Here is a 288,358-nt window from a genome sequence, read left to right on the forward strand (position 1 = left end):
GCAAGTTCTTGAATGGGCTATTTGATTTGTCACTGTTTGTATTAAAGCATTAGATTGAGAAGATAGTTGTGTTATTTTTTAATCTACTTTATACTGTATCCAATTAGTTATTTTCAGAAATAACATTTATCAGTAAATGGCCAAGGCCTTCATTAATTTTGTTTAACTTAACTAGAAAGTTACAATAGCTTATCTCCGTTCAAATGGGCACTGGTAGGAAAGAACGGAGAAGAAAACCTCCAGTCTAGCCCGAGAAAAAAATTATTTATTTTACAGGGTTTATGTTTTACAGAATTACATAGGAGTTAAACTTGAGTAACCATTGACATTGTAGTTCATGAGGCTTGCAAGCATTCTGTAGCAGAGATTCCTTTCATATTGTTGGCTGCACTTTATTCATTCTTCTTTAGCCTGCAATTTCACCCACAAAATAATGTTACATAGTTGTTGTTGACATATGAAACATATCTCTACTAATTCCTATTTGTGATTTTCTTAAAATGTATTTGTTAACTTACTTTATGACTTGCCTGTGTGTTCTGGTTCCGGTTGACATGCATAATTGCATTGGCCTGGGTCAAGGTGAAAGTGCCTTCAATGCAAAGCTCTTTAAGCATGAAGATGACATTGGATTTCTGTTGCATATATTCGTCATACTTGATGCTGTGGAGTCGCGGGATTAACTGTTCAATTAATGTGTCGTCAATGAAGCATTGGATTGGTTGTTTATTTTCAGTAAGAAGCAATGTCTTCAAGTGTAACTTGTGCAGATAGTTGACATCTTTCTTGCATCTAATGCAGTGTGCAGTTTCTTCATCAAGGATTCCATATCCTTCAAATTTGTGGTTGCAGTGTGGACAAAATGCAGCAAATGGGTTAGAGAATGGATTTGCAATTTTCAATTTTCCATGTTCCTGTTGCAAAGTGCAGTGTGTAAGTGTTGGTCACATTTAATAGAGACAATTGTTAGATTTTCATATTGCTTATATGTTACCTCTCTGTTTTTTTGCATTATGTCTTGTAACATTTCCAATGTCATTTTGTCATTTAGCTTGCAAATAAATGTGGAGAGCCCTGTACGAAGTGTATGCTTTTTGTCTGTCCTTGTTACAATATTTCTAAAAAGCAATGTTGGTGTTTCATTTTGAGCAAGATGTTCTTCTGCTGCGGTGTAGTGCTGAAGAAAATTTGGATGGATTTCTAGCTGCATAAAATATACGTATACGGAGTTTAAATGATTATGTGGATTATTTGCATATTGAATGCTTTACTGATTAGACTAAGTGCAGTCTGAGAAATAATTGCCATTAATTCTTACCTGTGCTTTGTCTTCCTCAGATTGACCATCCTTTATTTCTAGAATGTTGAGATTGCCTTGCTTTTTTGTTGCAAAGACCAACGCACCTATTGTTCCAATTGGGTAGTTGCTTGTGCTATTCAGTAGGTTGCTTATTGTAGTGTTAGGGATGAAATTGTAGTCATTGCATATGCGATTGATTGTTTCCACTGTGCTTGTTTCCTTTAGTAGAATAATGCAGTCGCAATCACCTCTATCAAAGTCTGATTTTGGTTGGATGTCAAATCCGGTAATGCAAACACCCATGCCTGGGATTATTTTGTCTTCAAATTGTTGTACTAAGTTTGGATTGACAGTGACTGTTATTGTCATTTCTGCTTTATGATCTGTCAGATCTGCTCGTAGCACTTCTCGTGTTTTGTTGACTTTGTCCAAGTTGACTTTGTAGACAACCAACACGTCTCCTTCAAATATGCTGCCTCCTTTTCTTGCATTCAAATCTTCTATTGTAATGGAGCCAATAGTTTTCACTTTTGTCCTACATTGACATGTATGTTAGTGCATTTTCCATGTGCATATAGAATTATTAAATTCATGAAAGCAAGTAGATGTTACCTTTTTGTAGACTGGTCTTGCCTCATTTGTGTAGCCTTTCCTGCTCTTTTGTTTGCATCCATTGATTTCTGTGCATAAATTGTGGAAATGAGACGTTGCTTTAGTGCATCAGATTTTTTGTTACTCTAGACATTTTCCATAATTTTTAGAATGCAGTTATTGAGATTTGAAGTTTATTGTTCATATAGTGGTTAATAAAATTTGTTATGTGGAATTGTTTTGAATGTAGAAAATGAATCTTGCAAGTAAATTTGTATTTAAAGTTTTATGAGCAAATGACGGAAATGTCATTTTTTTATAGTCATTATGTCAGGTAAATGTATTTTAAGAAATGTAGAGAAATGATCTGACCAATATGCCTCTGTTTTATGGATAAAGCATACATTTGATGTTTTATTTGACCAAATGTGATCTATGAGTGGCTTATTCATGCTATGTCTATGTTGAAGTAGAAATGTGTATTTCATTTGTTGCATATGATTATTTATCTCTTTTGTATTTTTTGTATTAGCTAACATGTCAATGTTAAAATCTCCTAGAATATAAGTGAGTGCAGTTGGGTGCATTTTGGAAGTTAGAGTGTCTAACACATTTTTAATATCTATGAAGGGAGTATTTGGCCTTGAATAGATATTGCAAATATTCAATATATTGGTAGAATTTGTTATGGTTAATGTGATCGCTTCTACATGTTTTGTTGTGTTAGTTGATGATGTTGTTACATTGATATTGTTTCTTACTAATGTCATAATGCCATGTATTCCATGGTTGACATGAATAGTGAAGTCTTTTAGAACTGAATTTTGCTTTATTGAATTTGTGTGAGTTTCTTGTAAACATATAATGTCTGAAGACATAATTTCAATATCATTGAATAAATCATTGTCATGAGCATGTAGACTTCGTGTGTTTAATGTGCACAAAAGCAAATGTTCAGTATTATTTGTGCATGAAGCCTCATTTTCAAGTTTCCAACAAGCACTTGTTTGTAGGCGTTCCATTTGCATGTTTATTTTTGGTTTTACATGAAAATGTTTTTGAGCGAGTGGTTTCACAAGATATAGGTTTTGTATCGTTTTTGTACGTGATAGTGCAGTATATGTTATTCCATGGTGTCTTATACTTGTTGGATCAAAAGCTAATCTTTCCATTGTCAATCCTTGAGATCTATGAATTGTGCGTGCAGATGCTAGTTGTATTGGAAATTGTTTTCTAATAGTAATTTTTTTGCTTGTTGAGATTTTTTGGATTGGTCTTGAAATTTGTACAATAGGGACCCATGCTTTCTCAATACTTTGGTTGTAGTATTGTGCATATTTTATTTTTTGGAGATTTCCAATATTAGAATCATTAAATTTGATCCAAAAAATTTCTAAATTGTTGTGGTTTGTGTAATCTTTGAATATTCCATCTGAACCATTGACTAGTCCATCAGTTGTATTGTAGTTTCCTGAGTATAACTCTATCAACATGTTTCGTTTTAGTTGTATTTCAATTGGGAGGGTTGCTGTATGGTTGTAAAGTCTTATGCCATTTATGTTGTCCTCGTATTCATCTATGGCCCTTAGAACAATAACTTCTCCAGACATATTTGCTAACATTTTTTGGTTGTGTACATATACGTCATTTTTTCTATAGAAAAGGAAAGGAAGTGTTGGGTCATTTGGTATTGGCCGCAAGCATTCTTTGTTCAGATATGTTATATCATCTATTGTTTGTTTTGCCAATCGAATTCTATTAAGTATTTGTATAAAATTTTCATCCTTTTGACGCATTGTGGTGTGCAATGTGTAACATTTGATGTTATCATTCCAAAAGTTGTAAGGCATTAAGTCTTTGTCTGTAGTTTTATTTTCAAATACTGAAGAGTCAAGAACTGGTTGGGCTTGATATAAGTCACCACAAAAAATTGTGTCCAAATTGCCGAAATAAGAGGTTGGTGTGCGCATTATTTCTCTTAGTCGTTTGTCTATATAGCGTAGGAATGTTGAACCTACTAAAGATATTTCGTCAATCAATATAACTTTGAGTTGTTCATAATGTTTGGACATTTTGTCTAGCGTGTCACTATTTAGTGGAAGGAATTCTGATTTATTGAACGGAATATGAAATGCAGAGTGTATAGTCATGCCACCGATGTTGTAAGCTGCTTTTCCTGTATAAGCTACAACTATTCCCTTTGGTTTATCTGGGTTGTTGTTAATTGTGTTGTTATATATACGCAACAGTGCTTGATAGATCATTTTTGCCGTAAAGGTCTTACCAGTGCCTGCTCCGCCAGTAAGGAATAAGTGAAGTGGTGTTTTATTTGTGACTTTTTTGCAGACAATATCTTTTACTATTGCCTGTTGTTCTGTATTTAGCATTTGTCGAATTTTGAAGTATTCATCATTGTCAATTATTTCTGGGTGTTTTCCTATTTCGAAACCTACATATTTTGTATTTGTAATTTTGTTATATCTTCCAATTTGAATATCATCATGAATGTCATATGTGTCATCTATGATAGTTGTTTTGTTTGTTTTATTATTGTCATTGTTTTCTAATAATCGATTATTGATTTCTGTAGCTTCTTTATCAATGTCACCCCATGCTTGATTTAATTTGTAGTAGAATTTTGAACTATTTTGTCTTATTATATTTTCATGAAAAGTATATGCACTTTCCCAAGTTTTGAAATTTTCTTTTAGTTGGGATTCGTTATTTGTAAATGGTACAAAAAGAAGTAGTTGTTCTCTGCAATAGTTTTCTAAGTCACTGTGTTTATTGTAACTAATAAAGCGTATAATATTTTCTTTTTGTTTTCTTTTTTTATTTTTTCCTTTAACGTTATAGTTAGAGATGTACTCGGCTAGGCATATGTTTTGTACACTGTCATGGCGATTTTTATAATGGTCTATTAATGATTTTGCTGTTACATTTTCTGAGTTATCTGGTTCCTGGTTTAATTCTGAGGCAGACTTGAGTACAAATACTCGCTCATTGTCTGATCTTGTATCAATGAAAACACATTTTCGTGAACTCTTATTAAGGGGAAGGGATAGAACTAAATGTGCTGCTTGTTGTGCTGACATTTGTTGCAAATTTAGTAAAGCATTTCCTAATTTTGTTATCATTTTAACCGCATCTATATTTTCACTTTGGTGATCATCTCTTATTCTTTTGAATGCACGTGTCATAGACTTGTCAACCTTTACCATATATGAACTACAATACATGGCAGCAGCATATGCGTTTAACATGAATTGGGCATCTGTGTTAGCTCTCCATAGTTGTGGCATTTGTTTGCAGAAACTGTTGTTCCATATTTGGGAAGGATTTCTTTGAAGGAATATAGTTGGCTTGTCTATTGTTGATCGTAGTAGAATGATGTAGTCATTTTTTGTTATTTGCAATTCATCAATGAACATTTCAAATGTGAAGGAGGTATTGAAGTCTCTTTTTTCCAAAGATTGAAATATTTGGTTGGCAGTTGTATTCATAATAGCATCTTTATCGCACAAAGGGTCCAAAATCATTGTATTTGGCATAGGTGGAATGGGGAAATTATATCTACATTTTTTGTATGACGTTCTTTTGCATTGTCTAGTATGGTGATGTTTATGCAATTTGGCATATTCTGCTTCCAAGTTATCAGTATTGCATGTGATGTGCATGTTCACAAACTCTACTATTTCATCATTTGTTTGCTTTCCATAGATAGGTGCATTTTCAACCCAAATTAACATGTGCTCATGTTCATTTCCCCTATTTTGAAATTCAGTGACCGAAAAATAGTCAACAACTTTTCCAAATAGTGATTTTTCTTGAAATAGTAGTTTCCTTAAAGCATTAATCCTATGTCGATAGTACCTTGCACATGTTATTGGGTCTTTTTTCACAAGTATTATTTTGTTGGTGTCGTTGCATTCAAATGTGTCATTTGTTTTTGTTTTTTGTTGACGTAATTTTTGTAAATATTGGAGAGTCGACATTAGGGGCTCCCAATTCTCTTCCGCACTTGTAAAAGTGAGGAAAAATGTAGGTGGCCCAAGTTGTCGAATCATAGCAAATATGTTTTTTTTCAATTGATGCATGTAGTCTGGGGATATTCGAATTCTTTTGAAATCTACATATCCAATGTCTGATCGTAAAATTTTTTCCAAATTTGGTTTTTGCTTTACATCTTTTGCGAGTAACTTGCGTCCTTTTAATTGTCCTTTTCTAATTCGTATCCATAGTGTCGATAAGACCTGATGTATAATTATTTTTATGGCTTTGAAGAAAAGGTTTGTTGTATGAAGTGAAAAATCTTGCTCATAATGAAGTAATTCCCACTGTGATAATTTTTGATAACTAAATTTGTCCATTATGTCATTATTGCGTGGCTCACCAAAGAAGAGGGTTGGAAAATTCATTTCTTCTGCATACTTGTCTTTGAAAATACCAATAGGATAACAGTTCTCAGCAGGTGCAATTTGAATTATTTTGTCATCCATATTGTGGATGCATGTAGAGTCTGTGTATCCATGTATTAAAGAATCAGTTGGATTGTCATATTCAAGATCACTTTCAGTTTCACTTTCAGAACAACTTTTGTTTTCACAACCATTGTCTTCATTGTTGATATCTAATGTTTCTATCCACTTTTCATTTATTTGTACATTTTGCATTTGGTAAAGGGTTGTTTTGCTTAAATCGAATAGAGCCTGCATTATTATATATGGTCGTACCATGCCTTTTTGAAATGCATTTTTATATTGCAATTGTCTTTTAAGAGCCACTGCAATTGTTGTTGTGTTTGATAGTGATAGTGGTAGAGCATTTTGAATATTGTATATGTTTACAGGGACGTTTATGATGGAACCAGTTAGTCCAAGTTGAGACTTTTTATATCCTAATTCCCAAATTTGTGCAAATGCAATTCTTAGTGAAACTAGACGTTCCTCTAGTTGTGTTATTTTTTGTACACTTGGTAATGGCTTATTTTTGCGTATGTTGTGAGGAACTGCATATTTAGGTTTTTTTTTTTTTTTGAGAGAATCGTTACATATTTTACATATGTACTCGGTAAGCAGTGGTGTGTAAGATTTTGTCAAATTGTGGTATAGAACTGTGTGTTCCTCTTTGTATTGTTTTATATCTTTCTTGAAATGGAGCATTTGACAAATTGTGCAAGTATATTTTGGTGTGTCTTTTACTGTGGTAAAAAATTTATCAATTGGTGTCAAAGTTGTCTTAGTTGATTTCCTTTTCCTATTTATTGTTGTTCTGGATTGAGTTTGTGGTTTTATATTATTTTGGTTATCAGTCGAGAAAATATTAGTGTTTTCGGTTGTAATTGTTTGTTGATTAATGTTGCAAGCTTTATTTCTAATTAATCTTTTGACTGCACACAATGTTATATTGTGTTGATTTTTTGCAATATTATGCTTATCATTGGTAGACAGATTGTAGTTCTTTAATGTTTCTTTCTTTTGCTTTTTTTGTCTGAGTGGTGTGTTGCCATTGTTTCTTATCATTTTTTTTAATCTGTGCAATTTGATATTATGTTTTTTTTGTTGTAAGATTCCATTGGTTAGCAGTGGTTCAAAGTGCCCTGACAAAGGATTTGCATCATGAAAGAGGATATTGAATGGAGTAGAATTGAGGTGGTTGTTAAAATCTAAATATCGTTTTCCATAAGATGCAGACCAAACACATATACGAATATTGAGCCACTTTGATATCCAATGTATGCAAAATATATCCCCCCACAAACCATTTTGCTTTGTCTTAGTTGATGGTTTTGCGGATAAACGCATTCTTTGCAAATAAGTTGAAATATCTTCTACATTGTGAAGCTCTCTCAGGCTTTGAGGGTGGAGTTCATGGTTATAGGAATTGATAGCTTCCTCATCTCCATTTTGGAGGCAAGCAATGAAGAAATCTATTGTTCCATTACGAATTTCATTTGATGTATGTTGAAATTTTAGTAGATATTCAAATGTATCAAATAAACAATCACCGATATTGTATTTGAAGTCATGAGGCCTATATAAGCCATGCTTTAGAAGAGTTTTGTCAATGTCAGTTGAATGTACATTACAATTACATTTGTTTTGGTCTTGCTGCATGATTTGTAGATGTTTGATTGTTCAATTTTTTCATACAATGAAGTCTTCCACTAATGAGTTTGATTCTTATTTTTTTTTATTGTTAAATTGCAAGTTGTAGTTTTTTGTTTGTTTCAAATGTAGTATGTTGACAGTTATGTGCTACATTCTGATTCTGCACCATATGCTATAGGTTGGCAGCCTGCATTTATTACGAATCAATGTTTACATTAATGTTTCATTTATATTGGGTCACTTTATATATAGAATATTTTACGTACAAAATTTTGTTAGTTTACTCAAAAACGGCTATCATCTAAACATTGCTATTATACTATTTCAACCAATAGTACTAGATATATAAAATGTTTCGAATTATTTTCCAAGAAAGATTTCTTTAAATGTTGGAAAATAGTGACTACTTATAAGATTGGCTAATAATTGAGTAAACTTAATAATCTAAGTAACAAAGTAATTACATTTCTAAATAAATTTTATTTGAAAGCCATTGTAATAGTATTTTTTTGCACACTTTTACACAAACATTTATACTTTTTATGAATATTGATTTCTGGACTCTCTTAATAATTGTTGTTTAAGCTTTAAATTGTTCAATAACAAGACCCTTCATATAAATGGGTAAAGACCTTTCATAGTGGTTGGCTATTACCGTTGAGAGCATTAAATAGACAGTGTTCAATATTAGTTACAATGCTCTCAATTTTCGATACCTTGCACTTTATGACATTCATTTCCAAATTAATTTTGTCATACAATGCAAGGTGTTTATTGTCAAGATTGTTTGAGGCATGCAAATCACCAAATGTTGAGCTAATTCTTTGTTTGTTTGCTGCATAGGTAGACCCGCTTCTATGCTGCATACTGTCTTCAATGTTCATTGAACTCAAGTCACAATTGTATGTATTTTTCTGGATGACTGGGCTAGTTGGGTTCCATGGTAGTCTTTCTTCTGTTGCAGGCCTTGCCATAGTATCATTTCCTACATTAGATTGTGGAATGATATAGTTAGATAAAGTACTTAGCAGAAATGAGGATATGTATAGAGGCAATATTTTGATTGTAGTAACTGTTTTTTTCCATTTACAAATGCTAATCAATTAATCTATTAATGTAAAATGTAGCAACAGGTTTGAGGACATACCAATGCTACCATGTACTTTCATCCATTCTAAGTCTGTAGATTTGAGAATTCCGATAGCTGCCTGGTCAAAATTTGTATCTCCAACATTGGAACTATATGTTAATGTTGGCTTTGTGGTAACAACTTTTTGCATATTTGAAGTATTGTATGGCTGGCATATGCTTTCTTGTTTTTCTATTTGTTGTGCATTCTGGGTATCTATGGTGTATAATGGTTGTTGTTGAGGATAGCTATATTGTGTGCAATAGTTGGGTTCATATGAGGTAGATAATTTTGTTGGACATTGTAAATGTTCAAAATTTCTTGATTGACAGTGATTCATATCTTTAGATGTCAGTAAATATTTTGCATCAGAAGCCAGTATATTCTCAAATGCAATATCATCAAGGCATGGTGAGTGGAATTTTTTTCCTTGAGAGATATCAGTCAAGTCTCCACAGACATGACTTTCCATGTTTTTTGAGATATGGTTGCTTTGACAAAGAGATTCTGTCATTGTCATTATATCAGCACTATGAATTGCTTCACTATTTGCTCCCAACAAATTTATATGACAATCTATACAATCTGTTGCACCTTTCATGGAGAGAGCTGCTTCTCTATATGCATTTGCAGCTTCCTCAGGAGTTTGAAATGTTCCAAGCCATTTTCGATCTTTAGTCTTTGGATTTCTTATTTCTGCACCATAGCTGCCCCAAGGTCGTCTCCTCACACCCTTGTACACTTTATGCTTGGAACATTTCCTTCTTTTGCAAAAGGTTTGCTTGATTTTTTCAAAAGTTGATGTTTCTTCATTATCTAAATCAACAATTGGTATTTGCATGAAAGTAGTCATGGTTTTCATTGCTTCTGTGAAGAGAAAAAAAAATTTCCATAAACATGATTATTTGAACGGATGAAACAAGTAGAAGTCATTATATTTGACAATTTTCAATTACTTTAATTACAAGATATACTTATTCATTACATTGGGTGATGCAGTCGTGTCATCATATCATCAACATTAACTACATTTGAATGCAATAATATTTACTTTATTGTCTATGAAATTCTTGTTCGCAATGGACATTACATATATTTCTCAAATAGATAGAGAATTACATAGAAGAGTACTACATTCAAAGTCAACAAATAAATGAAAGTAGGTGTTTCATTCACAGTGAAAAATAGAACCAAGAGAGAGACAAATTCAACTCCCAATACTATTTCAAGAAGTTCCATTGTTTCCTGACAGTTTCCAACAGCGACTTTTGAACAACTTCAATGGCTCTTGATGTGAAATTCAAATTTATAGAAAATAGATGTGTCCCTGAAATCTGTCAATCCTGCCACATGAATATATTTTAAAAAGATGACAACCTTCCAAGCTAAAGAGATTATTATCCTTCCATGTTAAGTGCAATTCATGAAATTGCTATAACTTTGTACTAGTGAAAGAGATAGTTTGGTAAACTTAGATATGCAGACATTATTGACATGCCAATGAGCAGATACATATTGCTCTAGATTTTTTCAACTTTTCAGAAATCGAGGCTAATCTTATACATCAGAAGTATTTGCTTCTGTCAATCGTCATGATATAATACTTAATTCATCCATTTGGGATATGCCACCTTCCAATATCTGCTACAAGATGAATGCCAGGTGACATGTCACTATTTGAAAATTCATACAAATAATGGTATGAGTAATGATGCTTTATGGTTTTAGTTGCTAGATGTCCTCTATCATCATCATACCATTGTCCTACAAGCTCTATATTATCATATCTTATAATCCATTCAAGTGAAAGAGTTCGATATGAGACGATAAGGTTTATTATGTGCATAAGTGTGTCGTTTTCAGTACTTGCCCTAAATGGTGATAGCTGACATAATAGCATTTTAGTTGCTGGATTGAAAATGGTAGTTAATTCCTGAACACTATGATTTCCGTGAGGGAAATGAATTAAAATATCTTGACAACGAATTATTATATGAGCTTCCCTATATATCCGCACCAGATGTTTTAGGTAAATTAATTCTCCATTTGTCATGAATGGAGACAAAACATGAATTTCATTGGTCTCTTCTATCGGCTCAATGTTTCCCCATCCATGATATCGAAACATTGGAGCATGGTTGTCATAAAAATAGCTTTCCAATATTTTTCTTTGGCATTCACTTGGAAGTTCTTGGATTCTTTCAAGGATACAAAGTTGTCGAAATTCAGACAATTCATCTGTTCGAGGATATGTTATAGTAGATGCATTTATAGTATTCATACTGATGCAATGTGGACAGAGGAAAACCTGTTGAAAACGACCAACATTTCTTAGTTTTTTCTACGAATAATTGAATTCTAAGATATAGCTTAAGTTCATTGTTCTCCATTTTTTTAGAGATATTGTTGGTGGGAAATTCATATGCATGTAATTAATATGTAGGTTTCTATAGATAGATAGCACAAAAATTTCAGATATGTACGATAAAGAGTAGGATGATGTAGTAGGACCGTATACATTGTTACTATTTATAGACAAGTATGCATTTTGAGGCATATGAATGCATCGTAAATATTTGAGAAACGACAAATTATAAATGCAGTTTAATTCAATGACATATGATAGTACAATTTTCAACTTGTAAAATAAATTCTACCCATGTACTGTTATTTATTGACTAATTAAGTTCCCGTTTTTAAGACTAAATCTAAATTATATGTTTTTCGTAATACTTGCGTTATTTTGCAAGTAAATAAGGATGGAAGCATACCAGTTAGTTATCAGTTGTTTTTGAGACGTTCTTGTTCTTTCACAACCTTCACTGTCTTTTTTACGACCTTTGCACCTGAAAAACAATTAGAGGAGAACAATTAATTACATGATTCACATTATGATTCGTTACAAATCTACTATATTTATTTTGATAAAGATTACTGAACGAAATAATTGTACAAAATATCAATATTTGAATCATAGAATGCATTGTAGAATATTTCAAAATAAAGAGGAATGTGTACTAACAATAGTACAAATATGGCTTATATCACCTATTCAGTATTCATTCTCATAATCTAAATAAAAATAAATAGAATGCATCCAAAACAAAACTAGGTTGTGGATCGGGAAAAGCAAGACAAGGAAAAGGACAAGGATGGTAAAAAGGATCAAGCTGTGGATAAAGATAACTGAGAGAAGGAAAAGGACAAGGATGCTAAAAAGGGAAAACACAAAGAACAAGGAAAACCAAGACAAGATTAAGGAGAAAGACCAAAAAAAAAGGAAAACATTAAGAAGGGTAAACATAATGGTAAAGAAAAGAACTATGAGAAGAAAAAGAGAAATACTGACCAAGCAAAGATGGAAAAGAGAAAAGATGGGGAAAATAATGATGAGGGCAAGAACAAATATGATAAAAGAAAACGAGAAAATGTACATTAAATTGATCAAGTTTTGGTTTAATTCAAGGAATATAAATGCATTGCAAATATTTGAGAAACTACAAAAAATAAATGCATTTTAATTCACTGACATGTGATAGTACAATTTTGTGAGCAAAAAAGGATGGAAACATACTAGTTAATTATCAATTGTTTCTGAGATGTTCTTCCAGTTTGACAACCTTCAATGTATCTTTCACGACCTGTGCAGTTGACAAAGAGAAAGAGAAGAACAATTAATTACATAGTTCAGAAAATCATTTGTTACAAATGTATGATATTTATTTTCATAAAGATTACTAAACCAGAAATTGTACAATATATGTAAAAAAACTATAGTACAAATATGTCTCATATCACTTTTTCAATATTTGATTAACTTCATTCATGACTTATACATTGTGATAATCTAAATCAAAATAAATATGATGCATTGATAACAAGATAATTATATGTATTTTTATTGCAAAAGTTAAGAAACATTTACATTTATCCATTGCATATGTTGTTTGCTATGTACATATATGGATAACATGCTCATCTACTACAATTCCATATGGATGAATGTGTAATAGGTTATATAACATCCCCAGGAGGTTGAGGTTTTGTTGAGCAAATGGTGCTTACATAAGGTGAAATTACAGGAGGAGAAATATGTAGTTGCAAAAGTATCATTGCATTGCAAACATCTGAGATTCTTGATGCACTAGGCTCACAGAAATGAGTTTGATGAGCAAGCAATGCATGGTCCACTAGAGGCTTGTACTTACTACTTATTGCAATTTTCAGGGAATAATAAACACAAGTCGTAACATCACAAGAGCTCAAAGATTCAAGAGAGAACAAGCCACCTATGAGGCTAGTACTCATCTCTATAACATATGCATTGATGTATGCATCATAGTCTTCAAGAGGTTTGAAACAAGGCTTCACATACGCATTTGCCATTTTCTTTACAATTTCAGAATTTTCTAAAAGATCCATGCAATTGGTGAGGAATTTAGAAATAATATCTGCATAAGTTGTTCTCCCAGATTTATTTTCCAAGAATTCTTCACCAAGCACATTGCGTAATGCTTTCTCAACATTTCTGCATTCTATGACAAATACATGCTCCAAAGTTGTAGACTGAATTGCACCAATGATTGGACAATCCCACTGAGGACCCGGACTTGGAATATAAATTCGTTCAGACATTTTGATAACACAATATCTGTCACATATTCAAAATGAATAAACACTTTCAAGAGAAGTGACATGGTTGACCTAAAATTTCAAAATTCAAACAAAATTATAAAATGCACGTTGCAAACTCGAGTAGTTTTGGAAAATACTAAATAAATCCATGTGTTGTTTACTCAATAAATCCATGTCTGATGTTATTTGAAAAAGTCACAATTTAAGCTGTCATTTATAATTTATTGTCTTTTAATCTTTTCATAGATTATAATCATCAATTATATGTGTTTTTTAATAAATTTTTTATTTTCCCTTATTCTTTATAATTGAAATAGTAGCATTTTTTTACAAATTACATAAATTATTTTTAAATCATTGTAATTGAAATAATTAATTTCAAAATTTACTGATTAAAAAGTAGCAATTACTATTCTACTTACAGATATTTTTCAACACAAATAAATCGAATTTTTTCTCTCTAATTAATATAATCTTTTATTTAATACATTATTTTACAACTTCAAAAAATATTACATAAATTAAATCATTTTTTTATTTTCCTCTATTCTTTATAATTGAAATAGTAGCATTTTTTTTACGAATTAAATAAATTATTTTTAAATCATTGTAATTGAAATAATTAATTTCAAAATTTACTGATTTAGAAATAAAAATTACTATTCTACTTACATATATTTTTCAAAACAAATCAATCCATTTCGTCTTTTCGTCCACTTCCAGATGAATTAAGATCAATATAAATATCACATAGTCAAAAGAAGATCTAGAAAAGCCCAACTATTATTTTTCATGACTAATTATTAAAATGTGTATAATAATGGCCCAATTTATAGGAAAGACTTTTCATGAAAAGATTCCACAACACAACATAATCTCATTTATAAAACTGTTGAAGGGCCCAATCACAATAATAATGGTCATCAATTTACAGAAAATTTTATATGAACAAACATAGAAAGATACATTGAATACATGCAGGAAGTCGAAGTTTACCCTCATTTCACTTGGGTTTGAACCCATGATGTGGGGTTACCAACGTAGTATTATCCATATAATATCTAAAGTTTGTAGAATAATGGAAGATCGTCCAATCCACTTCTCTTTGGGAAGGAGAGTTAGTCGCAACTATTATTAATTTAGTCCGAATTTCGACCAACAAAAAACCAAACACAAATGTTTTCCACTAAAACGTTATTAAGAAAAACTTAAATGGAGAAATTCAATATATTATTATTGGTAAAATATAATAGTAAAATCTTTGCAACACCCTCCAATTTAGAGAAAATCATAAACAAGAAAACGTCAACTGGTACGTCCATAACCATGAGCCATGAAATTTTGTTTTTAGCACCCGTATGTGCATGATCAAGCATCTTGGAAAAGTATGTAAAACCTCTTGCATCCTACACATAACGTGCATGTCATAAATATTGGCATGATAATTGATTGAGCCATATATTTCCTTCAATTAATGAATTAAGAGATAAGCATTAAAAAGCTTCAAGTTTTTCTAGTCACATAAATACCATTGAATATTGAACCTAACGAGATCATGTCTAGATAAATTCATTTCGCTACATTTTGAAATGCGCCCAGCGGACGCGACGCGGGATTCCGATTTGCTTTAGAGGGCGACCGGGAACCGAGCCAACAGGTGGACTGGGGAGCCAAAATAAATGTACGGGACGTGCTTTCCAGCGGATATGCCGGTCCACGTTTCTGAGTGGCATTTAATTTCGCTGAACTTCTTTTCGTTTCGTGGCGCTGGGGGCTTTCACTACGCGTCCTTTGGTTCGATTTCATGGCATTTGGCGTCATTTGCGTTATTTTCGAGTTCGTGTCATTTAATTTCGACGGTGTAGGAACGTTATGAAGCATCTGATCGGTGTGTATTCCCAGGCATTCATTCAAGGTAGTTGGGTGGGGGACGTCTGAAAAGGAAGGAACAAGGCTTCGGATTTCATCGCGCTGATCGCCGGGATTCAAACGCAATGAAATTTGCTGTATACCCTTTTTGGTTGTTTGCATAATGGTGTTTTCTGCACAGAGAACAGTGGTTTTTCTGTAAGCTTCTGGTGTCTTTTTACTGATCAAGGGTTCGATTCACGGGAAGTGTTTTCAGGTGAGTTGTTGGATTCATTTTCACCGTGTTTTGATGTGGATTGTGTACGAGGTGTGGACGATCTGTTTTGGGGCTAACAGCTTAATATCTCTCCCAAAGCACGGATGGAAGCGTTGGGGACGGATCTCATGAAGCAGAGCGAGCATTCATCTACATGAACATGCACAGTGACAGCGCATTGCCGAGGAAGGAAGATGTTGAGAAGCTCTTACCCAAGTCCTGCAAAAGGCTCACGATTCTCCTCACTACTCGAGATGAGATGGCTGCGGAGGTGATCTCAGGCTGTGAGCGTGGGATCCGTACTAAAGTCTACCCTGTTAGACCCCTGCATTCCCGGGATGCCATGAAGCTCTTGTCCAACAAACTGGGTGTAAAAACCGAGATACCCCAACATCAGATGAACGAGATCGTGGAGGTCTGCGACGGCGTCCCGGTTGTTGTAGAACGGGTAGGAGCGTATATCTGCCAAAGCCCCGACAAGGACGAAGCTTTCAGGCGATTGATTGAGTGGATCAAAGGCGGAAAGGCTTTTGGCTCCGCAGAAGATCAGTATAGTATAGAAAAGAAAGGCCTTCTTTCGACCTGGAGGATCTTCCTCCCACTGCAAGAGAGTTATTTCTGGAGATCTGCTCCTTCTTTGGCTCGTAGACGAGAACAAGGATTCATTCTACACAGATTTCAAAGATAAAAACCCAGATGAGCCCACAGATTACACAGAGAACCGTCTTTTTGTTATCATTTCCTCGCTCATTTAGATAGTCATGGGCAACTTTTGCTTCTGTTGAGGAGTCTTTAAGTTTTGAATACGCTTTTAAGTTTTTGCCCAGTAAGGATAGGAGCGTAGGCATCTTACCGCGCAAGGAGCGAAGCCGCTTGTCCGCCGCGGGTGCGCTTTAAGGCTGGGAGAGGAGCCAATAAGTAACTTCGGGATTTATTGCTTGCTCTTCAGGATTGTCTAACAATTTTTTTTCCCCAGAGCACCATCTTCATGGCTTCAAGCATTAACCCATTAGACGGCTTCAACTAAGCTGCTGATTTGGGTTCCGTTATGGGTACAGGGTTCAGGTACACAGGTATGACAATTTGTTTCCTTGGCAATGGGTGGGTTTGCCTGTGTATGTGTGTGTGTATTATAATTTATACTACAGCAGTTCTGGGGCTAACAGCTTAATATCTCTCCCAAGCAGTGATAGCCCAAAAGCTGGCCCACCAGGCACACTAGCGACCAGTAGAAGGAGAGAATTGAGTGTACTAGGAGAAGTCGTCTGCACAAAGGTTACAGAAGATGTTGTAAGCAGAAGGGGAAAGGCACTAACAACGTCAACATTCGATCTGAACCCCCGTACCGCTCAGAGTAGGGGAAGACATTTTTGAGATATCTCAAAGATCTTGCAATACTTCGGTTTAAATCTGGACTCCCCGTCCTTCTGTCAGGCTAAAATTCAGCACTTTGTGGCCGGTTTTATTGCACCTACTTTTATTGCAACAGGAAGGTATGAAAGACCAGGTATGGAAGGACCTCATGGCTGCCGACAAAAATGTCACTTTTGCAGCTTTTGATCAATAATTTTTTGATTTCAGAAGAACACAAAGACTAAATAGAAATGAATAATGTATATACCTAGATTCGCTTCTTTATTGATCGATTTGTTGTTGTTCTTGGGTACAGATTTTGCAGAACAAATTTTGCTCTTAGCAAAGAACTTTTGCCTAAATACAGCGACTCAACAGAGCTTGCTAGAATACAGGCCTCTATCAGGCACGCTCAAATCCTCACAAATATGACAAGACGAGCTACCAGAAGGCGAAACAAATATTGAAGAGTAAATAGAAAAATAAGCCATCTATACACACAGAACACAGAACGCATATCAAACCTGAAACAATTTTCTACAAAAAGTAGTACAGAACACAGAACGCATATCAAACCTGAAACAATTTTTTACAAAAAGTAGTACAGGAAGCAGTATCAACAAATGAAAAACATACCTAGAACCAGTATCAACAAATGAAAAACATACTTATTCTCTGCAACAAAATCTTAAGCAAAATACATCACAGAAAGACAAAAACATACCTGTTTTCTGCAACAAAACCTACTTCTCAGAAGCATACAGAAGGGAGTGTCCAATTTTCCCGATGCCTCCGAAATCAACAATTACTAATAAATAAGAATTTTAGATGACCAGAATTGAAGAACCCAATTAAATGCAGTCGACAGACAGCCGGAAAACATTCCCCAAGACAATGAGTAAAAGACAGACCAAAGAATTGTGACCACATTTTCTCCCAAAACTGACATCTTTGCTGACAATATGACAACTATACAGTGCATAGTATAAATCCAAATCAGAATACGGTGGATTTCCTTGGATTTCCTCATGATTTAGATTTGGGAATTGGCTAAGCATAGTGGTTCAGATAAGACAATTGACGAAACATAAAGCCAAGCAATAAAGAAAATCACTATTGCTATGTTCCATCCATCCGTCAGCATTGCCACAAATTCATTTTTTAATACAATGGAAAAAGCTCAATACCCTACTGTTCACAACAACAGCCAATGGGAAATTTGAATTTAAAATAAAAATAATGGCATGAATTCAAAAACATTATGAAACTAAGTTGGAATGCATATATAAAACATTTCAATTGGTCAAAACTTATTGAAAATTTGCATCCACTTGGATGCTATAGTATCCTGCCATACGGCAGGAACTAATAAAAGCACAAACACCATATTAAAAGTGCAGGAGTATGGAGTTCTTAAGATATTTCTGGAATCAGAACCATGACACAGTTGAATAAAAAACGAAACAGATATTGAAGATGTAATCGTCCAACATGAGTTGGCATAGAAGCCACCAAACATATATTGAAGATGTATGCGGTATTGGAAAACTACAGTGGCTATCAGAATATGAAGATTCCATCTTCAACAATGAGAAAAGTCAGAGTTTGTCCTATGCGATGAACATGAAGAGTCATCATATAGATCTAGAGATTCGTTTTGCACCAGACGATATCAAAGATGGGAGTAGGCTAATCTCCAGACAAAATATAAGTCAAATTTATTTTTCCAGATTCATCAAAACGTAGTGATTTTTTTTCTAATTTTTTATTGTTTTTGACTATAAACTATGCATAAACTATGCAGATCATGAAGATCAAATAGTAAAACTTTTGCAAAAATTTATAATATTTTTAATTTTTTGAAAAGTGGTCAACTGTACAGTTTGTAGAGAGGATAACCACATCCCCAAAAATATCATATATTCAGCAATTAACAATTATATAAAAAAAGCATGTTAAATTGAATACTGGAACAGAGACAAACCATATAACATAAATCCCATCAGATGCAAACAAAAATACTCATTTTTTGACGATTGAAAGATCGAGCTTTTGACGACAGGTTTAAAGAGTATTAATTAATTTAATAAATAGCGATATTAAAGAGACAATATCCAACATTAGGAATTGATCTATGAAGCAATAAGTTATTTAGCAAAATATATATGTGTGTGTGTGTGGAGGCTTCAGCTACAACATATTCAAGTCAAAGAATGATTAAGCAGCAACTATTACATGATGGCAATGTGATTTAATAATTCTAGCAACGAGGATAAATGAATAGTGAAATTAAGGATGCCCGGTCACTAGTAACTAAGATATTAAAGGAATAGATCATGTGGCAGCCAAGTCAGCTTAATGTGCCATTTAGAAAAGCCAATAATTATCGCATGAATAGAAGTGTTATAAATAAGTAAACAAAATGAAAAGCAGATAAATAGTTAGGTGCTATTAGAGGTGTGAGTTTTAGAGAGAGGTGCCTTTTCAGAATAAAATAAGTATATAAAGAAGAATTAGAGATAAATGTGAAGTGTGTGGAATAGAAACTTGATTGGTGAAGTGTAGCATAATGGAGAAAGAGAATATATATATATATATATATATATAAGAATGAAAATATAATGAGATGAAATAGTACATAAAAAGAAAAAATAAGAGGAAGGAAAGTACATATATTCAATTTTTTGATATATATATAGCTTAGTGAAAGATGAAATGAAAGATATTTATAGATTGGAATGAAAATATAAAGAAGTGTATTTCCATAGATGAGTAAAGAGTTTGAAGAGAAGATATTGTGCTATGAAAGTACCTATAATTAGTTGAGTAAGTAATAGTGCAAAGGTGGAATAGGAGTTTGTATGCAGTGGGTTGGTGTTCACGAAGACAAAAGTGGGAGTAGGAGCTTCCAGTAGGTCAGAGCTTGCGAAGTGTAGGAGTTGGAGGTTTCAGTGGGTCGGTGCTCATAAACATAGGGGTTGTAGCCTCTAGTAGGTTTAAGCCTGCAAATCATTGTAAAAGAACAATTTATATATAAAGCGATTTATTTGTTGTTGTTTACTCCTGCATTGGGCTTCCACATAAATCTCGTATTATTGTGTTCATGTGCATAATTGTTAGTTTCAATATTAAAAGTTATTAAAGCAACTGTGTGGATAAAAAGTTAAAAATTGGCAAAGTCTATCTTTGTCCCACCTCAATCCATTAGTTCCTTATATATTATTTTATTAATTGATAAATTCACTTACACATTTATTAGCGTGTTTAAGCTATAATTAAACTTGCACGTGTCCACAGAAGACACTATATGCACTTTTTTTTATAATGAAAGCCACCAAAACACAGGGGGGCTGATTCCTTAGATAACTAAGGCCCAACAATGGATTAATATGCCATCAAAGTGTAAGGCCATGGTAATGGTTCCCACCTTTTGGCCAAGTTCGACACTAAAGTAGATATTTTTAACAAAAACTTGATTTTTAAATGCATATTGCTACAAAATCGTAAAGAATTCAATGATGTAAACTAGTGATTTTTAGAATTTTCTATCTAGTTTCTAAAAGTATTTTTAAAAAATAAAAATAAAAATTCAGTTGAAGTCCATTTTTCCATTTCTTTTGAGAAGTGGTTTATATGAAAATTGACATTTTCAAAGAGTGACGAGTCGTTTGATCAAGATAATCTTTTTTTTTTTCAATTGATAATGACAATTATTTCAAGGATAGAATGGTAACATCAACATCTAGCAAGCTTAGTTGATTTCATTCAATTTTATTAATAAACATAGATTTTATTTAGTGGCAAAGTGACGCTAACAATAACTTAGACATACATTTTTTTTATCGATATAGTTTGAGTTGTATTTATCAAAATAATTTTTTTCTTGATTTTCTAGAAAGGTGACACACATGCCTTTGATGAACATATTTTTGAAATTTTTTATTTTCTCATTTTCTATTTTTCTTGAAGCTCAAAATCCAGATTTGTGAAATGACCAGATGACCTATATTTAATAAAACTAAAAATTAAGCATCATGATAAACACAATAAATACTAAAAACATAGTCATTGAAAAGCTTATTCAGAGTACAAAAATTTTCTATATTTAGTTTTAGAATATGGACCTATTTAGCCCTTGTCTATGCCTTCAAAAAGGAAAACATAGATATAAATTTGAGTAAGTTTGTAAAATTTCTAATTTTGGGACCTTCGAATGAAGCCCTTAGAGAGGCTTCGAATGAAGGAGCTTCATTTGAAGCTGATGCAGGAGCATCCTGGGTTGCCTTGTTATCCTGCTCATTTTTGTTCATTCTACAAGTTGGTGCTGAGTTACTATAGCAATTCCTTCATGTGCCTAGTTACTATAGCAATTCCTTCATGTGCCTAGTTACTGTAGTAATTCCTTCATGTGCCTAGTTACTGTAGCAATTCCTTCATGTGCCTAGCAATTTCTTCATGTGCTTAGTTACTGTAGCAATTCCCTCATGTGTCGAGTTACTGTAGCAATTCCTTCATGTGCCGAGTTACCCAGTGTATGCCTAGTGACTCTTCATGTGTTGAGTTACCCAGTGTATGCTGAGTGTCTGCATTTGTATGTGATTTCTGCGAGCCGACTTGCAGGAATTATTTCAATCGTGACATTTATGTTAAGATATTTTCTTGGGATGTGTCCAAACTATTGTTTCGTCAACCTTCCTCTTATGTAATATTCTAGAATAATCTGTAAGCCATTTTGGCAAGTATATATAAAGTGTTTAGACTTAGAGTTAGGCAAGTTTTGGGAAGAGGATTGGAGAGCAGAACTGGAAAGTGCGAATTTGTTGTTGGATCTTTGAATGTGAATGTATTTGTATTTGGTTGTAACCCATAAGGCTTTACAGCTGGGCATGTATGAAGATATTTTGATGAATCAATAAAAGTATTTTCACTCTTCTTCCTCCTTTGGTTGTTTCTTATGTTTGCTTCCGTTGTGTTAACTCTTGCAAGGTGGTTTGCATAGCTGGGTGAGCCTTTGGCCCTAGTTATTCATCCTTCTTCCTTGTATCAAGTAGTATTAGAGCTTGAGGTTCATCCTTGCGGAGATTGGATCATTTAGAACCCTAATTTGGACATGGTTGTAGGGTGGCAGATCTACGGATTTGACCTATAACTTGCAGAGGGTTACGATCTTATAAGAACCTGATTTGTAAAGATGGTTTGTGCTAGAGGAAATAATGATGATAATGTCATATTGGATCAGTTGAGACAAATTGTAGCCAAATTAGATGTTGTGGAGACAGCTCAGAGGAGAGGAGCACATCTTGATGATGTAAGTGATGATGAAGCAACAACACCAAACCATAATCCAGAACTTGAAGAAGATCAAGATGAGGAAAGATTGTTGCGAGTGTTGTCTAGGAAAAATTCAAAGCCTATTGTAGAAGTTGTTCCTTGTGATGGAAAAATGGATACCAATGCTGTGTTGGATTGGATCTCTGATATGGAGAAGTTCTTTGAGTATGAAAACACTCCTCATAATAGGAAGCTAAAGATTCCAGTTACTAGGCTGAAAAGTCATGCATCACTATGGTGGGAACATTTGCAAACTAATAGACAAAAGAGAGGAAAGTAGAAGATCAAAACTTGGCCAAAGATGGTGAACAAGGTAAAGAACAAATTCCTTCCTGTTGATTACCAAGTTAGCTTTTTGAGAAAGATGCAAAATTTGAAACAAAAAGACATGACTGTGAAAGAGTATACCGAAGAATTCTATAGATTGGACATCAAATCTCGACATGTGGATGATGATGTTGAGAAAATTGCAAGGTACATAAATAGATTGAGATCTAGAATTCAAGATGAAATAAGTTTCGTGAAGTTGGAAAGTGTTGAAGAAGCATATCAATATGCCTTGAAAGCTGAGAAGATCTTGACAAAGAAGCATGAACAAAGACAAAGAGGTAGAGGTGATAGATTCCAGAGAGGCAGAGGTAGATCTTATGGTGAAGGTGGTAGATCTAAAAGTTTTGTGCAGAATAAAGGCAAATATGAACAGAAGAATGATGATAAAGGAAAGATTGAATGGAAAAGTGGTAATTCTTACTGAGGAAGAGGTAATTGTTTCAAATGTGGTAAATAGGGAAATAGATCTTCTGAATGTAGATCCTCTAAAAGTGGGCAAGGTAATAGAAATGTGATTCAAGGAGATGATGAGGGTTCACCAAGTGGATATGAGGCTGGAGAAAATCTGATGATGAGAAGAACCTTATGTAATAAGGGAATTGATGAGGAGCCTATTTTAAGGAGAAGTCTTTTCAAGACAAGATGTAAGATGGCTGGAAAATGCTGCAAAGTGATCATTGACAGTGGATGTTCTACAAATTTGGCATCAGAAGAATTGGTTACAAAATTGCAATTGCAGAGGCTAAAGCATCCTAAACCCTATCATGTTTCATGTATCAAATATGAGCATAAGATATTGGTGAGCAATTCCTTGTGAAGTTCAAGATTGGACATTACTTTGATGAAGTTTTGTGTGGCAATATGATAGATATGTTATGCATGATGGAAGATTGAATCAATATACTCTTTGGGTAAATGGGAAGAAACAAATATTGTTGCCTTTGATTGAAAGTCCAGATGAGGTTAGTTGTACTGTAAGAAAAGTTTGCATAGTTAATGGAAAAAAAAAATGAAAAGGAAGTGAAGAAGAATCAAGTTTTGTTTTTCCATAGTTCCTAGAGGACCAAGTGTTCATAATAATGACCGAGTTGTACAAGTTGGTAATGATCGAGTGATAGTAGATAGTGATAGTTGAGTACGAGTAGAAATTACATAATTGTTGAATGAGTATAAGGATATTGTTACTGAGGATATTCCTAATGGTTTACCACCAACGAGAAGTATAATTCATTGTAGGAATCTAATTCCAAGAGCTAATTTGCTAGACAAAGCACCATATAAATTGACACCTACAGAGAATGAAGAACTTAATAGACAAGTGCATGAGTTATTGCAGAAAGGTTTGATCAAAGAAAGCTTGAGTCCATGTGTTGTACCTATTGTATTAGCACCTAAAAAGAATAGAGAATGGAGAATATGTACTGATTCCAGAGCTATTAACAAGATAATAGTGAAATATAGGTTTCCTATGCCGAGGATGGATGACATAATAGACTGTTTGAGTGGAGCAAAATATTTTACCAAGATTGAGTTGAAGAGTGGCTATCATCAAATCAAAATTAGGGAAGGTGATGAACGGAAGACTGCTTTCAAGACAAAAGATGGTTTGTATGAATGGTTAGTTATGCCTTTTGGTTTGACTAATGTAACTAGTACTTTCATGAGGTTGGTGAATGAAGTTCTAAAGAGATTTTTGGGTAAGTTTGTGATTTTTTATTTGGATGATATTTTGATATTCGGTAAGACTAAGGAAGAACATCTTGAGCATATTAGACAAGTATTACAGAGGTTGAAAGAGGAAAAGTTGTTGATTAATCTGAAAAAGTGTTCTTTTATGTAAGAGGACATTGTGTATTTTGGATTTTTGATTTTAGCTGATGGATTAAAGATGGATCCTGAGAAGGTTAAAGCAATTTTAGAATGGCCTACACATAAGAATGTGGGTGAGGTAATATCATTTCATAGTTTGACTAGTTTTTACAGAAAGTTTATAAAGAATTTCAGTGTTGTTTGTAATGCTATGACTGAAACAATGAGGGGAGATAAAAAGGAATTCAAGTGGACACGTGGAGCTGATAAGAGTTTTGAGACTTTGAAACAAAAGGTTGTTGAATTACCTATATTGACTTTGTCTGATTTCAACAAAGTATTTCAAGTTGAATGTAATGCAAGTGGTAATGCAATAGGAGTTGTATTAAGTCAAAAAGGTAAACCTTTTCTTTCTTTAATGAAAAGTTGAATGATGTTAAAAGGAAGTATTTTGTGCATGATCAAGAGTTTTATGCTATTGTTCAAGCATTCAAGAAGTGGAGACATTATTTGATTCCTAAGGAGTTTGTGTTGTATACTGATCATAAAGCTTTACAATACCTGGGAAGTCAACATAAATTAAATCAGAGACATATAAAGTGGGTTGAGTACTTGCAGAGTCCCACTTTTGTTATTAAGCATAAGAGTGGAGTTACTAACAAATTTGTTGATGCATTGAGTAGAAGACATTCTTTGTTGATTGAAATGAAGGTTGAAGTTCTTGGTTTTGATGAAATGAAAGAGTTGTATAATGTTGATCTTGATTTTTTTTAGGCGTGGAAAGAGTGCAAAGCACCAAATCTAATAGATCACATAAGCAAGTATAATGAGTATTTCATTCAAGAAGGTATGTTGTTCAAAGGCATTCAGTTGTGTCTTCCTAGAAGTTCTATGAGGTTGAATCTGATTAAAGAAAAACACAATGGTGGATTGGGTGGACAGTTTGGAATTGATAAGACAATGAGTTTGTTGAAAGAGAAATATTATAGGCCACAAATGTATAAGGATGTTTAGAAATTTGTAAAGAATTGTGGAGTTTGTCAAATTGCAAAAGGAGTAAGTCAAAATACTGGTTTGTATACACCTATTACAATTTCTAAGAAACCTTGGAGTGACATTAGTATGGATCTTTTTCTTGGATTACCTAAGATAGTGAAGGGGTATGATTTCATATTTGTTGTAGTGGATAGATTTTTTAAAATGGCTCATTTCATACCTTATAAGAAGACATCAGATGTAGAGCATGTTGCTGAAATTTTCTTCAAAGAAATTGTGAGATTGCGTGGATTACCGAGAAGCATTATTTCTGACAGAGACAATAAGTTTGTTGGTTTTTTTGGAACACTTTGTGGAAGAAGATGATTACTGAATTAAAGTTTAGTTCTACATTCCATCCACAAATAGATGGACAAATAGAGGTTGTGAATAGAAGCTTAGGCAATTTGCTAAGATATCTAGTTGGGAATAAGCCAAGTAATTGGGAGATGGTATTGGCACAAGCTGAATTTTCACATAATAATTATGTGAATAGGAGTACATGGAAGACACTTTTTGAGATTGTTACTAGAATGAAGCCTACATGAGTATCAGATTTGAGAGATGTTGTTGATAAAGAAAAGAGAAGCACTGTAGGGGAAGAATTTGCTAATTTTATGGAGTCTTTGTAGAAGGAAGTGAAGTTGAGGTTGGAACAAAGTAATCAAAAGTATAAGGAGAATGATGATAAGTCTAGAAGACATCATGATTTTAAAGTTGGTGATGAGGTGATGGTTCATTTAAAGAAAGGAAGATTTCCTATTGAAACATACAGTAAGCTGAAGATGAAGAAATTTGGACCTTGTAAGATCTTGAAGAAGTTTGATAGTGGTAATGCTTATGAAGTTGAGTTACCTGATGACATGGATATATCTCCTATATTCAATATTTGCAATTTGTATAAGTATCATGAGTCAGATGATAAAGATTTTGTATCAAATGATTATCCTAAGAAGAAAATTGAAGAAGTTGAACAGATATTGGATCAAAGAGTTGGCAAGAGCACAAGAGGAAAAGATTACTATGAATATTTGGTGAAGTGGAAGAACAGACCTATTGAAGATGCTTCATCAATTTCTTAATTTGAGTTGGATTCAGCTTAGGTTGTGACATTTCTATGATTTAGGAGAATCATTTCTTTCAACCTCAGTTGTCTGATGCAGGAGCATCCTGGGTTGCCTTATTATCCTGCTCATTTTTGTTTATTCTGCAAGTTGGTGCTGAGTTATTGTAGCAATTCCTTCATGTGTCTAGTTACTGTAGCAATTCCTTCATGTGTCGAGTTACTATAGCAATTTCTTCATGTGTTGAGTTACCCAATGTATGCCGAGTGACTCTTCATGTGCCGAGTCACCCAGTGTATGATGAGTGTCTACATTTGGACATGATTTCTACAAGCCGACTTGCGGGAATTATTTCGACCCTGACATTTATGTTAAGATCTTTTCTTGGGATGTGTCCAGACCATTGTTGGGTCGGCCTTCCTCCTATGTAATGTTCTAGAATAATCTATAAGTTGTTTTGGCAAGTATATATAGAGTGTTTAGACTTAGAGTTAGGCAAGTTTTGGGAAGAGGATTGGAGAGAAAAATTGAAAATTGTGAATTTGTTGTTGGATCTTTGAATATGAATGTATTTGTATTTGGCTATAACCTAGAAGGCCTTATAGCTAGGCATGTATGAAGATACTTTGATGAATCAATAAAAGTATTTCACTCTTCTTCCTCCTTTGGTTGTTGTTCTTTGTGTTTTCTTCCGTTGTGTTAACTCTTGCAAGGTGGTTTGGATAGCTAGGTGAGCCTTTGGCCCTAGTTATTCATCCCTCCGCCTTTTGTTAGAGGCTCCCTAAGGGGTTATTTGGGTGGCCCTAGGGGGTTCGAACGAAGCCCCCTGGCCCACTTTTTGGCCACCTAGTGACCCTAGGGGGTTCGAACAAAGCCACCTATCCCACTTTTAGGGCACCTATTGGCCCAAAGGGGGTTCAAACAAAGCCCCCTGGCCCACTTTTTAGCCACCTATTTCCCCTAGGGGCTTTACTCGAAGCCCCTATGGTAGTTGGCACAAGGGGCTTCGAATGAAGCCCTTAGGGTGATGACCTCGAATGAGGCCCTAGGGAGGGTTCATTCAAAGCCCCTAGAAGATTATTTTCTCACTTTTCATCTGATTTCTTCGTGATGAAAAGTAGGAACCATTATTGTGGCCTTATCCCAAAAGCACTTGGGCAACTCAATAGGTGTTGACTAAAATAACAAAAAAAGCCTAACAAAAATCACAAAGGATTTAGCCCAAAACTAAAAGGCAAAACTCACACCGCAAGAGAAGGCAGAGAGTTATTCCTATGTCGTTAGACAACTGTTTAGGCATTACTATCCTTAGTTTCCCCCAAAAGGGAGACTCTACTAGGGTAATTGTCAGCGTAAAACTCAAGAGTGCTAGAGAAATTAAGCAACATCAGTAGGAGTTGTATGTAGAAAACAAAATGTATAGGGATACGAGAGGTTATCCTAGCTAGAGGGGATTACACAATCATAATTGGGGGCAACAAAAAGGATTGCAGAAAGAACAAGACTTGGAAAAACAACAAAAGCATGGCCTCAATCTATAGTGTTGGGTGGATATTTTGCAACTGACGGTTTTATTAAAATCCACTCACAAAAGATACTGACCAATCACAACATACAAGACAGAGTCTCTCCTACCTTAAAGGGAAGGCTCCCCCTTCTCACCATTTCCTGGATCAACTCAAGGTAAGAAAGAAGTTGAGAGATATTTGAAATAGTATTACCAATATTCTTTCCTTTTAACTTTTACGAAAGAAACCACTTACTAGCAGAGCGAGTAAGGGACAAGATGAAATCTCTAACTACAGTTCTATCAAAAGTTGGAAAAAAATGATACCGATAAATCAACACTAACTCAGAGTCTAGTTGAAAGCGTAGCAGTTTGCCTCTAAGTTTGGTTTTAATATATTCTATAAGAATAACCTTTACTATTGGGGCTTAAGACTTCCAAAAGTAAAAAAATCTTAAATTTTTTTGTGACTTGAGAAGGTAATACAAGTCACAGTCAAAGCTCATAGTTTATGTATTGTCATAATGGATTATAGTCAAATCTTTGAATCCGATTATTTGTTAACTCTTTATGCTCAAATATTTGAACCATACAAAAATAACATGGATCAAAGAAGAAAAACACATTACAATCAAAGCTTCCAATTTGCACTTATAACAATTACGCTTAGTTAAAGTTCAACTCGAATTGTTTCTTTGTATTCAATTTTCATCGAAAATAGTACTACATAATCAAAGTTATGCTTGCACAATTTCTTCAGAGTTTTTTTGCATACAATAAAAAAGATGATTTTTACAATGACACTCCTTTTATAGGAAAAGAAGTGAGAAAAAATAAAGGAAAAGTGGGAGCAACCCAACCAACTTTGACCCGGTCAAACTAGGTGAGAGGAATTATTGTATTACATGTCATAAGGACATGCAATCGAATTACATGTAATTAGATCTCATGTAATTTATCCTCTCTAACTACAAACATGAAAACTAAAGAAAGAAAAATACAAAAGAAATGGGAACAATCCAAAGGATTATTCTGAAGGGCTTTAAATTTGGTGATGTAGTCATGTACTGTAGGAAGATCTGAGATTTCCATTATCTTTGATATAGCTTTAATTCTAAGGGCATCAACAAATCTCGATTTCACAACTTTGTAATTTGGTGAAAGAGAGTCTAATAGAAACTTTTATACTAATTTGTATGCAACAAACATGCTCATTGTGTGCGATCCAAAATCTTTAAAATCAAGATCAACATTAACTTTGACTGCATACTTCGAGGTTATTTCTTCCTTTGTGACCAAGTTGTCATGTTTAGTAATGACATTGCATCCCATTTGGTCTAGATTGCACATGATTTCTATTTCAATTGATTAACAATCTTCTAAGGTTTCTTGCAACTTTGTTAGAAGTTTTCCCAATGTCTCTTCTTATTGACCCATGAGTCCTTGACATCTGTAGAACATTTTTGAAGATGGAATGACTTCACATGCAATCATGCCATCTAGATCAACATAAGTCATTTGATCTCAATCATGCAAAATCTTTTTCAATGTATTGGCTTCTTGATTCAAAGATGCAATTAGGTCATGTAACATATCTTCAAAACCTTTGATACGTTCAAGAAGTTTGACCAAATCTTTGATGGCATGAACTTCTTTAAAGGCAACCTCTCCAACCAAAGTCTTTGTTGCTTCAATTATCCATTCTTTCCCAAGGTGTTTGAGATGTGGCAATTGCATGTTGTAAAGACTACTAGCGAATGACCTCATTTAGACAATAAACTTAGGATTTCTTAAGCTGATTCTTCTTCTCCCATGGCTAATGTTTTCTTTTTGACACATTGGCAAGTGCATCTTGAGCACCTTGAAAACACACTAGCTCTGATTATTTACCAAGTTTAATTTTGGTGAACTTGTAATTTGAACAATTTAGTTCTTCAACTAGTTTATCTACCAAAGGTTCTACAATTTTTGCAAACTTAGTCTTTTCAAAACCCACCAAAATCCTTGAAACAATCTTGTATTTCAAAGATTTTGACTTATTTTTCTTAATAGGAAGATTATCTAGTGGTACGACAACATATCTTGTCTTTATAGAGATTTCAACCAACCATGCAAGCAAGCTAAAACATTCATTTGTTGAAACAGGGTCAGTGGCTACCACATACATTGATCCTGATTGTATTTCTGTTGTGACTATGCATGCTTCAATTAGCACAATTGAATTCATGGGTGCCTAATGAGAAGATTCTTTCATGAAAAATTCAAAGCCAACCATTGAGGTATCAAGTTGGGAAACCTAATCTTCCGTGAGAGTTGCAACATCTTCAAAAAAGTTTCCTAAATTCTCGCATTGCTCAAGTGTGAGAATAAGAGGGGTTGTCAAAGAGATAGGGAGTGATGACATGTTCACTTCTGAAGCAGGGATGATAGATGTAAAAACTATGGAGAATGAATCTACATCGTTGTCTATATTAACCAAGAAAGGTATTTCCTGAATGGATGGACCTTGAGTGTTTGTCAGCCACAAAGAAGATATGTTCATAATCTCTCCTTCTTCCTCTTCATCTTCCTCATTAGACACTTTTGCATAGTCCTCCTCACATTCTTGAGCCTGTATAAGCACTTGACAAGATTCTTGGAGTGAATTTGATCCCTTTCCTCCTTTCAGCTTAAACTTGAGAGATTTATATGGAATCGAGGAAGATGCACCATCTTTTCTTGTAATCTACACCATAGATGTCCTTCCATATGGTCCAAAATAACCACAATCTACCTAGAGATTAGGATATACTCACTTAAGATTATTGATCTTCAACCACTTGTTAGTATTTTCTAAGATGGATTAGAATCTACCAAAGATAGAAGCAATTTCTTTCTATTGCCAATGCATGGGAAAAGGACATTGCTTGTCAAAGTCATCCAATGATATTCTAACTCAAGAATGTTGCCATCGTCTTTAATCTGAAAATTGGTGGGATCTCAACCATGTTAATATCAATAATTTTTTGCAGTGTGAACCTGCAATAATCCATCTTCATGATATCCAACTTTGTGTGTAAGTCAATCCTTATGTCCTCTATGCGGGATAAAAGCACAAATCTCTGTCACACTTTTGTAAAGAAAAAGGCTAACAAAAGTATAATTGTTCACCTTGAATGACATAAAATTGATATTATTATTTTGAATTTGAAAATGAAGTAAACTAATGAAATGTGTAGAAATGGATAAAATTTAGGATTATAAATTTTAAAAATTATTTAGAATAAGAATTCATAAATATTCCTAATTTTTAAAGAAAACTTTTGAGCTATTGTAAAACACTGAAAATTGGGGGTCTAGTTGACACCACAAAACTATACGAAATTTAACTTATTTCCCTTTGATTTTAGACTATGTTATAGATAACATATATAGCTAGAACAATCAAAAATAAAAATCAGCTTTATACCTATATTTTATCTTTTATAATGATTCAAATTTCATCTCACCTCAAATCGATTGCTTTCATCTCCCACCACATTTTTCAAAAAAAAATCTATTCGAACAAGGAGAAAATTTATGCGTTCTAGAAGAGGACTCTCTCCTTTAGAACATCATGTAATTTTTAAATTTTTTTATATGATTTAATATTTTTTTCTTTCTCAAAACCATCATCTTTTCGAGTGTTAAAATATGTAATTGTAGAATTTGTTAATTACAATAAACTATATCTAAATAAAATACTATAAATCCTATATGAATATATTCTTAACTCTGAGCTCTACAAAATGATGTATATATGTTATTAAAAAATAATAATAAAATATAGTAATAGTTATTAAAATGCAACTTTTCTGAAATAATTTTATTTCTTTAGTAATTGGATACAAACTAGTATAAAACATGCATTTATTAGACATTTCCAATTGGAAAAGTGTGAGGCCATACATAACTTAGCTAGAATGAATTTATCTAGATAATATGTTTGAAAAAAATTAATTTTTAGATAGAAATATTTAAATTCAGTTGTTCTGATAAGTCAACCTGAAAGGTGACACAACTTTGTACTTTTACCCTGTGATGAACATGAGTTAATGCTCTTTTTAATTTTTGAAAGCATTATTTTGTAATCAAAATCACCCCTAGCTTTGAACTTCTTCAATAAGATAAGATGAAGTTATGCTTCCATATCTTTTGCCTTGTAGATTGAATTAATCAAATACTGACCAATCACCAAGGGATTGGCTGTAGGGATGCCAAATCCTATCCTATGTTGAGTATTTTCATAAGTTTGCACCTCTATGAGCAGTTTGGTCAACTCCATCAAAATGATTTTATCAGTCACATATCTTGGCAAGGTATATGGTTCTCCTTTGAAATAACCAACACTTAAATAAGTTTAAGTTGGAAACTATATAAAGATGGCACCAAATTGATTTACCCTATTCGAAGCTTCATCTGATACCCTCTTGATTACCAACTGTTTATCAAACTAACACTTGAAATGTCAAAAAAATGCATCTTCGACTCTCCTATAGTGATATTTTCTATGTGCCAATGTGATTTGATCATAATAATTCCAAATGGGAACTTGAAGCCAATCCTCTTTGGCTGAAAGTCCTAAGAAGGATCCCATGAATGCAACAATGTAAACCAAGTATGAGTTCATGTGAAATGGTGTTGACATCCCCACATTAAGCAATTGTTTGCATAATGTTATACTAATAAGCTCTCTCTTGAATATGGGGTCTTCAATATCAAAGACCTAAAAGATGAAATTATACATCCATGGTTCAAAGTCACTATATTCTTTGAGGCCACATATTCTACTAAGGAGAGTAATCAAATCCTTACATTCTAGCTTGATATCAAATCTGTGAATTCTCTTGGGCCATCTTGAAAAGTTAGTCCTTCTTACATCTAACGATTATGCATTCATATACGTACCTTTGATAATCTAACTTCCTCTCATTCCATAAGTCCAGAGATGTTTCTTTTGACAGTTCTACACACTCGACACTATGAGGAACCTGGAAGATCTATTTAATAACCTCTAGATCTAGACCCATGATAACCTTATCATCTACATCCTTGGTTTTATTGGTCTTAGAACTAAAGTGTTGAGCACATCCTAAGATGAATTATGGTTCCAGGGCAATCATAAGGAAAATAGACACCAAATGAATACATCTCATCTCTCTGTTGGAAGGAGCTTGGACCCTTTGTAAGAAATCAGCCATGTTAGTGTGTCCAATATCTATGTCAGATATTTGATCCAGAGGAGATCAGACATGAGATGTAGATGCATGAGATAACTCCTTATCAAACTAGTACTTCATCTTTCCTTTAGACTTCATAGACACTGGCATGTGTTGAGCTGCAAAATTGAAATTCCAAAGGGTGAATATATCATTAGAAGGTATTGATTCCATGAAGAAGTTGATTTTTCATCGACAATATGTTCAAGGTATTGATTAGATACTCATGGAACATATGTAATGACTTGGATAGGAAATGGGTAACACGTGTAGAGGGCCAAAATGGGACTTAGGAGGATAAAATACACGTGGATAAGGATGGGTTTCATGTAAATGCTTTAGGAATGTAAGTTAGGTGTATGAGGATGCATGCAACTGATGACTTTGATATTTAAAGAGTGACCTTTTACCAAAATTGGGGTCTCTAGATGTAATTGCAAGAAAAGTGATTTACAAGTAATTGATGCTTGATGTAAGCATGTAATTAGGTTCAAAGGATGTAATTTCATGTAAGTGAGTATGGACAATGGAAGTGCATGTAAATGAAAATGCATGCAATTGCATATATTTGAAAATGGATGAGATATGCTTTGACATGTGTTGGTGAAAAGATGTGACGTACTTGCATGGAGAGGTGAAATGTGAAATGGCGTGAATTGCTCTTGTATTCTTGGGAAAGAATCCTTAGCCTTTTTGAAAAATGGAAAACAAAATAGCAAGCCCACAACAAACAAAACTATGCACAAAACAAAAAAACACCTTTGTTTTTTAACTCAAACATGACAAAATATCAAGTTGCTCTCCTATTTGCAATTTTTAAAATTGAAATTTGGGGAAATTACATGCATTTGAGAATAGAAGTTTTCATTTTATTTAAAGGAATACAAGTGTACAATGATAATTCAAAATATGCAACAAAATAGTAAAGGTTTGAAAACTTTAACTTACTTGGTGATCAAAGAGCCAAATGTGGAAGATTTATAGGTTTAAATGATTGACTTTCCTCCAAATCTGAATTTCCAAACAACTCCTTGACATTTTCAATGCTTGAAAATAATGGGTTTGTATGATCAATGCATGAGGCATTTTTGTATGCAAATGCCAAAAATGTGATCTTCAAACCCTGAAATGCAAAACATTCTTAGAAATCGCCATGTTTTTGGATGTTTTTGGGCAACAATTTGGTCTCTAAATGTAATAAATGGATCATTTTTTGCAAGGAAAGGTAAAAACATGGTCTACAAATGCATGAATATGCATCATAACTCAAAAGCGCCCCTTCTTTGATGAATTTTTTGGCTTGGTAGGAAGAAATTTGGCCATTGTTGGCAAAATGTGCCCTCCTTTTCAATGAATATGAGTCCTTTTTGGCCTCAAGAAGCAAACCTGTGGACTTAAATAGTATTTACATGCATCCAAAAGCCCAAACACACTCTATGGGAGAGTTTGCATATTTAAAATGCATGTACATTTGCAAGTCAAGAAGACAAATCACACTCTCTAGGCCCTTTTTCGTGTATAAAAAAGCATGTAAATGGAGTCAAGAAGCAAATCACGCTCTATGCGAGGTTTTACATGTTTTAAAATGCAAGTCCTTTGGTTATCAATGCAAATTGCACTCTCCATGTGCTTTTGCATGTTTTAAAATGCCTAAATGTAGCAAATAATGCAAATCACAATCTCTAGACTTCATTATATATTTTAAAAACATGTAACATGTAATATGCATTGGGCATTTTAAGCCTTGGAAGGCCAAATCGTGGTCTTAAGATGCTATTACATGTTTTAGAATGCTAAATCATACTCTCTCAAGGGAATTACATGTAACATTTAAACATGTAAATGACCTCTTTCATGCAAATCACACTCTACAATGACCATTGCATATTTTAAAAACTTGGCTTTTTCTTGTTTTAACTATTTTATAAATGCCTTTCTAGTCCAAATCCCACTTTCTCAAGGAAATTACATGGAAATGAGTTGAAAGTTGAAATTGCACAACTTAAGCGATCAAGTAAGCACATGTTTAATTGGATTTTTAGGAAATATCACTTAATTGGGTCAAAAATAATATTTAACACTCTATAGTTAATATATCACGCGGAAAAATTATTCAAAACGTAATAGTTTAATTAGATATTTTGAAATAAAACATAAAGTAAATAAAAAATAAATCAAACTATATTGTTAATAAAGTTAAGTGAAAAATTAAAAAGCAACTCAACATCAAAATATAACATAAAGTGCTCTATAGACACTTAAGTGATAAAGTAACTTAAAAACACAACATAAAGTGAATTTATGTTATAATTCTCTAAAATTGAATGTCGACATTAAAATATAACATAATATTTTAAATATGCAATTGCATTTGGAGAGTTCACCTTTTGGTCGCTTAAATGATCATATCTTTTGACTGCCAAGTCCGATTAAACTATAAAATATACCAAATCAAAGAGAAAATTGAAAGAAAGAGATTGAATAAAACCAAAAGACCAAGAGCAAACCAACACACACTCAAAAATGCAAAAAAGGACATTGGAGGCTTCAAAAATCTAGCATAGGCTTAATAAAAATGAAAAATGAACAGGACTTGACGAAAGCCTTTAGTAAGAGGATTCATTATACTAATTGGGGTTGATTGATTGGTCAATGTTAGCCAATTAAATAATTAACTAACTTGGAGAAACAAGAAACTAATTTGAAAAAGCTTCATACTATTACCTACATCTTGTGGTGATACAATGCAAGACAACAACTGGCTCTGTCTCAAGAATGTTACTCTTTTGTTCGTGGAAACAAAGTGTGACATAGAGTCCAATTTTTTAAGTGCCTTCATCTATTCCATTGGGTTATAGAGTTAGGTGAAAAACAAAACAAAGCTAAAAATAAAGACCCTTTGACTCTCTCTCTCTCTCTCTCTATATATATATATATATATACAAGGGGTGCTTATCTAATAATCACTAGAAGTAATATTTCAGATGTTGACCAAGGTAAGGTAGTGGCATTGGTGTTCCATCATGATATGCAAGCCATAAACTATTTTTGCCTATAATCCAATGAATTGTGAAAGGTCATCACCAAAGAGAATCAAAATTTCCATACATTCCTTTTGGTTCTCATCTTTTGTCCCAGAGTGGAACAAGATTGTCAATTTGAAATTCTCTATATTTGACCTTTTTGTCAATTTTTTTTTTGACTTGTTGCTAGTGAGAAACAAGTTTATCAACCACTTACTTTATTTTCTCCTCCAATTGCTGAGGAAACATAATTCTCTTATCCATGACATCTGAATAAGTTTAATCTTCGATAGCTTGTATAAACTTAAGAGCGAGAAGCTCTAAAGTTATTGAAATCTCAAAATTGATCCCATTTAGCAACTAAAAAGGTGACATTCCAATTGCCCACTTTGGAGTAATTCTCTTAGCCCACAAAGAATCAAACAACGCCTTCTACTAGGCTCTTTGATTTGATTCAATCAACTCCCTCATGATAGTGACTATATTCTTGTTGCCTAATTCTTATGGACAATTACCTTGTGGGTTATAGTCTGATGCATGTGCCAGAGTTATCCCATGTATGAAACAAAAATCAATCACTTCCTTGGAAGAGAAAGAAACTTCATTATCCACAACAACTATATTTGGAACATCAAAACATGAAATGATGTTCTGTTTCAAGAAATCAAAAATTAATTCTAACATAGAGTCTTTCACATGAATTGCTTTTGCCCACTTCGTGAAGTAATTTTTTGCTGCTAGGATGTGAGTATGACCCTTCTGGGTGGATTGATGGTACCAATAAAATTGATTCCCCACTACTGAAAAAGTTTTTCAATCACTACTGCCTTTGATGGAAAAGCAACAATATTTCATTTACCTATGAATTGCTTACACAATTAACATTTTCTTACCCATAATAAGCATCCTAATTAGTGTAGGCCAATAGAATTGTGCTCTCATAATTTTATGTTTAGTGAAAGGTGCTGAGAAATCTCTACCATAGGCTTGATTATGGAAAGATTCCAAAATCCACACTTGTTGGCTTTTGTCCACACATCAGAGAAAAGTTCTATCTATTGCAGGCTTGTAGAGACCATTCTCCCACAAGATGAGGCTAAAAGATTTCAAATTGAGAGTACTCTGTTCTTTGTATGTCAAATGCGAGGGGAACTCTCCATAACTTAGATAATATGCCATATCAGAGTACCAATCATCTGTAGTGCCGACGAATTGAACAATAGGAAGAGAAGAGGAATTCTCATCTTCCACTTGGAAAAGTTCATTTTCAGCCATAAGTTGATAGAGTCCTTTGTCGTGAACTAGCTTGGTTGGTTTTATCTCCATACCATATTCTTGAATATTGGCAATCCATTTTCCTCTCTTCGTACCAAACTCTTCTTGTGTCAAGATGGTCTTGCCAATAATATTCAAAACTAAAGTATTATGTGAGAGTTTACTATGTAGAATCTGAAATGATTCATTTCTTTGACAACACTATAAGCATGTTTCTCCATCTGATTGTATTTCAACTCATGAGCCTTTAGAGGGAAACTCATCAAAGAAATAGGTGATTCAATGCGTTCATCATTTTTTTTGTATTAGGATAATAGATAGAGTATGCTGGGAAGCATAACTATACATGACATATTTTTCGTGTAATCAGGACATACTAGCATGGGTGTCTGTGTTATTGCATCTTTAATTTATGCAAATGTTGTCCTCCCTCAATGATTCCAATGGAAGGCATCTTTCCCTTTCATCATATCAACAATGTGATTTTCAACAAAGTTTGGTAGAAACCTTCTCAAGGAATTCACCTTTCCAAAGAAAGAATGAACTATTGTTTTGTTTGATGGTAAACACAAGCTTTGAATTGCTTGCACCCTCTTTGAATCAATTTTAATACCTTCCTTGGATAAAATGTGTCCCAACAACTTGCCTTTCATCAGACCAAAAACTAATTTCTTGGTATTCAGTGATACGTCATGTTGTCTACATCTCGCCAAGACTTGTCAAAGATGAAATAAATTATCTTAACGTGCTTTGGAGAAAATAGTCAAGTCATCCAAGTATATGACAATCATTTCATTGATGAGACAATCAAAGGCAAGGTCCATTGCTTGTTGAAAAGTTGCCTTTGATGTTGATGAGACAAAAAGGTATCCATCCATGTGCAAATGTTCCCCATGGGGTAGTGAACATCGTCTTATACTGATCATCCTCATGAACTTCAATTTGATTGTAGTCTAAGAAAACATCTATCATAGATAACATCTCTAAACTAGTACCATCTTGTAACAATTGGTCCATGATCGGCAATGGATAGTTATCCTTTAGAGATAATTATCGAGATTTTGGAAATCTACATATATGAAAATTTCTTCATTCCTTTGTCTCTCAAGAACTATGTTAGCTACCCATGATGAATGGTGAATAGGAAAGATAATACCCACTTCTAACATCTTTTAAATTTCTAGTAGGATTGTACCTGAAATCTGCGCCAAACTTAAGGGGAATATCATGTTGGACTTCCTTAAGATGAGAAGACTTCAAATCTTCATAAGAGTAAGCCAGAACATCCTTGTATTCATGAAGTGATGTGATGAAATTTTCCTTTTCTTCATTCGTACACTAGTTACCAATGTTAACTAGTTTCGGATCATCTTCAATTCCAATGTTGTATTTCTCATATCATCCTAAGGAAATTTTCCTTGTCTTTTTGTTGCTATTTTGCATACATATCATGGTTGTCAAACATCTTTCCCAAAGAAATCATACCCTTGTGGATGTTATTTCCTTTCAACTGAATAACTTCCTAACTAGTGTCGCGATCTTTATTAGAAGTAACATTGGGCACATTACCGCTTCCTTCAAAGTACATAACATCAAAACCTTCTTTAGATTCAAGGAAATTGATGATCTGAGTACCACTATTGAATACTTGCCAATGCTCACAATTATTTGAGATACTTGGTCGAATAACCAATGATGTCTCATATATGACATTTTCAAATCTTGGTGAGGAATGAGCAGAGTAACTAAAACAACAAGCAAATCATCCCTATCATGCACCTCCCCAGGAATTACCAAAATATTGAAAGCATTAAATGTCTTGATGAAATTCCAAAATAAATCATGGTAATGTGGTCGTTTTTGACTTGATTCTAAGCTTTGACTTGACATACTAATTCAACATCTCCTTTGATATGTTGATTTTGGATTCATTTGATCTACACCATATTCAAACCCAATATCAAGAGCACATATTCAACCATGTTATTTGGTATTAGGAATTTGCAACTTGTAAGAATAAGGGAAAAACTCCCCTTCTGGTGAAATCAACACAACTCCCACACTAGGTCCCATAGATGCACAAATTCCATGATCCAAACATCATACTACTTGACCTTGCTTAACAGTCCATAGGAATAATTTTTCCTTCAAGGGAGGTAGTAGAATCCCCTACATAAACATTTTCTTGAGTCATCTTTAGGAACAATTTTTTCTTCAACCGTAACTGGAGGTTGATCTGGAATGAAAACCTCCTCTTGATCTTTAGTAACATCAAAAAATATTTTAATGTCTAAAAGCCAGGAGGAATTTTTAAAAAGCGTCTCCAGTCCTTTGCAAATTTTGATACTTTGTCAGCATGTAGGTAATAATTACCAATTCGAGTTGATTCAAAAAGAATCTTAGCACGTGGATCATTAGATTTGACCACCACATAATTTGTTTCTCTCTCAAGATGCAACTTCTACATAACACCTTTAACAAGTATTATGGCTTTAGTCATGTCCATATTGAGTTCACCATCCACATATTTACAAAAATTATGACCAAGTAACATGTCAGAAGAAGCAAGCACATCTACAACCAAGACGATCATCTTGATTTTTTTGTCCGGGAAGGATGCAAAGACAAACTAAGCATCTTTGATTTGTCCTTTTATGGGTACTTGCTTATTATCCATGGAATAACAATTTCCAAAGAACTTGGTTAAGGTCGATCCTAAAGAATTTGCAACCTTAGCTAACATAACATTGTCAATATGCAATTACTTATCTTGAAAACATTAGTCAGTAGGCAAAGGTAGAAAGGTTAAATCTTTCCTAAAACTAAGGATGTAATATTGATTAGGTTATTGAGCATACATTTAGATTCAGGGGTAGCTAAATGGGATTAAGTAGGTTGAGATTCCTTGACAAATTTGGCGAGCCCACCCAACTATTTTGGATATTCTTAGAGGTATTCTACCTTAAACATTTGAATTCTTGCTCTCTTAGCATGATCTATAATATCAAAAACTTGAAAAGAACTTTCTAGAGAAGAATTGAAATTTTTAGCCTAGGGCTTAATATTAGCATTAGGCATACTAGTTGGCATTGAAACACTATGTGAAGGAATAGGTTGATCAACACTCACTTGGTTTTTAGCTGAGTCATTAGGAAAACTTGGCAGAGTTGTTTCCCTCTTTGCAATGGTGACATGCATTTGAGGAGCATCATACTTCTTCTCAACCTCTTCTTGTTGTCAAGCCAGCTTTGTTTGTGAATGCATCATGACTGCATAAGCTTGTACAAAATCAATCTCATGATCCTCATCATTGTATTGGATGTACCCGATGGAAGAGTCTCCAACTGCTTGATCATCTTCATGATATTGAGCAATAATATCATCAGAAGGATATTCTTCTTAACTATCACCAATAGGACTAACTTCATAGTAACCAAGGGCTAAGGTACTTGGTGGTGCTTCAAGTGCAAGCCTCTCCAAAGGACGGAGATTGATTTGGTTTTTAGCTGCGTAGTTATTTTTAGCATTAGGATATGGCATATCTTTCTATGGAGTAGCCAATGACCCTTGAGATATTTACTTCTTAACAGAAAGTTCATTTGCCAGTTTTCGAACCAATAGATCAATTGAACCCAATTGATGTAGAAGCATCATGGGTGTAAGGGAAATCTTGCATCACCCAAATATATTTCTATTTCCAGTTTTCCAAATTTTCTGTATTTAATAAGGGTTATTCATGTACAAAGTTTTTATTTAATGGATCTTGCTAATTTTAGTAAGTTGGTATTATTTTCTTAGATTGTTCTACTCTCATATGTGGAGGCTCATCTTAGACATATCAGCCTACCAGTTGAGTTTTATTATCATATCATATGTATTGGTCCAGTCATTGCAGATTTTTAGTATGAATTTTGGCCATCCAAACTTCAGGTCCAGCGAAGAATGCCTATCTGGCTCGAAAATGAGATGAAACCTCATGTAATAAATGCTTGTGCAATTAGCAATTATAGATCGCAAGCCAAGGATTCTGGAATGGGGTTATAATAGCCTATCGGGTCAACAATTTGTTAGTTATGGCCTCTAGAAAGGGACCCATCCAAAAATATAATTTGTAAATTGTCTTGAGTCGATCATATGCAATAAAGTGTAATGGAATAATATAATATGAGATTGGTTGGCCTCAAAGGTTAGGGCTTAGTGTCTAGAACCTTCCCGCGTGGGTAAAAGTGCACATATAAGAAAGACCCATAGATTATCTAGGGCAATTTTAGGTGATAGTCGCAGCTCTGTCTTGCAAACTATTGTAAGGAAGGTGCCCATGTGGGTTTGCACATTGTAATTCTATAATTCTGTATTTGCAATAGTAATAAGAAGCCCAAACTTTGTTGTCTAAATTTGTGTTGTTCTCTATTTTTTTGTTTCTTTTGGTATTAAGGGGTGCACCCTTCATCAAGTGGTATTTGAGCAATAGTTCCTAAGTGTAAACAGATTGTCGATTGGGAGACAATTTGCATTAGGACCATGGTTTGGGGTGAGTGTGTGGATAGATCGCTGATTGTGAAGCAGTTTGCACTAGGGTTTCAGTGGAAGCACGAAAATGCCTCCATGAAGAGAGTGGTGGAAAAGTTGTAGGTGTGATGCTTGATGTTTTTAGAGACTTCTAGAGACAGATGCAAGTAAATGTTTATTGTGAGGTAGTTTGTACTAGGGTTTTAGCGGAAGCACAAAAATGTGGTGGAAGAGCTGTAGGTGTTATGCTTGAGGTTTTTAGAGCCCTCTAGAGATAAATGTAAGTATTGGAAGAACAAATGCACAGAGGAATAAATCTTGTTGTAAGAGATGAAAATGAGTATAAAGATGAATAAGCAATTGTTGAAGAAGAGGTCAGTTTGAACCCAGATAAAGAGAGGTTTTTTAGGGCCATTTCAATGATTGAGAAAAGAACTAAAGTTGAGGTTCCCACATTTTTGGAAAATCTTAACTTGGAAGAATTGATTGATTGGATAAATGAATTGGAGGATTACCTTGATTATGAAGATATTAAAGATCTGGATAGGGTTAAATTTGCAAGGGCCAAACTAAAGGGTCATGTAAAGATCTAGTGCCAGGAGGTTCAGTTGGAGCAAAATAGAAGAGGCAAAGATGAAATCACAAAACGAGACTAGATGATAGCTAATTTGAAGCAACAATTCAATCTTGTGGATTATGAGCTTAATCTACTAAAGAAAACGCAAGGGTTGAAGCAAGTGAGAAGATCTTTTCAACAGTATATCAAAGAGTTCTACTAAGTTCTCATCAGAACAAGTCATGGAGAAGCTGACAAGGAGAAAGTTGTCCATTATCTTAATGGGTCGAGGCCAAACATTCATGAGGAATTGTGTCTAGTCTAAATGAACAATATTGAAGAGGCATACCGGTTTTCCCTAAGAATTGAGCAAAAGTTGAACAAGTTTGACAACAAAAATAGTGGAAGAGGTCGTAGTGGAAGATCTGGTGCAGAGTCTTATGGAGGCCATAATGATGATCAAAAGAATAATGATGAGGCCAACAGTAGTAGCCACAACCAGAGAGGAAACAATTCCAATAGTTTCCATGACTAGAACAATAGAGATCCAAGAGGAAGAGGAAGAGGAAGAGGAAGAGGGCAAGGCTCTAGAAGAGGAGGCTTCTATGGAAAATGTCTTCACGATAGAGAAGAAAGGCATAAAGTATTTGAGTGTTCCCAATGCCAAGGAAGGAATGATACAAGAATTGGATGCTAGGTTAGAGTTGTGCATGATGATGATGATGTCAAATCATAACATTCTGAAGATGTTGAAAGAGAAGTCATAGTTAATAGAAGAGTCCTCTTGAGTAGTGAGAATGAAACTGATCAAAGGAGGAGTTTTTTTCCGCACAAGGTGCAAATGTGAAGATAAGTGTTGTGATGTGATCATTGATGGTAGAAGTACTGAAAATCTAGTCTGAGAAAAGATGGTCACAAAGTTAATGTTGAATAGGCACAAACACCCACATCCATATCATATTGCTTGGGTGAAGGATGACCACAAAGTCATGGTCAATGAGCAATGCCTAGTGAAGTTCAAGATTGGAAGCTAAGGATGAGGTGCCAAGTGATATCATACCTATGGATATATGTCATATATTGTTGGTTAGGCCATGGCAGTTTGATAGGAATGTTGTACATGATGGGCATGCAAATACCTACACTTTGACAAAGGATGGAATGAAACATAAGCTAAACCCAATGAAGGAGAAAAAAGAAAAGGTATGTAATGATGCTCGAATATGTTTTGTTGATGGAAAGAAGTTTCTCAAGGATATGAGGCATGAGCATATGCATTTTACTCTAATTCCAAAAGATGGTAAAGGTGAAGTAGATGAGGTACCTACAAAAGTGGTAGACTTGTTAGAGTTTCTAGATATTGTGTTAGATAATGTACTTCATGGATGACCCCTAGTGAGGAAGATCAATCACTAGATGGGATTCTAGGAGCCAATTTTCCAAATAAGGTAACACATAGAATGACACCAACAAAAAGTGATGAGTTAAATAGACAAGTGCATGAGTTGTTACAGAAGGGTTTGATTCGAGAGTGTATGAGTCTATATGTTGTACCAACATTATTAGCACATAAAAAGAATGAAGAATGAAGGATGTGTATAGATTCTCAAGCTATCAAAAAGATCACAATAAAGCACAAATTTTCATTCACATATATGGATAATATTATGGACTATTTGAGTGGAGCTATGTATTTCACAAACATAGATTTGAAGAAGAATATGACTGGAAAATTGCTTTCAAGACAAGGGAAGGATTGTATGAGTGGTTAGTCATGTATTTTGGGTTAATTAAAGCATCAAGCACTTTCATGAGGCTCATGAATGAGGTACTAAAGGAGTTTCTTGATAAATTTGTCATTGTTCACCTAGATGATATTTTGATCTTTAGTAAAATATTGGAGGAGCATTTGATGCACATTCGTAAGGTGTTTGACAAGTTGAGAGAGTAAAATTTGTTTATAAATTTGAAGAAGTGTAGTTTTGTGAAGGAGTTGTTGTACTTGGAATTTGTAGTATTAGCAGAAGGTCTAGAAATGGACCCTGGGAAAATGAAGACTATCCTTGAATGACCTACTCCAAGGAGTGCAACAAAGGTAATATATTTTCATGGACAAAAGTTTATCAGAGGTTTTAGTAGTATTTGTGAACCTTTGATTGAAACAATGAGAGGAGATAGAAAAAAAATTAAATGGACTATAGGAGCATATTTAAGAGTTTCAATTTGTTGAAACAAAAAGTTAAAGAGCAACTTGTTTTAGCACTTCCAAATTTTAATAAGGTGTTCCAAGTAGTCTGTGATGCTAGTGGTATTGCAATAGGAGCTATTTTGAGCCAAGAAGGTAGACCTATTTCTTATTTCAATGAGAAATTGAATGATACCAAAAGAAAATATTATGTTTATGATGAGGTATTTTATGCTATATTTTAAGGAGTGAAGAAGTGGAGACACTATATTCTTCCTAAAGAGTTTTTCTTGTATACTGATCATCAATATTTGCAATATTTGAATAGTTAAGAAAAATTGAATCAAAGACATTTGAGATGGGTTGAGTTTTTGCAAATCTATACTTTTTTTTGAAACACGGGAGTGTGAAGTCCAACAAAGTTGCAAACACTCCTAGTAGAAGACAAATTTTGCTAGCATAAATGCAGATTGAGGTGGTTGGGCTCAAGGAACTAAAGAATTTCTATCCAGAGGATCTTGATCTTGGTGAGGCTTGGAAAGCTTGTACAAAACCTATTATGCTTGACAAAACAAAGTGGTTGGATTTCATGATCCAAGATGGTATGTTGTTTAAGGGAAGTCAATTGTGCATTCCCAAAAGTTCCATGAGAGAGAATCTTATCAAGGAGAAGCATAATGGAGGATTGGTTGGACACTTTGGCAGAGATAAGACCATTTCTTTGATTGTTGAGAATTATTATTGGTCACAGTTCCGCAAAGATGTGAAGAAGTTTGTGTAATGTTGCAATGTATGTCAGATGGTGAAAGGAGTGAGACAAAATATTGGGTTATATTAGTCGTTACCTATACCTAAGAAGCCATGGGAAGATGTTAACATGGGCTTTGTTCTTGGTTTACCAAGGACACAATGAGGGCATGATTCAATATTTGTGGTGGTTGACAGATTTTCAAAAATGGTACATTTTATTTATTGTAAGAAGACAAGTGATTCTCTTCATGTGGTAGAGTTATTTCTCAAAGAAGTAATGAGACTACATGGTCTGCCAAAGAGAAGTGATGAGACTACATGATCTAATTTTACCAGAGGCATAATTTGCATAGAATAATTCTATCAACAGGAGTATTGGTAAATCACCATTCCAGACTGTACAAGGCAACAATCCCAGAAATCCTTCTCAATTGAGCCAGTTGGATAAAGGAGAAATAAGTAGTAATGAAGTAGAAGATTTTGTTGAACATTTGAAGAACATCCAAGAGGAGGTGAGGAAGCATATTACAAAGATGAATACACACTATAAGGCTAAGGAAGATGTGAAAAGGAGGTATACAGAATTTTAGATTGGTGATGAATTCATGATTCTCTTGAGAAATGAGAGATTTCCAGTGGGTACAAATAATAAGCTGAAAATGAAGAACTTTCGACCATGCAAGATAATGAAACGACAGGATTCCATAATTGCCTATGAAGTAGAGTTGCCAGTTGATCAAAATATTTCACCAGTATTTAACATTCTAGATTTGATAGAATATTATGAAGGAGGTGACAAATATGAAGTTGCAAAAACTACAAAGGAGATTGACGAGATATTGGACACTTGTGTGGAAAGAAGCACAAGGAATAAAACATACGAGCAGTATCTGGTCAAACAAAAAGGGAGGGTAGTGGAAGATTCATCATGGCTAGCACACGAGGATGTTGACTATCTTGGTTTTCCTCTAACTTCTTAAGGCATGACAGTGTCACTTCTCAAATTACCTTGCATGTCTGATGCAAGAACAACCTGGGGGTAATGGAAATATTGCATCACCCAAAAATATTTCTATTTCTAGTTTTCTAGTTTTTCTGTTTTTAATAAGGGTTGTTCCTATATAAAGTTGTTATTTGAGGGAGCTTACTGATTTTAGTAAGTTGGTATTTTGTGCCCAAATTGTTCTAATCTCATATGTGGAGGTTCATCTTAGACATATCATCCTACTAATTGACTTTTATTATCATATCATATGTATTGGTGCAATCATTGCAGATTTTTGGTATGAATTTAGGCTATTCAAACTTCGGGTCCAATAATGAAGTCCTAAATGACTCCAAAATGAGGTGAAACCTTAGCTTATGGATGCTTACACAATTGGCCGTTGTAGGTTGCTAGTTAAGGATTCTGATATAGGATTATAATAGTCCACCAAGTTGACAGTTTGCTAGTTATGGTCTCCAAAAGTGGACCCATCGAAAAATGTAATTTGTAAATTGTCTTGAGTTGATCATATGTAATAAAATGTAATGGAATAATATAATATGAGGTTGGTCGACCTCAAGGGGTAGGGTTTAGTGTCTAGAACCTTCCCAGGTGGTTAAAAGTGCCTATATAAGGAAGGCTCGTAGGTTATCGAGGGCAGTTCTAGGTGATAGTCACAACTCTATCTTGAAAATTGTTGTAAGGATGGCACCCATGTGGGTTTGCACATTGTAATTATGCAATTCAACATTTGCGGCGATAATGAGAAATCCATTTTTTTTCTCTCAATTTATGTTGTTCTGTGTTTATACTGATGAAGAAGTTTCCAAATAGGAATTGTTCTTGAACTAGTTAGAATCTTTACAGATTTTTTCTAGCAAGCATCAAATCATATTCAATCTCTGTTGCCAGAGTTTGTGCAAGAGCCAAAGTTGCGTGAGCAATCCTTCTCAAAAAGAAACTGACTTCTGGAAATTGAGTGTTAATGAAGAAACACTTCAAATTTGCAACATTAGGTTGAGAAGCAGTGGGAACCCGGTTGGTGAATTTATTGAATTTAGCAATAAACTCATGCATTCCATCTTGTGCATCCTTCTTGATTTGCATGAGTTGTTCTAGGAGAGCATGCTCATCTTCTGCAGGCTTGAATATATCAATCAATCAAGGAACTTGGTTTGCAAAGAGGCCCAATCAGTGATGGAATTAGCTTCCAATATATCAAGCCAATCAATTGCTATACCTTATAAAGTCTCTATAAACAACCTTATAGATATCTCTCCATGTTCCACACCAAAAAATCCTACAATAATGTAGAAAGCCTTAATGTGTTCATCTAGGTATTGTTTTATGTCCCTATAGGACTTGGGAAAATTCTTACGAGTACCTTGGGGTAATGCATGCAACGATGATGCAAGGTTCAGTCGACCAATAGTTGCTCCCCATGGATTGGTAGCCATATTAGGAATATGAGTGTGGGAGATATAAGTAGTAAAAATTAGTTGTGCCGCAAGAATAAGGTGTCTAAGGAAAAATGAGGAAATCTCACTGGGTATAGTTGTCCCTCGTTTTGGAAGGTGGGTAACTTTTAACTCGAGAAAGAGAAGGGATTTTAGTAAGTAAATCAAAACGAGCTTGTTGAGCCCAAAATGATCTAACGAAACTTGAGCAACTATTGGCATTCTTTCTCCTCGAATATAATTGCTAAAAACTTTCCAATGTGTTAACTTGTTATTTTCCAAACACCAATTAGAACAAGGATGTAAAACTTCATGTGAAAGCAAGAGGCTTCTCAATGTGTTTGTATCCTCAATAGAGTCATCAAAAACTGTTGGGTGGATATTTTGCAACTAATAATTTTGTTAAAATCAAATCACAAAATAAGATGACCAACCACAACGTATGAGACATAATCTCTCCTACCTTAAAGGGAAGGCTCTCCCTTTTCACCATTCCTCGGATCAACTCAAGGGTTTGTAGGAAGTTGAGAGATCTTTGAAAGGATATTACCAATATTCTTTCCTCTTAACTTTTAGGAAAGAAACCACTTACCTGTAGAGCATGTAATGGGCAAGATGAAATCTCTAACTACAATTCTATCTAAAGCTGGAAATAGTGATATCGATAAACCACCACTAACTCAATGGCTAGTAGAAAGCGTATCGGTTTGGCTCCAAGCTTGGTTTTAATCTATTCTATAAAAATAAAATTTACTATTGGGCTCAAAGACTTCTAGAAGTAAACAATTCAAACTATTTTTGTGAATCAACAAGGGTAAACGATTCTAACTATTTTTGTGAATCGAGAAGGTAATACAAGCTACAGGCAAAGCTCTTAGTCTATGTATCACCACAATTTCTTCTAGTCAAAGCTTTGAATCCGATTGTTTCTAAACTCTTTATGCTCAATCATTTAAACCATACAACAATAACATGGATCAAAGAACACAAACACAAATCATAATCAAAGCTTCCAATTTACACTTATCACAACTGCACTCAATCAAAGCTCAGCTCCAATTGTTTCGTTGTATTCACTTTTCATTCAAAATAATACTACAAAAACCCAAAGTTATGCTTGCACAATTTCTTCAGAGCTTTCTTGCATACAATACAAAAGATGGATTTTACAATGAGAGGGAAACTTTCTTTCTAGGAAAAGAAGTGAGAAAAAGAGGAAAATTTTGAAGCAACTCAACCAACTTTGACTTGGTAAAACTAGGTGAGAGAAATTATCAGATTACATGTCATTAAGACATGCAATCAAATTACATGTAATTCATCTTCTCTAATTACAAACATGAAAACTAAGGAAAGAATTCGTTAGAATTGGAACAATCCCAAGGACTATTTTTGAAGGGCTTTATATTTGGTGATGCAGTCACACATTGTAGGAAGATCCAAGATTTCCATTGTCTTTTTTATAGCTTCAATTATGACTGCATCAATGTATGCTGATTTCACAACCCTATTATTTGGTGAATGAGAATCACATATGCACTTTGCTACTGATTTGAACACATCAAACATGTTCATCGTATGTGATTCAAACTCTTCATAATCAAGATCAACATTAACAATGGCTATATACTTTGATGTTATTTCTTCCTTGGTGACCAAGTTGTAATGTTCACTAAGTACATTGCATCCCATTTGTTTTAGATTGCACATGAATCCTGTTAGTCTTCTAATGTTTTTTGCAACTTTGTTAGAATTTTCCCCATGTCTATTCTTTGTGACCCATGAGTCCTTGACATCTATAGAACATTTCTAAAGATGGAATGACTTCACCTGCAATCATGTTCTCTAGATTAGCATTAGCCATTTGATCGCAATCACAAAAAATCACTTTCAAGGTATTGGCTTCTTGATTCAAAAATGTGATTAGGTCATGTAACACCTCTTCACCACCTCTAATGTATTCAAGAACTTCGATTGCATCTTTGATGGCATGAACTCCTCCAAATACAACCTTTCCAGACCAAGTCTTTGCTACTTCAATTATCTATTTTTCCTGAGGTTTCTGAGATGTAGTGACTATATACTATGAAGACTATTGGTGAATGACCTCATTTAGATGACCAACTTCTTGCTAAAGATGATTCTTATTCTCCCACAACTAATTATTTCTTTTTGACACATTGGCAAGTGCATCTTGAGCATCCTGCAAACACCTCAACTGTGATTGTTTATCGAGTTCAATTTTGGTGAACTTGTAATCTGAACAATTAAGTGCTTAAACTGGTTTATCTACCAAAGGTTCTGCAATTTTTGCAAACTTAGTCTTATCAGAATCCACCACAATCCTTGGAACAATCTTGTCTTTCAAATATTTGACTTATTTTTCTTAATAAGAAAATTATCTGGAGGTGTATCGACTTTTCTTCACTTCATAGTGATTTTATCCAATGATGCAAGCAAGATAAAACCCCCATATGTTGAAACAAGGTTAGTAGCTACCAAAGACATTGATCTTGATTCTATTTTTGTTGAGACTGTGCATGCTTCAGTTTGCACAACTGAATTCATGGGTGGCTGATGAGAAGATTATGTCATGAACAATTCAAAGCCAACCATTGAGGTATCAAGTTGGGAAACCTAACCTTTCATGAGAGTTGGGAATCTTCAAAAACATTTCCCAAATTCTCACACTTCTCAAGTGTGAGAATAGGAGGGGTCATCAAAGAGATAGGGAGTGATGAGATGTTCACTTGTGAAGCAGGGATTATCAATGTGAAAACCATGGAGAATCAGTCCATATCATTGTCTATATTATCCAAGAAAGATGTTTCCTGAATGGATGGACCATGAGTGTTTGTCAGCCATAGAGCATAGAAGCACTTTCTTTCCGTTGTTGATGCATGGGAAAAGGATACTACTTGTCAAAACCAACCTAACAATACTCTAGATCAAGCATGTTCCTATCATCTTTAATATGAAAATTGGGTGGGATCTCAAACATGTTAAGATAAATGATTTGTTGCAACGTGAGCCTGCAGTAATCCATCTTCATAATATCCAGCTCTGTGTGTAAGTCAATCCATGTGTCCTCTACTTGATGAACTTGAGTGAATGCTCTTTTGATTTTTGAATGCATTCCTTTGTAATCAAAATCAAACCTAGCTTTGAACTTCATCAATGTGATAAGCAAAAAAAATTCTTCCATCATTTTTGCCCTGTAGACTGTCTTGATCAAACACTTAACCAATCAGCAAGGGCTTGGTTCTAGTGATACCAAATCCTTGCCTATGTTCAATATTTTGATATGCTTCCAACTCTATGAGATGTCTAGCCAATTCCATCAGAATGATTTTATTAGTAGCATATCTCAGCAAGGTATGTGGTTCTCCTTTGAAATAACCAACTCTCAAAGAAGTGAAAGTTGGAAATTGCAAAAAGATGGAACCAAATTGATTTTCCCTATTCCAAGCTTCATCTAACACTCTCATGATTATCAATTGTTTATCAAACTAACACCTCAAATGTCCAAAAAATTCATCTTGGACTCTCCTATAGTGATATTTTCTCTATGTCCATGTGATTTGATCATATTAATTCCAAATGGCAACTCGAAGCCGATCCCCTTTGGTTGAAAGTCCCAAGAAGGATCCTATGGATGCAACAATGTAAACTGAGTATAAGTTCATGTGAAATGGTGCTGACGTTCACACATTAAACAATGGTCTGCATAGTGTTAACTGATAAGCTCTCCTCAGAAGATGGGTTCTTCATTATCAAAGATCTCAAAGATAAACTTGTACATCCATGGTTCAAAGCCACTAGGTTTTTTGAGGCCACATATTCTACTAAGGAGAGTAATCAAATCCTTACATTTTGGCTTGAAATCAATTTTGTGAATTGTCTTGGGTCATCTTGAAAAGTTACTCCTAATATCCAACCAATGTGTATTCATATAGCTTTTTATAATTTGTCTTCCTCTCTTTCAATAACTCCATAAATGTTTCTTTTGACAAGTCTACAAACTCTGCACTTGGAGGAACTCAAAAGATCTCATCAATAGCTTCTAGATCTAAACTGATGATAACCTTACCATCAACATCCTTATTGTTTTGGTCTTAGGATTGAAATGTCGAGCACATCCTAAGACAAATTCTAGTTCTAGGTAAGTTGTAGGGAAACTAGACACCAAATGAATGTTACTTCTATTGATGTGTCTCTCCTTTCTGTCGAAAGGAGCTTCGACCCTTTGTAAGAAATCATCCATGTCAACATCTCCAATCTCTATGTCAAATCCTTGGTCCAAAGGAGATGAGGCATGAGATGCTAATGCGTGAGATAACTCTTTATTATACTGGTATTTCATCTTTCCTTTGGACTTTGTAGATGCAAGCATGTCTTTTGTTGCAACATGAAAATTCCAAAGGGTGGATACATCATCGGAAGGTATTGATTCCATGAAGATGTTGATTTTTTATTAGCCAATAAGTTCAAAGTATTGATTAGATACTCATGGAACATATGCAATGACTTGGATAGGAAATGGAAAGCACATGCAGAGAGATGAAATGGGACTTAGGTGGATGGAATGCATGTAAGGATTAGTTTCATGTAAATTCTTGAGGAATGTAAGCTAGGTGTATGAGGATGCACACAAATGATGACCTTCATATTTAAAGAGTGACCTTTTACCAAAATCAAGGTCTCTAGATATAATTACATGTAAAGTGATTTGCATGTAATCAATACTCGATGTAAGCATGTAATTAGGTTCGTAGGATGTAATTACATGTGAGTATATAGAATTTCATGTAAATCAAAATGGATGTAATTGCATATATTGGAAAATGGATGAGATATGATTTCACATACATTGGTGAAAAGATGTGATGTACTTGCATGAAGAGGTGGAATGTGAAATGGTGTGAAATAATCTTATATTCTTGGTCAAGAATCCTTAGCCTTTACAAAAAAAATAAAACATGTTGGCATGGCCCCGCCCTATGGTCGTGGCAAAACAACAAACAAAACTATGCACAAAACAAATACATAACTTTGGTTGTTAACTCAAACATGACGGAATATCAAGTTGCTCTCCTATATGCAATTTCAAAATTGGAATTTGGGGGAATTCGAAGCACTCAAAAATAGAAGTTTTCGTCTTATTTAAAGGAAACTTTGAAATTACATGGCATATCTTTGAACAATTGTACAATGATAAGCCAAAATAACCAACAAATTAGTAAAAGTTTGAAAACTTCAACTTACTTGGAGATTAAAGAGCCAAATGTGGAAGATTGATAGGTTTGAATCATTGACTTTCCCCCAAAATTCTAATTTCCAAACAACTCCTTAACCTTTTCAATGCTTGCAAATGATGGCTTAATATTATCAATGGATGAGGTGTTTTTATATGCAAATTCCAAAAATTTGATCTTCAAGCCATGAAATGCATAATGTTTCTAGAAATCACTATGTATTTGGATATTTTTGGGCAAAAATGTGGTCTCTAAATGGAATAACATGGATCATTTTTTGCAAGGTAAAAACATGACCTCTAAATGCATGAATATGCATCAAAACTAATAAAATGTTGCTTCTTTGATGAATTTTGTGGCTTGAAATGAAGAAATTTGGCTGTTGGCAAAAACTTGCCCTCCTCTTGCATGAATATGAGTGATTTTTTGCCTCAAGAAGCAAGGGGACTTATAACATTTACACGCATCAAAATGTCCAAACACGCTCTATGGGAGAGTTTACATATTCAAAATGCATGTGTTTGGAGGTCAAGAAGACAAATCACACTCTCTAGGCCCTTTTGCATGTATTAAAAAGCAGGTATATGGAGTCAAGAAGCAAATGACACTCTATGGGAGGTTTTGCATGTTTTAAAATGCAAGTCCTTTGGTTATCAATGCAAATCACACTCTCCATGTGCTTTTGCATGTTTTAAAATGCCTAAAAGTAGCAAACAATGCAAATCAAACTCTCAAGGGTTCCTTACATGTTTTCAAAATATGTAACATGTAATATGCACTGGGCGTTTTTAGCCTTGAAAGGTAAAATTGTGGTCTTAAGATGTTATTACATGTTTTAGAGTGCCAAATCACACTCCCTCAAGGGCATTACATGTAACATTTAAACATGTAAAATCCCTCTTACATGTAAATCACACACTGGGATGACCACTACATATTTTAAAAACTTGGCTTTTACTTTTTTTAAGTGTTTTTAAAATGCCTTTCTAGTCCAAGTCGCACTTTCTCAAGGAAATTAAATGTAAATGGGTTGAAAGTTGAATTTGCAAAACTTAAGTGATCAATTAAGCACATGTTTAATTGATTTTTGAGGAAATGTTACTTAATTGGGTTTAAAATAATATTTAACACTATATAGATAATATATCATGTGCAAATCACCTCTTTATCCATTGTTGTTTTAGTCAAGAAATGTGGAAAATCCTTCTGGAATATTGAAATATCTCTTCGGTCCATGCAGAGAACTTGATTGACTATTTTGAGAGTTGGAAGCACCCTATCAAAATCCTCGAAATCAATATTCTTTGGAAGTTCTCTCTACCCCACTTGTGTTGGGGTATATGGAAAGAAAGCAATAATTGGATTTTTAGGGCTAAAGAATCCCCATCTTGGGTGGTTGGTCCCAAAATCATAAGGGCAATTAAGGAGAATTTTCTTTCCCAAAATGTGGTAAAAGGGATTTTAATATTTTGGACCCTCTAATGAACACTACTATGAAGAATAAGTCAAAAAGAGATGGTGTTGTCAAGTTGGTCCCTCCTATAGGCTGGCTAAAAGCTAATTTTGATGGGTCTACTAAAGGTAATCGAGGTGAGGCAAGATGTGGACGAGTTTTAAGGGATTTCTATGTTAGGGTTCTGGATGCTATTGCAATTTCTATTGGTATTTCCACTAGTCACATAGCAGAGGCTACTGTTGTGATGTTTGTGGTTATAAGGGTAGTGGAAATTGGATATCGCAACCTGTGGCTAGCAGGTGACTCTGTAAACATAATCAATACTATAAATAATCAAAAATCTATTGCTTGGACTATTGAAGCGACTATGGTGGAAATTAAGAGACTCTTGAATAATTTTGGTAAGGTCCATATATCTCATAGCTACTAGGAGACTAATAAGGTAGCTAACTAGATTCCAAACATAACCGTTAGCACAAGGAGTCAACTAACATGGACAGATGACCTAAGCAACAACTTGGAGCTAAAAGGGCTAATAAATTTTGATGTGACTAATGTTGTTGTGGGAGGGACTAATTAATTTGTTTTATATGACTTGTGGGAGCTTGGGTAATAATGAAGGGTTTTATCAGACCTTGAGTGAGTATTGTTTCATTATTGCCCTCTTAATATGACACATATTTTGGGTGTTCTCGAAGTCCTATTTTAAAAACTATTTTGTTATGTTCATTAATGCCATTGTTTATCAACAAAAATTAGCTATGAATTCAGTTTGCAAGATGGGAAGGGGACCGAGGAAGCATGAGCCCTCAAGGTGCATGCATTGGAAGGAGAATGCCTTTGTTTGGAAGTTTCTTTAAAAAGGTAAGGTCAATGCTTATCTTGAGAAGCTACGTGGTTTTAAGTCATACATAATAGAGGAATTTTCTAAAAATTGGTCTGGGGAGAGTGACAATGTATGGGGTCTTTGTGTCAATTACAAAGGATTTTCTTGTCGAGATAACTAGGCTTCCCAAAATAGGGATAAAATTCAAAAAAGAAATGAAAATATCTAATGCAACGTTGAACAAATTTCCTAAAACCCTAGAGGAGGAGAAAAAACTGGTGAGAGTTGGGGATTTTTTGGATTTAGATGAGATAAATGAAATTTGGCAGGATGTGTTATCTTGTGTTAGGGAGTATTTTATACTAAATGGTCAATCTAAAAGGGTTCACAATTATCATTTTTTTTTTAAAAATCATTTTAGGTATAAAGATAGGATCTCGTTTCCTTTTTATTTGAGAAACTCACCACTTTAGGCACTTAGGCCTCATCATAAAAATGAGATAACACTCGTCCTCCATGAGGGCTTAATTCTTCTTATTGCAAAATATTGTAGGGATAGCGCCCTGGGGGTGTCTTTGTCTCGAGCTAAGAAAAAATGAAAATTAATTAAGGGCTCTGCGGACAAGGTTGATGTCAAGAAAGGGAAGGCGGGTCATGGTGAGAATAAGGTTGTGGAGGCTCAAGATATGGAGACAGAGTTAGAGAGTGTTCCAAAAGCCAGAGAGGAGGTGACGACTCATAAGAGAAAGAGGAAGAAGGATTCTAGGACAGAAAACAGAACAACTAAGAAGATGAACTCAGAAGACAACACAAAGGCTAAGGAGGAGGAAACGAAAGAAATTGTTAGTGGTCGTGAAGATGAGGTTGAGACTGATAATGAGGGATGCAATTCTAACAATTAAGGTAACTCTGGTAGCCAAGGGGAGACTTCAAGGAAAACTATGAGAATGGGGAGTGATTCGAAGAGGGTCTTTGACAACAAGGGCAATGTAGTCGAAACCGCAAAATTGGAGAAAAAGGTGAGGACTGAGGTTTAGGATGTTATGCCTCTAGAGACTTTAGAGACTCCTGTGAAGGATAACTTTTCCAGACATGAGACTAGGGAGGAAAGTGAGCAACTTGAGGAAATGAAGGAGTGGTTGCCACAAGCTCCGGATAGTCAGTTGTGAAATCCCATGGAGACTGAGCTTACAAACCAAAATGTGGACGACTCAGGTGAGAAAAAAGTTGTAGTGAATGAGAAGACCATGCTGGAAGGAATGGTTGATGCTATGCCTAAAGATTTTAAAAGTGTTCAATGTTTTCTTAAGGGTAAATTGGCTATTGGGGAACCTGGTGTGATGGATGAGGAGTGTAGTGGTAACCTGAAATTTCTTCATAAGCCAAAGATGAAGGACGACATCTCCCTTGTGGCAAACACTTGAATATGTAATGAGATAAACTCTTTGAAGAAGATGGTGCGGGAACTACAGACCAACCTGGAAGCAGAAAAAACAAAAGGATCTAGTTGGAATTGAAGGTTGAAAATATCCTTGGTAAGTTGTTAGATTATGAGGCTAACCTGGGCCAACTAGTCAAGGACAATGGGCAACATATGGATATGGTCACTTCGAGTTTATGGGATGTTGCTGCTAGCTTAAGAAGGAGAAGCACGTAGGAGATAGTTAACCCTATGGATGCTTTACCGAGTGGGGTCCCAGTAAGCGTACGAGGCTGAGTACCAAGAAGGTTATTAAAGTGGCTCTGGATATGACTGTGAAAGATTCAATTGAAGAAGTTGTTATTATTGGAAAGAATCTAGCCAAAGCTGCTAAGGAGTTGGTTTAGTTGGTTGCTTTCTTTTTTGTCTTTTTTTCTTTGACCTCGAGGTTTGTGGTCCTAATCTCTAGTTTTGGTTTTTGGTCCTAGGATCGTGTATTGGTAACTGGTAGCTTTTCTCCTTTGCAGATTTTGATTTGTTCATAATTGTATCCATTTTCAAGTTTCAAGTCCTTGTAAAACATGGTTGTTATTTTGGTACTATGGACACATCTGTTATGAATGCTTCATCTATATGGGGTTTTCGGTCCCCTCAAAACCTATTTTTACTTAATCCAAGAATAAAAATATCATGTGCAAATATTATTCAAAAAGAAATGTTTAACTTTGACATTTCTAAATAAAACATAAAGTAACTAAAAAATAAATCAAATTGTATAGTTAATAACGTCACTTACCTGAAAAATTTAAAAAACAACTCAACATCTAGGGCCAGGGGGGGCGGGGTTTTCTGGTTTGGCCTCTTATGCAGATGTTGATGCTTTTGAGGCGGACCTTCATCAGTCTGCCCCTTCCGTTGGTCTCTTTTCAGGCTCCTCAAAGCTTCGGGAGGCTACTCTTGTGAATGTGATCAAACCCTTACAGGTTTTGTTACATTCTAATACAATTGATGAGATCTACAAAACTGTAGAGGCTTTTCCCTCTCATGTTGTTGTTTTCATATTTTGAGATTTTTGGCCCTCTTTTCCCACCCTCCATGATTGGATTGCCAGGTTTCGGAGGCACATTTTATCTGCAGATATTCAGATTTTCCCTATTGCTAAGGGTTTATTTATTGTTAAGTTTGATAATGCTGAAGATAGGAGGACTATCTTGTGTGATTATAGCTTCTCTTGGGAGGATCGTTTCCCCCTGATGGCCAAACCTTGGCATAAGGATTTTGACCCACTTACAAAATCTTTCTCAAAGATCCCTGTTTGGGTTAGGCTTCCAAATCTCCCCATGCATCTTTGGTTGGACTCGGTTTTGGAGACTATTGGGGCAACTCTTGGAGACTTTCAGATTGTGGATACGACGACTTCTGATGTTCTTCATTCGACGTTTTCTCGCATCCTTGTTGAGTTGGATGTCTCTAAGGGTTTCCCTGACCAGATTTGTTTGGGTTCTCCGCGGGGCACCTGGACTCAAACTATGGATTATGAAGGTCTTCCCTTTCGATGCAGGAAATCTCACATGACTTGCCATGTGGCGGTTTGTTGTTCTTCTAACAAGGCTAGATCAAAGCGTAAGCCTTCCTGGTGGGTGGGTGTCTCTGATAAGCATTACACGGTTACAAAATCTTCATCTGACCACGAGCAAGCTGATACGAGGTCTCTTGCTTCTGTTGGTGTTGGGGACACTACTCTTAATGCTTTGGTTTAGCCTTTTTTGGAGGAGGCTCTTGCTTCCTAGACTGTTGGGCCTGATGTCTCGATTGTTGAACCTTCTTTGGTTGTTGTTTTTGGACCTGCTACTCAGAATGTTTTAGATCTGGGTCCGCCCATTTTGGCCTCTCCTAGGGAGAGTGTTTTGTTGGATGTTCCTTCTCATGTCTGCCATGTGGTTTCCTTTGTTTCTTCTAGGGATTGGCAGAATGATGCAGCTAAGCTTGAGGATGGATGGACAGCAGTAAAAGGAAAGAAATCTAAGTTCCCCATCCCTCCCCTAGATAAGAATTTGCGATCTCACAAGGGAGATTCTAAACTTAAACCTAAATCTTAAGTTCCCTTGTTGTGGTTGTCTGGTGTGGTGGGAGTTAGTCATTTGCTCCCTATCTTTGTTTGCTAACTCTCACTATTGTATTTGGGCTTTATATTGTTGTATCTTTAGATTTGTTGTACAAGGTTTCGGGACCTTTCAAAACCTGTTTTTACTTAATCAAAACATTAAGTTCTCTACAGTTGCCTAAGTGATAAAGTAACTTAAAAACATAACATAAGATGAATTTATGCTATAGTTTTCAAAAAGTAAATGTCAACATTAAAATATTACATGATATATTTTTTATGTAATTGCATTTGGAGAGTCCACCTTTTGCGCACTTAAATGATCATATCTCTTAACTGCCAAGTCTGATTAAGCCCTAAGATATATGTAATATTCCCGTCATAAAATAAATAAATAATCAAAGCTTTATTTATGGGCCGATCGATTTAGCATATCTCAGATCCATTTTTATTTTTATTTTTTCTGTAGGTGTTGTCGTCAGTTATCTTTTTAAACCCTTGGGAGTTCCTCCAAAGGGTATTTAAGCACAACATTTAAGTAGTAGTTGGTATGTGATTTGGATTATTTTCTTTGTATTATGAATTCCTGATGGAGTTTAATATTGTTTGTGATTTTCGAAGTGAAAGATCTTCCCTATTTGGCTTTCCAATTTCAGTGGGATTCAACCCTCACCCTATTTTGTCTGCGTATTACTTGACTCAAATCTTGCAAGTCGGAGCACCACCTTTGTCTACAAATATTATTTATAATTTTTTTTGAGATAAGTACTATTTCATGTTTGGCGTACCTTCTCTATTTATCTTTGTGTGTTAGCATGTTGATATTTTATTTAGCATTGATTCCCCCCTCAGCATACATCTTCACTATCATGCATTTCACTTCCTCTCTCCTCTGTATGACCTACCACTCACCATTAACCGTACGGCCTAGAGAAACACCTATTCAAATATTTGGCATCACCATGCAAACCCAATCTACATCACACAGTTAATTCCCACACTGTACGGAAAACTCCTACCTATCGTACATACCCCACTCTAAACTCACAGCACAAACTATCATGTGCTCCCACCGTATGACTATTACCCCACACCATACACTCCCGCAACTCGACATGCTGCCCATACTACGACCATACGGACATCACATGTCACCATACAAACGTTTCTAATTGAAGTTTGGGTCGTGTTGCTCCCAAACAAACTTAGGATACCTTCCTCCAAATACATTCTGATCATTTACATGCTAATTTCCTTCAAGAAAATATGAAGACTAAGGAATTCTTCCTCCTGAGGCATTGGGAACATTTGGGTGGTATCAGAGCTCAAGATCCTACCAGCCCGTGGACAATGAATGAAAGTTTATAGCCATAAAAGAAGGAGGTCCCACTGAGTTGATAGAATCACAGAACAAGAACCCACGCCTGTGAAACTCATGGCACTTTTGAGGGATCCTTCAAGGAATCGGGCACATATCAACGACACTCAACGAATTATGGAAGAAACTCTCAAAAACTAGTAGACAATAAGATATCTAGGGAACAAAATGGTTAGAGTTCCAACTTGGTTTCGAGAAAGGTGAACCCTCATCTGACATGCTCTTGACCTTCCATGCCAACCTTTCCTACATGAGCAGAGGTACCACATGGACGAAAGCAACCAACCTTTGAATAAATTCAAGACCAGTTGAAAGAAGACTGGAAGAACGCAAACTTCAATGAGGATATATCCTACAAAAATTAAACAATTGAGAATGTGATATTCCAGAGGCGGAAACCAGGGATATTTTAATGATGATCTCAGAAGAAAATAGAGTAAAGTAAATCTGTCACCATTTCACAGATCCAGATCCATATTTGCACAAGCATGGATAATGAAGGACGATACTTACTTCCAACTTAATCCAATGCCAAAAGAAGCAATTAATTTTGCAACACTGGAGTGACACATGAATCGTGACATCATGGCACTATTACACTGGGGCATGACCAAGTAAATACTTATACAAAATTCCCTGAAAGACTGATATATCAGTTTCATGGTAAAGATTCAAAGCTTAATTTCAAAGAGTTGACACAATTAAGACAAACTGGATCGGTTGACCAGTACATCACAAAATTTTAGAAACTCTTTGTTTTGGTTACAGACATTTTTGAAAGGAAACAAATAGTGCTCTTCTTGGACAAACTGACGAAGTCGTTAGAGGGTTGGATAAAAGGTTTCAATCCTGCCACCCTTTCAGAGGCTATAAAAACGGCGTGAAGCATTCATCATCATCAATATCATCCTCTCAAGGTTACTCCCGCTCCAAACCATCAATATTTCCATGGGACAAAGATTAAAAAAACCTCTGTCGAAGAAACCTTCGTTGGAAGAAGCTATGAGATAGGAGCTCAAAAGTTAGAAATTATGTTTTAATTGTAAGGAACCCTAGCAACTTGGGCATAAATGCCTCGATAAAGGGAAAATACACTTTATCGAAGTCTTGTTTGATGACGAGGACAATCAAAAGAATCTATCCACAAAGGATGGTCACCCCTACAAAGACTCCTAAATGGTAAATTTGTATTGTACAGAGAGGATCGTTGCATTGGTATGGTGTGGAGGAACCATCGCCCTGGCTGGGAGTCTAAGATGTACGGTATTTCGAGTACGAGAAACCCTTCAAGGATAGAGGGTCATTGTAATGCTCGATAGCGAAGCCACTCTAAAGTTCATAAACTCATCCTTGGTGAAAAGAAGAGGTCTACCTACAATGAAAAAAAGAAGTCTACCTTGTTCCCCAACTAAGCATCACCATGGCTAATCACACAATGATAGAAGATTTCTTTATAGTGGACTTGGATGACATGGAGGTTATTCTGGGCATACCGTGGATGAAGACACTAGATGAATACACACAAAGTTTATTCAAACACACTTTATTTGTTGGGATATTGCATCCTTTGCCAATACCAGAACAAAAGTGGGAAAGTATCTCTATGGACTTCATCACCAAGCTTCTTACGGTACATGGAAGTGATTGTATCTTTGTGGTAGTTGACAAATTAACAAAGTATGCACACTTCTTCGCCATCTCCATAGATTTCCATGTTGCACAAGTAACTAACTTATTTTTCAGAGAAGATTTTCATCTGCAAGGTTTACCATGAAACATTGTTTGTGAAAGGGATGACCAGTTTCTCAGTATTTTCAAGACATAATTGTTTCAATTGAAAAGAACATAATCGTTGCCAAGTACTAGCTACCACCCTTAGACAGACAAAGATTGTGAACAAGTGGTTGGAAGGCTACTCTAGAACTATATTTTGGCACAACAATAGGCATGTGTCAAATGGATGCATCTGGGAGAATATGGTTACAATACAACCTAGCACATGTCTATTGGGATGGCACCCTTCAAAGCATTATACAAGTATGAATCCCTTTCATTTATCGACATGGGATTAGGTGACAGTCGCGCACCAAGGGTGAGGGACTAGCTTCAGGAAGGGCAAGACATCCTGAGATTCTTGAAGGAGAACTTACAAAGGGCGTAAAATCAACAAAAGATCTATGTCGACACATCGAATTGAGAGAAGTTTTGAAGTGGGAGACTTGGTCTATCTCAGGCTCCAATGGTACATGCAATCCTCATTGAAGGCAAAAGGGAAAGAAAAATTGAACACACATTTGTATGGTCCTTATCATGTAACTCATTGTATCGGTGAAGTTGCCTATGAACTTGAACTTCCAAAAGGCAACCACATTCGTAATGTCTTTCATGTCTCTTGCCTGGACAAAGTTGTGGAACTAAACATTGCAGTAACCACAGACATTCTCCCACTCAATGAAAAAGGGAACCTCGTGTTAGAACTGACCGAGATCATTGATGTACAAGAGAAGATTCTCTAGAACTACACCTTGAGGGAGAGGTTTGTATGATGGAAACACTTGTTGTTGGATGACGCGACTTGGGAAGGTGCAAACATTCTTCGACATCTAGCATTGCATTTGCTTAAGGACAAGCAATTTTTGGTACGGGAGAGCTGTAATATTCCCATCATAAAATAAATAATTAATCAATGCTTCCTTTATGGGCCGAGTGATTTAGTATATCTCGGACCCATTTTTAAAAAAAATAAAAATTATGTAGGTGTTGTTGTCGACTATCTATGTAAACCCTTGGGAGTTCCTCTGAAGGGTATTTAAGCATGACATGTAGGTTTTAGTTGGTATGTGATTTGGATTATTTTCTTTGTATTGTGGTTCATGTTGGAGTTCAGTATTGTTCACCATTTCAGAAGTGAAAGATCTTCCCTATTTGGCTTACCAGTTTCAATGGGATTCAATCCTCACCCTATTATTTTTGTGTAGTTCTTGGCTTAAATCTAGCAAGTCAGAGCACCACCTTTTTCTGTAAATACAATTTATAATTCACTTTGAGATAAGTATTGTTTCATTTTTGGTGCACCTTCTCTATATTATCTCTATGCATTAGCGTTTGGAGATTTAATTCAACATTGTTTCCCCCCTTGGCATACATCTTCAATACCGTGCACTTCACTTCCTCTCTCCTCTGTATGACCTGCCACTCACCATTAACCATATGACTTGGAGGAACACCTAGTCAAATATTTGGTGCCACCGTGCAAACCCAATATACACCGTACGGTATTCCTACATGGACCCTCACTGTACATCTTCCATTCTCTCCACCGTATGACAAACTGCTAGCTACCATACAAACCCCCCCTGAAACTCATTGTATAAACTATCATGTGCTCCCATCGTATGACCATTACTGCACACTGTACACTCCTGCAACTCGACATACTACCCATACTACCACAATACAGACATCACATGTCACCGTACAAACATTTGTGATCGAAGTTCAACTCTTGTTGCTCCCAAACAAACTTAGGACACCTTCCTCCAAATACATTTTGGCCATATACATGTTGATTTCCTTCAAAAAAATACGAAGATAAAGGAATTCTTCTTCATAAGGCCTTGGAAACATTACAATATACTGAATTAAAGGGAAAACCAAAAGCAAGAGTTTGAATAAAACCAAAAGACCAAAATCAAACCAACACACACTCAAAAATGCAAAAAAGGATGTTAAAGACTTCAAATACCAAGCATAGGTTTAATAAAATGAAAAACAAAAAGGACTTACAAAAGCCTTCAATAAAAGCATTCATTATAGTAATTGGGGTTGATTGTTTGATCAATGTTAGCCAATTAAATAATGAACTAACTCAAGAAATTTGAAACTAATTTGAAAAAGTTTTAATTGTTACCTAGAATTTGTGGTGACAAAATGCAAGACAACATATAATAGAGGCATCGTCAAGATTTTCCATAGGGTTTCTTCTTTGTCAAGAGCCACTAAATCCTCAGAGTACACATAAAGAGAGTCAACAACACAAACTATCAAACGATCATTGCTTGTAACCTTCCACCAAGTAGAAACACTTTTGTTACACAAGAGAGTGCAGTCAATAGCCATGTGACCAATATATAATCAATGCCTACAATGTAAGCGAAGGCCCTCATATAATCCAATGCTTGATTTCATGGTGTTTCCCCAACCATGAGTACCACATCCCTTTAAAATGGTTGGGAGATATCCATATCAACCTAAATAAGGGCAAAAGTAGAGTGGCCCATAATAGTTGTAGATTCATCAACCTTTACAAACTGACCCAACGAGATCCCAATAGCCTCAAATCAAGACATATCTTAGAAGTGGAGTGAGATATTTGGAAGGCAAACCTGCACTAACCACACATTGAAAGGTTCAGTAAGAGGGTTAAATGAATTTGCCTAGGGTTTGGCAGAAAGGTTGTATGTCCCCAAAACCCATAATTTGTTCAAACCCACATCATGTTAATGTTTAGAAAAAGAAAACGACGCAATAAAAAGCCCCTTGGCAAAAGAGTAAAGCTCAATCTCACTTGGGACTAAAGGTCTCTCGGAGTTGGTAACCCAACAATGCAAAATCTAGAACATGGGGGCAAAATCCTGTAAATCTACCAACCCAAAATTTTGATAGAAATCTACACTGCCCACTAGTTCAAGGCCATAAACCACCATAGATGAGGTCTTCAAACAAGTAATGGGACGATCTTTCACCTTAGAAGGATGGCAGCAACAAGTTTGGTAGCATGAACACAACTACTTCCACCAACAATAATAGACTTTTGGGTGGAACCTTTCCCCTATCACCAACACCAGTAGCCAAAATAATTGTCTCCAAAGGAACTAGGGGGACAAAAGAATGTTTCCCGACAAGTAGAGTAGAGGTTGCCCCCAACCCAAGGCCAACATCGAAAATAGAAGAAGCATTAGCAATAGCCACATGAGTACCAACACATGACAACATAAAAGTGGACAGAGGAGCACAAGAAGTACCATCGAGGCATAAATGCAACCCATTGGTAGGAAAGAGGGCACCATAGCACAAAGAAACCCAAAACTAGAGCAAGAGAGATTCCAATCCCAATAGAAGTGTATGTGGGAGAGGCAGAAACAAGGTGCTCCACAATGGGAATAGGAACCTTGAAAAGAGGCACAACCACAAATGGCTCAACATGAGAGTAACCAACAGTGCCACTAGCTGACAAATAACCCAACATAGGGTAAAAGAGAGAGTCATCACAAAAAAGCCATTGTTTGAAATGCACTAAGGAGAGTAAGAGTTGTTGCTTGGAGTCATTCTATTTTTTAATTTCTTTTGCACAAATAATAAGTTCATTACAAGCACTTGTTTTATCTATTTGACTTCTTCAAAATCCTCCCATCAAATCTTATTCGTCCATTTCTTGAAGAAATATCAAATTTCTCATGTTTAAGAAAAACTTCTTCACCCTTTGACATTTCTCAAAACAATTTTGATCATTCAAATTCTTGCAATCTTGGTTCCCCTTAAGCGCACACACACAATAACTGGAGGCTTCTCATTCCCTCAATCTTCTCAACCATTGCCTATAATAGATCTCTTCAATTAGCCTAAAATCTTGATCAATCATCCCTCGAACATTACCATCCAATACAATTACCTCTTAGACAAACATCTATTGGAACACAATCACAAATTTTGTGTACACAAGTTGTGGGTGAAGTACTGCTTGTTTCATTTCATCCTTTGTTCAATTGATTTTCTTAAATGAGGTGCAAATTAGGCATGAAATATGGCTTGAATTTCATTGAGCACGTCCTTGTTTAGAGTTTTGCATCTTGATTCGTCAGAATTTATGTGGAAAGGTTTTTTAAGTTTCATGGATGCATATGTTAAAAAAAAACATTATTTGAGTGATATATGGACTTTTTCATTATTTTTCAATAAGATTTCAAGAAATTTGGGGAAGCTTACCCTAGTAGTTCCTATTTTAATGTTTGTAGTTGGAAAGTCTTACAATCCAAATAGAATATTTAGGATTAGTTTTCTTACATTTTGACAGAAAAACTAAATTAATGTACGTTCCCCAACCATTATTTTTTTCCAACATTAAGAAAGCAGTAGATAAATCTCTTCACAATAACTAGAGGTGAGCCCTACTTAATAATAAATATGCTTTAAAACCAATCTCTTTTTATTCTACAATGTTGTATTGATTAAACAAACACTTTCGAATCTTTGTATTGTTGTGACATTTGAGAATGTTATAAATATGTTATTAAGTTTTTGTTTTATTAAGTGACAAAACACTACAAGAGTCATTTAATGTACATTGGAGCATTTGGTTGTATGCAAATATCTAAGAAACAATAATTTGTAGTTATTTAAAAATATTCCCAAAGCTCGAAATAAAGGGAATTGAAACTTGTTATGTAAAAATGAGAGCAATTTGCAAACCTAGATTTTCATGAAACCTTATTATTCGCATTTTGAAGTTGATTAGAATTCTTCAATAATACTCAAAACCTATCCATATATTCACAACACCTACATTGAATATTAAATATTATTAAAAAAATAATTTAACAAGGTTGCAATTCATACAAAATAATGTAAAAACATAAAGAATAATAAACTTTCACAATGATATACAAAATGCTAAATTTATTTTATAGTTTTACAAAATACTATTTCTAACCAATTTATGCTAAACAATTTCTTCTTATCTCTTATTTTACAATGTAAACTTCATTTAAATTTACATTTCATTGATGTTAAGGATAAGAATGTTTGCACAAGATTTTAATGATGTTTTGTGTTCTATTCCTAATTACTTTAATACATAATTATGTTTATACACTCTATCCTAAAAAATATAATACTTTGATATATCAAACAAGACACTGTGTTGTATTGATTATATCAATATCATGCTTGAGATATTATCAAGTTCTATTGATTACCCCATTGCGAACAAGGAATTTTTTTATGCCTCTTTCTTTCATAGGTAAAAGTGAATGATATACCAACTCGATGTTCATCTTGCGAGTTAGAATAAATGAACATTTATATTGTAATAATAACCACTTAAATTATGTGGTTATTTAATTCACCAATACCTTCAATTTTCATACAAATAGAATCTCCTGGAACAAGATGTCGTGGTGGGTTGAATCCAGATCCAACACCTAAATAAAATAGTTGTTATTTTAATGTACAAATCATTCTAATGGACACTTGTTAATCAATCTTTCAAAAGAAATACAAATTTCCTCCCAAAAATTATTTAAAACAAGCTTCTTTTATAATTAAATGGTGAATACACCACAATTGGCATAAAGTATTTTAAGAAATGAGCAACACCATTACTATATAATATGACGTGAATTGATATTCTTCTCTTAAAACCACATGGCTCCTTTTAAAAATGTGTATTGTTTTACTAAACAAAGGAGACAAAATGGAAATAATATGGTTACACCGAAAGAATATTGTCACTTATTTGAAGACACTAGATTGTGCAAAGATTTAAAAAGTATACAAAAATGTTTTAAAATACCTCTTGAAGAGTTTCTAAAATGTTATATATGAATGTAGTAGTATCCAACAAGATGTTTATTCATCAAGGAGTTCTATCTAGATTGGAACTTACATGGTTATTGTTCAAATGATAACTTTATCTATTTCAAACACAACTACAAACTTTGGTGAATGCACTTGAAATTCCATATAAAATCTTTTAAGAACCCCATCCCATATTGAAAGAACTAATGAAAAAGCATTGTTAAAGGTATAAACTAATCAGAACTGAAATATACTCATGATATAAACATCAGGGTATTAAGTATACTAAGCTTTTGAAGATTCATACAATACTTTCAAGGAATTGATCCAACACATCAACAAGTTGGTAACCTTAAATATAAATGGTCCAATCTATCAATTTATACCATATATTGGGACTTGGGAAGTTTAACATGCTATATTTTTTCTTGGATTTGAACTCAACAGAGAAGTTTGACGAAGACTCATTTTTAAAAAACTTTTTAGATTTAGAAAATTGATTTCAACATTTATTTATTTATTAATATTTTTCCACTTTTCTAGTTTTTCCGCACTCAACTATTTGAAATATTCTCTGACATTGCCTTATCTCACAACTCAAGAAATATTGATGTTCCAAACATTATGGTTTGTAGCATGAGGAATACACCTAGCATTAGCTACTACATTGACCCCTTCGCAAATGAGCTTAGGTCCTATGTATTGTTGATGACCAAATAATCTGTTGTTGGACCTTTCTTTTGCAATGGGTTAGCCTCCTTATTTCTCGGATGTTATTAATATATAAAACATGCTCAATATTCTTGAGCGACAGTGCTTTCGACACCACTTCCAGGACACCACAACTAAGCAGTCCCTTCTTGACTCCCTGGTCAAGCTGACTATCCTCTATGGCTCTACTATTTGGGGCCCCTCCCTTTTGGAGTCTAACTGGGCCTCTGTTGAGAGTCCAAACTCTATTCCTTCTGCGCATTATCAGATATCACTGGTCCAGACTGCACAACATCGTTCTGGCAGGGTTTGGTGCTCACCATTTCATATTGGGGACCATCTTTGATTTAGTTTGGCTTCTTCACCAGCTTCGTAGCTTCGTTGACTCCTCTAACGGTCGTCACAGAGATTCCTACTTGGCTTAATATTCTTCAATGGAGGTTGCGAGTTCGAACTCTGGTCACAAGTCTCATTGTTGGTACACTCAAGCCTCTGTCCTCTTGGGCTCGATTGGTATTAGTTTGGATCGTCTTCCCTGCCTTTCAGTTTTCTCTAAGGGCCTGTTTGGTGAGCGGAATAGGAATACGTATTCTGGAATACGTATTCCAAAAATTGTGAATTCCTTGTTTGGATGCACCAAAACAGGATTGGAATACGAAGCAAAAATGGAATACGTATTCCATTTTTGGCCCAAAAATGGGGTTTTGCAATTCCACCAAAATAGGTGGTATTGGAATACGTATTCCTATTCCATTTTTATTTATTTTAGAAAACATAAATTTTCAGGTCCGCGAATTCCCATCAAATATTGGCTGAACCAAACGGAGAACAGGAATACGTTCTATTCCAGAATACGTATTCCAGAATATGTATTCCAGAATACGTATTCCTATTCCACTCACCAAACGGACCCTAAATGCTCAAGCCCATCCTCTTCCACCTCAGCGGGATTTGAATGAGCATGTTAGACTTGACATCTATAGACAGTATATTATCACGACTTGGAGGAATCCCCCAGGTGGGCTCCATCCATGTATGGCCTTTTATGTTCAGCACTTCCTTGAAATCCAAGACAGGATCATCTTACGCCTCTGGTACCTCCTCGTTGGACTCACGCTCTTCACATCTCGTTGGGATTCTTTAGAGTGGGATCTCACCGGCTACGTATTCAGGCTAATCACTAGATCGGCAGGGAGAACAAGATTTGTTGGCTTTGTCACCTCGAGGAAGTTGAGACCGAGTCTCACTTTATTTTTCATTGTCCCATTTACTATGACATTTGAGGGAGATTCCATTGTTTGTTCAGAGAGTGTCGATCTCTTCCGTCATTTTTTAGATATATTGACCAACACTACGTTGCACTCTACCTTCAGGAGACCATGTGGCTTCACGAGCACACTAAACAACTCCAGCTTTGCTCAACATCGACTCCTATGTAGCTCATCACCTCTTTCTTCTATCCTACGATTCTTACCCAAGGATTGAAGTGGCATCTTTGCACTATCTTGGTTCACACCAGATCTATGAGACCCTGCAGAGACTGCACTTGGCAACGTCCCTCTAGTAGACCTCAGACGCAACCTTCCAAAGTACCTGATTGCTCTAATGTCCACCTTTCCATTATGGACTACTTCTCACATGTGAGGAGTTCTTAGTTGTTGTTATTCCTTTTCATGGTTCTTTTGTTGTTTTGCTTTCACGTTCTTTCTACGAAAACCGTTTGGTGCTTCCCTTTGCTGGTGTTTGCCCTTTGTATTGTTTCTAGTCCCTTACACCCTCGTTGGTCTCCTGGTGGACATTAATAAATTTATCTTATCTTATCAACATAATTATGACTAATAACATCAATAGTCTTATCACGTTAAAAGATGAAAAACTATGCTTCATGACCATAATATAATAGGTTCAAATGTTATTACATATTTACATCCTACAACAATAGAAACAATTATAGAACTTAATACATGCAACATTCACCAAAGGCATCTATCCTTGCTTTGGCTCTCTGCTTGGACCAAAGATTTTGATTCATGTTAATAATCTTCTACAAATCACTAGCAGTTAATCGCACCACATTTGAATACTCCCACCTTCAATCTTTGAAATGACCAATACTTCATCATTCAATCTACCAAACCTACACTTCTATTACATTGTTCATGTTCTTGTTGGATTGGCTAACCACATCAACGTTGAAACATTCAATTTTATGCTCTCTTTGTTAGGATGGTGAATTGTTGTTGATAGTTCCACAAACTTCACCATTCACTGTCATCTCATATGCTAGCCTATATTTCACCTTCTATTGTCGATCTTTTGTCATTTGTCAAAGACCTTAGCTCAAGTCCATCATCATTTCCTCGCTAAATGTGTCCTTAGACCTGTCAAGGGCCAAGAGATTAAGACTCTTTTAACTTGGAATTCATTGAGTGAACACTTCTCTAAATTCCAACAACATAATTGAGGTTGGGTGTCAACCATCCACCTTGGCTTGTACCTCTAACCTTTCTCCATTATATCTAATAAACATTGTTGTGAAACCTTAAAATACTAAAGCCAAGTCCTTGAGTGTTAGGAATTGAATGAGTATCAACTACTAGTACCAACTTCTGTATCCAACCTTATGTGTAAGTACAAGTCTGCCAAATTGCTACATCCATTGTGTCAGAGTTCTCATGCCTCGTGTCTTTGACGACATAAAAGTATGAGTTTGTCTACCTCCCAAAACTCATATTGCATTTATTAGGGTTTGCCCAAATCCCTTACTTCTAGACATCTTCAAATGACTTAAATTCTTCCCAAAAGACAATTAAGATCCTTAGCAAAAAGTGAAGTCATAAAGAAAATGGAAAAACTTTTTTCTTGCAAAATATTGATACTCGCAACATGACAAGCAACAAAACTAAAAACCAAAAATATTTTTAGTTGTAGGCTTTACTCTTAATTGAGATGCTCCTCTCAAACACGTTCGATAAGTGAAATGTTCCACAAGTTTCACTTATGAATCATTTCACAAGTCTAGAAATGAGATCGCATTAGCTAATTTTGAATCTTTCAGTTAAGGTTTTCATCTACAATCCTAACCTTTCAACATACCAAACACTCCATGGATTATTTTCCTCTTTACCTCTTTGTCAATAGAAATCAATAACCATGTTGGTTCTCATGTTTCTTTTCATCCATTTGACCTACCAATCTTGATGTGTCCTACAAATTGAATGCATGTCTCCTTGTACACTTTTCTCTCATTCATGATAATTGTAAATATCAACAATATGGGACAAATATCTATACCTCTTCTAAGGACAATCTTATAAGCATTGGCTGGAAATTTCCCCAATAGCCTACAAAAGTTTATTTTCTTCCATTTTAGTTTGTAGATGTTATGAGTGGGAACCTCTCCTTTCTCATATGTTCCACACACATATCTTTAACCTGCAATTATTCCTCTTTCATGTGTATCAACATAACACTATGTTTGGTAGCACTTATCTCAATACTAACTCTGGGTGCTACCCAAAACAACTGCACAAAACCATTGTTTTTGTGGGAAATACTGCCATAGTTGTCCAATGATTTTTTTACAAAACAAAACCCTAAGACGAAGAACACCAATCATGATTTTTTTCAGAAAAAAAAAATCAAAAGACCTAGAAATGAGTTTTAAGGATAAAAATTTAAAATTTAAAAAAAAAAACATGATTTTTGAGGAGAACAATTGATCAAAAACCAAACACAAAATCCAAGACAAATCAAAATACAAAATTCATTTTTTAGGAAATACGTTAAAACCCTTGTACAAAATGATTTTCCAAGGCAAAAAATGGCACAAAATGCATAGTAACATTTTTTTATCTACAAAAATAATAGAAGCCTCCCACAATAGTTTGAAGGAATTTTTTGTAGAAACCGACAATATAATTTTCTAGAACAAAAGTACTAAAACCCACCCACTAATTTTTTAGGAAAAAAAATAGAAAACCCAAAGTAATTTTTTTTATAGGCAACCTTATAAACTCTGAAAAAACAAAATCCTATGCAAACAAGCAATTTCACGAATTGCACAGGATTATAAAACCCAATAGAATGTGATTTTTAGGACAAAAACCTGTAGAAACTTCGCACTACAAAAAATAGGTCGTTGCAAAAATTGAAACAACCCATCACAAAAAGCTTCACGTGACCAAACACCAAACTTTACATATTAAAATACCTATAAAATAACTAAACTTTATCGTACAATGAAGGAAGTGAACACTTTGAACAAAAAACATGTGAAAGCAACATAATAGCACATGCAACCCACATAACCCTTAGACCTAGACTTGCTTTCCTACCATGTTATAAAACTTGATAGTTTGATATTAAACAATGGAGACAACACTCCATACATAGAAAAGTACAAGACGTTGTTTACAAATGAATCAATTGTTAACTAAATACAAAGATGAAAATGAGAAACATTACAACAAGTATGTGATAGATTCGCCCTTTTGACACATCAAGACTCTATTGGTTTTCCCACTTGCATTGTAGACTATAGTTACCTTGAAAAAAATTTCCAAAATGTAGAAGTGCCAATGTTGACAATTCAACCACTTTTTCCTTCAACATCCGTAACTCCCTTCTGATGCAATTATCCAAACAAAATCTCTTCTACTTCTTTTTGTCATGTTTATGTTTGAAAGCTTGCACTTCCTATAGAAGCTTGCGAAGCTATGAAAATTTCTAGCTTGAAAATATACTTTGGCGAAGCCCAATCCATAATATTCTTAAGCTTCTTGAGGTCCATTTTCAAGCCTTCTAAGACAACAAAACCAAAATATACTCTCATTTTATATAACTACATTTTTTCATATTTGCCATTATTTTTCCTTCTTTTATCCTCTATAATACTTATGGAAAGTGTAGAAAATTCTCTTCCTTTATCATACAAAAAATCAAAATATCAACTAGATGTAGTATTACAAACTTTCCAAAAACACTTTTTGTAAATATTTCATCAACCACAAGAAGGTTCTTTGGGAATTCATTAACTCAAATGGCATCACCAACCACTTGCACAAACCATCATCTGTTTTAAACAATGTCTTCCGTTTATCTCCCCTCAAAATTCTTATCTGATGGTAAATATTCTTCAAATCGATCTTTGTAATGTACTTCACTCAAATAGTCCATCATATCATCAATTCATGGTTAGCACAAATCTATACTTGATTGCAATATTTTTTATGGCTCTAGAGTTGGAACATATTTGCAATATCTGTCTTTCTTTCATGTGACTATCAATGGTAAAACTGTTAGTGTAATAACATTGAGCAACGTAACTGTCTATCAGTTACAGCTGGTTATAATTATGGAGTTACCAAACTGCAATACCAATACCTCATGTATAAAAATGAAGCACATTGATCGAATAGAAATCAAGCTTTTATCTCCTTTATTTGGTATCAAGCCTAAAAATGAATCAAACGCCTTTTATGTGCTGGATCAGATTCTTGAAACCATTTTGGTATCTGCAACGAGATGTTGCTTTGGCGGTTGGTGTATTGATCAGCCTACTGTTCTGTATTTGTGCATTGATCATGAGTAATAGTTTGTTTGAACAATGAAGTGAGGTGAATGCAGAAACTGTGATAATGGCAGTAGCAAAATATTCATAATAAAATGCAAGCCAAACGTACTCTCCCTATCAACAAATGTTTTGTCAATATCTCTATCATTTGGTATATAAGTTACCACCTAACCACTGCACGAAGTGTTACTGTTTGAGAACGCAGCTTGCATGTAAAAGCCAGTCTTGGAAATCTGAGTGAATTGATTGTGAAGAGAGACGGTTGTTGCAGAAAAGAATTCAGCTGAAGTCAGTAAAATGGAGTGAAGCCTCTGTGGAAGCCTGTGAAACTGTACAAGGAGATCTGCAGAAGCTAGTGAAGGTCCGCATAATCAAACATTGAGCAACCTGTGTGAGGAGTGAAACAAAACTATTCCCAGTTTGGTTTGCATTGCAGAGTTTTTTTTCTGTTAAGTGGTCTGATTATATTATATTGAGAATAAGTCAAGTCATCCCAAAGGTAAAGTAGTCTATTTTGGTGTTCAAATTTGTGTGCCCAATAAGTCTGAAGAGAAATGACATAATAGAATCCATGTGAGTTTGAAATTGGTTAAGGAATCAATATGGTTAGTTGGATGGTCTTTTAGAGCAGGGAAAACCATTTTTTATAGGTTTTTGAATTTCTTTTTAAGCCAATGATGAAGCTACTTAATGGTTGAGTATTTGACATGATATTCTTTTCGAGAATTTTACAGATTTGATATTCACTTGACATTTCATTATTTTGAAGGGATGGAGATTCCATTAGGAAAATATCCAGGTTTCAATTTTCATACATGGAAAATAAGAGCACAAATGCAACTGATGAATAAGAATATACGGGGAATGGTAGGCGGAAAAGAAAAATCATCTACAGATACAAATAAATTATTGGAGTGGAATAGCAGGGATGATAAAGCAAAGACCATTATTGGTCTTGCTCTTGTAGATTCAACGGTTCATCATGTAGATTTAGATAAATCGTCTACAGACATTTGGGATAATTTATATTGGATCTTTGGAACCAAAGCTGTCAATGCAAAGTTTTCCTACTTCAATTGTCTAGATTCAAAATGGAAAATGGAATCACAATGTCAAACCATATAAGTAATTTGAGGTCTCTCATTAGACAACTTGCAGCAGTTAAGGCTCTCATTGATGATGATGATGCTAAGGCCATCTTGCTAAATAGCTTATCTTCAAAATATAGTAATGTTGTCTTTACACTTAGCCAAATCACTTCACAGAATTTAGAGGACATGATTTCAGTCCTTCTGACAGAAGAAAAGAGGATAAAGAAAGTTATAGAAGAAGACCATATAATAGACAAGGCATTTAGCTCACAAAGTACTAAAAAATGGTCAAACAAAAACAAGAGAGACAATAAATGCTTTTCTTGTAAGAAAAAGAGTCACACAACACTGATTTGCATAGCTAGAGCTAGTGATGTTCTTAAAGGAAAACTGAAAGAACAATCTGACGAAGAGGGAAATGTTGCTTGCATTGAAGATGCAGATACATCAGATGATGGGAAAATTGTTAATAATTCTCCTATCAATCCCAATTTTGCCCTTTGAACCTTCATATATGGAGGTTGGCGGCATAGGAGGATGGAGGAATTTCCATCATCTCAAGTCAGCTTGTTGCTTTGGAGAGTGCTTTGCATGAGAAACATTTTTGCCATTTTTGGTTTTATGCATTGTTTTGCTTTCCGATGCTGACAAATGTAAAGAATACATGTTTTGTAAAGCTTCATTTTGAAGACAGTTTTGGGACTTGATATTGTGCTCAGTATGGATTGTTGTGCTTCAGAGTAGATAATCGAGAAATATACCCTTTCACAGTCACTAGACAATGATAGAGATCTGTCGCATCCTTTCAGGATCATTGTAGAACAATTCACGACTTTGTGGTTTAAGAACACAGCTCGAAGCTACACCTTTCTAAGGGTCACTAGACAACTGGATGGAACCTTTCTTGTTTCAGGGTGTACTACTTCATAAAATCATTTTCTCAAAATATGTATTCACATTATGTACTCAACATGTTTTTCTACATAGCCCTTAAGGGGGGGTCCCTAAGGTGATTTTTTGATGTTTTTAGGATCAATGTATTAGGGGGGAGGGGGGGGGGCGCAGGGGGCGAATGATGTAATTGTCTATCAATTACAACTGGTTATAATTATACAGTTTACTAAACTGCAATACGAATACCCCATTTATAAAAATGAAGCACATTGATCGAATAGAAATCAAGCTTTTATCTCCTTTAAAAATGCATGTACTTAACTTTCTTTGATTAAACTTTTATATATCAACTTCTGCACTTGTCTATTCTCCATTGGAATCATCTTGTATGGAGACTTGTTTGGAAAACTAGCCCCTAGGATTAAGCCCATAAAATGATTGATGCTTCTTATTGTTGGTAATTCATCGAGCAACTCAATTCAATATTTTTTTTGAAATCTCATAGAAAATCTCTTACACTTCCATTCTAATTGCTTTCTTCTCTATTGTCTTGATCTATATAGGCTTAGGAATAAAGAAATTACATGCTTTGTCTTTCTTCAAGTCCTTCAAGAATCATTTTCCAATCACAAATTTTTTTTTTTTGGATTCTTCGCCACTTCTTTTGTATCTTTCAATTGACTTAAGGTGGACACTTTCCACCTTCCTTTATTTCATAACAATTGGTTTCGCCATCAACAATGACTTCTTGATCATATTGCCAAGATCTGCCAAATATAATTGGATAAGATTACATGGTACTCACTTATAATTTCTCTATGAAAATTCACAAGACATTGCCCTCTTGCTAATAATTGGTGTTGTTTTTGCAACAATGACACTTTGTTGGGACTTGAATGCTTCATTTTCTTCAATTATAACTTTTCTACCATCTCCTCTAACACAAATTTATTCACACGACAACAGTCTATGATGATCTAGCAACTTTTACCTCCAAACTTACATTTGCTCTATACCAAATTTCTTCTTTGTATCGATTCTTCCTTCTCTTGCTCTAGTTTAAACAATGTTCTTCTTATCATTAAAGACACTCCATCTTCTAAATTTTCTCCATGCTTGGGTGAAGCCACCTTTCCTCTTCACCTCGGGCAATGTAAACTCCTACCATTTTTCCTTTATTACCACAATATTGTATTTGTGGATATTAAAATGCCATGCACACCACTTCCCCAAATTGGTAATACGCATCAATGAAACCTTTGGGCCTTCTCATTTTTAAGTTTCCTCTCTCTACAATAGTCAGCCAGACTTTTAGAATAAATTCCCCTTCCTCTAGTTCCTTGTGTGTATGAAATTATTAAAGAGGTACCAATCTCTTTTTGTTTCATGGATTGCCTCTCCCACCACTTGATTCTCCTCTACCACCAGAATTCATTTGTCCTCTTGCATTGCATGGTTGTTTTTATTTTACTTTTCTTCTACCTCTAAGGCATATTGGCAGTTTGTAATACACCCTCTAATAATGAGTTTAATAATTGATATCTCTATTTGTGATAAGCATTTAATAAAATAATTAAGTGATTGTTCAAGGTATATATATATAACTGAAATGAATAACTGATTTTACTAATTAATCAATAAATCACCATGTTTTGATTAGAAACTAATCAAGTAATTAAATAATATTATTAATAATGACAAAATTAGCATTATTAATATTTGAATAACAAAATATAATGAGGATATCTAAGTTAAACTAATTAATAAAGTTACGAATAAAGTCATGAACTAAGTAAATCAATAATAATAATGCTGAACATGTCAATCATCACATATCAAACAACACGGCCCTTTGCACAAGAGTACATAAGATATAAAGAACAAAAAGATAAAACAATAACCAAAAAACAAGAAGAATAAAATGGGACGATGTTTAAACAGCACAAACTTGAAGTTAGAAGTAATTTCTGCCATTGTGTTAGTAAATTTCAGCACACATACATAGTATTTAAAATGGTCAAGACATTAAGGAAATAACGTGGGAAGTGGAGCAACATGTAAAATAAAGGAATGGATCTTCTTTCTCATACAAAGGTACGTAACTTCATATTTATTTGGCTTTACGCAATTATAAGATTCTTTTTTATGAATAAGAGTATTTTGATTATAATAATTTATTTAATGTATTAATGTTGTGTTGGCTAAAAGTTTTGTAAGCCACTGTGACCACAACTTACAAAATGGGAACTTTAGGCAACAGTGGAGTGAGATAAATCTCTCCACTCAGCAATAGGGGAGGCTCCCTTCTTACCGTAGGTGGCTACAACAAAGACCTAACTGGAATTGATAAAGGGATGGTTCACTGAATCAATTCCTCTATTTTTAAGAATGATTTACTATTACAAACTACTACTTGCAATTAAACAAAAGGAATGTATTGCTACAATAATACTGATGGCTTAAGTATCAACGTAAGAACGACCTTAAGACAACAGTTATAATTGACTTATGTGGTTGATAGCAAAGACCCAAAGTCTCCTACAAGCAATCTTCTTGAAACAAATGGGCAAACAACTAACAAAGCTCAAAGTCTTTGTTCAACTATCCAAATATGAAATAATATACTAAGGAATCAAGCTCAAAGTCTTCAAATCTTCGTACTTGCTGCCATTAATAAACTAGATTAATCTCGTTCAAGAAAGCTCAAAGTCTTCCAAAAACACCAAACATTCAAATGCCTTAAAAAGATAAGTAAAAAAGATGAATGAATCAAAGTAACACAAGAAACAATGATCAATTCCAAGAATCTCAACACAAAGTTTGGGAAAAACTTGCTTCTTTATTCACTTTAGAGATTTGCAACAAGAAATACAAAGCCTTCAAGTTACAAGCCCAACCTTCTACAATAAAGCAAAAGATGATTATTTACAATGAACTCTCTCCTTTATATAGGAAAAATGAAGAGAGAAAGGTGGAGGAAAAAGTGGAACAACCTCAACCACCAATACTTATCCTAACTAACTACTTTGACTTTATTCAAAGTTGCATACCTAATGTAATTGCAACTTAACTACATGAGTTGATTGCACAGGTATATGTTATCTTGTGCTTACAACAAAGATGCTCTTTACGTGTAGCTTTCCAATCACTAATCTACTCAAAGCATGTAAAATTTGATTTGGAGTTTTCACATGGTATCAACCAACTCTCCAAACTTTCATAGGGACTCTCATACAACTGCAACATCTGGTTCACCAATGTGTTGTAAAATCATGATAACTTTCCTAAGTGTGCTTGCGGCCCCAGATGTTCCCTTGTTAGAATCCTCCACTTGATTATGTAAATTCTTCAATAAAAACTTACAATTTACAAATGTCTCAAGCACACTGATGTTGAAGTCATCCAACTCAAGTTATAGGCTAATAGCTTGTGCAAACTCTGTGAGTATTTCTTGTTCACTTCTTACTCTATTGTCCTCATTGATGATTTCACATGGCAACTCTCTCAAAGCTCCATTGATCTTATCTTCTTCAGTAGATACCATGAGTAATACTGCCTTTATCTCTTCAATGAGCTTTTGGAGAACTTGTTTCTTGTTTTCCATCACATGCATGAAATCATGGTACATTTCAATGGATGTAATGATATTATACTCACATAAGAAGTCTAAATCAACTTCCATCATGTTGTTCTAAGCACCAAGATCCCCGTCTAGTAACTCAAATTGTCAGTTAAGTGATTTCAACATGTCAACGAGTTTAGCAAAGATTTCACTTTCTTTCCTCAACTCCCGATACACTTCTAGAATCACTTGGATTCCCTGTTTTTCAATATTGCTACCCCATTCATCAATAGTATGTGCCTTCTGCTTCTCCCTTTCTGTGCATGCAATTGAAACAGGTTCACTGCATGCAAAAGACCTCTTCATCTCTTCAATGATTCCCAAAAAACAAGCATTCTCTTCTTTGAGTTTCACTTTCTTTGCCCACAATTCATCATTCTTTTAGGAAAGAAAGTTTAACACCTCATGTGCATCTTGTTGATAACTTCGCCTTGTTTGCTTACCAAATTCAACCCTTGTGATTTTGTAATCAGCAAGCTGCATGTCTTCGGTAGATTTCTCCACAATTGGTTCAGCTATATCAACATATTTGATGTGATCATCATCAACCACCACTCGAGAAACTGTTTTAGCTTTGTTATTCTTTGAAACCCTTGGTTTGCTACTTGTCTGTCATCTTCTTCGAGATGAATTTCTTCTTTCTTTCTTTTCTGTGTAACAACGCTCAACCATGGAGGAAGACTAAAAGAAGATGCACTAGTTGAAGCAATAGTTACCATAGTCAACTTAGGATTACCTTGCATTACAGTAGTAACTATAGCTTGCATCTCAATTTGAATAACCACAGGAGGAGTGTTATGTGTGACCTCAGTCATAAATCGTTCAAACTGAGCTGAAGTTACATCGAGCAATGTTGTAGACCGAACAGTGGCAAAAGGAATAGAAAAAGAATACGTATCAAAAACATTTTCAAAATATTATTGATTTTCTTGTGCTTCTAATGTAGGAGCAACTGAGGATACAAGCAATAATAGTGTAATAGTCACAGAATCTTCAAAAGACAAATGCTTAATGGAGAATGCACCCATAACAACAACTAAAGGTGAATCATGAGATTCATCTGATACTGGAGCCAAATCTGGAAGAGAGGTTGCTGCGAGAACTTTCAAAGGATATGATGCAAGAGGTGACGACTCCTTTGATTTCCTCGCTTCATCATCACTTGAGTCAACTTGAATTGATTGAGATTCAATCTATTTTACCTCAAGTAATCTTGAATATTTTCCTCCTTTCATAGACAGCTTAGGAAAAATTTGAAAAGGAGGTTTAAATGTAGATAAGGATGTGGCATCTTTAGCTTTACGCTTTATTTCTGACCTCAAACCAATTGGACTAGAAGGATCAAGATCTTTCCCAAGCTTTATCTTTATGCATTCAAGACCCCTTCTTTTCATCCATCTGTTGGTAGTAGCAAGAATAGACTGGAATCTATCCCAAATGGACATGTTTTCTTTGCATGACCATGTAGGAGGAAGAATGGGTAACTTCTCCACATCATGCTAACAATATTCACAATCCAAAATTTGGTCATCTTCAAAACTAGGAGGAATTGAAGCCAAGTTGAAATCTACAATCTGCTCCACAGTTAACTAGGTATAATCCATACATCGTAGATCCACCGTAGTGCATACATCAATCCAGAGATCTTCTAGACAATGTTTGGGCAAGAACTGCTTCCTCATCTTGTCATGCAATCCCCTCGAATCAAAACAACTCTTGGCTGCAAACTTTTTCAGCATGATCCTTTGGAGTTCAAACTCCATATTTTTGGTCTTAAGCATGTTAATGTTTAGTAGAAGTAATGATGTTATAAACATTTTGTTTATTAAGACATGCAAATCTATAACAGGTTCTTCCAATAATATCTATTGATGTTACTTACATACATACATACATACATACATACATATACATATACATATACATATGTACGTTTGAATGGTTGTCTTAACATATATTATCGGCAAGTAGTATTACCTTCAGATTATCGGTGGATGTCTTAATATGTTTAGATTATTTGCCATCGGGTGTCATGTAGTTTAAACTAACTATCAGTTAGTTGTGCCTCCATACAGCCATGACCCTACGCGGTCAAAGGCCACGTAGAGTCATGACTCTACGGGGCATACCCTTTGCATATCTATATAAACCAAATGCAAATCGATGGGAATGTCATCTATCTACGGCATCAACGATATGCATATTAAACATTGCAGAATACTTTCCAAAATTCTTCTCTGCAATCTAGTTTGGAAGACCATTATTATAATCATTCTACTGTCTATATTATCAGCACTATACAGAGAAGGAGATTCTACATCTAAGCAATTCAAGATCACCATTATTTGAAGAACAACTCTGCACTACAGTTATTTAAGTAAGAGTATTTATTATTATCCATATTTGTTGTAGTAGTTTTATCTATCAGAATCACTAAAGCAAACATGGTATCAGAGCCATTCTGATAAGAAAAGCTATTACTCAAAATTAAAATCTAAAGTCTCAGATTTACAAAAGCTAAATTATATTATTAAATCAAAATGGTGAATCATGTAAGACTAGAAGATAGGCTTGAGGGTGCATCAAATTTTTCATCATGGAAAATTAGAGTCATGATAATATTAAGAGATGGAATTAGAGGAGTATAGTGTAACAAACATATCCATGCCTGAAAAATGATTCAAAGAAAGTAGCATGGAAAAGACACAATAACAAAGCAATAAAAATTATAATAGATTCCGTAAAAGATCATATTCTTCCATCCATATCAAGTCTCAAGACTGCATTTGAGATGTTCTTCACTATAAGAGATACATCTGAAATCAACAACACTAGTAGATTATTAACCCTAAAACAAGATCTACTATATATAAAAATGAAAAATGGAGAATCTATTACATCCTACCTTCTAAGGATTTCTGAATTAAAAGATCAACTTGCAATAATGGAAAATCGAGTTGATGACAAAGAACTCGGCATGATAGCACTAAGAGGTTTTCCTCTATCTTGGGAAACATTTATTCGAGATTTAAGCTCTTGACCCTAACTCCCTAAATTTGACTTACTAAAGAATGAATGCACATAAAAAGAATCAAGACTAGTCTCAAGAGGACTAAGTACAAATCAAGAGGGAGACATTCAAGCACTTCATGTAAATTCAAACAAGAAAAGAAAATTTAAACATAATAGAAGGGAATCTAACAAACCATATAAGCAACATGATTGGTCCAAAGCTAGATGTTTTAAATGTGATAAAATTTGGTCACTCCCATAACTTTTTTCCTGAAAAGAAGAGAATACAAGCAGCCATAGCAAAAATCAAAGGAGAGGAAGTACAGAAAGAAGAAAGAGAAAACTATGCTTTTTACTTAGCACTTTCAAGTGGATTAAACTCAAACCACAACACTTGGATCATTGATAGTGGAGCATCTCGGCACATCACTGGTTTTAAAAACAAATTTGAAACTTTCTCAAAACAATCCTCATAAGAAGTTACCATTGGAGATAACTCTACCCATCCTATCAAAGGCATTGGTTCCTGTTCAATTTACCTAAATTCAAGGATTACTCTCCAACTCAAAAATGTTTTATATGTACCAGGAATAAAGAGAAACCTAGTTTTTATTTCTGGTCTTGTTGATCAAGCAATCAAAATCACTTTCCAAGAGGACAAAGTTCTATCTTGGCCAAAGAACTCTAATATCAAGAAAGCCATTTCCATCGGATTTAGAGATGGAAGTCTATATAAACTTTGTAATAACCAAAACCTAGTAGTCATGAAACTTCAAATTCCACCGAAATTTGGCATAGGAGGCTAGGTCACCTTCACTATCATGCATTATTATCCATAAGAAAAATTGTAAAAGCTTTACCTAGTCTCAGAACTGATCACTTAAGTATTTGCGAAGGATGTGCTTTAGGCAAAAATACTAAGCAATCATTTCCTAAATATGTTCACAAAACAAAATCCATTCTTGAACTAATTCACACTGACCTTTGCGGTCCTATGTTTGTACCTTCTCTTAACGGGTGCTTCTTTTATGTAATTTTTATTGATGATTACTCTAGAAGAACTTGGATCTACTTTCTGAAACAAAAAAATCAGCTAAAGTTTTATCAAAATTCAAAGAGTTCAAAGCCCTAGTTGAAAATCAATTAGGATAGAAAACAAAAGTTCTAAGATCAGACAATGGAGGCGAATACATCTCTGATATTTTAAAAAAAATTTGCATTTTTGTTGGGATTAAGAGGGAGTTTTCTATACCATATAATCCTCAACAGAATGGAGTTGTTGAACGTAAAAACAAATCAGTTGTTGAATCAACTAGAGCAATGATGCACAATCAAAACCTTCATACTTCCTTCTGAGCAAAAGCATCTAACATTGCAGTCTACATTCAAAACAGATGTCCACACTCAGTATTAGAAAACACTGCTCCTGAAGAAGTATTTACAGGCATTAAACCAGATCTAAGTCATTTATGAATATTTGGATGTCCTATTCATATTCACATTCCTAAAGAGAAAAGAACAAAACTAGAACCATCCGGAAAGAAGGGGATACTTATTGGATACAGTGAAACAAGAAAAGGATACAAGGTCTTCATTCTAGGTCAAAGAACAATTGAGATTAGCAGAGATGTGAAATTTGACAAAGATATCACCTTTAAATATTTCTAGAAACAGTGATGAATCCATTACTAAATCTATTCCTGAAGTAGATGAAAATCACCAAGCAAAAATTGAGAGGGAGAATGATATTGAACCATCCTCTTCCACTATGTCTAATCATAAAGATTCTAAAAATGTCAACAATAAAAAGAGGCCACTTTGGGCTAGAAAAATGATAGAAGAAAATCAGGTTGAACCTAATGAGGTGATTCGAGAAAGTAAAAGAACAAGAAATCAATCATGTTATGTTGCACTATTAACTTAACTTATAAAAATTGAACCTTCAAATGTTAAAAAAGCACTTTCAAAACAGTCTTGGAAAGAAACAATGATTGAAGAATATAACTCCATACTAAAAAATGATGTATGGGATGTTGTACCAAAACCTAAAAACAAATCAGTTGTTTCTTCAAAATGGTTGTTTAAAATTAAGCATGCATCTGATGGCAGCATTGAAAAGTACAAAGCTAGGTTTATAGCATGAGGTTTCTCACAGAAAGAAGGCATTGATTATGAAGAAACTTTTGCACCAGTTGCTAAATATACTTCAGTTAGAACCATTTTGGCTATCACAGCATCCAAGGGATAGAAGGTTCATCAAATGGATGTCAAAACAGCATTCCTAAATGGAAAAATTGAAGACGAAGTTTATATTGAGCAACCAAAAGGATTTAGCACTCATGACAGCAAAACTCACGTTTGTAAATTAAAGAAAGCTCTATATGGTCTCAAACAAACTCCTAGAGCATGGTATGAAAGGATAGACAACTATCTAATGAAGTTAGGATATTCTAAAATTGAAGTTGATCCTAACTTATACTTAGATGGTGATGATATGATTATTCTTGTGTTATATGTTGATGATTTGTTAATAACAGGTGAAGAACATCTCACAAAGAAATGCAAACAAGAACTCACAACAGAGTTTGAAATGAAAGATTTAGGTCTTCTTCACTACTTTCTTGGATTGGAAGTCTGGCAACAGGATAAATATATCTTCTTGAATCAAGGAAAATATATAGTCAACATTTTAACAAAATTTGAAATGATGGAATGTAAACCAGCTTCTACTCCTATGGAAGTAAATCTACACAAGTTGAAGGATGATATGATCAAATCAGAACCTACCGATTCTACTTACTACAGACAGATCATTGGGTCTTTAATGTATTTGATGAATACTCGTCTTGACATATGCTATGCTACTAACACCTTGAGCCAGTTTATGTGTGCACCAAAAAAGCTACATCTACATGTAGCTAAATACATTTTGAGATATCTAAAGGGCACTATTGGCATGGGATTCAAATATGATAAAGTCAACATTGAACTTCATGGATATTCTAATTTCGATTGGGCAGGCAGTTCTACTAAATGCAAGAGTACTTCTAGATGTTGCTTCAATTTAGGATCTGGAATGGATTCTTGGTTCAGCAAAAAACAGTCTACAGTTGCATTAAGTTCTACCGAAGCAGAATACATTGCATCTTCCTTGGGTGCTAGAGAAGCAGTATGGCTACCGAAGTTGTTAGCCGATTTGTTCAAAAGACCTTTGAAGCCCACTGTGATTCATTGTGATAATCAAAGTTGCATCAAGCTTTCAACTAATCTGATTTTCCACAATCGTTCCAAACATATTGAAATTGCTTACCACTATATTAGAGATATGGTGAATCGAGGAATCATTCAACTAGAGTACATCAGTACTAATGAGCAAACAACAAATATCTTTACTAAGCCTCTTGCTAAAGGCTAGTTGAAATACTTCAGAGAAAAACTTGGTGTGATTAATTTGTAATATTGACTATTAAACTTAAGTTTTCAATTCATATGAGTTTATGCTTCTATTGTTGTTTAGTCGCATCAAATATGTAATGAAAGGTGACGATCTTTCATGGACATATATATTCAAAAGGTAATCATTTGTAAGGTGACGATCTTGCAAATGATAGGCCTATTATCATGGATGTCTCTAGATATTGTTCCGGACAATTACAGATCATAGAAAACAAACCAATTATGTTACCATGGACATCTCTAGATATTGTTTCGCACAATTACAAATCATAGATAACAAACCAATTATGTTACCATGGACATCTCTAGATATTGTTTCAGACAATTAGAGATCATAGATAACATATCCATTATGATTACTCTAGATATTGTTTCGGACAAATAGAGATTACAATATATGCTATGATAGTGTTTATAGCATCGTGATTTTAATTAGTGTTAGAATCATATAAAGAGTTCAGATATTCTATTATGAAATCTAAAGGTATATTGCTTCTCACTTGCTAAGAGGGAGTGTCAATGTTTAACATCAGTAGAAGTAATGATGTTATAAACATTTTGTTTATTAAAATATATGCAAATATGTAACAGGCTCTTCCAATAATATTTACTAATGTTACAAAAAACAGTCTTCAGTTGCATTAAGTTCTACCGAAGCAGAATAAATTGCATCTGCCTTGGGTGCTAGAGAAGCAGTATGGCTACGGAAGTTGTTAGCAGATTTGTTCAAAAGACCTTTGAAGCCCACTGCGATTCATTGTGATAATCAAAGTTGCATCAAGCTTTCAACTAATCTGGTTTTCCACAATCGTTCCAAACATATTGAAATTGCTTACCACTATATTAGAGATATGGTGAATTGAGGAATCATTCAACTGGGGTACATCAATACTAATGAGCAAACAGCAGATATCTTTGCTAAGCCTCTTGCTAAAGTGCAATAGATATACTTCAAAGAAAAACTTGGTATGATTAATTTGTAATATTGAATATTGAATTTAAGTTTTCAATTCATGTGAGTTTATGCCTCTATTGTTGTTTAGTCGCATTAGATATGTAATGAAAGGTGACAATCTTTCACGGACATATATATTCAGAAGGTAATCATTTGTAAGGTGACGATCTTGCAAATGATAGGCCTGTTATCATGGACGTCTCTAGATATTGTTTTGAACAATTAGAGATCATAGATAATGAACCCATTATGTTACCATGGACATCTCTAGATATTGTTTTGGACAATTAGAGATCATGGGTAACAAACCCATTATGTTATCATGGACATTTCTAGTTATTGTTTCGGACAATTTGAGATCATAGATAACATATCCATTATGATTACTCTAGATATTGTTTCGGACAATTAGAGATCATAATATATGTTATGATAGTGTTCATAGCATGGTGATTTTAATTATTTGACTAGTCACTGTTTCGAAGTCTTAAGATCAGATAAAGAGTTCAGATATTCTATTTTGAAATCTAAAGGTGTATTGCTTCTCCCTTGCTAAGAGGGAGTGTTGATGTTTAGCATCAGTAGAAGTAATGATGTTTCAAACATTTTGTTTATTAAGACATGCAAATCTGTAACAAGTTCTTCCAATAATATTTACCAATGTTACTTACATATGTGTGTGTGTGTGTGTGTGTGTGAGTGTGTGTGTATGAATGGTTGTCTTAACATATATTATCGGCAGGCAGTATTACCTTCAGATTATCGACAGATGTCTTAATATGTTTAGATTATTTGCCATCAAGTGTCATGTAGTTTAAACTAACTATTAGTTAGTTGTGCCTCTGTAGAGGCATGACCCTACGTGGTCAAAGGCAATGTAGAGTCATGACTCTATGGGGCAATACCCTTTGCATATCTATATAAACCAAATGCAGATTGATGGGAATGTCATCTATCTATGGCATCACAGACCCAACAATCTGCATATTAAACATTGCAGAATACTTTCCAGAATTCTTCTCTATGATCTTATTTGGAAGACCATTATTATATTCATTCTACTGTCTATATTATCAGCAATATATAGAGAAGCAAAATCTAAGCAATTCGAGATCACCATTATTTGAAGACGAACTCTACACTACAATTATTCAAGTAAGAGTATCTGTTGTTATCCATATTTATGTAATAGTTTTATCTATTAGAGATCACTAAAACTAACAAAGCACAGTGTCTATTGAGTATCCTCCAATCTTCAATGGGATTCAAGATGAGATCCCCACTCCAAGCCGGTGCAAACTAGACTAATAAGTCTAGACTTCCATAAGCTGTCTTGCTAACTCCATTAGTATAATTCTATCAACGAGATACCTTGATAATGTGTATGGCTCTCCTTTGAAGCACCCAACTCGCAAATATGTAAAGCTGGGAAATTGTAAAAACATGCAACCATACTCATTAACCTTGCTCCATGCCTCATCAGATACTCACTTATTAGGAAGCTCTTTATCAAACAAGCACATAAGATGCCCAAAGAAGGCACCCTGAACTCTTTTGAAGTGTATCCGACTTTGTTTCAAAGACAATTGTTCATAATATTTCCACACATGAACTATAGACCTGTCATGCCTGGTTGATAAACCCAAAAAGGTGCCCAGAGAAGCAACAATGTAGACCATGTCGGAGTTCATATTGAACACACCAATTGAGAGAATCTTCACCAATTGTTCACATATTGAGTAACTCACTAATTGAGCCCAAAACACGTTTTTTTTTTACCGTATTATGAGTGAGATGTACTTATACATCCAAGGTTCGAAGGTGTTTGAATCCTCAAGACCTACCAAGTGGCTAAGAAGTACGATGAGGTCACTAATTTCTTCTTTGAAATCACATCTGCGAACTCCCTTAACTAGCCATTTGACAAGATTTAGTCTCTTAGTAATCAGCCAGTTATCATTTACAAACTTGGTACAAGATGGAGTATATTCATTCCACTACTTCATTGCCTTCTTCCTTGTGATATTCGTAACAATTGGGGTATGAGCGACATGAAATATACGATCAATAATCTTGGGATCAAGACTAATGATAGTATTGCCATCTTGATCTTTGATGGTCCATGAAGCCGCATCAAAATGTCTTGCACATGCAAGGATGGATTCCGGTTCATGAGCTGCCAAGGGGAAGGCGGACAAATGATGAGTATGATTCCCCTTGATACACACCATATCTTCAGTAGTTGCAACCTCAAATCTTGCAAGGAAGTCTTCATTGTTCATATGAGAAATATTAGTATCTTGTACTTCATCACAGTATGAGGTTATTTGTGATGAAGGGATGGAGTTTTGATATTGATCATACTGGTACTTCATATTCCTTTTGTCTTTTCCCTTTCCTAGAGTAGATTCTCTTGACATTGCAAAATAGTACGCTGGCACAACTGTTACATGAAAATTCCATAAAATGACATCTTCATGCAAAGGATCCATAGCAAGATTTTGATAGATTTTGAACAAGGTATAGATGGGGAAAATGGATGGAATGAATGAGGATAGATAATGAACAAATGGGTCAAGCTCAAAAAGGCTAAATTACGAGTGAAATAGCCTAAAATGTTTTTTTTAGGGTGAATTACATATGTGACCAGCAAGCTTGGATCTAAGCGAGCAAGGAGAAAAATGAATAACACATTGAGCACGCCATGTTTAAATAAGTGCAAAATGTGAGATTCTATCCGGCAAGCATTTGGGAAAGACTTCAACCATAGGGCAGCCATATGGAGGTACATGAACTGCATAATGGTGGGGTTTTAACTTGTATTTGCATATAAGGGAAAAACAAACTTATCTTTCTTTTTACAAGGGGATTTTACACCTAACTGCATATGCAACTTGGAGAAAAAGACGAAAGATAGAAAGAACAACTTTAAAAAAGAAAATCATGCAAATTTGAAAATGGAAATCTCAATGACTTGTATGATCATTCAAACAAATACATACAAATGTCTTACAGAAAGTAACAAAGGAAATCTTACCTCAACTCCACCAAAAATGAGAAAGACAAAAACCTTGTCCAAATCTTGAGCAAATCTAGAAAAAAAAAACCAAGAGATGTTCGAATTTTAGATTTGCCCAAACCAAGACTTAATCAAATTTTGAAATCCTCATAACATGGTTCGAGTTTAGACAAGTGCACATGGTTAGAGAAATTCAATACCCAAAATGTGGAACAAATTTTGACTTAGCAACTCCAAATGCAAAGACACATAAAAAGGACATCTAGGGCAAGAAAATAGCTTGCAAAATGATGGAAAACAAGCTTGAATCCAAAAACCCTAGAAATTCAATACCCAAAATGTGGAACAAATTTTGACTTAGCAACTCCAAATGCAAAGACACATAAAAAGGACGTCTAGGGCAAGAAGATAGCTTGCAAAGTGATGGAAAACAAGCTTGAATCCAAAAACCCTTACCTTAGAGCTTTCCTTGAAAAGATTCAATGCCAAAACACATAGGAATGAGCCATTAATAATGGAGAATATGCCATAGACGGGCTGTTTTATACAAAACGCATATGCAATAACATATGCAAACCTTCCAAAAATTGTCAGCTAGCTATGAATAGGAAAAACACAGACATAAACGTCTTTTGGAGAGGCATTTTCATGTTACAAGATGCATGCATTTCCTCTAAAATTTGCCGCTCCAAGAGATTGAAGCATTTTGAATCCAAAAAGCACATTTTAAAAACCATAACATGCATTTAAAAATATATGCAATCTCTTTATAAATCACCACTTAGAGTCTTGAGAGGAAAACCGCTTTATGAAATGTCAAAAACATGTTATTTTGGCACATGCCAAAGCACCGAAAATTGCCACCCCTGACTTGGTAAAGGAAAATGCATTTTTTAGAGGCAAAGATGTGTATTTAAAAACATGTAAAACCACAAAAAGATCGCCACCATAAGAAATGGAAGAGCAAGTTAGTGGAGAACGCGTTTTAAGAAGGTATATGCATATATTTTTTAAAACATAAGCAATAGGGTAGAAAATTGCCACCCTTGACTCTTTCCTCTATGACAAAAAGCATAACACATTTTTGAGATGCATTGACATATGTTTATATGCAATTGGCTTTAAAATCGCCACTTTTGCCTTAAGCTTTAAAGGAAAACATATTTTTTCTAATTAAAAACATATGTATTTGGGTCCAAAATCACCACTTTGAATGAAAATGAATGGAAAACTCATTCCAACTTAACATTTACATGTAAATGGGTTTCAAAAACCCACTTAAAAAGATGATTAAAAACACATGCATTTAATTATTAAAAATGAACTTCAAACACAACCACATATGCAATTGCATTGAAAAAGCACACTTTTAATAATGCTTAGTAAAGAACTTATTGAAAATGGATTTACATGAAGTAATTTGCATATCGATATATGCAATATGAATTAAGAATCCCACTTATGTACTTTCTAATGTAATTATATTTAATATTTAACTATAGTTTTTAATAAAATAACATAAAAAATAATCTTAAAAAGGGCTATTTTCATAAAACATAAAAAACTATGGTCAAATCAACTCAGAATGAGCTGAAATCTTAAAATGGACCACAAAATCCACTTTAAATATCAAATATAACTTTATATTGTGCAATTGCCAATAAAAAGCCCACTTTAATGAGTTTTTTTAATAAAGATATGCAGTTGTCCTAAAAATCCCCACTTTTTCCCTTATAACTTGAGCTAGGCAACTTTGATTTCAATTGAAGTTAGCTCAAATCAAGCAGAATTCCAAGGGCTATTCATCTAAGGCAAAAATAAAAACAAAAGCTATTTAAAACACAAAGAAAAACAAAGAAAAGACGTGAAAGTTTTAGATAAATGGGTGATTAATATATGCATATATATTCATAATTTCCTTTCAGTTTTAGATAAATTTCTATGTAATTATAATAAAAATAATAAAAAATAATATATTTGGATACGAGTTATATATATGTATGGACTTATATCTTACTCTCTCTCTCTATATATATATAGCAATTATATATTTCTATGAATAGAAATTTGAAATTATATATATTTATATACAAAATATATGTTAATCCCACGTTGTATATATATAAATATAATACAAATATATATTATTTATAATGTGAAGGAAATTAGAGTGTTTATAGTCAAACCCCTTATTCTCTTGCTATAACCTCGGGAGTTTATAGTTGGTGTTGTCTAGGGAAAGGCAAAGTAAATCCAGAGAACATATTGGTGTCAAGCACTCTATGACAAGTAAATCCATGCTCTCCTTAGGATGAGTTTAGGAGGGAAGTAGGGAATCAACACTTAAACATACTAACTCAAAATATACATCACTAATTATATTCTTTCCTTAAATCCAACTAGTTGATTACAAAGTAATGAGTGTTAAACATTGGCTACTGACATCCTTTGAGGAGGAGTCATTACAAGTGGTATCCAGAGGAATGATCTTGCCATCCTATAAGGTTAAGATGAATTGATCAATATTTCTAATCAAAGAAAATATAAATGAGTTTGAGAATATCAAAATATTAGAACAAGTTATAAAAACGAAATTGAACATAGTTGTGCAACAAAAGCCAAGGTTTGGTTATGATTTAATATATAGAATAAATATCGTAATTGCTTGAGGATAAGCAATTTTGGGAGGGTAGTACTGCAATACTCCCTCTGATAATGAATTTAATAATTGATATCCCTATTTGTGATAACCATTTAATAAAATAATTAAGTGATTGTTCAAGATATATATAAATGCAACAAATAACCAATTATTACTCATTAATCAATAAATCACCATGTTTTGATTAAAAACTAATTAAGTAATTAAATAATATTATTAATAATTACATAGATAGCATTAGTAATATTTAATAAACCAAATATAATAAGGGGGAAATCTAATTTAAACTAATTAACAAAGTTACGAAGAAAGCCGTGAACTATGTGAATCAATAACAATAATAATGCTCAACATGTCAATAATCCTTACACATAGTCCTTGGATATTTCTCATGTTCTTCCTTGCAAATAAGAATTTAGACAAGCTAATAAAGAGAATTCTGATAGTGATACATCTACGAGGCTTGTATTTCTCCTTGTACCTAGCAGTATTGTGGATTTCTCCTTGTACCTAGCAGCTAAGGTCCTACATGTTAAATTTTGTGATCAGATTCGTATTTTAAAATTCAATTAAATTCCAAGTATTATACAATATATGCAGATGTTCTTTTTTCTCCTTTAGACAGAATTATAGATGAATATATGTAAATGTATATTCAGTATAATATTGTTCTTCTCATAAACAATATAATTATAATATAAATATTTCTGATCAACTTTATTCAATTTTCTCTGTACGGTAATCTCCAATCATAACAATTGCAGACATTGCCTTCTTGACACAGTGTTAAGCCACAAAGTTCCTTATCACACAAGAGCGGGAACAACCTTCACACCAGGCACTGCCTAATCGTGGGGTTAAAGAATAACTATGGTATTTATGCGTTCTGTTCTATTGTCACTTTGAAAGTTCCTTAAACCACATATATGGTGACTGATAGTCACAAATGGGACGTGACTCATATTGCCAAGTCACGAACCTTTGTGGTAGTGATTGCCACGATGAGTCATGTACCATCGTAACAGTCAAAGTCTTAAGTAATGCAGTTGGTAATCATGACCAAGACAGTCAGTAATGCCTTCAGATATAACTTGATTTAATATTTATTTATTTACAATGACAATCATATCTATATATATCATATAAAATATATATTTATATATTCGGTAATTTTATCTGACTGAAACTACAATGCATTAACACTACATATTTAGCTTACTATTAATGTGGCTAAAAGATAACTATATTGAATAGGGTAGTCATTTTTCTTGAAAGTTTTATTTTGCCTACCACTTATTCGGGCAGTGGTCCATCATTACCGTTACACAATAGATTCTGTATACAATTTGTCATTCATCTAACACAGCAAAATACAAGCAACTACTGATTTTGCAAATATTATTTAACATGCGACAGTAATGATGATGGAAATGTGATAATATATCAACATCACAGGATTATTTCAAACCTAAATCATTATGAAATCTGTTCACTTATGGTTCTGCTGCCAAATCCAATTGCGCCTGAACCATTTCTGGGAAGTGGCAAACACCGGTAAGCCTGCTGATTTTTTATTTTAAATTAAATCAAACAACACTTTTTTTAAGCAGTATAATCCAGAGCAAACCATCCCTTAGCCTGTCTCTAATCCCTTCATTGAGGAAATGAGAAAGAGGAACAATCAATTTTCAAGACCTTTTAGACATTTTAAAATATCCAAGGGACTCCTTATTTGCACGCTTCTGTTACCCTGACCATTGACGTTTGGCTTGGTTTCTCAAGTTAGGGAGGCTTGCAAATGGTAGTCCTTATAAAGTTCTTATATATTTCCCTTCAAGTTGCTATCACTTAGTAGAAAAGTCGTGTCTTGTTACAGCAGATGTCATGCTGAAAACAGCAGAACTGTCAGGCTGTGCTCCAACACCAGGGCTTTCCGAAAAACTGGCCTCACATCATTAGATCTATTATGGAGTATCACGTATTTAATATTTTTCACCATCCGAATCCAGAAACCATGAGCAGAGATGGAAATCACTTATTCACTTCTTCAGACAATCTAATATATTTGAAGCTAGGAGAATATCTTCTCATATATGTCCAATCTAATTGACTTTCTCAGTCATAAATCACTCTTCCACTAGACATTTGATGCCACAAAGACTGCCACCAAGACAGACATTACTACTTTAACATACAGTTTAAGTAGGTAACAGAGCTCTTGATGTCCAATAGCTAATACACAGTGACCCACAGAACTGCATCTACTTGCAAATGTGAAAAACACATAATCATTTGGATTTTTAATCCCTGACAAAAACTGAAGAATGCAACTATTATTATTCCCTTCCATAATTGCATAAGATTTACAAGACTTCTCATCCCATAATACGGTATATGATAACATTGTCACACTAGGAGAAATAACCGCTTCAAAACAGAGTGACCTTCCTTAGGTTGGATCATGGTTCAGCTAAAAGTTTAAATAGATCAAAACAAACCTAGGGTTTTCATTAAAACACACAGGGAAAAGAAATTTGCTAATATTATCTCTGTTAATATATTTTTCTTTAGAACACCACTGTGAAATCAAAACCATTTGGATCAACTTGAACTGAATTGTCTTCCAAGTACTACTTTAGAGGGATAATTGTAACATTCCTAACTTGAGCAAAACCATATTGCTAAACCAAAAAAATACAGAGAGCACAATGAAAACATAATATTTACCTGATGGAGTACCAGTTGCTATAATATCCCCTGGTTGAAGGGTGATACCAGAGGAGATGGTCTCAATCAACTCCGGTATTGAGAAAATCATATCAGACGTCCTGCCATTCTGCTTGCACAGATAATCATTGCAGAGTCAGTGCCACCCACAACATGGTTCTCTATTTTGTATTAGCTATGTATCCTCGATGCATGAATGATTGTTCTTTTTTCCATATTAATATTTACTGAAAGAGTACAACATATTCAAGGCACTTATTAGAAAAAATAAAATAAAATAAAAGACAAAATTGGTTTTACTTTCAACTCCAAGGAGAAGACCATCCCCACAACCATATTCATATCATCTGATGACTCTAGCATGAATATATAAATCAAAATCAAACATCAATATACAGAATGCACGATCTTTTGAAAAATATAGAATCATATGAAATGATAACAGCTAGGTTTCTTGAATCTCAAAAGCAGGTATCATGAGTGCAATATATAAAACCAATGTAGAACAGTGTTCCACGAGGACGTCCCCTTAGAAAAGTGTTACTTTTAGAAATGGGGACATGCACAAGAGTTAGGGAAAGCTAGGGAAAATCCTGCCATCTGTCCCCCCACCAAGTAGAACACATCCCCAAAATGTCTCCCTCCAAGAAACTCCCAGAAGTCTTTCAAAAGTTGATTAATACCAGTCCAATCAGAATTTAGTCTTTTGTGTATCATGTGCTTTTGAACTTCATGCAACCTAAACTACAAAAGCCAAAAAGGAAATCCTTTTGTCTTCAGCCTGCACCTAGTGAAATATGTACAATTTAAAATTTGAACCAGAAATTTCATTGCTTGTAATGTCACTATGAGTTCCGATAGCATGTGTATGACGAGGATCAACAAGAGCATGTGGGGGAAAATTTTGAGACTGAACAAAATTGGGAGGTCAAGAGTGGCCAACGAGGTAACCACTACTTGGGATTGAACATTGAAATTGTCCTTCCAAGTTATTACAATGATTTGCTAACGATCCCTATGACAAGAAATCCGCTTAAAGAAAACTTGCAACAAAACTACAAGCAAAACCAAAGACAGCAGAGTCACTAGGTTGCAGAGATGTCATTTGTATCAACATGAATTGCAAGCAACATTACAAGAGATAAAGTACACATCTGTAATATCCCTGTCATAAAATAGATTATTAATCAAACTATTGTCAATGGGCCGATTGATTTAATATATCTCGGACCCATTTTTGTTTTGTTTCCATAGTTTCTGTTGCCGTTGGCTATCTTTGTACACCCTCAAAAAGTTTTCCCCGACAAGTATTTAAGCACGGCTTGTAGGTATTCATTAAGTATGCAATTTGGATTATTTTCTCTGTACTGTGAAACCCTGTTGGAGTTCTCTGTTGTTCGCCATTTCGGAAGTGAAAGACCTTCCCTATTTGGTTTATCTGGTCTCGGTGGGATTTAACTCTCACCCTATTCTGTCGCCAGTAACACTTCACTCAGATCTGGCAAATCGAAGCATCATCTTTCGGCATATAATTATTGAAGGGATATTCATGTTCAAATCTTCATTCTTGTTTGGTTTTCGCATGATAAAATTTAGGCTTAGTAGTTTAGGGTGCATAACTATCTTCCATCCATACTTCATCCATGACTGGCAACCTTCATTAAACTCTGTACTGCAACTCTACCACTGTACGGCCTCCTAGTTTCCCATACTACCTTCCTAGCTCACCATACTGCATTCATTGTTCACCATACTACATCCATAGCCTACCGTACAGCCTACATAGCCTACCATATGGTCTCCATAGCCTATCGTATGGCCCTCCATATTCCTACTGTACGAATGTCCCACAATCACTGTATGGCCTTCAGTGCTTAGTCACTACACCTCCACCATACGACCATCTTGGCCTACCATACGGCTGCCACATACCCTACCGTAGGGACCTATTGTCTACTCCTGCTCACCATACCATCTTCCTAGGCTTTGTACGGCTTTCCTTCAGCCTTGTCATATGATCGTTCAAGGTGTGTAACTGGTCATCTAGCAAATGGGATGAATGGAACATAACAGTGGTATTAGAGCTTCGATCTTGCTAACCTATGGACAGTGAATGAAAGTTTATAGCCAGAAGAGAAGAAAAACCCATTCTGTTGATAGAATGGCTACAAAACCGAAACCCACAACTGCCAAAGTCGTGGCACTACTGAGAGAACTTGCGAGGAATCAGGCGCAAATCAATGATACTTAGCTTCTCATGGAAGAAACTCTCAAGATGTTAGCAGACAATAAATTATCTAGTGAACAAAATGGTCACAATGGGGACTCGATGTCAGGTAAAACAAACCCTCATCCAGCACACTCTCAACCTTCCATGCTGTCTTTTCCCACACGAACGAAGGCACCACATTGAGGGAAGCAGCCGCCCTTTGAAGAAATACAAGAACAACTGAGAGAAGACTGGAAGAATGTGAATTTTGAGGAAGATATATCCTACAAAGATTACACAGATCTGAGAATGAGATACTCAGGAGGTAGAAACATAGGATATTTTAACAATGATCTCAGAAGGAAGTTGAGTAAAGTAAATTTGTCTCCATTTGACGGATCCAGATCCATATCTGCGCAAGCATGGGTAATGAAGGTCGATACTTCTAGCTTAATCCTATGCCAAAAGAGGAAGCAATTAAATTTGCGACATTACACTTAGAGGGAGTTGCGCATGAATGGTGGCATCACGACACCATCACACTGGGGCACGATCAAATAAATACCTATGCAAAATTCACTGAGAGATTGATAGATCGGATTGACGATAGAGATCCAAACTCAATTTCAAAGATTTGGCACAGCTGAGGCAAATTAGATTGGTTGACCAATACATTGCAAAATTTCAAAGACTTTGTTTTGGTCACGGACATTTCTGAAAGAAGATAGATAGTGCTTTTCATGGACGGATTGATAGAACCACTGAAGGGTTGGATAAAAGGGTTCAATCTTGCCACCCTGTCAGAGGCCATTAAGAAGGCAAGGTGTATGGCATCATCAATGATGTCATCCTCACGAAGTTACTCACATTCCAAACAACTGGTGTTTCCGATGGATAAAGATAACAACCCTCCACCGAGAAAGCCATATGAGGACGAAGCTACCAAAGAGGACACCCGAAGGAAGAAACTATGTTTCAATTGCAAAGGACCATGGGAACTTGCGCACAAATGCCTTGGGAAAGGAAAAATCCGCTACATTGAGGTCATGTCCAATGATGAGGACAAACAAGAAGACATACCCTCCGAAGACAACCAACCCCACGAGAACACCAAAATGGTTACTTTCAACTGTACAGAAATAATTGCAGCATTGGTACGGTGCAAAGGAACTATCGCCCTTGCCGGTATCTCGGTATCTCGAGGTGCACGGTGTTTCATGTACGGGGAACCCTTCAAGGACAATTGGTTCTAGTGATGCACAATAGTGGGGCTATTCTAAACTTCATATAATCATCTCTAACGAAGCAAAGACGTCTACCTACAGAGATACGGGCAGGATTCCAGGTCAAGGTTGCCGGAGGGACTCCTCTGCCCTCCACACACCTTGTTTCTCAGCTAACTATCACAATGGCGAATCACACGGTGACCGAGGATTTCTTCATAGTGGACCTTGATGACATGATGTTATTTTGGGCATACAATGGATGGAGACACTTGATGTACACTAAGACTTTCAAACGGATGGACTTCATTTTTTTTGTCGATGGAAATAAGGTTGTTCTATGTGGAATAGCAAATGAGGGTCCGAAGGAAGTTTTTGGACATCGGATGGAGGCAATTTTCGGCATGATGACATTGCTTAGGCTGCACATTGTTTTGTCTCGACAGCACATATAAAAGGGCAATGGACACCTCCCTGAGATGATCTCTAGAATGTTTTGAGTGAACATGATAAAGTTTCTATACACATTCCTCTTGGCATACCACCTCATCGAGGGTTTGAACAAACTATTGAGTTGGAAGCAGGAGTCAAGCCGGTCATAACCACACCCTATTGTCATCCCAAGAAATTCAAAGATGAGATCAAAAAGACAATTCAGGAAATGCTAGAGAAAGGATGGATTCGTCCCAATTCTAGCCCTTTCGCGTCATCAATGGTATTGGTCAAAAAGGACGGGACGATGCACATGTGTGTGGACTACCATGCGTTGAACAGAAAAAAATAAAGAATAGATATCCCATTCCAAGAATAGATGAGTTGTTGGATGAATTACATGGCGCAGTCTATTTTTCGAAAATAGATCTTTGTTTCGGATACCATTAGATCCGCATGAGGGAGGAAGATGTCCAAATGACTATTTTTTGTTGTCACTATGGGCATTATGAGTTCCTGGTCATGTCGTTTGGATTAACAAATGCACCTGCTACATTCCAATCATGCATCAATCGCATCTTCAACAAACATCTTCAACAAACAATAGCGTAAGTACTTACTGGTATTTTTTGATGATATTCTTATTTATAGCAGGACATGGGAAGAGCACCTAAAGCTTTCTAAATGAAGTCCTAAGGATCAGTCTTTGTTCGCCAAGAAATCGAAGTGTGAATTCGATATGACAAAAATATTGTACCTAGGGCATGTTGTCAATAAATATGGAGTTCAAGTTTATCAAGAGAAGATTCAAGCTATCCTGGATTGGCCTCCTCGAAAATCACTCACGGAATTGCAAGGGTTTTTCGAACTATGCAATTATTACCGGAGGTTCGTCAAAGGATTCTCTCAGCTCAGCACACCCTTAAAAGATCTAACAAGGCTTCTTTCCAGTGGGATGAAAAGGCACAACTCACTTTTGATAAGCTGAAAGAGGCAATGAGCACTTGTCCCGTACTTGTATTACCTGATTTCACTCGATTGTTCATTCTGGAGAGCGACACATCCGAAGAAGGCATTGGCACGGTATTGATGCAAGATAGACACCCTATAGCCTATGAGAGTAGGAAACTTACGCAAACTGAACGCTTATATTCCATCTACGACAAAGAGATGTTGGCCATCATACATGCACTAACCAAGTTCCGACAGTATTTGGTGGGTGCCAAATTTGTCGTTCGTATGGATCACAATAGTTTGAGATATTTTCTAGAACAATAGGACTTGAATGAGAGGCAACAAAAATGGGTAAACAAAGTTTAGGCTTTTGATTTTGACATTGAATATGTGAAAGGAAAGAACAATGTGGTTGCAGGTGCTTTGTCTAGGAAACTCGCCATCTGCTTGTGAGCTAATGGATAGCAACACTTAGGATGATCAGTACAAAGTGGTGGATGACATCATCTACTATAAGAATCAGATATTTTTAGTGTCGGAATCCAAATTGAAGAAGAAAATCTTCAAGGAGGTACACGACTCACCTTTGGCAGGACACTCAGGCTTCCTCAAAACTTACAGACGTCTCACGGAGAGGTTTTCATGGAAAGGACTTAAAGGAGACATATTGCAGTATGTAAGAGAGTGTGCGGTCCACTAGCAAAACAAATCCGAACATACTCTACCTACCAAGTTACTACAACCTCTGTCAATTCTAGAACATAAGTGGGAAAGTATCTCGATGGATTTCATAACTGGACTTCCCAAAGTGAATAGAAAGGATACACTTAGGGGAATATTGTTACAATACCACGTACCACATGTCCATCGGGATGGCACCATTCAAAGCTCTATACGAGTACGAACCCCTTTCCTTCATCGACACAATTCTGGGAGACAACCATGCACCAAGGGAGAGGGACTAGCTTCAGAAGGGGCATGACATCCTAAGATACCTGAAGGAAAACTCACGACGGGCACAAAATTGACAAAAGATGTACGTTGACAGACACCGAATAGAGAGGAGTTTCAAAATAAGAGACTTGGTCTACCTTAGGCTCCATCCATACTGACAATCCTCATTGATAGAAAAGGGGAAAGAAATACTAAAGCCACGATTTTATGGCCCTTGTCGTGTAGTGCACCGCATCGGTGAAGTCGCCTACGAACTGGAAGTTCCGGAGGGGAGCTGTATTCATAACGTTTTTAGGTTTCCTGCCTGAAGAAAGCTGTGGGACAAAATGTCATGGTAGGTAATAGGCCTTCCGTTGCTCAATGAAGAAGGAAAGCTCATATTGGAACCATCAGAGATTATTGAAGTACGCGAGAAGACCCTGCCGAACCGAATAGTGAAGGAATATTTGGTACGCTAGAAACACTTGTTGTTGGATGACACAACCTAGGAAGGTGAGCACATTCTACAGCATCCAACGTTGCGTTTGCTTGAGGACAAGCAAATTTTGGGACGGGAGGACTGTAATATCCCCATCATAAAATAGATTATTAAATAAACTATTGTCAATGGGCCGATTGATTTAATATATCTAGGACCCATTTTTGTTTTATTTTTGTAGTTTCTGTTGCCATCGGCTATCTTTTTACACCCTCGAAAAGTTTTCCCCGACGGGTATTTAAGCACGGCTTGTAAGTAGTCTTTAGGTATACAATTTGGATTATTTTCTCTATACTGCGAATTCTTGTTGGAGTTCTCCGTTGTTCGCCATTTCGGAAGTGAAAGACCTTCCCTATTTGGTTTATCCGATTTTGGTGGGATTTAACGCTCACCCTATTCTGTCCCCTATAACACTTCGCTCAGATTTGGCAAATCGGAGCATCATCTTTCAGCATATAATTATTGAAGGGGTATTCATGTTCAAATCTTCATTATTGTTTGGTTTTCGTATGATGAAATTCGGGCTTAGTAGTTTAGGGTGCATAACTATCTTCCATCCATTCTTCATCTGCGATTAGCAACCTTCATTATAACTCCGTACTACAACTCTACCACCGTACAACCTCCTAGTTTCCTGTCCTTCCTTCCTAGCTCACCGTACTGCAGTCATTGTTCATCGTAATGCATCCATAGCCTACCATACGACCTACATAGCCTACCATATGGCCTACATAAGTATACTGTACAACCCTCCATATTCCTACCATACGAGTGTCCTACAATCACCGTACGGCCTTCAATGCTTAGTCACTACACCTCCACCATACGGCCATCTTGGCCTATCGTACAACTGCCACATACTCTACCGTACGGACATGTTGTCTACTCCTACTCACCGTACCATCTTCCTAGGCTTTGTACGGCTTTCCTTCAGCCTTGTCGTATGGCTGTTCAAGGTGTGTAACTAGTCATCTAGCAACTACAATGAACAGAACATTACAAAATCCCTCACATCTAAGGAAAAGGTGTGTAGGTATGAGACAAATTTTCACCGAAAGGGCTAAAATAAATCGAAGTTGCCAAATTGCTACCTTCAAGGCTTCGTACCTGGGTACGAATCGATTTGGAAACAAAAACTATTCTAAATTGATTGTGGGTTCATACAGGGTACCAATTTTCTAACCAAAAATAATTCAAGCTTTTTTGTTTTGTTTCGATCTAATTCATGTGTTGATGTGGTGATTCCACGTTGACTCCCATTGCCCGTTTGGCTTTGACCTGAAAAAAACCTAATATTTGGGCTTTTTCATAGACGCAAGCTGTTATTTCATTGACACGAGTTTCTTTTTCTTTTCCTTCCGACAACGGCTTTAGTTTTCCTTACACCAACTACTCTAGTTTTCCTTAACACAATAGCTTTGGTTTCGCTTAACAGGACGGCACAAACAACTCTATTTATAGTGGTTTGTAGTGGCTCTGGGAGACGATTTTGGGTGGCTTCATTGAGACTTCATCTTCTTCTTGTTGTTCACTAGCTTCCTTCCTCGCTACCTTCGCACTTGTCATTCACTTCCTTCGACAAAGCACCCAAAGTAGGAGGATTTCTTTTAAAGTAAGTTTTAAAATTACAAAATGATATTATTTATTTTATTAGTTTTAAATTTAAAAAATTAAAAGTTAAAAACCAAGCTAATGTTATAGTTAAAATTAATAATTTAGAACATTAAAAAATTTCATTAATTTTAAATAAATTTTTTTTAATTTTAGCAAATTACATTGCATTTTAATTTACAATTAAAGAAAATTGAACTCTTCCTCGTTTTTATTTTTGAATATATTCTTATTTCTAATAAAGTTTCCTTTAAACAATTAATTTTATATTCATTATTAATATTAATTTATTAAATATTTTTATTTCATACTCTTATAGATATAATTTTAAATTGATAAATGAAACAAGTGGATAATAATAATAAAAATAAATTTAAATAGTAAACCTAGAATTGTTTTTTGTGTCAATTTAAGAGTAAAAAATATAATATTTGACTATCACATTTAATCTACAATTGTCTAGTAATCTCCCAATACCCTGCCGAGACAGAATATTTACAAGGTACCACCCCAAGCCAAAACATTTGGTCCCACAAGAGAGCAACATTCCCTAGAGGCCAAAAGCCGAGACAGCACTTGACGGTCCACCTCCAAGCCCCTAGGAGGCCAATTTGAAGAGTGCTTCCATATATAGCCAACAACAAAGCCCAATTGATAAGGAGTCTTATAGTGAACCACTTTATCCCATCTGTTAACAAGAAAAGACTCACATAGAGTCTGAAGATGAGCGTGCACGTATAAGCTGGGAGGATAACCATCCCAAGCATCGCTCCAAAACAAAGCCTCCCTCGCATATCTAGAAAAGGCCCCTCTTAAAAAAATAAGAACCAGTTTTGAGAGTATGCCACGCCATAGAACCGTGACCATCAAGAGGAAGCGCACAAATAGAACAAAGATCAACACCTCTAAAATACTTACGAGTAATTATACGAGACCAAAGATGATTTTGTCCAGAGCACCATCGCCAATAAGACTAAGCACCTAACGCTTGGCTACTCAAGATAGCAAATCAAAGACCAAGACTGCCCTTCTTCTTAGGCCTACAAACAGTCTCCAAAAGATCAAACTCCATTTAGAGTTATGCTGATTACCATACCAAAGGAATTGCCGAGAAAGATCATCAAACTCCTTGAGAAAGTAAACAACAGCAGCCTAAAGCATGCTTCAATAAATAGGGAGCGCCTGAATAACAGATTAAAGAAGGGTAACAGGAGTAGCAGTAGAGAGCCATCTATGAGTTCAATTATTTACCTTTTCCCGAAGCTTGTTAGTCAAATTCTACCAGAAGAGTCAAGGCTGCCTAGAAACAGTGAAAGGGATGCTGAGATAAGTCAAAGGGAGCAATCCAATCTGAAACCGCATGATATTAGCAATCCTCCGCTGAATAGGTTCAGTAGTGTTAAAAATATATATAAAATATTTATGTTCATTAACTTTTTGGCCTAACGCCAACAAATAAATATCCAAAGTATATCAAAAGGCTTTAGCTTCCTTGACTCAAGCAACTCTAGCAAGAGTAGAATCATCAACAAATCGAAGGTGAGAGAGAGAAGGTGAGCAACTCCATGGCATGAAATCCATTCCACAAGGGGCGTTTTGGCATTTCCATCCCTTTCCATGGTTAAAACATTGAATCTCCTTACAGAAATATTGTTTCTCTATACATTTGAAGGGCACATCTTGGTTAAAAATACCCAGATTTGGGCATTTCCAGCTTGCATTTCCCATTAATGGATGCTTGTTTTCATGTTTGGAGACACTCTATGGTTATTAGAAGTCACGTTTTTTCATTCTAAGAGAAAATTGATTCGTGTAATGACCCTTTGAGACCACCTTTTTTATAAAAACGGGTTTTTCTTGAAGGCTTTTGCAAAAAGAATTTGCATTCAAGCAATCTTTGACCACATTTTGGATTTTTCAAATGCAAAACATTCATTCAATGCTCATTTTGGATTCATCATTTGCAAGGTTGAAATAGTCAAGTTAGTTACTTGAGGATTCGAATTTGGAGGAGAATTTGTCTTCAAACCTATCAATTTTCCTATTTTGGCTCTTTGATCTATAAGTGGACATTTTCAACTTTGCTCATCAATTCATGCTTATCTTTCTATTTCCATGCTCATTATGGCTTCTTGTTGCACATTTGTCCAAATGTGGCTTGAAGGAATTGAGCGAGTTTGAACCATGGATGTTCAAATTCATTTTCCAAATATATGATAATGAAGAACCCATCTTCTGGGGAGAGCTCATCAGTACAGCTTTGAGTGAACAGTTGCTCAATATGCAAACTAGCACCCTTCTTTATGAATTCATACTTGGTTTAGATCGCTACGGCTATGGGAGCTTTTTAAGATTATCCAGCAAGGGAGATCATGCTTTGGTTCCCATTTGGAATCACTATGAACAAATCACATTGACATAGAGTAAGGTAAATTATAGGAACTTTGCCTGCATGGTTGGGAAACATTACTATGAATAGGAGAAAAGTAGTGCTACTTCCAAATAAGTTGTCTGTTAAGAAGACAAAATCCAAACCTTTGAAAGACAAGATTGTTTCGAAAATTGTGGTTGGGTCTAACAAGACCAAATATGTTGAAGTTGCAAAACCCTTAGTGGATAAACCAATTGAGGAACTTAATTGCTCAGATTATAAGATCACAAGGATTGATCTTGGTAAATAAACACGGCCAGGATGTTTGCAACATGCTCAAGATGCACTTGCTAATGTGTCTTGAAGCAATCATGAGCTTTGGTAAAAGAATAATAAACTTAAGGAAGAACTCACTCGCCTTAATGAGGTTATCCCACAGCAATCATCCTAGCTTGTGGCTACCACTTCTCATACAGCTAATGAGAAAAACTGATTAAAGTAGCCAAAACTTGGTTTGGAGAAGTTGACTCAGAAGGATTGCAGGACATCAAAGATGCAGTTAGAGGTTAGAGTTCTTGAACGCATTAGAGAAATTAAAGAAACTATACACGAATTGATTTTTTATATGAATCAAGAAGTTGACACTCTAAAAGGACTTTTGGTAGATTCGGATGAAATAGCTAATACTGATTTGGATGGCATGGTGGCATGTGAAGTCATTTTGTTTTCAAAGATGTTTTACAGATACCAAGGTCTCATGGAACACTAGGAAAACTATTGACTAAATTGCAGACAACCTTGGAAGACTGTCAGACATTTGAAACAAATCTTATATGCAATTTGGAACAAATAGGGTGTATTGTTTTCACCAAGCATGATAATTTGGTCTCAACAGAAGAAAAGACTTCTAAATACACAGAGTCAACGTTGAACTTGATTCTAAGGAATTTGGCTCACAACTAATGAATAGATTTGTAGCATATAATTTAGTGGCAAAGCATCTACAGGATTCATGATGAAGGGTGCTCCCCTTAAAACCATAAACTCATAACAGAAACAAAGAAACAATAGCAAATGCAAAAACAAAATATGGACTTCTTAGTTGCGGCGCAAATGCAGAATTACAAAATTCTCGAGTACAATATGCTAATCCACATAGGCACCTTCATTACAATAATCTGCAAGACAAGTTGCGAACTATCCCCCGAGCTATCCTAAACAATGTTCGGGCCTTTCTTGAATAGGCAATTTTATGCCGCTCGGGAAGGTTCTAGACATTGAAACTTAATACCTAGGGCCGATAGACCCTAACAATACATATAGAGTCGGCCAAATACATCTTTGACAATTATTTTAGATATTTCGAATAGCCCAACTTTGTAAGGCCATAACTCACAAACCGTTGCTCCGATTGGCTATTATAACCACTTTTCGAAAATGCTAGCTCCTTATCTACAAGCTCGAAACCGCGCTAGTGCCCTTTCGTCGAGTTTTCGGACCTCATCCGAGCACTCTAAGCCTCTAACAGTGAGCCTGAAGATTTTTTTGCAAATTTTTCCACCGAAAATCCGCAATAACTTCTCTGATACTTATGCTTGAGCAATGAGATTCTTATGGTAGGCTTACAACTCCAAAATGAACCTTCCTATAGAAAACGAGAACATTTCGAGCTCATATGCCAAACTTACTAAAAATAGCAAGTTCCCATAAATAGTAACCACCCTATCTACTAGTCCTTATTAAAATAGAAAAGACAGAAATACAAATATTTTTGGGGTGATGCAAGATTGCTCTTACACCCAGGATGCTCTTGCATCAATTCGATTGCAACAAACTACAAGATTGTAAGATCAACATACACTGATATAGTCAATACAATCAGGATTGAGACCATATCGAAATCAATGTAGATCTCAAATCATCCTACAATGCGTGACTACATCACCAGATACTAGGCACTTCAGAATAATCCTTAAGATTATTTCGTCTATTTTCGTCTTCTTTTTTCTTTTCATGCATTTAGTTAGAGAGGATGTATTGCATGAAATTGTGTAATTGCATGTAATATGATTTGCATGTCCTTATGACATGTAATCCTATAATTTCTCTCTTTAGAACGGGTCAATGTTGGTTGAGATGCTCCCATTTTTTCCTCCTTTTTATCAACTCCTTTGCCTATATAAAGGAGTGCCCCAACATTGTAAAAAATCATCTTTTATTTGTATGCAAAAGAGCTCTGGAGGAATTGTGCAAACATAACTTTGATTGTGTAATACTATTTTGAAAGAAAATTGAATACAAAGAAACAATTGAAGCTGAACTTTGATTGAGTGTGATTTTGATGGAAGCTTTGACTGTAATTTGTATTTGTTATCTTTGATTCATGTGTTTTTGCTTTCTTGATAATTGAATCTAAAGAGTTAGGAAGCAATCAAAGCCGAAGCTTTGACTAGGAACAATAGTGGAGATATATAGACTAAGAGCTTTGATTGTAGCTTGTATCTTTTTCTTAATTCACAAAAATAGTTAGAATTCTTTACTTCTGAAACTCTTTGTGCCCCAATAGTAAAGGTCATTTATATAACATAGATTAATACTAGATGTAGAGCCAAACTGGTATGCTTTCAGCTAGCCTTTGAGTTAATATTAGTTTATCAATATCACTGTTTACAACTTTAGATAGAAGTGTAGTTCAATGTTTCATCTTACCCATTACTCACTCTACAAGTAAGTGGATTATTTTATCAAAGCTAAGAGGAAAGAATGTTGGTAATACCCTTTCAAATCTCTCAACTTCTTCCTTACCTTGAGTTGATCCAAGAAATGGTGAGAAGGGAGAACCTTCCCTTTAAGGTAGGAGAGACTCTATCTCACACCATGTAGCTGGTCTACCTATTTTGCGACTAGATTTTACCCAAAGCTGTCGGTTGCCAAATATCCACCCAACAAACATGCCTTATCCAACACAAGGTTGGGCCATTCTCAGTAGAGAATGAGTGGGGATTACACTAGCTCCATGGTTGGTAAGTTAAGCATCTTTTAGTGCTTCTCTCCTCCAATGCCTACTTGCATAGAACAGACCAATTCCTACTTCTCTTGACATGGTGTGATCTAAACCTTGATAGTATTCTGTTATTTCCATTCAGTTCAGCATTATATCTCGTGCAGTTACTTTCCTATTCATATGAGATGGTAGTTAGAATTGTGAAGTTAGATTTTATTTTACTTGGCATGCATAATATGATTAGTAAACCTATTCAAGGCAAGAGCCTACAACATATCAGTAAATTGTGAGCCTCTTATCCAAGAGGTCTTGGGTTCGAATCTACTCGAGACTAACACATAATAATAATTAATCTTAACAGTAATAATAAATAATCTAGGCTTCGGCTGATTACCTATCAAAAAAAAAAAATTAATTAGTTAACCTATTCTGATCATTCTTTCTAATTTATCAAAAAAAAGTTACTTTTTTCAATTGGTAGTTAAGATCTTATCATGAGAGTGCACTTAATCAGTTATTTTCTGCTATTCCTTCATGCAAATGAGAAGCTAGCCCACTTTGGTTCAATAAAAGTTAGAATATTTCAAGGTTTTTAGTTTTTTTGATAATTTGCTTGTTACAAACAGTTCCATTTCTGAAACCAGAAAGATGCTTAAAGTAAATTAGGAAAATGGTAGACAGGGAGACATTGATGTAGAACAATTAGCCAATCTTTATTTATGTGGATTTCCTCTAATCTATTTGTTGAGGCCAAAAGTGAGCCAAATTTAAATGACCTGAAGGATGTCAGCTATTTCAAGGTGATGCTAAGATGATATAAACTGACAAATATTTCATGGTTGATGTTTTGAATATTTTCCAACAATATTCCTTACCTTAAATAAATACTAACTTACAAGAAAAATGAATGATAAGTTCAACTATATTTCAGCAGACCACTTATTATAAAGCTTAACTCCACTAACAATGTTATTAACACACCAATGTAGACCGTGGTTAAATCATTCTAAAATTAACTGTAGAATTATGCAAGCAGCCTATAAATACCCACAAACTTAAATATTAATTAGCCATACTTTGAAATATTCAAAGGACTTCCATGCCAAAAAATATGATGGAAAAAAGTCAAAACCAATGTGAAGTTTATAAGAAGGAAACACAGCACCTGTCTCAGCTCGCCATTAACCCAACACTGAATTTGAAGACCCTCACCATTTATTTCAGTTGCTGGAACAATCCATGGGCCCATTGGACAGAACGTGTCACAGCTCTTCCCCATAAACCACTGAAACAGGCCAACATAAAAGATAGAAGGGACTGTAATCCCAATTTAATAAGGTTGTGACCAACGTGAATGTAAAAAAGTAAGCATGAACTTGTGCATATATATCCAAGAAGCCATTAAAATAAGCAGCATTAATTTACCTGTTGGTGTTTCTTTTGCAGGTCTCTTGCGGTTACATCATTCAGTATGGTATACCTATTATCAATATCATTCCATCAATGGTGTACTCTAATAGATATGTAATTACAAAAGAAAAAGACTCCAATGATAAAAAAAATAAAATTACACCTATGGAGAAATCCATTCATATTTGTTCTCACCTACTTTTTTCTTTGAATTCGATACAATTCTTCCTACCTTACATTCAGATTCAATTTATCCCTTGTCCATGTGTTCTAAAACCTCTCAATAAGCATCAATGTTGTAGTACACAAAGACCTTCTATCAGTCACAGAAGATGTTAATATGTATCAGATAACATAAGCCAATTCTTGATACAGAAAAACCCAAAGTTTGCAGCCATTTAAATGTGCTACAGAAGCAGTTAAGCACAGTGTCTATAGGATAATAACAGTTGCAGGAGATGAACGATTTAACAAATTTGTTGTTGGTTCTTGGCCCATTGGAAAGTACCAATACATAAGCTCAAAGAATACTTGATAATAAATTGTCCTCAAACTTTAGATGATGCCATCAATCTTATAATATTGGAGGACTATATTGGCTGTCTGACAAGTACATTAAAAACTTTTCAGAGTCATCATTGTATTACAGAGTTCAATATAACCAAGACATTGAGAGAAACATCACTCGGTGTAGAAATTGCAACTCCAAATTATATCAAAGTGTCGCAGCACAAGCTAATTAGATCACAAGGAGGATCTAGGGATTACAATTTTTTTCAGGGATCCTGGTATTGGCAAAAATGATACAGTTAAACAGACTAGAATCAGCATGAACAATCTTGAGAAGAGCGGACAGTCATGCCCCTCCAAACTGCTACCAATTGCAGCATTACATAGCTACCCATTTCCAACAACTAGGGAGTTAAAAAGAGACAAAAAATAATATACTAGAAAGTAGCAATAGCAAAATAACAAATTAGAACTAAATTATGTTTTCAACAACAAAGATGGACTAAGATAAGAGAGGATAAATTTATTAATGTCCAACAAGAGACCACAAAGAGGGTAAAAAGGATTGTCTGAACACAACAAGAAAGGCAAGCCAATAACAAGAACACCAAACTGTGCTTGAGGAAAAGCCAACAAACAACTACCAACAAGAACCAAGGACCAGGGGTAGCCATCAACCACAACTAGACCTGCCCCACTGCGGATAAGAAATTTACAACCAAGGGATACTGCCCAAGGCAAGAGAAAGTCGAGTCTGCCGCTTAGAACTGCTGGAAGTGGAGAGTTCTTAGTGAGAGTAAATTTGACAAGGTCTCATAGACCTACTGTGCTCAGGGGTAGGGAGGCCAAGCGATTGCTTAGTACCCTGAGCTGGAAAGACCACCCAGAAGGAGGTGATGAGCTGATTTATGGTCAGTCTTGATGGAGACTGAATCTGTCCTGAAGCCTTGTGGTCTCCTAAAGGTTAAGAATGGCATCGCTGATAGGTATACTTGAAGGAGGAGAGAAACTAACACCCCCTGAAAAGGCAGTAAAACCTCCCTTTAATCAAATAGTAAAAGGAGCAGCAGATGATGAAATGCATCTTTGTCTTAGGCTCCCCCATGTCACAAACCTGACAGATCCTATCCTCCCTATCAATCCGGTGATCCATCTAGATACGAAATAAGTGACAACACGCCCTACAAGACCTCAAGGAGATGCACAATGCGTGTGTCCAATGTCAAGAGAGGTATGAAGGCCGCACAACCATCCCATCATATAGATCAAGAAATTGCTCAAGGTAGAAAACCATCTTTGATCACAACACCCACGGAGGGTCGACCCAAGTAATACAGATATACTGCCTGTAAATGTGCATCTTGACATGCCAACGCAACTCTTGCTAGGAAGAGAGGTGAGTGAGTGCATCCAGGGAGTACTAAAAAGGAGGAAGGTGGTCCATCTCTATCCCTACGGACCAAAGTAAAGGAAAAACCTAAGAAAACCGACAGTGGTCCCGACCAGTGGAATCAACACTTGCAACCACCTCCAAGGAGCAATAGGTCAAGTAAGAGTGCTTATGCCATGCGCAATCTACAAAGAACCGAAGTCGATGAAGGAACAAAACAAGGTCGAAGATAGCACTGAGTATGAGAGAGTGTGTTAGATAACTCAGAAGGGGGAGATGTTAATCTATTCTAACTAGTTCTCCTACAGACCTTGTAAACACTTTTCCCAAACTTAAACATGTTAATCTTTCAAATCACTAGCTTGGTAACCAGATCTAAAATCATAACATAAACTAATATAAGCTTTGCATTAATCTGTCAATTTCATTTACCGAGTATCATAGTAAACTTCCAACTTATATTGAGATGCAACGAAAAACCATAAACATGCAAAACAATAAGCATCCACACAATTTTGACACAAGCATTTAATGTGGAAACTCTGTTAAGGGAAAAACCACCTAGAAAACGACAAACCAAAAATTTTACTATTCTATTAGATGCCAACCTTGTTAAAGATTATAAACACATTTGACTTTGTTAGAGGATTTTTACCAAAGATCATCTAGAACTTATCACTCCTCGAAACATCTAAAGAGTGGCCTTCTCTAAAGGACTTATAAAACATTCAACAGAATATCACCATACGATGGATTGACAAATAAGACTAATAGGTCCACTAAAGAGATTTTCACCTACAAAAGTTAAAAGAGTAACAGTTAAAAAATTCGTTAGGTTTCAGCATGATCTTGCTTGTTCAGAACTCTGTGTCGCTCAAACTCTTTTCTCTTTCTACCATTTGATCCCTTTTGGCTGATTCACTCAACAACTCATCCTCTTAGCACTTCTCTTGCTTGATCTTTACAATGCAACTCTTCTTGGTTATCCCTTTGGCTATCAATCTCCTTCAACTTTGATCAACAACACTAAATATTGTGTTCATCTCTTCCAAGTTTTTCCACTAAATCAGAATCGTTAGATCTTCATCAAGTTTGGATTCATTGAATCAAGATGCTCAGGAAATATATTTCCACCTTGAACTTTGTGCTCCAATTCAAATTGTCAAAGCTCCTTCATCAGATCTTCTTTGAATTTCTCTAGTCATTGATCTCATAACTAACTTCATCTTTATCCTCGAAACTTCTCGAACAATCTTTGTTTTCACCAAGTGTCAGGCTTAGATTAAATCTTCTCTAAATTGTTTCTTCCTTTCCATGCTTGGTTAACATGACATCTCGCTCAGTTAATACTAGACTAGATTAACATTATAATTACTTGGTTAACACTACACATACTTTGCTTCTTAATTGGGTGCTCGGTGACAACTGTTGTAGCTTAGTTAATAATAGAATTCTTCTTTCACCAACCAAACTATCTTGCTTATACATGATCTCCACACTTAATCAAATCATGCAAAACAATCAAACCAACATTAAATTGTCAAAGTCTAACTCATTCAAGTGCACATCGAATGACATACACTTATCAACACTTTCATCATCATTATACTTTCTTCAAATCATATTCATCAATCAAATGATATGGCCCTCTACTAAATTAGCATGATGTCTAACCAATTAAGGTTTGACATCAATAACAACATAACAAATGATATGACTCTTTCACATAAATCAACAACATTATCAGTTCAGACTAACAATCTCCCCCTTTGGCATTGATGGAAACACAAAAGACATTAAATTATGAAACATTCCATCGAATACCAACACATTTTCAGCTCTCTAATTTCGTTCAGCTTCTTTGCAACTTCATGATCTCTTCATCAGCTTCTCTATTCAACATCAGCTCTTTTGCTCACTCTGCAACATCACATCATATGCTCCCCCTTTTGACAATTGCTCCCCCTTTGGATATACTTTGTTGTTTAGCAGCATCAATGTCATATCAACTTGTGGAACTCCCCCTCTGACTTATACATCTACTCCTTGATTTCCCTTAGATAGCAATACATCTTAGCCTTCTTCTCCATTGACAACAATCTTGGCTTGTTTCATCTTACATATTCTCTCCTCTGAGTAACAACCATTCTCCCCCTTTATACATTCTCTCCCCCTTTGACAACAATGCCAAAGGTAACTAGAAGGTTCAAAGAGAAACTTATAAAACCTTGTAATTATACCTTGTATCTTGCATGTATTGATTACATCTAATTCATTACAATCACATTCACAACTTAAGGAAACAGTCCCTAAAGAGTGAACTCTTGCATCAACTCCATACAGATATTCTAATCTTCCATGAATTGATGCAACATGCATCCTTGCCTAGTGAATCTTGGAAAGGGGAAGGACCCCTAACTAACCTCTCAGATACTCAAAAGCATCCTTAGACAATGGCTTTGTGAATATATCTACAATTCGCTCCTTAGACTTCACATACTCCGTCACTTTTTCTCTTGCACTTGCTCCCCAGAGTAGTGATACTTGATAGATATGTGTTTGGTTTTTGCATGCATCAAAGGACTCTTATAAATATTAATAACACTTGTGTCGTCACAATAGATAGTAATAGGTTCAGCGACTTCCTCTTGCATACCTTCCAATAGTTGCTTATTCCAAATAATATTTGAACAATTAATAGCATCAACAACATACTCAGCTTCAGCAGTAGACTGTGATATACAACTTTGCTTCTTGCTTAACCATGTAATCAACCTTTCTCTTAGAAAAAAAACTCAACCAATAGTATTTTTTCTATCATCAACAGTCCCTGCCCAATCAGCATCAGTATAAACTCCAAGCTCAAAATCACCTTTCTTATGCCATAGTTCATAGTCTTTTGTTCATTTCAAATATATGAATATCCTCGTAACTGCAGTCATGCGTGTCTCCATAGGATTAAATGAAAATCTTGCAACTATACCAACCAACTGCATGTGCAATATCAGGTCTGTTGTATACTACATATTGCAACTTTCCATCATTGATCTGTATTGTGTCTCATTCACTTCAGCAATGTTGTCTTCGTTAGATAACTTGCATCTAGTGACCATACGGATGCCAAGTGGCCTTGACTCATCCATATCAAATGTCTTCAATATCTCTTTGATGTACTTAGACTGAGTTACATATATACCACCTTGTGGTTGATGAACTTGTAAACCTATGAAAAGCTTAATCTCACCAAACATAGACATCTCAATTCTTTTTGCTCATCTAATCAGCAAATGATTTGCAAAACAAATCATTACCACCAAATATTTCAGCAATTAGGATCGTATCTTCAGCTTCTTTTTTCAAGTACAGGTTATAGTTATCACTTGTTTTGGCAAATCCAAGTCTGATCACATATGAATGCAATCTTTCATACCATGCTCTCGGTGCTTGCTTCAATCCATTCAGCGTTTTGTTCAATTTACAATCCAGGTGCTTCTTATTTGGCTCCACAAATCCTTCAGGTTGTTCAATGTATACTTCTTCGAAAATTCCATTCAGAAATACAAACTTAACATCCATTTGATAGACCTTGAATCTCTTGTCAGTTGCATAAGCTAACAGTATTCTAACTACTTCCAATCTAGCTACAGATGCGAAGGTCTCTCCATAGTCAATTTCTTCTTCTTGGGTATAACCTTTACAAACAAGTACAGCTTTGTTCCTCACAACTTCTCCTTTCTCATTTGGTTTGTTCCTAAATATCCACTCGGTACCAATCACATTTTTGTCTTTGGATCTCAGTACCAATGTCCATGTGTTGTTCTTTTCAATCTGATCTATTTCCTGATTCATAGTATTGATCCAGTCATCATTTTCAAGTGCATCTTTCAATGTTCTAGGCTCAAATTCAACAATCAAACATGTATTTTCCTTTAACTTACTTCTTGTCATGAGTCCAACACTCTTGTTTCCAATGATTTGATCTTGTGAATGATTCTGTCTTACATACTTTGTTGAGGCAGGGCCCGTTCCGTGATCTCCAACATTATCATTGCTCAGTTGGGGCTCAGCATTCTACTCAGGTTGTTCTGTCTGTGGCTCGGGTAATGCAGGTTGTTGCTTGGTAGCTTTTTGGTTTTGCTTGGTGTGATGAAGCCCTTAATTTTTGGTAAAAATCATAACCTCCATTTTTTATATTGTAGACTTGAAAAAACATAATCATTGATGTCAAGGGTACAATGAATGACATCCTAATGCGTTTAATGATAAGATATTTATATACAGAAATATTATATAAATGTTTGACAAAGGTGAAATCAGAAAAGATAAAGTACTAAACATATTATCATTGAACAAGCTATGACATGGAAGTCCTGAATCCATATTACAAGCGAACTGGTTCATATTTGTGTACAATTCAGCACTATACAAGTACCTGATATTAAACATGTCATGTGAATCTTCCAAATCATTATCCAGGATGCAAAAGAATATTTCAGAACAGGAGGACGTACATTCATGAATAAATTTGTTTGAACAGTTCAGGTCTTATGGAGGTCTCTATTTCTTGGATGCAGATGGATTCAAACTTCTATGAGGTTGAATGACAAAGCAATTCCCTATGAATGAAAATATCCCAAAATTTAAATACTCTCCAGTCTGCATGAGTTAGATTGACTGGGAAATATTTATATCAAAGCTTTCAAGTTGTAGACTGGGCAGGAGACGAAACATCAAGAAATATAACAAGTGGATTTCAAAACTTGACAAAGACTATTATTCATTTTGCATTTTGCCTGAAGCAATCGTTTGTTGAATAAAGCTACTGGAGATTGTTCTTGAAAGGGAGTCTGCATATAAATCCAGATTATATCAATTGAATCTGAAAAAATTCAACAACCAAATCAAATTAATATAAGCAGTGAACATTATCATTAGACAATAATTTGGTTTCTCAGGATAAATGTACAGAAACACCAAATTAAATGAGTTAAGCATACCAATAATAAGCGAAGGCAACCACGATGTAAATAAAATTCAGCATTTATTCCAGTGAATAGAATATTGAAGGGAGTCTTTCTTAGAGTTTTTCAAGGCAAATATATATATATATAGCAGTTATAAAATAATATGATTGATTCTCATTGATAGTGTATAGAAATATCCAGTCATCTTATCTCAAGGAAAATTTAACAATTACCAAAGAAATGGATGAATTTTGGTAAGAGTGAGATTAGCACATTTTACTCCTCAAAATGTCTATGTTTCAGGAGATGCCTGCCTGGTTACTATTGCCACAGATGCAGTGATGGATGTAATTAAAGACATTTGGAGAATACACAGCGTTTGAATATCCGACATGACTCTGGGAAATATTTGTTTCTACCTTAGTCATGGCACATATTACTTGACACACAGATGACCAATGGTTGTTGCATGTGCCTATGCTCAAAAATTTGCAGCCTGTATTAGGGACTCCGCATATCCAGTTATTCAGAGCATCAATATCAACTTTTAATGGTATACAGAAAGCAACGGCAATGAGTTTTTGCCTTTTGCATCACGTTGATGGGAGCAGAACATGGAACCATTGTTTTGAAAATGAAAAAAGTATCAAGATTTCAGAATGAATTATATGATGCATCGGGAGAAGTTAAACTATTTTACAGACATTAAAATAATTAAAAGTAAGAACGGGTACAATTTAGAATGTTGTAGCCGACAGAGATGATGTTTAAAGTATCAATTAAAATTAGGATAATTAAGGAACATGCAATATAAGAATGAAAGGTAATCACTTTTTATCTTAAAAGGCCGCATGCTTTTATGAGTAAACTATAAATAAAAGACAAGGCAGATTTGAAAAAAGACACATCTTGGGAAGAGAAATAAAAGATACATAGATACTGTACGGAGGAATAGAGATGTAAAAGTGTAACTTTAATATAAATTCCAATAAATTGTTCTTTTAATGAAAAATATAAAAAAATTGTTTGAAATTATTCAAGGCAGAGAGTACAAATTATAATTTTGATTCGTCCTTTATAATTAATAAATTTTACTAAATTACTCCAGACAAGCTTATGCATTGGATTCTTCATGCATTCTTTGTTCAACAATCAGGATAGTGCGAAATATATGTGTTTCCTTATCTCTATCTAACCGGACTTCCAGCTAGAGAAGTTAAAAACCCTTTTGGACTAACAAAGAATTGCATATAAGATTTGTCGTTTGCAGAGCTCAAGAATAATTGATGATATTTTAAACAAATATTGTCTCATAAAGTTGTATGTAATAATCCTTGTTGTAGTTGACCTTGTTGCCCGGATAAGCAGAAGCACTAGTCTTCTAAAATCATTGAACTAATAGTTATTGAATTTATAATTGAAGTCAGAAATCTATATCTTCCTTGTTGCAAGCATCAAATCAATTATTGAAAACCTTACACAAACATTCAATCAATTCAAACTTTCAATATTCAACTTTATTTTGATCAAGGTTGAGGACCTTGCCAACCGGAGAACTTGTAAAGTTTAAATTCACTCTATAAAAGCTTTGAGAAAGGTGATGTTTCAGATTCAATCAATTCAAACAAGAAACAAATGATGTTTCAGATGCAGGTATAGAAGACTTTTTGAACAGTCTGAGGAAAGATCTTTCCATGATGATACTTCTGTGACATCAAATATTAATGAATGTGAAAATGGGAAGAGGATTCTCTCAATCTAGAAGAGATTTCAGCTTTGTTAAACATGGAAAACATGTTGAGACGAGTAGTCAAATGTTTTTCTCAATCCACCATGATAAACAAGTTGACGGATCACCACATATTCAAAGGGTACTAGATAAAGGAGATGATAATTCTCAGGAATCAAATAGTGAAGATGAAATAGAACTGCATACGGTGTATGAACAGGAGGGAGTTTTAGGAGACAACATCAATGAAGATATTAGTCTTGTTGATGAGACACTTGATGATTCAAATGAAAGCTCTCATGGAGGCATGTAAAAATTCTCCATATTCCTAAATCTGTTGTTTGAAGATCAAACATATGAAGATGTGTTTGGGTTCTCTATGTGCTTGAATCCATTATTTGAAAAAGATTTTCTATGCAATCAATTCCATCAGCATCATGATGAAGATAGCACTTCTAATGACAATTTTGAAGATGACAAAACTTATGATATGCATGTAGAAGGTGAGACATCTTTCATTTCATCGTATGAGCAAAAGTTGTATCAAACCAAATAGGGAAGGTCTTTCACTTCCGAAATCTTCCGATAGACCTTAGACCCCAAATCTTTCAAATTAAGTTCTGGATCTTTACCATCAAAGCAATCTATCAATCTCTCAGTGAATTCAGCATAAGTATTTATTTGATCATGCCCCAGTGTGATGGTGTCGTAATGCCACCATTCATGCGCAACTCCCTCCAAGTGCAATGCCGCAAATTTAATTGCTTCTTCCTCTGGCATGGGATTCAGCTAGAAGTATCGGCCTTCATTACCCACAATTGCGTAGATATGGAACCGGATCCATCAAATGGAGACATATTTACTTAACTTTCTTCTGAGATCATCGTTAAAATATCCTCGGTTTCTGCCTCCCAAATATCTTATTCTCAGAGCCGCATAATCTTTGTAGGATATAGCTTCCTCAAAATTCGCATTCTTCCAGTCTTCTCTCAGTTGTTCTTGCATCTCTTCAAAGGTTGGTTGTTTCCCTCCGTGGGGTGCCTCCGTCTGTGGGGGAAAAAAATGGAAGGTCGAGAGCGTGCTAGAAGAGGGTTTGATTTACTCGACACCAAGTCCGCGTTGTGACCATTTTGTTCTCCGAATATTTTATTGTCTGCCAACTTCTTGAGAGTCTCTCTCCATAAGTCGCTGAGTATTAGTGATCTGTGTTTGATTCTTCGCAAGTTCTCTCAGTAGTGCCACAAGTTTGGCAGTTGTTGGTTCCGATTTGGCAGTCATTCTATCGACAGAATGGGTTCTTTGTCTCTTCCAGCTATAAACTCTCATTCACTATTCACAAGCTGGCAGGATTGAAGCTCTGATACCACTGTGATGTTCTCAAGTGCAGAGGCTTGGTGATGACCGAATTGATGGTCGTACAAAAGCCTAGGGTGGGAGTCGTACAGTGTGTACATCATAGTAGTGGCTATACGGAAGTTGATTAGTAGCTGTACGAAAGTTGTATTATGGTCGTACGGTGGAAAGATGGGCAAGTTGTATGGTTCAAAAGTTCATACAATGATCAAATGGGTCGTACAGTGGTCAAGGATGACCGTATGGTGATCTATGTTGGCATATGGTGGAAGGGGAGGGATGGTCGTACAGTAAGCCATACGGTGGATTAGTAGAAGACGGCAATGATGTATGGAGGTGTGGGTGGAGGGTGAAGGCCTTACGGCCAAGGAGGAAGCAGTTATGGAAATGATAGGAGTTCGCATGGTTATATATTTGAACCCAACTGTGAATACACTCTTGTTCATACACAAACACAAAGATAGATGAAATCCAAACATAATGATAGAGGTTCGAATACATATAATTCCTTCAAGTAATATATATGCCGAAAGATGATGCTCCAATTTGCCAGATCCAAGCTAAGTGTTACAGGCGACGGAATAGGGTGAGGGTTAAATCCCACCAAAACCGAACAAACCAAATTGGATGTGAGGGATGTTGTAATGTTTCATTCGTCGTAATTGCTAGATGACTAGTTACACACCCTGAACGGCCATACGAAAAGGCTGAAGGAAAGTCGTACAAAGCTTAGGATGAGCAAGAGTAGACAACAAGTCCGTACGATAGAGTATGTGGCAGCCGTACGGTGGGCCAAGATGGTCGTACGGTGGAGGTGTAGCGACTAAGCACTAAAGTTTGTACGGTGATTGTAGGACACCTGTACGGTAGGAATATGGAGGGTCATACTGTATACTTATGCAAGTCGTACAATAGGCTATGTAGGTCGTACGGTTGGCTATAGATGCAGTACAATGAGCTAGGAAGGGAGTACGGGAAACCAAGAGGTCATACGGTGGTAGAGTTGCAGTGCAGAGTTATAATGAATTGCCAGTCGCGGATGAAGTATGGATGGAAGATAGTTATGCACCCTAAACTACTAAGCCCAAATTTTATCATACGAAAACCAAACAAGAATGAAGATTTGAACATGAATATCCCTTCAATAATTATATGCCGAAAGATGATGCTCCGATTTGCCAGATCCGAGCAAAGTGTTACAGGGGACAGAATAGGTGAGGGTTAAATCCCACCGAAACCGGACAAACCAAATAAGGAAGGTCTTTCACTTCTGAAATGGCAAACAACAGAGAACTCCAACTGGAATTCGCAGTGCAAAGAAAATAATCCAAATTGAATACCTAAAGACTACCTACAAGCCGAGCTTGAACACCCGTTAGGAAACTTTCTGAGGGTGTACAAAGATAGCCGACGGCGACACAAACTACGGAAACAAAAATAAAAATGGGTCCGAGATATATTAAATCAATCAGCCCATTAACAAAAGTTTGATAAATGATTTATTTTATAACGGGAACATTACATAGAATTTCTCCCTCATAGAGAAGATATCATTCACAAGAGATTGCAGCTCACAATTCTCCCTCTAAGTACTGATCTTGGGAATTCAGGTCTGTTAGAAATTTGTTCAGTGCTCCCCTCGAGATTTGTGGCAAGGGCTTAATCACCTCCTATGCACTATAAATTGAGTGGTTGTATCAGGTATTGATAGATCGGTCTTTTGGTGCAACAACAATCACAGTCTAACAAGTGGTATCAAAGCTTGGTAACAAGTTTGAATCCTCAGTCCCTCAACTAATGCTGAGGGGGAGATTGTTAGAAATTTGGTCAGAGCTCCCCTCGGGATTCGTGACAAGGGCTTAACCACCTCCTGTGTACTATAAATTGAGTGGTTGTATCGAGCATTTATAGATCGGTCTATTTGGTGCAATGACAACCCCACTCTAACAAGCTCCTATAGTTACTCCCTTAGAGGCTTTCTTCATCCAAGGATGCCTATCAGACTCCCTCTGAATCTAATATTGATCTTCCGATTTTCTAGCAATAAGTCATTGCTTCCTCATGATGTACACAAGAGTAGGCCCATCAAAATCATGCAATCACACATATGTATTTCTAGACTCCCTCTGAGCATCAATCTTCTAAGCTCATGTGTTGCCTTTGAAGAAGTGTCATACTCCCTCTTAATGCAAAAGGATACTAATAATCTCAATCATCAAAGAAGCTGTTTTCTTCAAGAGCCTGACTTTATCCAACCTGATAGCAACTTCTTTGAAGCTATTGTCATAAGCTGCCTAATGTATCATTCTTCTTTTCCTACAAGATCAACTTCAAATACAAAGGAAAAGATCAAGGAAAATTAGTCATATAGTACATATAAAAATGCAAATGACAGAGAGACTATCATGAGTAGATAAATGTAATACTTAAGACTAATAAATACTTATCTTGTACATCAACATCCTTCATATTAATGAATCCAGTAAAGGCTCATCACATCAATAACTACTTCCCATGGGAATGAAACATTGGTTAAGGTAATCATCCACCCCCTACAATGTAAAATTCCTCCTTTTATATATTGTTGCTTCTCAACTAATTTCCAGCATATGAAGTCGACCATCGTTTGTTTTAGTAACCATCACAAGATCACTTTAAACATTGGATTATGCAACTTCTTATTCTTGTTGTCTTTTGCTCAAAATATGCTCCCCAATTTGTTAGACTTTATTGTTATTCTAAATGATTTGTAGTAGTCAGCCAACCTTTTGACTTGTATGATATTCATGAATTGTATTGATGTAATAAATTTGGCCAGGTCGAGTATATCTAACTATCTTTTATAGACTAATGGTCAACCTTGGCCAAATCCCACAAGTTTATGAGTTCTTTTTTTCAACTCATTATTGGATGTTGGCTTCATGCCAAATATCATCAATATTATATCTTGTATCTGTTGAAGTATAGCAACAACCGAAGTGATATACTCATTACATTGAGTATTTGTATTCATGATTTATATGAACATTGTTTTATGTCTTATATTATTGATAAGAATAATATATATTATATATGTAATATAATATACATTATATATATTATACATTATATAATAATCTATTAATATATGGTTAATATATATTAATATTACGTATATGCTTAAAGGTGAGTTATACATATAGTTAACTAAAGATGATTAACTATAGGAACATGTCTCTTGAAGAGACATGTCTCCTCTTCTCATATTTATATGAGATCCAAATCTGCATTTGAAAATCATCAATTACAATGGCCACGTTAGTACATTTGCATAAAAGATCCAAGTTACTCATCATAAGCCAAACTGCAAATACATAAATGAAGAAATCATTGAATAAGGAATTTGTTTCCGTAATAATAGAATATGAGGACGGAGAGTCTGGAAAATTAAACGTAGAGCCTGGCTACTTCACATTGAATCTCGGTGGGCATTGAAATGGTGGCCATTATCAAAGATCTACTTCCAAATATAACATGTGCGCATACTCACATCCGCAAACTAAGGTAGGAGAGAAGGAAACGTATTCAATACATAATCCAAGGAAGGAGAAATATCTGATACAGAAGTCATAGCTAGAGAATAGGTGAACTCAAGCAATTTACGAGAGTTGTTCCCATATTAAACCATCAATTTGTGTGAGGACAACAATCATAGAATATACAAGCAATCATAATATGAATACCAAATAGCAATCACAGAGGGCATGGGATGTGTAATAACCCCAACAGGTTATAACTTCTTCAAACACCAAAGTTCTTTATACTTTAGTTGTTTGGCATTTCGTTAAACGCTTTGCAAGCAAGCTCTAATACCACTGTAATGACCCTTACTCAAAGGTCACTAAAAACTACTAACACTGAACTATGCAATTACGTCAAACACTTGGCATGTAGTCTGAACTGTGCAATGTAACATACTGAATACGTGCTAAGCAATTTCATCAAACACTTGGCAAGCAATCAACTACACTGCTGAGATATAAAATGCTGAAAGAAATATTTGTTAAATTATAATTCCACCCTACTCCATGATACCCAAACAGTGCCAATATATATATATATATATATATACACACGCATTCAATTAAGATGTTGCTGCTCTTACAATCAATTACAACTTCAGATTACCAGTAATTTATGGTCTTCTACTAAATTAACAGTGCACTGTCATGACTGATTACAAAGGATTAAACATGCTTTTTGTGTTACTATCCAAGATATACCAATGTCCTATGCAGCTGGGTACAAACAGAGACAAAATTCATAGTCTTTCTTGTCACATGAACAACAATTGACATTTAGAAATGCATCTCGCATATACAGCAGTGACTTTATCCATTAAACTCTCATATACAACATATATTCAGATTAAAAGAAGAACCTGGGAATGATGCAACAATGTTGTCTATATGCTGAAGACATAGTGATCAAGCTGCAACCTTAATCTGTCCCAAATCCAGCAACTGTATGGTCTGCAAGTACAGCCGTACCTGTACGGCCCTATTTGATTTTAGTATAAATTGTTTCCTTCTCCAAATGATGCTAAATCAAGCATAGTCTGAATCGCCCAGGTCTTAGGAATGCAAAGAAATTCGCAACTTGAATTTCAAACCAGGTATGATGAATTTACGACTTCAAATATGCTCCCAATCTAATCTTTGAAAATGACCAGTTCTGCATCAGATTTGTGCATAAATATTGTCCCAGACTTTACAAAACCCTTCTAACAAATATGATGCAATCTTTTCACCAAAATGACTCCAGAGATGTTCACTTTCAACCCTAGTCTGAAAACTCTATGAAGCTCAACTTGAAATGCTTTTTCGAATTGCTTTTTTGGATCTGCTTTTTCGAGCTGCTTTTTCAGACCTGCTTTTTCGAGCTACTTTTTCAGACCTGCTTTTTTGGACTGCTTTTTCGATTCTGTGCTTTTCTACTTGCTTTTTTTTCGGATTTGCTTTTTCGGTCTGCTTTTTTTTTGGTTCTGTTTTTTCGAAGAAATCAAACCCTCAAGTAGTCTGAGTATACAAATTAAGCTCAACTTGAAATGGTTGAATACCACTTCCAAAGTGCAACCCTTCAGAAGGTCTTTCACTTCCTCAGTTATGCAATCTCTTGAGAGGTATCGTTCTCAAGGATTATGTTGAATATTTGCAGACCTGGATGGTGCCACAAATGCTCAAAGAGAATGTAGTTAAATTATCAAATCCCGTCCATGCAAATGAGAGGCCAAGCCCTCTATTTATTCACTTTTCTAAGAAGTTACTAAGACCTTCTAGAAGCATCCATTATAAAAACTCATTATAATGCACTTTTATAATTAAATAACTTTATAAAATAAAAAGTGCAACTCAACTTAAAATTATAACATGTAGGCCCCGTATAAAAAAGTAATGATAAAATAATATCTCCAAGAGCATAATAAGCCATCCAATCCTCAAATAAACGCCAGAATGGCCCTCTCATCACAACCACCAGTCTACGAGAGTCCGTGATAGACTGATTTGACACGCAAAACAATGTCAACCAAAACGGGGACATTACAGGATGTCACATATAAACTTGGAGTTCAACCTTGCCAGTAACAATACTTTCCAATTGGACTGAACGTATAATAAAACAAGAGAAAATTACGATGAGATGTATCAGACAAAAATTAATATCTCAAGTTTTACATCTACAAGTCATCAAATTTATTGAAAACCACCACATAGGAAGTAGGTCCACATCATCAACAGGGATATCACTCTTTATGCCCACCCTTGGAGCGCACGTGTTTGGAAGAAAATGCCTCGTGACATAGAGAAATTGACCCTGGTTTTAATAATGTGTTTTCCATTTATTGGAGGTCGGAAACAGTTAAAACATCACACAATGGAATGGGCACTTCCACGTGGATTTCAATAGCGATCAAAGTTGGTGTCTTTGCTTTTTCCTTGGAAGGGAATGACCTACGATAGGCTCCTAGCTGAACCCCAACAATTCTAGTTAAGAAAGAAGATGAACTCCTCTTCCTCCTACGTTCCAGCACATACTTCACCTTATATGGGATAGAATCATTTCATGGTCCCACTCCTTCAGCTAATGCCACTATTGTTTTTAGCCCACTAGCTATCGAATTATTCAGTTACGAACACTCTATATTCATATGGTGATGGAATAGTAGGGCCATAGCCCTTATAATAGTAGGCGGCAAGGCCCTCCCCTGCACTTGCATAAGGAGGATTATTAGGATGTTATGTTGCGCCCGAGGGTCCCTCGATGGATGAGCATTTGCAGAATCTCCCTTCGGCCTTGATAAGGGTGCAGCAAATGTGAACGAACCCTATCTACCCCTCCCCCTGTATATATAGGCCATAGGCGGCTGCGCTCAAGTCTCCAAGCAATAGCATCTACTATCAAATTTTGGAGTATAAGGAAGACGATCGAAAAGTCAAGACTTGCATAAGAAAAGGGTATAGATCTACAATTATAACATGGAACAAGGAACACCAATAATTGTTCATGGCATTAGGTAAAACATGGGTCCATCAAGGTAAGTGGACTGATATATTTCTATTGTTATAAATATTTTTGATAGATTATATGTTCCAATGTTATAACAGGGAGGAAGTAAGAAATAAAGAAAGAGTGGTAATGGGTACAATCACCAACAAAGAGAAAATAGCTTTCTTTTACATTTTTTCTTCTTTTCTCTTTTTTTTTTGTTTTTAAATTTATAAAGTAGTGGCCCATACTATAAATTGGAAAGGTAAGTAGAAATAAGGCAAGGATGTATGTTATTTTAATGTTAGCATGTTTATCTATTAAAATTGATCTACTATCATATTTTGTTATTATAAATTGTGAACATTCATATACCTATGACTCATGGTTATGAAATTAATATCTAATGATATGAAATAAAAAGATATTGATGTAAAGATGAGTATTTATTGTTCCTGAGTATTTTATTTATCTAATCATTGTAGCCTCTCTCTTATTTCTATACATGCTATATAAATTAGTTTGCCTTGATTTTTCCTCCAAGAATGTTCTTGCAAGAAAAGGAGGATTAATATCAGATTCAGAGAGAGTCTAACACTCTGTTAAAGGGAAGTTTATTTTAGAAGCTTATAAGATTTATGTTCACAGGGATTCTGACACATCCGTCAGAGGGTGCAGATAGAGGATATGTTTTCGTCAACCGTCTATAATATCGATCATATTGATTCAGAGGGAGTAAACCAATGTTGTGATGGAATCTTCAGTGATCGATAAATTGTAACAGTCAAGAGGACTGTAATTCATGCAACTATGTGAATATCATAAGAAAGTTGTGACTTTTAATTAAACTATCTACGGGTCTCTCTTTGATAAATGAAACTTGATGTATGAGTTGTAGAGTCATTCAAGTGGCACAATCATACTCAATCAAGATATTGGCGTATTGTGGATGAATTTGTGTTAGCTTCTACTATTAAGCCTAATAAATGTTTGAAGCTTCATTGGATGAAAAGAGCAAGTTGGAACTTAGAAAGAAGTCCTTAAATTTAATGTAATGTAAAAGTGTTCAACGATATAAGAGTGGGAATTTTACATTGTGGGGGGAAATAATAGGCAATGTTTCATTCCCACTCGAACCATCCTTAGAAAAGGAGATAGTCCATGACCCTGATGGGCAGATAAGTACTTATATCTTTTACATTTATCTATTCATTTATTTGTAGTTCTATAAATACTATAAGGGTTATTTGCTTTGAACTTTTCCTTTATGTTTGAGGATATTCTTACAAGAAAAGAAGGTTGGTACTTTACATATGCTACCAAATATTGTGCAAACTAAATCTAATGATAGTAGCTCCAAAGACCCTGATGATCAATATAGATAAACTGAGGCTCTTGAAGCAAACATCCTTAATGATTGAGATTATGAGATTTTTCTACATTAAGAGGGAGTATGACACTTCTTCTAAGACAATGCAAGAGCTTAGAAGATTTGATACTCAGAGGGAGTCTAGAAATACATGTGGGTGACTGCATGATGTGTTGGGCCTACTCCTATGTATATTCTAAGGAAGTGATGAATTATCACCAGAAAATCAAACAATTGATTCAGAGTGAGTTCGACAGGCATCCTTGGGTAAAGAGAATTTCTGAGGAAGTAACTAGAGGACCTAACTTCCCAAGATCGATGTTCAAAGGGAGAAATTTTGAGATGCAATCCTTTGTGAATGATATCTAGTGAAATTCCTTGAGATGCATTCTTCTCTGTGAGAGAGAATTGAGGTGAAAGTCTTTGTACCACCCTCTAATTGGGTTCATGGTGGTTACTATTTCACATATGATATGTAATGAAAGGTGACAATCTTGCATTGACATATATAAACAGAAGGTAACCATTATAAGATGACGATCTTATAAATGGTAGACCTATTATCATGACAGACTTCATTAAGTTGTTGTCACAGAGTGCTGGAAATCATGATAATGAACAAACAAAAGGTAATCTTTGAAAGATGATGATCTTGCAAATGATAGGCCTATTATTATGACAATTTTGTTCCGGATACACCGGAAGTCATTGATAACAAAAGCATTATGATCACTCTAGATATTGTTTCAAACAATTAGAGATCATAATATATGTTATGATATTGTTCATAACATTGTGATTGTAGTTATTTGACAAGTCACTATTTCAAACTGTTATAGTCAGATAATATGTTGTGTATAGATATCCTTGATACTGATATTTCATAAAATGTTTTTGTCACTTCTCCCCGGCTAAGAGGGAGTTTTGAAGTATAGCATCAGTCGAAGTAATATACTCATTACATTGAGTATTTGTATTCATGATTTATATGAACATTGTTTTATGTCTTATAGTATTGATAAGAACAATATATATTATATATGTAATATGATATATATCATAGATATTATACATTGTATAATAATATATTCCATATATGGTTAATATATTAATATTACATATATGTTTAAAGGTGAGTTATACATATAGTTAACTAAAGATGATTAACAATAGGAACATGTCTCTTGAAGAGACGTGTCTCCTCTTCTCATATTTATATGAGATCCAAATCTGCATTTGAAAAGCATCAATTTCAATGACCATGTTAGTACATTTGCAGAAAAGAACCAAGTTTCTCAACAGTCTCTATCAAAAATTCCTTGAACTTCCTAAAGAAACACTTCATACTCTACAATATTAAAGGAGCTTCTACATTTGAACCACCTCTAGCTCACGAATCTGTATATGTTCCAAATGATTCACATGATGCCTATATAACATTGGCATTAATACATTTATGCTGACATGATTCTCCAAATTAAATAAATATACGTGTGTGTGTGTGTGTGCGCCGATGGCTATTATAAACTCCATCTAACTGATATCTTCACATACTTGCTGACATATCGATTCTTTTATGAGTAACTATTTCTCTTGTTGACTAGTGATGTCTTTTATTTATTAGCTGATCTTTAATCGATTGTTGACCAGATTGTGACTGGTGAGATTATGTTTGTCTTTACTTCCATTGATCCTTGTCATTTGGTATCCACCAATGATGGATTATTGTTGTCTTTGAACAACTTTGGCTATTATATGAATGATAGTTCTGAAGATAAAAGATTAAGCTTATATTTCTTTTACTTCTTTTCATTATTTCTTTATCTATATTTAATACATTTGATATCTCCCTCAACACTAACTCTATGAGTTTACATGTTTTGACCGCCAACTGAAATGGTCTATGCATCCAAGATGGACAAAATCAATCCTTCTAATAATATTCATCAATTCTAGGTTCACTGTTGTATCCTACATACTTTCATCAAACCATGTTTTTTATCAATTCTGACTGCTATTTTTCATGATGCTATAACTTCGATTCCTTAATTATTTGTTGCCATCAATGTGTGGATTCCTTCTTGTGAATTATTTGTGGTCTATGGTATTATCACTAATGAATGACCATTTTATTAATAATGTAAGGGCTTGCGATTGTTATTATCTACATTGATAATGATTAAGAGTTGATTCGTTTGGTCACTACCTGCATTAGAACTTGGGTAAGAGAAAAGGATTCCTAATTTATAAAAATCTATATTACTTTTCTCCTTAGTTCCAAGTTCTTCATTCGATCTTTTACAAAAATCCTCTTGTTCGAATGATATATGTCCTAGTGGTCGATGGTATACCCTTGTGATGAATTGGTACTTAGTTGCTGACTTTGTTCTTTCTCTATACTATTTATTGGGATGTTCTCCTTAGCTCTATAAACACATTCGATAATTACAACCAATTAGATGAGATATAGAGCCATCCATTTATGCAATCTACATGCACTAGTGCTCGCATCAGAAAGAAAGGAAGTGAATTGTTCGATATGAATTCCCAAAGCATCCATCCATAAGGGCAACTCGGGCTATGTATTCTCCTTGAATTTTCATAGGAACCTCCTCGCATTCTCTAAACTTTGCCCTAAATGCAATTTGATAGCAAAGAAGACCACATTAAAAAATAGAATTTGTTGAGTCTCCAAAAATCTCTAATTAATAACTTCTCTGTTATTTATCATTTTCTCATTTTCCAGTCCTTCAAAAATGTGTATTACTATGTTGTCTCCAATTTATCCGTTCAATGAATGGGTTCGTTATCTTTCTTATCTTTTTGTTCTCTGTCAGTTAGGCTCTGATACCATGTAAAGAGATAGAGGATCTCTAATAGAGAACATAAAGAATGATATTACTGTTGCTCAACTAAAAAATCTGATATAAAGAATTTATATGTTCAGATCTGTTATTGATAGTTACTGATCAGAACTCAACCAAACTAGATGTGATTATCTTCAGATAACTGTGTGACTGTAGTATGTGATATATCTTTGATCAACTATAGAAATGATATGATATATACATTCATTGTTGTATAAACTATGCATCTCGTCTATTGATAATAGTTCAACAGCAGCGACGGTATTATGATATATAGAGGCACGAAGAGTCATGCCCACGTAGAGACATGACTCTATAAGCCACAAGTGCCACGGAGGGTTATGTCCCTATGTGGACATGAGATTAGTTAATATAAACAAAGTGTCAATTCAAGCAAGTCCACAATAATGTAATACTCGATTTGAATATGACCTTCGATAATAATATATGGCCCAATGCTAATGATGGCCAATTCAACGAAATTCAATCTTAAGTTTAGTGAATCTCAATTCATATATATATGCAGATAACATGCAGAGATACATATATTAGCTATACATATTATATTGAATTACTTACATGCTTCAATTCGACTGAAGCTATAACTTTAACAAGGTGCATTACCATAAGCATACACAAATTTGTTCTAATCTTCAAGTTCCTTCTTGCTCTCCTCATTGTTCTTATCTGAGAACTCATCAATTCTAACATCTACATTTTCAATCATTGGGTCAATCACCAAGTATAGACATTTGTAATCCTTGCTCCTGGCAGAGTGAGCTAGGAATATACCTTCATCAATCAAACTTCCCATTCCTTGCATCTTAATGCATATAACACCTACTTCCAAATATTTTGAAATAACTTATATTCAGTGTATGACCATACCAGAGTTCATATGGTGTCTTGTTTGTTACCTTCTTCAATTGAACTCGGTTGAAGGTGTAAATAGCAGTGCTTATAGCTTCTCTCTAGAACATTTTTGTAAGACCTTTTTCAATCAGCAACATTCTAGCATAATCAACAATGGATTTATTCCTTCTCTCTGCAATCCCATTTTGTTGGGTTGTTTTCGATGCAAATCACTATCTCTTAATTCCATGTTCAACAAAATAATAAATTGATCAGACACTCACCATCTCTATCAGATCTCAAACATTTCAGTTATTTACCAATTACTTTTCAACTCTAGTTGTAGACCACTTAAACATTGGAAAGCATCTGATTTCAACTTCAAAAACATAACTGTCATCAGGCTAGAATAATCATCAACAAATAGAATGAAATATCTATCTCCATAGTAGCTTTTAGCTTTCATAGGTCCACACAAATCAGTACGTACCAATTCCAGAGTATCATTGCATGAATGTGACTTACTTGAAAAACTAGACTTAGTCATCTTATCGAGTTGACATTGCCTACACGTAGCATTATCAAGTTCCTGCAGGTTTAGTAAGCCTCTCACTTTCTTCTTTCTACTCACTTTGACCATATTCTCAAAGTTTACATGACACAGCCCCTTATATGACAACCATACATCTTCAACTTTATCAAATAGGCATCTACTAACAGTAGGATCTAGGTAAAATAAGTTACCTCTTGTTTGCTCTCTTGTACTAATCAAGTTTCCATCATCATCATCATAGATCTTCTTTACTGAAATCCAATCTGTAACTTGCATTATTTAGTTGTGCAACACTCAACAAATTGTACTTTAGGCCTTGAACCCAATAAGCATCATCACATTTGATCTTATCATTTAGCATCAATTAACCTCTACCTTTTGTAGGACATGGAACATCATTTCTAAGTTTAACAGTTCCTCCATCATATTCCTCTAGCTTATCAAACTTATTAATATCACCAGTCATGTGATGTGAACATCCACTATCAATAATCCATGTATCATTTTTATAACATGAGAAATAGGGGATTTTCCCTCTTCATACCTTTCATCATCCGAGTCTTCTTTAACAACAATATGTACCACTTCCTCAACCTCATTCTCATCATCAGAATCTAACTCAGTGTGTTCCTCCTCGACAATATAACATGACTTGTTTCCTTCATCCTTGTAGTCCCAATAATCTTTGTTCATTTTGTATTTATTTCTCTTGTCTTTCTTGCCACTCTTGTTCTTGTTAGGACATCTAGCACCAAAATGACCAACTTCATTGCATTTAAAAAATATCAAAGGCAATTAACCTTTGAATCTTCCTTTACCGCACCGTAGCCTCCAAGTTAATAATGCTCCAATCTCATTCATCCCTTTGTCATATGAATTTGAATCACTCTCATCATTGTTGCTCTTCTCTTTATTTGAACTTCCAATGATTGGCAATCTTAAAAGACTTCTCAATCTCAGCGACATTGTTATCAAAGTTACTTAACTCAAATGCAGTCAATCTACCAACCAAGGTATCAAGAGTAAGAACATTATCGAGCATAGCTCTGAGTCCCTTATTAGCAGATACTCTAATAGCACATATAGGCAGTAAGATTCTCAGTACTTTATACACAGCTTCTTTATCACTAATGATTCCTCCAGCAACTTTGATGGTGCTCACTACTTCTTTGATTCGGTTACTGTATTGAACAATGTTTTCTCTTTCTTTCATCCTCCTTTCATCATACTTTCCTCTTCAACTTTTTGTTTTAGCTCTTAATACATTTTGATCTTCACCCTGCACTAGCATCATCTTGTCCCACGTCTCTTTAACAATATTGCATTTCTTGACATCATCAAATTCAGCATCATTCAATGCAGAAGCAATCCCAATCATCAAATTATTGTGTTCTTTCTTCCAGTTCATCTCCTCATCTATCATAGGAGGGTTTGGAGGGGTGTACTAGTTGTCCAGATAATATAATGTATTGTCTCCAATCCCTGAAAAGTGCAACCTCATCCTGCTTTTCCATGAAGGCAAGTTCTCCTTGTTCAGCTTCAGTACCTCTCTCTTATTCATCTTTGGATCTTTAGCTTAAGTCCCTTCAAACTTTTTCTTTCAAGCACTGAGCACTAATACCAATTGTTACATAACTAAGAGGGGGGGTGAATCAATTATAACCAATTATGGTACAGACCTTGATAAATTTTCACAAACTTAAAAATGTTAATCTTTCAAATCACTCGCTCGGTAACTAGATCTAACATCATAACATAGACTAATATAAACTTTGCAATAATTGGTCAACTTCATTTACCAAGTATCAAAGTAAACTTCCATCTTATACCCAGATGTAGCAATAAAAAGTAAACATGAAATAAACATAGCATCTACACAATTTTGAAACAAGTATTTAACGTGGAAACCTTATTAAGGTAAAAACCACTTCAAAACTGGCAACCCCAAAATTTTGGTCCTCAAATGAGCTCTTTTAGGAGTAAACATTGTTAAAGGTTACAAACACATTGTTAATGTGACCTTCATAAAGGATTTTTACCAAAAATCATTTAGACCTTATCACTCCTTGAAACATCTAAAGAGTAGCCTACTCTAAATGACTTATAAAATATTTAGCAAAATGGCATTATACAATGGATTGACAAATAAGAATGTTAGGTTCACTTGGTTTAAGATTTTTTCTGCTACAATGGTTAGAGAGTAACAATGAAATGATCTATTAAGTTTTAGGACTACCTTGCTTGTTCAGATCTCTGTGTCACTCAAACTCTTTCCTCTTTCTACCTTTTGATATCTTCTAGCTGATCCACTCTACAATTCATACTCTTAGCACTTTTCTTTCTTGATCTTCACAATACAGTTATGCTTGATTATCCTTCTAGCTACTAATCTCCTTCAACTTTGATGAGCAACAATGAACATTGTGTTCATACCTTAAATAGAAAACTTTTGCCACTCCTCTAGAATCTTCAAGGTTTTGCCGCTTAATCACAATAGTCAAACCTTCATCAAGTTCAGATTTATTGAATCTAGACACTCGGGAAACATATTTTCACCTTGAACTTTGTGCTCCAATTCAAATTGTCAAATCTCCTTCATCTAATCTTTGAATTTCTCCAATCATTGATCTCATAACTAACTTCATCCTTATACTCGAAATTTCTCAAACAATTTGTATTTTGATCAAATGTCGGCCTCAAATTAAATCTTTTCTAAACGGTTTCTTCCTTTCCATGCTTGAAGAACATTACAGCTTGCTTGTCAATACTAGTCTCGGTTAACACTATAATTACTCGATTAACACTACACATGATTCACTTCTTCATCAAGTGCTCGATGACAACTACAGTAGCTCATTAACACTAGGTTGCTTCTTTCGCTGACAAAATTGTCTTGCTTATACATGATCTCAACACTTAATCAAATCATGCAAAACAATCAAACCAACATTATACTGTTAAAGCCTAACTCATTCAAGTGCCCATTGAATACCATACACTTATCAACACTTACATCATCATCATACTTTCTTCAAATCCTCTTCATCAATCAAATAATATGCCACTCTACTGAATTAGCATAATGTCTAACCAATTAAAGCTTGACATCAATGACAACATAACAACTGATATGACTCTTTCACATACATTAACAGCATTATCAGTTGGGGCTAACAAGGTGTACCCCAAACTCGACCAAAATATTATTGTGAGGAGTAGCCTAGTGGCATCTGATGATACGTTTGAGAAGGGTCCAAACCCTCTCCATTGAAGCCCAATCCGACTCCAAGAGAGAGGACCCCTAGACTATGGAAACGTAGAGCACCAACAGTTTGATAAAAGTGTCAGAGATAGTTATCTTGGACGTGGTGTTCTAAAAATGATGTTGAAAGCACTCTCAAGTAAAGCGAGAAACATAATCTATGTTGATGCGGGGTTGTATGGAAAGTCTTGTGTTGAAAAGGGGTCTAGTTTTTATATGTGTAGGAAAAAGACATGTCAACATGATCGAAGTAGAGATGATAGATCTTCAAGAAATTGAAAACCATCACCTAGGTCTTGTTGAGGTTAACCACCAGCTACCATGTGTTACAAAAGGAGGCCAATCATCAAGAAGTTGTTGTATACCCTTTAGGGAAGAAGTTCGAAGAACCACGTCGTTCATGAAGAGCAAAATGGAGATCAAGGTCTAATATAAGAAGCAACCATCCTCCGGGAGAAAGTGCTCCCATAAGAAAGCCTCCAACTTGTCAATATACTTGCCAAATAAGGTAGGGGAGAAGGGACAACTCTTCTTCACCCCAAATTAGTGCTTTACATGAGATCTGAGAGGCCCTATCAGGTCCATAATTTTTCTACCACGCTCTCATACAACCTCATGATGGTCGTTAACAACATTTGTGGAATCCTCATGTCCTCGAGTCTCTAAAACAAGGCCCCTTTAGGAGTAGAGTCAAATTCTTTACAAAAGTAAACAAAGTAGCACTAAAATTTCACAAAGTAGTGTCTAACTTCCTCAATGATAGCTAGCAGAGTTAGGATTTAGTCCATAGTCTGAAAGTCTTCTCTGAAACATGCTCGCCCCCTTGCCCTAAGATTGATTAGATCTAGCTCCCTAGAAAGCATAGTGTGCAAAGTTGTAGCATAGAAAATGTGTGCCCAACCATAATGGTCTTGTAGTTGTTGGGGTCTAAGGTCGACCCGCCCTTGTAAATTGGATGAATGATGTGTTATGACCAAGAAGGCGGAAAACTAGAACATACACCCTGCTGAAGAGTGTAGAGAGGAAAGAGGCCAAAACTAGATGTTGGGCTTCAAGATTTCCACTTGGAACCCTTCCTCATCCACAACTTTGCTTATGTTCATAGATCTAACAGACTAACTTATGATGGAGATAGTGAGGAGATGGCAGTGGGGCATAGGTTGAGGAGGATGGGGGTTAGTCGAGAATGTCATACAAGGTGGAAGCATGCACGGCCTAGGAGTCAGAGTCCAACGTGGAAGGGTTGGGGGGGAGGAAGAAAGGTTGTGACTTTTCAAAAAGGAAGAGGTGGGTGTGTGTGTCTAGACGGTGTGGGGGGGAGATACTTCCATGAAAAGAAGCCATCAATTGGAAGAAAATATGAAGCGACTTTGGAAGTTAGTAATTGCAGAACGAGGATGAAAACCCTTAATTCCTCCTATTAAGGAATTGGATTAAAACCCATAACTTGTCTAAATATCAAAGACAAACATTTAAGGAAATCACAACAAATTGGAAGAATAAAAATAATAGCAAATTGTTAGGAATAGCAATGCACAATATACAACTGGGGGGGGGTGGCAGGGTGAATCACTACTATTAATCTCAAAACCTTAAACCATTCACCATAGCATAGATCTAAGTAATTAAGTGCAATGAACAAGACATAACAACATAACACATAATGCAACATTTGTTGAAGTGGAAATCCTGTTAGGGGAATAACCATAGTGGGGATCAAACCGACTACATAATGTACTACCACATATAAACCCTTGTTTAAATGTTGATGGGGAATGCACATGCATTCAAGCACTCGCCTAAAGCTCACTACTCAAATACGACATGGGAAACAACCCTGATTTGGACAACAATCCAATTCAATGAGGGAAACAACACAAAAGATGACTATAATCCATTGTGGACAACAATCCACTGTAAGAGTGAACAGACTAATAGCATCAACAATGCCAATATAGTTTTAATGAAGTCCAACATCTCTTAATTAGATTCCACTCACACCTCTCTTCAAATTCTCTGACATAAGATCACTAACTTACCTCTATATCTCAATCTTTCATCAAATCCACATTCGTAATCACATCTTCACATCATAACCATAGCACACACAACTCATCAAAGAATTCCCTTCTTAAATATAAGTTCATAACTCTCCATTAGGTCGGCCTAATAAGAGTTCTTAATTCAAAATAAATCACATCGTTCAATACAATTATCATTATGTCAATTAGGACACATCTATAACATTGTCAATATGCTACCACAAAAAGAATCTGTCTCATTAGTCAAGGCAACACGTTTCCTGATTGAGTCAGCCAAGAAACACTCAACAGTCTTTTGTCCAAAGAAAAATATGACTTCCTTGTCTTCAATCCATGAACAAATCCAGTAGTGAATGCATATCCATGTCTGAATTACATCACTAGCATCGCATACCAAGATTCGACTCCACCAAGACTTTCCTAAGAAAATGCCATACCATTTTCCATAACAATTTACAGATGAACTATCTATAACTAGTCTCCAATAAATTCACTGTAAAATCTATAAATGAGAACATCAATAGATGTGGTAGCATACTTATCATCTCAACACATCCAAGAACATAATCCGATCAGTGCATGTCCTAATCCTAAACACTATGTCTTTACCGAAACAATCTAGAGCGAAGATCAACTTAGGAATACTATTTGTCTAACACGTGTTGACATCAATGGTAAAACGTTAATGCCAAACTATTAACTGAAGTAACCAGCAACAATTCCATCAGGAATCTTTCCCAATATCCAACAGTCTAGTTATCAAGGACAAACAGTTAAGGAACTAGCAGCGAATTGGAAGAATAAAAATAGCAGAAAATCAAGAATTTTTCCTTTGTAGTGTAATATTGAATAAAATTCATGATTTTGATGTAAGTTATATTTATAAATATAAACACAATTATCATTTTAGAATTTTAAATATTGTTAAGGAAAAAATAAGATATGTTCTAAAAAGGGAGATTATAATGGTACCCAAATGCATGTGTCCAAATTTCAATGCCTCTATTCAATCTTGGTCCTCCGGGCTATTATTGGCATATTCCTTACAACATATGTTACAAACTTCTGAACTAACATGTTTGATCACCCAAACGTGACCCTCCCAATTTGTCTTCATTCAACCCAATGAAAAATGTTCCATGAGAAGTGCTCAAGCCTATCATAATGTAAGTTGAGATCATAATTAACCTCCTCCTTAAATGCTCTTACCAGTCATAACAATTATTCTTAGTAACTCTTATTATGACTACCTCTCACACTCTCCAAGCTTCTAACACATGGTAAAAAGAGCCACCTCCAATGTGGAATGCCTACATTCTCATTGGCCACCCCCAAAAGTGATACTGAGTTTCCATTTGAAGAAAAATAAACAAAAGATGAAATAAGGATGCATATGAAAGTAATTAAAATGAACATTAAGAATCCAAGGTCGAGACAACTTTTATCAACAATAGGAAGCAAACATCATTGCAACTCTACTCTCTATAAACTTATCAATACAAATAACTTCGTCTAGCTGAGTAAATTTTTGCTGATCTGATTTTGATTGAAAGGTGGCATCTCATTGATGGTTTGAATAAGGTTCCAGTATATTCTCAATAATATTTGACACTTGCGTAGTTTATGTATCCTCTAGCTGATGGATGGGAGTCAAAACCAGTGGTTGGGCTTTCACCTTGTTTCTATCAAACACACTATTTATTTTGCAAATTTCAACCAGTGCATTTTATTAATACTGTTCCATTAGATGCAATAATGTACTCACCAAGTTCATATTTGAATGCTATGTTCAATCTCACTGCTTTCCCTACCATTATCAGTCTTGGGTTATTTTAAGGTAATTCTAGATGATGAAGTGAATAAACACTGCATACACTACCCACTGCTCTAGATAAGATAAGATAACTTTATTAATGTCCAACAAAAAGCCACCCAAGGGTCTATGGGACTGAGAGTGTACAAACAAAGAAACAGCAGGCTGCAAGAGCACCAAACAGTGTCTGGGAAAGACCAAACAGGAAATAAAAGAAACAAGGAGCAAACACGTTTTTTATTTCTCAAACATATCAGTTGATAACTTGTTTTCAATGTTATGGAGTATTTAAATGCAAGTACTAAAGAAGGATCTGTGAAATCACTAAATGTGATGTAAAAATTCTCATATAGAATTGACAACAATAATCTAAGATATAATGAAAATAAAAAATATCATTAAACACTCAAAAGATTCCCAAATGATATATAACAGAAAGGAACGCTAGGCTTATAAGAAACAGAAAGTTTTGTTGAAAAACCCTTTTTACCCAAAAACATGAGAAATTGCATCTTCCCTCTTTATGCAGCGTCCAGATTTTCCAATGATCACAGCAAGCTCTGCAGTAAACATAGCACCTTAGAATATTGCGAGAAGTCATGATTCTATCCTATTTAGTAATAAAAAAAAATTATCTAGAAACTAGATGCCGTGAAATACTATCCTAATTTTTTTTCCCTTTGTTTAGAGAAATACCTTGCATATTTGTCTACACGGTAATATTTATTGTTTTCAATTTAATTTTTAATCTTTTAGAACTTAAAATCCAAAAAGATGGTTTCCCATAGTTTTGCAGATTCATGCAGGATTTCTGAATTTTGCATCATTATACAGCATTTATTACAACTGAAATTTAGGTGATGTGCTTCCATCGATAGTACAATCACAGAAAATCCTGCTTTCCCAAAATGAGTACTGCATTCTATCATGCAATAAACAAAATTAAACCTTCTTGGTTAATTTCCCATAGAAAATCTAATATGATGTGCTCAGAAGACCAATTTATTATAGTATTTCAAAATACAAACCAAAACAGATATGACCCAAAAGCATCCATAAGGAAGGTGAATGGTCAGCCCCATGAAATGACTTGTCATTTGAACCAGTCAAAATTAACCATCCCTCATTTACATCCAAACTGCCCTTATGTAATGCTAAATGGGGTACAATCAATTGTACAAAACCAAGTTCAATTCCACACTCCATGTTAAGGCAGTCTACAACACACAAGAAATTCAAGCACATGTTAAATTGCTAAAGTTAGCCATGTTATTGTGACATTGAGTACAGGCTTTAGAGGCCCTGCCTGCATCCCCAATCAGTCTGGCCCCATTGATGTCCTGAGTAAAGTTCCGAATTTTTTAAAGAAATTGAGAACTTCTTTTCTGTTTAAGGAAGTAAGAGAAATAATCTCCAGTGATGACAGCCACATCAACACTAACTAATATTGACTAAACAAGCTGTCAATTTGGATATTCTAAAATCCTAATCGTCAAATGGAACATCTGGCCATCCCCCTTTGTGATTATCTGGGCTGTATCCTGTTTGGAAACAATTAAGTTATTAGATTCCTATTTTCTGAGGTAAGACTTTGCGTTACTGATTTCACTTATAAGCATTGCTTTTATTAGATATGATCCAATATTTCAATTCATCCTTTTGTAGACATTAATCTTAGAATAGTTTGCTTTTGAGCAATTCAATTCAATCTTCACTGATCAGCAACCTTGAATGTCTGCATCAATATCTTAAGCCTGCCTGTTTTAATGTAATACCCCATCTGGATGTTCTCCTAATTTTCGCTCACAAATATTGCAGAAATATAATAGAGAATTTATGCAATATTACCCAGCAAATTGCTCATATAAAGATCCTCAGATATGTTACCGCATTATAAGCCAGCAATAATGTAATATTCCCTGCTGGAATTGAGTTAAAATATTGAACAAAACTGACGAGAATTTTGTCAAACAGTTGGACTGTAACCAGCGACTGGAGATTATGTATTGCTGTTCAACTTTTTACTATTCATGAAGTTGTTGCCCAGAATATATCACAAGAAAAAATAATGCCAATACATTCAAACTAATTGGTATTGGTAGCTGAACAGACCCTCACCACAATATTTTATTCATACCATAATATTGATGGATTTAAAACTACAATCTGAAACTGGAATTCAATCATATACTTTATTATAAATCCATGACAATAGAGAGTGAGAAAAGAGTGGACAGACCGATTCTGATGAATAACATTAGATGTTTTAGAACCCATAGCAACCACTGAAATCCGCCAAAGATATCAGTTTCACCTCTGACTGTCAACTGGTACCAAATGCTGAAGAGAACCGACTCCTATTGTGGTGTTGACGATGCCATGTCTACGGAGTTATCATCTGGTGTGAACTGACCCGTGAATGGATGAATGCAATGCGGCTTAGACTGCAGTAACACCACCGACTCCAACAGCCCATGTCTTCCCTGCTGGATGTGCGAGTTGAGTTGTGTTCGACTGGTGAAGGCCTGGCCCATAACTCCTATTGTAACCAGCAACTTCCATATACCGTCAGTCCATGACCTGTAGATAAATCTACTCCCCTGTGCGTCTGTTGCTGGAAAGAGGATGATGCCGGAAGATTATGACAGCTGCTAACGGCTCAGACTGTAATAGTGATGTACAGAACTCTACGTGGCAGGAGATTGCTTCTAAACCACTGGGTAAGATTCACGTATACTATCTTCTTGAAATCTTCAAATCTACAATGTTGACCACCCAACTTTGAAAGATAATTTTTATTAATCTACAGCTCAGAATATCATTGTAGTCCCACACAATGACAATCTCTTGAATTGCCAAATTCTTCATCAAGCAATAGCTTCTCATCCACAGTAGAAACAATACAAGTAGTCACAACAATCTTCAAAAACCTCAAATTAATCCCAATGAATTTGAATGGATCTACCTTCAAGCGGTTAAGCTTCCCATGAAGGAACTAAGCTCTGATACCATGTTAAATTCATTGATCTTGGTCAACTGTTTACACTCCTATAGATGATCCTATTTGGGCAGATTGCTAGAAGAGCAGACTTATTGATTTTGGTGTGTCTTCTAATCTGCAATCTAGCCCTCCCTCATACCTAACTCAAGGGGCATGTTCATTGAATGGACATGTCCCTCTCTAGGTTGGCCTATTTAACGACATAATTGTTTCCTCAAGATTGATGCCCATTCCAAGAGTAACTAATAGTTAGTAACTAACTAACCACATTAGTAAATAAGAAGGCTTACAAAAGCCACAAGGAAAATGCCGATCTAACTAGAGGGGAAAATATGTTCTAGTGACCAATACTTAAGGGAACTCGTGCATCCGGATCAGACTGATCTGAAAATCAGAACACTTGTCTTGTTAAAGTTACAAGGAATTAACAACAATCCTCTCCCTTTTAGCTATTTTGAGCTATGTTCCCCCCGATTTCCAGGACGGGGATAGTAGGGGACAGCGGGACGGGTTTCTGGGATGGCAAAAAAAATTGTCAATTTTGGGGATGGAGGGGACAGCAAATGGGGACGGCTATATAACAATAGGGGAAATTGAAATATATAGAGAAGTCTAAAATATTTATATAAAAAAATGGATAAAACATGTACTTATATGAAATAGAACCTTATAAGAATCAGCAGAATTCATATGCCAAATTTGTGGAACTTTGAGAGTCAAAGTCTAATTTGCTCTAGAAGTCAAAGTCAAAGTCCCCTAGATGTCCCCAAGTCTCCGAGACGTTTCTAGGAAGAGTACGGCTAAAAATATACCGGGGACACATCCCGGGTAACACTGATTTCGAGGGCTTTAGCATTCATTTCGTCTTAAACGCTTATTGTTTTTGTTTTTTATGCTTTAAATGGGTCCAGGCAGTTCAGTCATCAAAAATATATCCCGTCCAAGTCCATAAGTTCCAAAGATGTCTAGTGCATTACTCGAACTTTAGGATTGCATCTATGTGGAACACTAGGGCTATGTGTGTATGTGTGATTATATACAATAAAAAAATGTATAGGCATAGGGATACATGTCCATAATTATGAGTATCACTGACAGTAAACTCATGGATAGTGGTTTATGTGTCATCATCAATATTTCAAAACAATTTTTAGTTAACTAATTCCTTTCTTTCGATAAACGATCATTGAGATTTAAAACCAACAATACAATTTTTGTATCCTAAGTAGAAGGAACAATATTCCTTGGAATAAGACACGCAAGACTTCAATTTTTACCATCTAATATGCTGTACTTTGTAAACAGAAGCTACCCCCTCTATTGTAACTCCAAAGGGATTTAGATTGCTTATGTCTCTCTGAATATGTAAAGATGATTCATGGAAATTGATATAGCTTGTAAACATGAACAGAACCTACCAGTTTCATAGTCCACTTGACTTGTTATTGCTTGTGGGTATATTATTGCAGCTCCCGGTCCAATTACAGACTGTGGTGCCTTTGTGAATACAATAGGATGCTGGATTAAAAAGCAATGACCATTAGCATGGAAGCCTCAAAAGGATTCATTTCCATATAAATTCATTGATAATTATTAATCTGTCTGCCTGGTTATGCATCCAACCTGTCCTTTAAAAAATTGCAAAAAAGGAATCCCATAGAAACAAATATATATGATGGCATGGAAGATGGTCTAGTTTGCTCCATAAATGGTACAGAAAGGTACCACAAAGAAAATGAAAGAGCACTTGCTTGCAAAAAATAGACAAGTATACATGCCAATAACTTGAAAGTTGTTCATGAAAATGCAAGGGATTTCAGGCAAAGCAGAAAACAACAGGTCGAAGAGGATACCATAACATAAATATAAATTGAAACTAAATATTATACTATACTATGTGGAGTGATCGCTTTTGATTGTGATATGAACACACAAGTTAATTTCTTGTTCTATTAGCACTGATACTAAAAACTCATTGCCAAATGCTTAGTACCTGTCTTTAGGGGGCAATCTCTTTCTGGAAACCTGAGAAACCTGTGGGCAATTCCTCTCCCAGCATCCCATTTCCTCACCCTCTACCTAAAAGGAGGGGATTCCAGAGAGGCTTCTCATGCTCCGATTTCAAGGAGACATGTTATCCCCAAACTTGTGGGACCTGTCTCCCTTTCAAAGATTAATTGAAATAGACTAAAAGCCTGAGAAAATTGTAAATATAAGGGTGATAATATTAAATAGATTTTTCTGTGTTTTGAAGATAAAGACTATATCATCCTAGTATATTTAAAAGAAAGATAAAGATACATATAATGTGCAAACATTACTATACTGCCAACAGAGGTAAAAAAATGAAATGACTATCTCACCTAAAAGTAGTTAAGGTCTTCTTGTTTAGCCAATTTCAAAAAGATTATTAAATTTTGAAAGGGGAAAACCAATCCTTTCTTCAATGGGCTACCAAGCCACCCTACCATCTAGCAAGAAGAGGAAAAAAAAAACATAAGTGAGACATGGAAGTGCAATATTTGTAAGCACCCATAGAAGTGAAGATAAAGCAAGTTCGATTGCCATTTCACAGGCAACACTGCAGGAGCAACGACAACTTGTAGAAGCACATCTAATAACCAGCATAATGGAATAATTAGCAAAATGCAGCGAAATTGAAGGTAGAATTTTCTAGCTGATATGTCAGAAACCTTGAATGTCGTAAAGCAGAAACAATAGATGGCATTGCATCTCAAGGAAGTACTACTACAGCTCTAACTAATAGTTCATAGACGAAGGTTCCACTGAGAATCACTAAAAAGGACGCATAACATAAAGGATAAGGTGTAAACTGATGATTGTCTTTCCCAGATCCTTTTTTTTTCAAATGGATGATATTGTCTACTCTTCTTACTGTAAAGAGAAGGTGAATCATATTACAAGTCAAGAATAAGCTATATTCTGCCAAGTATTCAGAAGTTGAAAGTAAAGCTTGTTCAAATAGAACTTATGATTCAATAAACCAATCAAAGGAGATGAAAGAAATGTAGATTAGGACAGGATATTCTATTGGTATGGATGAGTGAACAGATATTGCCATGTGACCACTCATAATGTCATTGTGACATGTCCAAAGGGGTCCTTAATTCTTAAGGTAGTTAACTACTCATGGAAGCACCGAGACTCGTATTTATTATTTGTGCTTATTAGGAATGCTAATAAGAAGTTTGGAACTTCCGATGTGGTTCAAGTTGAGACTGATGAATATGTCGTATCTAAATCAGCTAGGTAATACAACGTTGGACATGACAACTAGAGATATGCAGATGTGTATCTATAAGTTATAACTACAATACACACTTAACAATTTATAGGTCCCACAACAAAGGTATTTCTCACGCTCAGGCCTCAGCAATGCTGAGTATACCGGCTATCTCATCTTAATGAAAAGAATGCTTGAGGTGCAACAGCCTTTGCTAATTGTAGTCTCAAGAGGTGAGTGGTTCAGGTGTGCAGAATTTGAGTCCAAATATGAGAAAAGGCAAAAGGTCAAATGTTGAAAATTGATTGCTGGAAAGTCTGGAAATAAAATCCCATTTATTGACCCCATAGACTACATATCCTGTTATATAGACACAATACACTTCCACTCTTGGAGATAAATTTGATAAATTGTTATCAGATTAGGCCAAGAGGGCTCAGGGATCCCATTAAGCAGAGGTTTTGACCAATCATTAAATGTAGTCATTATTTTAAGAACATGCCCTTGTATACAGAACCCTTTGCATTGAACCCAAAATGGTTTATGACAGGCCTTGGCAAGTGGTTCCATTGATGACAAAGCGGTAAATCAAGGTCTCTGTGCTACCATCCAGAAGTTGTGCATTAGGAAGGCCATAAAGCTTCAAGGTCAATTTCTTTAATTCATAGAAGTTAATTTCCCTTTAAAGCACATGGAAGTTGGGGATAAAACATGGGTGGGGGAAGAACACAAATGAGCCACTAGCCAAGGCTTACTTAACATTACTCTATTATTTGTGTAACTTTACTTTTTTCTACACGTATATGAAGCACTAGCCAACCTTAACTAACTTTATATTTGTTATTTGTTCAACTTCTACCTTTTTCTATTTAGTGTGTAGCAGAAAATACTATAATTTTCAAGTCTCGATTTAGATTTTCAGACTTGTCACCTTCATTTGAATATATTATTTTAAGTACCATTTTAGGCTTGTGAATGTCATTTTTAGTTACAATCAGACAATGCATTCTGTTTCATTAATTGTAACTTTGAATTATCAATTAACGTCAAATAATGAGATTGGGAAAGTTAACAATAGAATTCATTGTAGTAAGACTATTTTAATTAATCGATAATGCATAATGATTCTTTTATCTTGAATTTATTTTATTGTGTTGCTACTTGTTAGTCATTTACATCTGGCTATACCATAAAGAATCTTATATGTATCGAAAGTTTAAACTACAATGGCAACTATAAAACTAGATTTGCAGTACATATCAGTAAGACAAATTCCTGGATTCAACTACATAGTAAATTTACCACAAAGTTGTAATGTTCCCTTCTTTGCACTAGACCTTATGGCGCCTTCTTGGTCTATCTTTCCATCCGGATAGGCTAACGGCACTTATTTTGAGGATGCCAGCCAGTCACAGGAGTCTTTTTGGTTTCATTGGGGAGATATTTAAGTGGGGACTTCCTATAGTTAAGTCACTTTATTTTATAAAGTTGATTTATAAAGTTACTTTATCATTTAAAGTCACTTTATGACAAAAGTAACTTAAGTGACTAGAAGACGAAATTGGCTTTTATCCCACATTGCACAGTTGTTTGCATCTTTCCTTACATTGAGGTTAAAAAGCAAGGAGCTACATTGGGATTTACACCAATGAAAATATGATATTGCTCAAATACAGAAGGTTGCTTAAATGTGACTGGTTGCTTTGAGGATGAAACCCCTTAAGGCAGTGTGAGGAATGGATGTAGCCCCAGCCCCTCATCAAATATTTGTTCATCTTCAGAAGTGGAGATGCAGTCTGAAAGGTCCTAGCTATTCGAAATCCAAGGAGAAGTGCATCAAACAAGTATTAACAGTTCATGAGATTCTGGTAATAATAGGAGTCAGCATCAGGTCTACTCGTTCTCAGTTGGTCGGGCAGGCCAGTCGTTAATCAACATAATCACGTGGGTTTTAGTACAGTGAGGACGGAACAGTGATTAGTGTGCAGGGTATTCTACTTCAACATTCTTCAGCAGTAAGGGAACTGACTGCAGTCTCTCGTGTTGGAAGCAAGAGAATTCAGTGGATGGCTTGAGTTATTCTCACATCGTGGATTGCAAACATTGTCAGTGGGTGTGAGAAGTCAGCAACCAGCGGTGATGGTATTGTGAGTGGCTGCGGGAAGTGACGGGTGTTCCCTCCAATGTTTAATAGCCAGCAACAGTAAAAGCAGGTCAAGTCTTCACAGTAGCCATGGGATTCTCAAACACATGCACCTACAATTGGATGGCAAGGAGGCCCGACTCAATAACAGCAATAAAGGTTTCGCATTCTCCCTTGTTTTAGCAATCCATTCTAAGGATATGTATACGTCTGGCCTTACTGTTACTATAATTGTATGATTAGTTCCAAAGCCATCACACGTCTATTAAGAGTTAATAATACGGATGAATAAAATAAATGTTTTCATGTATGGTGATATGCCCTTCCTTCCTGAAGATTATCTATCCTGGTAGTCTTGATCTGCATGCTATCAATGTCATTTTGGAAAGGATTTAAATTATAACAAGGGAAACCGAGTTGAGAACAATACAAAAGTTGGATCCAAAAATGTATCCTATAAAGCTAAGTTTGTTCCAAAACAGAGCGTGAACGTCTGAATCCCATCTAGTATATGGTTTACCAATAAGAGGAAACATTGCAAGCAATGAAAATCAAAATTGAACCAAAAAGGCTGAATCCAAATATAAAGTCAGAAATGCTGGCAACCAACTTGCCATATAAGGTCAGAAATGCTTATTCTGAACTACAGAATACAGAAGAATGAGACGCTTCTCAGGTCTATTCTTCTTCATAAACATGAAGACCTTAAAGCCCCTGTCACTAAGTTAAAGAACCTCTATGCTATGCTAGAGAAGAACAGTAAAAAGATTGTGAAGGTGGATCTCGGGCAGGAATCAACTGCTAGTCAGAAGGAAGGCCCAGGGGAAAGAACCAGAGGAAACCTGAAGAAAAAGCTGCTACTAAGGAGCTGGAGAGCACGGACAACATTGACATCAATGAGATTAAAAAGGTCTTTCAGAGGATGGAGGATCTTGAGATGAAGTCTGCTGAGATCCTGAGAAAACTTGTCTAATGTTTTTCTCTTTGTTTTGGTTTTTTTCTGTCAGTCCTGTTTGCTGGTCTAGGTTGTTGGTTGTGTCTGCTGGAACTGCTAGTAATGCAATTTTTTGTTCTTTTTGTCATATTAGTACTGGGCCTGCAGGAACTGTTAGTAATGCAGGTTTTTGTTTCACTTGTTACAATTGCGATGGTTATGTTCTTCTCTGGTCTGATAAGACAAAAATTATATTGAATATCTATATGTAATTCAGCTGTAAAGGGTTTTGGGTCCCTTCAAAACCTGTTTTTGAATTAATCGAAAGCTTGCCACATGAAGTCAGAGAAAAATATTTTAAATAATGGAATAAATTTAGAAGTCTATCTGAACAACTGGCCAATCTATTAATAATCAAAATAACAAATAACGAACTTTCAAAGTGAATAATTTTAATGTGAAGTAAATGATTTCATTCAAAATGAATTTTTTTGTGCTAACCTTTGGTATACTGGGTGAAGTAATGTCAGGTGCTGTTTTCCATGTATCAACTTCTTTAACATGATCAGCGTAGTTTTTACCAATACACATTATTGCTCCACGAGGTTTTGGTATTGGAGCTAGTAACTTCACATTTTCCAATTTGATACCTGGTCCCTCAAATTTTATACTATCATCAAGGCAAATGGTTCCAAGTAAATATAGTAAAAATTTCACAATTAAGTGTAAGAATAAATAAAAGTAATTTCTTAGGATCCATGACCTTCAAGGGCATGAATGTTTCTCCAGTCTTAATTCTAGTGTTAATTGTTTGCTTACCAATTAAAAAGCAAATGCCAATGATTGATAACATCAGTCATATCACTGATGTAAGCTGCACTAATGTTTTGTGACAAATTTACAATCTCCTTCAATGGCCTGTCAAAAAAACAGTGAGTCAGTTACATGATACATCTATGACCAAACATCTTCCAGAAAGTAGTATTTAAATATTGACATAATTTAAAGCAGTCCACTTGAGGTTTGTTATAGTTTCCTTGCATAAAAGATCACAATTCAATGGTATTAAAAGCAAAAAGTAGCAAGTACAAATAAATTTATATGAAATGTGTAGGATAATTCACATTTTTGAAGGTGGTATTCTGACTCATGGTTTTATACTCATAGTTTTTGTAATATCCCACACTAGGATATTGTCTCAAGTCTGATTTGGATTTTCAACTTTATATGTTAGACATTTTGGAAAACACTTTGCATGCAAGCTCTAATTCCATTATAAGTACCCCAAGTTCTCATTCACATTCATTTATACAAATCTTGCATGATATCGTAAATTATAACAACACATAAATTAAAAAGTTCTGATTTCACCATGAAATGAGTCTGAAAATCCTATATTTTATTTCCCACCTAAACAATCACTTTTTCAATAAACAAAAGACAACCCAGTTCATAAAAAGTGATTATATATCTAATTCCAAATATACCCATTTTTTTTATTTTTACTTTCCCAGGTCTGATATTGAAAAGCAGCACTAAAGGGCTCCAAAAACAGCGACTCCAAATTGATTTCTCCACCTCAAAATTCATGCCAAGCTAAAAAAATGCCATCACCTTTATTGAATTCACTTTAAATCTACTTCAATTTGTCACAAATATAAATCCAGAATGAGGCCATCACTAATATGCAAAATTCAATGGGTGTTTCGCCATTTCAAATTGCTGAAAACATTGAAGAATTGTCACTCTCCAATGCTGATGATGTGCAGAAACCCTTGTCTCAGTCATAATTCCCAGAACTTCCCCAAAAGAATCAAAAAGTTAGTATGCATAATGAATTCAATTTGCACTTTGCCCTTTTTATAAATCCTTCACAAGGTTCGATTAAAGAGACTTATCAATTAAAGTTACATTGACAACTTGTTAAATTGCTTGAATTAACATTATAATATCACTTTATAACCTCCTCGGTTTAGATGCTCAACTAATGTAATCAATTGATGCACTTTACTGCACCTCTCATGGCCCCCATTTACTTTATAACTCTATAATAGACTTTATAATAAATTATTAATAAAATTTACTTTATTAATTATTTAATAATATGAATTTGTGCCATCAACTTTAAATCACTGAGTTAACTAGGAATCATGATAGACAAGTGCATAAGCAATGTGACCAGGTGCTTTGCCAAAATTAGTAGCTTTGCAAATCTAACTTACTATGAATAGTGTCCCTAAATAACTGCTCAAGCCAAAGATGCCAAAGCTCAACACTACTCAGAACCTACTGAGGTGAACTTCTATAATTAGGAACCTTGACTTTCCTGAAACAGACACGTACTATAAACAGTAAGTGTGCTTAATTGAACCAATCAAAGAGCAATCCCGAACTCTCATGTCCTTTGAAATGGGAACTAACCTCTGGTTTTGCCAACTGAGACCCCCTAACCGACTTAGCCTATGGGGGCCAATGATAGGCTAAACCAAACTACCAACCATGATGAGCTAAAATAGGGACATTACAATTTTATATCATTAGAATAGAGTTTCACCGTTTCCTATAGTGGCATGCCTCTAATAATTGCCAATGGACTAGGGTTTTGATAGGCAAGGAATATTTTAATGTGTTTTGTACAACTGAGTTGATACGGTGAGTGTTGCTTTTGCTAGTTATTCACTATCAGGATTTTCAAAAGTACATTTGGTGTTTCATTCGTCAATGCTAAATTCTTGTGTAATATGTATTTACTTGTTATGTTGCTGAAAATTTAAAGATTTTGTAACCTAACCTACAATACTTTGCTTATTAGATTAGGCAATTTCTTTCATTTGGTGTCAAAGATAGTTTGCTTGTTACACCTGTGAGAGAAGAACATCTTGGCTATTTTTTATTCTTGGTTTTAGTAGGAGCTTTGTGTAGTGCTGATGGGTGTTTTGTGACCACACCAAAACAAAATAAAATACCAACGTATCCTATCCTCTCTTGAGCAAAATCCCATGTATGATAAGATTGTGGAAGATCATACAAGTGATTTCAAGGTTCTTTTATGTCAGGTCTTAACTTGTACATAAGCTCAATGGTTGTCGTGATATGTTGGTAGCATAGAGCGATTTTGGTTTAGGGAGCTTTTTGATTGATCTAGCAATTAGTATTTCAAGATGTTTCCACAAAATATGTTTAAAGTAAATGAGATAGGGTTAAGAAGTTATATTCTAATCCTAAGACCTTTAAGTATAATGATTGCTTTGATGAGATCTGCCATACTTTGCTTACCCAAATAAACTACACAAAGGAGGTGCAATCTTCAAGGGTTGAGCAAGAAAGATTTGTATCACAAATAAGCACCATCGTGGAACAATGCAAATTCAATGATACTAGTCAAACATCCACATAAAAGCTCATGACCAAAATTATACAGCACGTAAAAATCATCTAATTGCAAAAGGGTATGAGAAAACGATTTCACCATCACAACATTACCAATCTCATTCATCTAACAACTTGAAATCAAATCTAATCTGAGGGAACAAAGAAACCATGCAAGCTACAAAACACTTCAAGTTATCACCAAACTTCTACAAAATTCTTTTATTCTAGTAGCTCTTAGCAACAACATCCAAAGTTCATTCCATTTCAAATTAGGAGTGAGCCCCTTGCATAAGCCCCAAGATTTCAATGGGCAGCCACGATCAAATTACAATGAGTGGCTGAGATTTTGCCACATAAGCCCTAATTAGATTTAGGTCAAGAGAGGATAATATATCATAAATAGGTAGGTCCACATGGACCAATAAGAAATGGGTCAGCCACTTAGTTGGAGAGTGGTCAAACTAAACCCATATTGGAGGCAAGATTACTTTCAGCATTAAATACAAACTTTACCAGAATATCTCAAGCTTGATTCTTTTCCTTAAATGTTAAGAATCTAGACACAACTATCTCCAACTCATCCACGTAGACACTTGGCGTGACTCCCTATTTGAATTCCATAATGACTTTCGCATTAACGCTTGTTGAGGTTCTCCCAACTTGACATTAACTCCAGAATTCTCAATATGATGCTCGAGAATGTGGAAATAGTCTTGAAATCTTCTGCCAAAGACTATGTACTGAAAAATTCTTCCAATTTGCTTTTCAATCTTCCTATTGTCACTTCTTCATTAGCTAGGTTGTTTCCGAACATTGCCTCAATAGAATTAAGGATTCCTTCTTAAATACTTATGATCTTCTTCCCTAGTCAAGTTGATTCTTCATTTGACTTCTTCAACAACTATTTCCCTATGGTCACTGAACTATACTATTGAGCAAATTCATAGGTTTCACGTTCTATTACCACCCCATCATCTATCAATATTTGTGTAGGAGTCTCCATCGACACCTCCAAGTCTAGGATGGTCTTTGTTTTGATAAATATGGGTGTCTTCCCACATTTCACTCACACATGTTCTACAAAGGATAGCCAAGGTTGTTCCATGCATCTGGATTAGATCACCAACAAATTTGCTTGCAATATCCTGAACACCCTTTACCCACTTTCCAGCGCCTTGGGCAGCTCTACTCATCTTTCAATGTCACCCACTAATTCTTTTGTAAGCGCTATAGCGGAAGCAAATGTCTGATCTTCCTAACTATCCGGATTTGCCAAATGTTGTCAATACATACACAATGGCTTTTTCTCATTTTTTAATTCATGTATCTTCCATCTTCTTCATCCTTTCTTTGAGTGCCCAAGTGGAATCGTCGAATTCCTCCATCACCTAATCGTTAGTGGCACACCCTATGTCAATTGTTGCCACATCGTACTCCTCTAGGGTGGTTTCATCCTCAACCTTATCCACTTTTTGCACTACTTCATGAAAATTCTAGATCTAGATGCATCCCTGTGACCATAGAGAGCTTTTCTTTATTGCCCTTCCCTATTGGCTTATTGATCCTACCCAAGAATTAGTATTAATCTCTTGGGATCTTTCTTTATCTCTCCCACAACTATCCTAGAGTGGTTGAATGTTGCTTGTGAACCTATGCTTGCTCTTACTTCAACGTGGATTTCATTTGTAATGGGAACTTTTGCTCCTCCTAGATCTTCATCTAACATTGTATCAAGGCATTCTTCACTAGTAGGTCCTTGCTTTTGATGTCCCTGCTACAAAAATTCCTGAAAGGCATTGATACTTTGTCTATCTTGTACCACTAGAGTTATTTGATCTTCGTGTGACCTTCGATTTCTATTGCTTCCAACCTCTTTCCCTATGAAAGAGTCAATCTCTTGCAATCTTGGGGTCCTATTGGACAATGATAGTGATACTTCAGACCTTTGCCTCTTTTGTGTAGGCCTATCACTTGGTGTGTCTAGCCTTTTCCTCAGTTGCACATTTTGGGCAACACTCTTCTCTTTTTCTTGTTTAATAATTTCTAATGATTTTTTTCCTCCTTCAATTCTAACTTATGATGACAGCCTGGGTTTATCATCTTGTGGCTCTTGATCTCCCATTAAGTCATGTGTCAGGGAGACATTACTTGTCTTTAATCTACTTACCTAACGCTCCACCCACCATCTTATGAATTTTATGATTGGTCTAGATATCATACCAAGATCTACTATTTCAGGCATGGAACAATCAAGCAGTTGGATGACCATACTTCTCTCCTCAAATGTAAGAGTCCTACTAGCTCACTCAAGCACTATGCCAGATAGATGTTTTGTTTTTTTCAAACATTTTGCAATTTTTTGAATTTTGAATATCTTTGCTTTTTTTTTTTGTAATTTTTAGGATATATAGAAATGCTTAAGAAAATAAATACAATTATTGAAAGCAATTATCCAAAACTATTATGGCTTGCCCGTATAATAAAATTCAATTGCAAATATGATGTCTGCATTAAATATCAACAAAAATGTAGAAGCAAATTGACTTTCAAGGGAACCTGGAAGATATCAATGAAGTTGCTATGCAGATTGCAATCCAATGTTGCCTTTTTAACCCCAAATTGCAGACCAACATTGCAGCTTATTATTTGATTGTTGACGCCAAGCACCAACATTTTGACTGCTGCTAAACACGGCTTCCAAACAGTGAACGCAGGCCAAAAGTAAATTCCAATCGCTGCCACAGATAGGTTATTTGCAGCCTCAATTAACTCAGAAAGAATGATGTTGATTGCAAGGAATTGCTCTAATTCTTGCCAAGAATGACAGCACCTTCCCTTCATCAAATTGAAGCAGGTAGATGCTCTGGAATGGCATACAACAGCACCATCCCAGTCACTAATTGATGTAAAACAATCCTTTAGCAATAACACAATTCATTGCTATTAGATCAGCTCAAAGTGCAATGGAGGAATTACAGCTTTTCTTCAAAACCACACCCAAACCCTTCGATAGAAACTTAATCAAAATAAAAATGCAATCACGAACGAATTGATTTGTCTCGTGAAGTCCTTTTATTATATTTGCAAAGCTTAATCTTCCTCAAGACAATAGACACCATTTGGCTTCTTGGTTACACTTTTCACTTGAGAGTCTTCAACTTCACACCATTAAATCATAATGAAGACTTCTAAGATATTCATAAAATATAACTTAACAAAATAACTTACAATATGCTATTCAAAAATGAAGCCCAATCAATCACTGAAGAAGCCAAATCCCAAGGTGCCACAACTGCATTGCTAAAAATAGCAACTCTGCATAATCGACTTACTATAAATGGCAAGCCACTCCATTGAGACCCTCAAAGCATAGTGCCAACTCTCGAGGGTCGCGATGATGAACTGACATTGCCAAGCTATTGGAACTTGCTAAATTGGAGACGTTATAGTCCTCCCTCCCCAAGATTGCTTGACCCAAGCAATCGCAATCTAGGGTGCTGAAGTATATCCTCAAGCTCCCAAGTGGCATCCTCATTTGGAAGACCCTACCACTTTACCAGAAACTCTCTGATGATTCGTCGACACAAATGCCTCTTCCTAGTATCCAGTATAGCCTCAAGGATCAGCTCTAATCTCCCCTCATCATCCAATGGGTGTAAAGTAGAAGATGGGACAACGTGCATGCCTAACGCCTTCTTGAGTCGTGATACATGAAATGCATAATGAGCTCTGACCTCTAGCAACTCAAGCTCATAGGCTACCTCTCCCACACGTCTAACCACACAAAAGGGGCCATAATAGCAAGATTGGTGCTACTTAGCTCCACTCTCCGTAATGGAAGGCTGCCTATAAGGTTGCAACATCAAGTACATCATATCTCCCACCTGAAAAGAACGAGTAGTCCTCTAATCAGCATTTTGCTTTTGCTACTTCTGTGCCCTTTGAATGTTCTCTCTCAAGGACCTCATGACATCTGGACTGTCCTATAGTGAATCTCCTACATTGGGTACCCTACTGTTACAGAACAACAAATCCATGAAACTCAGGGGATCATACTCGTACAAGGCTCTAAAAAGGCACATCTAAGTAGACATGTGGTAAGTAGAATTATAACGATACTCACATAGGTATATCTACTTCACCCAAGCTCAATGTTGTGCCAATACATAATTTCGCATATAGCCCTCCACCTATTTATTAACAATCTCAGTCTGACCATCAGTATGAGGGTGGTAACTAGTGCTTGGAGTGAACTTTGTCCCACATAATATGAACAACTCTTGTCGGAAGTTACTCATAAAATGCTATCTCGGTCACTAACAATGATCCAGGATAGACCATGCAATTTTAAAACCTCCCAGAAGAACAACTCATCTATCTGTGTAGTTGCAAATACAGTGGTGATTGGAAAGAAGTGTGCATATTTCATAAGGCGATCCACCACCACATAGATGCAGTCTCTACCTTGGGCCTTCGGCAAGCCCACAATTATATGGATAAACATTCCTACTTCCTCTCACGAATGGGAAGTGGCTGTAGCAACTCGACTAGATAGGTATGCTCCTGTTTATTTTGTCGACAAACAGAGTACTCTGTGACAAACTGTTGCACATCTAACTTCCATGTGAACCTTTCCTGAATCTGTTTATAAGTCTTAAAGAACCTGAAATGTTCAGCCGATGGAGAATCATGAAAGGCCCGCAATATAATGTTTCACACCTAATCCTGGGACAAAATAGATCCTCCCCTAGCAAATGATCAACTCATTTGCAAGGGTGTATCTGATGTTCTGTACGTTCCTATCAACAATAACAGTTGCCCACTTATCCCTAACATACTTTGCAAGGATCAAGTATCTCCAATCCTCAGATATCTCAGTATTCACACAAAAGTGGGGTCTCCGTGAGAATGTGTTGGCAACTACATTCTGTGTACCCTTAATATAAGAAACATCAAAATCATAGGACTACAGTTTGCTGACCCACTTTTGTTGCCTCTCATTAAGATCTCGTTGTCTATAGAAATGCTTCAAGCAATTATGATCAGTCTTAATGCAAAATTTGCTACCAAGTACTGTCGGAATTTGGCCAAAACATGCATAATGGACATCTCCTTATCGTACACAGTAGATGATCTCTTGGGACCCTTGAGCTTGTTGCTCTCAAATACAATGGGATGGAAATCTTGGGAAAGAACAACACAAATACCCTCACCTAAGGCATCACAATGCAACTCAAATGGCCTAGAAAAGTCTGGCAATATTAGCCCTAAGTATGATGTCATAATCTGTTTGAACTTCTAAAAGCACTTCTATGCCTAAGTAGTTGACTCAAATGCACCCTTATGGGTCAGCTTACTAGGGAGCTGTGTGATGATAGAAACGTGCCACAATCTGCAGTACAATTGTAATATCCCCGTCATTAAATAAAAATAAAATTATATATTTATTTGGGATCCCGATAGATTTGTGTATACTCTGCCCCATCTTTAATTTTTCGTAGGCGTAGGTGTTTGTCATAGTGTTGTTCGCCTTTTCAGAAGTGAAAAAGCTTCCCTACTTAGCTATCACGAGTTTCAGTCGGATTCAATCCTTAGCCTATTCCATTCTTTGTATTACTTTGCTTAGATCAGAGCACCATCCTTGTTTGTAAATATAACTTCTATTCAGCATATCTCTCTATGTTCTTCCTATATTAGGTGGCAAATATTATTTGTTTGTTTGGCATCATCTAAGGAGACGTAATTTATTTTGCAACCACACTTCGATAATTGGGGCAATGTCGAAAAGTGTCAATGTCATACTTTGATACTACATTCCATCCACGATGCATTTTTCCTCCACCTTCATATGGAACTGTGCACATTGTACCCCCAGCACCGTGCGGCACCCAATGACATACATCCATTGTATGGCCTTTGTTGGCTACCCTACTTCTTGTTAAGATTCACTTCAACTGTACAACACTCTCATTAACATAGTATGCACATGAGCATCACAACGGTTGTTAGCACCTATACAGTCAACTAGGTACATTGTTCAGTTATCCATAACACATTGTACAACCATCTTCAACTCTCACCCTATACAATCCTCATATGTGTGTCCAGATCACTCATTTTGACAACCACCTGACAATTACAAACAAGGGGATATAGAAATTTGCGACAAGTTTCCATATACTAATGGGTGCAAAACATTACGGTGGTATTAGAGCCAGCGATTCTACCAACCTGTGGAAGTGAGTGCGAGTTTAGACCTGAAGAAGAAGGTGAGATCACTTTGTTGGTAGAATGGGTGATCCACGAGATCCTATGACAAGACTCATAAATATTCTAAGAGAGCTCAATCGAAACCAAATTTAGATAAACGAAACCCAACGGCTTATGTAGGAAGCATTACAAAAATTGGCTGAGGGGAACGCAATCAGAGAACAAAATGGGCATATCAACAACTCTGTAATGGTAAGGACAAACCTGCAACCCCCTCGCTCTCGACCTTCTATACAAATTTTCCCTCCATGGATGGAAGTACTACGCAAAGAACAAGAGCCCAACTTCTAGGAAATGCAAGAACAACTTCGAGAAGATTGGAGGAACACGAATGTGGAACGCAATATGCACTACAAAGACTATGTTGATCTAAGAATGAGAAATTCATGCGAGGGAAATCATGGTTGTTTTAGAGATGATCTCAGGAGAAAGATCAGAAAAGTGAACTTATCACCATTTGATGGATCTGGAGATATCGCTACATAGGCATAGGTTCATAAGGAAAACACCTATCTTCAGATCAATTGATGCCCAAAGAGGAAGCAATCAAGTTCGGAGCACTCCATCTAGGAGTGGCGCATAAATGGTAGCACCATGGATTAGTCACTCTCGGCCACAACCAAGTAATCTCTTACACCGAGTTCATTGAGAGACTAATCGACCATTTCGATGACAAGGACCTTGAACTTAACTTCAAAGATTTGGCACAGTTGAGACAAACAAGTAGAGTAGACACTTACATCACAGAGTTCCAAAGGCTATCACTACTAGTCAAGGAAATCTCGAAGAGCATCGGATCGTGTTATTCATGGATGGGCATATCAGAGACAATCCATAGGATCAAACTAAGATTCAAACTATTATTGCAGACATTCTACAATTCGTATGCCTTTGGCATAGGAGTAGAAATCTTCTTATGTTTAATGCTATGTGTCATGCAATTTCTATTATTTTAAAAGATTCCAATTTGGGCATTTAACTTCATCATTACACTTGTTATATCATGGGCACATTTGAGAAAGACGGTGAAAATTTTCAAATTTCGGCATGTTTATTATTCTTTTCAATGTTTCATAATTTATATATTTGAGGTGCCATTTAGACATGAAAAAGGATTTTCCATCTTAGGAGAAAAAAAATTAATTTCATTATTTGCTCGATCTTGACCTTAGACTTTTCACAATTAGCCAATTTTGAATCAACCCTTGCAACTCTTTCTCTTGGGTGCCAATTAGATAGGAAAGTGGGCTTCATACTTAAATAAATTTCCATTACTTCCAACATTGTGATCTTGGATGCACTTGAAGCATAAGAAAAATCACTTGCCTAGGAAAAAAAACCCATTTCTTCCAACCACTTCCTTGGTGTAAATCAGAAATGGGTACATATTTTTTTTTGTTGGAACATATTCCTTGACCAAGGTGTTTTAGCACTCATGGGCATACTTTAGCATGGTTGAAGGAATTCTTGTGTTGGGTACAAATCCATGCCAATGGTGAACTAATGCTCTAAGGTGCATATGAACAAGGTTGAAGGATTTTTTATTTTCTTTAAAATTCCCCGACACTGACATAGTGCTCATGGGCGCAAACGAGACTGGGTAGTGGATTTTGCATTACAAGGAAATTCCGACCATAGTGAATCAACACTCTAGAGCACTATTTAGAATGCGAGAATGATTTTCATGTTTGCAACATAATCCTTGGCACTATAGAATCAACTTTGAAATTTCTATGGCAGTATGGTCAATGACAATATGGGGCCAAACTGGGTGTACGGTATATATGTGACCGTACAATGTACAGAGAAGTCTTTGAGTTGTTGTATGTGGGTTATAGATGGTGTATAGTGTATGCTGGTGGGAGAACTGTACGATGACAAGCGTGTACGATGATTAGAAGAGACCGTATGGTTGGTTGTGTTTGGAGGAGTATTGTGGGTGGTGGAATGTGGGTGTTAGGTAAGGTGACTAAGATTACCACCATAAGGAGGAGCTAGACTACCGTACGATATTTTGGAGAATGTTTACGGGATTTGCGTGGGTCAAGGAGATGAGGCATTTGTTGAATGATTTTCTAATGTTAACCACAATTTGCTAGAGAAGCAGGATGTTTCTTGGAGTAATGACAGAATTACCCAAATGGAGTGCAATTTGATGAAACATAAACTTCCAATTTTATATAAGAAATTGCCAAAGATACATAGATATTCACCAATGTAAAGTAACTATTCAACTTGTCTTATGAACAATAAATTATAATAGCAAACAATGATGGCACTCAGAATTGCCAAATTTGAGCAAAGTAACACAGGGCTAAATAGGGTGGGGGTGACACCCACTGAAACTACAACAGGCCAAGTAGGGAAGGTCTTTCACTTCCAAAATGGCGCACAAGTAGAACCTAATTGGTTCGCATTACCAAATAACAAATAAAGTCGCATACCTAAACAAACAACCCGACAGACATATATACCCTGTCGAGGGAGAAACTCAGTGCTAACACAAGGCACGACAAACACCTACGAAATAATTAAAAACAGAAATGGGTCCGAGATACTCTAAATCAATCGGTCCCATAAACAAATTTTTAATACCCTATTTATTTTATGACAGAGACATTACAGTCCTATCCCAAAATTCACTTGCCCTCAAGCAAACGCAAAACCAAATGTCGTAGAACTTGTTCACCTTTTCAGGTGGCATTGTCAAGCGGCAAATGCTTCCAACGTACTAAGTATTCCTTGCTGATGGTGTTCCTCAATTTCCTCTCCGACATGTCAAGGATTTCGATAGATTCCAATACTAGTTTCTCTTCTTCGTTGCGAGGTGACAGGTCAGCATAAACGGTGATGTTTTGTCCCATTGCTATCTACAAGCAAGATACGTGGAAGACATTGTGGATGTCGCTTCCCTCTAACAACTCAAGTTCATAGGCAACCTCACATATGCGGCAAGTTATTTGCTAGGGACCATAGAAACATGGCCTTATCTTTTCTTGGCCTCCTATCTTAAGGGATGACTGTCTATGCGACTGGAGTCAGAAGTATGCCAGATCACCAACCTCCAAACTTCTTTCAATTCGATGCCTACTGGCATATATCTTTTGTTGATTTTGTGCCTCTGTAAATTTTCCTTCTAAAACCTCAAAATGTCTTGTCCTTCCTGTAGCCAATCATTTTCCCTAGGCGCATGGTTGCTGCCCAAAACCATGTCCACAAATGAAGGCTGTTCATATCCATAGAGTGCTTTGGAAGGCGCCATCCTGATCGATATGTGATAAACTGTGTTGTATCAGTATTCCCCTAGATGCATCCATTTCACCCATGCCTATTGTTTTGTTGAAACACATTTCCGAGGGCACCCCTCCAACTATTTGTTCACAACTTATGTTTGTCCCTTGGTCTAAGGATGATAGCTGGTACCTGGCAAAAGCTTGGTACCCACCAAATTAATAGTTTTGTCCAGAAGGTGCTGAGAAGTCGACTATCCCTGTCACTATGTTTTTGGGCAACCCATGTTAGCGAAAAACCTCCCTAAAGAATATCTCTGCCAATTGTGCAACCTAAGACTCAATAGGAATGTCGATCCTACATCAAAACGACGTCAATGCCCTACTTGGAGGCATCACACTCCAAGGTGAAAGGTTGGGTAAAATCTGGAAATGCAAAAACCGGACAAGTACTAATTGCCTCCTTCAATTTATCAAAGGTGTGTTGTGCTTGTTCACTCTACTGGAAAAGACCTTTCTTCGTTAGATTTGTCAAGGGTGCGTTGAGCTGAAAGAAACCTTTTACAAACCTTCTATAATAACTGCACAGTCCAACGAATCCTTGCAACTCTGAGAGTGTTTTTCGCAGAGGCCAATCAAAAATAGCCTCAATTTTTCCTTGGTGAACATGTACTCCATATCTATTGATGACATGTTTGAGGTATAATATTTTTGTCATCCCAATTTCACAATTGGACTGCTTGGCGAACAACCTCTGGGCTTCCATAATACTGAGGACTTCATCTAGATGCCTCGAATACAAATCCCATGTTTTACTGTAAATAAGAATGTCATCAAAAAATACCAGCATGAACTTATGCAATTGCTTGTTGATGTGATTCATGCAGGACTAGAATGTAGCTAGCAAATTCGTTAACCCAAATGGCATGACCAGAAACTCATAATGTCCGTAGTGACACTAGAAATTTGTTTTTTCCTCACCTTGTTCTTGCATGTGGATTTGATGAAATATGGAGCGAAGATCTATTTTCGAAAAATAAATTGCATCATGCAACTCATCAAGCAATTCATTGATCTTGGGAATAGGGTATCTATTTTTATTGTCTTCTTGTTCAACGCACAGTAGTCTACAAACATGGGTAACGTCTCATCCTTCTTTTTCACCAATAGCACTGATGATGGAAAGGAGCTAGAACTAGGACAAATCCATACCTTGTCGAGCAATCCCTCAATTGTCTTTTCAATTTCATCTTTAAACTTCATGGGATGGTAATATGGTGTGGTGATGATTGACTTGGCGCCAGCTTCCAATTTGATGGTGTGCTCAAAACCACAATGGGGAGTTATAACAGGTGGAATGTTTGCAAAAGCCCTATCATGTTTATCCAAGATGACCTGAAGGATATCATTTTGATAGTATGCATGTTGCATGTTTATAGGTTTTGTTGAAATTATGCAATGGGCAGCCCATGCAACATCGTCATGCCAGAAAATGGCCTCCATCCAACGGGATGAAACCTCCTCCAAAGCCTCATCCACCATCCTACCGAGGACCACCTTTCCATCAACTACGAAAGGGAAGTCCATTCGCTTGAACCTCTGTGTGTACTCTTGCAGAGTTTCCATCTACAAGATTTTGAGAATAACCTCCATGTCATCCAAATCCACTATAAAAAAGTCCTACGTCACCGTGTGGTTGCCCATGATAATACTCAGTTAAGGAACTAGGAGTGTGCATGATAGAAGTATTCCTTCGGCCACCTTGTCTTGAAAACTGGTATGTGCTTCTATTGGTGAACCCCTTCTGTTTACAAGTGATGAGTTTATGAAATTTAGAGTAGCTCCGCTATCCGGCATTACTATGACCCTCTATCCCAGGAGGGTTCCTCGTACCCGAAAAATTGTGCACCTCGAGCTACCCGCAAGAGCAATTGCCCCCATATTGTACAAGTGCGGCTATCCTCTCTGTACAATTTAAACTAAACTCTTTGGGAACCTTGTGTCTCTTATCCCCTTCAGGTGTTGAATGCTCTAGTTCTTCCTCACCATCCAACATGACCTCAATGCAGTATATTTTTCCTTTCCCCAAACATTTGTGCCCTAGTTGCCACAACTCCTTACAGTTGAAACATAATTATCTCCTCCTAAGTTCTTGTCTGGTAGCTTCATCCAAAGTAGGCTTCTTTGGCATGGTTTTGCTGTCTTTTTCCTTTGGAGGCAACAGCAGTTTGGTGTGTGAGTAACTCTAAGAAGATGAGACTGATGATAATGCCATGCTTCGAGCCTTCTCAATAGCCTTCAAGAGAGTGACAGGATTGAAAGCTTTTATCCATCCTTTCAGTGGTTCTGTTAAGCCATCCATGAATAGCACAGTCCACTATCTCTCTAATATATTTGTAACCAGTACAAAGTCTCTAAAACTCCGTGATGTAATTGTCCACTGCCCCGGTTTGCCTTGTGCCAATTCTTTAAAATTGAGTTCTAGATCTTTGTCATTACACCGATCTATCAGTCTTTCTATAAACTCGTCATAAGTATTTACCTAGTCATGCCCCACAATAACCATGTCATCATATCACAATTCGTGCGTCACTCCCTCCAAGGGGGTGTGGCAAATTTAATTACTTCTTCTTCTGGCAGGTTGAGTTGGAAGTAGGTGTTAGTCTTCATTACCCATGCACGTGCAAACATTAATCCAAATCCATCGAATGCGACAAATACCTTAATTTCCTTTTGAGATCATCATTGAAATACCCATGATTGCCACCACCTTGAGTATCTCATTCTTAATTTTGCATAATCTTTGTATGATATATCCCCTTCCATATTTGTATTCCTCCAATCTTCTTGTAATTGTTCTAGCACTTCCTCAAAAGTTGGTTCCCTTCCTTTGTGAGGTACATCCATTCGTCAAGGGTAAGTTGGCATTGAAGGTCTAGAATGTGTCGGATGAGGATTTGCCTTTCTGGATACTGAATTGACGTTGTGATCACTATGTTCACCAAATATTTTGCGCTTGGCTAATGTCTATAATGTTTCTTCCATGAGTCGTTGAGTATCATTAGTCTGTGCCTGATTTCTTGAGAGCTCCCTTAGTAACGCCATTTCTTCGGCAGGAGTGGGATCTTGCAATCTCCCATTCTATCAACTGAGTGGGACCATCTTCATTTCCGGATATAAATGTTCATTCACTATCCATAGGCTGCTAGGAATCATTAGCTCTAGTATCACTGTAATGTTGTGTATTATTAACTAGGCATTGAAGGCAACTTTGACCTGCAACTCTGAGTATTTTGTGGTTGTTTGATCAACGAAAATATGCAGCCAACCTAGGTGTACGATATATATGTGATCATATGGTGTACAAAGAAGTCTTTGAGTTGTTGTACATGGGTTATAGATGGCGTACAGCATATGATGGTGGGAGGACCATACGATGGCAAGGTTGTATGTTGATTAGAGTAGACCATGCAGTGGGTTGTGTTTGGAGGAGTATTGTGGGTGATGGATTGTAGGTATCGGGTACGGTGAGTAAGATTACCATCATATGAAGGAGCACGACTATTGTACAGTAGCTTGGAGAATGTTTATGGGATTTGTGTGGGGCAAGGAGATGAGACGTTTGTTGAATGATTTTCTAATGTTAACCACAATGTGCTGGAGGAGCAGGATGTTCCCTGGAGCAATGACACAATTACCTAAATAAAGTGTGTGATTTAATGAAACATCAACTTCCAATCTTATTTGAAAAATTGCCAGAGATACGATTTCAAAAGTAGGTCATTCCAAATTCAAAAGTAGATATTCCAAACTCAAAAGTAGGTCATTTTGAGAAGCACTGAAACTTATGGAAATTTTGTGTTGAGCACAATTCCTTGGCAGTGGATAACTAGCACTCATGAGAGCATTTGGAGCTTGGTCAAATATTTTTCCACTCTTCATTTCTTTTACTCCTCCATGCTCCTTTGATCCACACTTAGCCATTTTGGTCAATTTTCTACTTTTCCAATTTGGGTGCATATTAGAAGGTGCCATGGATTTTCAAAGATCTATCCATTTTTCATCTTCACTTCTTTCTTATACAACACAACGAATACTTCACATTTTTCCATTTTTGGGAGTTGATAAAATGGAGTCAAGGAATTTTCCCACACTGTGAATTTTCAAGCCTTTTCCTCTTTTGGGAGTTTTTCAAAGGTACCTTCAAACATAGTGCACTTTGGACCAACTTCTTGGCTTGTTCAACCTTTCAAACTTAAAAACGGACACCCTTCAGCTCATTTCTTTATCAATTCTCATTACACATGTCAAAAATAGACTTACTATTAAGTACTAACTCTAAGTTTGTTTAAATGCAAAATTAGGGCAAACCAAGACACAATGGAACTTTCTAAAGATATTAAGTCTCCCAAACTCAATATTAGGTCATTCTGAGATGCACTGAAACTTCTAAAAATAGAAATTTTCAAAAATAGAAAGTTCATCAAAACACTCAAATTTTCAGAGGCATTCCTTCTCAAAGATCAATTTCTCTTTATTCTAGGTGCAATTCACTTTATTTCACAATATTTCCGCTTTTAGAACCACAAGCGAGTAATATTTCACATCTATACTAAGATCTTCAAGAAACTGATGCAAAATTACCAAGAACCAAAGCCAAAAATACCAAGTGTACCAAAAAGTAGGAGGTCTCTATTTCTAATGGAGCGATGTGTGAAAAGGTCATAAAATGTAGGTGAATCTATTTTGAGGAACAAAAAGATGGCAAGCACTTCCAAAAACATGGAGATTGAGAAGTAAAATAATCAAAAGTTTCACTTCTAGAAGCTCAAGATGAAAAATTATTTTGGAAGAGATCTATGACCTAAAAGTTTTGGACAAAAACCCTCTAGCACATTGGCAAAAGTCTAGGCAAAGGTTGATAGCACTACAAGAAGCTTGATTCAGCATTGCCTAGTTCATCCAATGCTCTTAAATGTTTCAAGCAGAAACACGACAAAAACTTTGGGAAAAGAATGGAACTCGATAAATTAAGTCCTTGGTAAACAAACTTTTTCTACAACAAAGGTTCTATTCCCTGGCTATATCTAATGGTGATTCTGTCAGTAGGCATCAAAAAGTATTTAGCATTGTTATCAGTCAATCGGCATCTGTTGATATCAAGAAGAATGAGGACTAGTGCGTAACCTCGTCGTGTTTGTCGTCAAATTAGTGGGATAACCTTGTCATGTTGATCAGCTCTACGTTTTCTAAGTAGAAGCTTTGAGGAGAATATAAGTGTCTTGTTGTCAATAAAAGTAAGGCAAAAAGCCTCAAATTCATTAAGAATATATCGGTCACCAGAGGTCATTTAAGATTCAAATTCATTTAGGATGACTTGGTCATCAGAGGTCATTCATAGAAAAAGAACAAGAACGAACCTCTCCCAGACAACTGAAGGTGAAATGCCCAAACTACAAAAAGATTGACCATCCTTGGAAGCAATATAAAGAACACTAAGAAGGAATATAATGTTGAATTCAAACTCAAACGCCTCCAATGAAGAATTTAGAGATGGTTCCAAACATTAGGTTGCAAGGTGTAGCAAGACTAAACCCAACAATTAATTTCTACTCGAGGAAACATCACCTAGGCCCAAAATGCAAGGCCAATTAGTTTATTCTTAGATAGTATTCTATGTATGTGCAATCACAAGCATTATAAAAAATATGCATGATACTAAACGGACAAAGTACATCCTCCTTGCTTGATTGAGTACATTGGAGGACTATAATGTATCTTCCAAACATCTTCCAATAACTCTTGGTAATTGACTCTAATTTCATTCTATGCCTTTATTTCATATTCATGTCTCATATACCTAAAAAAAATTGTCATTACAATGATTGACACAACCCTTGCATAAAAGGTCACAACTTGATATAGTAATAACTGCAGGTGATCTACTACCAAATGTGTTATTAACAGCAGTTGATTGTAAGAATTTCATCATGCAAAGATACTATTTATCAGGTCATCATTGCTACTGGAATCATTAACTGGATTCATCAATGTTCCAAAAAGCAACAAAAGAAATCATTAGATAAAACAAGTATTAAAAATTGAAATATAAAAAGAAAAAACATCTTATGCAGTTTCCCCATTTTTTGTCACTTTAGCAATATAATTAGCTTTGTCTCTCCATGAGCACCAACCTTGTCAGAAGGGATGCTTGTTGTTGGAAGTGAGCACAATCACTCTTGTGGACGCCTATTACATTTTCTGAAACGATTTCTGGCTTTTGGTGTGTTGTGAAAGATTTTTGGAGAGTATCTATTTCTAGGTCACTTGACCGAACCAGATATTCATTATTTATCATCATTATCATTTCAGTTAGGTCATATTTTGATTTCAATGCTGTTCAATAATTTCCACAACTCAAGTGAATTATTGAACTTAAATTCATGTCACTAAGGTTGCTTTATTTTATGAAACAATTTTAAAAACAACTTAGTTTAATAGCTTGTTGGAAATAAAATAAAAGTTATAAATCATGGATGTATGAAAAAGGGACCACACATATCAAGTAAAATTATTAGTTTATAAAATGGCTCTTTTGGAGCAAAAAGAAGTCACTTTAATTAATAAGTGATTTTAAATTGTAATTCTCTAGAAAGTTCCTGGGATGATTACAGAGTGGGGATGAGGGGTCTCATTTGAGGTATTCAAAGCTTTGCCTATTCCTCTTTAAAGAATTAGAGATTTTTGCCCGTGACCAAATTCCTTCCAGTGGAAGGAAAATTCTAATGGATGCCTAACAGGCGGAGAACCAAAAGATGAAGCTGAGGATGAAAATCCTCTATCTTTATCAGAGTTCTTCCATAAGAAGATCGCCAGTGTGCTAAAGATGCTGTAAACGAGGACAGAAACCCTCGATTCAGATTTAGAGGCAGATTCAGTCAAGGTTCAAATATGAACCGATGATTCAAGAAAAGTTGTTTTTGTTTGACAGAAAATTATGCCTTGATGTGGGTTGAATGAAGTTTGTATTGGCTGGTTATAATTGTTTGATATCTTTAAGTGAGGTGTTGATTTTAGTGCCAAATTGGGCATTTAAAATTGTTATTTCCTAGGTGATTTCCTATCACTCTTGCCAAGTGTGAAGGACAGCAGTATATGAGAAGACTTGTTTGGATGGGTTTTAGGTGTAAAATCAGATTAATGACTGAAATGAGTTACAATGCTGGGAGTTGAGTCTTTTAAGGGGCTTTAATTGATTAAAATCTGCATTTTCATTAGATGTGGAAATTTAAAACTTGTTGGGCCATAGAGGTTTCTGTGGCATTGAACTTTGACTGCTGGGCGTGAATTTTTATTCCTCTTGCTGGTTGACAGAGATCCCATGTTGATGGGAGGATATCAGCACATAGTACATACTGAAGACAATTTTCCCTGTTTTGGGGAGATTCTTCTTACATAGAAGAGGTCTGAAAAAACATGACTGGGCATCAGAATTGACGACCTTTATGGCATGAGAAGTGAAAGTAGAAAAGGACCAGGTCAAAATGTCATTTTCTGTAAAAATCAGTCAGTAGGAGGCACCAGGAAAAAGCATTCGCTGGCCAATATCTTTCTGCAGATATTAGCTATACTTCCAAGGTAGAACTGTTGTTTCAAAAAATAATTAAAAAGATAGAGATTCCAAGACTTTACTGAATGCTGATGATTTATACGCATGAAAGATGCATTCCTAATGCAAAAATGAAAATTATATATTGGCCCAAGAATGCAAGCAATATCAAAGATTTATCGAGGCCTCCTTGAAAATGAATGTGCACCACAGGAAATAATGCAAAGAAAAAAGTTTCTTACATGACATATTGATACAAACCAACTAAAATTTTCCTACCAAATGTACCCATGACGAACTACTCCAACTTGACTTTCTTCCTTTCCTATAACAAAGGTTGCCAATTTCAAGATCTCATCTGTAATTTAACATCCAAAGAAAACCAACCTGTAAGTCCAAACCCAATAATAGAGCTACAGTTGTAATCACTTTCTACCATGCAGCAAAGAAACAAAACATGATTAGTAAGAACTGGTTCTAGAAACAAACATCACTTATTTTATGGGAGAAAAATGACCATGCCATGTACTTCTTGACAAAAAAATTGCTACAAATATATTGTACAACACAAATGATTTAGGTTTTTCCTCATTCAAAACAAATTGGCATTGAAGAATGTGATTTGAATACCATAAAATAAAGAAATATGCAACATGGCTGAAATAAAGCTAATTGTCAGTTTACCAAATCCCTATCCTAGTACATTCTATGAACAAATAACAAAAATATTCTAAGATAAATATCATATATAACAAAGGCAACAACATGGTCAAACTAATGGATTTCAAGAATAAAGCCATAATCGCTGCTTCTATAAACTAAAATCACAATGCTTCGGTTAGATATGGAATTGCTTGCAATTTACAATCAAATCAAGTCAATAATGAAATAGGAAGTCAAAACACTGATGGGCTTCTTTTTACCCTCGATGCCCCTTGTGCCTAAGACCTTTATCACTGCCTTTGCATTTTATTCCTTGGTAAGCCTTAGGTGCTTTCCATGATATAATTTTCGTTTATATCTTTTAATCCCTCTACACTCCTTAGTGTACACACGTGGATATATGGAGAACTATGGTTCGATGCCCCTCGAAATTGTGATTTGTTTTATATTCTCCATGTTATATCAAAATCTCCTTTCATATCTCTGAAAAGTCTATGCTATATATATGCAACATTTCCTGCTCTTATTGGTAGCGAGTATGTCATCTCTCTCCTCTCCATTCTTTGTTATTGTGTTATATTCCCCCCGGATACTTTCTTCCCATTTGCTAGTATTTTTGTCTTTACTTTCTCTTTCACATTAATGGATCTATTTCTTTCTTCCTTTTTCCATATTCATTTTCTATGCTATAGGCATTTTAATAGACGGCTCTTATACTCAGTCACACAAGCTCTAACTCACCCTTTGAACACATCCTACGCACGCAATCACACTGACATTGTAGATCAAACAGCGCTAATACAATAACACCTCTGATCTCTAATACCAATTTTAATGACCTTTGCTCTCAGCTCGTCTCTCCTAATTCTCCTTTTTTGGAAAATATATCTCCGATATGTCTAACAGTCCCATTGGTCATCTCTCCCGCTATCTAGTTCCTCAACATGTTCCCCATGAATACTTGTTCATACATTACCCTTCAAAGACATGTCTTTCTAGCAACATAACATCCAAATAGTCAAATCAAGCATTTTAAAAACATAGGGAGTCACTGCAACAACCTTCCCAAGTTTAATGTTATATCATTAAATTTCTGAATGATGCACTCCATCTTTATTTCCCTCCATAGTCAACTAGAGACAATGTTGGTTCCATCAATTATAGTTTTGGTCATAGTTTTAGAAAACGATCATATATCGCAAAACTCATTGTATATCGCGAGTGAGATTGGGAGCCGAAATAAATGTGACAAATATCATGGACGAGAAAAAGGGTAAAACCATTACATTTTTTTAGTTTTAAATGCCAGTAAATTGCGAGATTTGCTGCCACGTCAGCAAAAAATGACAAAAAAATAATCCCTGTCAGCATGAAAGAAAAAAGGATATTAGGTTATCCTTTGTCATTTTCATTTAGTTTCTGATACACAAGTCAACTTGAACAAAAACAGTATGGAAAAAGCGACGTCATCAGTTGTGAAGGAAAAGAAGAGGGAAAAATTGAGACGAAGGAAAACGCATTCTCTACAACACTCGGCAACACTTGGCTCTGCAACACTCTCTCACTCAGCACATTCAACTCATGTGACGTCCATTCACAGTCAAATTTGTCAGTCAACTGGGCAAATATAGAGTTCGACTAGGCAGATATAGAGTTTTACAGAGTTTTAAGGTATGTTTATTTTATATTGTAATTTTTTTTTGGTATATTTGATTGAATAGATTTTTTAAAACCTTATTTTATTTTGTTTTAGTAAAAAATTAAAAAATAATAAAATACAATAATTATTAAAATATAGTAACTAACATATATTAAAATTTAATATAACTTTAACGTGTAAATAATATGTTATTTACATTTTATATCACAAATTTTAAATTTAATATTCATTAAGTTTTAAATAAAATAAATTTAAGTTTTAAACTTTTAAGTATGTAAATACTAAATATAGTAACTGTAAATTTAAAATACAATAAATTTTAAGTGTTTATTATTTACTATAATTTAATTTTAAATTTATTGTATTATAAATTTATAGTAATACTATTTTATTTTCAATGTTCATTTTTAGTAATTGAAAATTGTTAACTTATAATTTATTAAATTTTTATAACAGCATTAACTTTTAGTGTATCTTTTTACAGATTTATAATTATTAAGTAATATATTTTAATAGATTTATAATATATATTAAAAGACTTATATTAGATTTTAATATATTTCCGATTTATAATAAATTTTAATAGATTAATAATAGTGTTTTAACAAATCTATAAAATATTAGATTATTACTCAATACTCTTTCCAACTATAATTGGTTGTTTTTTTGTTAGGTTCTCAAAGTCTAACTCTTTCTTGACAAGACGGTCGGTGGCAGAGAGGACGCATAATGGAATTATGGTATCCCTAGAGAAATCAAAGGACATGTCAAATGTATCTTTTGTCATAAGCATATGACTTCAAGCATAAGCCGACTAAAATACCATCTTGAAAAAATTTCATGTAATGATATTACACAATGTGATAAATGCTTGGAAGAGGCTACAAGAGAGGCTTTGACAAGCCTTCAAAAATATGCATAAAAAAAGGGAGCAAAAAAGAGGACATTTGAGGCCATGGCAGCCCCAATGGGAACTTTTAGTTCTTAAGGATCAGAAATAGGTAGAGAGGTTTCTTCTTCCATTGGGCCTCGGATACGAGGATCGGAAAGTGGGTGTGGGTCTTTATCAGACTTTAAGGTTCCACCTAACACTCTTGGTGCTCAACCTAGCTTGCTAGGTACTGAATGGAACAAAGAGATGCATGAGAAGATAGGTGGCAATTACAAGATTTTGGATCCGCAATGATATTCCCTTCAATGCTTATTGTAGTTCGTATTGGGATCAAGTGGTAACTTCAATTTCTTTGTCTGGTAAGGGTTCAAGCCCCCAACTCCTTATGAGGTGAATGGGTCATTGTTAGATAACGAGGTAAGAAACATTCATCAACTTGTGGAAGAGCAAAGAAAAGTTTGGGAACAGAAGGCTACATTATCATATCCGATGGGTGGAACAGATGGCAGGAATAGGACATTCATCAACTTTACAATTGCGTCAGGGCAACAGTTGGTATTTCTAAAATCATTGATGCCTCTGATCAAGTAAAAAATGCAGAAAATTTGTGCAACATGTTGGATGAGGTGGTAATAGAAGTGGGGGTGGCTAATGTCATCTAGATTGTGACTGATAATGCAGCTGCGTATATGGCAATCGATAGACTTCTGATGGAGAACCATCCCACATTATTTTGGAGCCATTGTGTTGCCCATTGTCTTGACTTGTTTCTTGAGAATCTAGGGACACTGAGCTGGGTGGAGAAGGTGGTTGAAGATGAAAGGAATATTTGAAAGTACATATACAATCATACATGGGTCTTGAGTCTTATTAAAGCACACTAGTAGTAAGGATCTTGTACGAGCAAGGGTCACACGCTTTGCTACTAATTTTCTAAACTTACAAAGCATATTTGGAAAATTGTTAGACCTGAGGCACATGTTTCTAGATAAGAAATTGTTAGAATCCTTATGCTAGGAAGCCTGAAGCAAAGAAGATTATGAGGATTGTGTCTGATGTTAGCTTTGAAAAGCTAATGGAGGAGATCCTCAAAGTAAGTTTTCAAGTCTTCATTGATGATTTATTATTTAACTTTGAAACATTTTCTTGATTTTTGTATATTTTTTAATGTCAAGGTGTCAAAACCGTTCGTGAAGGCTCTACGAATTGTGGATGGGGATAGAAACCACATAGGGTTTCTATATAAGGCTATAGATAGGACCAAAGAGGTCATTCAGCACTTGTATAGGTCAAATGAGACCAAATATAGACCCATATGGAACATCATTGATCGTAGGTGGAATCGACAACTTCACCAACATATTCATGTAGCTGCCTACTACTTGAGCCCCAAGTTCTATTTCTCCAACACTTTTAGAGAAGATGCAAAGGTTCAAATTGGCTTGAACACATGTATGCAAAGATTGGTTGCTGATTTGGGCCTCTGAGACCTCATACTTGATGAGTTGGAAAGCTACAAGAGGGAAGAGGGGACATTGTTTTCTCTTCTACTGATTGCAAACATAGGACATACACATTGCAGCCAGGTTAAAAAAGAACATGTATTTAGTTGTATCATACCATTTATTTCGCTCATGAAGTTTATTGGAAGTTTTATGGTGCAGAGCGCCAAGGCACTTGGTTTATATTTTGGTTTTCATGTTTTTTTTCACCTACATAGGCTAGAATGAACAAACCTTGGATAAAAAGTCCATGGTTCTCAAAGAAAGACACCATTTTGTATGCTTAAGGCACTTTATGCAATATATAAGCAAAAGTTGCTCATTAGGCAAATTCAGGATTTTTAATGTTTTTGGTCAAGAAAGCCTAGGATTAGTTGTTTTTAGTTGGTTTTAGGTATGTTGGAACCTTTTCCAAGTCCTAGAAGTGGAATCAAGTAAAAAATGTAAAAATTGTACTTTTTGTGCAAAGTTGCATTGTTGAAAGTTGTAAAAGTTGCTCAACTTTGCAACTTAGTGGGAAAAGGGTTTTAACTATTAAAATATTGGTTGTAATCATTAAAATAGACATAGGAGATATATATATACCTCATTTTGTGAGGTCTGGAGGGCATTAATGTACGGATTGGAAGAAGTTGCAAGGAAGAAAATTCAGTTTTGGAGTCATTTTTACGGTTGTTTATACGCTGCCCGAACTATATGGACTGTCAAACCAAATCTGATGGATGTTTGAGATAGATCTTTGAATCAGCTTTCTTTTGCTTTCAGTCTCATTGTTCTACATGTTTTCTAACTCAAGTTATTGCATTTTTAGTGAATCTAGGTTTTTAGGACAGCATTTTGGTGCACACAGCAAAAATAGGCCTCTAACTGCAATTTCCTTGGTAGGAATTTCATGGCCACTTGGGAAATGGTAGTTAGTAGGGTCCTTTTGAAGATTCCAGGGTTTTAAAACTAGAGGATGTGTTTTGTGATTGTTCCAATCAAGCCCTAGGTCAAGTACTATGAAGGATTTGACCTCTTGTAGCGTGTTGATTTGTGAATGGCTGGAGTTTGGGACTTGGTGAAGGGCTGAGCATTTGGAAATAAGTTATTTTAGTGTTGCCAGTCATTCCTAAGTATTGAGTTCATGTCCATGACCCCGTTTCCTACTGGTTGCTTTCTAAACCAAGCCTAACTTGATCACTTAGGTCTGTGTTGCTTTGTGAAGGAAAGGGAATGCTGGAGTGGGGCTAGAACTTGATGCTTTGGGGTTTGAGGTAACTTTGAAAAGGGTATTCAAAAACCTAATTTGTTTTGGGTCTTGTTTAAAACTTTGTGAAATTAGATCCAAAAAACCATTTCATGAGGGCTAAAAGGGGCTCACAAGGCTACTAGGCCAAATCGAGGTTTGAGGCTTTGTGCAAGCGTATGATTCAAACTAGTGTTGTAGTCTATGTTAAATAGGTGCCCTAAGACCATTTAATAGCTTAGAACCCTTGGGACAAACTTCTAGGGTGTTTTCCTAGTATTGACCTAGTTGTGGGGATTGGTGCAAAACCCATAAAGTGGGCAAGTTTGGTTCTTTGTCCTTGGGTTCTTGGTGAAGTTGGAGAGCGTATTTCTTTGATCCATTGGAGGATTGGAGTGTGCTGAAACCTTGTAATAAGGTGAAAGATTTGATAAACAGTTGGTTGATTTTAAGAGTGGGAAACCCATTTGAAGCTTCTTAGTTGTGCTCTCTGCATCATTTTACCACATCATAAATGCTTTTTTAATCCTTGTAGATCTGTGGTGGGAAGATTATGATGCCACAACGCCTAAAATTCAACAGCTTGCCACCTGAATTTTATTGCAGCCTAGTAGAACTTCTAGTTGCAAGAGAAATTGGAGAGCTTTTCAGAACATACACACGAAGAAACGTAATAGGTTGACTCAAAAGCACTTGAAATAATTGGTTTATGTGAAGTACAACCTTCTCTTCCATGAGAAGAAGGTGAAAAGGCAAGCTTCATATCAAGCACTAGACTTGGGTGACATTGATCTATATTCAGCAGATTGGATTGGTCCTCCTGATGGTGAGGATGCAGATGCGGATGTGGGTGAACCTTTATTGACAAATGAGTAGCTAGTAGAGTTTGAGATAGAGGCAAATGATTGGGATGCGGATGTGGCAGCACATGAAGAACATGAGCTTGGTCATCCATCAGAGGCTTTTGTTGAGCGTGAGGCACCTGTTGAGGATGTTGCCATAGCAACTACTTCAACACCACCCACCCAGCAGCAGTGATCTCTTTTGAGTTTTACTTTTAGACGCAATTTATGATTGCTACTTTTAGTTTCAATTGATACTGAAACTTGAACTTAATATGTATTCAGAAGTTGTAGTTTCATGGAGTTTTCACTTCTATATGTATTGGACTTATTTATATTCAGATGTTGTACTTGTTTTTTGGTATATGATTCTAGCACTATGTTAATCTACTAAATTTTAGTTGCTATGAATTACTGCTTAACTCAAAACTTTGATTGATATATGGTGGATATCAAATCATTATATGTTCTACACATTTTGTGTATATTTATGCATTTTTAAGAATATTTTCAGAAATTGTATATTTGCAAATATTCAATAAAAGTGTCAATTTATTGTGATTTTTTGTCGATTCCGAAATTATCAAAAATTTTGGGCCGGCCAAGATATTACCACTACCGAATTTTTAAACTCTAGTTTTGGTTGCCAACATATATTCAATGACCAGATATGACGAATAATCCATGTTCGATGTCTTTTTTTGATTGAATGACTCTCGTAGGATACCCTTTATTGAGTGTTAAATTTTCAAAGTCTCTTCTTAACAAATGTGTAGCTTATAGATTGCAAAATACGCAGACACGAGCCCTAATTGCGGACTTCCATTTAAAATGTTTAGTGGTTTTTTTCGTTTTATCGATTCCTTTCTATCTTCATATATGATGATTCCCATATTTTCGACTCCATATTTAAAATGAAATGGAGCATTGTCGGGGTTGCCCTCTCATCTTCTAAATGCTAATTGGTGGTTTTATTGTTGACCTCCATCTTGTTTTCTCTACTCGTGTTGAGGTCACTTCTTTTTCTTGTCTTGAAACTTTCTCCCGCAGGATGGTAGGATTATGCTTTAATACCATTTGTAATGTTCTTTATCAAACACATTTCATACTTTCCCTCAAATTTCCCGATCATACTTAAACAGAATCATTCCATCTCTTTTTGTTGTGTCTTTTATTTGTATTTAATATTCATTTATATACCTTGTTATAAGAAAGGATGTACCCTTTCATTAATCTTAATATTGTTTATTAATATTAATATTATGGTTATGTTAATCCAGCAGCTCTAAACCCCCTGATACTTTTACTTCTACTTTCAATTATTGTAATCAGATTGAATCGGCAGCTATAGGGAGGTTAACTTGGGTTCATCTCAGTTTAGAAAAAATCCGCTTTTGTAGGGTTTTGTACTCTGTTCCCACAATCTCTACCCAATCCAGTTTTTCTCATCAGCGTCGTTGACAGCGCAGCAATCTATGCAGAGCCTTGAGGAGTGAGTAAAATATATTTTGACAGATCAAAAAATTGGAGCTAACTTATATAGATTGCAGCGAATCTTCTATAGATTGCAAATTAAAATCATTTTGCGTGCGGATCAGCATATCTTTACAAAGATATACACTAATATTAAAAGCAGGCTGCTAGCAAAGAAATTGCGCAAATGATGCAATGAATCCGACGAAAGTTGTTGTACTACTCTAATTTTGCAGACTGTCAGAGAGAGCATTGGAAATGGCAAACGAACTTGTGAATAACTCTGCATTTGCGAATAATAATTCAACAAAAACTACAGAGTGCGAAAACGAAGATCTAAGATATGCTAAGCAACTGGCATTTTATGTAAATACGAAGTATGGAAGACCTATTTTTAAGTCAAACCCTCCTCTACTATGTTCAAATCGTTCTAGTGGTCTAGCTAGGATGCCTTTGGAAGTTTCAGAATACCCCTGAAGCAAAATGCCTGATAAAAATGCCCTTCAGCATAAATGACTTCCAATGCTGAAGAAAAAAACAGAAAATCGAAAATCCCTCTAACAATAAGGCAAATAAAGTTCAAGAACAGGGATGGACCATGGTTGGCAGGAAGAATAGAAAGATGAATGAATCAAGACCTGCGATTAGTTTTAAAGATCAATCTACGGTGAATATTGTTATCCCAAATAAAGTGAATGTCCTAATTCATCAGATCACCCTGGAAACCCTAGATAAACATAGCTTCTACCCATCTCGTCCAAAATTCATTTCAGAAGCCAACAAAATTCTCATTGGACTGGGTAACAACCATTCCAATCAATCCAATCATCTGAAAACTCAAGAACAAAGCAAGAATCAACTTCTAAATAGGAGAACAGATGCATACATTCCGCCACATAGAAAACTTGAATTTGTAACCAACCTTCAAAGATCAGATCCACCTAGCCGGCTATCCAGCATGAACCCTTCTCTTAGGATTCATCAAAATAGAGAGAGGAATCCAACTTTAAAGTTAAAGCCAACTAAGGAAGATCAAAATACTTCATTTTTGAAGCATCAAAACCCTAATACGAAGGATATCCATATTATAAGCAATGAATATAGTGAAAGTAGATCGTGGGCATGCAATGATCAAGGGTTGTTTGTTTACTGGAATGGACCTAAATCAAAAATATCCCAGATGGTTAAATGGCCTCAGGACTATTGCAGAGAACAGGTAAGTATATCCATTTAATAATCTCGCCTAGTTTATTTATACTGTCAAAGTAAGTATATTAGAGATAAGTTTCTTTCAACTTCTTACTAGTTTTTTAAAGGACATTTTTTGAAATTTCTAAAATTGGAACCGAATTTTAGTGAACATTTGATACTCAAACATTTTGCTCCGAATTGGATAGAATGCAAAACTACCCCTCCTGAATTAAATCACATTGAAATTCTCACAAAAATTGGATATGATCTAGACAATTTGATAGGTATTGAAGCAGACTTTAAGAAAAATAACAATATCAAATTTCTACTCAATATAGAAATAAGTAAGAACATTTTCAATCCAAGAAAAAACTCATTACCAATAGATCCATATATAGGTTAGTTTTTGAAAAATATGAAGGCAAAATAAATGACATCATTAATACAAACACAAACAGGAATAAACTGCAAATTTAGACATCATCAAATCTGAAAGATTTAATAAAGATATCCCCCTATCAAGGAAAAGTCTTTGATTATAGGAAAGCCAAAGAAACTAGGAAAGGAAATTAAAAGGGCAAAGGTAGAAACAGAAAGGAGGGGAACATTGATGATATATATGAGGAAGGAGAAATCAGAGAATCTGACAAAAAGAGTCATAATACAATAGAAGGTCAGGGAAAGCAGTGGACATAGAAGAAGAAGATCAAGAGGTCAAGTTTTATAGATATATCCAACAAACCTTATCCAGATTATAACAATGCAACCAATACCAAATGGAGAATCCACTTATTGGAGGAAATCAACAATAGCATAAAAGAATACAGAAAGCTAAATCACAAGTTACTATTAATATAGAATGATATTGAAGACCAATTTATTTTGGGGGAGCAGGCAAACAAGGAACTTCATAGCAACCATATCCAAGAACAAATACCAATGGAGGTAAATATACACAAATTGATGGAAAAAAGACATAAAGATATAGCAGATAAATCAATAGAAAGATGTCAGGGGAATTTGCGTAAGGATATCGCTCTGGAGAAAACAACAATGGAAGAAACCAAAAGAAATATGGAAGTAGTCATCAACAATGAAGAAGAGGAACAGAGACATTCAGTCCCCCAAGGGAAGGATCAAGAGGCAGAAAGCTATGTCAAGGCTTATCTCAAAGATCAACAATGAAAGAGGGCAATGAGAAACTAGAATCTCAGCAAGTCAGTATATCTGGGAAAGATAAATCTCTAGAACAAACGAGCATTATCCAAGATGATCCAAGAGGACTATTTGGGGAGAATGATCTTCTCTCAGAAATAGAGAAGAACATATCTAAATTATCAGCCCAAAATAAGGGGTGTCTAGACACAGAAAATGTACAATTAGGCCTGCAAACAGGGGATCAAACACAGCTTACTGATATTTCACCAGCATCTTCAGAACATTGGGGAAATATCACAATAAGAAAAAAGACCTAAAAAAGAGATCTTATAAGTTTTGGCAAACTCACCTAAATGGTAAAGACCCCTTTGAGAAAGCAAAAGGAGCGCAAAAGGAAAACAGTCATGTAAACTTAGAAAGAAATGAGGGACCTAATATTCCAATGGAAATAGAAACATCAATGAGTAGAATTATGGCTATAAACTTAGAAAATAGAGAGTTAAGTAAGGAGAAGGAAGAAGCAAGAAGGGTTCAATTGGAGAGCAAACAATTCTAGGAAGAATTTGGAGTAATAGAAAACATAGAAGATAACATGGGAAAACAAAAGAAGAATAGGAAATATTTATCAAATGAGACAGAGAAGGAATCAGAAGAGGAAGGAACAAAGATAGGACATCGGTTAATGCAAGAACTAGAAAAGGAAGAAGAAATCATAGAAGATGAAACGATACTCAAAAGTATTGAGAATGCAAGTGAGAACATGAATAGATTAAGCATCTCAGTCAATCAAGATGGCTTAAAAGCACCAAGATGTGGAAAACAAAAAATGAAAAGAGGAAGAAAGACCCTCATTGAGCTAAGATTAGCAACAAGACAAGCAAAAAACCAGAAAAATATAAGTGTTATACTGAATGCAAGGAAGGGGAAGTTCCTTCCCAATGAGCAATGAAGATAACTACATGGAACGCTAGGGGTCTAAGTGCTCCTAGAAAACAGCGCTTAGTAAAGCGCAATTTAACCAATTTTTATTTTGGAATAATTTTAATCCAAGAGACTAAACTAAGTGAAGAAGAGGGAATAAAGTTAGGAAAGAAGTTAGGTAATTGGAAAATAGAACTAGTAGAATCACATGGAGCATCAAGAGGAATAGGTATTATATGGAACCCTCGGAGAATAGACTTTTGCATAACAATCATGACCAATAATTGGATGGGGGGAAATGTCAAAAGCTTTAGAAACAATCTATACCTGACTGTGAATAATGTATATGGGCCTAATCAAACAGTTTATAAACAAGAAACCTGGGAAGAAATCAGCAACTTTATGGAAATTAATCACGCCACAATTTCTACATTAGGCATGATTTCAAAACAATTCTAAATTTGGAAGAAAAATATGGTGGAACCCAAACAGTATCGTAGGTTATGTGTAATATCCCTAATCGGATATTATCTCGTTTTTCCCCTTTTTTCAATATATTTAAAACTGAATATTACAGATGTATTACGAACACAATTGAAAAATAGTAGATAAACCAACCGACATTTATCCAGCTTCTTTAGGAATATAATATTCGGACTGAATTATAAGAACATGCAATACGTGACAACAATAAAACCAACAATTCTCCACAAGATAACAATTTGTTATTCCCAAAATAACATTCAAGATGTTGAACATATAACCATGAGTTACAAACTGATGAGAAGAAAACCAGCAAACTCTATAATTTCTTAAACAACATTATACACAAATAACCAGCTAACCACAATCCAATCTTATACACAAATTTTACAGTCAAATTAGAAAATAAGAGAACCTGTAAGCACAATTGAGACACCTGAAATGATATCTCCATGGACAATGGATTTGCGTCCTTTACATGCCTACACGAGGGGCTACGTCCTCACTGATTGAAAGCTGAAGCTTTCTGAAAGACTCTCACAAGAGAGAACTGAAAATTAGAATAATAAATCAAGCATGCCCAACAATGAGCCTCTTTCCCCTTTTGATACACAAACCAAGACTCTTCAGCTCCTCTCTCGTTTTCGTCCTATTCCTTGTGACTCTTCAACTTCTCTCTGATTAATCATCTTATTCGTCCTCATCCTCTTGTGACCACAAGGAATATTAATTTGACCTTTAATAATAAATCTCCAGCTTACATAGTCATATTTAATATTGTAAATTCATTCCTTCTTAATAATTCTAATCTCCCCAAAGAAGGGACATTACATTATGATAGATTTCAGAAAGTGGTTTAACAGGAACAATCTAGGGACATACCTCCAAGCAATGGAAATTATACATAGAATAATAGAAGAAAAGACTTCTATCAGATACTTGAAAGACTAGGTAGATTTATTTTTAAAGGGAAACTTAGTAACTTAAAAGTGGTATTTCATTCCACTATCCTACCATATGAAGGATCGGATCATTTTCCTGTCAGAATAACATTTGAAGAAGATTAGAAACCATCAAGAAATCCATTCAAATGTGAAAAAATGTGCTTTTTGGATGCCAATTTCACGCACAATGTCCAACAGTGGTGGCAGGAAATCACCTTTGAGGGATCCAAAATGTATTGCTTTGAGTCCAAACTTGAAATACTCAATAATATTTTCAAAGAAAAATTAGAAAATGGATAAGAATTAAAGAAACTAAATTAAGAGATAATCAAAAAAGGAATGGATAATGACAAATATACCAAAGAGAAAGAATTACTAACAAAAAAAGAAAACATATTAGCAAAAATAGAAATATTTTGGAAACAAAAATAAGAGAAAATTGGCTAAAAAAAGGTGACCGAAATACCAAATTCTTCCACAATACAATAAATAACAAAAATTGTAATAACCCCAACCGGTTATAACTTCAACAAACACCAAATTCTTTTATAATTTAGTTGTTTGACATTTCGTCAAACACTTTGCAAGCAAGCTTTGATACCACTATAATGAGCCTTGTTGGTTATCAAACAATTTATGATGAAGAATTGATTCCTTTTTTTTGTTTTTGATATTTTGCATTTTTTGATACAACAATATAGCAGAAAAATAGAAGATATTGCAATAATAATTTGAACTCAAATATTTGGAAATTACATGCAGAATAAACAACTGAAAATTCCAGATTTTAATACCAATTTAGATACTGAGTATTTTCACAAAATATCAACAATCCAGTTGATAAAATATCCCCTATTATCTAAATCAACAATACCCAAAAAAATTAGAAGTTACAGTCCATAAACTTAAATGTAGACATGCTTTGAAAACCCTCCAAAATGAAGACTGACAGCAGCAAAAGAATTCTCCAACAAACAAATGCAACTGTAGATATTTTGCTCCCAAAGTACAGATATAAATGGTGCCCAACCAACTCCAAATTAACCAGCACACAATTTGATATAACAATTCCAGCGAATGTTTCAGCACAATTGCAAATGCAATCCTCAGAATGAAAACTCAGAATTGAATCTAAAATACTTCAGCTGTAGATTCCAAACCTTTATACTTCGACAAGGGCACAAAATTTCAGAACTTTAGAAGTGTCACAAAGACAACAAGAGAAAAATAATATTCAATCGGATGTCTTACTCGTCAAATGGGCTCATATTTATAATCTCCAAATGGCACAAAGTTTCCCAAATGAACTTCACTTAAGAAGCTTCCCACACACAACATTAAAATATAATAAAGTGTCATTATAAACTAATTTAGTAGTTGCTTTTGGCTCCAAAAATGACCTTTTCCACCATAACTTAATATTTTGACACATAAGGCCACTGTTTCTTGGTCCCACAATTTAAAACTTTTCATCCTGGTTCCAACAAGCTATGATACTGATGTAACCAACAAACAACACCAACAAAAATAGCAACCTCAACATATTTAGATGAATAATAATAATAATTCACCCATCTGAAGCAGCGAAATCAAAATCGAGCAACACCAAAGTGATCCTGATGATGAAAGATGATGAATGAACCTGACGGGGTGACTCGATATAAATAGATACTCCCTCCAAAATTCTTGGAGCTCAAATCGAAAGTGAAAAATAAAAACTAAGAGCATCCCCCAACTCCTCTAACTCAACTGAGCTCATCAAAACCAATAGATTAACTTATTATAAATAGTAAGTCCCTCAAATGGAGCCAAACACACCATAGGTTGTTGGAAAGCCTATAACCACACAACTGAGACCCTCAAATCCAACTAAGACTCTCAAATCCCACTATCAGCTCACGAGGGTCGTAATGGTGAACTGACATGGCCAACTGTAGGAACCTTCTAAAAATGGGGACATTACAATCCTCCCTCCCTAAGCAAAATGAACATCAAAATCCACCTAGATCCCAGAGGCAAACTACATACTATCCCTGTTGTGTACAAGCAACTCCTATAGCACCAAAACCCAAATAACGAACATCAATATCAGAATCATGTGAAAACTGACCCGAGGCACTGATGGAGGCAACAACCCATCAGAATTAAACCCAACTGAAATGCCAACTCTGTCAACACCTGAGTCCCCATCAAATTGATACTCACACCCAACTGCACTGTGGAGATGGTAATAACCATAAGTACCTGAAACACTACCACCAACTCAATCTCTGCCAAACTATCCTGGGTGTGTAGATACTGCAAGGGGTCTCATTTGCAGCTATCAATCCCATCTGCAAAAGATGGTGCTAACCCATCCCATAGCAAATGGTATGAAACTGGAGCCAACCCACACTGTCACGAAACCAAATCCTCTATGTGTGGGTCAAAAGAAAAGTAATGAGCACTCCTCATAGTGTAATGCCGATAAACTCTCCCAATCTTTGCCAAGGGCTCATCATCATCAAACTGGGAATCAAAAGATGGCTCCAATCTCTGACTCCAAACTACCAATCGGGCAGGATCCTAAGCAATCCTCTCAACAAACCCAACCTCGAAATCCTTGTGGGGAAGCATAGTAAACAGAGTCTCTACAATCTTTTCCACCAACCTCTAATAGCACGAGAACCTCAGATGAGAGTACCCTCGGACACTTTGTATGAATCCTCCCGCACATCTGAACTCTCCAAATGATACTCCATGAAAGACTCTGTGCAGTAGAAATTATATGTGGAAGCATCAACCTGCTCCCCTGCAATCCACAACTAATCCTTCTGCAAATCTAGCACTGCTAATTGTCCAATGGTACCAGTTGTATGAAATGAAGAAATAGATTTGCTTCCAGCAGAAGGAAGCAAATCACCATGAGAGCTCATCTCCACTGATGCTCTCACCTCCTCTGTACCTACTACACCCATATGTTGGACGAATGTGCCAGCCACATTATAACGTCCATCATCCCCAACCGTAGAAGCAAACTCACCACCAAACACAATATGCAATTAAATTGTATTTGGGGCTGGTATGGTTCAAACATGCTCCAACTCCACAGTCACCTCATCCAATCATGACTGTGACTCCTGAAGAGCTAATCGAGTACACTGAACAGAGCCCACAGTCACCTCAAGCTCTTGGGAGAGCTCAACCACCTCCTCTTTCTCTAACTATGTCTCATAACAGGTGCTACCCCACTCCAGAATGTAATCCCTATTAGCAACTAGCTGTGATTAGCTATGCTTCAAGATCCTGACAGCCTCTTGAAGCGCATGAACCTCTGCTAGAGAAAGAGTACTATCATCGTGCTCATCAGACATAGGAGCACCCCAACCAGATGTAGCCAACATCTGACGAATCGCATCATAATGCTCGAAAGCTGAAGAGATGTCACTTTCACTCACCTTCAACTGACTGGTCACATGATGGCTCTGTACCCCGCCTCCTATGCAAGCTCTCTGTCTCACTAACTGCACTATGATAGGCGAATAAGAACTACCCACCATAAGATCACTCATTGCATGTGTGCTATCGACCTCGCACAACTCTGCATCCGAGATACAACTACTATGTACCTCAATCAACTCCTCATCGAAGAAATGGAAGCCCTTGCAATATCAATATCCCCACATGTCTCAACTTCCACCTCAAAAGATAGATCCTGTAAACACTGATCCTGGGACCCATCCAAAACCTTCTCGAAGTCATCACTTGATAGCTGGCAATGGATATCATAGCCAGTGCAGTTCATAGCATCATCAAATGTGTCCATACTATCTACATCCACATTACCTAATAAAGCCTCAACTGCTGACACCTAACTCTGCACACAACTCAGTGTCAACCTGTGAATCAATAATGCTAGAGCATGTTGTATCACCCAAATCACCAACATCAAAGTTGGGTGTCTCCATACATGCATAGGTCCCACCTAAGGAAGCAACTGCCTCTTGCACCAGAGCAACACTATGACAGCTCACATACAAATCTCCAATAATAATCCCCTCCTCGAGAGAGAGTGTTAAGTATAAGTAGTAACAACTGCATCAACTGTCTCTACACTAACTGCAGCAACAGTTCTGGGAGCCTCAACCTGTTGAAGCTTAGTGCCGCTATCCTGTGCTGCCACTGACACAACCACACGTCCCTGCGAAATAAGTCCATCATCAATACTGCAGATAGGACTAGCAAGTGTCGTACTAAATATAGGTATATCTATATCATGGACACCTGTCGCGGAAAACCCAAGCCTCCCCACCAACCTTCTAAAGGCGAAAACCATATACCTTGCTACCCTCTCAATTGTCTCTGGCTTCGACAAGCTCTCTACCATCATCTACTGATGAAGCTTAAGTTTCTCTATACTCTCTCAAGGAATTTAATTTCTTGCTATCTTCCTCACTACTCCGCCAGCTCTCAGAACTACTAGACCTCCTGTATCTATCCATAATTGGAAAAGCTAGTGTTGGTCACTCCACAAACAACAACAAATCTAAAATCAAAAACATTTTCCTACCTCACAAGATGGCAGGAAACTGCTCTGATACCACTGTAATAACCCCAACCAGTTATAACTTCAAGAAACACTAAATTCTTTTATAATTCAATTGTTTGACATTTCGTCAAGCACTTTGCAAGCAAACTTTGATACCACTGTAATGAGCCTTGCTAGCTCTCAAACAATTTGTGATGAAGAATTGATTCTGTCATGTCCCCTTTACAATGACATAATTTTAAACAGAGAATTTGCCTATCATCGACTCTCGTAGGTAAATTATTATGGAAAGAGGGTCATTTTTGTCTCCAGATGATTACATTTTTGCTCTCGGAGAATAATAATTCAGTAAGTGGGGCCTACTTGTTCTAACATTAAATTAAGGTTGTACTCTAACTTTATAAAGTTATTTATTTAATTTTATAAAGTTTAATAATTAAAGTACATCATAAAAGATGATTCCGGAAAACTTCCAGTAACTTCTCAGCGAAGTGAATAAATAGAGGACATAGGGCTCCCATTTGGACAAGCGGTTTTGTAGATTCAATTTCTATTCTATTGGGTGATTTGTAGCCATTGGACTGCAAATTCTCAGACTATCTTTGGGAATGATAACTCCCATTGATAAGCAATCTTGAGGGTGTGGGATATCACCCGAATTATTGCAAAATTGGAAGGGACATCACAGTCATTTCATTGGAACAGAATTTTGTGGCCTAAGGCCAAATTTCGTGGATGGTTGACATTGGAAGAAGGAATTTCACCAGTGACAAATTGGAGGGTTCGTAGGGAGTTAAAACCCTAGCGTTTTTTTCATCAAGCGGCAAGCAGATTGCCTGGTATCGCCCGCGTGCAGATAGCTCAACCCGCGCTAGCAAAAGAGTCAGTTATCACTGTGGTTCGCGTTGTTTTCCGACTACGTGTGGTAGCGTCGGATTCCTTACAGGCTTCAGTTCGTTAAGGCACGGCAAGAATCTCACGCAAGGTCAAAGGCCGACAGGCGTCCGCATTGAACCCTTGCCGTAAACATCTTCCGCAGTCGGCATCAGCGAAATTCATTCCGTGGGAAGAATCGGGTGGAAGAAACGACTTTCCTCATATGATTCAGGCAACTACTTTCAGCATTCGTAAATAACACTGAAAATCGCGCGGAGATTAATGCCAAATCGCAGGGAATGATGACACGGGTTTGAACTGGAAGCAATTTCCCCTGACACACACAAGGTCTAAGTCTGAAGGCAAACGATCCAGTCTGGACCCGCCTCGAATGCAGTATCTACCATCAGTTTTTTTTAAAGAAAAGAAGGTTCGGACTCAGGTTCTTATGTTAATTGGTTGTAAAGAAATATATTCTTAGCAAACCAAATTTGTGTTAAACCAGACCCGATAATTATTTCTATTATCCTATTATAGAATATTGTCAGCATTATTAATGGACTTGTTAGCAAATTATTACATTTTTCTTCACGTATCCTTTTGAAAATTTCAGTCTAGTATTGTTTTCAGAGGTCTCAGGGTAAGGGTCATCACAGTTCGCTTACAAAGTGTTTGACGAAATGTCAAACCATCGAAGTATAGATTTTTTTGTTATTTAAAGGATTTATAACCTATCAGGGTTATTTCAGAGTCCTTTTTTTTTTTCATGTTTTGCAATTTTTTATACAACAAAATAGAAGATATTGCAATAATAATTTGAACTCAAATATTTGGAAATTACATAGGAAATATACAGCTGATAATTCTAGATTTTAATAACAATTTAGATCTGAGTATTTTCACAAAATATCAACCCAGTTGATAAAATATCCCCTATTATCTGAATCAACAATACCTAGAAAAATTAGAAGTTACAGTCCATGAACTTACATGTAGACATGCTTTGAAAACCCTCTGAAATGATGACTAACAGCAGCAAAAGAATTTTCCAACAAACAAATGCAACTCTAGATATGTTGCTCCTAAAGTGCAGATATAAACAGTGCCCAACCAACTCCAGATTAACCAACACACAAGTTGATATAACAATTCCAACGAATGCCTCGGCACAATTGCAAATGCAATCCTCAAAATGAAAACTTAGAATTGAATCTACAATACTTCAGTTGTAGATTTCAAACCCTTATACTTCAGCAAGGGCACAAAATTTCAAAACTTTAGAAGTGTCACAAAGACAACAAGAGAAAAATAATATTCAATCAGATGCTTTACTCATCAAATGGGCTCATATTTATAATCTCCAAATGGCACAAAGTTTCCCAAATGAACTTCACTTAAGAAGCCTCCCACACACAACATTAAAATAATATAGTGTCATTATAAACTAACTTAGTAATTGCTTTTGGCTCCGAAAATGACCTTTCCCACCATAACTTAATATTCTAACATGTAAAGCCACTGTTTCTTGTTCCCACAATTTAAAACTTTTCATTTCAGTTCCAACGAGCTATGATATTGAGGTGACCAACAAACAACATCAACAAAAATAACAACCTAAGCATATTTAGATAAATAATAATAATAATTCACCCGTCTTCCGAAAACAGCTGAAGAAGCAGCAGAATCAAAATCTGACAACACCAAAGCGATCCTAATGATGAAAGATGATGAATGAACCTGACGGGGTGACTTAATATAAATAGACGCTCCCTTCAAGATTCTTGGAGATCAAACCGGAAGCTCAAAATAAAAACTAAGAGCATTCCCCCAACTCCTCTAACTCAACTAAGTTCATTGGAACCAATAGATTGACTTACCATAAATAGTAAGTCCCTCAAACAGAGCCAAACACATCATAGGTTGTTGGAAAGCCTATAACCACACAACTGAGACCCTCAAATCCCACTATCAGCTCACGAAGGTCGCAATGGTGAACTCACCTAGCCAACTGCAGGAACCCGCTAAAAATGGAGACATTACAGAAATATGAATAGAATTGCTAAAATTAAAAATACAGAAGGTAATATGGTGGAAGATCCTATAAAAATAGCCGAGACATTAGTAGACTATTTAAGAAGATCCTTAATAATTATGAAAGCTCTAATAGAATAGCTCGGGAAACTATGCTAAGCGTGATTCCTAGAGAAATCTCGGATAAGGATTTAAGTTTCTTAACAAACCCTTTACTTTAGACGAATTAAATAAGAATTTTTTAGTCTTAATCCGGAAAAATCCACTAGACTTGATGGATTTTAAGCCTTCTTCTTCCAAAAATGTTGGGATATCCTAGGTCAGGAACTTTGGAAAGCAATAGAAGCCTCTTGCAATGCAAGATTGCTCTTGAGAGAAATTAATCATACATTTTTAACATAAATCCCGAAAAAAGCTACTCATGACGAACTGGGTGACTTTAAGCCAATAGCTCTTTGAAATACTATCTACAAAATCTTATCTAAGGCATTAGCTAACAGACTCAATAATGTTTTACCAAAACTCATAACAGAAGAACAAACAGGGTTTGTCCCAAGCAAATCTATTCTAGACGGAATTATTATTATTCAGAAAACTATACATTCTACTCAAAAGAATAAAGAAGCGTGCATTGCTCATGAAATTAGACATCCAAAAAGCTTACGATAAGGTCGATTGAAGATTCTTATGTAAGATGCTAGAAGCATTTAGTTTCTCTAGACAATGGATAAATTTCATATACACTTAAATCTCCACAACCAAGATATCCTTATTAATTAGTGGTACGCCGGAAGGATTTTATAGCACATCAAGAGGAATACGGCAAGGAGATTCTATATCACCATTCCTATTTATCATCATGACCAAAGCGTTTGGACAAGCAAATAAAAAAGCACAAGAAGAAAGGAAAATTCAAGGAATAACTGTAACGGATAACATGCCCAAGTGACACATCAACAATTTGTTGATGATTCAATCCTACTTGGCGAAAGTACAAAAGAAGCCCTTAAGTGTAAATATATAATTCAGGAAAATACGGAAGTCTCAAGACAAATGGTTAATGCTTAAAAATTTGAAATTTTCTTCTTAAACACACCATCAAATAAGAAAGATGATATTTGTAATATTATGGATTTCAAAAAAGGAACATTCCCCTATAAATACTCAAGAATTCACTTAAAAAAAGGTTAATGGAGGATCGAAAGTCTGGAAAGGGAAATGGTTAACTAAGGCAAGAAGAGCAACAAAAATTAAAGCAGTGCTATTTGTTATTTCCACATACCAGATATCTTGTCTCCCTCGGCCAAAAGGGATTAAAAAGAAATTGGATGATTCTAAGCTCACAAATTTCTTTTGGAAAGGACTAGAGAATAATAAAAACTAGTATTAATCAAATGGGATAATATCTGCGGACCAAAAGAGGTGGGAGGGTTAGTAATAAAAAAATTCAGTTAGCAAGCCAAACTAGTTTGGAGGATGTATCAAGAAAAAGAGAGTAAATGGGCACAAATCCTATACAAAAAGTATATTAACAATACCAATCCATTATCAATCTTCAGGACTAGAAATTCACCTGAAGGATCCTCTGTTTAGAATTTTATGCTACAATGCTGCCCCATTATTAGTAATAATCTAACCTAGGATATAGAAAAAGCGAGGAGGCCCTATTTTGGGAAGATTGTTGAGATGGACTCCCATCTCCTGACAGCTATAATCTTCCAAATAAAACCAAGGACACTCTTAGTAACTTATGGGGAACATATGTGAACGACTATAAACAAGCAAAGCAAGAGGAAGGCAAAGAAATATGGGAGTGGAAATCGATGGAAGAAACAAACTTAACCTTGCAAAAAAAAGAGGCATATCAAAACTTTCTTTCACAAAGACAAATTAATCATAAACATAGAAAAGATAGCTAATTTGGGGAGCATCAAAAGATGGGAAATATAGTGTTAAAAAAGGCTATGTGCTCATCACTAATTCTCAAAGATTGGAAAAGATAAATATTACCTTAAAACTAGGTTGGGACTAAGCATGTCTTCCCAAGGCAGGAATATTCTTATGGGCTGCGATACATAAAAGAATACTAACAATAGATAGGTTTACAAAAATGGGATTTGAAGGCCCATCAAAATGTATTCTATGCAAAAAGAATTCAGAAAGTGCATAACATTTACTATATCAATGTCCCTTTACAAGAGAAAGTTGGAATTGGCTTTGTCAAAAACTTAATAGGATAACAACGTTACCCGAAAGTTTGAATAGTCCTTTAATTAGCTGGCCCACTCTGAAGGTACGAAAGTAAACAGCAAATTCTATAATATTACGCCCTCCATTCTATTATGGGAAATTTGGAAGGAGAGAAATCGGAGAATCATCAACGAAGCTGAAAAGAGCATACCTTCCTTCCTCAACAAAGTAGAGAAAAGTATCATAGGAGTCATGAATAAGAACCTCAAAAACATAGTAAAGGAAGTGTTGGTTCCCAAAACCGCAGATTGGAAATCCAAGAGCCTGCCACTTCTCCGATAGGACTTCCCAATCAGTTCTGGCCAACGAACAGGAATACTTCTTGATTCCCCTGCACTTCAAGCTCCGCTACACCCAAGCGGGTAAACCTTCACCTCAAACGCTGACTGTCTAGTTTAAGACTTTTTTATAGCGAATTTAAACTTTTCGAGTTCTCCAACTGGCAAGGTCCTCGAACTCGATCAAAATGAAACTGGATGCTGAGTACTTGATAATTAAATGTTTTGTATAAAGTTTGTTAATAATGGATCTGATGTTTTGTAGAAGGAATATATAGATTTTCTGACTTCAATAATAAAAGACCAGTGCCTCTGCTCATCCGGGCAATAGAGTCAACTTCAATGAATTATCACGTACAACTTTATGATGTTTTACACACTTTACTGCCAACAATTAAATAATCAAGATGGGACAGATCAATTATTACACGATTTTTAAATTAGTCCAGATTGAATTTGAACTCTTCTGGGAGACAAACTGGAGATAGATACAGAAACAATAAAATATTTCATTGTATCTATGATGATCGAATTTAAATACTAAATGACCTTGTCCACTTATCCAATCTTTAAATTGTATACAGAATTCCAAAAGATAATTACAAAGGATGATTTGCCTGCATTTTAAATCTCCATGCTTTTAATAATAAACGAGAAAAAAACATTTTATTTTATTATTAAAATAAAATAATAGAATTTGTATTACAAAGTCATAATGAGCCTCTTATTCCTCCATACAATAAAAAATATGAAATACTTTCTCCTCAGAGAACATAAAATGTTCCTATATGTTTTTTATGTCTTGCTACCCTCTCTTATTTATATCTTTTATTTTTACAGGTGTGACTTTTCAAATGAAAAGTCATATTCCCTTTTCCTTATCATTTATGAGAGACATGTTGCTGGTTCATTTTGTATCTTCATACGTCTTCCTCTCAAACTGGTGCTATATCTAGTTCATTCACGACTGCATTCTTCTGACTGTGAGTTGTATTTTTCATCAGTGATACTCAAGAGATGACTATACTGTAACTGTAATCATCGCATCTGAATCTGATCATTGTACTTTTGCTTCAGTAGAATTATGTATCTATTTAGATACTTGGGCATTTAGATTATTGTCATGTCCCCTCTTTTAGCTTAATCTAGTAGAGACATGTGAGTCAACTTATTATGGGGTCTTGTAGGAGACATGTGAGTCAACTTATTATGGGGTCTTGTAGGCTGATAGGGCTGGATAGAAACCCAGTATGGTTATTCAGCGTTGGGGACTTGATGTTCTGGCAGTCATTGATCAGTTGGGAAACGTTCCTTGTTTTTAGGAGGCAATTCCTACTTTTTAGGAGGTATGATCTTGCCCAGGGTTGGGTCTCCATGAGATTACTCTTTGGGTTCAGTTTCAAAGAGATAGGGCTTGTTTCCTAAATTTTAGGAGCATCCCTGGATTTTAGGGATGAGACTAGTAGTGGATCCTTGATTTCCGACTTCAGTCACAGACAGGTGACAGGATGATTTTATGGTTTGTGATGTCAATTGGGCATTTTGTGACTATTTGTGTTATATTTTTAATATTCCCTAAGTTACCGTTTAATAAATAAATAAGGCTAAGTTATTAGCCATTTTGGAGTAATAAGGGGTTTTTGGCCTCATCTGGATGCGCATCCTATGGTGTGATAGCTCGTTGGAAAGGTCTCGAAATTCTCTAAATCTTTCTCTTTGGTCTCAAGGCAATTCAATGAACAAATTTCTATCTATGAAGAAAAAGGTCATTTTCTAGTAACATGCCCACTTTAAAATAAGAAATTATAACACTTTCACTACCCAACGCCACTTGGAGACACTTAGGGTTCAATTTGCAATTGAGAGGGGTTATAAGGAGATAGAAGCTTCATTCTAAGATCATCTTTTGCATATTTGACAACTTGTTTATGAATTTTCTCTGAATGGGAATTTCTAGTCTAGGACGCAAACTCCAGGTTAGTGATTGGTTGAGACGTAGCCCTCAGCAATCTTTGGCACTGAATCTCTTAGGCATTGTGCGTGGTGATTAAGAACAGAGGAATCAATTCTAATTGGGGTTTCAGCATGGCATATCATCTTTCCAATTGGGATGTGGTTCATTACAGCCTGTGGGATGCCATTTGCAGTAAATACAGCACGTGGTGTATTAGAGTATTGCTTGTATTCACCTCCAAATGTATGCTGGATTCAAGAACAATCATTACCTTCTAGTTTGACATCAAATTTGTATGTGAGCTTTGGGAAATGTATTGGATTTATTGCTTGGCTCTATAATTCAGACAAATCTGCCTGGTACGGTTTGCAATAATTCTGATTTTTATTGAATACCTTATTTATTTCAGTCTTGTTTCATGGTTGTTGTTCCCTATTCCTTTCTATGTTATAAAACCATCAAAAACAAACAAACCTTTCTACACATCTGTCTAGTTCTGCAAGAAAATATAAATAAACAGGAAAACAAATTTTAAAATATAAAATTACAGTAGATTAGCAGAAGAGATCCATCAAGGATCTTTTAGTGGTATCAGAGCTTACATCCTGCCAGCCTGTAGGGTTTCTGAGAAATTGTCACAACAGATTTCAGCATCTGGGTACTAGCTAAAAAGTTTTGATAATTCATTTTGGCATTTGGGTATTGGATAAAAAGTTTTGATAATTCATTTCAGCATCTGGGTACTGACTAAAAAGTTTGATAATTCATTTTGGCATCTGGGTATTGGATAAAAAGTTTGATAATTCATTTCAGCAACTGGGTACTGGCTAAAAAGTTCTAATAATCCATTTTGGCATCTGGGTACTAGATCAAAAGTTTTGATAATTCATATTAGCATCTGGGTAATCACTAGTTGGTGGATTGAATACAAATCTATGCATCCAAGAGTTGAGATACACAAATTTTATACGCGCAGGAGAGCTCAACTTGAGCAAGGGTTTGGAATAGACCAAGAACCTATTATGGCAGAAGAACAGGTGGGCGGCACAAGGAATCAGGATGATGAAGAGAGAGAGATGGTGCAAACCCTATTCACTACTCAACCCAGGATAGCTCAGGCTTTAGACAGATTATAGAATACCTTGGAGTGTTTGGAGATGGGTGGACACAAAGGTGGGCGAAGTAGATCAGTTCCAGTGGTTGGTAGTCAGCACAGCCATCGGTCTCATTCCTCAATTGGGAGCTCCTTTCATTCCTCTAGGCAACATCGCCATCGTACACCTACTACAAATAGACCATTGCTTCCTCAGTTCATACTAGGTGAACGGCCAACACAGGTGGAACGACCAGAGGTGGGGTTCCAGGAGTCAGTTTTGGCAGCCACATCTGAGTGGAGAGCTTTACCCCCTGAGGTTAGGGATGTCTTCCCTCTTCCCCAGTATTGCGCACAACGTAGAGATACAGCTAGGTTCAGGGGAGATCGTGATTATAGACCACCACAGCAGCAGCAGAACTATGACCTCAATAGAGCTACTGGGAAGATCACATTGGCTACATATAATGGCTTAGGAGATACGAGCGCACGAGCTTGGGTTCACAAGCTGGATATATATCTTTCATTACAGCCCATGCCTAAGCGTGAGGCTATTCAGTTTGTTGTGTTGCATCTAGAGGGGATTGCCTATGATTAGTGGCACGATGGATTGGTTACCCAGGATCACGCCTTAATACATTCCTATGCTGAGTTCACTGAGCGACTCATTACACAGTTTGACCGTAAGGATACAGAACTTTACTATAGAGAGTTGGCTCATCTAAGACAAACTAGTCATGCGGAAGCTTATATTAATGAGTTCCAGCGCATTGCAGTTATGGTACCTGATATGACACAGAAGCGTAGTGTGATGCTATACATTGAGGGATTGTAGGACAGGCTTAAGGGATTGGTTTGTGCTTTCCAGCCAGCCACTCTTAAGGATGCTATTGATGTGACATTGAGATTGGACACCACTCCTACCTCTTATTAGACTGATAAGAAACCATCGAGGAATATACAAGCACCACAGAGACCTCCTTTACAAGCTAAGGACACGCCACCTCCACCTCCCAAAGTAGACCTGGATTCTAGAAATGAACTAAGGAGGGGGAAATTATGTTTTTCTTGTAAGGAGCCATGGGTACCGGGACATAGGTGCATTGGGTAGGGAAAGGCACATCTTATTGAGGTCATATCAGATGCGGACGATGAGGAGGTTAGGGATATAAATGACAAAGATGATGATGTCCAAATTGAGCTCAAAGATGCTGAGGTAGCAGTCGCAACACAAGGGACTATGGCTACGTTGTCAGGTGCACCGATGATTCACCTCTTCTACATCTCAGATATGATCCATGGGCATACTGTGTATTGTTTGGTAGACAATGGGTCTACACATAATTTTATAAATACAAGAATGGTAGACCGATGTGGTCTGGAAGCACAGAATTTTCCAAGAATCGATGTGACTGTGGCCAATGGTCTTACTCTGCAATGCGTCAAGAGTATCCCATAGTTGAGCATAGGCATGAAGGGATACACCTTGACAGATGATTTTTACATGTGTGATCTAGGGGGCATGGATGTAGTTTTGGGTGTACAGTGGTTGCAATACTTGGGGAGATACAGCCAAGATTTCAGGAAGAGACAATTGGAATTTATGGTGGGGAGAAGGAAGATCATGCTCAAGGCATGCCCACTTTTGTCTCAGGGTGGATCAGCTAGGAGTATGATTACTGATCAGGACTCAGATAGTAACAGTGATTTGATCATAACCCCATGTCCCTCAATATCTCAACACACAGGAGCGGGTGCCTTAGATTTGACACCAAGATTGTATGAGGTTTGGGATGGGTTGCATAACAGGACTGTTTTAGGACCAGCTACTGGTCTGAATTTTGACAGTAGGACAGAATGGCCATTTGTTTGGATTCTTGGGCGCGATGTTATTCAGGGGTGTATACTCTACTGTGACGATGTGATCTACTTCACTTCTACACCTTACAATGGGGAGTATGTTTGTCCTGATGAGACACTTCAGGTTTGGGGTCGATTAGTGCTCTATGTTCGGATTGCTTGGGATAGTGGAGGATTAGTGTTGTATTGCTTGTGGGCAAGCATCTCCGAGAGGGGAGGACTGTCATGTCCCCTCTTTTAACTCAGTCTAGCAGAGACATGTGAGTCAGATTATTATGGGGTCTTGTAGGCTGACAGGGCTGGATAGAGACCCAGTATAGTTATTCAATGTTGGGGACTTGATGTTCTGGCAATTATTGATTAGTTGGGAGACGTTCCTTGTTTTTAGGAGGCAGTTCCTACTTTTTAGGAGGTATGATCTTGCCCAGCATTGGGTCTCCATGAGATTACTCTTAAGGTTCAATTTCAGAGGGATAGGGCTTGTTTCCTGAATTTTAGGAGCATCCCTAGATTTTAGGGATGAGACTGCCAGTGGATCCTTGATTTCCGACTTCAATCACAGACAGGTGACAGGATGATTTTATCATTTGTGATGTCAGTTGGGCATTTTGTGGCTATTTGGGTTATATTTTTAATATTTCCTAAGTTAGCGTTTAATAATTAAATAAGGCTAAGTTATTAGCCATTCTGGAGTAATAAGGGGTTTTTGGCCTCATTTGGATGTGCATCCTATGGTGTGATAGCTCTTTGGAAAGGTCTCGAAATTCTCTAAATCTTTCTCTTTGGTCTCAGGGCAATTCAGTGAACAGATTTCTGTCTATGAGGAAAAAGGTCATTTTCTAGTAACATGACCACTTTAAAATAAGAAATTATAACACTTTCACTACCAACGCCACTTGGAGACACTTAGGGTTCAATTTGCAATTGAGAGGGGTTATAAGGAGATAGAAGCTTCATTCTAAGATCATCTTTTGCATATTTGACAACTTGTTTATGAATTTGCTCTGAATGGGCAATTTCTAGTCTAGGACGCAAACCCCAGGTTAGTGATTGGTTGAGACGTAGCCCTCAGCAATCTTTGGCACTAAATCTCTTAGGCATTGTACGTGGTGATTAAGGACAGAGGAATCAATTCTAATTGGGGTTTCAGCATGGCATATCATCTTTCCAATTGGGACGTGGTTCATTGCAGCCTGTGGGACGCCATTTGCAGCAGATACAGCACATGGTGTATTAGAGTATTGCTTGTATTCACCTCCAAATGTATGTTGGATTCAAGAACAATCATTACCTTCCAGTTTGACATCAAATTTGTATGTGAGCTTTGGGAAATGTATTGGATTTATTGCTTGGCTCTATAATTCAGACAAATCTGCCTGGTACGGTTTGCAATAATTCTGATTTTTATTGAATACTTTATTTATATCAGTCTTGTTTCATGGTTGTTGTTCCCTATTCTTTTCTATGTTATAAAACCATCAAAAACAAACAAACCTTTTTGCACTTCTGTCTAGTTCTGCAAGAAAACATAAATAAATAGGAAAATAGATTTAAAAATATAAAATTACAGCAGATCAGCAAAAGAGATCCATCAGGGATCTTTCAATTATCTCTATCTTTAATTTAGTACCTATGAGATACTTAGAGTCTTGATTGTATTGTATGAATCAAGCAGACTATGCTTGAACTCTCAAAGAGTTAGTAATATCTAAATTGTTTTTGATAATCCACTCAAGCTTTAAGATCTTTGTACAGAATCTTTGATTATTGAATAATAGGATCAATTTCGAGTGTGATTGTGTTCTTCCCTCAATTGCTTTTCTTCTGTATAAGGAGTCTTCCCATCTTTGCTCACTCTTCATAATAAAAATGGAGACTAAAATTAAGGCTCCATCAGGAAGAACATTTTTAGATTGGGATGCTGACATGCGTAAAAACTAGACCAATCTAATTAATCCCCCAATGACATATGTCAGTAATAATAAGCAAGCACGAAGAGATTGTAGATAGGAACTTCCCCTAGTAGATCGGGCTAAATTAAATTTTGATGGAGCTTCTCGAGGTAACCTAGGTAAAGCAGGTATGGGGTGTATTATCTGATTGGACACAGGAGACTGGATTTTGAAACGAGCAAAATCATTAGGAATCACAACAAACAATATAGCAGAAATGGAAGCGCTAACGGAGGGACTCAGTATAAGCTTAGAATTAGACATAAAAAGATAATAATAGAGGAAGTCTCAAATAATTTTAAACGCTATTAGGAAGCGTCATACTACAAACTAGAGAATACACTCAAAGCTTGAAAACGTTCTTCCCCTTCTAGATAAGTATGAGGAAACAAGAATTCAGCACACTTATAGAGAAGGTAATAAAGATACAGAGTTTTTAGCCAACAAAGGAGTTGATGGTGAGGAAATTTACCTTACAAATATTCCTAAGTACCTACACATAAACATCGTCTGAGAATTTCAGAATCTTTAAAATGTAAAACTGAAAACTCCTCTCCTTGTGATTGGTATATCTCTAAAGTTAAAATGTAAAGGCGAGTTGAAAGGACCAATAAAATTAAGATGGTTTGGAAAAGATTGAGTTATTTCATACTTTAGTCAAATTTTTCATAAGTATTCTCCAAAACATGCTTCAAATTATTTCTGATATCTAATGTAAATCCAATGGCATTCCTTTTTCCTCTATCGTCAATTAAACTAACTGAATGAGGATAGATTAAAACCTTTCATTAGAAAAGAAGACTCACAAGAATAGAATAATATAACATTTTGTAGGGAATAATGCAGTATCTCTATATTTCAAATTTCTCTTATTAGGACATATTACAATTTATCTTAACTTATTTAATTTCTCTTATTGGAACATGTTAAAACTCATTTTAAACTTCTTCAATATAACAATTTCAAAAAACTACACTATTTATAGATTGCTTACATTTAAAGATTTTAGACCAATATCCTAAATAATATTAACATCAAAACACTCTCATAAGTCACAACTTTAAATTAAAGATGCTTTATTAAAGTATTTGAACACATATATAGGAGATTCAAATGGTAAATACATAGTTACACCACCCTGGGAAACGGGGGGACAAGTTTCCGAGATGGGGGGACAGAGGGGCCTTGATTTGGGGACGTCGGGGGAACGGCGGCGGGGGATGGGGGGTGGCGGAAGGAGTAGGGGTGTATATACTATACATATGGTATAGCATATACCATATCAACTGGAATATCATGATTCATGATCAAATGACAAACAAACAATGAACATTAAACATTGAACATCAGCAAATAATAAATATTAGTCTAAACTCTATATATCAGCCTTCAAATCAATAGTATGAGTATCTAGATTCTACTATCTAATAGTAATCAATGATCATATGAGTCATGACATAAAGATGATTACAATGAGTATCATGTGTCATGAATCATGATATCAAAATAAGTATATAATGCAAACAAAAACTGCAAGTCTCCTAGAGTCCAAATCAAAATGTCAAATCAATGGAGACTCCTTGGCGTCCCCCCACAATGAAGGAGACTTCTTGGTGTCCGCCCTCAATGAAGGAGACTCCTTGGCGTCCCCCCGCACCCCCACACTCGGAGACCTCTAGCCGTCTCGGAGACCTCTAACCGTCTCAGAGACGTCTCACCATCTCGGAGACGTCTCACCATCTCGGAGACGTCTAACCGTCTCGGAGACATCTCGCCGTCTCCGGCGGCGGTGGTGCTCTAAGTGGCGCCGCCCGAAACGCCGAGACGTCGTCCCCCCGTCCCGAGGACGTCCCCGTCTCTGAAACGGCCCAATTTTGGGGGGGGGGGCCGTGTCCCCGTGTTACACTGGGTAAATACCAATAATATTTCTTAAAGAAAAAAGTTTTAAAAGGGGTAAGATTCCTAGATAATAGAACAATAATGGTATTTGAGGACTTATGTTTAAATGTAAGCTTGAAGTGTTCTTAAGATGCAGGGAGCGAGGAAGGAAATTCATACCAAAAAAGTAAATTCACAATTGAAGTGGTAAGAGGATTCACATGTGGCTTCACTTTGGAAATCCAAAAGCGTAGAAACATCTAAACCAGATCTCCCTTCAATCGAATAATCAAAGATGTCAAGGAATGATTTTCTTAGACCTTAACTATATCGAGGGCATATGTATATAAACTCAAATAAAATAGTGATAATATAGCATGGAATGAAGCATAAAACAAATAACGTAGTAAAGAAGGATTTGTCCTTTGTAAAGATCTAAAACTGGGGTATGCCCCTTTTATTTCTGTAATTTGTACATGACACAAGTCTCGGGCTAGACTGGATGTTTTCTTCTCCGTTCTTTCTTACAAGTGCCCATTTGAACGGAGATATTTGTAATTTTATTTATTTTATTAATATAATTCATAAGGCTTTGGTTGTTTACTAATCAAAAATAAATAAAAATATTAGGGTTATGTTATTATTTATTAAAATTATTATTATATATGTAAATATAATTTTTTATTTAAAAATTATATTTTATTAAATTTATTTTCATGTCTTAATATTATTATTAAAATATTATGCGACATTATATAGTAATATGATTATAGTATTATAATTATATCATTATTACGTTATTAACCATTTATATTTTAATTTATATAAATCCTATTTTGGCGGGGATATCACAAACTTACGTTGTTCACTCAATGGATACCAACTTGATTTTCACTTCTCCAATTACTTCCAACCAAATAAACTGCAAAGGAGAGCGTTTAGAAATTCTAACTCTAAGAATGTAAGACAATGTTGATGATGGGGTGAGCCTCTAACCAATCCTTGCTTCGTTGTATTAATAAGGTACAGGAAGGTGCTATCTTCTATGGATGCAGAAATGATTTTCATATTGTCAAATATTCATCCAAATACCCTATGAAGGTGCAATCTAAATGAACATTTTCAATCGAAGTTAAAGACTTGCAATTTAGGCCCAAACTAGCCTTACACTATTACTCACAATCAGCAAGTACCAAAAGGTACAAACACTAGCTTCACCATTAACCACCATTCAACATTATCTTTTGTTCATTTACTTCTACTTCTACTTTACATGAAATGAAATCTTTTCTATGTGAGAAATTGAAGAAACCATGCATAGAAGACCAACAATGAATCATCAATTACATTGATAGCAATATGGCAACAATTTCATCAAGTCTCCTCTCCTACTCTACTCTCTACTACTAGCTAACTAACTTCTCTAATGTCTAACCCTTACATATGAGAAGGCCTTGACCTTTTATGGTTGCTCGATTACAATGAAGGGCCAAGATAGATTCAAGGTCAAGGTCCAAGATTAGTCCCTACAAATCCAAATTAGGGTTGCCACCCTATCAACCAATTATATGAAGGCACCACCTTGTGGGCCAATAAGAAAGTTTCAAGCCTTTTGAGAGCCAATGAGAAAATTGTACACTTGGCATTATTGGATTGAATGTGTTTGAATGTGTAACTGGAAAAAAAAAAATTTGATTGGTAGAAGAGTGAGTGCCTCCTCAACTATTATCTTGTAGACTTTATCAATTCTTTGTGATGAGAAAACATCTCTTGATGTTAGAATTAACCACAAACAAAAATAACAATTACATGCAAATATAACCAATATCAGAAAATAATAAATCGCACAGAAGAGAACACAAGACAAAGATTTAACGTGGTTCACCCAATCCTTGGGCTACATCCACAAACAGCAAGTCCAATATTATTATTATCCAATGATTACAATACGCAATCCCTTACAGCTCAATACCGCCACAAGAAGCTACAATCTCATCATACATTATAAAATCCCTAACCCTAAGCCATTTTATACAAGCTTTTGTTGCTTACAAAATTAGGGCTAAAATAAGTCATCCAATAGAAAAATAACAGTTGACGCTTTTCACAATAGTAAATTCATTTTTGGCTTTGGGGGCAAACCCCTATGGGGACGCTATCCCTTGACCCCGTCTTGAGGGCACTACCCCCAAACCCCCATTGTAATAATCTGAGGGGAAACCGCGCCAAATAAAGTGGGAAAATATTAACCTCTAAGTCTGATTAGGTTCCACATCACAACACTTGATACTCAACATTGTCAAGCTTTCAATTGTAATGGTGTTTCCCAAATCGCTTCGTCTTCTCAAATTTTCTCCACTTTTGTCCTCGAAATTTTCTCATTGTCATGATTTGAACTTGATCAAGTACTTGTAAACTTAGAACTTGAACTTCTTGAAGTGATGAAGTCTTCGTACACTTGGATCTTCCAAAGTAAACTTAGATTTCCAGAGGAAATTCAAGTTGATTAAAAAATCTTTGATTTTTTCTTTCTCCCTCTTCTTTGTTTTCTTGAACTCCATCTTGATCTCGACATGAATTTGTACTTTGAGGATCTAAATTGAACCTTCTTCTCATTTGTCCTCGAGCATCCTCTTGCTTGAAGATTTGAACTTAACTTTGTTAGAAAGTAAAGTATACTGATATAACAGAGGTGGGGGGGAGGGGGTGAATCAGTTATGCACTTTAGACAACTTTCTGCCTAACTATGGATATCATTTACAAATCTTAAACTTGCAAATATAAGTAAACTAAAAAGAAAAACCATGCACAACATAAAGAAACTCATAACACCATATCTTGTTAACTAGGGAAACCTTGGCCAAGGGAAAACCCCGATTGGATGGTACCCAAAAATGATCCACTAATCAAAAGTATATTGTGAAAGATATCAACCCTATTAGCAGTCTATTACATGTATATTAGTGTATTTGTCCTTGTTAGAGGACTACGCCTTGTTAGAAGCCTTAAACTTGTTAGGAGTTATGAAATACAAGTTGAGCCCATTGCCCAAACATGCATATACAATTTTACAAGTTATATAAATAGATACATAGCCTTGACTGTGTCAATATCTTGAATATCTTATTTATCCTTCTAGGTTCTTGCATACAAAACACTCACATAACAATCTGCTCTCTTTTGATAATCAAGGTCGCATCTGTACAATACCATCTAAGTGCTTGCATAACAACTATTTCATTATAATACAATTGCACCACACTTAACAAAAAAATCTTCCTTTATGCCAAAAACTTTAGTCTATTAGCCTTGATCTTCTATACATATTTCCAAAACTTAATATCACATTTTTCCATGTAAGGGTTAACATCTAGGATGTTGTCCCTACCTTGTCAAGATCTTGTTTTGACAAGTCAAAACAATTCCTTGACCAAAAACCCAATATTTTGTCAGTTGCCCTATTTTGCAATGTTATACCTATTACTGGAAATCTTACCAAACCATAACAAAATCTTTAGCAGCCTTACACATGTAAGGATGACGTGTGCAAGAGCGCAACACTGTATAGTTAGTACGGACAAAGATATTTCAGTGTTATAGTAACAGTGTTGAGAAGACAGAACAGGGTAAAAGATATGAAACCGAATATTTTGCATTAAGGAATTATTTTGTTTATCAAATAATTACTTAACTAATTAGGGATGACATCCTAAATGTTAACCCTAAGTGGGCAAGATCTAATTTTGTATTTTGGCAAGTGTGTAAAGAGATGAAGGCCGACAGTTAAAGAAATAAGGTATAAAAGAAAAGATTTTGGATATGAAAGTGTGTGAACTTGAAAGTGAACTTGCAAATGGGGTTGCAAGCTTTAGATTTAACCATGGAGGAAACTCTGTAGTTAAGCATGCTCAGGCTGGAGTAGTACTGGGATGGGTGACCTCCCGGGAAGTCTCGATGCTTCACCCCTGTGAGCATCACCTAGATCCAATGAGTGCTAAGTGTTCCATTTATTCTCATGAGAGATGGATTCATGTTGAATCACTACTCATGAAACATGGGTCGATGAGTTTGACTCAAAAAATCACACAGTTAAATCCTGATAGCAATATCACAAAGTGAATATAATGTTATTTTGCAATGTGAATTCTAATGTATGATCAGAGCAGTGCGAATTGTGATAAAGTTTTTGTGAAGAGCAGCAAAAGGCTAAATCAAATATTGAAGATATCAGCAGCAGTAAAAGAGGTTTTGTATCTATCTCTTGTATTGAACAAGTTTGGGCAGTGGGCTCATCTTTCATACTTTGTATATTTGTAATAACAACTCCTAACAGGGTTGAGGCTTCTAAAAAGGTCTAGTCCTCTTACAAGGATCGAGACACTATACGGATGTAATAGACTCCAAATAGCATCAATATCTTTCAAAAGATACTTCTGATTAGTGGATCATTTTGTGGGTATCATCCCCATCGAGGTTTTCCCTTGGCCAAGGTTTCCCTAATTAACAAAATATGGTGTTATGAGTTACTTTACTTTATGGTTGTGTTTACTATTCAGCATTATTAGTTTACTTTCATATGCAAGTTATAAGTTTGTTAAAGATATCCAATTTTGGGCAAAAGTTTGTGAAATACTGATTCACCCCCCCCCCCACCTCCTCTCAGTATTTCCTATTTTTAACAATACCTGAAATTGGAAACCTTCCCAAACATAACCAAAACATAACAAAATCTTTAGCAGCCTTACACATGTCATCTATGATGTCCATACTACCTTCCTCCAAGCTCGCTAAATAAACTCTGCCTTCTGTGAAGCTCGCCGAACAAAACAATATACCTGTACACTATAATCTGCCTTTTCACTTAGACAATTTTCTAAACATTCTTATACCAAACTTAACCTTTAGTTTTTGTCATCTTAATACTGCATTATGTTGCCATTAATGACAACCCTAAGTATACTACCTTAGCCAAATTGCCAACAACCTCGCCATCATCTCCTTGCTCTCTTAGTTTCTCCCTTATTGAAGTTTACCTTGCAAAAACAAGAGAGAAATCACATTAAGCTCGTGAAATGACAAGAAAACATGAATGAAAGAAATCTTAAAATTTTCATGAAAAAGAATTTCCTCATCATCAAAACAAGGAAGCAAAATGCAATTGAGCGAGCATTTTTTTAATCTAAAACCAAATTGCAAATCCTAAGTTCTGATTTTGACAAAATGGCTTCACTAGAAATTAAATTTCTTCTAAATTTTGGATTTTAAAGGAGTTTGAGGCCAATTACATGCCTGTACCACTCTTCGCTTCTGATTTTGAGTAAAGTTCTATCTTAGACCCCCACATTGCTGCCTCCATTGAATCACCAACTTGCTAACAAGGATGAGATTTCTGCCCCTTTGAGATCACTGCCAATGGAGGAAGAATTCCGTACTGATTGGAGAGGTAAGTCTGCTTGTCTTAGTGTGGTAATAACTTGACTTACTCCTTAAAAAGGCACCTTGAAACTTGAAGAGGAATGACCCTAATTAGGCCTACTTGCACCATTGTACGCTAATAAAACATTTAAAATTAATCCTTTTGCTCTCCCCTATTGGCCAACCTGAATGAAGGAGGTGAGGCAATGTTTTTGCTCATCATATTATCATGCAATCACAACCTTACTTCTGATTTTGTGGGGGATTTAAGTTTGGGTGGAATTCAAGATGTTACTAGGATTGTGAATCCCAGCTAGGGATTAGATTCCCTCCCTTAGTTGGGATAGATTGATGTCTTACTAATACATCCAAATCACCCTTCGTCTCTCCACTTTGTTTCCCCATATCCCCTCTTGGCTTATTGATTGAAATTAAATGAATTTCGGGGTGGGAGGGGGCGAGGCGGGGGTTGTTGGTGGAATGCTTTGTTACTATGATTTTTATCTCTTTTGCCCCAAAGTATTCTTGTTTGTGCTCTTATCTTTTGTTTTCTTCCTTCATCGTACAAATTAAAGGTTAGACCATGTCTTAAATACCTCCAATTCATGGTGGAAATCAGAGTCGTATTGGGATTTTGCTTTTTATTGTGGGCGAAATTTTCACCTTTCTTAGGATTAAGAATCCCAAGAGGTAGGTGGATTCTGCCTCCCTCATAGGATTACCACTTCACCTATATATTCTTGTCAATCTTATGTTTTTTATCAAGTGTCTTATCCTTGTCTTTCTTTTGGTCTTGGACTTGATTGAGATTGGATGAGCTCTTATTTGCTCGTGGCGGAATTCTAGCTTCTCTTAGAATCGAGAATCCCAAGCAAATGGTGGAATTCGCCCTCTCCTTGGGATTGCCTTTCATCCCTTTTCATTTGATGCTATGAAACTTAGGCTTGAAAACACCTTCTCTCCCTACATTTAGCTTCGGTTGACAATGCATTTGAAACTTATGTTCACTTTCATCATTTGGCCAATCATGTATTTGACCTACACTCCCCCCGTACCTTCATGTTTTTCTTATCAATGCAAGGCGGAAGTCTCACCTCCCATGGGAATAGGAATCCCAAAAAGCAGTAGACTCTGCTCCTTCCCAAGGATTCTTCATTACCTTTCACTCTTGTTTTATTTGGCTTCAAACTTTCCATGCTTTATGAAATGCTAATCTCCAGATTGCATTTGCTTTGAACCATAATCTTAAATTCGGCTTTGAATTGTTCATGTTTGAGAGGCAAAAATTTCATAGTTGTTGGGATTAAGAATCCCAATGAGGGAGCGGATTCCGCCCTTCCCTTGAGATTATTTTAAGTTTGCAAATATTCATCCAAAAATCATAACTTTGCATTTTTTCTTCATCTTTCTCATCAATTTGGACTAGAAACCCACTGTAAATAGGGGTGGAATTTTGGGGGGTCATTAGGATTGTGAATCCTAAGACATGGTCGGACTCCAACCTAGTGTTTGGATTTTTCAGTTGCAAGTTAACTCCCCAATCCTTTAAGTCAATTTCTTTAGCTCAGAAGGAAGGAGGATTTATATAAAATATAAGTTACATTTACACATTATCTTTTATATAAATACTGTCAAGGTGTTTGAGATAGATTTCAGCCTCATAGGAGTTATTATAAAGATTTTAGATTTTGGAAAGTTTTAAACAAAAATTCAACTTAGCCAAATTTCAGGATTCAGCATGCCTTCAACATTGTTACCTACCATTACCTTTACTAACTTTCTAAGATCAAATTGAGAATTGAACAAGGATTTTCTAATAAGTCTAAGTCATTTTATCACAAATCACTTGATTTCAACTCCATATCCTTGACAACCTAGCTCAATTCTCACTCACACCCATGAGAGACTTGAGTACCCAACAGACCAAAGTTGCTCTAACTCATCTCTCGAACTCTAAGACTTGAAAATTGCTACTACCTAAGAGCATTTAAGACCACCACTATTCCTATTGATAAAGGAAAACGAGGGATTCCCCATTGCCAATGAGATGATGGTGTAAAAACATCCCAACAAGTCCCTAGAATGCCTCCCCAAAAGATAGAAGTTTCTTAGGTGTTCCCTCACTGTCACACTATTTTTGTGATGCCCTTACAACCCTGACATTCATGTGACATCATGGTAAGGCATCTCCCACCCCTCAAATGAAGAATGTTATAAAAATAAAATTTAAAAGAAAACATAAAACCCTAAACTTTTTATGAGGAGCCCTAAACATTTGTTATTTCACAATCTAAAAATGGCGTGCAATATGAATGTCCATGTGGCCTCAAAGAACTTAATTTGGGCTTGGTGGTGGGGGCTCCCAGACTGCACAAGGGTCATTGCCCCACTTGCCCTCATCAGTAGCTGATGCCTCCAGGCCCCTGCTTCTGATTTGAAGAACTAATTGCACTGCATGGATATAAAAGTGGAATTTTTTGTCCCTGCGTATTTACCGATCAAACCTTGCGCGATTGAATTTAAATTATACTTTTGATATACCGAATCAAATACCAATTTGAAGCAATGTTCCTATAATATAAACCACTTTAATTTCTCTTTGGCATTTGCGAATTGACTTTGGATTATCAGCTACCAGCTGTTTCCTCAATTCTATATTTAATTTTGTAAATTCCGTGAAAATTATAGTTTTGTCTTACCCAAAATCCTGTCCCTGCATTCCCCATTTCGAAACTGGAGAAACACTGGACATATCGTAAAAGGAGACAGAAATGATGTAATTTGAAACGGAAAGATTAAAAAACATTGGGAGCAAATTATGTCTCTTTCCATTTGTGGATGCGTGTAATGTGCTGTATGAACTTGGAAGGGTCATTTCCTTTATGTTAAAATGTACGATCTTCCTCGAGGTCCTGGGCATACTCTGCATTATTGAAAAAAACTTAAAACAGATAAGCTGTAGAATTCAACTTCACAACTATGTATACGGCTCTTCTGTAAATAGCTTTCAACGTCAGAGAATACAAAATAAGAAATGCGTGGCTTTCAAGCAACTTGGACGATACAAACATTTTTGACAAAATACCCAAATGCAATATGAAAACAAAGGAAGCAAAAAAAATTGACAATGCTTCTAGCAACAGCAAAGTGACTTTCTATGTAACCCTACTCAAGACTGACAAAATTTTCTGATCCTTAAAGACTATATCAATAAGAGGCATATCTGGACAGAAAGTTCAATTCAATTTAACAAACAACTGTAGAAAGCTGAAGTCTAAATACTGCGAAATTTCAAACTTTAGAAAAATGATTCACTGAGAGAGAAGGGATAATGAAAAAGAACGAGCTAAGGGAACATTAAAAATCATTGAGATCAGCTTCCAATAAAGATAATATTTTACTAAGAAGAAGAATAAAACCTGTGGCGGTTGAAGATGCAGACGCCATTGATCTTGGAAGATTTAAAGTTGCCCGTTGCCTCAAATTTGGAAGAGCTGAAAACAAGATCTTCATAGTTTTTACAGTTCTCCGATCTATGGAGGATAAGTATGCTGGAAAGTCGTTGAAATTGAATTGCAAGTTTAATTTAATTTTTTGAGCGACAGAGCTGGCGTTTGGATTTAAGGGTCGAACAAGCATCGAAAGTGCCATTATTCGAGAGAAGAAAATTAGCTCGTGCGCGATGAAATGCGTCGTTACTGACGTTTTGAATTTCAGGCTATAGTTTCTTCCCGGTTGTAAATTCTAATGACGTATTTTATTTTTATTTTATAAAATACGTAGATATACTATATAATCTATTCAAGAGAGGCTTGAACTTTTTTGATTCATCTATTAACTTGTTAGTTCCTCGAGAGTGGGAATAAGAATTTGTTTGTATAATAATATTTACGAATTATTAAGTTTTTAAAGTTTGAAGAGTTTTTATATATTTAATAAAAATTTTTAAAATTACAAAATTTCATGCTTCTTTTGAAAAATAGTAAGCAAAACAAATGAATTGTCTAAAGAAAAATTTCAAAAAAATTTGGGATTTTTTTAAGCATTGATAGTATAATTAATGTTGCAGGGTATGGTTCTTCTTTTTTGAAGATTCTAACACATTTTGTGATGTTCTTAATTTTTTGGGCTTTGGTCATGATTTTTCTAGTTTTTTTTACACTTTCTGTTTAGTATTAATACATTTTCCTGTTTTGACTTCATTTACCTTTACAAGCAGAAAAGATAAGCATGAATACTATAATTGATTTATGTATTATTGCATATTTTGGTAATGATTTATCTATGTTTTTCTCCATGAGATTTGCAATTGCTCATGGTGTTACGAAAGGGCCTTATGACTAGGTTTTTTGCCCTAAAAACTTCATTTTTTTGCCACTCAAGCGCTAGAAACAATAGGGCCTTATGGCCACTATAATGAGGGCACCATCATGCAAAAGAAGCTAAGAACTACATTTCTTTGCAATGTAACATTTGAGCCCCTTAATTTTCTTGTTTTCGTTTGGTTTAAACAATAATAATCCTCAAAATGTAACCCTATTTCTAGGGTTCAAGTGTGTCACTCCTCAATGTCATTTTGTCAATGCATTAGCTAGTGGAGAATGTTGATGAGTGCATTGTTCTAGATAACGAGGAGTGGGAGGAAGGGTATAGGTGAATGATGTGATGAAATATCTATAACCTAAGCAATAGAGTGAAGAATGCAACATGGGAAAAAAATGCAAACACCCCCTAGGAGTCCTTCCACCCACCCCTACAAGGCATTGGTTGTTTAGGATGACCTTCTAACCAGAGCAAAATTAACATGTCTATATAGTCAATGATCAAGGTCTAATGGCCTCTACTTGGCATGGTTGGCACAGAATGGTAAGCAGTGTTCTGTAGGATTGAGGAACTCACCAAAGTATGTGTTCTCAGTGATAACGCAACTACAAGATCTTATGAACCCAATGAAAAAACAAATCTTTGATTTGTGGCAATGATAAAGTAAGAGATCTCCCCCAAATTGAGCAAAGAGAAACCAAATGAAGCAACAAAGGCACTTCCATTTGCTAGATCTTTATGATATTTTCTTTACAGTGGTTACGCTCACTGGGCCAAGCTATAAGTTTACTAGACTTTTCTTAAAATATTTTGTACAAAATATTTTAGTAGACTTTTCTAATACTTATATTTTGGGCTCCCAAGCAAAGAAAATAAGGCAAATCTGATTCGAAGTTTACAAAGACTAGACTAGATTTATATAGAAAAATTGAAGAATTTGTTTTTTTAATTCAATTGGAATTTGGTGGTGTAACTAGGGTCTCAGATAAAGCAAAATTAGAATAAGATTTGGAACAAATGGACTGAATCTTTGTCTAAAAACCAATTATTTTCTTTCAAGCTCAACTAGGGTTTGAAGATATTGTTAGGAGCTGGACATGACAATAGAGTGTAAGCAGTGAACAATTGTGTTAGAGATTGCATTGAATTTTTCCCATATGACTTATCTACTATAAGAATTTTAGCTCCTAGATTGCAATCCAAAGCATAATAAATTTTCACCTACTATTGGTACTATGACTTGTGAAGCCAATAATTTTGGTGTAAAAATTTTAATTGTGAGTGGTTTTCAATAAAGCTATCATTTTCCTTTGTTTGTTGTGTGGTGTTTTATTATTGCCCATGGTAAGTTTGCAATTTACTTTGAATGTATCAAAGGTAAAATTCACGAGGAAATCAAATTTATGCCTCCCAAATCGTTTTTTTAAAAGTTTGGAAAACTTGTTTAACAAATCCATTTTATGCATTTGATGGAAACATTTAGTCTAATAGTTCATGTTCCATGTCTATGCTTCCTATGTCTATTATAATGTGAAAAATAGATTCTGAGTGATTGGATGAGAGAAAGGAAGGACCTAGGTGGTTAGATCCTACCTCGAGCTTTATGCCATGAAAATAAGAGCTTTAAAGAAGATCAATTGGGTCTTACCTCAATTTCACCTAGGAGAAGGGAGAAGAAAGGGAAAGAAAGGAGGAGATATGCAAGGAAATGATGATCTCACATTAAATAGGTGTTAAACCATCATTAAGTTGAAGTGCTTCCAATTTAAAACTATACAAGGGCTTTTGAAATTTGGGTATATTTAGATAATGCACACCATCAACTAGGTTATGAGGTAAAAAAAGTTGATTGGTAATTATATTGATTTATATTAAAAAGGTAAAATGTACAAAGTTAGGATTCAAAGATAATCCTGTCATCTGATTAGTATGATCCCCATAAAAAATAACCACCTACCCCAGATACTTTGAACCCATAGAACAAGACATAGCTTACATATTGATAAGCAAAAAAAGATCAACAAGTGATCAGACCAAAACAATCATGCAATGGAATGTTGATCCATAAGTCATGTTGTCTATTAGTGTCAAACATTTAGTCATTCACAAGGTAGGATTATTCAGTAATCACTATGACCGATTCATCCTATATAGCCTTAGTCAAGGAGTGAAGACTTATAAATATTCCAGGTCATGTGTCGAGTAATAGTTACTGCAGAGCGAGCTGATGGTTGCCAAGTACTCCAATGATTATTGAGTTTGTCAGGGATAGTAGTTGATGTCAATTGATACAGAGGTCAAATCACTTAGTTCATGTCGACCACAATTAAGACCGAGGGAGAGCATCATGAAACAGTTTATGTCAAGCGTTAGTCTTATGTAAGTGTCAAGTAACATAGTTTAACATATTTATATGAAATGGCACAAAATCTTATGTAAACCATTTTTATCAAGTTGGAAGTGTGTCCTGAAGATCAATGAGGTGATTATGTGCTCAAAGGAAGATCACTAATCCCTATGTGAGGCAATCCACCAATCCAAAAAAATACAAGGACTAAACAGCAAAGGATTGATTCTATATCGTTGATTTGGATCTAGAAGGTTCACCCAAACATCCATTTAAGGAGGGTCTATGACCCAAGTCATATGTATGAGCATGTGTGAGTGTATGAATTGAAGATATTATTTAAATGTGAAGTTTTGGAGGTGAATCAAAGTGTTGAGACCGAACAATGCGATGAAGAGTTTTAAGCAAAGATAAAGAAGATCTATCATAGTAAGGTGATATTATATTGCATAGAGGAGATATGTTACAAAGCATTAAAGTTCTAACTAAAAGCTCAAGTACTGAACATTATGTTGATCTCAATTTGGTTTTGACAATTGAGTGTCAACACACTTAAGTTTTTTACTAAGTTCATGTCGAGCTAGTAACACGTGTCGAGTATCATATGTATAGATGTCGAGTTGCAATGAGTACTGAGTCACTCATATGCCAAGTCAATCAAGTGCCGAGCAAATAGAAAATGCTGAGCAGTTCAAGTGTTGAGTGAATAGTTGATGCCAAGCAAGTTCAAGTGCTGAGCCAAATAGAATTACAGTAAGTGTCGATCATCAGTATTATCAAATGTCAAGTAACACATAACGGACCTAGCTATTTGTGATGTCACAAATATATAAACCATTTTTTGAGCCGACTTATGGATAGATCTTGAAGCTTTGAAGATAAGATTGAATCTATTTGGATTCCCCATGCGACCAACATGCAACCAATCAGAAAAATGGAAGAAATTGAGCCGAAAAAATGAATGAATCTCAATTGTAGATTCATATCTAACCCTAAGCCACCAAAGTCTTTTCAAAGGGAGACAAAGCCCCATAATTTAATATGAGTATGTGTGTGTATGAATGAGGAAGTGATGGAAGTGAAGATTTGAAGAAATGAAAGGGGTGAATTGATCAGTTTCAAGGTGACTTAGAAGAAGGACAAAATTGCAGAATTAGTTTGTTGAACAAATATCGAGGATACAACAATTTCATATCAGATAAGAAAGGATCAAGATGGATGGAATTGAGATCTGAAATCAATAATACCAAATTGTAAGTAGTCAAATCAAACATTCTATTGTACTTTCTAACAACTATATCAGTAGGATGAAATCCTTTGAACTAAGGTTGACTTAACAGTCATAGTGAAATCCTTTAACAAGGTGACATTCCAAGTGAGTGTTCTAAATTCCTTTAGCCAAGCACACTTTTACTAAGGTGTTAGAATCCTTTAACAAGGTGGGATATAACAATCCTTTGTAAGCCTTTAATAAGGAAGGTCTTTCACAAGGCAAATCATGAGAATGGTCAAACTATGTAACCTTAACAGGTGAACTTTATTGCTGCAATACTGAAGAATTGTGGGTGTCATCCCCACCCCAGTTTTACCTTCTCATTGGAGGGTTTCTTGGTAATCATATATGGTGTCAAGTGTTAATGTGAATGCATTTACTTTACATGTTATTTCAATATGTTTATGCATGCATTATTTTAAAAGTCAAAAATTTTATTGGTTAAAGATTAGTACTTCTAATTCACCCCCCTCTCAGAAGTATACATTTCCCATTTGTATTTCCAACAATTGGTATCAGAGTTGAGTTCTCATCAGGAGAAGCCTTACAGCTTGGAGAAAAGATCTTGAAATGGAGGTTTACAAGTTGGGAAAGACCATTGAGAATCAAGAGGTTGAGATACATCTCTTACTAGAACAACTGAATGAAGCTAGAGATGCCTTAAGAAGTTCACTAAAAAGAAAGAAAGAGATTGTTGTGGCTAAAAATGCCACACAATACAAAGAAATTGACACCACAAAGTTATTTATAGATTGTAACTCTTGTGAATTCGATGTAGCAATTGCAGATCTCATGGACAAGAATAGAGCACAAGCAAAGGAGATTAGAAATTTCAAGTTAGAACAAGAATCACAAGCTATACTTCTACAAGTTTCACACCTTTTCTTGACAAACCATAAAGGGTTTATATTTGTGTTGTTCTAACTCAGGAGTAGAAGGCGCAGGGCCTTTAAGAATCAACTTAGCATGAGAGTGCATTACAGCGTTAGCACAGTTGTGATGACTCATTGTCAGATGTGTTAGAAGTATGACCTCTTAAGAAAAATGGTGTCTTAGGTTTAGTTTTGTCTTGTTTACCTTTGATGGTGATAATGTCACAATACTCAACACCAACTAGTTTAACCATGTGGACTATCTCATCATCCTTATTAGATATGTATCGTTGACCTTGTTGTTAGGTTTTGGTTTCGAGTTTTCTCCTTTTTTCTAGTGAGGGAATGGCTCCTTGAAAGCCTTGTGATCCGAGTTCTTGTTATGTACATCCACAACAATGTCACCATCATTAATTAGGTCTTGGATTTTGTGACACAAATTGATACAGTTAGTGGTTTTCTGACCTTTGTTTTGGTGGTATTCACAAAATGAAGTTTAGTTCCACCATGGTGTTCATGGTTGTGGATCATAAGGACGAGAATTGTCCAATGGAGAAATGAGTTTGTTTTGTAACAAGGTCTTGTAAACCATGTCCAAAGGTTCACCAAGAGGTGTAAAATCTCATTTAAGGTGTGTAGCCCATGAGTTCCTTGGTTTGTTCTCAGATGTCTTATTGTCAGGAGGAGGTTTGTCAACATTGTTGGATGCTTTAAGATTGTTTGTAAGATTGAAGGTTGCCTTAGTAGGTTTAGGAGTAATGTTGTCAACAACTCCATCATGCACAACCTCTCAATTTTTGTTTACATACTTGAATGTGTCCTTGTTAGAGGTGGATCCTTGTTTTGTATCCTTTTGAAGGGTTAGTTCACCCATTTTGACCATGAATTCCTCTATACGAATAGCTTGTGTGACCATATCTTCGAAGGTGCGTGGACCTTGAAGTTGAACTTTGTATCCAAATTCAGATAGGAGGTTATTAGTGAAGATATCAAGCTTTTTCATTTTAGGAATCTTTTGTGAATATTTGGTGTAAATTTGTCTCCATCTTTGAAGGAATGTGAGGAAAGGTTCCCCAATTTTTTGTTTAAGGTTCCACAAGTCTCGAATGTTAACCAAGTGTTGGATGCTGTGAGAATACTATTGGACAAACAGGTTAGCAATTTCATCAAACGTTTTGATACTAGTAGGCAAGTGTGAAAACCACTCCATGGCCTAACCAACTAGACTTCTTGGAAATAGACACATGAGATATGTCTGATTATGCATAAATTCCATAGAAAAGGCCCCAAATTCTCACAAATGATCTTGGGGATTGATAGTTCCAAAGTATTTGTCGTACTTAGGTAATTTGACTCCTCTTGGAAAAGGAGGCATGTCTATACTCTTGTCAAATGGGAATGGACAAAGAGCATCTAAGATGTATATTTTTGTAGGTTTGTCTTTGTCACGCATCATTTGGGCTAGTTGGTCTTGCATGATCTTCAATTGTTTTTGTAATTTAGATGTTTATGTTTCCTCTTCAGGTGTAATGATAGTTTTAACATTGAAGTGATGAGGTAACTTAGCTCCCTCTTGAGCAAGTTTGAGAAAGTATTTCTCTTTTTCTTCATTAAGCAAGATTTCCATGACTTTCTAGAAGTTTTTGTCCTTGCGACACTTTTTAATGTGTTTGGGGAGTATTTCTTCCTCTTCTTCATTCTCATCAATAAAGAGAGGTTCATCATGTCACTATGTTCTCCATATTCAGTTTCTTGATCAGCCATTGTAGGAATGTGAACGGTTTTAGTATGTTTTGGTTGGAAAAGTCCTCTGAATAAGAATTCAATTGTGTTGCCTAGAGATGTATGACCTTTGCTAGTTTCAAGATCATCTTGGTATAAGGGGTTCCTAGTTTTTTGTAATTTTATAGAGAACATTCCCTGAACATGAGGTGATCCGATAGGTGAAGGAGATCGTGAAGACTCCTCACTAGATGAACTAGACGAAGATTGTGTATAAACTAGAAAGTGACCCTATTGCGATTACGACCCCTAGCTCTACCTCGTCTAAGTCTAAGGGGATAAAACATGTTTTCGCTTCTTGTTGCGATAGTCATAGACAAGGAAAAGAAGCAAAAACCTAGACAAGGACCACACTGGAATGTAGTCTCAAAGAAACAAGATAGGAGTGTGATATACTAAGGTATGAGTTGTCTGAGTGATGGCTAGAATAGCCAAAGATTATGACTATTGTGACACCAAGTATGACAAGCACTAAAGGACAAGAACAAAGTAACTGAGAAATGAAACTAGGTTGAGTGTAGGTCAGAAGTTGTTAGCTAAGCAACATGTCATTGCTTGAAACTGTTTACAGATAGAAAAGTGGTGAAATGTTGTAGGTAACAGACTAGACCTAGAGTGTAGATAGCTCTAACAGAACAATTTGATAGTTTTGAGACAAGATCCTGAAGGGGGTCAAAGTACTATAACCCAAGGTGTAAAAAAGCTTCTAACATTAGGGTAAATTGCCTAATTTGAACTAGATCATCATAGGAAGACTAGAAATAATAGCTTGTTCATAAATTCTTGACTCAAGAACTCAGATATTATTCATATTTTAAATATCCAACTAGGTGTAATTAATCTTTAATCATGAACTAAGCATGCAAGACAACAATCACAGATTTCAAGCAAACATCTTCAAACAATGAGCAAAGTACAAAGCAACCTTGCACATAACCAAGAATAGTGTCGTAGTACCAGTCTAATCCCTAGAACCACTACTCTATATGTTCTCAAAATGTTTTCCAATTACACACATAGTCCTAGAAAATAAAATTTGGTAGCACTATGGTTCTTAGTAATGTTCAATTCTGCAACTTTTGCAATCTAGAGTGGGAAAAATCCAATCCCGATGCACCAAGGTTTTGACATATTATGAGAATTTAATCAATCAAATATAATGAGGAGATCTAACAACCCAACAAAAGACTACACCCGTGAGGATTTCCCTCACAAGGACATTTATCTAGCATTTGCTACTACCATGTCAAAAATGGCTATTATCGCTTGAGGTTTTGTCCACATGGTTGACCCAATAAAGGGAATGTCCACCACAATTAACCCTCTCTAATCAAGGAAGACTCACAAAGTTGTACCACATGGGGACTTGGTTTGGATTCAAGGGTTCCAAGTTTCTGATGTACCCAAAAGGGAACAGAGCATAATCCTCTAGCCTCTTCGCCTTACCCAAACATAGCAAACAAGATTTTTGACATGCTAATTCGAAATCAGCTCACCAATTTTTTTGGAAAAGCCAATAACAAACACCACCAATCTCAAAAGAGAAAGTAGTAATTGATGTTGAGGACAAATCCAAGCAGAATAGTGAGATAATAACAAATATCTTTCCCTACCTACAGGGGGATCTATCATTAAGAAGAGCTTCCCATGTAAGGCAAGCGAATGAAGCATATTCCCTCAAGAACTCCATAAATAGTGTTCATAGGGCCTAATTACTATGTGAAACACATATTCATGAAAGTAAATCTAGATCTAATTTTAGAGTACCAAATGAAGTGTGAGTCTATGAAAGCATGTAAAAGCACTCAAGCCAAACACATGAGAGGGTTCATTTCCTTTCCAAATCCAAATGTTATAGAGATCCAAAAAAATACCTAGAAATCCTTGCAATGTTTCTTTTCTCTGTTGTACCTTTTGTTTATGCTTGGACACTCACTCGCAACAAACAAAGCAATGGCAAAACAAGCAAACACAAGATATGTAATATATATCCAACTTATGCAAAACTAGGGTTGGATCTAAAAATAGGATTTTAAAGAGTGATAATAACCAAAAAATAACCCAAATAAAAGCTCACATCCTGCATTGATCCATGTTAAAATTAAATGCAAGCTATTCATCAAATGCCCTTTTTTTAATATTGGTTTTTGACCTAGTCAACAAGATTTGATTTATTTCTTATGATTTTAGATTCAAACACAAAAGTAAAAACAAGGGACCCCTACTAAAAATTAGAGAGGTTTCTAAAAATGTAAGAATTTTGGTTGTATCTACCCATTTTCTCCTATGGGACCCACTTTGTCAAAATAGACTAGTTTTGGTAAATCAACTATTTGAGCATTGATATAACATGTCAACTAAAAATACAAAGAACAAACCCCCTCTATAATTTGCAGACCTATTCAAAAATGCTGAGTTGATTAAAAAATTCATTGATTTGCACCCAAAAACCCATTTTTATGAAAACCAAAGAAATTATTACAAATCATGCAAATTTTTTTGAACAAGTCTAAATTTTGGATTGAAGACTCTCTGGACTGTCACCACCTTGCAAAAAAATTTCAGATCTGTATTCCAAATTGTTTGGAAGATATGTGTAAATCTTTCAAAATGTAGAGTTGTAACCTTCAAACCAATCTGCATATGAGTTAGCCTTAAAACCAAAGTAAGAAACTTGCAAAACCACTTGGTTTGATGCAATAGGTTGCTTTAAAAAAACCAACATGATAATACAACTAAAATACCAGCAAGAAAATGTAGCTAGAAACTTGGTTCTTGCCCCACAGTGGGCACCAAAAATGTGTATGTGAAATGTGGGCCTCAAATCCTCACACACACTTCAACATTGTCATTATCTCAAAGATCATCCCAGAATGAATATGAGATTATTCATCCAAGTAATCCAACAGTTTGACCTATTGCCTTCTAACTAGAAAGATTTTTCCTTTGCTCTCAGAACAAGAAGCGAGCAACTAGACCTCTAGAACGAAGGAGTTCAAACTATATGAGATATGCAAGATTAATCTAAATGTATGCAAGATTATTCTAAGAATAAGAGGGAACAATTAATCTAAATGGATGCATTATTAAGCTATATAAGATTGATATGCAAGAATGTTAAACTAAGAATGCAAGAGAAAATGAGGGAACTATGATCTCTAAAAGCTCTAAGCATAAACTAGCATCAATGTATATGAGAGAGATATCTAAGAAAGCCCCTTCTTCTTGAGACAAGGGCTCTATTTATAGATTTTAGGGAGACCTTAAGGAGGTGGCAACTATGTGGCATCCACATAGGAGCCACATAGGAGACACATAGGCCATGCAAGGGTGGCAAGGCAAATGATAAAGAAAGGGAGATAGTGGGTTCAATTTAAAATTGAAGGTAATGGGGAACATGTCATAGTGGAGGAATAAAGAAATGAGGAGAGTGGAAGACATGTCATTGTGGAGGAATAAATAATGAGACAAGTAGGAGACATGGAGGAGTGGAGGATTAAAGAATGAGATGAGTGGGAGACATGGAGGAGTGGAGGATTAGAATATGAGATGAGTGGGAGACATGGAGGATAAATGAATTAAAAGTTCATTTTGAGGGCTAGATGGATAAAGGGGGAATAAATGATTTTTAGAAATCATTTATTAAATTTGATGGAGGATGGGTTAGGATTAAGATTAGATAGTCTTAATTAGAGTTTAGGAAAGGTTAAGCATGTGGAGAATTTAAATAAATTGAATTTATTTAAAAGGGGAATATATGATGGAAACATGTATTAAATGAATTTAATACATTACGGGAGAGTATTTGAATTCAATTCAAATACATAAGTAAGCGAACCCATTTAATTAAGTAAAATTAATTAAATAAGTAGAATAATATAACAAGGTATAATTAATTAATTAATTAATAATTAATTATATTGTCAGGAGAGATATTTAATTAATTAATATAGTGTTTTAGGACAATTTTAGGTGCGTACACAACCTTCCATCTTCCAAACCATCTCTCCATATCAAGATCCATTTATGATTCCTCTGTAATTGTAAGTTAGAACCATGATCTTCCACCTCACAACAAAGATATCTAGGACTCCACAAAAAAAATCCACCACACAAATACCACAAGATCAAAATATGCTTTGATACCACTTGATGCAGTGCAAAGGTAGGAGAATCCCTAAAGGAGATGTCCTCGTGTGCGTGTGAAAGATGGTACCTATATATGTAAACAATACACTTCAATAAATCATTACATCCATAGTTAGCCAAATTAGAAAAAAAACAATATGAAAAATAAATACCATGCAAAAGTGACTTATTGCCTTCTAATCAATAGGAGTTTGTATATCTCAGATCCAAAGTTGTATCAGTGACTACACAAAATTGAAATGAAGGATTTTAGTATGAATAGAAACATAAGCTATTTTTTTGTATTTTTGTATGCAACTATGTGTAAAAAATAGATGAATCAAAGATGAAAGGTAATGAAATTTATATTATCAAACAAATAAATAATCTCAACAAATTCTAATGTACAATATCTCTAGAGAAATTCTAGCACTATAATCTTACTCTTCAATTGCACATACATTTTATCACGATAAATGAAGGTTATAAGGCTTTCTTTATAGAGGTTTTCAGGAAGAGGAATAGTTGAGTTCAACTCCACACACCTTGTGTTAGACATAGTCTTTGCAAGAGTTGATAGACTAGTTCATTGCCCCTAATTGGGAGTAATTGTGAGTGATTGAGAGTTGACTAGGTCAGATTGCCCAGTTAACTTCCTAAAATGGTGGTATAATTCCCTCAACTTCTTTTTGATTTATGCATGGCCAAGTTAACTATTCCATTTAATATTTGATTTCCTTGTTATGAAATTAGAACTCAACTCAACTCTTTTAATCAATCCTTGTTTTCATCAATTTTCAATTTTGGATAAGATAATTGAAGATAATTGAAAATAATTGAATATTTGAACTCAACTCAACTCTTTATTTTAATCAATTTTACATTTTTGAGAGGATAATTAGAGATAATTAAATTTAATTAAATATTTTTCTCTTTTAGTTAAATTCTCTCAATTTATTGAATATTTAATTCAATAATTGATTATTTAGATATTTAATTCAATTTAATCAATTTTAAGTCCTTATTGATGTGTAATTAGCAAATGGGTTTAATTAAATTAATGTGCTAGGATATTTGAATTAAATTAAATAGTCCATGCTGATTTATTGCTAATTATCATTGTATATTTAGGAAATAATTGATTTCTTAAAACGATTATTGCCTTTTGTGTTAGGACTTTTGATGATTTTTGTTTGATTTTTGAGATTAGGGGCACCTGTTTGATTGTACCATTTTTAGGTGATTACATTTGCCCCTCTTTGAATGGATGTGCAAGCAATGCATCTATTCAAAGAAGCTTTGATGTTTAGAGGTTTAGGATATCTTGATATGGATCTTGATGAAGCTTATTATGAAGAGAGTAAAGAGTCAACTCCAAGCTTAGATGGATTTTGTTTGATGTAAGTATCATCTTTGACTTAGAATGATCAAAGATCCATTAAGCATCACCTCTTACTTAGGAGGGTCAAAGGTCTATTGAACATCAACTTTGACTTAGAAGGGTCAAAGGCCTATTGAGGTAAGATTGTCAAGAAGATAACTTTGAACTTGATCAAACTAAACATGTTTGAGAATAAACTTTAACTTAGAATGGTCAAAGGTCCATTGATATGAAATTTATTACAAACAACTTTAAACTTGATCGAATTAAAGTTTATTGAGCATAAACTTTGACTTAGAATGGTCAAAGGTCCATTGATATTTGAAACGTGTTACTTAGAATGGTCAAGAGTTTATAATTTGGCAATGATTTGGCTTAGAATGGTCAATCATGAAAGAGATTCCAAATTTATGATTTAGGGTGGTTAAAATTCATATTGCAATTGAGATTTAGGTTGACCTCAACTTAGAATGGTCAAAGATCACTGAAGTTGAAGAGTGATTAGCAATTGATAATGTAGCCTAGGACATTCTATTTGCTATTGGTTTGATTAACTAAGATTCCCCTAGCTATAAGAATGCCCTTAGTGATGAGGACTTGAGTTTTGTTGCTAAGAATGCCCCTAGCGATGAAGACTTGAGACAGTAGCCAGATTGTAGTTACGGATTCATCCTTCCCCCTCAGGAGCAAAATCATATGATGATATCATAATGATTTTTCTAGAGAGGAGTCAAAGTATAGAAGAATGATATTTGATAGATTTGATTGAGAAGAAGTGAAGTAGCATAGGAAGAAAATTGATGAATTTTGATAAACTAGATTGAGCATTTTTTACCTAGTTTGAACAGGGTTGCTTGAAGGAATTTTTTGAGGATAATTTGAATTATGTTAAAGTTAAGTTTCTATCAAGGAATTTGGACTCTATTTATATCATAACGATGCTTGCATAAGCAGAAGATCGCTTCAGTACCAAAATTTTAAAGTGTGATTTTGAACTTTTAATGATATCAGAATGTGATTTTGATCCCAAAAATGATGAACAATGACATAGTGCTTAAGGGTTCTTACCTTCATTTCTCACAGTTTCATAGAATGAGTATCATTATAATTTTGGATATAAAAATGCAAGTCTAGGAATTTAGTCACTGAACTATAGCTTATATTTCATCATTGAGTAGTCTTTTGCTAAGGCCATAGGATGTTGTACAACCCTCACTAATAGGAATACCATGAGAATATGAATATGACATTAGTAGTAATTTATCATAATTAGATGTAAGTATTAAGGCACAAGAATCCAAAATGACCTAAACACCTGTTCCTTTTGATATAACAAGTGTACATAAGCATCAAAGCATAAATGCTAGGATGGCTAAAATGTTTCTTGCATAAATGTACATAAGACACATGAGAGATCCTTCTCATGCTAAGAAATAAGTAAGGATTATATCCACAATGACTCTTGCATTCTTAACATAAGACAAAAGTATGCTAAGAATACTCATAGTGACATGTATGTTCAATTCTTAGGACAAGTATTAATATTTTACCATAGCATAGAGAATTCACTCAAAATAGATAAGGAGAATAAACAACCTCACCAAATTTTCCATATTAAACAAGTTGAGGTACACATGGCCATCCAACATGAGACAGAGGCTCTTATAGTGGACACCCTTATTATATGGACCCTTTGGATCATTGGAACTAAACCAACAAAAAAGAAGAAGAAAAGATCATGCCCCTAGTCCTTGCTCATCTAAAAAAATTTAGAAATCCTGGAGTTGCTCAAAGGGAAATGACAAAGAGAAAGAAAAACACATAAAGCAAAGCTCAACATAGCTCAAAAAATTTTAGTTTTCAATTTTAGTGTTAGTTTCAGAGGATTGATGTCAAATGTTGAAGTTCAAACCATCCATAAGAAATCTCTTCAGTAGATAGATGACAATAGATAGACATAGTTAGGACAACTGGTGACTGACACTAGAGAGATCTTATTCGAGAGGAATCTCATTAGTAGACTAAGTTCTAGTAGGCAAACATAGTTAGGACAATTGATGACTGATGCAAGAGAGTTCCTCTAAGAACACATGTCCATAGACTATGACTAGTTTCAATCCATGTAGGTTTGAGTAGAGTCTCGAAGATAACTGAGAGTGTATGCATGAGATAAAGCAACAAACTAAAGTAGGAAAGTGATTGTACAGAAGCCAAAAGATGCACTATGAGATGGAGCATTTGAAATAAGAGGCGCCTATTTGCCAAGTTTTCACCTTCTTGGTAGAGATTCTATTTTTTCTACCACGATGCTTGTTTGCCATATTTTCATCAATGATACTTTTCTTGTTCTTTTCTCTTTTTATTTTATTTTATTGGTATTATCAAGGTACCTATAGCTAGGTTTTCACTGGGATAATGGATTTTTTAAGACTTTTTGTAAAGTTTTAAGATTTTTTAGAGATTACAAACTCTTAAGTAGGATCACATTAGTTTATCCCCAATATCTAATAAGGGACATGTTAACACAAATGAATGTGCAAGCTAATGGAGTAGAAGTGGATAGGTCATACTGGATGAAGCAGTGAATGCAACCCTTAAGAAAAGTCTCCTTAAGATTACCCAAGCTAGGGAAAAGGTAAGATAGCCATATGAAGTGGGTTTTGGATAACCAATGAAAGTCAATGAGTTAGATAGCATGATCTCATGAAAGAAATTAATCCAAAAGAGTGGATATGTCTAGAGACCTATAAGAACCATGTTTTTCTTCTTTTTCTTTTGATCAAGACTAAGGGGTCAAGTGGATAGGATAGTGATAAGATATCATAGTAAGGGGAAAAAATTATTATAGAGGCTACAAGTGATTGACTTGGGATAAGAAGGATCATGATAGGAATTCTAGTAGATAAGATAACCAATGCTCATGAATAACTCAATAGTGTCAAGATCAATGAGGAAAGATAGAATCGATGGATTATGGAAGAATTACAGATGATGCCTATTTACCAGGTTTTCATCATGGTACTTTTTAAAGGTGCCACAATAAGTGGTTTTCGCCATGGGATGGATTTATTTATCTTTACTTTTTCTACCAAGGCACCTATTTCCAGGTTTTCACCAAGGTAATTTTGTATTATTTTGGATTTTTAGATTTTTTGGAAAGAATTCAAATCTTTTGTCAATTTTAATAGTACTCCTATTGGAAGGATACATTATAATATGCCAAGGCAATATAAAGATATGCTCAGAGATGTTGATAGGGAAATGAAAGGGAGATAGTAGAAAACAAAAGCAAAGGAGATAGTGGGAAAGGTATATGGAGAATAACATTTTAGGCTTTGCATGAGATAAATGGGATAGAGAGATAAAAGGTGGGAGGATAGAAGTTAGAGTGGATAGGGTATTGAAAGGGATGTGCAAGGGTAGAAGAAAAAGTGGGCAAGATCAACATTGACACACACTTTGAAGGGTAGTGGGACGATAAAGGAAATATCCACAAAATAGCTTGAGATTTAGATATATGAGGTGGTAGAATAATTTTGGAGGAAGATGGAGTGGAAGGATTCATTATATTTTGAGGAAGATGATTGGAAGGAGATGAATTGGAAGCCTCTGCAAGCTTGAATTTCAACTTTGGTTTGTTTTCAAAGTTCAAGTCTTTCAAAAGAGACTTGGCAATTTTGACTTTTCTTTTCCTTTGAATGCATTTTCTAAATGAAAGATTTAGGAACCCATATTTTATTTTATTTTTCTCTTTGGTTAGTGGACCTTTGTGGTCTCTTGAATAGTTCATTTCCCTTTGTATTCACATGTTAATTAGAGAAGACATAGTGATATTCATTTGTAAATGGATTCTTGAGTTTATTCTTAAGTCGAACATCCAAATTGCTTCCAAAAGACTTGGGACTTGTGGATGAATAAGGTTGATATGACTAGTTGAGATGAAAAGGTGGACATGAAAGGTTCGAGGATGAGTATCTTTTTAATCTTGAGGTATGATAGGAGAAGTGGGTGATAAGCTAGGAGTGAAAGTAGGAGATAGAGGAGTGTAAGGTCCTAATATGGAAGGAAGGTTAGAAGGTTTTAGCTTAGATGGATAAGGACCAAGGATAGACTTAGGGTATGCAAAGGCAAAGTGAATAGGTATATCAACATCTTTAGAGTGAGAAACACAACCAAGACCATTAGTAGATTCATGAGTAGCTTTGATAGGAGTAATATCTTTAGTAGGATTATTTGAAGTTTGAGCATATTTTTGAAGTAAGTATGAAGAAATAGAACAAGAGGGGATACTTTGATCTTGACAAGGATTTTTGGATAGCACAGGAAAAATATTTTTATCTTATTCTCCAATAGTCTCAGTAGGGATGATGGAAGAAATATCTTGATCTTTCTTAGAAGGATAAGACATGATAAATTGAGGGCTATGTGGCTATTGAGATGGAGGGATATGTTTTTAAAATAAGGTAAAGGGGATAATTATTTTATCATGTAGTTCTTGGGATATAGGACTTGGGTCAACTATTGGATGAGGTGAGCTATGTTGATCTTAATCATTATTAATACTTGTTTCTTTATTTTTTGGGTTATCCTCTTGACATGGAGCCACTTCTAAAGATGAAGGAGCTTGAAGGGAGAACCGAGGACTAGTTGAAGTAGTTATAGTAGGCATAGCATCACATGAAGGTTGAGAATCTTTAGTCTTGGTAGTATGGAAAAGGTTTTCTGCCAAGTGTAAATTAGCTTGAGTTCCTTTTAGAGGTAGCCCTTGAGGGTAAACATAGTTAATATGAATAGTATTAGGTTCATTATTCAGTGGAAAACCTTTATATAGCTTAGATGCTTTAGAAGGTGACTTCATGTTGGGAGAAGTAGAAGTTGGATTTGAACCATTACTAGAGATGGGTTCGTGATGTTGATCAATCTTGAGAGTAGTATCTTTATCAAATGAGTCATTAGGATTTTTAATTATTGCATTATCAATTAGATCTTGGATTTTATTTTTCAACTTCATCCATTCTGAAGTTTGATGCTCATTATTTCTATGATAGTCACAATAGTTACTCAAAAACCACATTCCACATGAAGTGGCTTGAGGTAGAACAATGAGTTTGTTTTTAAGAATTTCATCCAAAGTTGATTTATAATATTGTCCCAAATGGGTGAAATCACACCATGGTCTAGGTATTTCCTTAAAAATATTTCCAGATTTCTTTTGTGTTCGTGAAGTGATCTTGGATATTTCAAATTTAGATCATAGGAATTTGATTTTTTGTTGTCATTGGAGGAAGGGAAAATTTCTCTCAAGAATTTGTTTGATGATGTATCATGTTCTTCCTTTAGTTTTTGAAGTTGAGAGTTTAAAGATTGGAGTTGTTTTTTTGTATTTGTAATTATAATTTCTTCTTCATTGCTAGGAATGTTGTATTTAGTCCATTTGTTTTCAACCATTGTGATTTTTTTGCTCTTATTTCTCTCTTCAAAACTTTTATGAGAGCTTCTATTTTGAATATACATTAAGAAGTATGATAAAAATCACAAGACAGGTGTAGATCAAGATTTCATTCCAAATTTTGTCTCAAATTTTGATGATGATGTAAAGATAACAAGGTGAAGCACAACAAGCCACAAGCCATCAAAGTAGTGGCTAAATAGACAACAGTATGCAAATGATAGATTTTGAGACTAGTTTTCCACATAGATCAAGATTTAAACTATTTTGAATTGATGGTTTTAGATTTACATGTGATTGTTTATATGACAGAGGACACATATATTATCCAAAAAAGTGATTAGTTTAGGCAGAGTACTAGACTAGTGAATTTTGAAGCTTCTTGTTTTGCAGTTTTCAAACAGTCTTGTACAAGCTTTCTCATAGGGTCAAAGGAGTTTTTAGACTAGTTTCTAGTTTGCATAGTTTTCAAGATAATTTTTGACAGAATCATCTTATTAATTCATTTTTAAGATACTAGAATATAGCTTTCAATAGTAGAATGTGACACAAGCAATAATCTCAAAATAATTCCATAAGGGACAAAGAAACTTTGTGGAATACAAGCATGGGGATGTCTGATTTATCAATAATAGAACAAGGTTATGTGTATGTTCAAGAAATTTCCACTAGTATAACGCAAGAGAAGATAGTTCATGCATAGATCTACCTAAGGTCAATTTTGGTTACACATGGCTGAACAAGGTGGCTTCTAATTAACCATGATTTAGTCAATTTTTTGTCCAAAGAACATGCTTTTACCTCTCTTTCGAGAGCATCCGACCAACTCTAGGGAGGTTTCACACAATTCGTGAGGACTACTAGAGGAAGGCTATTACATGCTCTTTATTCTTCACCCCCTTAAGGATTAAGGTCTTTGGGCTTTCCATCTCACTGGCCTTGCTAAGGCAAATCTTGAGAGGTATGCCCCTATGGCTCAAATTAATCTACCTATTTGAAAGCAAGAGAATGAAACCAAAAATAGGTCAAGGAGTTTAATCACCATAAGAAGGATGGCAACATATCCCTAATAATTTTAACTTCCAAACACAATAGATGTTAGTTGTTCATTTCCAAGCCTTTTAGCTAATGAAAACATGAGGCTTCTAATTAAGCTATATATTTGTTCATTCCTTAGCTTATTTTGATAACAAACTTGGCATGTTTGGCATTCCGGTTCACTATGAAACTAAAGAGGATATGCCTAATGCCAAATCTGAAATTTCAATTAGCTCTTCTACATAGGCTAGATTTTGAAATTGAAATGCCATAATTTAAGCAAAATGCAAAAGGATTAGGCTTACCTCTTTTTGAAGCTAGCAAAGGCTAGGCACATTTTTGAGTTTTTTTTAGCACGTACCTTGGCAATCATTTCAGCTCTTAAGCATCCACAACACCTTCCACAAAAATTAGTTCAATACAAAATATGTCCACTTATCAAAATTTTCAAAACAATTCAATATTTTGCTTCTAGAATTAAATTTTCATGAAAAAATCATAAAAAAGTATTATTTATTGAAAATGAATCATACAGATGTGAATATTTTATAGAAGCCTCCTAATAGCATTTCCAATTTGTGAAAAAAAAATTCTCTTCAAAAGTTCCTTTATTTCTCTGTAATTAACTATTTTTATGAAGAAATAAAAAAAAATTAAAAATCAGTGATAAAAAATAAAAAATTTAAAAATAATTCAAAATTAATTCAAAATTTTTTATTTTTATTTTGTGGGCTGCACATATTAGTAAAAAACTATAATAAAAAATTTGACAGTAAATTCTTTTATTTGTTCTTGAAATCAATTTTTTCATCGAAAACCATAAAAATACTAAAACATGATCCAAAAAATCTGATTTTTTTCTATGAGCTTCTCATATCGATATAAACCTACAAAAAAATTCATTATTCAGTTCGATGTTTTGTGCCCAAAATGATTTTTTAATGAAATATACCATAAAAATATAAAAATATAAAAAAATAATTCCAGAAATCTGATTTTTTAATGATTTTTGCATGTGTATATCAATCTACAGAAAAAATTCATTTTCCAATTTGGTGATTTGTGCTCAAAATGATTTTTTCATAAAAAAAAGATTTAAAAAAAATCGAAAATCAATCCCCCCCCCCCCCCCCCCCCCCCCTTTTTTTTTTTTTTCTTATAGGTTGAAAATATCAAGATAAAGCCACAAAACAAATTTTATTAATAATTTCCATGTCGTTAGGAGATATGAAAAAATCTTTAAAAATTTGAAGGTAAAAATTAATTAGAATCTGAAAAGTGAGAATTCGAGGCTAAATATCATGTTCAGCCCCACGGTGGGTGCCAAAAATGTGTGTGTGAAAGATGGTACCTTTATTTGTAAACACCACACTTAAATAAATTATTACATCCATGGTTATGCAAATTAGAAAATAAAAAATATGAAAAATACCATGAGAAAGTGACTTATTGCCTTACAACCAATAGGAGTTTGTAGCTCTTACATCCAAAGTTGTATCAGTGACTAGATGCAATTGGAATGAAGGATTTTAGTAGGAATGCAAATCTAAGCTTTTAAAAAAAAAAATTGTATGCAAGTATGTATGAAAACTAAATGAATGAAAGATAATAGCTAATGAAATCTATATGATCTGACAAAGCAATAATCTTTACAAATTTTGATGCATAACATCTTTACAGAAATTCTAGTATTGTAATCTCACTCTTCAATTGCACATACATATTATCATGAGAAATGAAGGTTAGAAGGCATTCTTTTATAGAGATTTTCAGGATGAGGAAGAGTTGAGTTCAACTCCACACACCTTCTGTTAGACATAGTCTATGTAGGAGGTGACATATTAGTTCCTTGCCCTTGATTGGGAGTGATTGAGAATTGAATAGGTTAGATTGGCCAGTTAACTTCCTTAAATGGTGGTATAATTCCCTTGACTTCCCCTTTTTGATTTATGCATGGCCAAGTTAACTATTCCATTTAATAATTGATTTCCTTGTTATGAAATTAGAACTCAACTCAACTCAGTCAATCAATCCTTGTTTTCATCAATTTTCAATTTTGGAGAAGATAATTGAATTTGGTTGAATATTTGAACTCAACTCTACTCCTTATTTTAATCAATTTTCCATTTTTGAGAGGACAATTAGAGATAATTGAATTTAATTGAATATTTATCTCTTTTCATCAATTTCTCTCAATTTATTGAATATTTAATTCAATAATTGATTTTTTAGAGATTTAGTTCAATTTAATCAATTTTAATTCCTTTTGATGTGTAATTAGCAAATGAGTTTAACTTAATTAATGTGCTAGGACATTTGAATTAAATTAAATAGTCCATGGTGATTTATGGCTAATTATTATTGTATATTTAGGAAATAATTGATTTTTTAAAGGATTATTCCATTTTAAGTGTTTTATGCAATTTGATATATTGATTAGATTAAGTGATAGAGATAGATTACCTTTTTTGTTTGGACTTTTGATGATTTTTGTTTTATTTTTTGAGATTAGGGTCACCTATTTGATTGAACCATTTTTAGGTGATTTCACCTAGCCCCCAACAATTAACCATACAAAAAAATATAAAAAATAACAAAAAGATTTAGATCCAAAACAATGCAAATTCTCATAATAGAATCATAAGATTTACATACAACATGCTTGACTGTAAGGCCTTTTGGGTTATGGCCCAACACATAAACAATTACAATATAGTTCTATAATACCTTTCATGATTCAACTCCTAGCTAGCCCAAATCCACAACTTGGTAAAAACCCCAAGAAGAATCTAAACTTGTTCTCACAAACCTCTAAGCAACCTTCTTGTTTCCCAAGCCCATACTTAGCTGCTAGCTCTTCCAAGCTTTCACTCCTCTCATCTATGCCATGCTAATTCCATGATCAATGATGTCTTAAGAAAAGACATGATCCACTACTCATACTAAACCAAGCCACATGATCTAGCAAATTTTATTAAATAAAATTTCACATTAAATACACCCCCAAGCCACAAGTTGACTTAGCATTAAATATAGGAAATGATTAAATACTTAGGACAAGCCCCAAGTTTACAATGCATAACTAACTCATATGACAACATAAGAGTACATACCCTTAGGCATAGGTCCACGTATCATCTAATGATCCAAATCCAAGAGCACACACTCCAACTTCCTTGTATTGAAGCTCACAAATACAATCTCCAAGCTCTGCCAATAAATTAGGAACACATTACCAACAACCACCAAAAAGGCTCTAACTCCAACATTATAACTCCAATATTTATGCACACTTAGTATGTAAGGTTCCCATATATGCCTCAAACACATCCACAACCATGCAAACCATAGGTCCAAAAAATCTGATATTGATGCTTATGCATCACATTAGTATAATACTTGTAGGTGACTTTACATACGTATCACATGTAATGGAAAAACCTATCTATGCATCACATACAACTTCAGAAAATCTATGGCACAAATTTAATACAATTGTAACATTTTAAATAATTTATAGATAAGAGGGTGTAGATCCAATGCAAGTACAATTTTGAGAAACCTTACAAAAAAAGTGCAATAGAGAACTAATATAGTCGGATAGGGAATTGTTAATGACACACACAAACAAGCACCTAATGAAAACTAAACAAGAAGTTTTTGACCAATCCATACACTTATTCCCAATAAATAAACTTATCATAATACACAAAAAAGGAAGGTTGCAACAACTAAATGTACCTATAACATTAAGCTTTGTAGTAAATACACAACATAAGTAGGGTAATACCAATAATGATGAGAAACTACCCTAAGAAGTATTACTAAGTAAATCTTAATATGTAATGATAACAAAAAAACCTAAGGATCCAGGATGGTCTTGTAACTTGGTCACTTGGAGAGGTCAATGACATTGTCTACTGCACATGATCAAAACCACCAAAATTACTAGCATATGTGACTATAACAATTGACAACTATAATGGTCCACCATGGGATGAAATAAAACTGAAAACTATACCAATACAACACATAACTTGAAACAACCATTGGAAAATTCCTCTATTAATGGCACGTACTATCACTATACAAAAATTACAAGGCTTAACACTCAAGAGAGCAATAATTGATATTGGTAAAGTGGAATGTCAAGGTCTCACCTTTACTACAGTTTCTTGAATCAAAAGGATACAAGGTCTTTGGATACAACCACCATTCTCTTTTGATCACTATTTCAAAACAAAAAATGATCCATACAAAATTATAAGGAAAAAAGAAGAGGTTCATCTGTAATTTCTCTCAAAATAGCACAAAAAAGTACGCGCAATATCTACATTGTTCACACTAATAAAACAATATTGGTGAGTTATCTAATACTTAACAATTACTTTCATTTATTAGATATAGTATTTTAATATGTATAGATCTACTCCCAAATAATAAGAAAAGGGGACGATGAAGATTTACATTCCTCCTCTAACATAAAAATGTTTATTTCCCTTATACATTATTCTCTCTTAAATGCTAGTGAAAAATGGATTCCCATTTTTTTTCATTTAAAATACAATTGAAGAAATATTTTACATGATTTTTTAAAAAAAAAATACACTAACACAAAATTCAAAAAGAGAAATAACCCATGCAATGATATAAGGAAAAAAGAAAATTCTCGCATTCACTAGCTCTCAAAATAGAAACCTCGGGTATGCACAAGTACTTCTATAGTGTTTATAGTAGCAAAAATCTATGATTGCCTTATTTAAGAACTAATGATTACTAATATTAGTCAACTACTACATTTTATCTTCTACATGTTGAATCTACAAAAAAAGAGGCAACGAAGGTTTACTTTGCTCCTTGGAAGAAAAATAGGTGTATTTCCTTTACACATTATTGTCTACTAAGTATTTAGAAATAAATAGTTATTGACTTGTTACATTGAATTTCAATAAAGGAAAAACTGAATTCACTTACATTATCAAGGGAATATGATAAACTTAAAGAGCCTTGATTGCTCAACATTGGATGTCTTTGCACACAACCAAAAAAGGCCTTCAAGGAGAAGCATTGTTATCTTTTGCTTAAAACTCCAAATGGAAAATACAATCCGTACAACATTAAAAGGGAAATAAAGAAAAGTTTGGTAACTATTATCTCAAAAATTGTTAATTCATGTATGAAAACCATACATATTTCTCATGCTAATAAACAAATATTATTCACTTCATTAACATCTATTACTTACTAGAATTAATTAACTACTACATTTTATCTTCTCTATGTGATATCACAAACAAGAAGAAAAGGAGATAACTAAGATTTAGTTTCCTTTTTAGGATATAACATTTCTATTTCCTCTACAAAGTAAATATAAAAATATAATGCCAAAAATAAACCTATTGATTGAAGATACTCTTGTACAATGGCCACTTTAACAACTCTAACAAATTATGAAGGTGATTGGTTAATAACCAATATGGGTAAAGTAAAATAACAAGGCACCACCTTTTGATTTATCTAGTAAAATTTGTATAATGATTTCAGATAAAACCACCATACTCTTCTCAATGGGATTTCAATTGGTAAATGCCTAACACAACATAGATATGGAGATAAAATATCATCTACCATTACCTAAAAAAAGGCAACTAAGGTATACAAAGTTAGTTCAGCAATATTCATGCTACCAATCTTTTATTTTTTTGCTTCTATATCACCTAATAGTTACTACTGCTAATTAACTACTAAATACACATTCTAACAAATCGAGTCACAACACACTCTCATTTAGCCAAAGTTCTCATTTCACCACTACATTGAATAAAAAAAGGAGACATAAGGTTTAGTTGGCTTATAAAAAAAATGTTATATTCCCCCACCATGTCAATGTCTCCTCAAAATTTACAAATACATCATTTCTAATTTGTTAGATTGATTTGAAGAATAGGGCAATTTTAAGGTGACTAACAAAAGCAAGGCAATAATCCACAGTACAAAAAGGCATGCTTGACAATAATTGGATAACAAATGAAAGGCCTTGACCTTTGCAATAGTCTCCTCACATAACTACATAGGGCCTTTAGATACAACAACCTTTCTCTTCTAATGAGTACTCTGAGATGGAAAATTAATCCATACAAAACTAATAGACAAAAATAAGTAGGCAAGACTACTATAAATACTAAATATTTAGAAATCCATAACTCCTAATCTCTTTCCTTGCATGTACCCTAAAAAAGGTAGCTTAGGTATGCAAAATTAGTTTTGCAATATTCATAGTGAAAAGCTTGTATTTATTGCTTCTTCAATACCAAATAGTTACTAATACTAATCAACTACTACACACAATCTCTTACAGATCAAAAAATAAGGAACTCTCATTTAACCAAAGTTCTCATTTCACCACTACACTGAACAAGAAAGGGGGAAATACAAGGTTTAGTTTTCTTCTAAATAAAATTAGGTATATTTATCCACCACATTATCATCTCCTTAATATTTACAAATATATTATTTCTAATTTGTTGCATTGATTTTCAAAATAGGACAATTTGGAGATGACTGGTAAAAGAAAGGCAATAACCCATAGTACACAAATGCTTGCTTGTCAATGCCAAAATAAATGGAAATGAGTTGTGAAAATTGATTTTATCACAAATAAACCATCAAATTTACTCACAAATAAGGGTTTAAAATGAAAGATTTATTACTATAATATTTTGTACAATTATAGTTCACCAAGTCATCGCATGTACAAAAATTCTTGGCCTTTTACTAAATAAATTGATGGAACTAATCCTCATGCATTAGTGGAAGTTAGTCAAGGGTACAAATCTCTTGACTCATACCAAAATAGGAATTTGATTATCTTTAGAATGTAAAAATGAGTCCCCCCTCTAAGTTATGCATACCAAAGAAGTGCTCTTCCTCAGATTGTTTATGACAAGGGATTTATTTAGACATTGTTTGCCTACTAACTCTTACATCATTTGAGTATACTTATTATGTGCCTATCAAATAAAGGTGGCAACATTCATTAATTGTTCAGAGAAATAATTAGTAAATACTTATATAAGTTAATGTGTCTCTAATATACAAAATCATACTAAGTGAAAAATCAAAAGGTCATTCCTTGACAAAAAAATGGTTTCCAATGTGGAAATGACTTCAATGTCTGCATTTCTACAATAAAACTAACTAAAAAATGAAAGGTTGAGAAAACATAGGTAATGTAGGTAACTCTAATGGGGCTATGAATTCCCAAAATGTAGTAGACTGATTCCATGTAAAAACTAAGACAATATCATGTCGAAACTATAATTGAAATAATTGTTGTATTGTCATTGATGTCAAATCTACTGATGAGACATATTTCTATATGATCTAAATGTCATATTTATTTGATTGATGAAGAGGATTTAAGAGATTCCTCATAGCAAAAGCACCTAGAGGAAAGGTTGTGTTATGAAAGGAAGCTACAGTGGATATTTGATTAGTTAGACTTTGACAAGGCAATGTGATTATTTAAATTGTGTTGATATTCAAGCCTTTACAATACAAATCAAGATATATCACTTATGTAAAGCTTGATTGAGCAAGAGAGTAAAATATCAAGGAATTTTGAAGTATATTATGAGTGATGCTAGTGTTGACCGAGCTATAATACAAGTCGAGCAATTTTAATGTTGACCAAGAATCAATATCAACCAAGTGATAGTTGATGTCAAGCTCTATAACGACCAAGCAGTTCAGTCATGACCAAGTGTCAGAACTTAGTGCTGGTCGAGTGGTAGTATTTTGAATGTGTATGAGGAATCATGGTTTCCAATTGACTCAGTTGATTTCTCAGTATATGGGAACCATGTTGAAGATAAGATTGATGAGTTGGATCATTTAGTTCAAGGGAGGATTAGGTATTACACCTAATGAATGAATTCAATGAGAAGTTTCTAGACAAGAAGGGAGATGAACATATACAATAAACCTGATGAATCGAATCATAAACCCTAAGATCTATAGTGATCATGAAAATGGAAAAGGAACATAAATATCTATTTAAGGAGGTGTAGATACAGACTTTAAAGTATGTGAGAGAGTGAGTAAGCACATGAAGAAGGTGATATAAGTGTTTGTTAGTCTCAGATTGGTTTTGATAATTGAGGGTCAACACACTTAACCATTTCTCAAGATGATGTCAAGTATAATACAAAAGTTGAGTCACAGTGTGTGCCAAGCTAGAGAATTCAATAGGTGTCGAGTGAACTTTAGGTGCCGAGTAATCTTCGGGTGTTGAGCGAAGTTCAAGTGTCAAGCAAAGTATAGATTTCAAGTCACTATAGGTGCCGAGCAAAGAATAGATGCCAAGAGAAACAAAATTACTATAGGAGCCAAGTGAGCCAATTTTCCTATATGCACTGAGCATCAGCAACTAGTAAGTACCGAGTAACACAGAATCAACATATGAGTTTGTATCTTCACAAACTCAGATGTAAACCATTTTTGAAGCTGACATGGGATGAATCTCAAAGGATCTTGAAGTTAAGAATGAATCTTTTGCATTACCTATGTAATCAGCATGCAACCAATAAGAAAAATGGAGAAGGCATGCAACCAATAGGAAAAGTGCAAGAAATGAGTGGGAAATGAAAATTTAATATTGATTGTAGATTCATACTTAACCTAAGTCTTTGAAATCTTTAAAAGGAGGATGATAACCCATTATGCATAGAATGAGGATGCACGCAAGAGAGGTGTATGGGTGAATAATAACAAAGTGTAGAAGGGTAAAAAGACTTAGTGAAGAATAGAGCAGCATTACAGAATCTAGTTGATCAAGAACAGAGTATTAGAACTTCAAAGAGTGACATATAAGATCAAGCAAGGATCAAAGTAGACAGAGCAGAAGAAGGATCTGTAATCAACAATAGAGGATTACAAGTCATCAGGTCAAAATCTTCTAATACTCTCTAGCAATTGTATTAGATATGGAAATCCTATGGACTTAGGTTGGCCTAGCAGCCATTTATAAATCATTTAACAGGGTGGCATTTCAAGTGAATGTACTAAAGTCATTTAACCAGGCCTACTTTTAGCAAGGTAGTGAAATCCTTTAACCATGTCACTATTAAAAGGGTGTAAAGTCTTTAACAGGATAGGCCTTTCATAGGGCAGACCATTGGAAGTGGTCAAACATTGTAACCTTGAATAGTTACATATTGTTGCAGTGATATTTTGTGGGTGTCATCCCCACCCTAGTTTTACCTTCTCATTTTGGAGGGTTTCTGGGTTACCAAATTTGTGTGTTATCTATTTTCATGCATGCCTTTACTTTTATGTTTATTAGATGAATTAGATGCATGTGAATGGTTTCAGTTAAAAGGATTTGAAAGGTTAAAATTAGTTACTTCAGATTCACCCCACCATCTCAGAAGTAAATCTTCCCACTTGTTAATTCTAATAGTGTGAAGTGTGAGACATGAAGAGATATAGAAAAGAATCTGTGTGTGTTTCTAGTAAGAGGAAACAAAGCTGCTGAGGTTGATAAGTGGATCTAAGCAAAAGGCGTAAGTTTGATGTGAAGAAAAGGATGATTGCTTGAAGGGTTTCCAACAAATAAAGAATAGAGGTGACAAGGATGGATTATCATATAATCAACACATGAACTAAACAAAGATCTAAAAATGCAAAGTGAGTTGTAATCATATAGATCAAACCTTACTATTTTCTTTCTAATCATTATAAACAATTTGTATTGAAATTCTTTTATACAAAGGTTGACCTAACAGTCATTGAAGGACTTAATAGTCTGTATAAATCCTTTAGCAAGGTGACATTCTAATGAAATGATCAAAGTCCTCTAACAAGGCCACTCCTAATAGGGTGATTAAATCCTCTAACCAGGTCACATTTAACAATGTGTATTGTAACCTTTAACATGGTTTGCTCCTAATAGAGCTCACTTCAAAAGAGTAAAAAAGTGGTGACGTGTTGCTAGTGGATTTTCTCAAATTGGGTTTCCACGTTAAATACTAGTGTCAAATTTGTGTTCAATGTTTTATGGTGTTTTACATTTCAAATGTTTACATTCAGCAAGTTTGTTATATTAGGATAGTAAACTACTAGTAATTTTTTTTATTAGTATATAGTAGAGACCGAGCTACGAAAGGTTAAGCATAAGAGATATTTTTTAATTTCTAATTATTCAAATGGCACTTATGGACCTTGAGTAATTAGTTATTCTAAAAATTCTAACAATTGGTGATTTAAGCTAGATTGCTTGCTATGTTCTTTCCTTCCCTAAGGAATCACCTAGGCTCTCTTCCTAGCCTTTAGGGCTAACCTTTGTCACCCTAACCTCAAGAGAATATCTATCCTATCCTCCACACTTCACTATCTAGTTACACCAAGGTTTTCACAACTTCCTTCCTTGGGACACCTTTCATTGTGCTTCAAACTCATCATGTCATTAAACTTGGTCATTCTACCTTCAACATAGAGTGAGGGATGCAACTTGATGGTTTTTAGACTACCTCTAACCTTTTGAACTCCATTTCCATAGGTCCCCTTATCAATTTCCTTAAACTTAACAAAACTGTCCTAAATAGTCCTAATAGAATTAGGCCTCCAATGTTGGTTTTTGGGCTATAATTCCAAATTTTGCTTAACAAACTGGAAAAAAATTCTTAGATATGGATACCCTTTTGGAAATTCTATAAGATTTTGTGGGTATCAGTTCCCCAACCTATCTAGACACTCCCTTTCTATTTTAATACCTAAGAACAAGGGTTTCTAACATTTCCAAACAATATTCATTAGGGTCTGCTAAAATATATGGTAAAACTAGTCTTGGAACCTTTTCCTTTGGCACATGGATTTATCATAAATCCCTCCTCCTTGTGCAACTCTCATATTGAATTATCTAACACATTAAATCTACCAAATCCAACTTGCTAGCATTGTGATCACCTAGCCATGCACCAAAAGCTTGCCTAGGGCATCACTTTAAAAAGAGTTGCCAAGATTTTTTAGATCTCTCCTTTTCTATGTACACTATAAAAGGTATCCACTTCCATGTACCCAAAAACCATGATGATTCCATGGTGAGGATTTTAAAGAAGGAGACTGTTGAGAAAAAATTGATACAAGTATGATCAATATGTTTCAATCATTGTTTTGTCACTGATGTCAAACTTGCTATTTGCTAGTAAGACAATTTCTTATATGATTTAAGTACTATCTTATTTGATTGATGAAGAAGATTTGATCAAAAGATGTAACAATAGCACCTAGAGGAAAGGTTGAGTTATGATATACAAAGGAGTAGAAGAATTAGTTAAGACAATGATAACATGGTGTATTGATAATCTACTTAAGGTTACAAAGGTTGGCTACATTAAGCAAAGTTTAGAAGAACAAATTAAAAAAAGTTTATCTACAAAGCTTGATCGAGTGGATAGTAGGTGCCGAGCAAAGTCAGTGCAAGCCGAGCAAAAAATTAGTTGGAGCTGAGTAAAAGTCTACTCTAGTGTATGCTGAGAAAAATAGTTGATGCCGAGTAAAGTTTAGTTGATGCTAAGCACTAGTAAACTTTAGTTCATGTCGAGTGATTCTATAGAGGATACCGAGCAATGTAGTATGTGTCGAGCATCAGAAGAAAGTAAATGTTGAGTGGCCTTGAAAGATTGTGAATTTGATGGATCTGATCTGACAAGTTTGTTTTCTTGGATTGTGTGAATTAGGTGGAAGATAAGATTGATGAGCTGATGGCACAAAATTTAAGTTAAAATATTTTGAGGCAAATTCAAAGAGGATTAAAGGAGAAGTTTCTAGAAGTAATATGGAATAAGGGGTAGATTCATTGAATCTTACCAAATCTATCCTAACCCTAAATTGGATGATGGAGAATAAATGGCAAAAGATCTTAGTTTCCTACTTATAGGGATGGTTGGTTAGAAGCAAGGGTTTTCATGTGCGTGAACCTAAGGAAGACAAGAAGTCAAGGGCATTGCTTCATAAAGTGACCTAAGAGAAGAGTCTGCATTCACATGTTAAGCAAGAAGGCTTAAGGGTATGAATGCTTGAAGGGTGAAAAAGCTATCAGAGCTAAAATATGTGAAGGCCAAGCAGAATGGAGGACTAAAACAAAGATTTGTAATCTAAAAATGGAGTTGTAAGTTGTTATTAGATCAAGCCTTGCTGTTACTTTCTAATAATTGTATCAGTCTAGGGTAAATCCTTTGGATTAAGGTTGACCTAACAGTCATGTGTAAATCCTTTAATCGAGTGACATTTAAAGTGAATGGTCTAAAGTCCTCTAACAATGCTCACTCCTAACAGGGTGATTGAAATCCTTTAATAGGGTCACATTTAATAGTGTGTATTATAACCTTTAATAGGGTTGGTCTTTCATAGGGCATCACTTCAGTGATACTATACTAAGAAATTTTTTAAGAACACTACTTTATATATATGCTATTAGAGTTTCTGCAATTCAAGAACTAAGATGTATACCAGGGAATGATCTATTACTTGAAGGTATGGTAGGTAGGATCACTTCTTTTGAGCTATCTAACTTTGATAATTACAAACCTAAAAATATTGAATCTACTTTCAAAGCTAAACTATCATTAAAGGAACCTGATGAGAAGAAGAAGAAGAAAAAGATAAAGTATGTGTCTAGTGAAAGTGATACAGATGAGGAGGATGTAGAACAACTTGAAGCACTATTGGCAAGAATATTCCATAGAGGTAAATGCAAGTTCAAATCTAAATTACATATCATTTGTTTCAATTGCAATGAGGTTGGTCTATTGCTACTAGATGTCCAGAGAAGAAGAACTATAGAGGTGGTGACAAGTAAAAAAGTATAAGAGATGAAGACAACAAGGACTACAAAGACAAAGGAAAAAAGTCATGCTACATTGTTGAAGTGGAACAAAAATGAATCTGATGAACATGATGATGAAGTGGTGTATGTTCCAATGAAGGACCAATCTGATGAAGACGAGGCAACTCCACTTGTGACTTGTGTGAACAAGAATGATGGATGGATCATTGACAGTGGGTATTCACATCACATGACTGGAGACAAAAGTAAGTTCATTACCTTCAGTTGTTATGATGGAAATAGTGTAATATTTGGTAATGATGCACCATGTTTGATAAAAGGAAAAGATTTTATCAAACTCATAGAAAAGATTTTGGGTGACAATGCTTACTATGTTGAAGGACTTAACTATAATCTATTGAGTGTGTCACAATTGAATAATTTAGGATGTAAGGTTGATTTTGAAAACAAGGTTGCTAAGATATATGACACTGATGGAAAATTGATTGGAAAGGGTGATCAAATTAGGAGCAATCTATTCTACCTTGAAACAAAGGATGCTACTTGTCTAGTTGTAAATTTTTATGATGTATGACTATGGCATAAAAGGTTATGTCATGTTAATTTTGATAACTTGGTTAGTATTAGTAACATGAGAAAAGTTAGAGGTTTGCCTAAGTTGAAGAAACTTGATAATATAATGTACAAACAATGTCAATTAGGCAAAATGAAAAAGTCAAGTTTCAAGAGTAAAACTCATACATCTAAAGAAATACTAGAGATTGTTCATACTGACTTGTGTGGACCAATTGAAGTGCAAAGCTACAAAGGAGATAAGTACATTATGTTGTTTGTTGATGATTATTCTAGAATGATGATAGTTATGTTTCTAAAGCATAAATTTGATGCTTTCCAAATGTTTAAGTAGTAATTAGCAAGAGTTGAGAAGGAAACAGGTAAAAGTCTAAAATGCTTGAGATCTGATAAAGGAGGAAAATTTACATCAAACAAGTTTGAGATGTTCAGTAATGATAGATGAATCAAAAGAAAAATATATGCCCCTAGAAGCCCTCCACAAAATTTAAATCCTAAAAGGAAGAAGAGGTCTATAATGGACTATGCTAGGACACTCATGATGGAGAAAAATGTTGCTTTGAAATACTGGATAGAAGCTATAAGTATAGCTGTCTATACCTTGAACTATGTACAAGTCAAGAAAGGTACTCATTCAACACCTTTTGAACTATGGTATGGATACTCACCCAATGTAAAATATTTTAAATTATTTGGAAGAAAATTCTATATTCTCCATTAGATGCAAAAAGTGAAGAAGTTATATTCCTAGGATATTCCATAAGAAGTAAAGCTATAAGTGTTTAAATACTAACACTAACAAAGTTGTGGAAAGTACAAATGTAAATTTTGATGAATATACATAAGTATATGAAGTTGAACCTATGAAACAACTAGAAGAATAAAATAATTTGTATAATTTTACGAAGGTATGCCTATTGAAGAAGATGCTGCAAATCAAGCTACAAATCAATAACACGTTTCAGTGACTACCGAGTTACATACTATGAATGTCGAGTTGCATTTAGGAATTGAGCTACACTCAGATGTTGAGCTACACAATAAAGTTGAAGCACATTATGATTCTAAGATTAGTGTACATGAAAGAGATGCTGAGCTACCTAATAGAGATGTACATAGTGACTTTGAAGTTGAAAAAAAAAATGAAGAAATTAGAGTTGAACCAATATTGTCCAAATATTTCAAGAGACATCATCCAACTACACAAATCATTGGAGATAAAGATGCTAGACCAATGAAAAGGAAAAAATTGAGAAATGATACATGTTTACTAAGCATGAAATAACCTAAATTAGTGAGAGATGCCTTAGAAGATGTGGACTAGAGTAAAGCCATGGAAGAAGAGATTGAACAAATTGAGAAAAATAAAACATAGACTCTAGTTCCTAGACCAGAAGACAAAAATGTGATTGGCACCAAGTGGGTATTCAAAAACAAGATAGATGAAAATGGTGAAGTCATAAGGAACAAGGCAAGATTAGTTTGCAAAGGATATGCACAAGAACAAGGAATTGACTATGGAGAAACTTTTGCTTCTGTTGCTAGATTAGAAGGAGTAAGAACTCTACTTGCTTATTCTGCATACAAAGGTTTCAATGTTTATCAAATAGATGTTAAATCTACATTTCTAAATGACATATTAGAGGAAGAAGTTTATATAGGACAACCAGAAGGATTTTTTGATGTTAACAATAAGAACATGGTATGTAGATTACACAAAGCTCTATATGGTTTGAAACAAGAACCAAGAGCATGGTATGAGTGACTTTATAAGTATCTTATGAATATTGGATTTGAAAAATGGATGATAACAACAATATGTAAATAAAGATAGAAAATGGAAAAGGTATTTTGTTATCAAAAATTTTTGTTGATGATATCATATTTGGAGGTCAAGATGCTTTATGTAAGGCTTTTGCAAATGAAATGAAGCAAGAATTTGAGATGTCTATGTTTGGAGAGATCAAGTTCTTTGTGGGTTTGCAAATATATTAGATGAGATATGGTATATACATCACTTAGTTAAAGTATGTCAAGGAAATATTGAAAACTTTTGGATTGGAGGATTCCAAACTATTAAGTACACCTATGGTGGCAGGACACAAATTGTCAAAGAATGATGATTTAACCGAGGTGAATCAAACATTGTATAGGTCTATGATAGGAAAATTACAATATGTAGTACATAGCAGACCTAAAATTGCATTATCTATAGGGATAGTTGCAATATTCTTTGCTAATCCAAAGGAGAATCATTTGATGGCTGTAAAGAGAATAATGAAATATCTGAAAGGAATAAAGGAGCATGGTTTATACTATAAGAAAAATGAGAAATTTGAATTAAGAGCCTATAATGATGCTAATTAGGTTGCAAACATTGATGAGAAAAAGAGCACTAGTGGAGGAGAATTTTCTCAGGCAAGAGGCTAGTTACATGGACTAGCAAGAATCAAAACTACACTTCACAATCTACTGCTAAAGCTGAATATGTTGTTGCTACTGTAAATGTACAAACATTGTATGGATCAAACAACTACTCAAAGGTACGAAGGAAGAGATCATAGAACCAGTGACAATTTATTGTGATAATACAAGTGCTATAAACATATCAAAGAATCCTTTGATGCACACAAAGACTAAGCACATTGCAATCAAGTATCATTACTTGAGAGAATTAGTTCAAGATAAAAAGGTGAAGATGGAATATGTTAACACAAAAGAACAAATTGTTGATGTCTTCACAAAAGCATTATCTAAGGATGCTCATGAGTATCTAAGAGGTAAACTAGGGGTGACATGCCTATTAAAGGCTATCTGAGTAACAAAAGGAGTGCCCTACATCAAACAAGTTAATTTTCATAGGTTACAAATTGATGTAGTGGATCTTACTTTAGGAGCTACCTAAAGTAATCAAAGAGTTGTAACTATAAATTAGTCACAAGAAAGGTGAAAGAGGGAGAAACTAAAAAAGTTTTTATCTGCATATTAAGATGTCCAATCTTTGGCATTGTTTTCAAAGAGGGAGATAGTTACTAATCAAGAAAAATATAAGAAAGAGGGAGATAGTTATTGACAAGGAGAAACACAAGAGTTAAACTGATCCTAGAGGAAGAGATATAAAACTAAGAAGGAGATAGAAAATACATAAAAAGAAATCTACCTAGCAAGAGGAAGATAATTAAGAGGGAGTCATAAGGATGACACAACAAAGTTTTGTAACCTCTTCAGGAGATGGAAGTTACTGATAGAGGGAGAGATTTCAATACAAGGAATTATTTTCTTTTTGGTATTTTGTTGGTCTTACTATTTTAATCTAGTTAGTTTGGTTTGCCATCAATACCAAAGAGGGAGATTGTTGAAGAAGGAGACTGTTGAGAACAAATTGATACAAGTATGATCAATATGTTTCAATTATTATTTTGTCACTGATATCAAACTTGCTATTTGCTGGTAAGACAATTTCTTATATAATTTAAGTACTATCACTTATTTTAGTGATGAAGAGGATTTGATCAAAAGATGTAACAATAGAACCTAGAGGAAAGGTTGAGTTATGATATACAAAAGAGTATAAGAATTAGTTAAGACAATGTTAACATGGTGTATTGATAATTTACTTAAGGTTGCAAAGGTTGGCTACACTAAGAAAAGTTCAAAAGAACAAGTTAAAAAAAGTTTGTCTACAAAGCTTGACCGAGTGGATAGTAGGTGCCGAGCAAAGTTAGTGCAAGCCAAACAGAAAATCAGTTGGAGCTGAGTAAAAGTCTACTCTAGTGTATGTTGAGAAAAATAGTGGATGATGAGTAAAGTTTAGTTGATGTTAAGCACCAATAAACTTTAGTTCATGCCAAGTGATTCTATAGAGGATATTGAGTAACACAGTATGTGCTGAGCATCAGAAGCAAGTTAATGTCAAGTGACTGAATTACTTGAAAGATCATGAATTCAATAGATCTGAGTTGACAAATTTGTTTTCTTGGATTATGTGAACCAGGTGAAAGATAAGATTGATGAGCTGGTGGTATAGAATTCAAGGTAAACCATTTTGAGGTGAATTCAAAGAGGATTGAAGGAGAAGTTTCTAGAAGTAATATGGAATAAGGGGTAGATTCACTGAATCCTACCTACTCTATTTTAACCCTAAATTAGATGATGGAGAATGAATGAAAAAAGATCTTAATTTCATATTTATAGGGATGGTTGCTTAGAAGCAAGGGTTGTCATGTGCGAGAACCTAAGGAAGACAAGAAGTCAAGGGCATTGCTTCATCAAGTGACCTAAGAGAAGAGTTTGCATTGGCATGTTAAGCAAGAAGGATTAAGGGTATGAATTCTTGAAGGGTGAAAAAGCTATAAGAGCTAAAATGTGTGAAGGCCAAGTAGAATGGAGGACTAAAATAGAGATTTGTAATCTACAAATGGAGTTATAAGTTGTTATCAGATCAAGCCTTACAATTATTCTCTAGTAATTATATTAGTCTAGGGTAAATGTTTTGGATTAAGGTTGACCATGAAATTCCAAGTGAATGGTCTAAAGTTCTCTAACAAGGCTCACTTCTAATAGGGTCACATTTAATAGTGTGCATTGTAACCTTTAACAGGGTTGGCCTTTCATAGGACATCACTTCAGAAGAGTGAAAAAGAGTAGCATGTTAAGGTGGTTTTTCCCAAATTGGGTTTCCAAGTAAATCATTGTGTCAAATGTGTTGCTGAATTTGTTATGTTTCATGTTTACATTTCTACAAATTGATTTGATAGTAACCTATAAGTTTTAAGTGATTGCATAATCTTATGGATGCATGCACGATGATGAATGTTTTATGGGTTCACTAAGCTGTGAAAAGTTTTATTTATACATCTAGACCTTGGATAAATGATTCAAATCCCCCCCCCACCCCCCAATAGTTATTCTAAAGAATTCCAAAAGAGGATTCATGTGGGAGCCATTTTCCCAAAAAATGTTAAGGCAAAAATAATGAACATTCTATAAACAAATGATTTTCTAACTATGAATTGTTGGACTCCAATAAATTTGAAATCTAATACCAAAAGTAATGCAAAAATATGAAAAACAAGAATCAAACACATAAATGAGCCTTTCAATCCATTGATCAGTACATGCAATCAAGAAATCAAAAAAATGTCAACTTCTGAACTATATTTTGTGGATCCACTTACCAAAATTCTCTTATTACCACTTCTAACCCTTGGAATAGGTTTAGTTCATGGTTTTATAGGTTCCTTATGAGGTTTTAGACAATTAGAGTAACCATAAACCTCAGATTCATGACATGTCTAATTCTTGCTCAAATTTTATGCAACTTTTTAAAGTTGCAGACAACTTTTGCATTTTTGCAATTTTGGACATTTATCACTTGGAATTTTTCAAGTTTGTCCAACATGGTCCATTTATGATTTCTAGGCATTTTCTAGCCTTTAGAGCATCAATTCATATGTTTTTGACCATTTTGACCTATTTTACAACTTTAGGAACAATTGACATCTTTCTCAACTTTTTGCCCAAATGATAATGTAGGACATCTAGCCTATGCAAAAGGATGTAAAAACATCAAAGATGACAATATAGGCTAAAAATTATACCTTCCTCATACTTTTAGGGTATGGAACCCATAACCCCTAACAACCTAAACACAAGCAACATAAAGCAATTAAAACCAAACCACCTAGAGTGGGTTGAACTGAGTCAAATCCACCTAGGAACAAACACACATGACCTTCTAAGGTTCAAACACAACCAACTGACTTGGCTAAGGTCAGTACAAGCTAAAACCCAAAAACTAGTGTAAGGACTAGGAGTCAACCTAGGTGCTCCTACACCATACCCCCCTTAAAACAGAAAGTTCAATCCATGCTTGGATTGAGAAAGTTGGGGTCTATGGCCAACTTCTTGAAGTCTTCTTCCTTGATCCAAGTAGCCTCTACATTTTCTTGGCTAGACCACTTGACAAGGTGTTCCCAATAAGTTTTAGTCCTAGTCTTCTTGTAGACCCTTGAGTCAAGCACCTTTTTCACTACATTAGGTGGTGGAGGAGTCAAATTGAAATCTTCTACAACTTGAGTGACCTCCTTAAGTATCTGATCAACACCTAGAGTAGGGCCTTTGTACTTAACCAGATCAATTGTATTGCAAACTAGTGATAACCTAACGTCTTCAGGAAGTTCCACCTTGTAGGCATTGTTCCCATACTTGGCTAGTATTTGGCAAGGTTTCAACCTTCTCATCTGAAGCTCATGAGGAACTCCCTTCTACAACCTTGCTTTATTTAGATGGACCAGAACAAGATCCCCAAATTGGAATTGCACATCCCTTTTACTATCATCCACCTTTTTTTTTTTGAGTTTCTTAGCATTGTTAGCCAAGATTTTCCTTACTAGTTCATGGAATTCCCTCATAGACTGAGAAAAGTCCTCAACAAAACCACTTCCTTTTCCACCATTCTTTAACTCTCTCAGTTCAAACACCCCTCTAGGATGTAATCCATAGATAATTTCAAACATACTCTTACCAATGGCCCTGTTGACCATGTGATTATATGCATACTCTTCCTACCCAATGAGTTAATCCCAATCCTTCCCATATTCCTTAGTAAGACACCTCAACAAATTTTCCAAGACTCCTATTTATCACTTTAGTGTGGCCATAAATTTGAGGGTGATATGCATAGACAAAATATAGATTGGTGCATAACCTTTACAATAAGGTTTTCCAAAAATGGCTCATGAATTTGGTGTCCTTGTCTAAAACAATGCTCAAAGGCAAGCTATGGATCCTTACCACCTTTTTAAAGAGCAAGTGCACAATTTGGCAAGCATCATGTATTGTCCTACAAGAATATAGTGTGCCATCTTACGATATCTTTCCACCACAACATAAATTCTATCAAATCCTTGCTTGGTCCTTGGTAACCCTACAAAAAAGTCCATTCTTAAACACTCCCATGGTTTGCTAGGAATTGGTATGGATTGATAGATACTTGCATTTGAAGATGTGTCTTTTTCCTTTTGACATAGCACACAACACTTCATAAATTATTTGATATCCCTATTCATTTTATGGGAAAAGTAGAACCCAACCACTAGTTCTTGTGTCTTATTGACTCCAAGGTGACCCCTAAGTGCCTCATTATGTTTTTCTTGAATCAAATTCTCCCTTATTGGTCCCTTAGGAACACATAGTTGACTCCCTTTAAATAACAAATCATGTTGCAAAGTGTAGTAAGAAAAACATAATGGGGCACTTAGGGGTCACCTTGGAGTCAATAAGACACAAGAACTTTTTAAGAGTCAATAAGAAAAACTCACTATGGAAATTTTTGTACTCCTTACATACTTTGTAAATCTCTACAAAATCTGCATCATCAACATATAGGTCCTTGAAGCTATCAATCCCAATTCTCTACAACTAAACCTCTTTCATTGTTAGGAGTCTCCTGCTCAGGGCATCAACTACCTTATTTTGCACTCCTTTCTTATGGTTTATGTTAAAGGTGTAGGCTTGTAGGTATTCTACCCATTTCATGTGCTTGCTGGTGAATTTATCTTGGGAGTTAAGGAAACTGAAGTCTTGATTATCATAATATACCACAAAATCCTTTAGAAGAAAGTAATGCCTCCACTTCCTTAAATATTGGACTAGAGCATACAACTCTAGGTCATAAGAAGAGTACTTTCTCTTTGCATCATTTAGCTTCTCATTATGAAAAGTCATCGGCCTCCCTTCTTGGCTTAGGACTGCCCCTATTTCCACATTGGTAGCATCACACTCCATTATGAAGAGCTTGTCAAAACTAGGTAGAGCAATAATTGGTTGAGTTTCTATCATTTTCTTGAGGGTCTCAAACCCATCATTTTATTGAGAAGTCCAATAAAACTTTTTCTTCATTCCACCTTTGATAGTGTCTAAAATAGAAGCACAAATAACACTAAAATGTTTGATAAATTTCCTATAACATTTGGCCAAACCATGAAAAATTTTCACCTCTATAGAAACTTTGGGAGTAGGATAGTTTAGGATGGAATCCACCTTATTCTAATACATCTTAAGGTTTCCTTGAAACAAAAAAAACCCAAGGTACACTAGCTCCTCCTTCATGAAGTCACACTTCTCCAAAATGATCATTATCTTTTCTTCATACAATTTCTTGAATTATTTTTTAAATGATTGATATGCTCCTCCTTAGTTTCACTAAAAATCAAAATTTCATCTAAATAGACAAAAAAAACTTACCAATGTAGTCTTTCAACACCTCATTCATAAGCCTCATGAAAGTAGATGGAGCATTTGATAAGCCAAATAGAATAACAAGCGATTCATACAAACCTTCTATGGTCTTGAAGGCTATTTTCCTTTCATCCCCTTCCCTTATCCTAATTTGTTGATAGCCACTTTTAAAATATATCTTGGTAAAGTACCTTATTTCCCCTAAATAGTCCATTAGGTCTTCAATCCTAGATATTGGGAATTTATATCTAATGATGATTCTGTTTATGTCTACTGAATCAATACAAAATCTCCAAGTCCCCCCCTTTTTAGGTGCTAAAATAGTAGGCACAATACAAGGGCTTATACTTTTCCTAATTAGGCCTTGGTCGAAGGATTCTTGGATTTGCTTGGCAATTTTCTCATTTTGTTGAGGGGTCATTTTATAAGTAGATTTGTTAGGAAGGATGACTCCTAGGTGAAGTCAATTTGATGGCTAAAAGATATTTTAGGAGGTAGGATTGTAAGTTTCCCATCACTAACAATATCCTTGTATTCTTCGAGCATTTCTTGCACTTCTTTAGGTAGCTTTGTTTTCTTTCTAGCCTTATCAATAACTTCTTGTTTAGGCTTCAACACAAGGGAAGACCCTACTCCTTCTCCTTCCTCCAAGGTCTGTAAGAACTCCTTTTCACCCATCACGAGGATGTTAGGATTTGGAGATTTCACCTCTACTTCTTCTACTAAGGATTGGATCTTGAAGGTCACACCATATTTCTTGAAGGAGTATATATTCTTGGCTCTATCATGCATTACTTGTCTATCAAACTGCCATGGCCTCCCTAGTAGTAGGTGACATGCATCCATAGGTAGAATGTCACACAAAACCTTGTCCTTATACCTTCCTATTGAGAATTCAACCCATGATTTTTCACTTAAAAGAACATGTTGTCCTTTTTTGAGTCATGTAACATTGTAAGGATTACTATGTGAAATTATTTTCATTTTCAGTTTGTTAGCTGCCTCCTCTGACACAATGTTATCTATGGAACTAGAATCTATGATGACCTTAACCAGTTTTCCCATCAGCTTGCACTTAACCCTAAATAGTTCTCTCCTTTGACTTGGTTCTTCCTTGATAGGTTCTTTAACTAATATCCTTCTTATCATTAGATTTTTCCCTTCTTCTGATTCTAAGGGTACCTCAGATGGTTTGTTACTACTACTAGATTCTTCTTGTAAATAGTTGACTCTTTTTGTACCCCCTTGGAAATTAGAGCCTTTATTGGTGACCTATATGTAGGGTGTCCCATATGATTGAAATTGTAGCACTTCATGGTTGCAAAGTAGGATCCTCTACCTTGATTGCTACTTCTTCCCCTTTCACCATTGTGCGAGTTTCTTCCCCTACTGAAACCCGCTCTATTGGAATTTCCTTCTTGTTTTTCAGTCCACTTATTTTCCCCTTGGCTTCTTGAGTTTGAACCTCTTCCATCATAACCTCTTTTATTCCTACCATATCTACCTCTACCTCTACCTCTAAATCCAAAGTTGGCATAAGACTTCTTCTTGTTCTTTTCTTCTATTTTCAATGAAAATTGGAAACATCTATGAATTGTTGTAGGTATCCATAGATTGATTTCTTATTGGATGTTCCACTTCAACCCACCTAGATACCTAGCCACATTAATAGGTTCTTCTTCTTGAGTCCTTGATCTCAAACATAACTTCTAAAATTCCTCAGTATATGTTGCTATATCCATATATTTTTGCTTTAAACTTTACCTCTTCTTGTGTATTTGAATGTCATAGTCTCCAGGTAGGTATTTTTCCTTTACCTTAGTCACCATGGCTTTCCAATTTGCAATTTATTTCTTTCCCATCTTCTCCCTTTCTTATTGGAGATACTTCTACTAGATTAGTGCTGATCCTCTTAGCCTAGATTTGACTACCTTGACCTTTTGTGCTTTAGAGACCCGCTCACACTCAAAGTGGTTTTCCATCCCTTCAATCCATTTCATCACAAGTTTAGGGTCCATATTGACACTAAACAAAGGAAATACTTCTAGGGTCTTTCCATCCAATGCCTTTATGGATTTTAGGAATGGTTCTTCAAATAGTGTAGGGTCTGGCTTAGGTATGATGTTTTCCTCATCAACCTTTTCCTTACCTTTGTTACTAATTTCTCCTTCTTGGTTGTCTCAACAACTTCCTCTAATTTGGTCTTCATCTCTTTTAAAGCTTCCTCTAGAAGCCTATTCCTTTCCTTTTTCTCTTTCATCTCCTTGGAAAGTTCTGCATTAGTCACCATTTCTACTTGTTGTACTAATTCTTCAGCATACAAAGACATGCCACTCGCCCCAAATATTTGGTGGCTTTGATACCAATCTAATGTAAGTTGGATTGCTAGCTATGTCCTTTCCTTCCCTAAAGACTCACCTAGGCTCTCTTCCTAGCCTATTAGGGCTCCCCTTTGTCACTTTAACCTCAAGAATATATCTATCCCACTTCACTATCCAATTATACCAAGGTTTTCACAACTTCCTTCCTTCCTTGGGACACCTTTCTTCGTCCTTCAAACTCATCATGTCATCAAAATTGGTCATTCTCCCTTCAACATGGAGTGAGGGATGCAACTTGATGGTTTTTAGACCAACCCAAACCTTTTGAACTCCATTTCCATAGGTCTCCTTATCGATTTCCTCAAACTTGACAAAAATGTCCTAAATAGTCCCAATAGAATTAGGCTTCCAAAGTTGGTCTTTGGGCTATAATTCCAAATTTTTCTTAACAAGGTGGAAAAAAAAATCTCACATATGGATACCCTTTTGGAAATTCTATAAGATTTTTTGGGTCTCAGGTTTCCAACTTGTCTATACACTTCCTTTCTATTTTAATGCCCAAGAGCAAGGGTTTTTAACATTTTCAAACAACATTCATTAGGGTCTGCTGAAATATATGGAAAACCTAGTCTTGGGACATTCTCCTTTGGCACATGGATTCCTCACACATCCCTCCTTCTTTTACAAATCTCAAATTGAAGTATCTAATACATTAAATCTACCAAATCCCACTTGCTAGCATTGTGATCACCTAGCCATACACCAAACTCTCACCTAGGGGAATCACTTTGAAAATAGATACCAATATTTTATATGCCTCTTCTTTTCTATATACATTTTACAAGGTCTCCACTTCCATATCTCCAAAAACCATGATGATTCCATGTGAGGATTCATGGTAGAGCCATTTCCCAAAAAATGTTAAGGTAAAAATGATGAACAATCTATATACAAATTCTAACTATGCATAGTTGGACTCTAATAAATTTGAAATATAAGAAAAAAAAAGTACCTCAACAATATGAACAAAAATAATCAAACACAAAAATGATTCTTTCAATCCATTGATTTGTACATGGAATCAAGAAATCTAAAATTTGTCAACTTTTGAACTATATTTCATGGATCCACTTACTAAAATTCTCTTATTGCCAATTCCAACCCTTGGAATGAGTTTAGTTTGTGGTTTTATAGGTTTCCTATGTGGTTTTAGATAGTTAGAGTAACCATCAACCTTATATTTATGACATGTCTAATTCTTGGTCAAATGTTGTCATGCAACTTTTGCATTTTTGCAATGTTTGGACATTTATCACTTGGAACTTTTCAAGTAGGTCCAACATGGTACGTTTATGATGTCTAGGAATTTTTTTCCCTTGAAGCATCAATTCACATTTTTTTGACCATTTTGACCTATTTTACAACTTTCGCACAGTTGCCATCTTTTTGAAATCTTTCTTATCTTTTTGGCCAAATGATATGGTAGGACCTCCAACCTATGCAAAAGGATGTAAAAAAATCAAAGAGGACATGATAGGTTCAAAACCATACCTTCCTTATAGTTTTAGGGTATGGAACCCAATAACCCCTAACAACCTAAACACAAGCAACATAAAGCAAGTAAAACCAAACCACTTAGACTGGGTTGAACCTAGTCAACTCCAACTATGAACAAACACACATGACCTTCTAAGGTTCAAACACAACCAACTGACTTGGCTAAGGTTAGTACAAGCCAAAACCCAAAATGTAGAGTTAGGAATAGGATTTAGCCTAGGTGCTCCTGCACCAATTGGTATCAGAGAAGTTGGTGCTTATAAAGAGAAGTTTGAAGGTACTTAAAGCCAAAGATCATGACTCACAAAAGAGAGGTATCAAAGTTGAACAAGGAGAACTTTCCTACATGAAAAACATTGATGAGGTTACACCTAGCAAGTATTAGTGATGTAGCAATAAACTTTGTGGACAATGAATATGTGAAGAGAACAACTATTCCTCTTACTACTCAACAATTGAAAGAAAAACAACAATACAATCAGGAAATGTTGGAGATTTCCTCAACCCCATGCTATGTCAAGTTTGATGATATAAAAGAATGTGATAGTGCAAAATAGATGTGCAATAAATTTAAGACCATATATGGAGGATATGACAATGTCTTGAGAGCCAAATAAAAGAGTCTAAGAGGTAAAATTGATGAAATGAGAATGATGGAAGGTGAAAACATAGTACAATACTGTACAAGAATCAAAGAAGTTGTCAATTCTATTCAAGGTTGAAATGAAACAATTGATGATGAAACAATGATAAGCAAGGTATTGAGAACTCTACTTCCTATATATGTCATTAGGATTTCTAAAATATAGGAGTTGAGATGTACTCAAGGTAACACTTTGACTTTGAAAGGTGTAATTGGTAGACTTACTACTTTTTAGATGTCTGACTTTGATAACTACACACCTTCTACTATTGATTCTACTTTTAAATCATAATTGGTTCTTAGAAAAGGAAAAGACAAACATGTAAAAAGTGACAGTGACACTTTTGATGATGAGCTCGATGAACTTGAAACACTTATTGTAAAAAGATTTGGAAGAGGGAGAGCTAAATACAAAGGTAAATTACCTTTTTTTTTTTTTTCATGTAATAAGGTTGGTCATATAGCTACAAGATATACTAACAAGGGAGATAAGGATAAAAGAAAGGAAAACAAGTACAAAGGAGGGAGAGATGACCGAGACTACAAGAAAAATAAGGATAAAAAAGGTCAGAAATCTTGTTATATTGCTAAAGAAGAAATTGACACCAAATCTAAAAGTAATGATGATGAAGTTGTCTATGTTGCTATGAAACAAGATTCCGATTCAGATGAGAAAACTGCTTTAATTTCATATGTGAACAAAAGTGATAGATGGATAATGATAGTGGTTTCTCGAATCATTTGATTGGTGATAATTTTTTTTGAAGATACAAGACCATACAAAGGGGGCTATGTTAAGTTTGGTAATGAAATTCCATGTGTTGTGAAAGGTAATTAATTATTCATTTTATTGAAAAAATCAAGTGTGATAATGTTTACTGGGCAAAAGGACTTAACTAAAATATGTTGAGTGTTTCATAGCTAAAAAAATTAGGATACAAAGTTGAATTCCATCATAGAAAGGCCAGGATATATGATGTTGATTGTAAGCTAATTGAAAGTGGTGATCAGACAAGAGGTAACTTGTTTTATCTAGATTTATCTAATGAGATATGTTTGTTTGCACAAAAAGAAGATGTTTGGTTATGGAACAAAAGGTTATGTCATGTAAATTTTGATAATTTGGTGAATATTAGTAAAATGAAGAAAGTAAGAGGGTTGCCAAAAGTAAAGAATCCTAACAATGCTATGTGTAAAAAATATCAATTGGGAAAAATGACAATGTCTAGTTTCAAGAGAAAAAATACACATCTAGTGATATTTTTGAGTTGGTTCATACTGACCTATGTGGACCTATTAATGTTCAAAGCTATTGTGGAGATAAGTATTTCATTTCTTTTGTTGATGAAATTATATTTAAAGGAAAGGAAGCATTATGAAAATAATTTATTGATGAAATGAAGAAGGAATTTGAAAAGTCAATGTTTGGTGAAATAAAATTCTTTTTTGCTTTGCAAGTATATCAAAAGGAGTTTGGTATTTTCATTACTCAGTCCAAATATATCAAGGAGATACTAAAAGCTTTTGGAATGGAAGAGTCAAGACCATTGAGCACACCTATGTCTATAGGACATAAATTATCTAAAAATGATGAATTCGTTGAAGTGAACCAAACACTATACAGATCAATTATTGGAAAATTACAACATGTTGTTCATAACAGACTTGATATTACATTAGTAGTTGTGATAGTTTCTATATTTTTGACAAATCCTAAGGAGAATCACATGATGGCATTAAAAAGGATATTGAGATATCTAAAAGGTACAATAGAGTATGGATTGTATTACAAAAGGAGTGATAGACTTGAACTAAAGGTATTCAATGACTTTGATTGGGTAGGAAATATTTATGACAAAAAAAAGACTATTGGAGGTGCATTATTTCTGGAAAGAGATTGGTGTCAAGGATAAGAAAAAAAATTACTGTATTTCCTAATCAACAACTAAAGCTAAGTATGTGGCTGCTACAGTGAACTATTCAAACATTATGTGGATCAAGCAATTACTAAAGGGAATGAAAAAAGAAATTATAGATCAAGTGGTTAGATATTGTGTTAACACAAGCGCTATTAACATATCAAAGAATCCAGTGATGCACACTAAAGAAAAGCACATTTCTATCAAGTATCACTACTTGAGAGAACTAGTTCAAGACAAAGAAGTGAAGTTGGAATATGTGCACACCAAAGAACAGATTGTAGACATATTCATGAAAGCCTTATGGTGTAGGAGCACCCTCAATTTCATCCATTGCAAGCACATTAGAAGGATTAAAGACAAAGGGTTAGGGTAATAATTGGATCTTGAATAGAATGTTAGAAACAATGTCTTATTTGTAAGGCAAGGTGACAATAGGTGTGCTATAAACCTAGTTGTCTACCTTAGTCATTTTTGGACAATTTCTAAGTTAGAAAGAGTGAAATAGTATAGGAGGTTTAAATAAAGGTTAAAATGTTATCATAACCTTCCTAGGATCCTAAGTAGAGTCTAGAATTAAAGTTGTAGAATTTTTTTTAGCATGTGACAACTTTTTCAAAAAGTTGTCAATGTTGCATACTTTTTGCGAAAAAGTGCAAGATTTGAATCCCAATGTTCACAACCATATTAATCTATTAGAACTACTTGGGAATGGTTAAATAAGGTTGAGAAGCCTTTTTCTAATAGAGGAGAAAAATCCAATGCATGCTTTTAATTGAAATCAATTAAATCTTGTTGTTTTTCTATAGAAACTGTCTAAAAATATAGTTGTATGGATTTGTACGGATGATAATGTGCCATTGAAGGATTGGAAACATTGGCCTAGTTTCTTATGAGTCTATTTCAAGTTATTTTAGTTCTTGGAGTTGGGTTGAATGAAAGTTATTCAATTTTGTTTGCTTGCTAGTCACAAGAAGGCCCTAACTAAGATTTCGACACAAAACCAATCTCTCTGTCTGTTTGTCTGTCTGTCTTTGTCTCTCTCTTCCCTAGAATTTCAACATGGGAAAAATCTAAGCCTTGGTGGAAAGAAAGGTGAGAGGATGTATTTTAAGATTTTTAAGGTCTCAGATCAGGAGGTAGATGATGTTGAGAGAAAATATTAAACCCTCTAGACATGCATCTAAATGTGACTGTCCATAATTGGGTATTTAAGACACAGCTTGGCCTAGGGGTGGAGTAGAAGGCTAAATCCTTGAATTTATATGTTTTTTGATGGTCATCAAGTATTACAATTGGTTTGGTTGGAATATGATTTTAAACTCTAGTAATTTCTTTGTAAAAGTGACCTAGTAGCCCTATTAGGTCTAGGAGAGAATTGTAGACCACTTGAGTTAGGGATTGGTCAGGAGTCATAACTTGGTAGGGGTTGTTTATTAGTGGATTTAAGAGGTTGGAGGTGGTCAATACTTTCTGTATTAGAGTTCCAAGTAAGTTTCCTTCATAAATCCATGATTTCTCCTTGTAGCCCTATTTAGAGGTTTGGGTGTTTAGATTGAATTTTAAAAGAAATTCTTATGGAATTTGTGTTTCATACATTTAAGGTTTGAGTCTTAGTGTTTATAGAGACTATATTCCATCCCTGAAAAATTTGGTCTTAAGATTGTGTCTTGTTAGGCCTTAAAGGTGTTCTAGACTTTGAAGTAGATCTATTCTAGATATTGTGGGTTTTGGGAACCATTGTTAGAGCCCTAGATTGTATTGGAGAAGTGGTTTTGTACACCTCTAAGTGAAAATTGTGATAAATTTTGGGGACTCTGCTCCAAGTGGTATCAAAGAAACTAGTAGATCCTGGAAAAAGATAAAGTTGCAATAATGTCATAAGAAGAGAATGACAAATGCTAAACTACTAAGGGTGGTAAAAGAGCATGATGCAGAAAGGAAGTAGATGAAGAAAGAGATGGAAAAACCTAAAGAACAAGTTAAGAAGGGATATAGTGGTAACTCTAAAATAGAGAAGGAGGGGAGTGAGGAAGAAACCCTTTGGTAGGGGGAAGAGGAGGAGATTCCTACAAAACAAAGGCTATTTCTAAAGAATTTGAAATCCATGGAGAGAAGGACCATGAACACCAAACTTGGTCTTCCTACTTATAGTGGGAAGATAGATCCAAAAGAAGTAATGGATTTGATTGATGCACTCACTAGTTTCTTTGACTGTGAGGAGATACTAGAGCATCATAAGGTTAAGATAGCAAAATCTAAGTTGAAGGGGTCAACCATAACTTGGTGGAACTTCACTCAATAAGAGAGGGTGAAGATGGAGAAAAATTAGATAAGTACATGGAATACGGTGGTGACCTTGGTAAAGGAAGCCTATGTACCTAAGGACTATGAGATTCTACTTCATAAGAAGAGGCAAAGTCTAAGACAAAAGGAGATGGATGTCTCTAGTTACACTGAGGAATTCCACAAAATTTCTAGGAAATCTAATTTGGTGGAACCAGAGTGTGCCAAACTTGCTAGATATATACAAGGGTTGAGGATGAATATCCAAGATGAGTTAAGTTTGTGTTCTTATAACACAGTCCAAAAATGCTTTCAATTAGCATTGAAAATGGAGGAAAAGCTCAAGAGGAAGAAAGATCAAGGTGGAAAAAAGAGAGGCAAAAGAGACTTTGGCAATAGAGGAAGAGGATCAAGTAGTGGTAGAGGACAAACTCCTAGAAACTTTGGTGAGACCAGTCAGGAGAACTCCATTGGTGAGAAAATCTCTAGGGGATCCAATAGAGGAAAAAGAGGAGAATCAAGGGGAAGATTTGGAGGGAGATCATTAGGGCCTCCAAGGTGTTATAGATGTAACCAACTAGGGCACTTGACATCTAAGTGTCATAAAAAGGCAAAGAATCAAACTGAGAGGAGGGAAAATTTAGTCAGAGAAGAAGACAACCAAGAGGAGGATACACAAGGGTCTTGTGCATCACATAAGAAGGGAGAAATCCTTATGATGAGGAGGATACTACTGAATGATTCAAATATTCAAGAACCACCTCAAAGAAAGAATTTATTCACAACCGCCTGCAAATATGGAGACAAGGTTTGTAGAATGCTGATTCACAATGGGTCTACATACAACTTGGTGTTGGAAGAGGCAGTAAAGAAATTGAAGCTGAGAAGGGTGCCACATTTAAACCATTACAAGGTGTCATGGCTCACAAAGAAGAAACAAACTATTATAGAGGAGCAAGCTTGGGTGGAATTACAACTTGGAAAATACAAAGACAAAGTCCTCTATGGTATTGCTCCAAGTGGATGCCTATCATTTTCTATTAGGGAGACCTTGACAATATGATGTGGAGGCTCACCATGATGGAGGGTTGAACACATACACAATTAACTACAAAGGTAAAAAGGTAACTCTCTTAACCTTACTAGATTTTGCAGAAGACCAAAAAGATCCTAAATTTTTATTTGTGATGGAAAAGAGTTTCTAAAAAATTTTAAGCAGGAAAAGGCCCCATTCTATGACCTAGTAATTTTTCCTAAGGATGATAGACCTAAGAAGGTTGTGAAGGAAGTAAAACCCTTGAGACATGTAGGTCCTATAGAGGTTTTAGACCTATTGGACTAGTATAAGGACATTGTCACCAAAGAGTTTCCAAGTGAGTTACCCCCTATTAGAGATATAAGTCACAACATAGATATGATCCCAGGAGCAACCTTTCCTAACAAAGAAATATAAAAAATAACTCTAGAGTAGATTCTTAGAATAAGGAAATGTAAAGACAAATACAAGAACTCTTAGATAAGGGTTTGATAACAAAAAGCCTCAGTCCTTGTGTAGTACCTACCCTTTTAGCCCCTAAGAAGGAAGGCACATGGAGATTGTGCACTGATTCTAGTGCCATAAATAGAATCACTATTAGGTATAGATTCCCTATGCTTAGAATAGAAGACCTATTGGATCAACTAGGAGGAGCAAGGTACTATTCTAAGATAGATTTGAAGAGTGGCTATCACCAAATAAGGATTAGGGATAGTGATGAGTGGAAAATTGTATTTAAAACCGATGAGGGTTTATATGAATGGAGGGTGATGCATTTTGGCCTATCAAATGCTCTAAGCACCTTCATAAGACTCATGAATGAAGTGCTCAAACTATTTCTTAAAAAAATTGTCGTAGTGTACCTTGATGACATCCTTATTTTTAGTAAAAGTAAGGAGGAGCATTTAGAACATCTTAACTTGGTTTTGAAGAGGCTGCATGAAGAAAAGATTTTCATAAACTTGGAAAAATGTGTTTTTATGTAGGGAGAACTTGCTCACTTGGGATTTTTAATCTTAGAAGGGAACATAAAAATGGATCCTAAGAAGGTAGAAGCCATCTTAAATTGGCCTTCTCCTTGGACCATGGCTAAAGTTAGGAGTTTTCATGGACTTGCTTCTTTCTACAAAAGGTTCATTAGAAACTTTAGTCAGTTGTGTGCTCCTATGCTTGAGACTATCAAGGGTGGGAAAAAATATAAGTTTGTGTGGAAGAAGGATGCAGAAGAAGCTTTCCAAATGATGAATAAAAAGGTAATGGAGAAACCTATCCTAGTGTTCCTTTATTTTCAAAAGATATTCACTATAGAGTGTGATGCTTCAAACCTAGCTATAGGGGTTGTCTTGAGTCAGGAGGGAAGGCCGATATCCTTCTTCAATGAGAAATTGAATGAAGAAAAGAGGAAGTATTCCTTTTATGACTTGGAATTGTATGCCTTAGTATAGTCATTGAAGAAATGGAGGCACTACCTCCTTCCAAAGGAGTTTGTGGTTTTCATAGACAATCAAGCTTTAAGTTTCCTAGTTAAGACAAACTAAGCCACAAACACATGAAGTGGGTGGAATCAATTTAGGCGTACACCTTTTCAATAAAACATAAGAAGGGGGTTTCCAATAAAATGGCAGATGCACTAAGTAGGAGGAATCTATTTGTGCAAGAAATCCAACTCCAAAATGTAGGGATCAATTTGTTGAAAGACATGTATAAGGATGATGGTGATTTCAAGGAGATTTAAAAGGTGTGTGCTAGTTTCTCTAAGGTTTATCACACTAAATATATAGATTACTTGATTCAAAATGGGCTACTATTCAAACGACACCAACTATGCATTCCATAATGTTCAATGAGGGACAACAACATTAGGGAGAAACATGCAAGCATCATGGAAGGGAATTTTGGCTTGGACAAGACCTTGGAATAGGTAAGAAGGTTTTATTATTGGCCAAAGCTTTAGATTGAAGTAAGGAAGTGTAGACACCTAACATTGTCCTAAAAAACTATATTAATTAATTTAATATCTCCTTTGACATTATGATTAATTATTAATTAATTATTTGTATTTTGTCATATTATTCTACTTATTTAATTAATTTTACTTAATTAAATAAGTTCATTTCCCTAATGTATTTTGAATTTAATTCAAATACTCCCCTCTAATGTGTTAAATTCATTTAATGCATAGTGACATCATATATTCCCTTTTAAATAAATTCAATTTATTAAAATCCTCCACATGCTTAAGTTTCTTAAAACTCAATTAAGATTAATCTAATTTAATCTTAATCTTAATATATCCTCCACCAAATTTAATAAATGATTTCTTAAAATCATTTATTCCTCCTTTATCCACACAACCCTTAAATGAATTTTTAATTCATTTATCCCCTACATGTCTCCACTTGAATAAAACCTTAAATGTTTTATTTATGACATTTATGACATTATTCCTCCACTATGACATGTCTCCCACTCATCTCATTCTTTAATCCCCCACTCCTCCATGTCTCCCACTCATCTCATTCTTTAATCCCCCACTCCTCCATGTCTCTCACTAACCTCATTCTTTATTCCTTGACTCCTCCATGTCTCCCACTCACCTCATTCTTTATTCCTCCACTATGACATGTCCCCCATTACCTTCAATTTTAAATTGAACCCATTATCTCCCTTTATTAAATTCCTTTTCCACTCTTTCATGGCTTATGTGTCTCTTATGTGGCTCCTATGTGGATTCCACATAGGTACCACCTCCCAAACCTCTCCAAAAATCTATAAATAGAGCCCTTGTCTTAAGCAAATAACATCATTTTCATTTGCATTGTTATCATGCTAGTTTATTCTTAGAGCTTTTAGAGAACCATCTCTCTTTCATATGCATTGTTATCATGCTAGTATAGCATTAGATAAGCATCTCCTCTATATGCATTGTTATCATGCTAGTATATTTCTAGAGCTTTCTTAGATATTTTATGCTTAGAACTAACCTTTGGTAGTTGTTTGCATTACTTAGATTTCTAGCTTTTGCATTAGTTTCATGGTAGTATGATGTTGTAGGTTTCTTTCTTCATTGCATTCCATTCACCTCCATATGCATGGAATCCTTTGAGGGTGGCTTACTCATAGCCATTTCTTGAAGGTATTTCACACACATTCTTAGCATAGATTCATTACATATTTCATTACCATTATCATTAGGATTCAATCATAGTTGTTTTTGGGAGAGGACATCGACATCCCACAATCTAGAGCACACCAACAAGGCCTCTTATGGGCACCCTTTGTTGAGCTGCTATGAGGTTACGTGGGGATTCTATTTCTTAGTTGCATTGCTTTATGAAACTCAAGTATCTTAGTTGTATTTCATTTTGTGAATCTTGATATGCATGTACAACTAGCGTTTTCCTTGTTTAAGTGTGTTCCCAATAGGTAGATTTTCACATATACATTTTGGCACACCTGGTGGGACCCACTTCACAGGTTCAAACTAATAATCTAATGTGTTTTTGAGTGTCTTTTGTCATATGGATGACCAAGGGCTATGTTAAACTTTCAGCACCTATCTTCTAGCCTATGGTCACGTGGGGCCTAGGGGCTATCTATTTAGGGGCTTAACTTAGCCTCATTCCTCTTTGCAAATCATAAAGAAGCACTCTTACTAAAACATCTATAACTTGCGTACAAGCTCCATTTGGGATGATTTAAAATGTGTCAAAAAGCTAATTCATCCCTCTATCTCGATCCACAGATCATTTTGTTAGATTCAATTCCTAAAATTAGGTGCATGCATTCAAAGTCACTTTTTCTATATTTCTTGTAGATTTTTTCTTAAATTTGTTTTGGAATGAACTTGAATGCTTAAACAGTTGTCTTTGAATGCATGTGGGAATTAAATTCAAATTAAAACAAACTCTTGAATGACTAAAGCTAAAATAATCAAATTCGATCTTGAATGCACCATTAATTGAACAAAACCTTTTTGTTTGGAATGAATGTTTCAACACAATCTTGAATGCTATAAAGAAATTAAACATTTCATTGGAATGAATGATAACATAATATTGAATGTCTAAGGATCAAATAAAATTGCAATGAAAATTTCAATTTGGTGCTTAAAAAAAACATTCACTCAATCTTGAATGCATAATAGAATTGACTCTTTCCTTAATCAATTTTCTTATGTCGACACTGCACTATTTACTTATGTTGACAAAATCTCAATTTTTATTATGTTGATGACATTGTCAAGTTGGAAAGAACATTTCATGCTATAAACATGAGTGTCTTCAACTAGAATGCAACACCTAAAGCTGTAATGGGAAAGAACAGGTGTATTTTAAACTCAAGACCACTTATGTATTCACTCCTCTTGCGCTTTTGAGTGATCTTGAGTGCACAATAAATCAGTGGCCTTGTTTTACTTTTTAGGAGTCCTACTTGGAGATTTCATCACCCCTTGGGATGACCTCAACTCTAGTATTTTGGTGCAGTATAAATATTGAGAGGTGAATTGAAAGACACCTCTCTTGGAAGTAAAATCTTGTCGCTCTTGGCTAAGCCCCAAAGATCTTTATACCTTTGGGAAGTGAAGGTGGAGATTTGGGTTATCATCTTCTCCTAGTTGTGTGGCATTATTTTCTTTCATCTATAGATTTGGGCCTCATGTACTTTGTGTATATCGAGGACACCCCTAGCTAAGCTTGTATATCCTAGTCAAAATCTTATAGGATTGTTGGTGTGTTCAACGTACTTGAATGTTCAAAACCTCCCCATTTGACAATTTTAGAGAGCCATCTCTCTTCCATATGCATTGTTATCATGCTAGTATAGCATTAGATAAGTATCTCCTCCATATGCATTGTTATCATGCTAGTATAGTTCTACATAATTTTTAGAGATTTTATGCTTAGAACTAGCCTTTGGTAGTTGTTTGCATTATTTAGATTTCTATCTTTTGCATTAGTTTCATGGTAGTATGATGTTGTAGGTTTCTTTCTTCATTGTATTCCATTCACATCCATATCCTTGGAATCCTTTGAGGGTGGCTTACTCATAGCCATTACTTGAAGGTATTTCACACACATTCTTAGCATAGATTCATTACATATTGAATTACCATTATCCTTGAGATTCAATCATAGTTGTGTTTGGGAGAGCACATCTACATCCCACAATCTAGAGCACACCAACAAGGCCTCTTATGGGTGCCCTTTGTTGAGCTGCTTTGAGGTTACATGGGGATTCTATTTTTTAGTTGCATTGCTTTATGAAACTCAAACATCTTAGTTTTATTTCATTATGTGAATCTTGATATGCATGTACAAAAAACATTTTCCTTGTTTAAGTATGTTCCTAATAGGTAGATTTTCACATATACAGGAAGATTGTAGAAACATGTACAATTTGTCAAAGAGCAAAGGGTACATCCACAAATGTAGGACTATATAAACCTTTACCTATTCCTACAAGACCTTGGGAGAGTTGTGGCATGGAATTTGTGATGGGAGAGTTCACATAAATTCTAAGGAAACATAAAAAATAAAAATAAAACCAACACTTGGTCTGTTGAAACTAATAGATGCATAGAGTCACCATGGTGTTAGATGAATTCCTCCAAAGGCTGATGGTATTGAGAAAAACACCCAATTTCTCAGTGAATGGATCTTCAAATTGGCTAATTGGTGGATTTATGAATATGGATTTGTCCCACTGGGAATTGACAAAAACTATTGTTACAAAAGTTTTCACCCTCGCCTAAAGTTTGATCTAAAGGAAACCTTGTGAAACATGGAAACAATCCCCAAGCTGTGGGACTTGAAGTGTGAGATTGAGTCTCTGGAGAAGGATGAATTCCTTACAATCAGGATGCACCTAACTACTACTTGAGGGGGAAAGGGAGAGGGAGATGCAGGAAAGTAACTTGATGAAAGGGAAAGGGGGTGATGTACCTAATTGAAATGGTTACAAATCTACCCTTATATGCACAATACATTAATGAAAAGCCCAAATACACATGTCCTAACTCTATTATACTCCCAAAGAATCTCATGAAGGTTATAAACTAAGAAAACATTGAAAGGAAGAAAAATTCACATTATAACCCTTATTAGTAGATTAAACATAACATGTAAATCTAAGGAAGTAGAAAAGAAACATTCAAAGAGAGGCAAGATACATGCACAAACTCATGAATGACAAGAAGAGGCAAGAACAAGGGTTTTTAATTAATAGATGGCAAAAAATGTTGAGCATAATGCTATTGCAACATAAAAATAGAGAATAACCCTTACAATATGTACAAAGATGTCTTTTATAGAGTTCAGGCATAACTTAGTTACAATAATATAATCCAATCTCCCACCAACTAAAGTTAATGTTATAGAGTGCAAAACAAGCAAGAAATCAAATAAAATCTGATTTTGCACACAATTATACTCATTAAGTGATAGAAAATGAGCCAATATTTACTCATCTAGTCAATAAAATCATGCCCATACCCTCTGCAAGTGGCCACAAAGAAAGGAAAAGTCCTTATGTCACATAAAAAAGCCCCAAAAAGTAGTTCAACAATAAATATTGAGTTCTCAGGTCGCAAAACAACTTGTAGGAAAAAATAGCAAAGAGCACGAAAACACACCATATTTTTGGCCTAGTGCATCATCATAGCATGAAAACACACTATGGTACAGACCCAAAATTGTGGTGTTTAATGAGAAAAATACTACTCATTTGATGCCACCTCACTCGATGAAACTCATCTAACACTCAGAACTACTTATCGCTATAGCAATAGTGATAAACCCATACCTATTGTCATATCCATTTTTTGCCTTTTGTGCATAGTGATAACCAAGATCACTATAGCCTATAGTGATAAGCCCTTAGCATTGCCCATCACTATAATACTTTCTACGATTGTCATCCATTGATGATCACTATAGCCTATAACAATAAGCCTTGGCATCGCCCATCGCCATAATATTTTTTGCCTTTTCCATCTATTGATGATCGCTATAGCCTATAGCGAAAAGCCATTGCATCACCCATCACTATAAAATTTTCTGCCTTTGCTATCTATTGATGATCACTATAGCTTATAGTGATAGGCCTTGGCATCGCCCATCACTATAGCATTTCTTGCCTTTTACACATTGCAATAACCAAGACCACTATAGCCTATAGCAATAGGGCCATAGTATCACCCATTGCTATAGGATTTTCTACCTTCTATGCATAGCAATAACCAAGATTATTGTATCCTATAACGATAGGACCATTTCACAGTCATTCTATAAAACTTCCTGGCAAGCCTGTACGGGAATAAAATTGCACCACAATTTTTGACTAGAAAATATCGAATGAGAAAAATTGTATTCAATTGATAGCGGACTTATTCAATATAGCTCCTACAATGCATGAAACTACATTGTTCAATTTTGTACACCTAAAATTGAACAAAATTGTGGCCCAAAAGAGGAGAACTTATTCTGTGAAAGGTATCTTAGATCAGTTATTTATGATGGAATAGATGGTGACAAGAAATGTCAACATTTCTTGGTGACTCAAAGGGGGTGCTTTCTTGGAATGCACTTGACCAATATCTTGAAGAGATCCATTGGGCATGGAGTCACCAAAAGAAAGATGTGTGATACCACCTATAAATTCACAAAATTTTGCAACCAACAATAAAAAAAATCTAGGGAAGCTCTAGAAAGCTACAAAAAGGGAGCAAATGTGCTTGTGCACTTCTTGGAAATAAGAAAAATATTCTACTATGTATAGGTATTTATCAAACAAAACCATTCACTGCCTTGTTGAAGTAGCTGCCCTTCCTCACAAGTTGATTCCCTTTCCCATGCACATGGGTAGCTGAAAATGACAACAAGCATAACAAACATGTTGTTGCATGAAAAACGTCTTTCCCAATGTTGAAGACAATGAATCTCTTCAACACTAGGATAGCTTGGTCCTCAGAAATATCAACTTTCTCCTTCTGGTGAAAATCTTCTTCATACTCTAAGGTAAGCATGACTGGGGGCAACTTGATGTTTTGTTGTAGAGCCAGGTGCCTAATGGGGCATCATCTTGATGGTATAGGGTCAAAGAAATCATACTTGACCACTTGGTTGTGCTCTACAACCTTTGAATCCTTTTGGCTAGCAGGGGCTAGCTCTGATGGTATGGATGGTAGTGTGCTTTCCTCTTATTGCTACTGAATAAAATGCTCTTCATATATAGGAGATGCTGACTCAACATTTATGGAAGATTAGATAGCATCAAACTCATCCAAAAGATCATCCTAATCATCGATCTCCTCCATTATAGTTGCAATAACATGCATAGGTTGAGGGGAAACCTCATGCACGTCAACATGTTCCTTCTCAAGGATAGAGTTATCCTTGAGATCCTCCTTTTCATCCTCCATATCATGAAGGGCTGTTTGCTATAGCATATGTTCCTCATATCAGGAAGATGACTTGTTAGATAGGCAAGAGGCCTCAAGTTCATAGAAATCAATCTTCCCCACCCACTATGATGTCCCCATGTCATAATATTCTCTATGATGGCTTGAAGAAGAGAGAAACTCTTCTTCCTAGATGGTCTTCTTTGTTGTGACATTGCATGCGGGCTGGGGAGTAGCCTCATTCACATTAATGTGTTCCTCCTTGAGGACAAGGATTTACTCCTAATGTTCCTCTTCCTCAACCTGTTGCTGTAGCACATGTTCTTCAATTGGTGGCTACTCATTTGTTGTCTTTGATGTGGGCAAAGATATATCCATGTCATCATTGACATGTGGAGGTGTCTGAACTATAGGCTAAGTGTAGTGCCTGCCCCTAGGTCACATTTTTTTATCATTGATGAACTCTTTTAGGGCTATTTTTATGTTGATGATTAGCAACATTGTTTTGAGACTATCGGATATTGTGCTATGGATTTAGTTGATATGTGATGAGATTACTTAGACTCTACATTTCATGTATGCATGATGATTATTACATTGCTTTCAGTTATTGATAATGATTAGATTAGATGGTTTATTATCACATGTGCTTTCTTATGGATACTTACCCCATACTTGCATGTGTGTGGTGTGCGTGTTTGTTTTTTTTATGTATGGCGTGTCTGATGTGGTTAAGGAAGGGAGTCGTAGTCACCTGCTAGTCAGGATCTACATGATGCACCACTTCCTGCCATTGCCTATTTAGTTTAGTATATATTATTCTTATACATGCGTGGTTTTTATGCAGGTTGTAGGTACTGGGTATCGACTTCTTTGAATTGCCAGGATGAGCGTACCCTATCACATTATCTCAATGGTAAGAGAGGGGAGATAAATTCTCAAGTTCAAATCCCAATCCTTTAAGCCATTTGTCCTAATTGGAAATTAGGACAAGTATCTGAGTTGAGTACCCTCTGAATGCGTAAGATGATGTAATTCATGATATTAACCCTTTTGGTTTGATTTTGTATGTGTTTTGCTATAGTGGGTTTTTCGTATTTTATTTTATGAGTCTTTGGTGTATTTTCTATTAATTAAGCCTAATTAAAAGATTTAATTAATGGTTTAATTTAATGGAAAATTAATATGGTATTTTAATATTTATTTTATTTAATTAATTAGGAAATTAATTAAATAAAATAATTAAATTTGAAGATAAAAGTTATAATTTTAAAGTTGGAAAGTGATAATATTTATTTAAGTTAATAAATATAAATAAATAAATATTTTAGCAATTAAGTTTTGAAAATAAATTTAAAAAAATGGAAAAGATATTAAATTTTTTAAAGGTTCTAGATTGCATGATGTGTGCATGTGATTACAATATAAATATATTAAGATAAAACAAGTGGAATTATTAAAGTGAGTGCATAAGATTTAAAAAATTAATAAATTAAATTGAATAGAGTAAAGTGAATATTAAATAAATTAATGTGCATCATTTTAATATTTAGGAGTTTGCGAATTCTCGAGAGTTGTCATGTAGACAACACAGGAGTTTGCACTCTAATTATGCACGTGTTGTCGACGACACAGGGGTTAGCGCACAATTAAGCACATGGTGTCTACAACCTTATGACTCACCTAGAAGGTTGGAAAAAGACTCATGCTTAGTTTTCAACACCTTATGGTTGCTTCTAGAGACATTCTAGGTGCTTCCTGAGAGTTCTTTATAAGGAGGCACTCTTAGAAGCTTAGGGGGAGCATTTGGAGCATGGTTGGAGGACCGGGAACATGGGAGAAGGAAGGAGCTTGCTTTGCGGATTCTGAGGAGAAGGGAGTTAGCATCAGTATCCAGTTGCACTCATGATTTTTGCATATTCCCTTTTTGCACGCTTTCTCTTCCTGTCTTCATCGTGTTTGCTAGATGACTGCTTGGATAATTCTTGTGATGAATGTTTAATTCAGAGTTGCATGTTGTTTCTCTCCTTGTGTGAAGAAATCAATAGAGAACTCAATTAGAAAACCTTAGCTTCCATTCATGAAAAGAAACTTAGTTTTAAATCAGGTTTGGGTTCGAATGGTAATAGAATTGAGGATTTGATTAGACAAGAGTTTGTATTTTAATGAAGAATTCTAAGTTAAAATTTATAGTCAAACCTATTAGAAGAATTAATGGGTAAATTTAGAGAACAAATGTGTTATAGGGAAAATTCTTAAAATTGGAAGCTTTTAAAGATTGTATATATGTTCTCTGTGGAAATATACATGTTTATATATTTTTTAGATCTGCACACACACACACACACACACACACACACACACACACACACACATAAATAAATAAATAAATAAATATGTTATGCTGTAGTACAAAACTTTGCGTGTATATATATACACACACACATATATATATATACACACACACACACACACACATGTGTATATAATTTACATACATATGTATATATATATATATTTAATTGAAAAATTGAATATCAAAACGTAGTGAGAAACTTTATTAAAATCCGAATTCACAAATCAAAATATGTTTTGAAAGAACTTTTTTTTTTTGTTTTAAAGAAAAATATATATAAAAGTGGGGGGGGGGGGGGGGGGGGGGGATGAAACCCGCACCCCCATATAGCAGTGTACCCGGCATCGTAGGTACTATGACGACAGGGGTACTTGGTACCCGCTGACATTGCAGGCCCTGCGACCGTAGGGTCCTTGCATATCGCGGGAGATTTATATGTATATATATGATGTGATGAAAATGTGTGTTGCGAAAAATGACTTTTGCATTTCGATTTTATTATGTTTTAAAATATTATTATTATTAAACGTTTATACATATATATATATATATTATATATATATATGTTATTCATAATAAATAATTATTATAATGATTTAAAAATGTTTAATTAAGTAACATTGTAATGATAAGGGGTCATGGATTGTGAAACTATGTACATTATTAATCAACTTAATTAATATGATTTAATTAAGATTAGTTAATGGAAACGTTGTTTAATTCAAGGGTTGAGATTAATGTAAAATTGATTTAGAGTCAAGATGAATTTGTTGAAATTCTAGAGCATTATTTTAATGATTTAAATGTTAGATGGTTACTTATCCCCTGATTATTTTTGGAGAATTTGAATTAAATATTAAGAGAATATTCTTTGATTTTAGTAAAATAATGGAGAATTTGTTTTTAATTGGTTATTAGTTATTAACAAGTTATTGTTAAAATATTAATTCAAATGTTAATGGAATTGCTAATATAGTTAGGTAACGGCTATTAAATTAATCAAATTTAAGCAATAGGTTTAGTTCAACGATTATCGATAATACTAGTGTTAGGGAAATTGCAAATTAGTTAATATTAATATTTGTTAGTTCAATCGTTATGTATAAATGCTAATAATTATTATGGTAGAGATGAATTGTCAATAATTTTGACAACTATTTTTAAACTGAATAGTGATAATTATCATAGATTTATATAACTTGTTAATAGTTATTAACAAGTTATTATTAAATTATTAATTTAAATATTAATGGATTTGGAGTATAGCTCATTGTTAATCAACCGATATTTATTGAGTTGTTAATATAGTTATAATATTAATTAAGTTATGCGATAGAATCTTAATTGAAATGATTATCAATAATACGAATTTGTTAAGGAGATATTTGTATTCATTGAAAAGAATGACGAATGTGGTCATTATAGATTTATAACTTGTTATTAAATAATAACAAGTCATTATTGAATTATTAATATTGGAGAATTGGTTTATAGTTGACTTTTAACTTACAAATTATAGCTAGTTATTAATCAATTGATATTCATTGGGTTGTTGGTGTGGTTATGTAATTATTAATTAAATTAATTAATTAAAGTTAATTAAATTTAATTAATAAATAAGTTATGTAATAGAGTTTTAATTGATATGATTCTTTTAATGAAGTTGTAAAATATCTACATCGAAGTTGATAAGTCTTATTCTAATGACTTGAATAATGACCTTAGGTATTTTAATGGTTGTTAGTGATGAGACTTAAGTTTTAGTGATATTTAATTGAGTTTTAATTAAGTATTGTTAGAATGATAAAGGGGCATACCTATGTTCATTATTAATTGATTTAATTAAGATTAATTAATAAAACGAATAATATTAATTAAGGGACAATGAAGATTAGTGTAATGAGTAAATATTTATCCTTCAGTTATTCTTAGAATGTTATTTTAAATAATGGAAGGATAATGTTATTTAGGGAACAAATGGGTGGACTTGTAGGTCAAATGATAAATCTTCTATATTTGAAGTATACTTGCAAATAGAAACTGAAACCTCCATACTCAATTCAACTATGTAATTTTAGTAAACCAAAACATGTGCTTGCATTGTGTTTTCTCTATGCTTCTTGTTTTGGGTTTTGGGTTGACTAGTGTTGACTAGTTATAGGGCATCTACCAGAGGCTCGGGGGTTATGATTGTGATGTCTTGAATTTGATCTTTATAAGCCCAACCATGGTAATGTGATCGTATGCTCTATAAGATGTTTGTATTGCTTGTTATTGCTTTTCAGTCTTCATGTGTGAAGCTGAGATGTATGTGTATGAGACACTCGAACTAATCATTTTGAGTCATCGATCAATTATCTTTGGATTACTTTCCAATCGCCATGATGGGACTAAAATGTTGATTTATATCTTGATGTTGTCATGTTGTGACATCTTTGACTCAACCATTTTGGAGTCTTTGATCAGTATGATTTTGAAATATATTTTGGTTATTGAGAACCAATGGATACTTTTGATTATTAGTGATGCCTTCAATTGCCAATAGAGAACTGTTGTGGTCATGATTATCTATGGATGCTTTTCAGTTGCTCATGGAGATTTGATGCTTTTATGTGGATTATCTTTATCTTTTGGTATTTTTTTCCAGTCGCTTGTATAGGACTGTGGTGATTTTGTGATTTATGATTCCATGAGCTTAGGGTAGGTTATCTACTTGTAGTGTTAGGAAGTGGCATGCAATAAGGGCTGGGGCCCTAAGTGGTTGCCAAGGTAACTCATTGTAAGTTTTTTTAATAAGTGAAAATATTTACACTAAATGGGCATTAAATGAACCTAAAAAGATAATTGTTTTGTTCTTGCCCATGCCTCGAGTGTTAGTACAGACTAGGATGGGAGTAGAGAGAACGCTTGGTTGCGACCTTGCATTCCATAGTATGCCTTGTCATTATGAGAGGATACTAGTTGTAATGCCTCGCCAAGGGATCCATAGAATTAACCTAGAATTTCACTAAGTTTGGTAGCATTTTTTTTTTTTAAGAAAGTAAATACCACATATAACTTATGGACAATAACAGAAGCAATAGCAATGTCCATCTAAAAGTAAACATAACATACACAACAGATTACATTCTTTAAGATCCCTTAACGTTGAATTACATCCAAGTCAACTAACATTATTGAATCCATCTAGTACAACAACCACATGAAATAATAATGATAAGTCCAATGTTCATACATTACATCTCAATTGCTCAATCATCCACTATACATGTCATAGGGTATGAAAAGCTCAAAAGAATATACATATGTAGAATAAGGTACATCATCCTATTCTAATCCATGATACACCAAAGTAAAGATAATCACATGATACACATGATACATCATCATAGAAGACATATAAATCCATCATAAAAATCAAACATAATAAACTAAGTGCATGGTTCCTCCCAACCGTTAATAGCATCATTAGACCATTGTGGATCCTAGCCATCCCTCCGTGCGTAACATTCCAAATCACCAAAGAGATCATCGGTACTAACATAGTAGGAATGTCACTCCTAACATATATAACATCATATGTAGAAAGTAATCTAACATGAAAATATAAGCAAAAGATAACATCATCTAACATATGCTTAATCATCAATGAAAGGATACATATCCACCATCATGAAGGATGCATCATCTACGATGTCTCAATAAATCTCAAATGATAAGAGTGGAAAATACACTACCACCCGACCATGTGGTACCTAAGTGGTCCACTCCCACTGTGCTAAGGAGATAATCTCAAGTCCCAAACAGGCTATCCAAAACACATAGCATAAATCTATATAAGTCCAGGAATCCTAAAAGTATACTAACTCAAAGGTTCCAAACACAAAATCTGACATCTAATCCCTAGAGGCACACAATGACATGTAGGAACCTACTATGCAAGCGAGAAAGTGTCATCGCATTTATCACGTACAAGTTACCCTGGTAGTTAGCTAAACTCCACGAGTCCATACTGATCTCATGCGGCCACTAGTATCCTCTCATATTGATGAGGCATACTACGAAATGCAAGGTCGCAACCATGCATTCTCACTACTCCCATCCTAGCCTATACAAGCACTCAAGACATGGGCGAGAACAAACTCTTATCTTTTTAGGTTCATTTAGTTAGTATTAGGTGTGAATGTTATCACTTATTAATCCAACTTACAATGAGTTACCCTGGTAGCCTTTTAGGGCCCCGACCCCCATTGCAAGCCACTTCCCGACACTACATGCATATATCCTACCCTAAGCTCATGAGATCATAAATCTCAAAATCAAAAAAGATAATCCATAATAAAATCATCAAATATGCATAAAAGCATCAAATCTCCATGAGCAAACATCCATAGAAAATCATGAACACAAGAACTCTCTATTGGCAACTGAAGTATCACTGATAATCAAAGTATCCAATGGTTGTCAATAACCAAAATATATCTCAATCATACTGATCGAAGACTCCAAAAATGGTTGAGTCAAGCATGTCACAACATGACATCATCAAGAATAAATCCACATTACAGTCCCATCATGGTGACTAGAAAATAACCAAGGATAACTGATCGATGACTAAAAATAATGGTTAAATCAAGTGGTCTCATACATAAGAATCTCAACTATAACAATTCAGTAATCACATCCAATACATAGAGCATTCCATCACATAATCATGGTTGGGTTTATAAAGATCGAGATTAAAACATCATCATGACATCACAATCACATAACTCCCAAGCCTCTCGTAGACGTCCTATAACTGGTCAACACTAGTCAACCCAAATCCCAAAACAATAGCATAAAGAATACATAATGTAAACACATGTTTTGGTTTTGCTAAGTTTACAAACTTGAATGTAAAAGTCTCAGTTTACGTTTCCAAGTTTAGGGAATGAATTGGAGGAACATTTGTACGTTTTGGATGAATACAAGTATTCTTTAAAATCCATCTTCCAATCATAAACTTCGATTGAAAAAGTCCCCCACCAAACTAACAATTAAATTTCATATACTTAATAAAACAATTAATTTAAATCATTGTAAAAGAAATGAACCTTTGGTATAAATCATTTATCAGTTATACAATTATAATCCAAATTATTATTAACATATTTGCATATTATATATATATATATATATATATATATATATATATATATATATATATAAATACATACATAAATATATAAATTATTATTGCATTTTATAAAAATTGAATTAATAAAAATTTCGATTGAAAACATATATAAAAAGATTAATATCAATGAAAGTCGAATTCATATGAATCGACACACACATTTATACATATCGGTGAGTACCTTTGGCGGTACGTAGGGCCCTGCGATCGTAGGGCCTGCGATGTCAGCGGGTACTGTGTACCCCTGCCGTCGCAGTACCTGTAACAGTCGGTACACTGCGATGCTGTGGACATGGGGGCACGGGTCTCATCCCCCCTAGTAATGCATATCATTTTTTTAAAAATCGCATACACGATTTTCCATTCGCCAGTATGCGATTCGATTTTTAAATAAAGTTTAACATTTTTTCAAAAACATTTTCGATTAATGATATTCGATTATTAATTTAATAAATATACATTATATATACATATGTGTGTGTGTGTGTATATATATATATATGAAAGTATATGTATATATATGTGTATATATATATACTTGTAGAATTAAAAACATGCATACATACATACATATATATATATATATATACATATATATATATATACATATATATATATATACATATATATATATATATATATGTATGTATATATATATATATATATGTATATATATATATGTATGTATATATATATATATGTATATATATATATATGTATATATATATATATATATATATATATAAATTTCAATCCTCAGAATTTTCCTATAAACCATTGATCTCAATTTTTTTTCTAATAATTAATCTAATGGGTTTGACTATGAATCTCAACCCTAGCTCCGTATTCTTTTCAGATCTATGCATATAATATTCTCAAATAAATTAACTACCCATATTGAGAATGCATACAATAAAAATATGAAATTTCTTAGAAGACATATGGAAGACACGAAGAAGACAGGGAATGCAAGATGCAGAAATAGCATAAGTAAAATCACAAGAATCTACCTGGATTCTGATGCTAATTCGCTCTTCCTCAGAAAACTCGCAAAGCAAGCTCCCTTCCTCAGAGTTCTCAAATCCTCCAATGCTCCAATTGCACTCCAAACGCTATCCCTAAGCTTCTAGGAATGCCTGAATATAAAGAGCTCACAGGAAACATCTAGAATGCCTCTAGAAACAGCTAGAAGGTGTCACCAACTAAGCATGGGTCTTTTCCAACCTTCTAGATGAGCCTTAGGGTTGTAGACACTATGTGCTTAATTGATGCACTAAGCCCCATGTTGTTGACATAAGAGAAATAGAAAAGTGTGTTAACTCCCATGCAAGCTTATAACTCCAATTTATTTTTTATATAATTTCTATTTAAATTTTTATAACTTTCATTTTAATTTTTATAACTTTTATTATTATTATTTATTTATTACTTTTATTATTATTTATAATTATTATTAATTTTAATTTCTAATTTTATTTTATTTAATTCTTTTTTCCTCAATTAATTCTCATTTAATTAATTATAATCAAAATATCAAATAACATGATATTTTATATTAATTTTCTCAAATAATTAATTTATTAATTAAATCTATTTATTAAGACTTAATTAATAGAAAATTCACTATAGACCTCCAAGATAAAATATGAAAACTCATCATAGAGCAAATCACACAAAATCAGTCTAAAGGGTTAAAAATCATGAATCATGTCATCCAACACATTCGATGGGTAAACTATCCAGATACTTGTCCTACCTCACTAGGACAATTGGCTTAAGGTTTGGGATTTGGACTTGAGAATTTATCTCCCTTCTCTTATCATTGAGATAGTATAATAGGGTACGCTCATCCTGGCAATTTAGAGAAGTCGATACCCGGTACCTGCAACCTGCAAAAAAACCATGCATGTACATACCATATATTTATAGTGCTAAGCTAAACAGACAATGGCAAGAAGCGGTGCATCATGTAGATCCTGACTAAGCAGGTGACTACGACTCCCTTCCTTAACCATATCAGAAACACCATACAATAAGAAAACATGCACACCATACACATGCAAGTATGGGGTAAGTATCCATAATAAAACACATGAGATAATAAGCCATCCAACTAATCATCAACAATAACTGAAAACAATATAATGATCATCATGTATGCATGAAATGTAAAGTCTAACTGATCTCATCACATAACCACTGAATTCATAACATAATGTCTAATAGTGTCAAAACAATACCACTAATCCATCAACATAAAACTAATCCATCATAGTCTGATAATAATAACAACAATATGTCTAGAAAAGATGTGAACGAGGGTAGGCACTACATCCACCCCCCCTTGGGTTAGGCTTACTCTTGGAAGCCTACAAACAAGTAGGGATATAACTCCCTCAATCTAGCTGCATCCTCCCAAGTAGCTGAAGAATCATCAGTAGGGTCTCATTGGACCCTTACTTGCTTGATGGTTCAACCCCTGAGGGTCAACTCCCGCTGCTCTAGAATATGAACCGGCTCCAAAGCCAACTGCCCGTCCTCTACCTGCAACGCATTCCAATTAAGAATATGTACAATATAAGGAATATACTATCAAAGCACTAAAACATGGAAAACATCATGAATGCGAGCTAGGATGGGCGATAGAGCAAGGCAATAAGCAACCGGGAAAATCCTCTCCAAAACCTCGAATGGTCCCACAAAGCGAGGTGCTAGCTTAGAACCCTTTTCATATCAAATCGGACTCTTTCGCGAACGCACTCTCAAGAAAACCTTATCATCCACAGCAAACTGCTTATCAGTCCTATGAGCATCAACATACTTCTTCTGCCTATCCTGTGTCGTAGTCAAGTGCTCATAGATACGCACTACCTGTTGCTCCATATCACGAAGCATCTTAGGACCCAACAGGATGCAATCCTCAAGACTATCCCAACTCAAGGGTGTACGACAGGGATGTCCATATAATGCCTGAAATGGTGCCATGCCAATAGAACTATGATACCCATTGTTGTAAGCAAACTCCACCAGGTAGAGATAGTCCTCCCAATGTGTCTGCCTATCCATCACATACATCCGTAACATATCCTCCAAAACTTGATTCACCCTCTCTGTCTGACCATCAGTCTCTGGATGATATGTCGAACTGAAGTTTAACTGCGCTCCAAGCTCATGCTGCAGTGATGTCCAGAATGCAGATGTGAATATAGGATTTGTGTCATAAATGATCTTTCTAGGAATACCATGTAATCTCACAATGTCTCGCATGAAGACATTGGCTACAAAAACTACTGTGTAGGAAGACCTAATCGGTGAAAAATGTGCCACCTTAGTCAATCGATCAATGGTGACCATGATAGCATCATGACATCGAATAGTCATAGGTAATCCTACTATGAAATCCATGGAGATGATATCCCATTTCCAAGAAGGAATGAGATTAGGCTGTAAAAGTCCAGTTGGGTGTTGATGTTCTGCCTTAACTCTCTGACACTCAAGGCACCTAGCCACAAAATCAGCAATATCTTGCTTCATCCCAGACCAAAAGAACAAACGTCTCAAATCAGCATGCATCTTCTTGACACCTGGATGTGCTGAGTAAGGTGTACGATGGGCTTTTGCTAGAATCAAGGTGCGAAGCTCATCCAAAAATGGCACATATATCCTCCCCAAATGTCTTAAAAGACCATCTGATTCTCGAACAACCTGCAAACCTACCTTCCAAAGATCTTCCTGAATCAATCTCTCTGCACACTTCCTGATACCAAGAATCTATAGGAAGTGCCCAAAGAATCTGACTCCTCAAATCCACACTAAGAGTCATCGATAATACCACATGTCTCCTGTGACTCAAAGCATCTGCCACCACATTCTCCTTACCTTGAATGTACTTAACCTCAAAATCAGACTCGCATAGAAACTCCATCCATCGCCTCTGGCAAGCATTCAAATTAGGATGAGTAAAAATGTATTGAAGACTACGATGATCGCTGTGTAGCTCAAATCTGTGCCCCAACAAGAAATGTCTCCACCTTGTCAAAGCATGAACTGCTACTGCTAACTCAAGATCATGCGTAGGATAATTTAACTCATGATCCTTGAGCTTGCATGATTCATACGCAATCACCTGTCCATTCTGCATCAACACTGCCCCAATCCCTTCAAGAGAAGCATCTGTACACACCATAAAATCACCTTCTAGATCAGGTACAGCTAGAATCGGTGCACTAGTCAAAAGCTCCTTGAGCTTCTGGAAAGCTTCCTCACATTTCTCTATCCACATGAACTTCTTTCCTTTCCTCTGAAGAGAAGTGATAGGATGTGCTATCCTAGAGAAGTTCTGGACAAATCTGCGATAATAACTAGCTAGGCCCATGAAACTTTGAATCTTTGACACATTAGTCGGTGTAGGCCAATCTATTATCACTTGAATCTTTGTAGGATCCACTGAAATACCATCACCGAAAATAACATGCCCTAAATACTGAATCTTCAATTTGAAGAATTTGCACTTAGCTGCATTGGCATAAAGCTGATTGTCTCTCAAACACTGCAATACCAATCGTAGGTGTTCCTCATGCTCCTTCTGAGTCTTAGAATACATCAATATGTCATCAAGAAACACGAGTACAAACCTATCCAGATAAGATCGAAACACACCATTCATCAAACTCATGAAACTGATGGAGCATTAGTCAACCCAAAAGGTACCACTGTGAACTCATAATGCCCATAGCAAGTTCGAAAAGTGGTCTTGTGAATATTGGCTTCCTAAATGCGAAGCTGGTGGTATCCTGACTTAAGGTCAATCTTGGAGAATACTGTAGCTCCCTTGATCTGATCGAATAAGTCATCAATCCTAGGAAAAGGATACCTGTTCTTAATAGTCACCTTATTCAATTGTCTGTAGTCGATACAAAGGTGCAAAGAACTGTCTTTCTTCTTCACAAAGAGCATTGGAGCTCCCATGGTGATACACTAGGTCAAATGCTCCCTTTGGCCAGAAGTTCCTCTAGATGAAGACATAGCTCACCCAATTCCTATATAGTCATGCAATAAGGAGCTTTAGAGATAGGCTCCGCTCTAGGAATCAGATCAATACTAAAGTCAATGTCCCTCTTTGGAGGCATGCCTAGAATCTTACTTGGAAAAACATCTGCGTACTCCTGCAAAATCGAGTGATCTAAAGTCTCCCTCATAGGATCTTCCTCGTCAAGATCATTTACCATAATAGCAAATATCTGACATCCCTTACAGAAACTTCACTTCAATTGCATAGCATAAGTCATTCGCAGAGATATAGGCCTTGGTATCCCAACTATCTGCACATCATTCCCTTGGTCATCTTGGCACAAAATAATCTTCTTCCTACAATCTATATTGGCTCTATGATATCCAAGCCAGTCCATGCCTAAAACCACATCATAGGAACCAAGGGGTATGACTCGAAGATCTACTGCAGTATCAAAGCTTCCCAAGCTAAGCCCACACTTATGAACTACAGAGTCTATGGAGACCTTAAAACCTGAGACTAGTTCCACTTGCCAACCATGATCTTGCTTCACCGCATCCAGCTTACACTTAGAAACTATAGATGGTGAAATAAATGAATCTGTAGCTCCTGAATCAAACAATACTGTCTAAGATTATGCAATTCATGAGCCCTTTGCTGTTTCCATTCCTCTGGTAGGAATCGTTCCCGAAAACTCTCTATGAATAGTTCCCACGTGACACTGCTCATATCGATTCCCAGCTTCTTCTCCTCAATCGCCCACCAAGTGGCCCCAAAATTCTCTAAATTAGTGATCGAAAATCTTGCCTTAACATTGCTGTTGAACTCTTGCATGACAAAAATCCTATCAAGGGAAATAAGCCACTACTCGGCCACATAACTATGAATCCCAATGATATGAAATATGCAATAATGAATCATGCAACTAAGCTAAATAATGAAGAATTCTTCAAGAGATATCTATGGAAGCAACCATTCTAGAGATAACTCAATGGATAATGGAAGTAGATGTAGAAAGCAAATATAAGAGTGTAATACTATCATGAAGAAGAAAAGTAATGCAAGAAGTAAACAACTACCAAAGGGTTAGTAGCAACATGCGAGTTACTAAGAAAGCTCTAACTCTAAACTAGCATGATAAAAATGCAAATGAGGGAGATATAAAATGCTTGAGACAAGGGCTCTATTTATAGGTTCAAGAGAGGCCTTGGGAGAGGTGGCATCTATGTGGCATCCACATAGGTGCCACAAGGGAGACACATGGGCTAAAGGACAAGCCATGCAAAAGTCAAAAAGAGCCTTTATCGTTGAGAGACTCAAGGTGTGCTCACACATGTGTGAGCAACCTTTGGGAAAGGAGTGGGGGACAAAGATGTAAGAGGTGTAAATGAAGTGAAAGCTTTATTAGATCATTAGCTTCTCACACATGTGTGAGCAAACACTTAGGAGCTAAAAGGTGTTTAAGATAAATAAATTGGATTAACTAATGGATAGGCTTATAAGGGTGAGAGTGATGGATGTAGACTAGGTTTTAATGAGATTATGATTAAATTAAATAGGATTTAACTTAATCATAGGATTAGAGAATTTAATAAAGTGGAGGGAATTAAATAAATTAGAATTTATTTAAAAGGGGATTTATGGAGCACTATGCATTAAAATAAATTTAATATATTAGAGGGGAAGTATTTAAATTACATTTAAATACATTAGGGAAATGAAGCTATTTAATTCAATAAATTTAATTAAATAAGTAGAAGAATATGACAAATATAATTAATTTATAAATAATTAATTATAATGTCAAAGGAAGAATTAAATGAATTAATATAGCATTTGGGATGATTTTAAGCCTCTACATTTTTCCCCTTTTTGATGTGATGTTGGAACGACATTATATCAAAGAAAAGAAAATATAGGTTTCCCTAGAGAGGATAGGAGTCCTAGGAGTTGTTTCATAGTGACGATAGGGGAGGAGGGTGCCCCCTTGAGGAAATGGGGTGAAAAAGGAATGGGGTGAAAAAGGAATATTTTTTGCCCCATTTTCTTGAAAATAGACACAAGAAGGAAAAGGGAAGGAAAAAGGCTTAAAAAAAGGCCTTGCACGACTTGTTGGTAAGAGTTGAATGATAGAGGGTGAATTGGGTAATGATTAATCTAAATGCAGTTGAACTACATGAATGCATGGGATTCAGTTGTGTTTAGATGGGATAGCACACACTAGTTTGATATTACAAGAGGAGTTATGCATCAAATGCTATAGAAGTATAGATGACAAGATTCCTTTGTGTGGACTAGACTCTCAACAAACTAGAGACTTTAGGAACATAAATGTAGGTTTCATAGTCATGATGGAACAAATGACATATATGCATTGAAGAGGTCTGGACACATCCAAATGCTTTTTAGAGATCTTGGTGGAAAGTGTGCTAACCTATTGCCCCCAGTGAGCAATGCATAACCATAACTTTGAATTGACATAGATGTGCTAAAGAATCATGAAAATAGATCATATCACAAAATGACATGTGTAATCAGGTTAAATCATTCAAATGATACCAAGATATTGAAGATAGAGGCACACTTGGGGAGACTATCATTGATACAAAAAGATAAAATCAACAAAAGACCTTATCACCAAGTAGTCATTCAGTCCATAGTTCTTGCCATGAACTTTATTTTGATGGTGAATTTGTTAAGCCTATGTAGGAAGGATTCATCCTGTAAGGCAAAAATTGATTGTTTGATTGAATTGTATTGAAATGTTTGTGATTATTCCTTGGAAATTTTGTGAAAGGAACAAGGTTCTCAAAACATTTAGTCTTAATGTGAATTTTTGTAAGATTGTTTGCAATCACTATTTTGATAAGCTCAATTTGATGGGGTGAAGCTCAACATCATGAGATTAGATGATGAACTAGAAAAATTTGGACAAGATGTGAATAGATGATGGAAGAACTTGGTTGAATGAGCTAAATGATGTTGATGAGAAGAAAAAGGAGACATAGATAAGATGTAAATTGAATTGTGGGAAATTATTGGAAGAAGGGAATTTGATTAGATTAGATGATAAATGAATTGATTGCATTGAATTTGGAAGAAGTAAAAATTGATAGAAGGTGGAATAGATGAGAACCAATGACAAGGGAGAACCAAGGAATGGTAAATGGATGAAATGAAAGGTGAAATAATATGAGGGACCAAAGGGCATGGTATTGAAAAATGAGGAGCCAAGGACCATGTTTCAAAGGAGTTGAAATGCCCCATACCAATGATAGGAAAATGAAAGGAAATATGATGGGAAAGGATGCGTGAACATGGAAAGATGGTGCAAAGGTTATTGTATGGAGGAAGGGAAGGCATGTGTATTTCCAAATCATAGATAAACATTTTTTTGTTGTGCCTCTAGCATTGATCACGAGCATAGGCTTGAAAGTGGAATGAATGAGGGATATGGGAGGGAGGGTATGAAATAGGGATAATGATATGAAGAGTATGCATGAAATGTGGAACATGAAATGGATGGGATAACCAAAAAAAATGAAATATGAAAGAATGATAGAATTATGTAGGAGCATGGATGGAGGATAGAGGAAATGAATCTACCATGGATGAGGGATACAAGATATGGATAGGATGTCAAGATCAAAGATGTGAAAGTTGATGGAAATATGTAGGATAATGGATGGATATGAAAAGTGAGCATGAAGGAATGAAACAAATAGGATAGTCAAGATCAAAGATGGAAAAGGATGATGAATGGTAGAGAGGAATATGGAAGATATATAAGGAAGTGCAGTATGGATGAGGCTTGCCCCTAGTGCAGAGTGCAAGTGGAAGGATAAGAGAATTGCTAGATATATGAATTAAAAAGATGGAGGATACATGATGGGGAAATGGAGGGAGGACTCGAGAATTTATTTACATGGATGGTATCCCTTGATATTTCTTTCTCTTTCTTTATTATTTTCAAGGAATTTGTACTATTTTCTCGTAGGTGGTGGTAGGATAGTGAAAAGAAGGATGAAATGGATTGGAAAGTGAAAGTCAAGGACTTATGAAAAAGTTTGGATTAAGGGGGTGGAGTGGTGGGGAGGAATATATGGTTGATGGATCCTAGTTTGGATGACTTATGAATGAGTGGATGAAGGAGCTAGAAATATTTTCATTGGCACACACCTTGAAGGGTGATGGAAACGAGGGAATTTTGGAGGATATGTAGGAGAAAGTTTGAATTTTGGGATATATAAGGGCCCAAAATGGATAAAGGAGATAATGTATTTAGGATGGTGGAATTTGGGACATAAGGACCCAAAATGGAGCTGAAAAATGGAAGCTTGGATGATTTATGAACAAGGGAAGCCTTTGGATTAGCGAAATTGGATCCCATTTTGAAATTTTCTTTGAGATTCATTGCTTCATTAAGTAGCTTTGGAATCCACATGCTTTTTGAATTTTTTATTTTGAGCCTTTGTGGCCTTTTGATTTTTTCTTTCCTTTGGATCACATTTTTCTTTTCTTGAACATGTCATTTAGTGGGGACATGTTGATCCTTAGAGTTTTGCAGATTTTTGGTTTCATTCACTTTATCTTTGGTATCCCATTTTCTTCCATTGGCCATGGTATGACAACATGAGGAAAAATGGGATGGAGAGCTTATGGATGGTGAAAATTGGAATGAATTCAAGGATGTGTGGCTTTGTTGATCTTTACTAGGAGCATGAGGGAATGAAGTGGAATAATTGGATATGGTAGATGGATGTATGTAAGGACCCAAAATGGATGGAAGGGATGAATGGTTTAGCTTTGGAACATAAGGACCCAAAATGGATGGAAATCAGGAAGGAATGGGAATATGGATATAAGGGCCCAAAATGGACTTAGAATATGGATGATGGGAACATTTAGGTTTGAATGGAGGAATTTCAGATTTGGAAGGATTGGAAGGTGTACCAACATCTTGAGATATTATTTCTTCAAATAGATACTTATCATTTTCAATACAAGATGCGAGTCCATGTATATGGGGTTCATGAGTGGATTGGATAGGTGTGATAGGATCATGTGGAGGATTAGGATAATGAGGAGGATTATGAGGGATAATAGGATCTTGATATGGATTGGGATCATGAAATGCAAATGAGGGGGTACTTTGATCTTGACTTAAAGGAGGATCATTTAGTAGGATGGAAGGAATTATTGGATCATCTAGTGGAATAGGATCATATAATGGAGTGGATGGAATGGAACCATGAGATGGAGTGATTTGATATTGACATGGAGGAGAGCTTGTGGATTTTGTAGAAGGAACATCTTCATGAGGTGGAGAATCTATGGGTGCTAACTCTTGAGATGGAATAGAATTAGTAATGTGCATGGTAAATGGAATGTCTTGATCTTGATTAGGAAGGGGTTCATGAGATGGAATAAGAGGGATAAATGGATCTGGAGAGATAAGGGAATAATGGGATGGAGAAATGCACAGATCTAAAGGAGAAGAGGAATCCGTAATGGCATGATTTGGAGGAGGGTCTGGAGATGAAATTGGGTGTATGACTTTGGGTGGTTGGATTACTTTATTTTTGTTTTTATACTTAGACAAAGTTTCTAGAGAGATAAACCTATTACAAGGTGGCGATGATGTTGATTTTGGAGGATTAGGATTCTATGGAGGTGGAGTTATGGGTAGGGGATTGGGATGATGGTTTTAGATATTAAGCTCAAAGTATGGGGAACTACATGGAGGATTTGATTTGGATGGGACATGAGGATTATGGACTTCAAAACATGGGGGAAGAGGACATATGCCTTGGAGGGTAGATTTATTCTTTTGATTTGCTAGGCTCAAGATAGAATTCTTGAGTTCCTCAATTTATTTGGAAATGACATTTTTGTTTGAGGAATTGTGTGGGCTATGAATGGAATTGTATGTGGTTGAAGGATAATGAGGTGGATTTCCATTGTCAAAGGTAGAGGAGTAAGGAACATGAGATGGATTAGGGTTGAACATACAATTTTGAGGATTTATTTGATATGGGGTTTATGCTAGAGGTGTGACTCCATATTTCCTTTGAAGGTCCCCAACCATTTGGTTAAGCCAATTCTCATCCATGGAACTTAGATGAGGGGTAATGAAAGCTTTTATGATGGATGAAATATGAACTTGGGACTAGGAGCAATTTTGGACTTTGTTTTAATTTTATTTAGATTGGATTTGACTTGATATTGATTAGATATGTTTTGATTTGATTTGATATTGGATGAACATTTGAGATAACCTTGATGAGAATTGGGTCATTCAAGATAACTAGGATTAAAATCTAAGGATTATGATGGTGCTCCTATGTCCAAAGTGGAAGATTGAATTAGAAGAATATTTGAATAGATGAAGAAAGATTGATTGATTTTAGATTAAAGATGTAAATGGATTGACTTAGGAATTGATTAGAAAAGAATGAATTTGATAAGGGATTGGATTAAGAATCACGAGGATGAATCATTGAATGAGGGAATTGGATCTTGATGTGGATTATGAACCATGACTAGGATAAAGATTAGGGATTTGATTGAATGATTAAGAAAAAGACGTAATGATTAGGATGGTTGAGATT

At 35.2% G+C, this 288,358-nt stretch overlaps 1 protein-coding gene and 1 long non-coding RNA gene across 3 annotated transcripts; both read right to left on the bottom strand.

Moving 5' to 3' along the window:
• Positions 1-8,924: 8,924 nt before the first annotated feature.
• LOC149530650 (uncharacterized) lies at positions 8,925-12,771 on the bottom strand. The gene is made up of 3 exons (XR_016358768.1): positions 12,705-12,771; positions 11,902-11,976; positions 8,925-8,986 (listed from the first exon to the last, which is right to left on the bottom strand). It is a non-coding gene; the product is annotated as an uncharacterized LOC149530650 (long non-coding RNA).
• A 54,839-nt stretch (positions 12,772-67,610) lies between these two features.
• LOC149530651 (uncharacterized) lies at positions 67,611-210,533 on the bottom strand. 2 transcript variants are annotated; one of them, XM_089810069.1, is made up of 10 exons: positions 210,204-210,533; positions 169,992-170,070; positions 150,051-150,149; positions 149,733-149,901; positions 144,329-144,428; positions 140,400-140,469; positions 110,696-110,750; positions 110,436-110,555; positions 96,035-96,143; positions 67,611-67,934 (listed from the first exon to the last, which is right to left on the bottom strand). In XM_089810069.1, exons 1-10 carry the CDS (start codon positions 210,433-210,435, stop codon positions 67,834-67,836), a joined length of 1,134 nt encoding a protein of 377 aa, XP_089666195.1. In that variant the 5' UTR covers positions 210,436-210,533; the 3' UTR covers positions 67,611-67,833. The 2 variants fall into 2 exon arrangements, with proteins under 2 accessions (XP_089666195.1, XP_089666196.1); XM_089810070.1 differs by lacking the exon at positions 96,035-96,143 and having other exon boundaries at positions 210,204-210,530.
• Positions 210,534-288,358: the final 77,825 nt, after the last annotated feature.

The sequence above is a fragment of the Cupressus sempervirens genome, chromosome 11 (assembly GCF_028749045.1).
Source record: "Cupressus sempervirens isolate cs-2001-9-10 chromosome 11, ASM2874904v1, whole genome shotgun sequence".
NCBI classification, from domain to species: Eukaryota; Viridiplantae; Streptophyta; class Pinopsida; order Cupressales; family Cupressaceae; genus Cupressus; species Cupressus sempervirens.

Coding starts and splice junctions, on each gene's coding strand:
- LOC149530651 (XM_089810069.1), bottom strand. CDS start 210,435: ATGGCACTTTCGATGCTTGTTCGACCCTTAAATCCAAACGCCAGCTCT. Junction 170,071..210,203: donor TGCATCTTCAACCGCCACAG/GTTTTATTCTTC, acceptor GTTAAATTACAG/ATGAGATCTTGAAATTGGCA. Junction 110,556..110,695: donor TGCAAAAGAAACACCAACAG/GTAAATTAATGC, acceptor GGCCTGTTTCAG/TGGTTTATGGGGAAGAGCTG.